Raw genomic sequence first — 288,358 nt, forward strand, 5'->3', positions numbered from 1 at the left:
TTAACCCACTTCCTCTTGTAATACAACAATTGGTTTTACAAGCCTGGCGCTGCTGATGAGACCCAGAAAGTCAAAACTAGTCCAGAATGTGTCTGCTTAGACAAATGCTGTTATGAAACGTTTAGTTCATTGGCTGATGGACTAAAATTATTATTTTTAGAAGGAGACAAATCTCATTTTATTTTTTTAATTTAATTTGATTCTAGGTGCTGCGTATTTTTTTAAACGAGCATATGATGTTTTACTCCAAAAATCAATAATACCGTATTGGTATTTTTTGGTGACAATTCGCTGCTGAAATCAGTGAAATAGCTAACGCGCAAAAAAGTATAAATGTTTTTGGAACAAGATGCTTAAATAATTTGCGTCGCTGTTATGGTCGGTGCAGCAATATAATATTATTGTAAACTAAGTGCAATTATCATCATTATGAGTCGTGACCTATTTACTGCTGGCCTCTGCAAGTCATTTCCATCTTCCATTAATTGTTTAATCTTGTGATGTCTATATTTTGCCAATTAAACCGAACAAATCGACAAATAACACAATGTACATATACCGAACATTGCATCCTATATCGTTGCTCTGCGTGTATTGCCAAAAACGAGCACACATATTGACTTAAAGCTTTCGTGACTGCAGGAATTCATATTCTTGAGTCTTTCGGTAAAGTCACGTAGATAGGTTCAAATAAAATAATAAAAAAATAACAGAAAACTACGACGTTTCGATCGCAACGCAGTAGCTTTCTGTAATTTTTTTGATTATTTTCTTTGAATCTATCTACGTGACTTTACCAAAACAACCAAGAATAGGAGCGCACATATGGCGCAAGCTCTCCAATGTTTTTTCCGGGTTGTCCCACGTGTCGTTCGGCATGACGCCTGACGTTTCGCTCCACGTGCCGGAAGCCGGGAGCTTCCTTGTGAGCTCAATTCACTCCTTGAAGGAGCAACCCATAAACACAACGCACGGTCTGTACCGCGCCTACCCTTCACCCGTTAATGCCCTCTGCGCCTCTCCGCCACGCTCCGTGATTCAGGGGCAAGGGGCACCCGTGCAAGGCGGCTCGGAGCTGGTCCATCGGCAGAAGCGCCTGACCCCGCTGTGGCGCTCAGTGTTCCAATGGAAGCCCAAAGGATTCGCCTGCCGCGCCAACTCGGAGTGCATCACCCGCCTATGCAAGTACGTACTCTCGCTGCTTCCAGCATGACATGCGGCCGTCACGCCGGACGTTGGCTGTGGCTGGAAACACCACCTGGAGGTGTAAATGTAGTACGGCGACGTTTGTGTTAGGCGCGCTCTGATGTTAACGCCAGAGCCGCGGACGGACATGCACACGTGCATGTGCCGTCGTTTGTCTGTGTTTCAAATAGGGTTCGTGGTCGGAATGTATTTTTGGGAGCTACACGTAATGTGCAATGCCTGAAGATGTTATTTTGACGTTTTTATTTGACTACTTTTTCTTCGGGTTAATGAATTGAGATTTTTTTTTTTATTGAAAGAAAGTCTGAAAAAATGTCACGGATATGTGACGTGCGAATTTCTTTCTGGTTTCATTATCACCAACCATGACCTGTTTAGCCATCACCATCTCTCACAGTTTAACGATCCCTTGTCTGATAGTCGGTTATTATTTTTGACCACGGGCCATCAAGCCTTCCAGCAACGCGTCCTGCCCAAGCCCGATGTCTTATTCTTCACAGTCAAATGTGATGGCTCTGACTTCCGTGTGTTCTCTAATCCACGATTTCCATTGTTTTGTACCATCCGTACAATTCCAAGTAGGAAAGACACATACCCTTTTATGTAAATATAACAAATACAATCAATGACGTTTGGTCGACAAATTTGTGTTAGGCATGACACGCACAATTTTTCTATTGAAATTATTATATTTTGTCCATTAATAATTGAAAACAGCATCATAATTTTACCTCCAGTGTAAGCAAAAACACAGAATAAGGTCAGCATGCAGAGCATGATACATTTAGGTTTAACAATCTAATCTGGATTCAACAAGTTACATTTGCAGAGTACATATCCACAAAAATACGTCTAAGAGACGCAAAACAAGAGAGGATGTATGCTCTAGTGAAACATAAAAAGATTATTATTTACATTGGAATGCCAATGGATAGAAGTATTTATTTAAGGTAGTTAAACTCAGAGACGGAAAGGGGATCGCATGCATCAGCGAGCCAACACAGGTTCATGACGTCATTCAAACTGTTAAGAAACGTGAAGTGGCTTGGTCCAGTCACGTTGCTAAAAACGGCCGTGGTTGAGACGAACTACAAAGTGGCAGCCAAAAGAAAGGAACGCCTTGCCGACGAGGAGACGCACCGTGGTGGAGGGAGCAATGAGATCGGCTCACGTACCGGAGTGTGGACGGATTGGCCATTTCGCGAGACCGTGAGAGATGGTGATAGCTTTGGGAGGCCTCAAACCAGCGGCGGATAGATCATTCCTGACAGTAATGAAGACACCACCAATGTGACGTTGGTTGCAGCCAACAAATATTTTGGCAGCTTCACATTGGGTGTTGGGAAAGGGCTCATCCATTTACCTCATAGTATGCACTGCATTTGCAAAGCACATGGGTTTTTAATCAGAGGAGACAAACAATTTGGGTGTTTTTGCTAATTTCTTCCTGACTGCTCAGGGTCATGACGAAGGCAGCTGGACAGAACGTTCACTTCTTTGCGTAATCTCGGCACATTTGAAATGCGTGTGTTTGATAAGCCACAGGCTTGGACAATGCGATGCAATGTTGAGATTTTCACATTGCGAAGTTTTCATAAGGTCGAACCAGAACTGCGTTATATTTTGTCTGTGCTGTCCGTGTTATCCACGTAACAAAATACGAACAATATTGCTGGCTTTTCAGACAAATATTACCAAGCAGCTTTTGTTTATTCAACCGGTTTTGACCTCTGAGGAAATTGCTTTTTGAAGCTGACCCTCATGCACTGCATGTATGTATATGTCCACTGGACGCATGTGAAAAACCACTGGACATCTATGAAAAAGAGCTGCACAGCTAATCGGATTTCTCCACGATAAATAAAGATATTCTGATAACAAAAAAATATATGAATCTGTATTTAATACGTGTCATGTTTTCATTTTACAGAGAAAAGAAATGCTCGGTTGCCAACTCGACTGGAGGCGATAACACGTTCGCCTGAAGCCGCGTGCAAGAGCGATTCGTGGACTCAGGCGGTCTCGGCACATTCGCAAATGGACATTAAGCGCCACACGGGCGGCGGGAGAAGGAAACAAAACCCCAACAGATTTTTCTCTTTCGCGTCCGAAGTCTTACGAGGTCCTGTCACAAAAAGGGCTAGTGTCACGTGTGTAGCTTGCAGCACAGAAAGTGTCGCGTTTCGTTTGACACGCACACGCACACACACACACACTACTGCATCGCTCAGGTTATCAAATCTGTACACAGTTAACACCATGGTCTGTTACATGGCTACATTCTGTCTTCTGACCGACACGGGCCAAGCACAAACCTCACACTAATTGCTAATTGCACCACTGACGTCATCGAGTAAGATGGTTACCAAGGATAAACCATTGCGATGAATTTAGGTGGGTTGCACAGCCATCTGGCGCACATTTTGCATTTCACGGGTTTGAACAAAAAATGATGAAATAGAAATATTTTTTTACAATATTTTCTTAATATATAATACATTTCACAATTAAACCAATTGTAGTGGCCTGATGAGAACGCGTGAAGAACAAAACTGGCGCTTCGTGTGTGCCTCACCTGTGCCACTTAACGGACGCAGACGAACACAATCGCTGGAAGTTTTGTTGTTGTTGCGGGTTTTGTGCCGTAAAACTCTCCCACGTGTGTTCGGGCTGGGCACGTGGTACTACGAGCCAACACACACATTGGGGAAGGGACGACTGCATTTGTTTTGTGTCGATGGCTTTCATGGTGATGTGATCATAATGCTAATTACGTTTCTCTTGGGTGTCAAGTCATACTCATGGCGGGGTCGTCAGCTGGATGTTAGCACGGTTGGCTACGTACGGTGCGAAATAATTTCAATATACATACGTATGTGGGATCGTCGTGTCTATAGGGTGGAGCTGTCACGCATATACCCCTTTTCCACTAGCACGTCCAAGCCAAGCCAGCATGGAGCCTCGCTGTGTAGGTGATTTTCCACTGGCTATTTGCCATACTTAGCCACAGCCATTCTTGCTAGACTGGCCTCACACAGATATCTCTATCTGGCCTGCAGCAAAGGGGGCCAGGGCTAAGAATGCTCACGTCACTAAATACGACTCATCACAGAGTGTCATCGTGGCACGGGTCGAATTTTGCAGTGGAAAAAAACCAACCTGGTCTCTCCGGAGCCATGTCGGGTTAGCTCGGCATGGCCCCCCCAGTGTAGTTCGGTTGTGTAGTGGAAAAGAGGTAACTGGGCCCTGTGTAGCTCAAGGGGATTTCTGGAAATTGTGATTGTCACATAAAATGGTGCTCTGTGCAGAATAAGATATTATCAAAGATAATTCTTTTTTTTTACTTATTTATAAACATTTATCAAAATATATCCGAGAAAGCAGAAGTAAAAAAAAACAATCTAAACGTGTAAGTTTAACGTAAGTATATTTGCTATTTTATTTATAATAAACTCATCATTAACTGGAATTGATTGCAAATGAAACTATGCTAAAATAATGTGATGAGCCACATGGGGGTTGAGCTATATAACTTAGTTTTCTGCACATATAGTGGGAATCATTAGATTCAACATTTATCCAAGGTTAATCCATCCGGCTTGCAAGTATGCGTCTCCTCATTTTGCTCTTCTTTTTATCAGATAATGGCATTTCACACGCTTCTGTTAAGCTTCATGCTGATGGCTACTTATATTTTAGGCACGATATTTTGAATGGTCATCTGCAATATATGGGCACTGCTATATCCAGAATTAAAAAAATGGAATCATGGCAAGATAACCAAAATCCACACGCATTTCTCGCTTGCGTTCTGCATACTGTGGCGAGCTTGATGCACGTGGCGATCGGAGCTTTTGAGACTAAAGTGTGGATTACAATGATCTTGTGCATTACGATGATCCTGTGCCTATGATACAAAAATAAAAACTCATCATGCCCATTCCATAGGGGCATGCATGGGTTTGTTCACGTTGAAATTATGAGCATGAGTGGTCTGCACCCTCGTGATCTTAGCTGACACATTTCTAAATCAGAACATGAGCTACATTTCCAAGAAACAGCCCGCGACAGGAATGTGGCTGCTGAGGTTGCAGGGACGCAATGCTGTCTCACGGGTATGAAGCTCGCTGCAAGGCTATGCTCTCAATTATTGTGAATAGTTTTTGCTGTAGACAGACATGCCCTATTCCATGCCCTGTCCATTAAAAAGCAAACGCGTTACACGAAAAAAAGAAATGTAAACTAATTATTTTGTCTAAAAAACTAAACCCATTTAAATGTATTGGCACCCTCCATTTAACTTTAAGGAGAAGTCGTTGTAGTTTTTAGATTAATTATTATTGTATTTCGCTATGATGCCCATGATCTAATCACCCCATATGCACCTGATCTCATCATATTTCAGAGGCTAAGCGGGCTATGAGCCTGATTCGTACTTGAATGTGTCAGATGTTGTAGGTGAGATGAGCAGGAATTGGAAGTGGTGTGTGTAAACATGGTGGGGTTTCCCTGGGTACTCCGGTATCCTCAGATATACCAAACACTCGTTATTATGGAACTGGGCAACATTGCAATTTGAACCCTATTGGATAAAAGTCTAGAAAGTAAGTGTGGCTATATATATATAACTGGCTTAAGTATTACATCATGATTCAAGGCTTTTGACGGTCTGTAATGTCACCACAAATATTTATTTGAACTGACTGCAAAAGGTTAAATAGGCATAGGTGTAAACCGCAGAGCAATACGAAGTGTCCCACTTGCATTTGGTAAGATTTAACAAGTATAAGTAAAAAAAAAGACGTCAAAATTTCTGGCGACAATAATGCAGACCTAATTATGATGCAAAAGGGAAGAAGCCGCCCATGCACATGTGTGCAGAGTGAATCATTCTTACTGCCCAAAACTGTGTTTGGGATAATACAGCTTGCTGATGTCAACAGCAGCCAGCAAATTAAAATGAAGGTGAACGCATGCTGAAATGTCCGTAATAATAAACCGCAAGATTTACAGAGCATTTCGGGATTATTTTCTTTCTTTCTTGTCGAATGTTAAAGCTGGGCATGCATTAATGACTTGTGTTTTATGAGATGCAGATCTGGCAGTTGCTACTCAATATTGTGATGACAATGTGGTAATTTATGGATTAAAATACATACTTATGTTCCAATCATGCATGTGAGAACCATAAATGATGTGCAAAATAGAATGTTCATGTTACATTTAGGATAATGGCACAAAACTGTACAAACGGACTGAAAAAAGTGAGAAATAGTATGATTAAGTTGGTGAAAATGAGGGAAAAGTAATCGGTTCTAGACTCAAATCACAGCCACAATTGATCGATTCGAAGTCAATGTCCGAAACGTGACGGTCATAGAATCACCGTGAGGGCATGAAACCACTAAACATTCAAAGCGTACGACCCAAACGTTCCTCACGATGTGGACGATGCACCTTGCGCAGCATGCTGCGATGAAGTGGCACTATTAGCAGAGGCATGAGAGTGAACGCACGACGAGAAATGTCCAGCTCTTTTGTTGAGATGGTTGCAGGTTAACACAGTGGCCCAAACAGATGCTCTATTATGATTTTGTTCCGCTTGCTATGTTTGCACATTTGTTTAAGGCTCATTAATGTCCACAATAAATGAAAACAATATGGAACGCTGGAGTCTTGCCTGTCTTTATAAAACTGTTCACAGGACCTCTCATAATTTGTAACAAAAACTTCGTCATTATTTTCATCATCATCATCATGAGCCATGGTCTATCCGGTGTCAGATGAAGCTATTCCTAAGCCATTGCCATCCTTCATGGTCCCGCGGTGCCACAATCCATCTCACTCTGACACTTGAACCAATCTGTCTTGTGTGTCAATGCAGAGACATACGTGAACACCAACATGAAGTTGACATTGACACAACAAAAATACCTTATGTATTACACTGCTTTAAATAAAAATATATATTTAACGGAGTGTAACATTTTCAATAACTCATTTATTTTTTAATATATATATATATATTTAAATAAATAAACCATCGTCATTTATATGCATTCATTAATCCCCCCCCCCTTCGCGCAAGAAGTGCTCACAAGTGACGTCATCACATCTACCCATCTATTTAAGGAACGACACAGAAGGATTTATCCAAAAATCTGGCTATCGCCTGATGAAGCTAGTTGCAATTACTATCGAAACGTCGTGCTCAGATTGTGAATTCTGTGGTTTTGCTCTCCAACACACCGGTTTGCTGAACTAGTAGTAGTTAACGTGACAAACCTTACTAATTGGCTGTGTCGGGTGGTGGCGGGTTTAATTACACATTTATGTATAAGAATAGGTTTTAACCTTTCTGGCAATAAAACAGGTGTTAAGATGTTATAACACCAAACAGAATAATTTTGATTTGAAGCTTTCGTGACTGCAGGAATCCATACTCTTTGGTTCTTTCGGTAAAGTCACGTAGGTAGAAAATAAAATAAATCACGACGTTTCGGGCGCAACACAAGCGTCCATCATCAGGTGGGAAAGCATGGTCTGCTGCTGAGGCAGACTGTTTTAAAAGGTTTGAAATTGATGTAGCCCAAGGGTCATAAAGAAGTGGCCGTGGGCTAGTGATGTTAATGTGAGAAATTAGCATGTAACTGTAAAATAGAGAGTGGCCTCCTCAACGAGGGCACGGAAGTGGCTATGTTAATGTGAGAGATTAGCATGATGTTGATGTGAGAAATTAGCATGTAAAAGTAAGCTAGGAGAGAGGCCTCCTAGACGAGGGCACGGAAGTGGCTATGTTAATGTGTGTCAAATTAACATCATGCTAATTTCTCACATTAACATCACTAGCCCCGGCCACTTATTTTTAACCCTTGAGCTACTCCCAATTCAAACCTTTCGAAACAGTCTGCCTCAGCAGCAGACCACGCTTTCCCACCTGATGATGGACGCTTGTGTTGCGCCCGAAATGTCGTGATTTATTTTATTTTATACCTACGTGACATTATCGAAAGAACCAAAGAGTATAGAATAATTTTGCAAGGACTCATGTCTGCATTAACCACACATACTTGTGGTGAACATGCAATCAAAAACATGCTCTGGTAATCAATGAATTGGCAAGAAAGGTCCCAGGAATCAATTTACTTGCAAGTGACACTTGCATTTGAACCCAGGATCTCAACGGCGCCTCGTCAGCAGTCTGACCTCTGAGCTACCTGGACAGCTTTCATCGCCCGCATTTTAAACGTATGTCTTTTAGTCCTTCTCCTTAGCAGTGTGTACAATGACTACCGGTGCGTAATTTTATCTTGCTTTTCTGCAATAATTCTCGGTGACATACCAATGACGCTCATTACATTTCAGTGTCGTTCATTTTGTAAAGGAGAATAGTGGTGTAGAAGTCAGCCCATCAAGTTTGCAACCAACGCGAACAATACGTGGGAGAAACCCAAAACAAACTCTGAAGAAAAACCATATGTGAATTACAGTATTGGCCAATAATCCGCAGATAAGAATGTTATCAACACAGAGTGTTATATAAAGCTGTTAAATGAACTATAGGGGGAAAAGATAACTTTTATGGCATTCTTACCACATGTATGAGAATTCGCAGATGCCGCGACCCAAAAATTGCCACATTCCGGTAATTCAAAGCAGCTAAAATAAAATGCAAGTTGTATGTTCCAAATGTACGTTAAAACAATGTCTTTTAAGGCTTTGAAATATGACTACTATCACACATGTTAACTATAAAGAAGCGTCATTGCTTTTCACCTATTAGATATTTATCGTATTGTTTTCAGACCACAGTGTTTTTGACAAAATATGTTGAGTTTAACACGTAGGCTTTCGCGACCAATATCATCCATAATAGACTTGTTTTGGTTAGATCGTGTAAATATATAAATGTAAATGTTGTGGCTTGGCTCTCCAAAACACCGGTGTGCTGTACTAGTGACGAATTGGCACGTTCTGTTTGCGTGACAACCCTTACTAGTTGGCTGTGCCGGGTGGTGGCGGGTTTTAACGACACATTTATATATTTACGCGATCTAACCAAAAAAAAAAACCTCTATTATAAAATATGTTTGTTGTCGCTTGTACACCACTGCCCATGCAGTATCACTGAACAATTTGATGAACTATATAGTAATCACGTTCTGGCTACAATTATAAACAGCACCGTTTAATGTGGAGACCTTTGTCAATAAACTGATGTGGATGAAGACCTTCATACTCCTTGTTGGTCCTGAACGTTGTTTGACCTCACTGGTAAATGTGGGGTTAGTGGTGACGAGAACAATAGATCCGACATCCCTCACCACTCGATTGAAGCGACGGTCAGGAATTTAACTCAGGCCGCCGGGCTCATAGCGCAATACGCTACACCATTGCACCATAGTTCCACTCCAATTATTAACATATCAAACTGAGATTTAATCCAATGAGGAATGAGCCAACACTTAAATCAAGCAGAAATAAAATAGCTGATTGACGGATCGACTTACGTACAACATGCCAGCGAACAGGAATTTCTAGAAATGTGACTGCAGGCAAAGGTCAACCGCGCACTCATGTCCCAGATCCATCCAAATGCATATTAGAGTGTCATTGCCATGTAACCTCTCTGACACCTCTGAAAGACAAGCCCACCAAGCACCACACCGCCCCCCCCCCCATTTAAGACAGCCGCCACTCCTTATAGCCACGCTTGCATTTCTCTCTGCCCACTATGGCAAGTGACTCACAACTCTCACCTTCCGCCCATGCCTGCTGTAAGTGTGCCGTTATTCAGCACCGGCATGACCGTGGCCCGACGCCATCCACTGTGGTTGGAAACACAACGACGGTTAACACCATTGGTACCTCATTTGCCAGTAAAAAAAAAAATGGTAATTGGTTTTTTACCCTTTTATCTGGCAACAAAACTGACACCTTTTTTACGAGGAGTCATATTTGCATAGACCACAATACCTGCAGTCATAATGCAAACAAAAAACATAACTCTGATAATGTATGCACTGTCCTTGAAGTTGATTGGTCCACACCCGAGACAGCTTTCCTTAGAGCCTAGTCTCACATGGGTTGGACCAGATGACGCCAAAAGGCGCACAACTCAAAGACAATGAGCTCTCATACTCTGATGGTGCATTGTCTTTGAGTTGTGCGCCTTTTGGCGTCATCTGGTCCAACCCATGTGAGATTAGGCTCTAAGGAAAGCTGTCTCGGGTGTGAACCAATCAACTTCAAGGACAGTGCATATATTATCAAAGTTATGTTTTTTGTTTGCATTATGACTGCAGGTATTGTGGTCTATGCAAACATGACTCCTCGTAAAAAAGGTGTCAGTTTTGTTGCCAGATAGAAGGGTAAAAAACCAATTACCACGACGGTTGTTTTTCTTTCGAGGAGCGACATCGTTTCTCGTGCCAGACACGTGCACGTGTATTTGTCTGCGTGGCTTTCAAACCGCATTCAAGGTCGGAATCTATTTTGGTGAGATGATAGGAATGTGCCAGGCTTGCAGATATATTTTTGACATCTTCATTTTACTACTCTCTACAGGATGAATTGCCTTTTTATATGTATACATATTGATATGCCCAGGATTTATGAAGCCTTTATGAACTTATTTTTGTGTGTCGTTTGTTTTCCTTTCCCAGTACATCTGATTAGCACGGTTGGTCACATACGGTGTGAAAGAAGTTCAACATACATACATACATGAACGCGTTAATTCTGGTTTCATCATTGTCATTATCTGCTTTAACCTGTCCACTGCTGGGTGAAGACCTCCACATGTCACTACCATCCCTCACGGTATCATGATGCAACAATCCATCTAGTGCCTGCACATGAGCATTTTGGTATTCGTTATATACAAACGGAAGAACGGTGGGATGGTGGTTAGTGCAGTGCTTTATGAATCTGATACCTGAGTTTGACACCCCACCACAGCTAACATCAGAGGTGAGTTTACGTCTGAACCACGTTTGGCTGTCCTCACTTTACCAACATGCACTGACCAGCATAGCGAAGTATGGTAAAAAAAAAATACCCCGATGACCAATACGATGTACAAAGTCTTTCATCAAGGAGTGCATTAGAACGTTCTAAATCATCATCATTATTATTACCATATACACAAATGGAATTGTAAGGGAATGGAGATAGGGAAAATACAAATGTGCATGCCACGGTTTACTCAAAAGAGCTTTAGTTGGTCAGTGTGTCCAATCCACAAGTAGACAAGATATGGCTCAACATCACCTCGGAGGGACTGCATGTTCGTAAATGCCACGCATGGAATTCCATGGGCCACCCAGTGTGAACTTCACTGGGCTCTTTTGCAGCTCTGTCGCCCAATAAGGAATCCACGATGCTTTTGGGGGGGGGGAATGTCCATTTTGGCACTAAAACCCAAATTACGTTCACCTCGCGCTGAAGTGCAACTCATAGGCGCAACTTATCTTCAAAACTTCAAATACACTGTAAGTCAATGTCTCCAAACACAAACGAGCATCTTCATTGGCCCCCCGGCACTCATCTTCGTTGGCACTGTGCCAGCAATGGAATATGCACATTTTCATCATCATCATTACCAACCACGGTGGCATGAAGCCCTCCACAAGTCGTCACCATTACCCACATTCCCCGGCGCAACAATTCGTGTAATAGCTGCACACGAGCTGATTGAGTTGTTTCTATCTCCACTAAAGGTGTGCTCTCGGTTCTAGATTTGAAGCTTTCGTGACTGCAAGGAATCATCTTCTTAGGTTTTTTCGGTAAAGTCACGTAGAAAGTAAAATAAAATAAAAACAAAAATCACGACGTTGTGTTGCCTCCGAAACGTCGTGATTTTTGTTTTTATTTTATTTTACTTTCTACGTGACTTTACCGAAAAAACCTAAGAAGATGTGCTCTCGGTCGCAATTTCCCTCCATTGGCTGCCACTGTGCTGCGAGTCTCGACCACTCGCCACGTTGCGAGAAAGAGCACAGAGACAGCAGGCTATCATGGGACGTGTAGAGCATTTCGACTGCTTGTGGTATGTTGATTGGTTCAGTGCAGGTCATCTGTTCAGAACAACCCCACTTCAAACACCAATGCGCCACGTTCCTGCACTTATCTCACTCAAGACGGCACTGCAAGTCACACACACTAAGATAACGGCAAATTATTATCCTCCCGACATTAGTTCTGCGGAAACTTTTCATAATTGGGCCAAGCTGCATCGTGTCATTTGACAACAAAGGATAGGAATATGCGTTTCCAAACTAATGGTCGGCTTATTTAATTAAAAGGTCAATGCTAATTTTATAAATACGTGAGTAAATGCACCAATCTGTTGGACTTTAGGCTTTGGACTCATTGACATCAAGTCCAAGTGTAAGTTAACTATAAATGCACCTCTTACATAACGCATGAGTGGAATGGTGGCGCAGTGGTTGGCATGCTAAGCTACAAATGATGCGACCCGAGTTAGATTCCTGGCCACGGCTGATGAACATGAATGGAAAGTGATATCAGAACCAGTCCTGGCCTCTCCCCCTTCACCACACTGACCAGTGGTGAAGTATGGTCAAAAATACTTGCATGACTTGACATGACGTGTGGAGGCATTCACCCATTCGTGGATTGAGAACGACTAGAATTAATATTTTTGCATTTACACAGCATAGCGGTATTAATAAAATCAGCAATGGAATAAGTTTGCCCTGACCACTACAAAACGGATTGCATGGATATGAATATAAAAAGAGTTAGTTTTCAACAGCAGTACCAGAACTTCGAGGCTCTCCCACGATAGACCATGATGAGGTCAAAACCCAACCGACTCTGTTCATGTTCAAAGTATATAGACCAATACCAAAGCTGACAATTGACGCTGTGCAAAGTATCAAACGAGCATTGAGTACACGTGTCTTCTTGGCCAGAGGTCCAGTTAATTCCAACTGAAGTAAAAAGCGGAGTGCAAAAGTTCAGCATTCACGCTGCACTATCTCATTCGGATTCGCGTCAACGAATATAACGAGATTGCAAGGTTATACTCAGCCATGGCGTCGTGGATAGCGCACTGTACTCGCAATCCAGATGTTGCTAGTTCAACTTCTCAGCGTGGCAGTTGAAGCCATGGGACATTTTCCTAAATAGCTGGCCACCTCTGCAAGGCTGGATTATGGACCGGGCCAGTGGGGTCAGTGCCCCGGGGCCTCGGACTGCCAGGGGGCCTCCAAGCCTCAGGCCGTGCGTGGCCCAAGACTTTTGAAGGTGGTACCTCGTACCGAATGGAAGATATCAAAATCAAATTGATCACATTCTCATAAGTAGCAAGTGGAAGAGGTCACTTTTGGATACAAGAGCACATAGGTGGGGGGGGGGGGGGTAGACATGTATAGCGACCACCATCTATCTCACCATCGCAAGGATCAGACTAAAGCTGAAGAAAACACAAGACGAAAAACCTGGACGAAAGAGACTGGACATTGAGACACAAAAAACCCGGGACTAAAACACAAGTTTAAGCTAGAACTGAGGAACTGGTTCAAAGCACTTCAGGACCTCAACACCACAGAGGAAAACTTAGTGGAGGATAAATGGGACATCAAGAAAGCCTACAACGAGGTGAGAAAATTATAGGTTACAAAAATAGCTCAAAGTTAACGGACTCCACTTGGAATTAAATCAAAGAAAGATCTAAAGCAAAAGGAAACCTGGCCAACACTCAATCTGCTCGGTTAAAGGAAAAGAGGGAAATTGCATACAAATCATTGGACAAAGTAGTCAAAAAGAAAGCAAGAGCTGAGAACAGAGCTTACCTTGAAAGCAAAGCTAAACTTGCTGAAGAGGCAGTGGCTGTAGGGTAAATAAGCACAATCCACAAAAGCACAAAATAACTTTGCGGAACAAGAAGTAAAACTCCACCAGTCAAAGACAACGAATGCAAGACCATCGCCACTCAGAAAGCCCAGGCAGAAAGATCGGCTCAGCATTTTAAAACCGTCTAAAAACAGACCTCAACCAACTTCTTAATTACAAGATGTCATATATGGCACACCACTACGGATTGATTCAGACCCCCCAACTAAAGAAGAGATCAGCAAAGCCATATCCACAATGAAATCAGGAAAGGCTCCAGGCATTGACACCATCCATGCTGAGATGCTCAAAGCAGATTCAGAGACTGCAGCAAATGCACTCACAGACGTGTTCCAAAGCATCTGGGATGGGAACAGCATTCACAAGGACTGGACGAAAGGCCTAATCGTGAGACTCCCAAACAAGGGAGAGCTTGGAAACTGCGACAACTGGCGAGGAATTGCATTCCTTTCGCTTCCTAGCAATGTCTTTTACAAAACGCTGTTCAACAGGATTAACAGTGCCCTTGACCAGACCCTGCAGAAAGAGCAAGTTGGCTTTAGAAAAAGGAGAGGCTTCATGGACCACATTCACTCTACACAATATCAATTTAATTGATTTGAAGAAAACTTTCTATAGAGGTATTTCAAAGATCCTACCGACATATGGCATCGCATTAAAACTCATTTGAGTTGATCAAGAGCTACTGTGAAGAATGTGAATGTGCCAACCTGGTCAACAACACTACCTCAGACCGGTTCCCCGTCACGTCAGGGGTACCCCCAAGGATGCATCCTTTCACCGATGATCTTCCTGGTTGTGATTGACTGGGTTACGAGATGCACCACGAGAGACGTCCTAAGGGGAATCCAGTGGACCCTCTTCTAAGTGCTCGAAGATCTTGTTGGTTTCGCAGATGACTAAGCTCTGTTCTCCTCTCAATAAACCCATATGCAGGAGAAAACAACTCGGTGGAGGCAGTTTGCTGACCAACTAGGCCTGCAAATAAATGTAGAAGAGTTTAAATTTAACACAACAACAAATACAGCAATTAAGGGAAATCCACCGAAACAGGTTGAACGTTTTACATACATTGGCACTGTGATAAGCAAAGAAAACTCCACCTTAAAAAAACATCCAAGTCCAGACTAAACAAGGCAAGACGCACCTTCTTCCAACTGAGAAACATCTGGAAGTCTGGCCAATACAGTTTAAAGACAAAGGTATGAATCCATAACAGCAATGTAAAATCAGTACTGCTATACGATAGTGAAAGTTGGAGAACCACCAAGAGAGACATGAACTCCATATTAACCTTCCACAACAAGGCTGGGGGAAATCTGTCGCATCTTCTGGCTTAACAAGATGTCAAACCGGGTCCTGTATATTAAAACCAATTCAAGAGGTGTAACGCTGGGACATGTACTTAGAATGGAACCCGAATCGATAGTGAAAACTGCCCTAAGGTGGACACCATGGGGCAGGCAGAATGGCGACGCAGCATTCAAGACCAACTAAAGACCATGGGCCTGTCTTGGGGTGAAGCAGAGAAAGTGTGTAAAGACCGTCCGGCATGGTGTGGGCTTGTTGCAGCCTTATGCTCAATCCGGAGCGAAGACGAGTAAGTTACGTTAAAAATAGTATGATCGCCAAGGAATGGAACGTGTCAGAGAGCCCCTCTACTGAGGAGATGGAGCAATGAAATCAGTTCGTGTAGGCGTTCATATCGCAGGAAAGGTGGAAGGTCGCAGTGGCTTGGGCATATCTTCATCCAGCAGTGGATTAATCATGGCTGACGATTTCACCATTACACATACAAAACAATACAGATATTGCCCAAAGTAATTTTCAAGTTTGGCAATAGTTTATTAAAATCGAGGACACAACACAAATCATTACCGTTTCAGCATTGGAAATAACCGAGTACCTTTTTCTTAATACTAAACCCATAAGAAAAAGTAAGTTAAAATCGGCTCGACTTGACAGCATGTTCAACTTCAGCTTGAGTTCAGACTGGGTAAAAGTAGTACCCCCTTTAAAATCACAGCAACAAGCTGAAAAACGAAATTCGTTCAATTAAGCATGTTCTTTAGCAATTAAGAGTACATTTAAAACTGGCAAGAGTTATGACACCAATGTTTAGAGGGAAAAGGTTATTATAATTCTGTGACGCATGCCAACTGTATTACAGAGTTTATTGCAGTTAGCAGCTTGGCATAGGTCTGATGGAGTGGCATAAAATGGCATTAAGATTATTTCAGAGAGCAGTATGACATAGCCCATATGTCATTATTAAAACATCTCCAAAATATTACATTCAGCATACTGTGGTTGAATTTACATCAATCTAAAAAATGTATAAACATGATTTGAAGCGTTCGTGACTGCAGGAATCCATACTCTTTGGTTCTTTCGGTAAAGTCACGTAGGTAGAAACAAATAATATATGACGACGTTTCGATCGCAACACAAGCAATCGCCAACTGCTAAAGTAGGCTTCAGCAGTTTTTTCAGCAGTTTTTTCTTGTTGTGGTTGTCCCACCTGATGACGATTGCTTGTGTTGCGATCGAAACGTCGTGATCTATTGTTCTTTCTACCTACGTGACTTTACCAAAAGAACCAAAGAGTATGCATAAACATACCAAAAGCTATTTTTTTTAAACTGCACTTTAACGATTTCCGGTTCAATAACCATCCCGTCATACTGCACACCATTGCATTCATATGTGAAGTTACATTAAACGTTCACAAAAAGTGTAAAAGCACCAATCACATTTATCATTTCTCCAAGTGGAAATACCTTGGAAGGCGGAATTTGCCTTCCATACGCCCATAATGGAGAGTTGGAGTGTTGGCGCAGTGGTGAGCGCAATGTGCTAATAACCCGGTGACCTAACTTTGATTCAGTCACGGCTCAATTCAGTGGCGAGTTACACCTGGAATGGTTAAGGCCACCCACCCCGTACCCTCATCCAGCACTGCTCAGGGTAGTGAAGTGTGGTCGAATAACCCCCCCATGATCGACACGGCACGAGGTCTTCATCCAGCAGCGGATTGACAAACGTCTGTCAATTGTTACGTAAGGAAAACTCACATTTTGTGCGAGTTAATTTTCTGCACAAAGGGCAACACTTTTTTTATTTTCTATTAAATTTCACAACACCGTGCATTCAGGAGGAAAAATATAAACATGAAAACATAAACTTATTAAAACTATACACGCAGAAGTTGGTCAAGTGAGGAGGTGAGCGACGCCTACTATGTGCAAGATGTGTAAACCGCCACCACATTTCAAAAATCAAAATACCCTTATGATTACACAATGTGGTGATACTGCATTGGCAGTATTAGAAAAGGACAATTAACATAACATTTAGACATTCGTCAATAACACTGTAGCATTAAAAAGCAAAGATCCAACGCGCAACGATTTGGCCATAAGAGTCGGAAGACTGCATTTGACAACATGGGGCGTCATAATTAGGGTGTTCTTTAACAGTTTCATTTATAAAAAAATGTTTAACGGTGTGAATTCCTTGATATGGAACACTTACTTTGCAAGGTTGTCCAGTGACACAGTGCAAACGAATCCAACAAAGTTCAAACAAAACTTAAAACTACTAAAGTTTGGTCGAAACTGAATAAGGTGTCTAATTTGTTATTTAAAAACGAAAATATAGATTTTTTAACACTGATACCAAACGAGATCAACAGAAAGTTTATGGTTACAAAATAAAGATTGAGTACAATAGAGACCCGCAAAACATCAGTATGAAATGTTTTTATACGCCTGAAAATTCAACCTGCTTACACAGTGAATTATAACTGTTAAAGACCCCTTGTCTACATTTTCTTGCTGGAAATGGTCAAGGAAAGCATTCCCCCATTTTGCAGAGGAAGCAGATACATCTCTTGCCACACGAAACACAGATGCATTCTACACCGAGGCTATGCCCGATAACCAAATCCACTTGAACTTTATACTGGGCCTTCCGATTCTACGAATCCTCGCTTTTCGGGGGTAGAAATTAAATATTTTTGCATGCAGTGCATTATGGCAACTCTGGCAGCTGCATGTGGCCGCGTATACAACGTTGTCGTAACTGAAATTTTTATGACATACAAAAACGATCCCGCATGTGTATCGCGATTCGATGGATCCGTTTTTTTTTACGGATATGCCATCACACCCGACTTTACACACGCTGAGGCTGAAGCCGAGCAGTGGCTATTGAATTCAAGGTGGGTCAACGCCAGAGCGATGGGTTACGCAATCAAATCGCGCAACTTACAACACCCGCTTCTGCAGTCGTCCACGTGTAAAGTAAATGCGCTTGCAAGCTGCCGAGTTGCGCAAATGACCGCTCGGGTGTTCACCCGCCGTTACACTCGCATCGCCGGATGAACGGGCACTCTCAGAAGGGAACGAACACATTAGTGCGGGACATTCGTGGGGAATTGCCCCGGGGATTGCGCCCTCGAGTTTCACACGGGACAGGGTCCAAAGCCCCGTGGACAAGCGCACATCTCTCTAAGCGAGCGGGCATCTTCAACCACGCACTGAAATCGTCTTCATTTGGGCAACGCAAACCGTGCCGTACAACGCTCATCGGCGGTGATGTTGAGGGGACTCGGCATTGTCGATCCGAATATCCGTGATGTCATCAGTGATTTTTCTCTCAAGCCCCCCGTCCCCAATCCGCAGATAATGGAACGAACTTGCTGCGGCTCTACACTTACCATACGAAATTGTGTTCTTTAAAGTTTTGCTGGCTGGTTGGCTGGCTGGCACGCAGGCGGGCAAGTGCGCGGAGATGATGTAACCTGCATCATCCACAGCGTTGCGGCGGGTACGTGAGTCGAGCTGACATTACGCCTCCCCCACCCCTCCACCCTGGCCGTGTATTCCAAACAAAATACGTGGGCAATGCTAAGTCTGCGAAGAGAACTACAAATAGACAGCCACTCCTCAATGCAGATGTAAAAAAAATGGGAACAATCGAAGCACGGATAGATCAGAGACCCTGCCCAAGTCCAATTGGTCATAGGGCAATCCTCCTTTTAGGGGTGTATCGGGGACAGTTGTATGCCGGTCAGATGGGTTTCAAGAAGCAGAAGAGAATCATAATTTGTTCAATATAAGTCAAAGGTCATACGACTGTGGACCAGAGGAGTTCTACTAGAATGCTACTCTTACGGAGCATACAATTTATATTTGTTTGATACAGTGAACAGCCGATGAAGTCACCGAGTTGCAGAGAGGTCACCAGATTAGAGAGTCTGAGCAGAAGTCACCTTACACGTGTAAGTGAAAGGGCTGCGTACGATAAAAAATGCGCAAGCATCAGATCGGCTATTTACACAAGCACGGCCACTCCCGTACGGTCCATCTTAATAACCATCGGCCACGCACTTCTCCACGTTTGCAGTAAATGACGTGGCGCTAAACTAATGAAGTCCATTCATCGTGGAATCTGCTTTACTGATGCAACCCAGTACCCCGATGAACGGGTTCTGAAGGCTGTTAAATCTTCGGACGAGTTTTGTTCTTCTTACAATACACCCCCAGCAGTGAAATTGGTGCCATGTAGCAAGATAACGACTTAAAGCGATTCAACTTTTTTTTTTATAATTCTCCGATTCTTGATACCCATCGGGCCATCATTGCCGAAACGCTCTAAAAGGAGAACTGACCAATGATTGCAGTGATGTGAATTATGGGTATATGACACTCAAATTAAACATCGTTTTTGTTAGCTCTTATTTTATCTGTCATTTAACGAGGTGCTCGACAAACATAGGTGGACCCGAAACTGATACAATGTGTATTGCACTTTGATAATATGAGCGAATAGAAAAAAAAGTGTTCAATTGCACAGACAAGAAATATTAAACCGCTTACAAAATGAATGTGCACGTAGATCATTAGAGCCTTGGAGCCACTGGTACAATAGGCAAGCAAGTAGTAGAACACGAGGTCGGCAAAGAAACCAATTCTACAAGTTCAGAGCTAAACCCAACCCTATCAGCAGAGGTAGCCACAGTCTTCCTGCAGTGCGTGTGTCCATTGGGTTTAATAATTATCCATCACAGGCAGCAGCCTTAATAGGAGGCAGTCAAGGCAAACTAATAAGGGATTATACCTGGAAATATTACATTTTAGACACAGGGATTCTCCCGTGATGTTAAGGTTGCCAGGTTGAACTCCTGGCATGGCAGTTGAACCGATGAAGCGTCTTAAATCCTCATTTCCTGCCCACCCATCAGTATAAAAGAGCACACCCCATTCAGCTGATAGGCAGGTTACGTGTGTTGCAGAGTAACATGTGTGTAGCTACTCACACCCCTTCCAAGACGTCTGTCCAGCATGGAAGTGTAGGCCAAACACCCTCTTAGAGGGTATCTCTAGAGCTCCTTGTCGTGAAGGCAATTCTGCCAGCAGTGGAGTGTGCAAGATATTTCTCGGCTGCACTTTAAAATGTTTACCTGTGAGCTTTCTTTGTAAAGAAAAATCTACTGCCAGTGTCAAGTAAAAGAATGCAACGTTCTTTAAGTCTATCAAGGTGTGCGATGAGGGTTGTGGTTGTGACGTTTTGGTCAACGCCTTTATCCATCACTCCAATTTGCAGTAAATAACAACCCATGCAGAAGAATGCAGGGGAAGAACCCACTCAAAACTCCACACAAATCGGGAAAATGTTTTTGCATGCACACTATGAAAAAAAATGCATAATTATCACTGACATTTCTTTGTTTAAATTCAGTAGTTAGGCAAAGTGGTTTAATCTTCCAGACCGATGGACGGTGACTTAACACCTTAATTTGGGATCGGCTCATATTCGGATTGATTCTGCAAAAGACAAGTGACACAGAGGAGGGGTGTAAGTTAATTAATTCACAGCTGATTTTCGTCAGGCACAAGGTGAACAACTCAGCATTGGCCAGCAAGTGGGTATTCCTCTGCCAGTAGATGTGGAGGGGGGAGGCACTATTACTATGTGGCTTCCAAATGAAGTACTTTCTAGAAATGTCTTACATTCGGCAATTTTCGACGATGACTTCAGCATTCATGGCCTACTCTTTTTCGATCTTTAGCATCCGAGGTGTAAAGAATCAAGTTCAACTTAAATTTTTAATCAGGCGAAAACGCAAGAGACCAGGTTAAGTCTCATTTGCAAGCATGAGTTGGGGATGCGTAACGAAAGATTAAGGAAGACATCTCTAAATATTATACTCAGCGGATAGCACAATACGACAATTAAGAATGTTATCATACTCCGTCCTTTACCCTCCAACTGGACCAGCGAATTTCATTACGTCATCACGCCACTTTTATTACTGCCCGCTAACCCCCCCCCCAAACCCTGCCCCCGTTTTAACGCTTCGTGTCAAGGTAAGGGGTTGAGGTTAGACAGTGTGCAATATGTGATGATAAAGATCACGTCTGGGCCAAGTGAGAATTTGCACTCTTGAGCCGTGAGCTACCTGGCCCTTCCTGCTCCAAGTGCGGTACAGCAGACCGGTGGCGACGAGCGCGAGCACGATGGCAAGGGCCAGGAGGACATAATGCAGGTTGCTCAGCAGGTGCACCTCCAGAATCTGGCTTCTCAGCTGCGCTGCAGAGTCGTCCTTAATCAGAGCGCTCTGCGTCGAGGTGTGGAGGGGTGCGGGGAAAAGGCACGCGGGGTCATTAAAGAGTAAAACGCAAAAGGTGGGAGTGCCGACACTTTACCCCACCACGCACAGCAACTTGCCGATCGACCAACCAGTAACGCAGGGGGGGGTAACCTTTTTTCTGCCAAGGGCCATTTGGATATTTATAACATCATTCGGGGGCCATACAAAATTATCAACTTAAAAATGAGCCTGTTATATTTGGTCAAACATTTAATTAACTCACCCCTATAATGTGATGGCTGGAACAGACCAAACGATTTCGCGGGCCTTATACTGCCCGCAGGCCGGACGTTCTCCACCCCTGCAGTAACGTAACCATTTAGAACTGCTTGGTGGTCAAACGAACACTTGTTTGTAGAACCAATGATTTCCATTAATCCAACTTTACAAATTCAAAGTGGATTGAGTGTGCAGCGGTGCTCATCTCCCGTTTACAGGCGGTGGTGGAAATTCCGCATTCCTATGGCAGGAGACAGTCTTTCCATTGCCCAATCACTGTTGACTTTCACGGAGTGGTACTAATGTTATTAACAACTGGAGCATGAAGCAACAAGTCGATCCCCAAACAAAAAATGTAACTCGCAACCTTTTGATTGCAATCCACGCGCTCTATCAATGCGGTACCCAGACACACGTTTCTTTAACACAGATTGCATATTGCAACATTCGACCAGGGATAACTCACCTCATTTATGAAGACAACAGGGAACAGAAGGGTCCTCACATTACCAGTTTGCCTGCAGGAAAAAATGAAATGCAAATAAGTCACAATACCAACAGCAGGACTGCAGAAATAATTTCCCTACATGCTTTTACTGTTGCATTCTCAATCGTCACGTTCACTCAGACATTCCAATTTGTCGCTCATTCCAGTGTCCACCCAAGCTCCCATACGAAAGCTGGTGGATGCCCCCCCAATTACACAAGTGATGAGAACCACAGCTGCTACCAATTGGTGAAGCGTACGTGCGTATGTGGGCAATTTAAACATTGTTCTACTGATCGGGCATTTCAACACAATGACACCAGATACATCAGCGGGCACAATTAGGGACCGAACTGAAAATGACGGGACGTGCCATTGCAAAATGTAAAGGCCAATTAACATGAGACTGCAATGAGGACGGGTCAACCTTGAAGCAGCAGCACTGCCAAACTGTCTGCAAGAGTCACAGCGTTGATTTTAAGTCGTTTGCGAATTTAATTTCGGGAGGTTCTGGGTAAGACTCTAAACGTTACGTGGAAAATGTTCAGTCTTCCGTGGTGTGAATCAGCAGTCATATGTTTCCCTCCCCCACAAAGGGGCCCCATTAATCGTACTTGGCCGAGAGAGAATCTGGTTTAAACTATTGAACTCGGAAAGCGGGGAATCGCCTGTGAACAGAGACACATGGAAATCGATTACTTATACGAGTCATCGTGGGTGAAAGTCAGTCGTGTACGTACAGAATGTTGGGAGCCTTTTGCACATGAACATTTATTTGGACTTTCTTCTCTGCCCTCAGAGGGAATCCTGTAACCTACAGAACAGAAAAGCGTGAAAATGTCAGTAGGCGGGGGGGGGGCGGAAACGAAATCACCAGTGAGACTGTAACCAATACCTCTTGTGCCCGCGTTAAACACAGGTCCAAAACAAACAAACTAACCCTTGTGGTCGATGCCAACACCAAGCAAACAACACCAAACTTTGAACACGTTGCTCAGAATTGTTAACCTCTTTTATGATGAGGCCGGGAGGGTTAAGCTGTATTCGTTGAGCCAATTTACCTGCCAACTCTGCACAACCTGCAATTGCCATTTAAAACTGCCGACTTTGCACAAGTGCATCTTCTTGATATCGTTTACACACGGGCAGTGCAAATACCAGTTAGTGCAAACAGAGATAAATTCCCCAAAAAGGACATCATTGTTAACTAAACTTCTTGTGGTCCCCTTGGTCATTTGGTCAAGGTATCTCCTTCCAGTGCCGTCTCGGCTTCTCTCTGGCCAGCGCTGCTCCATTGAACCGAGGTGGTTTCTATCCCGTCCAGCGTTTGATGTTTGACGTCCAAGCAGATCACGGTGTACCTTCGAGCGTCACCTCCATCACTCCCCTTCAGCAACTGGTCGCCATTCATCCCGGTGGTCGTGTGTCTGACATTATAATTTGAGCTCGTGGCACGCACAGTATTTGTTCACTCAAAGAGAGAATGACTCCGGAGGCGTGAGAGACCACCGGCAAGTGGGAAGGCAGCCAAGCAGGAAGGCAGCCAGCAACGCAAACACTGTATTGTGCAGTTTTAAATGCCAAGTGTATTTAGGATTAATCTACGAGTCAGAGGCTATGTTAAGATGTTCTATATATAAAAAAAACTCCTGAATTTCTAAACATTGATGGAATAAGTTTCTGCTGTTTGTCGCATTTTGTTATGTTATTGTCAAGATGCAGATATAAAAAACCATAACAGCTTTTTAAAAGGGGTGATAATAATGTGCAGCCATTTGTAAATCTATGTCCATACTTCACCACTCTGGACAATGTGGGTTTTTGAATAGTTTGTAAGAAGCAGAAATAATTGCACTTGGGTAGGCCCGGTTGCAGCCATCATTCGTCACTGATGTCAGCCGTGACGAGGAATCGGAACGCAGGTCGCTGGGTTCATAAGCCGGCGCCAACAATCGCTCAAGCTCTGCAGTCCGCCATATGTTAAAATGTTTTCAGTCAAATTTCGATTTAAAGCTTTCGTGACTGCAGGGATTCATCTCCTTGGTTCTTTCGGTAAAGTCACGTAGAAGGGAAGTAATAAAATAATAAAAATAAAAATAATAAAATAATTCTCACGACGTTTCGGCCACAACGCAAGCAGCCGTCCTCAGGTGAAGACAGGTCTGTCGAGGCGACAGCGTCTAAAAGAAAACACCACCACGCTGTCGCCTCGACAGACCTGTTCTTCACCTGAGGACGGCTACTTGTGTTGTGGCCGAAACGTCGTGAGAATTATTTTATTATGTTTAATTTTTATTATTTTATTATTTCCCTTCTACGTGACTTTACCGAAAGAACCAAGAAGATGTTTTCAGTCAGTTGATGAGTTTACATGTGGGAGGAAACCGGAGTGCCCGAAGAAAACCCACGCATGTGTGGGGGAAAATACCCCATCCTATATGGATGAAACCACACTTCAATAGGGATTGCCCGTTGGTACGGCTCTTTTAGTACACACAATCGACAGGCAGTACAAGAATGGGATCGCATAATGCGCATGCACGATGCACATTAATTACAATATAAATAGCTCAAACGGCAATGGATGCCCATTGTCATTTATTAATTAATCCCCCCCCCCACTTAGCTCAAGAAGGGCACACAAGTGTTGTCATCACATCTACCCCTCTATTTAAGGAATGAAACAGGAGGACTTCTCCACAAATCTGGCTGTTGCCTGATGAAGCTAGTTGTAATTACTGGCGAAACGTTGTACTCAGATTGCAAATGTTGTGGCTTGACTCTCCAACACACCGGTGTGCTTTACGTGACAAACCTTATTCATTGGCTGTGTCGGTGGTCGGGTGTTTAACGACACATTTATATATTTATGCGATCTAACCCAAAAAACCTGTATTATGGATGAATGAAACAGATTGGAGTCCATATTTTTTGCTGTACTGCATTCTCCTGGCAAACCAGGGCATGGCATCTGCTCGATGCCCACAGGATCAGCATGGTTGGTAATGTACAATGTGAAAGAAGATCAACAAACGTGCATACAAGAGTGCTTCACAACATTTGTTCGATCCACCAAATATCAATTCACCAGTCCTGGATTTCAGGCATAAACCATCACCACCCGAAACATTGCAGGTTCCTGTACTTTACCTGACTCGGAGCCCTGTATTTATTGTGTATTCCAGATATTTATCGAGCATACAGTACTGCCTTTTAAGCTGGAGTCGTGGTGCAGTGGATGTGCACTGCACTATGAACCCAGTGGCCTGCGTTCCAATTCCTCGTCACAGATATCATCGGTGGCGAATGATGGCTGCAACAAACCTAAGTGCAGTTACTATCGCTTTGTACAAACTATTGAAAAACCCACATTGTCCAGCGTGGTGAAGTATGGACATAGGTTTACAAACGGCTGCAAATTATTATCACCCCCTTTTAAAAATCTGTGATGGCTTTTTTAAAAATGTCTGCATCTTGATGATAACATTAAAAATGCGACGAACATCAGAAAATGATTCCATCAATGTTTAGATATTCAGGAGTTTTTTTTCTTACCCCCATAACATCTTAGCACAGCCTCGGACTCGAAGATTAATCATAAATACACTTGGGACTCAAAATTGCACACCACAGTATTTGCATTGCTGAAGTCATAAGCAGTAAACAACACTTGTCGATAAACTTCCTTATTGTGTGTTGTCAGAGGATTATGAGGGATCGATCAGCAGTTACTTAGGAACAATAAATGACTGTGACCCAAGTACACTGGGGACTGTGATTCACCGCCTGTAACAACACTCACGGACTGCACCTGTTGCCAATAATCACCCCACAGTTACGGAGAACAACTATCTTCTCCTGAATTCACGTTTGCCTCCAAACACAAACGCATATGACTTGAGTTAATAATTCACGAAAAGTGTGCAGTGCAACGTCACATATCCACCCTTATGAGGAAGCCAACGGAGCTATGCACTGTTGAATCCAAATCGAAAACTCATTTCTTTAGAACTGCTTTTTGTGTTCTCTTTGGTGTCCTTACCCTGCGCACCTCCGATTAGCACGGTTGGCTACGTACGGCGAGAAAGAAGTTCAACATACACACACACATACTAATTGACAGCCCCGAACCCAATGCAGTCATTTCCTATATATGTTCACATTTCCGACCGGGTCACACATCTGCCCACAACTCAGTCCCCCAGCGAGTCGGATGTCGTCGCTTGGACTCTAAACATCGAGCACCGTGGCTAATAGATCCCACAAACTAAAGTAGATATCCAGTGCGAGAAAGTTCCCTCGGAAAATAATTGTGAACCCATCAATGTGGCACAGAATCCATTTACATGACCCCCGCAGTCACACGAGGATGCTACTACATATATCACAATGTTGAACCAAGGACAAATTTTGGATTAATTGAATCACGAGGGTGCGTGAGGTGGGGGGGGGGATTGAATAATTACAGGCATATTAATACTAATCATACACAGGATATTGTAGTGCATTAAATTCAACCAGGCTCCGTCACGGATATGGCAATGGGAGGCACGCATCCCCGCAGTGGTTAGCCAATGGTCGACGATGATGAATTTTCTACTGTATATGTACACGCAACAGTGATATTTTGCAACATTTACATAAAATGACAGTTACACCATTCACAAACACTCCCGATGGGTATTGGCGGTTAATCGGTTCTGGGTGGACATGCGAGGGTCGGGCATGCGAAGTGCCGCATCGTGATTTTAATCAAATGGTTTCAAAGGCAGCTGCATTTTGTAAACGAAAGTCCTCTTCAAACATTGTCGTTCATCCTTAAAGGTTTTACGGACGGGGATCAAGGACAATGGTCTCAAAAATAGGAGTCATCTTACGTGGAATTCTCTTTGCGTAACTATGCTAATGTCCATCAACCACTAGTGCTGCTAAAATGGTTTGTGGTGTAAGGACAATTATAGTTTCTGGGCAGGGCTGGGGGTCCAGGAGTGGGCCCTGCACCACCACCAAATGTCCCTTTGGTACCACCCAAGTTAACTCTCCTCAGCGGTACATCACTGTTACGGTGAGCCCCACCCCCCAACACTATACCTTCGCTGCCCCCCCCCCCCCCAGTTCAAGAGGAGCTGGAGCCGGGCCTGGTTTTAGGTGTCAAGGAGGAAGCAAGACAAACACTAAACAACAGGACAAAAAACACACCGAGGCAGATTTTTGACGACCTCAGCATCAGATACCCGAGCCTTCGTGACCTTACAATCGTGAGACATACAACGTATTCCGTATAAGGTTAAAACTCCACTCAAGTTCACACAGGCAGAGGGCCATGCCTCAAACGATGCGAATGATTACGTAATAGAGCACAACAAGCAAATGTATCTTAAAAATGTTGTTTTTTTACTCCCTTATCTTGTTTGTGAGGCATTATCTAGGGCAATTCGTTTGAACGAGCAAACGATCTTCAGGCAAGTGACATTAAACTCAAATATTGTTGCATTTATTTAGGCAATAGCCGCATTGTCATCTGATTCACTTTAATGACATGGAAGTAAAAAAAAACCTATGGATTGCCCCACGTTATCCCAGACATGTCGACCTTCTGCGTGACTCTGCTTATGTAATCCATGCACATTTAATTGAATTCATGGCTGCAAAAGAGGCCGATCAAAGTTGAGAGGGTGGTGTTCATTGAGAGTCTGCCAATATATTTCTATCTATACCAGACCAGATATACCGAGTCTGTCTATATTTTTTGGAAAGGCCACCAAAATATATATTATTGGATTATAATAATCAAGTTTCGTCCACAGCGGTTGCATTTTTTTTAAAGCACGGTTTCTAAGCACAGGCTCAAAGGTCCAAGATGCCAGGAGGGCCAGCAACAAACGCCACTCGTGAAGGTGTACTATATTAGGGAGTAATCCGTTTCTCGAATTAAGAAATGTTATAAAAACGTGGGAAAAGAGACAATGGGAAGGCATTCCAAAGTCCAGAGCGTAAACGGTTAATTGGCAATGTGACTCAGGTAATATTTTAAGAAAATGGTGCTGGTCGCGTTGAAATTTCCAGGCGATATGTTCCCTTTACAGAACTGGCAGCTCCCTTTTGTGAATTTAATTTTGCCCTCACGAATCCTCCCATCTCAGCGGCGACCAAAGCAACGCAAGAAATCCTCCGTCTCGGCGTCGCGCAGGCGACAAGCAGCCGCCCGCCGACCTGGGCAGAGACGGCCGGCTGCTTAGGAAGGCCACGCCGGGAAGTGTACTCTGCACCACCCCCGGTGAAAAGAGCGGTCGCCACGTGCACACCCGGGCCTCGTGTGTGAACGTGCGCCGCGTGTCAGACGCCGCCCCACTGACATGTCAGATAGGCACTGCCCACCCCCTAAATGGCAAAACACCGTGGGCCAGAGTCCCTCGGACTAATCTCACGGTTGGAATCGACACGCTGAGTGCGAGTGTGGCTGGCTACGGCTATTTATCGTTTACGCAGACAATCGACACTTTTTCAATAACAGAGGCAAACGATTCAATCTGAAAAGGGACGCTTGTGTTGCGACCGAAACGTCGTGTTTTCTTTTATTATTTTTTCTATCTGCGTGACTTTACCGAAGGAACCAGAGAGTATAGATTCCTGCAGTCACGAAAGCTTCTAATCAAGATTGATTCAATCTTACTTTTGTCCTGCACAAAAGAGGGGAGAAAAGTGATAATAAGCTACCCAAGGATCAAAGAATATTTGTAATAGTTTGGGATATTTTTTGAGTATTTGGCGGCCATCAATTTCCACGTGACAAGCAACTTCGTTGAGCTTTCATTTGTGGCCAGGTCGCTGCTGAAAAAGAGCTATGTAGCTCAGTGGGCGTCACCTGGTAAAATAAAAAATTGTTTAGTTTAATATATGTTAACAATGGTGGTCTTCAAAGCAAATATTCCTGGTGTGTCAAGGGTATGCATGTCTCAGGAACCGGTATTTTTGCTTTGTCACGATGTATCAACATTAGGTACGGCCTCCCCATACTCTTCTGACATTGTATTCATTATAGCCACGTAAATTACCAAATAACTATGAATATACCAGATCAGGGGAGGGGTGTGATGGGGGACCCACACACACTCGGACCAACGGACATAAATACTGTACAGCACAGGACCCGGAAACATGCCTACCATAAGTCCTTTGCAATTGTTGGTCTTTTCAATAACACACACGTACATTATACACGATAATACATTTACAGTCATACAAATACAAAGATCCCCCTTATAGGCTTTCAAAGACTATAGGGGCAATTGCTGTAAGCAAACACCAACACAGCGAGAGGGTGAGTGGCCAGCACCACGCCCGACGTCTCCCCAGTGGCGATGTTTACACACCTGCACCAGGTACTCATTTGAGGTAAAGTCGACCTAGAAGAGGCCCAGGACTGGTTCATATAATTGTCACGGGTGTTGGCCACGAGCGAGAATTGAACTCGGGCTCCCAGGTTCATAGCACAGCGCGCTAACCGTTGTGCCACCGCTCCTCACATGTACGTACACGTATACAGTAACAGATTGCTGCTGCTGCTGCTGTTTTTACATCCATCTCAATTAGTTCAGCAGCTAGTTGAACTTTTCAACTCACCAGACAAGGGTTCCCCTTTTTTATCACACAAGTAAATGGCCTGTCCTATAGCATCGTTACCTAACACTCAGCTGACACTCACCTGACCGTTGCAACGCATTTCACCAGTCACCTGACACCGCTCGCAGTCATCACCTCACGTGACCCTCACCACTCAAGCGTTTGGACAACATAGCGGAATGCCCATTGAGATTCAACGTCTAAATGTTAAGAGCAGGTAGGCGGCGCATTGGCAAATTATAAAAAATGATCAGGTCAAAGGTAGCATTTTTTTTATATCTGATGCACAGACACTACAAAGCACAAGCTTTCAAATGATTCCTCAGTCATTTCAAGTTCGTAGCACGGCCTAGGACAGATTCTCCAGACCAACGCGCAAGCAGGCTCCCCCCTTATTAATACAGCTAACGCAACGTAACCAATTGTCGCCCTCAAATACGATTCAAGTGTGTTCACGCAGAGATTTTGTGGGCTGCGTCATGCTTACGGGCTCAATGTCGAGGAAGGTCTCGTGCTTGGCCTTGTCCGGATGCATCCCTTCGATGGCATCCACGTACGCGGGGTCCGCCTCGTAAAAATGCGGCGACGACAGGAAGATGGGAGCCCCTGTGCCGCAAAACGACAGGGTAAGGCCCACTGAGCTAGAAAGCGATTTTACAGAAGCGAGCTGGCCACAAATGATCGCGTGGAAATTTATTTCAGCCAAACACCCCAAACGCATGTTGATTCTAAATGTGGAGGACCTGGAGAAAACTCCACCCCCCACCACGGGGAGAACATGCAAACTACAAATATATAGGCGTCAGGGTCGGGATCGAATCCACGACCTCCTATATACCAGGCGAGGTAGTTAACATCTCGCCACCGCAGCGCCCTGAAAATAGTTTTAAGAAATCCTTCATTTCAAGATTAAACCAAATCTGAACTTGCTACCTCATTTAACTTGCCAAGTTGGGCGCCTGCAAGATATCTGTACAGTGTGGACGAGAGTTGGTGAAACAGATTCAAGAGGGTCTCTCTCTCGAGCTCCCTCTTTCAGCCTGCAGTGGTGTGAGCAAGCAAATGGATGGCTGGCACCTTAACCTATTACCACAGTATTTTACATGTAAATTGTATTTTCGCGTGTAAGGGTGGAATGTTAATGCAGATTCATGAATACATTTCGAGTCACCAGTAGGGATCAATATTTTTCAATCCAAATAATATTTCAGTGGGTTCAGGTATCCCCTGCAGCCACTCGAGGCACCACCATTCACCACAATGTTTCATAAAAAAGTTTGATTCTTAAATCGATACCCGACCCTGAGTAGAACAGAGATAATGTATCAACTCTGGGAAGGATGGGGTGAGGGGGGAGTGAAAAGTCCAACGTCTATGACATATATACATCTGGAATCTGTTATTTGCATATTTATTTAAATCTACTTAAAAACTTCGATTTTGTTTCATGTCTGCATTTTCTCCTTTGAGTAACATTGACTGATGTGCAATTAAATATTTTCACTTCGGTCTACCTAAAAACCTGCCATTAATGTATATGTTGAATTTCTTTCACACTATACATAGGCAACTGTACTAATCAGTCTCAATGGCGTCTTAACTGGTTATAAATTAAGTGAACCGATATTATTTTAAACCATATGCATTACAGCATAATCAAGGTTAAGCTTCGATTTTTTTTTTGCTCAGGATTGGTTATGAAAGTCATTAGTTCGCTTTCACTTTGCAAGTGAGTTCTTGATATAATCGTTTGTCTTCGGGGAGTATTTACTGAGCGACAATAGGATTACGTTCTATGCCGCACAACGGCCAATGTGGCCGGTTTGCCATTGGGCAAGGCCTGAATAGCAACAAGATTTCGCTGTAAACTAATATTTGTATTGGAAGATCTTTAGGGGAATTACAACAGCCCCCTGCTACAGACAGACAAAACCGGAGAGAGCTAATGCATTTACACCAGCAACCTTATTTGGAAAGCATAGAAAGATCAACAAGATTACATTTCGATTTAAAGCTTTCGTGACTGCAGGGATTCATATTCTTGGATCTTTCGGTAAAGTCACGTAGAAGGTAAATAATAAAATAATAAAATTTTTACATAATTATTCTAAAATGAAACATATTTATTATTTTATTATTTCCCTTCTACGTGACTTTACCGAAAGATACAAGAATACATTTAATTGTGGATTCTCTAAAATTACAACTGAAAGATATTTTCGACTTCCAATATCATCGATCCACTGTGTGGGCACCCATTGCAGAAATGCACGTCAATTTTTTTTGTCAGAGCACCTTGTTCGTCAGCCAGCGACGTAACAAATTCCCCATTAAGTGACTAGATCTGTCTCTCGAAGCCCTCGCAAGCAGGCTGCCCCTTATTGCTAAAAACAACAGCGTGCTGTGCTCATTGCATCGATACTCTCAACTTCTCGTCCAAAGAGACTCATTAAAAGAACATTAACAACAACTATCGATGGCTGGACAATGGATTTCCTTAAAATCAGGCAAGTGAGATGAACAACCCGCCACCTTCACTTGAGCCAGGGGGGCAGTCAAGACAAACGCAGCCGGGTAGAAGTAAAGTGTCTGGCGTCCCCTACTGGACGTACTCAGTATTAGTCAAACGGGTACAGTGGAGGTTTTTTCCCCTTTTTTTCTGGCAACAAAACAGGTGTTAAGATGTTAAAACACCAAACTGAAACCTTTTACAAAGAATCATGTCTGCATTAACGACAATGCTTGTGGTCAGAATGCAAACAAAAAACATACTCTGATAATATATGCATTGTCCTTGAAACTGATTGGTCCACACCAGCTAATGCAGACATGATTCCTTGTAAAAGGTTTCAATTTGGCGTTTAAACATCTTAACACCTGTTTTGTTGCCAGAAAAAAAGGGGAAAAACCTATTATCATATTTTGGTACTGGCAAAGGAGGTCCCATGATGGGTACAGTGTAGTTGTGTTGAGCGTGTGCGAACCCAGGGCTGGTGCGATAAGGCAATATGTATCGTACGATATAATCGTTCCTCCGTTTTGCCAAGCGTCGTAATGTTTCACGATTATCGTTGCTCATTTTATTTCTATAAACATTGTATTTATACTGATCTATTATTTCTCAATTTCTCTAACAACAATGAATGTATTCCTATTGGAAACTGAGCAAAGTAGAAAAACCATCAAAAGAAAAATGCCCAATACAAATACAACTTAGCTGTGGGAAACTTACATCGCGATGATCGCCCCATCACAGAAACTGATGCGGGCATCACCAAAAATTATACGGCGGCAACGCGAGTGGCATCGCAGGTGGTCGACGGGCAACAGCTGACCTTGCTTGCAGACGCTGATGTTCAGGACACCCGAGCCGGGGCAGTGGAAGGGCGTCGTGCAGAAGCCGTGGTTGGCAGTAGAGTTGGCGAAGACGCTGGCCGGAGTGGTGAACCTGTAGGTGTTCAGCGCCTTGACGGGCAGCTCCTTCTCGAAGGAAACGTAAACGGACCTGCAGGGGAAATGCACATCGCGCACGAGTCGGATGAAATGTAAAAATATGAGTGTCAACCACGTTAATGTAGAATATTTGTGTTGTTTGTCGAGAGATTGATGAAAGAAAAAGAAAACAAGTCCGGATTAGACACTGACAGAAGGCAAATGCAGCAGAAGAGATGATCAGATGACATCACAGAGCTTGGAGGCCACTACGAGACAGGAACATGAAAGGCATGGAAGAAAATGGGGGAGGCCTTTATCCACAATGGGACGTTGCAGAATAACATCAACATCAACATGTCTGTTGACTCAAGTATGTCACAATCAGAATCTTTAATTAGACTTGCAAGAATCCGATGAGCTATTAAGCTCTTTTTCACAGATGTCCAGTATTTTCAAAGATATCAAGTATGTTAGTACTTATTCAGAAGTTTTGGAACACCCATTGCTGGAAAGCAGAAATAACTTGGCTGAGAAGGATCCTGGCAGTACCGATATTACATAAGGAAATGAGACCCAAGGAAAAAGCTGGGCCAGCAACAGACTTTAGTGCACCACGCTGGTCAATACCGGTCAAGTATAGATGTATGTTGAACTTATGTCGCACCGTACACACCCAACAGTGGTAATCGGAGGTGCGGCTAATCGTAGGTCAGTGCGATTGAAGGGCGGAAGGTGAACCGTGGGAGCAGAAACAAGTATAGTACAATAAAGGGGTTAGCTTCAGCGCCCTCTGCTGCCCACCACAAAGCCCTGAAGCCTTTAATGACCCGATAGGCATGGAGCTCACCCATTCAAGCACTGTCCAGGCTCAAACCTGCTTAGCTTCTGAGAACTGACAGGCACATTCTAGGCGATTTGGTCACAGACACAAGCAATTCAAGTTCTATATTATTCGTGTTTAGAAAACTGTATATTTTTTTTATTTATAGAACCCGATACGTGGCGATGATGATGATGGCCACAATCATTATCATTATTGTGAAGATAAACATGATAATTCTTATGATTATCTCTTTGCAATCTTTCGGAAACAAACGTGCACCCATGTGAGCACACTTACCTACAGAGGTCGGAGGAGAAGAGGTAGAGGATTTCATTTTTGTTGATCAGGGGATGGAAAGTGGATCCGTCCGTGCCGTTAATCTTGTTACACGAGTCGGTGGTCCACCAGTTCAGCGAGCTGTGAGGGAGAGAGCAGCGATAATTTTTTTTAGGTAAAAAAAAAAGTTTTTTTATGCGAATTTTTCTAATTTGCACTCAAAATTATAAAATAAAAAAAATGTATGATCCAAGAATTAATGAAATTTATTTATTGAATAAGAGTGGGTGGTTTCCTTACGATGTAAAATTTTGTATGCAAGCCACCCACTTGTATTTAGCACATCACATTTGATTAATTCTGGGGTCAAAATAACGTATTTTCTATTTTTGAGCACAAATAAAAGCATGTACATTCAAAAACTTGCTTTTTACCAATTTTTTTTAATGCAAATTTAATCTTGTAAAAATTATTTGTATACGTAAATATTCATTCAAAGATCTCAATCCAGAGAATAACAAGTTCATTATTGTTTGGATAAATGTAATATATTTTTAATAGTGCCATAATTTTTTTTTTTTAAACACCAAGGGGCCCAGGATCGTCGGGATATGGATGGATTCTTTAAGCAAAATCTTGAACGGACACGCGAGTCGACGAGACTGTACAAAATGTAAGCTCATTAGGCTTCGTAGTTTAACGCGTAGGCTTTGGTGACCAAGATGATTCATAATAAAGGTTTTTCGGTTTGATCGCGAAAGTATAAATGCGTCCTAACCCTCCACCGCCGGACACAGCCAGCAAGGTTTGTGACGTAAACAACGCGCCAATTAGTTACTACTTCAGCCCACCGGTGTGTTGCGAGAGTAAATCCACAACATTTACAACTTGAATACGACACTTCACTGGTAATTACATCCAGCATCATCGGGCGTCAAAGATTTGAAAGAATACAAACAGACAACAGGGCAAGTTAAATAAAAGTGCGTAAAAGAAATCAAGAGCAAACATACCCGTCAAGTCCTGAACACGGCGTAGTACTGCACGTCAATATTAACTATTCTCCCTCTCGCAGTACCATGAATTGTCATGATACAAGGTCGTGATTTCGACTCATTAACAAAAACATTTTTGTTCTTGAGGTATTGCGGTGAACGGAGGGATTTACTTTTCTTTTTTTCGATTTAAAGCTTTCGTGACTGCAGGGATTCATCTTCTTGGTTCTTTCGGTAAAGTCACGTAGAAGGGAAATAATAAAATAATTAAAATAAAACATAATCAAATAAAAAAATTTCACGTTTCGGCCACAACACACATAGCCGCCCTCAGGTGAAGACACAGAGCTGTCGGAAAGACAGCGTCCCAATAAACACCGCCAAGCTTGGCAGCGTATATTTAAGCTGGGTCGGGGGAGGAGAGCGCCTTGACAAAGGAGTTTACATATCAACAACGGAATTAAGCATATTGATGGAAAATGCAGATATGGGATTAGTCACTCATTGTGGAATGTGTAGGTGGTGGGGGGGGTCTCAAAGTCATATTATGCTAGTGTACTATGTAGGATTAGCAGTGATAAAGGGAAGAAGTAGGATTAGCAGTAATAAAGGGAGGGAAATTTTAATCGTAAGGAGCTGCAGCAGCCAAACCACCGCGTATCAAGCTCGTGCATTACGTGGGTAACAAAAAGGAGGGGTTTACGTGAACCAATTACATACAATGTACATGAACTGAAAAAATCGATTCTTACACGCACGATTTGATTTATCGCGAGCATAAATATAAACCTTGATGCATAAATCAATAAAATGACGAAGATTTTTTTCAGGGGCGTCCTGCATTGGCAAGTTTGGATATTTCCCTCAATGAGTGTTTTTGTTTGTGCGAGGCAACTGGAGTAGCTGAGCAAAGGCCACGCACACACGGGGGTGACATTCAAAGCTCTACACACATACAGATTTAAGAATCTATAGCCGTGCTGCTATTTTCTGACTGCCTCGCAAGCCCAAGCTTACAACACCTTGGGGTATTCGCAGTCTTCCATCCAAGTGCTCAACGGGCTCAAACCTGCTTGGTGTCTGCGACCCGATTGAGATCGGGTGCATTCAGAGTGATTTGGGAGGCTTACCTTTCCCCTTTCCACAGAGCGATCTTTGAAAAATCTGTCGACTTATTCTGTCCCGTGTGAAAGAGGTAAACACCATCAGCAGAGCCATTCATCTAAAAGGAGAGAACCACTTTAGCACAGCTACACCATGGTAGTAAATAAATAAAAGGTCACGAATCATCGAGTTTATGACGGGTCACCATCATTTTTAAAAGTTTTTTTTAATTATTTGTTTTAAGTTTTAGACTGCTTGTACAAAATAAAATAGCATTGCATATTGAAAATAATACTAATAAAAGTTCACTAAATTAAATATGTAGGTACGTTAAGAAAAATTTGCAGCGTACGTAGCCAACCATGCCAATTGGAGGTGCAGAATACCGCCACGGTATAACGGTTAGAGTACACTGGACTTACCATCCAGAGATCACCATTTCTACCTCCTGGCCTCTGTCAACTCGGCATAGTAAATGGGTACACAACAGTGAATTGACGGGTCGCGTGCGATGAGGAATCGTATTGGTACTCCCACATGTTCCAAGACATCTGGCCAGCATGGAAGAGTAGGCCAGCATATGGTAGGGGTACCCTCTAGAGCTCGTGGCAAGTATAGGCCCTTCCACTAGCAGTGGCATGAGCAAGTAATTGCAGGGCTGCACCTTTACCTTATTTTACCTATTATATTAACCCTTTCCCGTTCCGAGACGTTTGCAAGTTCCAGAGTGGGTCCCGTTCACTGCCGATTCTCCGGAACGCGCAAGCGGTTAGTGTTCATTTTATTTAAAGGCATAGCAGCGCCGCTGTCTTTAAAGACATTGTACTCGCCGCAGAGGATCTGTCGCGACACGACCGCACTCTACGATAGCTGGCGCCAAAACAGGGCCACACGCCCTCCCGCATGGTCTTTTTACCTCCGATTCCATTCCGATGACGTACGACATACAACATCGGAACGAAAACTGATGATGTACACGTACGTCATCGGAACGGAACGGGAAAGGGTTGGAATGCACCATCTCGCTCAGTGTAAGCGCACGGCTTACCCCGTAGAAAAGCCCGAAGTTTGGGTTGACAGTGTCGACAAACTTGTGGATCTGGGCAAGGATGGGGACTTCGTATCCCCAGAGCAGCTCGTGGATGGTGCGAGACTGAAACAACGTCTCCTTGTCCATCATGGCCACCATGCTGAGGATTACGTCCAGCCACTTCTGTGGTAGGGAGCTGTGCCTGACCATCTCCACCAAAGTCTGCAAGGGAACCACGCCACACGCACACAGAAACACGAGAACGCTCTCCCACGTCTCCTTCAAAGACTGCTGCTGTCACGAGTGCTTTGAGCAAGGAGCTATTAAGGCTGGAATGCAGCACAATGAGAAGGATAATGTGGCCAGTACCCCACGCCTGACTGCCTTCGTCTCCCCAGTGCTGATGTTGACTCACTGCATCACGTGCTCATTTTGATGCAGAGTTAACCTTGGGGAGGAGGCCAGAAACTCGTTGCGATAGCACTCATCAATGATGTTAGCGTGGGTGGTAATCAAACAGCTTGTAAGCATTCTTGTCCATCACGAGATTGTCACTGCTGCCCTACAGTGGTTGTATAATAGCATAATCCATTCTTAGGAAGGTCACAGTACAGGGACTCCTCTACTTACGAACGAGGTAGGTTCCAGAGTTCTGTTTAACACGTAGGCTTTCGCGACCAATAATATACATAACAACGGTTTTTGGGTTAGATCGCACAAGTATAAATGCGTCGTAACCCTCCACCATCCGACACAGCCAGTAAGGTTTGTGACATAAACAACGCGCCAATTAGTTACTCCTTCAGCCCACCGGTGTGTTGGAGAGTACTCAAATAGTAAATGTTGTGGATTTACTCTCCAACACACCGGTGGGCTAAAGTAGTGACTAATTGGTGCGTTGTTTACGTGACAAACCTTACTAGCTGTGTCGGGTGGTGGAGGGTTAGGACACATTTATACTTACACAATCTAACCCAAAAACCTTTATTCCAGAGGTCTGTTTGTAAGTCGATTTGTTCACAAGTCCAACTTAACTCCTGTCGATTCCAAACAGCGTATGGCAAGTACACTAAACAAAGGAAAGGGGCTTTAAAAGTTGTATAATCTCATAGAAATGTAGATGCCACTGGTTCTTCATGTTCTGCAGATGTAGACGCCACCACCGCCATCTACTGCGTGGCGGTTGAATGTATGACTGTCGGTCTGAGCAGGCAACTGGACATCCGTACAAGTGAGTTCGAAACTCTAAAAGTTCGTAAGTCGAATGTTCGTAAGTAGAGTAGTCTATGTAGTTCTGATCAAGTTCAAATGTCATATGGTGGTACATAACTCATCGTCAATACCATCCACTCCCAGGTTCCGTCCGGTGAGAATGAACCCAAACTCGACTCTGTATGAAGAAGAAAGTGACTCAAGTGTATGAAGAAAGTTACTCAAGTGCTGGGCCTAACAATTACACATCGTTATGAATATAGAAAACAATGACAGCAGTATTTCAATGCAGAAATAAAACATGAACACACTCAGCTTTGTTAAATATGCGGCATTATTTATATCACTGGCATCACGAGTCACATTTCAACCAGATAAATGCTATTTATTTAATAATATATTTCTTTTCTACAACATAAATAGAATCAATAGTTTATACATCCAAACACCTATCACAGATAAACAACAATAATAATACTTTACATATTTTTTTCAACAAAGAAATTAGAGAAAACAGATATGATGAGAAAGAGTAAATGGGTTAAATGTGACAAATTCCATTCATAGCTGGTTTCTAATCAGGACTTTGTACATCAAATACGTAAATGGATGAGAAAACCAATTATCTGTACATAGCGCATAAATCATAGCACACCTATGTCGGTGAGCTGTTAAGAAAAACAATTATGCTTTGGAAACAATAGGCCTCTCAGCTTATATGTAAAAGCATATACAAGCAGAACTCTGCTCTGTGTCTGCTCAAAAATGGATACATGTTGAAGTCCATCAGCCTATTGAATAAACAATTTTTTTAATAACTTTTCTCCTACTGCTCAATAGTAACTGAGTGCACACTTATTTAAATCGCATTAAAGGATTAAGATAAACTTCATAAGACAAGTCTGGGGAACCAGTTATATAAATGATGGCATCATATATGCGTGTTGAAACTTTGCCGAGGCGAAAATTCGAGAATTTGTCTTACCATGAGTGGAACGTTGACAGTGGTGATTTTGTCTGTCATTGGGTCTCCCACAGACTGTTCAGGAACCAGCACGTAAGACTTTGGCAAAGTGGCTGAAACTGTGTGATTTTCGTAGAACACAATCTCTTGCCTGATCCGCATCTCCCTAATCACACACACACCACACACAAAAACAAACTGACATTCGTGAGTGTCCTTCGCAAAAAAAAAAGTGGTCGGATATGTTTTGTTATTATTTTAAACACGTAGTATTATAATTTTATGTATCCGCAAGACGAACATTTGTAGGTACGGGTCGGTCAGAAATCAGCGATTGGCTTGCTCGTCGTATTCAATAAAGCTTCATTACAGTGGGCAGTGACAATGACATTTCACAGGCATTTAAATTTGCCCGCAATATCCCTTCAATGGGGAGGTGTTGCAGGGTGTGTAAGGTAGGATGAACAGGTCGGTTAAATTTGGTGCCAAAAAGTGGCTGTGCTTCGACCAAGCATGACATTGCTATTCCATGGCTGTCGAAGTTTCATGACACAGGAAATCACGGTCTCTCTCACTCAGCCGTCCCCGGACGGCTCGCATTAACGCACAAACACACGCTGAAGCACAATTGATCACACCTCGCTGACCCAAACAAATTCGGAGTTAACGATACAATGATTTCGATTTAAAGCTTTCGTGACTGCAGGGATTCATCTTCTTGGTTCTTTCGGTAAAGTCACGTAGAAGGGAAATAATAAAATAATAAAAATAAAACATAATAAAATACAATTCTCACGATGTTTCGGCCACAACGCAAGCAGCCGTCCTCAGGTGAAGAACAGGTCTGTCGGAAAGACAGCCTCTCAATGAGATACAATGATTATCGACGATACGTCACGTGCCACTGACCGGTAGGTGTAGGGCCCACGCTCTTGCACGAGTGGCTTCTCCCCAGCGAGCACCTCCTTGGGATTCACCAAGTGGAATAAGGTGAAGCTCAAGTAGATGTCTGCTGGGGGGTTCTTCCAGTTTTCGTAAACTGTCGAGTTCAGCTTCAGAACCACTTGCTGCAAGTTAACGGTTTGCACGCGGCACACAACGAACATGTTCACTTCTGTAAAATTTAGAATAGACACGTTGATATGGTTGTCATAAATAAATAAAGGCGGTCTACGTTTTACAACGGTCCGATAAATGACGGTCCACATTTACGACCGATTTTAAGACGCAGAAACTTGATTTATGACGCATCTTCCGACATGACTCCGAACACATTTGAATAGAGTCAATCTAGTGTCCGATGTGACTTGGCGTGGAGTTATTATTCTCAAGTGTAACAGTGGATTTTTACCTTTTAAACCCTGTTAAATATGGTCGATAAAAGGAAAAAACACACCAACAAGTGATGTTTCTACTGTTTCTACCGTTTATGGGAAAACAGGGTCCGGACCGCCTGTACTGTACGTGGCTCATGCCCCACGCAGTGCCCATTACGACGATAAAGAGTGGGGTAAAGGTAAAGGTGCCATCGTGCCACTCCCTGTCCACGCCACCGCTGGCAGAGGGGAAGCACTACAGAGTACCTCTAGAGCAGAGGTCAGCAACCAAAACAACAAGAGCCTTTGTTTGTCAAATTCGGTATAAAAAAACCCCTCAATATTCCAAGACCTCATCGGGAAGCCCCTGGAACCCGCTAGTGGGTTCGAGAAGGGAGGCGCGGCCAGAGCGGAGCCAGGCGGTGCCGACTAGAATAAAAGCAGCGGAGAGCGGAGCGAGGGCTCCAGGCTGCCGGTTCTGGGAGTGGACTCGTCTCGCCGTCGCTGTCATCTTCGCTGTCTTCGTCGCTGCCGCCTTCACGCGATAGTTGTTCGGCCGGACAGTTGTTGGTTGTCTCGGTCAACGCCGTCGGTGCAACGCGGTTAGGGTTGTGTCTAAGCCGGGCTGTACGGCAATGGGAGCGTGGAGGAGGCGATCCTGGGTGTGAACGGCCGAAAGGTGTCACAATAAAAGGTGCCTCCTGCAACTACCTTGTCTCCGACTTGTGCTACACTACATATGGATAGATACACCCCTAGCCACAGGAACGTGGAACCCCCACCACAACGCTGTAAAGAGGAGGAAATAAGCACCGTCTCAATGCTCATTTGAGCGAGCAAAAAAAACCACTGAATTAAACTTTCGACTTATATATTAGACCCTTTAACGGTGCTGTTTGTTGCTGGCCACTTTACGTTTTTGGGTCTTGTCTTAGCAAACCGTGATTTATAACAAAACAAAATAAGAAGAGACTGGCTACTGATGATGATGACCAGCCTGGTGATGGCTCTCACCTCCTTCACCATGCTGTGGGCGAGATTGGGGAAGACATTGAGCGCGAAGAGGATGACCCAGGTAATGCCGATGCAGACGGCAGCGGTGCCAGCACAGATGGATCCTTTCCCGCACCACATGGCGGGCGACCACCACACCAGCTGTGTGTGGCAGAGCAGAGGAACCAGGCACAATTTAGTTTTTTTAACTAACGTGCTGGGTTTTCTTCCCCCTGCCCAGCGGTATATACCGTTAGTCATCATGTGCATGACCTGCACAGCTGTGCCACGTGCCAAAAATACGACAGTTAGCCACCCGCCCCCCTTTTGCAATAGACAAAGGTCAACCCCCCTCTGTAAAAACAATTCGCTAACCCAAACAAGCAAAGTCATGTGAGGCAGAGCAAACGACATTTGTTCTCCTTCCTCCATACCTCCGATTAGCACGGTTGGCTACGTACGGTGCGAAAGAAGTTCACCATACATACATGGGGGGGGCGATGTGGTGCGTACTCCACGCCTAACTGCCTTTGTGTCTCCCCAGTGCTGATGTTGACTCACTACATCAGGTGCTCATTTTGATGCAGAGTTAACCTTGGGGGAAGGCCAAAAAGTTAACTATATTTGTTTTACTAGGTAAGGCCCACTAAGCTGCATAGCTATTTTTCAGACGCGACCTGGCCACAAATTACAGCTTGACGAAGTGGCTTATCATGCGAAATTGTATAGCAGCCAAATACTCTAAGCGCGTGATGTTGATTCTAAATGTAGAGGGAAAACCGGAGGACCCGGAGAAAAATCCACGCAATAACGGGGAGAGAGACGCAAACTCCAAATATACAGCAAGCATCAGGGTTGGTATCGAACTCACAACTTCCTTCATACCAGGCAAAGTAGTTAACATCTCATCACTGATGTAAGCCAGGGATGGGAATAAACCCGAGGCCCTCGGATTGGTAGCGTGGCACAACAACCCCTATGCCACCACAAAGATAGAGATCCCCTTTTATAGCGTTTCACAAACAAGTAGCTGCAAGCGCCTATGGAGGCCGACACGGCACACGAGGGGGTGGGTGGCCGTCACACAATGCCCGGTCGCCAAGGAGAGGCCGTCCACCTGGGGAGAAGGAGCGATGTGAATCACGTGTTGGTGTGCTCGTCGTTCTGCCTGGGTGGACGACTCGACGACATCGTGAGATCGAGCTGGCGGTGGCGGCGATTTGAGGCCCCCTCCGTCCGGCAGTGGATTTTGCATACCAGTCAACCCCTTATCAGTGCCCTACCTTATTACAGACCAATTGAGACCGTATCGGTTACGCCGTGACCTTATAAATCTCAACGTTCATCCTAAAAAGTCCCATCACAAGGGAGAAACAGAAACAAATGGAAAAATATTTGTTTATGTCCGTATTGAAACGTCTGTATGCCATATGGACCTGAACACTAAATTTCCCTGTACATAAATACGGGGTAAACCGTATGAATTGACAGGTAAGGGATTATGAAAAAATAATAGGTTTTACCCTTACTGGCAATAAAACAGGTGTTAAGATATTCTTGGTTCTTTCGGTAAAGTCACGTAGAAGGGAAATAATAAATTAAGATTAATATAAAACAATAATTATTATTATTTTATTACTTCACTTCTACGTGACTTTACCGAAAGAACCAAGAATATGAATCCCTGCCGTCACGAAAGCTTTAAATCAAGGTGTTAAGATGTTCAAACACCAAATAGTAAGCCTTTTGTAAAGGAATCAAGTTCACATATTAACCACACAAACTTGTGGTGAACATGCACAACCACAAGTTCTGTTTGTGGTTAATGCGAACTTGACACCTTGTAAAAAGTTTATAATTACTGCTTGAACATCTTAACACCCGTTTTATTGACAGAAAGGGTAAAACCTATTCTTATTTTTTCAGATATGGGATTGACCACCATACACACGGCAGCGAAGCGTCACAACGCTATTGGTTGTGTGGTTAGGGGGAGCGGTTCCGGACCTCCCCTAGGTCGACTCAGCCTCAAACGATTACCTGGTGCAGGTGTGTAGCGTGGTGCTGGTGGCCACAACCACCGTGCCGGCCTTCAAAGGCTGCTGCTGCTCGCTAACAGCACTTGCCCCCAACAGTATGTGAAGGCTTATACGGTGGCGAGGGAGATTCTTTATCTTTGTAATACATTTAAGAGCCTCGCAGATTATAACAACACAGCGTTCGAAGCGTGGGGGGTGGGCTCTTGATTTTAAGTTTTCGTGACTGCAGGAATCCATACACTTTTGTTCTTTCGGTAAAGTCACGTAGGTAGAAAATAAAATGAAAATAATTCACGACGTGTCGGCTTTTAAAAAAACTTTAAAGCTTTTAAAACAGTCTGCCTCATCAGCAGACCACGCTTTCCCACCGGATGACTTGATGAAAGCTTTTTTAAAAGCTTTAAAACAGTCTGCCTCATCAGCAGTCCACGCTTTCCCACATGATGACGGCCGCTTGTGTTGCGCCCGAAACGTCGTGATTTATTTGTATTTTATTTGATCCCTACGTGACTTTACCAAGAGAACCAAAGAGCTTAGGGGGGGGGGGCTCACTGAAGTGTTTGGCACCAATCTGAACACAACCGTGGCTTTCTGCAGGGGGCGAGGCAGTAATCTCTCTGCTCGTGTGCACACAAATAATCATCCCCCATCACCAATTGCCAGCCATCACCACGCCCGGCCGCCTTTGTCTCCCCGCCAGTGTCGATGTTTACGACACACCGCACCAGGTGAACTCGTTTGAGGCCGAGTCGACCTAGGGGATGAGTTCCCTGGGACCGGTTCGAATCGATCGTTGGCCACTGCCACACACAACGAGTCGAGGTCGTGGTCGTACAGACAACGACGACATCAATTTACGGAAGTTGCGGTCAGATGTTGCAAACCCCCTCAACATCGTATTTCTAACCAACGACCTCCATTTACATCACCACCAAACACACCACCACAGCTTCTAGAGGAGGACTGACTTGGCCTAAGCGCCACAACACAAGACGAGCAGCCCTAAAAACTCGCCTCAGAATGTCTTATTCACGACAACAACAATAACAACATACTTGCAATGATTTCTTTCCTTCTTTCTTGTTTGCTCGGATGAAAGTCGTTGATGCTCATTCGGCGTCAGCCAACACCGTGTTTTCGTTGTTGTTGTTGTTTTTGTTCTGTGTGTGCGCTAAACGTAGCCCAACGCAGTCGCGTGCGTGTTGGCCCCGATGTCAAAATTGTGTGGCCGCTTCTCTTTCCGGGATTTAAAACGAAATCCTCCCCCCGCACTGCGCATGCGCGTGCCCCCTCCCACTCGCCCCCCCCCCCCCACGGGGGGGCTCTGCCACCAGGGGGAGCAAATCGACTTCTGTTATTCTTGGTTCTTTCGGTAAAGTCACGTAGAAGGGGCATAATAAAATATTTCGTTTTATCTTTTTAATATTTTGTTATTTCCCTTCTACGTCGAGTCGACCTAGGGGATGAGGGAAATAATAAAAAAATTGTTTAATATTTTTTATTATTTTATTATTTCCCTTCTACGTAAACTAATAAAATAATGTTTTATTTTTTTTATTTTTTTATTTCCCTTCTACGTGACTTTACCGAAAGAACCAAGAATATGAATCCCTGCAGTCACGAAAGCTTTAAATCAAAATTTAAATCGACTTCTGTTCGTGCACCGCAGTTTCCGTGTGTGGTGGTGGTGGACAAGGGCATTTCACTGGTAGGAAGGAACCTCCTGGGTACACCAGCCCACAGGGGATTATTGTGTCCGTCCGTCCGTCGTGCATCCAAAAATGGGAGGGGAGGGGAGGGTGGGGAGGGGCGGGGTTAGGAGGGGAGGGAGGGTGGGGCTGGGTGGGGGGTGGGGCTGGGTGGGGAGGGGCTGGGTGGTGGAGGGTGGAGAGGGGCTGGGTGGGGAGGGCCTCAGTGCTAATTTTACATGTGTATTTGCAGACCAATGTTTGCAGACTGGCATCTGAATGTGCTGGAAGTTGGGCTGTTTATTGAGTGGCGTCAGTATACATATGTAGGGGTGTTACGGAGGAGCTGTATGTGTAGGGGTGTTAGAGAGAGAGCCGTTATGCATGGCAGCTTATGGGAAACAAACACAGTGGGCGGGGCTACGTGAGTGCACGGGGGGGGGGGGTGCTCTCAACGACGTCCGCACCAGGCAGCCCAGGGCCCCATCCCTCAGCGGGGGTGGAGTATAAAGGGGGATGTGTCAGAGGGCTCGGGGCAGAATGTTTAAGTAAACTCTTGAAGACCGAAGACTGCCTAGCTAGAGCCCTGGACTCCCCTGGGACGCCGCCCTTGTCAGGGCCGCGCAGGACCGAGCCAGCGGCGTGGTCCCGTGAACCAGAGCCAGGACTCTGGGACTCCGGGTACCGTAGCCCAACTGACCAGTGTCGGGCCAGACAGCCTCCCCTAGCCCAGTAATTGGAGGATTAGGAGGCAGGCTAGGGGTAGCTAGCCGTGTGTTTCCAGCTATCCGGGTGAGGGGGCCGATACACCCTCCAGTACTGTATGTCCCCAGTGACTGTTGTGAAATAAATACGTGTGCTGCTACTCGGGTGTCCACGCGTCCTCAACGGTACTACATCTGGTGACAGAAGTGAACAACAACGAACATGGACACGCGCCGAACAGCTCGGGCCGGGGTGCAGGAGGCGGAGGACACCGCGGGAAGTGCGGTGCCAGAGACGGCTGATGGAGGCAACGAGCAGCCGGGGCCGAATGCATCCTTACCGGGGCATCGGGAGGAAGGGGAGTCGCCATCCGACGGACTTCGGCTGGCGCACGCGAGGCTGGCGGAGCTGCTGTATGCTGCTGCCGCCACACTCGAGAACATCACTCGGCTGGGGGCTGCTGGACCGCCGCGGGGCGAGGACGGCCGACGACCGTTGCGCCTTCCCGCCATTTCTACTGACTACAACTTTGAATCTCCCGCCATCGCCGCAGCAGCTGCCGAGGGCGTGGCCAGCCTCAACCTGGGGTCCGACATCGGCCTCGCAGGGGCTGCCGCGTCACCACCAACGGACGGAGCGTCACCATCAGCGCGACAGGCGATTCCATCTGTCGTTCGTGCCGACGCTCAGCCGAGTTGCGGGGACAGCAAAGCGCGGGCCTCCACGGCGATCGCTGCGCTACACCAAAGGCTGCCCCCGCTGAAAGAGTTTGTAGCTGAGGAGGGCGACTGGGGGGGGTTCCAGCGGCGCTTCCTCGCGCACCAAGAAATGGCGGGGTGGTCGGACGCCGAAGCCCTCTGCGCGCTGCCGGCGCTCCTCGACGGCGACGCCCTCGCCGCTCTTACGTCGGCACCGAGGGACAAGCGCTCCACTCTTCAGATGGCGCTGCAGTTGCTGGCTGGGGTCTACGGACCTTCGGCGGAATGCAGACAGCGATTTTACGATCGCCAGCGGGGTGCAAAGGAGTCGCCCCTCGCCTACCGTACGAGCCTTCTGGCGTTGGCAAAGACGGCCTTCCCTCGTATGGATGACCAAGGCGTGGACGCGATGGTCACTGAGAAAATTCTTCTGCTGGCGGACGACCTGGACATCGCCATCGTCGCACAGGAGGACACGGAGATGGGTTCCCTCCAGGCGGCGCGGCTCCTCCACGCTAACCTCCTGTCACAGCGACGGAAGGCCAGCAGGGCAGCGGCCGGGCGTACGGTGGCTGCCGTCACCCCCCCGACGGAGGAGGTCTACGCCGCCGACTTCCGACAGCAGCAGAGGGTGGGAGTACGGGCGGGCCGGGATGGGTCGGGCCGCTCCGACCGTCCGTCATCACCACCTGCGCTCCCGCGCTGCTATAACTGCGGCATCCGGGGCCACGTCGCCTCGGGGTGCCGCTCTCCTCGACAGCGGGGGACGACGCCTCGCCGGGACGCCGGCCCTCCTCCTCCTTCCAAGCTCCATCAACATGACCCGGCGAGTCGCGGCACTCCACATGTTTGGCCAAAGCACACACCCGTTACACACAAGCACACCGCAACGAACGGGGGGCCAACATTGCGCACCGTCGGGCCAACACGCACCACTATGGGGACCCAAATCAAACCCAGGCAGTGGTCCGTGTTGGCCCACCGCGTTGTGGCGGCGTCGTCGGGGTCGTCGGCCGTAGTAGGGCACATTGACGGGGTCGAAGTGCGTATCCTCGTCGATACAGGAGCGTCGGCGACGATCATTTCAGAACTCATATACAACATTCTCCCCGTCCAGAGTCGTCCTTTGCTACCGGTTAATGTCCCATTCTAGGCTGCTAACGGGGGCTCACTGGGTATCATGGGTCAGATTCGCGCACAAATTTCGATCGGTGATATTAAATTGTCCGGCCCCATTTTTGTTTCCTCCTCGCTGGCGGTTCCGTGCCTGCTGGGGACGGACTTCTTGGGCAAAATGCCAATTCGGATTTTGATTGATCAAGGTTGCATTGAGCTCCCGTCGGGACGACAGATGGCGTTTTTGCCTTCCCCTACTGCGGCTTGGTCGGCGTTCGCGACGGTACCGGCGTTTGTCGTTCAAACGGTTCGCGTGCCGCCGGGGGCACAAATGTTGGTGCCCCTAAAACTTCGTAGGCCCTTCGCTAAGGGTGTTGGGGACCAGGGTGTCCTGCTGGGGCCATCTAGGGCCGGGGTTAGCGGGCCGCATTTAATTCCCGCCCAGACCATCGTAAGGGGGGACGGGGACCCTTTCATCGCGGTCCTCAATGTGGGGTCGCAGGCCGTGGTAATTCCTCAAGGGACCGTGTTTGCTCACGCAACGCCGGTGCCCTGCGAGGAACCTGTCGCCAATCACGTTGGCACTGCCACTCTGCCGCTTCCACATTCGGACACCGATGAAGGGTGGCTTGAGGCGCTTTGTGCGGGATCGACGGACCTGTCGGATGTAGAGCTTCAAAAACTTAGGACACTCCTGCGCGAATTTGCCGACGTGTTCAGTCAGAACAAATTCGATTTAGGCTGTACCCATTTGCTGCGTCACCATATTGATACGGGTGACAGCGCGCCCATACGCCAAAATCCCTTCCGGCTGAGTCCCGCCGAGAAGGACCATGTCAAATCGGCTGTTGATGACATGTTAGCCGCCGACATCATTTCTCCCTCTACCAGCCCGTGGGGAGCGCCGATCGTTCTGGTTAAGAAACAGGATGGATCGTTGCGGTTTTGCGTCGATTTTCGCCGCCTCAACAAAATTTCTGTTGCTGACGCATACCCGCTTCCCCGTATTGACGAATCGCTGGACGCCTTGGCGGGGGCGCGATTCTTCTCCACATTGGATTTGCTTTCGGGATTCTGGCAGCTTCCTCTGGACGATGAATCTAAGCCTAAAACTGCATTCCGTACACCACATGGTCTCTTCCAATTTAACCGGTTGCTGATGGGATTACACTCGGCGCCGGCGACTTTCCAGCGATTGATGGAATTGGTTTTGGCTGTATTGCAGTGGGATTCGTGTTTAATCTATTTGGATGACGTTATCGTCTTTAGCAGAACATTTGACGAGCATCTCCAGAGGTTGCGGGCCGTTTTCCTCAAAATGCGGGCTGCTAATTTGAAATTTAAACCCCAAAAGTGTCATTTATTGCGCGAATCGGTACGTTATTTGGGGCACATCGTGGGACGCTCGGGTATTGCTACCGATCCCGCCAAAACGCAGTGCGTCAGCTCCTGGCCGACTCCCACCTCGGTGGGAGAGGTCAGGAGCTTCGTTGGTTTCGCGTCATATTACCGACGCTTTGTCGCGGACTTTGCCACCATTGCTAAGCCCCTGCACGCTTTGACGTCAAAGGGGGTCCGCTTCCATTGGGGACAGGAGGAGGAGGCTGCGTTCCGCTCCCTTCGGGACGCTCTGGTTAATGCCCCTCCCCTGGTTTATCCCGATTTTTCAAAACCCTTTGTGCTCGATACCGACGCGAGCAACACAGGTATTGGGGGCGTGCTTTCCCAGGTGGTTGAGGGCGTGGAACGGGTGGTCGCGTACGGTAGTCGAGTGTTGTCTCCAGCGGAGCAACGATATTGTGTCACCCGTCGGGAACTGCTGGCAATTGTCTATTTCATCCAGCAGTACCGGCCATATCTGTACGGGCAGCGTTTCACCGTCCGTACAGACCATGCGGCGCTACAGTACGCCCTGCGAGTCCAACAACCATCGGGACAATTGTCTCGATGGCTGGAGGTTCTCCAGGATTTTGATTTTGAGACCACGTACCGTAAGGGCGTTCGCCACACCAACGCGGACGCTCTGTCGCGCATGCCAACCACCCCCGAATGCGCATGCCTCCTGGGGTCGGGTCGGTGCAGGCATCCTGGTGAAATGCCTGTTCCGGTCTTGGCGGCTGCTGACGACGCAGCGTCAATGACGAATTCCATCGCACAACAGGGATCTGATTCCCTGTTGGGGTTGCCTGCCACGGAATGGGGGCGGTTGCAGATGGAAGATACCTCCCTCCTTGCGTTGCGCCGCCGCGTCGGGGACCGGGGGCGGGGGAGGGGTGATGCCGACGCATGGGAAATGCTCGGTGGGTTGTTAATGCATTGGGACGGGAAATCCCATCGACACCGGCTGGTGGTCCCTTCAGGGTTACGGGGTAGGGTGGTGTGGGCCGCTCACGAGCGCCTCCTCCACCTGGGAACCCAAAAGACCCTGGCCTTGCTCCAACTTGATTTTTTTTGGCCGGGCATGACAAGGGATGTCGGGGATCTGTTAGGGTCGTGCCCTAGGTGTGCGCAGCGGAAACCACCAGCTAGGGAGTCGAACCCGCCCCTGCAGTCTATCAAGGTCTCCCGAGTGAACGAACTTGTCGCGCTGGATATTCTGGGACCGTTCCCCGCCACCCCCAGGGGAAATAGATATTTGTTAACCGGGGTGGAGTACTTCACGCGCTGGCCTATGGCCTGGCCCCTGGCCAACCAGTCGGCAGCAGCCATCGTGGAGGCCTTTGTCCAGGGATATGTCCTTGACAAAGGTGCTCCCGAGCGGCTGCTGACCGACCAGGGTAAAAAATTTTCTGGCAAATTGCTTCAACAGGTCTGTGAAATCCTGGGCACGAAAAAGATTCGGACCTCTCCATATCACCCACAAACCGACGGGATGGTCGAGCGGTTGCATCGTACCATCACGTCGATGTTGTCACAGCAGGTTTCGGACTCACAGACAGATTGGGACTTGAAAATTCAGGGGGTCATGGCAGCATACAGATTGGCCCCCCATGCTGCCACGGGATTTTCCCCCTTCTTCCTTATGTATGGCCGCGAACCTGACCCACCTGTTCGGGCCCAGCTGCAGATCCCAGCGCCACAGGGAAAAACTCAATTGGCCGAACATGTTAAATTTAACCTGGAAAAATTGACAGAGGCGCGGGATGCTGCCATGCAAAATTCTGACATGCGGCAGAGGGCTAATGAGCGCCTCAGACTGGGTCGCGCGCATGTGCTACAGTGGAAGCCGGGGGACAGGGCATGGCTGCACTGTCCCCAGGTACCGCTCGCGACCTCAAAACTGGTGCGGCCGTGGCGGGGCCCCGTCGAGGTGGTTGAGGTCCTGAGACCTCAGTGCGTACGCATTAAATGGGGGAAGCGCCGGTGGTTTGTACACCCCTCCAGGCTCAAACCCTTCGTTGCGGTGCGAGGTCCCACTACACACGCGCTTGGCCAAACATGTGGGGGGGCGACCGACTCAAAGAGTTCATCTCCGCTGCTCTCGCCTGACGCGTTGCCGGCTGTCCCGCCCCCAGGTGCACCGGGAGTGACGGGCTCACGCCCGACGACCCCCACGGGGGATGCCGAGGGTCTTGCGACGTCAACAACAGACTCACTCGGAGATGGACACTTGCCACCCGACGGCCTGCCGGCCGGGGTTATCCCGTGTGACGGGCCTGCGGCGAGGACGCGCGCAAAAATGCGCAGACTCTTGTGACGCACGGAGTGAAAATGGGGGAAAAAAAGGAAAAAAAAGAATTTTTTTTTGAAATATTTTTTTTCTGTGTACGTTCACATGTTATGCTCACTGTGTGCGGCGTCGGTGGTGTGCTCCTGGCACATTGCATTGTACGAATGTTGTGTTCGCTGTGTGTTGTGTGTGTGCTGGGGGGAGTTTCCTGAAAAAAAATGTATATACGTTGGTTGTACGGATTTCGTATTTATTCGGGGGTGGGGTGCGTCGGGTTATTTTCCCTTCCTATTGTTCTTCTCGTTGCGTTATTGTTGTAAAAATGAGGCACACGCTGGGGGATCGAGGGGTGAATAAACTTTTATTGTCAAGGTTGCAGCCGGGACGGCTGCGAGCTGTACAGGGGGGGGTGATGTAGGGGTGTTACAGAGGAGCTGTATGTGTAGGGGTGTTAGAGAGAGAGCCGTTATGCATGGCAGCTTATGGGAAACAAACACAGTGGGCGGGGCTACGTGAGTGCACGGGGGGGGTGCTCTCAACGACGTCCGCACCAGGCAGCCCGGGGCCCCACCCCTCAGCGGGGGTGGAGTATAAAGGGGGATGTGTCAGAGGGCTCGGGGCAGAATGTTTAAGTAAACTCTTGAAGACCGAAGACTGCCTAGCTAGAGCCCTGGACTCCCCTGGGACGTCGCCCTTGTCAGGGCCGCGCAGGACCGAGCCAGCGGCGTGGTCCCGTGAACCAGAGCCAGGACTCTGGGACTCCGGGTACCGTAGCCCGACTGACCAGTGTCGGGCCAGACAGCCTCCCCTAGCTCAGTAATTGGAGGATTAGGAGGCAGGCTAGGGGTAGCTAGCCGTGTGTTCCCAGCTATCCGGGTGAGGGGGCCGATACCCCCTCCAGTACTGTATGTCCCCAGTGACTGTTGTGAAATAAATACGTGTGCCGCTACTCGGGTGTCCACGCGTCCTCAACGGTACTACACATAGCCCAGATGCAGGGGTTCATCCGCTATGAGCCTGGAGTCCAGAGTTATTTTTTTAAGACCAAGGTACTCTGCAAACCTTCGGGCTATCATCAAAGATTTGTCCATGAAGCCATCCAGATATATAAACACAGAGACAATTTCAACCGAGAAGATGGGTATACACTGAGCAATCATTGGAAGGACGTTATTAACCAAGCAAAGTCGTAACTTGCTGTGGTGTATTGTTGTATATGTTGGTTATCAAAATTTGTTATGTTGTATGCGTGCGTGGGTGAAATTATTATGTTGTATATGTGGGTTATGAATATTCAGTGAAAATAATAATAATCAAATGAAATTTGGCCAAATGTGTAATTATCCGGAAATATGTTAATTTATGTAATTATGCACATTTAATTATGCCAATTCGAGAGGTAATCGTAGTAATTATGCGAGTGGGTGTAATTATGATAATGCAAGTCGTTATGATAACCAGACCCCGCCTCGGTGACGAGGGTGGGTTATCGATCGGAATAAGGCAATTAATCGTATGCAGTTATGCAGGTGTGGTGTAAGTATGCAAGATTAACTTAGATTAACTCGGCATCGTTGTCTAGGTTCGTCTCATTCTCGCTTATTTTAGGTCCCCGGTTCACCCCGTTATCGCTTTAACATTTACTGAGTATGTATTAGTGTGTTTATTAAGGTCACCAAGTTCAGATCTCAACGCAGAAGCAGATCTTATGCATAGATTTCAGGAAAGAATCACACAACCACTTCTGTATTAATCAATTTATTACTAATTCAACCTCAACTATGATATAGTATGCGAACTCTCATTCCCGGAACGTCAACACGGCATCAATACAGTATCATCAACGATTGTCTGATTTCACTTTGACAATGGCACATGGATCCCGCATAACGCGATGGTTGTTAGTGAGAGAGAGTCGTTAAAACATGCAAATACTATGCTAAGAAAAACCTTAACGTTAATGAATGATTACTCAATATTGTTCACGCAGTACCGTACTCCTTATTGATCATACGCAACCCTTATCACGTTGTTAGCACCTTGGGTCATGGGACAGTTGAATATTCTGTAGAGGATGCGAGTACGTGCGGCGATTATGACTGAAAGATACTTGAAAGATTATACGGCGATAAAAAAACACAATCAAAAACAGTTATTATTCTTAAAGGCACCAATCTCAACAGATACATCGGCAGGTTATCTGACAACAGAATGGCTCGGAGTAAGGGCCTGCGACGGTGCTCCTTTTCCGAAGATCGTTATCTTATCAAGTTTACTAATTGGGGACCAGATCACCTGATAAGGATCTGGTGGGCCACCACTCCCCACGTGAGCGTGGCTCGGCGGAATGAGGTGCCAAGAATCAATTCGTATTGATGGATCTGTTGGGAATTTATGCGATTAAGAATACAGCCCACTAAGTATTAAAGATAAAATTACGAACACTCTTATAAACGACGGATGGCCATCACTCGGTCTCGCTGTGATACCTTCACAGCCACGGATGGCTTATGGGTTCGAGTGTTTTTGAGTGGTAAGAGTTGTCTTGAATAGTCAGTGTTCGGAGTCGGTTCTTTATGTCAAACAGACGCCTGGTGGTCGTGTGGTGAGGGGCGGTGCGCGTCATACGTATCAGTCGCTCCCCTGTCACCGTGGTGAACTGGTGGATGCCTGTTGATACGCTGTCGTAGTTCGGAACCCGGTCGGTAGGTGGCGCCCACAGCTCGCTCGCAGCGTGCAGTGTTGGGTCGTCGACCAAGGGTGAGCACGAAGCCTCGTCGCCAAACCGCGATCGTCACCACTCTGGCGGCAGCAGAGACTTCCGACTCAGCAGAGGTTGACCCACGCAGGCCGAGTTGAGCTGTCAAGCGGGTCTTGCCCGCCTGCAGAGGAGATGGGGAGCCGCTTGAGTTGAGCCCCGAGAGCCGGCTGAACTCGGCTGAGTCCCAGACGAGCTGAAGAGTCGAGCCGACCCGCTGGTCGCAGCTCGCTCCTGAGTCGACCCTCCCGGTCGAGCTCCTGAGTCGACCCTCCCGGTCGAGCTGAAGATGAGTCGAGCCGACCCGCTGGTCGCAGCTCGCTCCTGAGTCGACCCTCCCGGTCGAGCTGAAGATGAGTCGAGCCGACCCGCTGGTCGCAGCTCGCTCCTGAGTCGACCCTCCCGGTCGAGCTGAAGATGAGTCGAGCCGACCCGCTGGTCGCAGCTCGCTCCTGAGTCGACCCTCCCGGTCGAGCTGAAGATGAGTCGAGCCGACCCGCTGGTCGCAGCTCGCTCCTGAGTCGACCCTCCCGGTCGAGCTGAAGATGAGTCGAGCCGACCCGCTGGTCGCAGCTCGCTCCTGAGTCGACCCTCCCGGTCGAACTCCTGAGCCGACCCTCCCGGTCGAACTGAAGATGAGTCGAGCCGACCCGCTGGTCGCAGCTCGCTCCTGAGTCGACCCTCCCGGTCGAGCTGCTTTCCAATGCTCAGGGTCCTTTCTTTTATGCCGAAAAATCCCTTTTGGGTCCTGCCCACAAGGCGGGGTTTCTTTCTATTTTTGCTGTGTCAGGATCTGTCCGTAGGTAGGTGTGTCCATGTGTGTGTCCGTATGTCCTTGTCCTTGTGTGCATCACCCACGGTATATTCCGTTGTCATACTCCCTCCATAAAATACACGAGCAAACAATCAGATGTTACAAATTGCCTCGAAGTCGTCTCTCTGTCTGGGTGCAATATTATCTCTTGTCTGGCCTTCTTCATGAACCAAAACACAGACGTTACAAATCGTCTCACAGGCGTCTCTGTCCGTGTTGCACGACCTGGAGGGAGGGCAACACTCCCTCCGACCCTCACCGATGCACAAAGAAATGGTTAAAAGTTTTAACATTTGTCCCTTACCATTTCACAGTTATGATTCTGTATGTAACCTAAGGTCTGCCGTTTCCCATCGTGGTGCTTGACCCAAGTGGAGGTGCCTCCCCGAGCGTATACACACTCTTATCCCGCGCTGCGGGGATACAAAGACGGCCGGGATCTCCCTTTCTCTCCGACCCTGGGTTTAACATCGCTCTTTTATTATGTATTTTATATTCGACCTGGTGGTGATTCATCCCGTTATCCTGGCTTTTCATAAGTTTTACTTTTGTCTTTTCATGCATAGGCTTATTATTATTAATTTATTTCCGATATCTTAGGTTAAGGGTTAAGTTTCTTGATCCTAGGAATTCGTATTCCTTGGTGTCTGCATGGTTATATAAGCGGAATATAGTTTACGGTGAATAGCGTTAACATTGATGTTATGTACGATATTATGTATTGTGATGTCTTTAACTTAACTTGTTGGTCAGGGCTTTACTGACATGAAGTTGCATTTCATAGCCTCGCAGTCTTTGCCTCACCCTGTCTCTGCTCGCCGTTGTTGTTGCTGTCCAGCTGACGCCGTTAACTCAAGGCCTCATTAATTTCCGTCACTCCTTGTAGGTGAGGGCGGTTGAACCTTGGAGTCAGTTCTGGTTTTCGTCTGCCTGCTTCTTCTGATGTCCCCTGACCCCGGGAGTTATTATTTCTACTTTTATGGCCTGTCGAAGCCCGACTCGCTGTTGCTGGGCTGGTGGGTCGCTGGGTTGGTGTCGTTCCCGGCTTTTGCTTACGTTTGCAGTTCGCCGTGCTCTTAATTTCCTTCCCTCTTCAACCTTATATCGACTATTCGCTCCTGTCTGGGTGCGATTCAATTTTGACTTAGGAAGGTTCTGATTGTCATATGCTTCGGGTCGAGTTGTATAAAAAGTATTAAAGTATGGAAATAACATTTCATATTGACTTAATGATGGTGATGGTTCAGTAGGCGTAACTTGTGGCCTGTTTTAATTGGAGTGGGTGTGAATATCAATGACTTTAGCCTACCCTGTTGTTAAATTCCGACTTTAACGTTACTTTAATAGCAATACAGAATAATTGAGCTTTTTGTCTTAACTAGGCGAACGCGAACTTCTGGTGACCCCCGCAGCCTTGTTGTTGCTGAGTCTGCATCCTTGAGAGATATACAACCCTCTTATTCGTCTCACTGTGGCCACCCAACCTTCTGCTCTGGGAGTGTTATTCTTAATTTCAGGTCAAAGGCCCCCTCACGTTCAGACGTGCAGGGTTGTTTAAATCAGCTCCCTCCCCTGTGCACACAGCCTTGAGCTGACCCACTTATTTAATAATTTAATTCCTTGGCCTTTTTGGGTTTGCTCCCTCAGCTGCAGGAGAACAAGGCGTATTTCTCCTCCCTGTGTGCACGTGTTCCAATTAGCTCGGAATCCCTAAACACACAATCAGTGATGATTCCTGGCTTCCTGTGGTTGTGATTTAGACAAAGGCGCCTCTGCTTCCTTTCATTGCCTTCGAGTTGACACTGCCCCATTATTCGCCCATGTGCTGAGGTCATAGATGGTTGGGCTTTTTGCCTTAACTATGTCTGGCTGACTCTCCCACTGTCTCTGCCGCCTGCACGGGTGACATGTGCCCGTTTATCAGGCCTTATCTTTCCTTGAAGCAAGGTTGCAATTCTGCCATCCTAGCCCTCCTCCAGTTCATTACTTAACAACACCTGGTGTTTTGCAGTTTGCTGCTTTTTGGTGTGTTTTCATTCATTATATCTCAATGATGGAAGAAGGCTAGGATACAACAGTATTCCAATCTTCCCTGCCGTTTGGCTGTTATCTCCTACTCTCTGAGTTGCATTGCACCTGTTAGGTGCCTCTGCTCCATTCGCCTCGATGTATCGATGGTTCTGGCTGTGTGATGGGCTTTGTGCTGCGATCGAAACGTCGTGATAAATTTTTTTTTTCTACCGATGTGACTTTACCGAAAGAACCAAAGAGTAAAGTGCACCTATATTTCGCACTAGTGCTTTGATTTTAACTGGGACACCCCTCCCAAGCACTAGGCCATGTATTATCGTGTAGATTGTAGAATAACAATTCTGGTACTATCGCTTCTGGGTCATCTGTAGTGATGTTTTTCAACACAATTTCTTTAAGCAGCCAAAACACATATGAGTGTGCCAATGAGTAATGCTCCTGCATTGATCTGTAATGTTGACACAACTTGCTGGGCTACTCGTGAAATACTTTAACAACCCGAAAATCCAACCTACAGACACGCTGCAAAACCACAAAAGTATACGCAGTTATTGCATTTAATTTTAGGCATGTTAACATTGAGGTACGAGTTAGGGCGCATTGTTCAGGTTAATTGGAGCCACACATGGCGTGCCAATGAGTCATGTTCCTTTGTTGATTCGGTAATGCTGACAAATAGCTGGGTGACTTGTTAAACACTTTTATAAGAGTATCTCTACTTTGAATGAACTGTACAGCAACATATTTTCACGTCTCTTAACTTTTGATATTTAAATGCTTTGGTTTTTACAATTGATATTTATGCCATGGCTAATAATACTACGGCAGCTAACAGAACGCACAAAAATTATCACAAAAAAGTACTAAACCTTACTTAATCAACATTCGTGTTTGGTTATTACTTTGTAGTGTATAGCATGGCATAAATAAATTGTAAATGTGTCTAATGTGAGACAAATGAGACAAGATTATCCTCAGGACATTTCAAAATATAAAATTCTATCTGCTGAATAGTGTTATTACTCGACAGTATATTGTGGGACCCTGACATATGTCATAAGCATGTTACCAGATACATCACAAAGCATTTTCACTACACTACTCTTGAAAACTAAATCCTGTCAAGGTGGTTGCGTAGCTCAGAGGTTAAGAGGATAGAGTGTGGGACCGTCCATAAATGACGTCACGCACCTAGAGGGGGGGGGTCAGACATTTATGACGATGTGTGACGAGGGGTGGGTTGAAAAATGTGACGTCACATCAAAATGCGCAACTTTAAATAAATATAGACAACACATAATTAAATATACTTTTTAATAAATGTTTTCTCCCACATTAAATGCGCACTGCAATGACACTAGTTTAAATCGGTTTGAAGCATGTTTTATTTTGGGGGGGGGCAGAGCTTTGTGACGTCATATTTGAGGGGGGTCTGACTTTTTATGACGCCGTGTGACGAAGGGGGGGGTTACATACTCTTAGTTCTTTCGGTAAAGTCACGTAGGTAAAAAATTAAATAAAAATTAATAAAAATAAAATAAAATAAAAATCACGACGTTTCGGAGGCAACACAAGTCTCCGTCATCAGGTGGGACCGTCACAGCCAGATTTGCTGCATCAAGTGAGGCAGGGATTCAAGATGCAAGCCCTTAAATACAAGTTGAGGGGGGATCAGAGGGGGGGGGAGCTTATCAGAATGTGGTAGCCAATGAATGGAACGTATCGGGAGGGGGGGCGGGGCTAGAAGAAGGCACGAAGTGCTCGTAGGCGTCGGCGACGTGGACGTGTTTGTGCGCAAGTAACTATTGTTGCACATGATGACGTATTGGAAGAGGAGGGGGGGGGCTAAAAGAGAGTACGGGGTGCAAGTGTACGTGGACATATCTATGCACAAGCACCTGATGATACACATGATAGAAAAGAACGAAAATGCCCATGTTTATACCAGTGTTGGCTGACAATAAAGAGAGTACTGTTAAACACTGGGGATGTTAACACTCGGTAAAGTAAAATAGTGCCTGTCAGATAAGAATAGTCCAAAAATGTGTAGTTAAATCTTTTTTACATGGTTAATAACATCTTTCCAATGATTACTAAGTTTGTACCCATCATCACGGTTGAAATTAGGTCGGTGTTTGTATATCTGAATGGCTTCATGTACAAACCTTTGATGGTAGCCAGAGGGTTTGCAGAGCACCTTAGTCTCGGAAAAAACAATATCATGAGAGCCCACCGCGTTGTAGCAATGATCGGCAACGGCGGAAGACTCAATTTTGCCGTGTTTCAAATCCGACTTGTGCTCGCGGACACGATCAGAGACATGACGTTTCGTTTCCCCAATGTAACAGTCACCACAGCTGCAACTCAGTTTATAGACTCCATGGTATTGCAAGTCAGGGATGACATCCTTCACAGATGGAATTAGATCACGGATTTTATGTACTGTACTGAATCGAACTTGGAGGGGGGGGGTCAAAAATCGTCCAAAATCGCGTGACGTCATTTATAGACGGCCCCTGTAGTGGTCTCAGCCCTATAGACCAAATGAATGTACAAAAACAACCATCATATTCCATTTGGTTACACGCTAAATCTCGCTATTATCCAGCCCTGACAATGAAATATTGGCGTGACTGTCATACGCTGAACATTACTCTTACAGTGCTGCGGCATATTGGAGCGTTTTTCTCTAAGCTTTTTCACACGCACGACGGACCAGTTGCGGGAAAAATGCTGCCCCCTGCTGTTTAGGTCAGAGGTCACTTGAAGGGACCACAGAGTGATGTCCACCTCCGTGGGCCGTTTTATAACTCATATGGGTATTCTGCTCTGAAAGGGTTGACTGGGTATCATTCTTGTGCCATGATGTCGATAGCACAAGCAGGGTAAATCTGGGTCGGACATCAAATAAAAAATAAATAAACGCCCTGACAATTCTGTTGACTGCACAGTGTTTGTTTCTGTTTCAAAAGAATACATTGTATGAAAATTTAAAATGTTTAAAAACAATCCCGTTATTTTCCAAATTGCAAACTTTCACACATCATGCATTGACACGTTTAACTGAACAACATTTCCCTTGGCATATAAGTTAAAAGAACTAGCAGTATTTTGTGTGTACAATCTGCCATTTCAAATGTGTAAGCCATAAACATGCCATGATTAACTTTTATAACTCGGTGTAATATTTATGGCAATCTTAATGTTGCCACAATCCTGCTAAAATTTTTGCATCCTTGAAAAATCTGTTGGTAACATACAATTAAGGCATTGCATTTCCAGCCACTCAGATAATGGATACAATTGTAATAAACGACTTCCACGACGACTCTGGACTGGTGTCTCTTATGTAACAGAATGTCTGCACAGCTCCGCACTCTCTCTCTGGGTATTCTGGATTTGAAGCTTTCGTGACTGCAAGGATTCATATTCTTAGGTTCCATTCATTGGCTACCACATTCTGATGAGCTCCCCCCCCACTCTCCTCCCCCCTCAACTTGCTTTTAAGGGATTACATCTTGAATCATTGCCTCACTTGATGCAGCTAATCTGGCTGTGACGGTCCCACCTGATGACGGAGACTTGTGTTGCCTCCGAAACGTCGTGATTTTTATTTTTATTTTATTTTTTATTAATTTTGATGTTTTACCTACGTGACTTTACCGAAAAAACCTAAGAATATCTCTCTGGGTAGTTCTCTCGCTTCCCCGTCCGCTGCTGCGACACGTCTCCCCCTCTCTTTCTCTCTCCGTTTACGCCGCTGGCTGGCAGCGTGCCTGGAGGAGAGGCGGCTTCGCTGGAGGTTCGCCACATGGTTGTTGGTGCGGAGAGGTCGAGCGGCGATGCAGTCCGGACCCGAGGCTTCCCACACCGACCCCGAGTCCTCTCCTGCCTCTGCTTATATACCCCCCGGCGGAGCTAAGCTCCGCCTACGGCCACGCCCCCTCGTGGAACCCTCCAGATGGTTCCCAAATATTCCCCGTAGCTCCGCCCGTTACCTTTGGTCTAGATTGAATCCCTACTCCAGATTGGATACCGGTTACCCAGCGGTGGCTGTGCAGATGTCCCCTGTAACCCCCCAGGTGGCGCTCTGTCATTACACAATAATTCCCAAATCTGTGGAAGGATTAGTGGCGCAGTGGTTATCACACTGCACTGTGAAGCGAATGATCGAAGTTTGAATCCCAGCTACGTATGACTAATTTCAACATACATACAGCAGGTGTGCTATGATGCGCAGTTTACTGCATGTGCAATTGAATCCCGAGCCACTGCAGCTGCCCAAGGGTTCATCATGTACAGAATGTGTGGGGGAGGTGGAGTTGGGCTCTCAAACAACACTGGCAATGGTTGAAAAGTGATGTGTCACATGTCATTACTGACTGAAAATTTACATTCACCATGGTTCAATATGTAACTTTTTGTAATACAGTACTTTATTAAGTACTAGTTTACTAATTTTGTGAGCTTTTACCCCCTTGTTTTATAAAAAAGAAAAAAGTGAAATTCTGTGAACATTTTATAAGGCTCAAAGTGAAGGGGAATTCAGTCAAACATACATGTCGGACGTACGAATTTCCTTCATGCATGCAGTTTATTCACTAAAATACTCTTGTTATTCTGCTTTTACAAGTGTGTAGATCATATACAGTTGCTTTCTCCGGTGGCTCACAGGTATGTCACTTTCTCAGTATACACTACATTTGAGTTATTATTAATTGCATGTTTGAGCCATACGGGTAGAGGAGAGAAGTGTGAAAGGTTAATTATATCTTGACTTAAAACTTTCGTGACTGCAGTAATTCATATTCGTTGAGTCTTTCGGTAAAGTCACGTAAATAGGTTCAAAGAAAATAACAAAAAACTACGTTTCGATCACAACACAAGCGGTTGTCATCATTTTCCTGATGACGATCGCTTGTGTTGCCATCGAAACGTCGTAGTTTTTTGTTATTTTCTTTGAACCTATCTACGTGACTTTACCGAAAGACCCAAAGAATAGGTTACTTATATGCAATATTTTCACGACAAAATGTATTATCAAATGGAATATGGGGTAACTTTGTTTTTCTACCACCAAAATAATGTTTGTTCTCTTGTAATATGTCTTGTTTTTCGTAGACTAAAGCATCAATTTCTCAACTCGGGAATTGTTTCTGCCATGGAACAATTGCCATACATGTTGGTATCGGAATATCTCTCTACAACATATAATCAAGATGAAGTAAAGTGCATCACTAAATACTTCAATGTGGTAACATTAACGAATATTAAAGAAAACAAAGGCTTGGCAGAAAAAGTCGAGGCCATCGGTATTTTATGCTGGAAACTTGTAGTCACCAAAGACCTCTTGGATAGTCTTCCTAACCTGAGGACGGTAGCGAGTGCTGGAGCGGGGGTTGACCATCTCGACTTGCCTCTGCTCTGGAGCCATGGCGTCTCTGTGTCCCACACTCCGGATGTTGTCTCTGCCACCACGGCTGACATGGGCATGGCTCTGCTACTTGCATCTGCCAGGGAGGTGGTGAATGGTAATTCACTGCAAGGAAGCCATGATCACCAGCAATCTGACATAGCCATGATCCGACAGTGACATGGCCCAGCGGTAGCGTGTTTGACAATTGTTGAAAAAGATGGCAGTTCAAGCCCAACGGTCACCCTAGTTAATACACCTGCAATATATCAGGGTCCATTGTGAAACAGATGGCTCATGTTTAATAAAGCAAGTGTACTAACCATGGGCCATCTGTTTCACAGTGGACGTTAACGTTCTCATGATGTTATCTGATAATGCAGGCTATGTGTGCCAGCATCATGGTCCAGATTTGCGAAGACGTATCATTGGAAAGCCATGTCGCAACATCACCAGGCTCAAGCGTATGTTTTGATGTTCTAGATGCGCCAATCATCTGGACATTTGTATAATTTGTTGAACAGGCTTGAAAATGCTGATGGGATTCAAACAGTTGAACTGGTCCAGTTTGCCTGCTTAAAAATACAGCCGGGAGGCATTCGTTCCATAGGGTCCATGGGCTGATGAATTAATATTTGTATTTTCAATGGAAAGACAATCTATTGTCCGTGACTTTGTGTTATTTTTAGACCTAAGGTGACGTTTCATTCGGTTCCCCATCAGGTGCCTACCTTACAAAATCACCGAATTTTATGGATGGAGGTCACATCTTGGTTGGCGAGAACGTCTATGGTGCCACTCTTGGGATCTTAGGAATGGGTCGTATTGGCCGTTTGGTGGCGGAGAGAGCCCGTGGTTTTCACATGTCCATTCTATACCACAATCGCACAAGGAGGTACGTGTGTTCACCTTAGAAAGGATGCATTCACTATGCGCCATCTTCCAAGACCAGTCTCATGCCAAAGTGATTCGGCACCATGTTAGTAGCTCTCGTGATAAAATCCCCCAACCTTGTCCAGTCCTCAATCTCATGGCTCAGCTGGTTGTGTTATTAGCCTGTCCAATCTGTTATATTCTGAATCCAAGTTTATTTTTGTAGCCCCCTCAATGGTGCCGTGTAAGATGGATTTGGATAGTTCTCCAGATCATTTGATGTCCCCAAAAAAACTGCAGTTTTCTTAACTGAATAGTGGCTTGAGGTCATTTATCCTTATTGGGTGATAATTGTGCTCCTTAGAAATTCCTAGTTATTTGTGCTGATCAGAAGATTTGTAGTAACTTCAAAAAGTATACACTATGGTGACAAATTCTATAATTTAAGCCATTGGTTGAATGTTCCTATCTTTGGTGAATGACTTAATAAGAACATTAATTCCTGATCTAAAATGGTAAAGGTGCAGCTCTGTGATAACTTGGTAATGTTGTTACTGGCGGAAGGGTCTCCAATAGAGAAAGTCTGTCTTGAGAGTATTTTATCCTATTATTTGGGTCTTTCGGTAAAGCCACGTAGGTAGAAAAAGAATAAAAATTATAATTTATAATTATCTAATTTATAATTATAATTTTTATATCTAGGTGGCTTTACCAAAAGACCCAAAGAATATGAATTTCTGCAGTCACGAAAGCTTTAAGTCAAGATTGATTTGATCCGACTCTTCCGAGTTGGCCAGACGTCGTGGAAGAGGTGGAAGTGTTCATACTTTACCTCACCACCATTCGACTTGCTGATCGACTGTGGTGTCACCATTTGTACTGCTGGGTGGACACAGGAGGGGGGGAGAATTTAATAAACTTGGTCATTGTTTCAACTGCTGCACTGGGAGATGAAGAGGCAACATTTGGAATGCAAGTTCAGTGTACTAACCGTTATATATGAGTTTTCTTTCAGACCAATACATGAGGAGACAGCCTTGGGTGCTCAATACTGCCAAAATATTGACGAAGCCCTGGAAAAATCTGACTTCCTCATGATCGCAGTCGATGCAAACCCAGGAACAGTAAAAATCATTGGAGGGCGGGAACTCAAGCTGATGAAGACCAATGCCACGATCATCAACATCTCCAGAGGTATGACAATGGATTAAGTAAGTATTTACATTGTAGACACAGGATCTTAATTTTAATGAAAATATTCATTAAAGAGCGTTTTCTTTGAAGATGCAGAACAGTACTAACACTCACACGATTGTCATATACTAGCAACGTTTTACTCATAGCATACCAAAGGAAGTAGACTCAAGGATGTATTGCATGGAAAAGAAAAGGTTAAAGGAATGGGGAAGGGAAGAGAGAAGATACAAAATGGGAAATTAGAGGAAAAGGATGGAACATGAATAAATAAACCGAGCTAAAGGGTTCAGTAAGACGAGGATAGGGAGTAGTCTATATAAGGGCCTTGACGCTGCATTGTGCAGCGTCTGTTTTCACAGGGGGCAGATAGAGAGGAGGGATTCAAAGTGGTGGTGGCCAAACAAGTCACGTGACATACGGGAGGCTTCAGCCGATTTAGATGCTGTAAAAAGATGTTGCACTGCTTGGTCTCAAAATACGGCCGCAGACTTTGAGAGCACTGTTAATGGATGTACGTGTATGGTGGCAATTTAAGCCCCGTGTTTTGCCAAGTCAGAACTAAGTGTTAATGTGTCAACGTAATGCGAATGTCCAGGCGTTGTGATAGACCAAGCTGCTCTCGTGGAAGCCCTCCAGAACAAGTGGATCAGAGCAGCTGCTCTTGACGTCACCGACCCAGAGCCACTGCCCAGGTACAATGAATGCATTTTGATTCATATAGTGTCATAATATTAATGTACGGAGGTGGGGAAGGGTTTCCAACTGTCCTGGTTTTTCCCAGAAGGGTTCTCTTTTTGAGGTAGTTATGCTGGGAAATCGGCATGTTTTCCCAGGACATTAAGTCCCGGTCGTTGTCAGGTGCACAATAATAGTGGTTATACACCACTCAGGACAATTCATTGACATGTAGTTCACCCCTCTTCCCGTATTGAGAGATTCGTCTTCTTGTGACATGTGCTGGCTTTTATTTGCACCTCAGACATGGCAAACCTGAGGGCAGGTTCTTGGAAAGGCACTCCATGACCGGTATGGTGTAACTGTAGGGAAACCTTAGGACAGCCGTGCATTGACAGAGGCTGGAAATTGGCAAAGGATGGGAATAGCACATATTAAATAAAAAGTTATTTTAACTTTTAGTATTTAACCACATTTCCTTCGTATTTGTTTGACTGAAAAATAATGTACTGCACAGTGCAGTGATAAGTGATTGGATTTTATCATAATTGGTTTGGTTTTTCTCAACTTTGTGGAACGAGTTGGAGAATATACAGCAAAGCATATTGCGTGCCCGACTTTCTGGGGACTAGGCTGCAGGTGTAAATGTGAACGTCTGTAGAAAATTAGTTATACCATAGGCAAATAATGCAATGGTTGGGGGCAGTTAATTGGTCAGGGTGGATGCGAGTCGGATACGCGACGTTGTACTGGATTGTTTATTTCAAAAGGTATTAACAAGCAATTTTGTGGAACTGTCCTTCCAAGGGATCACCCTCTGCTGCAACTTCCAAACGTGATCGTCACTCCTCACATCGGGGCCTCCACGGTTCACACGAGACGAGAGATGCTTCAAAGTGTTGCAGCAAATGCCCTGGCAGCTGTGCAGGGCCGGCCCATCCCGCACGAAGTGAAACCTCATCAGGGCTGAAACCCACTACTCGAGCACAACCCAGCAGCGTTGCTATATTCAGAAAATGCCGCAATGTGGGTTGCTGCGATAACTAAACCTTGCTTCGCACCCAACTGTATTAACGACACGTTGACTAGCATCTAACTGTATTAACTACACACGGACTCGCACTGAGCTGCATGAAGTTAAATCTAAAATATTTCACTTGCGTAATTTACAAGCGCAATGGGTGCTTGAAAAATGCATTGTAACAAACAGCTGAGTTAAAAGAAAAACATTTGATTGATATATAATGTAAATATTTACATAATTCCCTCTGAAGGGTGTCCTGGGAGAGTTGGTGGATTAAGTTGTTGACAAAGTGATTAATTAGGTGAATTGTGCAGTCATCTGTGAGAATATACCATAGTAAAAGAAACCCGATAAAAGTTAATGGTAAAGTTGTTCATTGAAGCTAGCATGAGTTATTTTACATATATAACTTCATCCAGGACACCCCTACAGTCATGGATTTAACGTGCCATCTTGAAATATACAAATGGCATTAAAAAAACTTACTCTTATGTTTTTTCGGTAAAGTCACGTAGGTAAAAAAATAAAAAATAATAAATGAAAATAAATCAATTGAATCACGACGTTTCGGAGGCAACACACGCTCCACCCACACCTCAAACCCCCCCCCATCCTGCACCCGTCCTCCTTGGCTCCTCACCCCTCCTCTTACCCTATATAATAATGTCCCATCACAAGTAACTCTCACTACAGTTATTTTGCTGTGCCTTTTTACACCATATGAAGGAAGCTTGTATTACCTCCGAAACGTCGTGATTTAATTGATTTATTTTCATTTATTATTTTTTTTACCTACGTGACTTTACCGAAAAAACCTAAGAGTATAAATTCTTGCAGTCACGAAAGCTTCAAATCTAGAATTATTTAAAAACTTGTACTCAAAAACCCTCAAGTGATCAGAGCTACATGCAAAATACAATATCATAGATCGATTTACAAATATCTAATTCACACAGAAAATGAAAGTGATGTACTTAACTGCATGATATCCTTTGTGAAATGCAATAAATGCTGTTGCAGCATATTAATAAAAAATAAATGTTAACGGTGACTGTAACTTTTTTTTATAACCTGTAGTATTACTGTAGGTATCAATTACATTTTTTACATAGGCAATGCACTCCGTGATACTGTTTTCCTAGTAATTTTACATTATAATCTATAAAATAACTTATTTATCCAGGAAAGTCATACTGAGTCGTATGACGTTTTTCTGGATGCTCCTGCATTGCTTTTTATTTAACGATGTGTTCTGCCAATTAATGAGTGTTTATGCAAGTTGGAGGCAAATGGAGCACCTGGAGAAAATCCACTCGCGTGAGGGGGGCAACACACTATCACCGTACTGATGGAAACAGATGGAGAATAGTTCGCTTGCTGCACTGCCTTCCCATGGCAAGCCAGGGTGTCTATGCCTCTATGCCCACGGGAAGGGAATTTCACATTTGTGCGATCCACCAACACTCACCTCCAGTGCTGGATTATATAGGCGTGTGCTGCCACCACCATCACCACCACGTTAATATCTGGCACGTAATGCAACATAAATACTGCTGGGTCGTGACATGCGCATGTTGTGTTAGTTTACTGCTAATTTGATAACGTTTAGGGTCATCATTAAGCATTACGCCATTATTAATAAACCAAAAAATTCCTTCATGCAAATGCATAGCATAATTATTTATTTATAATGCTTGTTTACCCAGGAAAGCCTCGTTAAGTCTGAAGACCTTTCACAAGGGTCCTGCGAAGTTTTTTCCGTGTAAGTCAGAGGTCACGTTAAGGGACCACGGCCAGTGACGGACTGGGACTAAATATCGGCCCCGGCATTTGTAAACACACCGGCCCAAATTTCCGTGCGACCTCATTGGCCCATTTGGGCTGGTCCAAAAAAACAAATGGGTTGGGGTGGAACAATACTTGTGGCTGTCGAATATGGGAATTAATGCCACCTGAGAGCGTAAATAAGCAATGAAGCGTATACATTACAGATAACTAGCGGGAAGTACCCGGCGTTGCCCGGGTAAACATTTTTATTTCAAATCTACTCTTAAAAATCTAACAGCAGTGCATACCGACTGTGGTGGTACCTGCTATCACTACAGTAGTACATGCTGACTCTATAGCAGTATTTATCGACTCTATAGCACAAAGTACTCACCTGACAGAGTGGTGTGGTGAGTCGTAGTCCCGTACAGAGCCTCCGGCCTCGCCTAGATTGCCCAGCCTGCCGAAGTGGCACCTTGGCAGGCTGGGGCTGGGCTGCTACCCCCCCCCCCCCCGAGCCACGATCTTACCGGCCGCTCTGCTGTAATATCTACGGCCTATACGACTGTATAGTAGTGGTGTTATAATAACAGATGAATAAACACACACTGGTTTATTGTCTTTCATTCGACACAGTCCCTATACACACACACAGAGGGATATACGGTTCCCTCACCCGTAGCCGAAGGAGGTACAGCCTCCGTACCTGGCGGGACCTTTACACGGCTCTGACTGCTAGCCTAGGGAGGTACAGCCTCCGCACTGGCCGGAGCTATTCCCAGTCTACCCGCTACCCTAGCGTCCTCCGGCTGGGACCTAGGGGAGGCTAGCTTGACCCACCGCTGGCTCGGTGGGTCCCTTGACCACTGGTCGCGCAGAGCCTCAGCTCTTACAAGAGCTGGAAGGCTGGGAGCAAGGGTCCTGCCTGCCAGGACCTATTCTCCCCTTGACCACTGGAACACTGAGCCTCAGCTCTTACAAGAGCTGGAAGGCTTGGTCCAGGGTCCGAGATTCTTCAGCCGGGCTTCTGTTTTCGTGTGAGGAGAACTGGCGGCGCTCCCCGCACTCGCCCTTTTATACCCGTTTGTAACGGTCTCTATCCAATCATACGCTCCCTCGTGGGACCCTCTGATTGGTTCTTTACAAACCGTGTTTTCGATCCTCTTTTACCTCATCTGACCCCTGGCCGTTGGTCTGGCGGGAATCTGTGTTTACGATCCTCTCTCACCTGTCCCTGACCCCGGCCGTTGGTCCCAGAGCAGTAACACTGCCTTGCCCCCCTGATACATAGTGGCCCCGCAGGTTGCCAAATAGAGTGTCTAGCACCTCTACAGTAGTAATAACTGTATGCATCCGGGTGGGGGGCCCATCACACAGTGAAGAATTAACGTGAGCGTTTAGTGTATTTTTATAGCATTTTTAACGGGAATGAAAATGTCCCCCTCACTCCCACCGAAGGCGTGCGACTTGGCATGGGACATCCCCCCACCAAAGGCACATGAGTTGGTATGGTCTTGCATGTGTCATAAATAAATACATGGAAGTGCACACAAATCGCACTAAATCGCTAATTAAACTAATTTAAAGTTGACGGATGTGAAAAACGAATAGCGCTTGCTCACCGCGGGGCTTATGGCGTGGTACCTGGCTATTTATTTTAACCGTAAACCCCACCGTTGGAGAGGCAAATCGTTCGCAAGCGCGAACACACACAAACCCTCAAACAAATCCACAAACAGACAATTTTTGACTTTTATATAGATAAAATATTTTAATACTAGTGTAATTGCCCGTCATATGATGGGTTCTTCCATTTTTTATTCAATTAACGAGACAAAAATTGTAAGATTGTATTGAATGTATTTAATCAAAAAATCTTATATATATATCACATTTAGTGTAAATTGACAATCATCTCCAAAAAGTTGAGACGAATTTTGTTGAGTCAGCACTTTGATGTCTGCATCTTAACAAAGCAACATAAAGTTAATTCTTGACTTAAAGTTGTTGTGACTGCAGGAATTCATATTCTTTGGGTCTTTCGGTAAAATCACATAGATGGTTCAAAGAAAATAACAAAAAACTACGTTTCGATCCCAACACAAGTGATGGTCATCAGGAGGAAAGAGGAGGAACGCTGCTGAATGCAGACTGTTTCATAGGGTAACAAACGAAGTGGGCGGGCCTAGTGATGTTAATGTGAGAAATTAGCATTTAATTTAAGATCACAGAGCCATCGCGAGGTAGGTCCTGAATTTTGTTATTGTATGTGGTTTTGTCCATGGTGACAGTGGCATTGCCCTTGTCAGCTGAGAGGATGACGATGTCATCTCTCTTTTTTAATTTAGAAAGCTCAAAGCGCTCATCCTTACTGATGTTGCTGATAGGTGTCTTAGCGTTTTTGAGGATTGCAGTAATTTCTGATCTTGCCACGTCTGCAGAAATGTGTCCCAAGCCCTTAAAGGCTACATGTGATGTTCCCTTCCTGCCACCTTTCGATGTTAATTTTGTATTTCTTCCCCATGGCTTCGGCTCTCCGATTTCACATTAACAGGTTGAATTTCTCGCTCCAACGTGGCCACCTATGGACGCCGACCTCTGCGATCTTCCAACACGTTCCTTCGGAGTGGGCAGGTAGGAACTTGGTTGGACAGCGCATTCGTGTGATCCGTGTCACGCGGCGCAAGCTGCGTGGGGCGGCGCGTCACGTGGTGCTGAGCCCGCCCGAAGCGCTCTATGAAATACAAATCGAGGGCGTGGCTATGCACGACAGACAGACAAATAATCCCTGGTGGGCAGTGTGGAACTGTTGTTCCTACCTGTATTAACACACTAATCTCTCACATTAACATCACTAGTCCTGCCCACTTCATTTATGACCCTAGGACTACACCCTATAAAACAGTCTGCATTCAGTAGCTTTAATCCTCTTTGCTCCTGATGACGATCGTTTGTGTTGTTTGAAACGTCGTAGTTTTAAGTAATTTTCTTTGATACAACATAAAGTTGTCCACGGGAAAAAAGCAGGTTCAATGAGATGAAGTCCAACATACTCAAATGTTTGTCCTTGTGACATATTGACAATGATAGCAAATGCAGGAATTATTGGAAATTGTCTTTGCTTAAACATAAATGGTAAATTCACTTCAGACAGTGCCAGATCAATTCTGGGAATGAAGACAATATCTCCACGATTGGATTCTGCAATGATTTCAGCCACAACAAAATTACGGTGCATTTCACGAATCACCAGATGTGTGCCATCGCATAATCCTTTTTTGGGGTTGAGATTTCGAAACAGCATTACAATGGTTCCTTTTTTCAAAGCCAATTCCTTAGGTGGCATTCCAGATGGTGTTAGCGTGTGCATACATTCTACCAGATCATTTGTTACGTCACTTGGATCCACAAAGTCTACCCAGCGTTACACACAACGTACAGAGTGTCAGGCATTAGGTACAGATCCACAACACTATATGCAATTTCACCACACAAACCGCCCGACCGGCCCTCTGAATGGACCGGCCCTATGGCCAGTCAGGGCCTGACCACAGAGGTAGCTGTGTGGCCTCCACCACTGTGGGCCGTTTTATAATTCATATGGTTATTCTGCTCTAAAAGGGTTGACTGGGTATCAGTCTTGTGCCATGATGTCGATAGCACAAGCAGGGTAAATCTGGGTCGGACAGCAAATAAAAATAAATAAACGCCCTGACAATTCTGTTGACTGCACAGTGTTTGTTTCTGTTTCAACAGGATACATTGTATGAAAATGTAAAATGTTTAAAAACAATCCCGTTATTTTCCAAATTGCAAACTTCCACACATCATGCATTGACACGTTTAACTGAACAACATTTCCCTTGGCATATAAGTTAAAAGAACTAGCAGTATTTTGTGTGTACAATCTGCCATTTAAAATGTGTAAGCCATAAACATGCCATGATTAACTTTATAACTCGGTGTAATATTTATGGCAATCTTAATGTTGCCACAATCCTGATAACATTTTTGCATCCTTGAAAAATCTGTTGGTAACATACAATTAAGGCGTTGCATTTCCAGCCACTCAGTTAATGGATACAATTGTAATAAACGACTTCCACGACGACTCTGGACTGGTGTCTTTTATTTAACAGAATGTCTGCACAGCTCCGCACTCTCTCTCTGGGTACTCTAGATTTGAAGCTTTCGTGACTGCAAGGATTCATATTCTTAGGTTCCATTCATTGGCTACCACATTCTGATGAGCCCCCCCCTCTCCTCCCCCCTCAACTTGCTTTTAAGGGATTACATCTTGAATCATTGCCTCACTTGATGCAGCTAATCTGGCTGTGACGGTCCCACCTGATGACGGAGACTTGTGTTGCCTCCGAAACGTCGTGATTTTTATTTTATTTTTTATTAATTTTGATGTTTTACCTACGTGACTTTACCGAAAAAACCTAAGAATATCTCTCTGGGTAGTTCTCTCGCTTCCCCGTCCGCTGCTGCGACACGTCTCCCCCTCTCTTTCTCTCTCCGTTTACGCCGCTGGCTGGCAGCGTGCCTGGAGGAGAGGCGGCTTCGCTGGAGGTTCGCCACATGGTTGTTGGCGAGGAGAGGTAGAGCTGCGATGCAGTCCGGACCCGAGGCTTCCCACACCGACCCCGAGTCTTCTCCTGCCTCTGCTTATATACCCCCCGGCAGAGCTAAGCTCCGCCTACGGCCACGCCCCCTCGTGGAACCCTCTAGATGGTTCCCGAATATTCCCCGTAGCTCCGCCCGTTACCTTTGGTCTAGATTGAATCCCTACTCCAGATTGGATACCGGTTACCCAGCGGTGGCTGTGCAGATGTCCCCTGTAACCCCCCAGGTGGCGCTCTGTCATTACACAATAATTCCCAAATCTGTGGAAGGATTAGTGGCGCAGTGGTTATCACACTGCACTGTGAAGCGAATGATCGAAGTTTGAATCCCAGCTATAACTAATTTCAACATACATACAGCAGGTGTGCTATGATGCGCAGTTTACTGCATGTGCAATTGAATCCCGAGCCACTGCAGCTGCCCAAGGGTTCATCATGTACAGAATGTGTGGGGGAGGTGGAGTTGGGCTCTCAAACAACACTGGCAATGGTTGAAAAGTGATGTGTCACATGTCATTACTGACTGAAAATTTACATTCACCATGGTTGAATATGTAACTTTTTGTAATACAGTACTTTATTAAGTACTAGTTTACTAATTTTGTGAGCTTTTACCCCCTTGTTTTATAAAAAAGAAAAAAGGGAAATTCTGTGAACATTTTATAAGGCTCAAAGTGAAGGGGAATTCAGTCAAACATACATGTCGGACGTACGAATTTCCTTCATGCATGCAGTTTATTCACTAAAATACTCTTGTTATTCTGTTTTTACAAGTGTGTAGATCATATACAGTTGCTTTCTCCGGTGGCTCACAGGTATGTCACTTTCTCAGTATACACTACATTTGAGTTATTATTAATTGCATGTTTGAGCCATACGGGTAGAGGAGAGAAGTGTGAAAGGTTAATTATATCTTGACTTAAAACTTTCGTGACTGCAGTAATTCATATTCGTTGAGTCTTTCGGTAAAGTCACGTAAATAGGTTCAAAGAAAATAACAAAAAACTACGTTTCGATCACAACACAAGCGGTTGTCATCATTTTCCTGATGACGACCGCTTGTGTTGCCATCGAAACGTCGTAGTTTTTTGTTATTTTCTTTGAACCTATCTACGTGACTTTACCGAAAGACCCAAAGAATAGGTTACTTATATGCAATATTTTCACGACAAAATGTATTATCAAATGGAATATGGGGTAACTTTGTTTTTCTACCACCAAAATAATGTTTGTTCTCTTGTAATATGTCTTGTTTTTCGTAGACTAAAGCATCAATTTCTCAACTCGGGAATTGTTTCTGCCATGGAACAATTGCCATACATGTTGGTATCGGAATATCTCTCTACAACATATAATCAAGATGAAGTAAAGTGCATCACTAAATACTTCAATGTGGTAACATTAACGAATATTAAAGAAAACAAAGGCTTGGCAGAAAAAGTCGAGGCCATCGGTATTTTATGCTGGAAACTTGTAGTCACCAAAGACCTCTTGGATAGTCTTCCTAACCTGAGGACGGTAGCGAGTGCTGGAGCGGGGGTTGACCATCTCGACTTGCCTCTGCTCTGGAGCCATGGCGTCTCTGTGTCCCACACTCCGGATGTTGTCTCTGCCACCACGGCTGACATGGGCATGGCTCTGCTACTTGCATCTGCCAGGGAGGTGGTGAATGGTAATTCACTGCAAGGAAGCCATGATCACCAGCAATCTGACATAGCCATGATCCGACAGTGACATGGCGCAGCGGTAGCGTGTTTGACAATTGTTGAAAAAGATGGCAGTTCAAGCCCAACGGTCACCCTAGTTAATACACCTGCAATATATCAGGGTCCATTGTGAAACAGATGGCTCATGTTTAATAAAGCAAGTGTACTAACCATGGGCCATCTGTTTCACAGTGGACGTTAACGTTCTCATGATGTTATCTGATAATGTAGGCTATGTGTGCCAGCATCATGGTCCAGATTTGCGGAGACGTATCATTGGAAAGCCATGTCGCAACATCACCAGGCTCAAGCGTATGTTTTGATGTTCTAGATGCGCCAATCGTCTGGACATTTGTATAATTTGTTGAACAGGCTTGAAAATGCTGATGGGATTCAAACAGTTGAACTGGTCCAGTTTGCCTGCTTAAAAATACAGCCGGGAGGCATTCGTTCCATAGGGTCCATGGGCTGATGAATTAATATTTGTATTTTCAATGGAAAGACAATCTATTGTCCGTGACTTTGTGTTATTTTTAGACCTAAGGTGACGTTTCATTCGGTTCCTCATCAGGTGCCTACCTTACAAAATCACCGAATTTTATGGATGGAGGTCACATCTTGGTTGGCGTGGACGTCTATGGTGCCACTCTTGGGATCTTAGGAATGGGTCGTATTGGCCGTTTGGTGGCGGAGAGAGCCCGTGGTTTTCACATGTCCATTCTATACCACAATCGCACAAGGAGGTACGTGTGTTCACCTTAGAAAGGATGCATTCACTATGCGCCATCTTCCAAGACCAGTCTCATGCCAAAGTGATTCGGCACCATGTTAGTAGCTCTCGTGATAAAATCCCCCAACCTTGTCCAGTCCTCAATCTCATGGCTCAGCTGGTTGTGTTATTAGCCTGTCCAATCTGTTATATTCTGAATCCAAGTTTATTTTTGTAGTCCCCTCAATGGTGCCGTGTAAGATGGATTTGGATAGTTCTCCAGATCATTCGATGTCCCCAAAAAAACTGCAGTTTTCTTAACTGAATAGTGGCTTGAGGTCATTTATCCTTATTGGGTGATAATTGTGCTCCTTAGAAATTCCTAGTTATTTGTGCTGATCAGAAGATTTGTAGTAACTTCAAAAAGTATACACTATGGTGACAAATTCTATAATTTAAGCCATTGGTTGAATGTTCCTATCTTTGGTGAATGACTTAATAAGAACATTAATTCCTGATCTAAAATGGTAAAGGTGCAGCTCTGTGATAACTTGGCAATGTTGTTACTGGCGGAAGGGTCTCCAATAGAGAACGTCTGTCTTGAGAGTATTTCATCCTGTTATTTGGGTCTTTCGGTAAAGTCACGTAGGTAGAAAAATAATACAAATTATAATTTATAATTTTATATCTAAGTGGCTTTACCGAAAGACCCAAAGAATATGAATTCCTGCAGTCACGAAAGTTTTAAGAGTTGGCCAGACGTCGTGGAAGAGGTGGGATTGCTCACACTTTACCTCACCACATTCGATCTGCTGATCGACTGTAGTGTCACCATTTGTACTGCTGGGTGGACACAGGAGGGGGGGGGGGAGAATTTAATCAACTTGGTCATTGTTTCAACTGCTGCACTGGGAGATGAAGAGGCAACATTTGGATTACAAGTTCAGTGTACTAACCGTTATATATGAGTTTGCTTTCAGACCAATACATGAGGAGACAGCCTTGGGTGCTCAATACTGCCAAAAGATTGACGAAGTCCTGGAAAAATCTGACTTCCTCATGATCGCAGTCGATGCAAACCCAGGAACAGTAAAAATCATTGGAGGGCGGGAACTCAAGCTGATGAAGACCAATGCCACGATCATCAACATCTCCAGAGGTATGACAATGGATTAAGTAAAACTGTCCATTGTAGATACAGGATCTTTATTTTAATGAAAATATTCATTAAAGTCAGAACGAAGTGTTAATGTGTCAACGTAATGCGGATGTCCAGGCATCGTGATAGACCAAGCTGCTCTCGTGGAAGCCCTCCAGAACAAGTGGATCAGAGCAGCTGCTCTTGACGTCACCGACCCAGAGCCACTGCCCAGGTACAATGAATGCATTTGGATTCATATAGTGTCATAATAATAATGTACGGAGGTGGGGAAGGGTTTCCACCTGTCCTGTTTTTTTCCCAGAAGGGTTCTCTTGTTGAGGTAGTCATGCTGGGAAATCAGCAAGTCTTCCCAGGATATTAAGTCCCGGTTGTTGCCAATTGCACAATAATAGTGGTTATACACCACTCAGGACAATTCATTGACATGTAGTTCACCTCTCTTCCCGTATTGAGAGATTCTTCTTCTTGTGACGTGCTGGCCTCAGACATGGCAAACCTGAGGGAAGGTTCTTGCAAAGACACTCCATGACCGGTATGCTTTAACTGTAGGGAAACCTTAGGACAGCCGTGCATTGACAGAGGCTGGAAATTGGCAAAGGATGGGAATAGCACATATTAAATAAAAAGTTATTTTAACTTTTAGTATTTAACCACATTTCCTTCGTATTTGTTTGACTGAAAAATAATGTACTGCACAGTGCAGTGATAAGTGATTGGATTTTATCATAATTGGTTTGGTTTTTCTCAACTTTGTGGAACGAGTTGGAGAATATACAGTAAAGCATATTGCGTGCCCGACTTTCTGGGGACTAGGCTGCAGGTGTAAATGTGAACGTCTGTAGAAAATTAGTTATACCATAGGCAAATAATGCAATGGTTGGGGGCGGTTAATTGGTCAGGGTGGATGCGAGTCGGATACGCGACGTTGTACTGGATTGTTTATTTCAAAAGGTATTAACAAGCAATTTTGTGGAACTGTCCTTCCAAGGGATCACCCTCTGCTGCAACTTCCAAACGTGATCGTCACTCCTCACATCGGGGCCTCCACGGTTCACACGAGACGAGAGATGCTTCAAAGTGTTGCAGCAAATGCCCTGGCAGCTGTGCAGGGCCGGCCCATCCCGCACGAAGTGAAACCTCATCAGGGCTGAAACCCACTACTCGAGCACAACCCAGCGGCGTTGCTATATTCAGAAAATGCCGCAATGTGGATTGCTGCGATAACTAAACCTTGCTTCGCACCCAACTGTATTAACGACACGTTGACTAGCATCTAACTGTATTAACTACACATTGACTAGCACCTAACTGTTATAAGTACACACGGACTCGCACCGAGCTGCATGAAGTTAGAATAAAAAAAAAATTACTTCCGTAATTTACAAGCGCAATAGGTGCTGCTCATGATCGGGTACGTACACATCATAGATGTGCAGAATTTTACCCGAAAAAAATGTGGAAACGTTTTGCTCAACACTGCGGTTTTACTGCCTTTATATTGTATGGGTTATGAAGTCAGTCATTTGTTCCAATTGAAACGTTTCATGAAACACAGATGAAAAATACGTTGTAACAAACAGCTGAGATGAAAAAAACATTTTATTGATATATAACGTAAACATTTACATAATTCCCTCTGAAGGGTGTCCTGGGAGAAAAAGAGAATTCACCAAATGGAAATCGTTAAGTTGGTGGATTAAGTTGTTGACAAAGGTGATTAATTAGGTGAATTGTGCAGTCATCTGTGAGAATATGCCATGATAAAAAACAATTAAAATTAAATTGTAAAGTTGTTCAAGGAAGCTAGCATGAGTTATTTTACATATATAACGTCATCCAGGACACCCCTACAATCGTAGACTTAAAGTGCTAACATGAAATAAACAAATGGCATTAAAAACCTTGTACTCAAAAAACCTTAAGTGATCAGAGCAACATGCGTAATACAATATTACAGATCGATTTACAAATATCTAACTCACACAGAAAATGAAAGTACTAATATTGATGTACTTAACTGCATATCCTTTATGAAATGCAATAAATGCGGTTGTAGATTATTAATAAAAAATAAATGTTAACGGTGACTATTTTATAACCGGTAGTATTAATGTAGGTATCAATTACAATTTCTACATAGGCAATGCACTCAGTGATACTGTTTTCCTAGTAATTTTACATTATAATCTATAAAATAACTTATTTATCCAGGAAAGTCATACTGAGTCGTATGACTTTTTTTCTGGAGGGTCCTGCATTGCATTTTACTTTACGATGTGTTCTGCCAATTAATGAGTGTTCATGCAAGTGGGAGGCAAATGGAGCACCTGGAGAAAACCCACTCGCGTGAGGGGGACAACACACTATCTCCGTACTGATGGAAACAGATGGAGAATAGTTCGCCTGCTGCACTGCCTTCCCATGGCAAGCCAGGGTGCCTCTATGCCCACGGGAAGGGAATTTCAAATTTGCGCGATCCACCAACACGCACCTCCAGTGCTGGATTATATAGGCGTGTGCTGCCACCACCACCACGCTAATATCTGGCACGTCATGCACCATAAATACTGCTAGGTCGTGACGTGCGACTGTTGTGTAAGCTTACTGCATTATTTGATAAGGTTTTGGGTCATCATTAAGCATTACACCATTAATAATAAACCAAATATTTGCTTCGTGCAAGTGCATAGCATTATTGTTTATTTATTATGCTTGTTTACCCAGGAAAGCTTCGTTGAGTCTGAAGACTTTTTCACAAGGGTCATGCCAAGTTTTGCAGGAGGGAACTGTTGCCATGCACCATCCAAATTCAGTACTTTTCAGGGAATTATTCAGCACTGGGACATTTGACCAATACCAGTGACATTCTAGTAGCACATACAAACTCCACACAGAAAGGCACCCGAGTCGGGAATCAAAGCCAGACTTTTAGTCAGCATGAAAGAACACCCGCGAATCATCGAGAGATTAGTCAAAGAGAGACTGTAAGAGCTGATATGATGTCTTTGTATTTACTCCAGGTCCTGTGAAGACAAAGATATCATCTCTTACTTATTCAGTCATATACAGTAACTAATAGAGGTGCATTTATTCATCAATTAATATAAATTCACAAGCTGACAATACATGCACAGGGTCATGTCATAATACATTTTCTGTATAGCCACCAGTGGCTTATTCATAAACTACAATGTTAACCCAAGTAATGATTTTTGAATTTGCGCAAAAACCTAAATCATAAAAATATTGATCATTTAGGGGGTGAATATCTTTAACGGTAGTAAAAATTTGTTTTGCACATCAGTATAGTACAGCCAAGGCTAGTTATAAGCACTGTTCTGATATAAGCAACACATCATTACACTGGTGGGGGGAAGGCAAAGGCCAACACTTCTGCAACACTTTGGGTATAAGCACACCTGCAATTGATCGCTGGGGAGTGCTTACACCTAGCTTTGACCGTATTGCGGTTTTGTTTATTGCTATGAAGCATGGATAATTTATTTTACATGCTATGAACACAGCATTAGTTATTGATTCCATGTTATAGAAGGAGTCATGAGTGAACACCTCACTCACCCTGTGGTTGTGGAAATTCCTCACCAAAACGCTGCCTGAATGCGGCAGCTAAAAAGTAAAAAACACGGGAGTTAATTTGGCACAGAGTGTTAAATAACCAGACACACAACGAAAGAGGTTTGCAGACACGTTTACAAAAATATACATCTGTACCCTAAAAGATAAAGTGCAAATCATCTTTATCTTTTTGGCTGGAGGTGCTGTGTATTTTTGTAAACGTGTGTCATCTAATCAATGTTAATCCATGGACACTGGATGTGCAATCCAGGTCGCCGGTATGATCTCCAGGTGTGGCAGTTGTAATAACTGGCAAGTTTCTCTAATCCCGCTGTCTCTGTCCTTACCAGCAGAATATATGTGTACAGCCCAGTCGATCGGCTGGTCAAATTGCCTGGCAAGCGTGGAAGAATAGGCCAAAATACGCACAGGAGGGGGCTCTTTAAGGCTCCCTCTGGCAGAGGCCCTTCCGATAGCAGAAACATTCACATTTGCAGAGCTGCACCTTCACCTTTAACCGAGTGGGAAACGTGGATAATCACGAATAAACTATTTGTGTTTTTTCTAGTTAAGGCCCACGGAGCTATAAAGCTCTTTTATCAATTTGGGCGAGCCGGATCACTTTTAAAATCCTTTATATTAAGTTCGCTTGCTTGCTTGCTTGCTTACGACCGTGCAAATCTTTTGGTCGTTTTTTAACCCACTTCCCGTGATCCAATCGAGCTGACATTTTCCACACAGACTCGTTGTGCGTGACAATTAATGTTCGTGAAAATTTTTTTCCAAAATGTTACACTGTTTAGGACAAAAATATTATATTTAATTACCAATTGCTTAATGGTGCCATGCAATCATCTGACCCATAGGTGGCAGCCATCTCAAGCCAGAGGACAAGAGGACTCCAGCCGCCACGCATATAAAGGATTTATAGTGAAAAACTTTGTTTTTACGGGTTATACTTGTTATCTGTGTGAGGTTCAAATTATGTTAAGAATTAAGTACCAATTCCAGGTCGTTTCAGGTCAAGTCAAGTCAATGGAAGGGACAGTTAATGAGATGAATTTGTAACCAACTTATTTGTCACTTATCTGCAGGACATTATGGCAGTACCATTGGGGTATGGCAAATTCAGGGAGACTGTTTACCACAGGTAATAGGAATTTTGGTGTAATTGGTAATCTAATTAGAGCTTTAAATCTCAATCCCAAAACTCTAACATAGAGGCAGAAACACTAACCCCAGGACACCTTTGGACAATACTTGTGACTGTTGTCAACCCATGGCCCTACAAAGGGCAGCATACCATTGGTAGGGCTATTTTAATAAACACAATAGTCAGGAAGGACAAGTTCAAAGGGCTTGCATAATGCACATGCATAATGTACGTTGCCTCAGTAATCCTCCCCCCCAACATTGTGCAAGAATGCAGCTGCGTGGTCAACACATCTACGTCTCTATATAAGGAACGAAACAGTAAGACTTCTCCACAAATCTGTCTGTCGGCTGATGAAGCTAGTTGTAATTAATGGTGAAACGTCGTACTCAGATTGTAAATGTTGTGGCTTGGCTCTCCAACACACCGGTGATGCTGTACTAGTGACGAATTGGCCACGTTCTGTTTACGTAACAACCCTTACTAGTTGGCTGTGTCGGGTGGTGGCGGGTTTTAACGACACTTTTATATATTTACGCGATCTAACCCAAAAACCTCTATTATGGATGATATTGGTCGCGAAAGCCTCCTACGTGTTAAACTGAAGTGGAGGAAGACTGTGGAAAATATAGCGAGATGAAAAGCGACTACTGGACAAGAGCCACCGGGGAATTGAGTAAATGGAAGAAAATTTAGGTCATTTCCCAGCAGTGGGAAGTTACAGACTGACGACAACGGAACAACAAAACAAAGGGGAAGAAACTTACTCGACTCAAGTTAGGACTTTCATTAATTTGTGCTCCAAAATCTCAGTGCCTGTACACAGGGGTTTAACTCACTCAGCTGTTTGTGCCTCTTCAGCTCTTTGGCGAATGTGACCCCCTGATCTTGTGCGGAAAGCCCAGCCATGAGGCCATGACACATTAGCCCCTGTAGGAGTGACAGCCAGATGTTTTATGTTATTAGTTTTCAGTTATTCGGTTGAGAGTGGCTTTGTCGCTGCAGTGATTCTAAACATTTTTGGCATGGCAGTCCCCCACCTCCCCCTGCCCAGCCAAGTTACAATGCCACATTACACTGAGAAATCGCATGTCCAAGCCTCTAGTCAACGTGGCGTTAGTCGGGCATGTTTCATTTGTATGTGTTAGCGTGTATTAGTGTGTTATGTTGGCGTGGGGAGCGGTAGTGGAGTCGTTAGCGTACTGCGCTACGAACAAAGTGACCCAAGTTCCTGCTCACGGCCAAAACCAGTGGCGAATTTCTGAACTGGTCCTGGGCTTCCCCTAGGTAGACTCAGCCTAAAATTAGTACCTGGTGCGGTGTGTAAACATCGTGACTGGGGAGACAAAGGCGGTCGGGCGTGGTGCTGGCCACCTACCCCCTTGTGTACCGTTCCAGCCTTCATAGGTGCTCACTAACAGCACTTGCTTCAACAGTATGTTAAGGCTATACGGGGGTTCTTTGTCTTTGCTGTCGTGGCACTGAGGTTTACAGAGCACATCCAGAATTTCTCCTACACGGTATCCATGCCGCAGTACGAGTCCTCCTTAAAGGCTTTAGTTGTTCCCCCCGCCAGCGAAACACAACCCACAGGTTGAGAACCACTGCCTTTGTGGAAGAACTTAAGAAGAAGCGTTAGCAGTACACGGGAATGACACCTTCCCAATTTAGCGCAGCAGTATTACGTTACGCTCATTCAGACTGCGTACTTCGCACCGACTGGTATGTTCTAGAGGTTCCTAAAAATATGACTGCCCACACAGCCTCCCTGCCGAATTGTTTCTTCTAGGTTCAGGCTTGCTCTGCTTCGGTGTGTACCTTTTCATTTTGTTTCTGGTCATATACAATCAAGCGGCTTGAACTATGAAATGTCTACGTTGACATTCACACATTTTTTGCACCAGAAATTCAACAGCCGACAATGTAATTAAACATGTCATCGGAGGCTCCAAAATACAACTCAGTGATATAAGAGAAGCGACACTGGTTATAGTGCAACACATGACATACAGTACTTACTCACCTCACACGTCCGCAGTTTTTCATTTATTCTGTCAATTTTCTTGGCCGACCGTTCAATTGTGGGTCTCATCTCCTCTAATCTGCCAAGACGTGCACACAAAGATACATGCACACAAACACGCTTCTTGTGTTCTCATTTAGGATTAAATATGCACTCGTAAAACGAATGACGAGTGATAAAAAGTATGATTTTCAATTAAATGAAAGGTTTTGGAATGTATTACTTACTGCTTTACCACTGGGATGGCCACTTTGCTTTGTTTTTTCTCTGAAGCTTTGTTGATTTGTGGACAATTGTTAATAGTAGGGTTAGACTCAGCATTTATCTCTAGGAAAAAATGTACACACAACCAAACTCACATTACAATGCAAATAGATTGCCTATAGGCAGAGCCAAAATTAGATAAAGCTCACTGAGATTCACAGCAACATACTGTATGTTTCGATTTAAAGTTTTCGTGACTGCAGGGATTCATCTTCTTGGTTCTTTCGGTAAAGTCACATAGAAGGGAAATAATAAAATAATAAAAATAAAACATAATAAAACAATTATCACGACGTTTCGGCCACAACGCAAGCAGCCGTCCTCAGGTGACTTTACCGAAAGAACCAAGAAGATACTGTATGTTCTTATTGAGTTGTAAATTTTAAATCGATTCAATAACTTAACTGTGTTCAATCTCAAGTCAAATCTCATATGGTGCTGTTTTTTTTCAATGTATGTAATGTAACTCTGCAAGCACTGCAGACATACTAGGCTTTAGTGCTCATTTTAAGCACAGTTTCCTTAAGCAGCCAGGGATCTGAGTTCTGAAGTCATGCAAGGTTGTTTGACCATACTTCACCATGTTTGTCAGTGCGGGTTAGTGAACATCAATAGGCAGACGGCCAGGACTGGTTAAAATATCACTCGCCAATCACATTAGTCATCGGCGGGAATAAAACTCAGTTCCCTGGGTTATTTGCGCCGTATGCCAACCACTGTGCCACTGCTCCATCACCATCTACGGTTAAGCGTGAACAATTGTCAGACATAGCAGCAATATCTGCAGATTGATTGCAAGGTGTAGATCGCTTATTATTTACGTCACACTTCCCATGCAATACATATCGAGACGCCTATGGCATAAACGCAACACGTTCATCAACAACACTGCCTCTAAAGGAAAAAAAAGGCAACATTTCAGGAAATTGTCCTTATTGAAAGCACATCAAATAAATAACAGCTGACGTTTTGGACAATGACCCTTCTTCATGGCCCTAAGCAAACATTTTTTTTCTTCCATTTATGGCAGTGTTTAAGACAAATGCATTGAGTTTTTTGTTTGTTATTCCTCCGTGTGCGCCACTGCCAGCATAATCACTGCCATAATTTGTGGCACACTCAGAAGATGTGGATGAGGGTGCAACTTGCCTGCTGCTTTTCTGTCAAGAGTTAACAAGCTGTGTTGACCGTCCTCGGACGGTGTTTGCATGATGGCCGAAAACTCATCTAAAGCAGTGGTATCCAAGCATGCTTGAGGTTTCTTTAACTTGTTTGTCCACGTGTGTAGAGTTGCAAAAGACAAAGTTGAAAATCAGTTTAACACGTAGGCTTTCGCGAACAATATTATTCATAATCAACGTTTTTGGGCTTAGATCGCGTTATTTATAAATGTGTCGTAACCCTCCACCACCCGGCACGGCCAATCAGTAAAAAAGTGTCACGTTGACAAAAGACAAATAGTTCACTGCTTTAGCCCACCGGTGTGTTGAAGCTTGAAACCACAACATTTACAAAAAATTTGTAAACAACATTTACAAAAAATTGTAAAAATTGTAAATGTTGTGGTTTCACACCGGTGGGCTAAAGCAGTGAACTATTTGTCTTTTGTCAACGTGACACTTTTTTACTGATTGGCCGTGTCGGGTGGTGGAGGGTTACGACACATTTATAAATAACGCGATCTAAACCCAAAAACGTTGATTATGAAAGTTGGAAATGTTAAATGCACTGCGGAGCGGTCAAGTTTTATGAAATAAATATTAAAACTCACACAAAACCTCAAACTACAGTAGTTTTTTTAAACAATTATTCCTATTGCTTGTTTATGTCACTGTCAATTCTATAACTTCATTTTCCATTTAAAAAAACTCACTCCATGAGGTTTTTTTTGGGTTAGATCGCGTAAATATATAAATGTGTCGTTAAACCCGCCACCACCCGACACAGCCAACTAGTAAGGGTTGTCACGTAAACAGAACGTGGCCAATTCGTCACGAGTAACAGCACACCGGTGTGTTTACAATCTTAGTACGACGTTTCGCCAATAATTAACACTAGCTTCATCAGGCGAAAGTGGTGACCACACTTCTGCGCTTTTGCACAAAGTGGGGGGGGGAATTACTGAGCCAACGTACATTATGCATGCACTTTATGCAAGCCCTTTGATCTTGTCCTTCCTGTCCATTATGTGTATTAAAATAGCTATACAAACGGTAATCCCTATTGAAGTATGGTGCCCTGTATAGGCATGCATATAAACAAAGTATTATTTGATGATTTGCTTCCACGCAGCACTTAGCCAGTAGCTACCCGAACGGTTAAAATTATTTTAAAATCGATACATTCTCCAACTAGTCTTGACAGTTGTATTTGGTAGTATTTAATATTTATATGTTTTTGTAGTCTCGTGCTGATCATTCGTCCTGTTTGCCCAACATAACATGTTAAATACTCCCAAATACAACTGTCAGCAGTAGCAGAACACGCGTGCCAACAAGGATACTCAATTGATTTCGATAATGTTGAAGTTCTGTGCAAGCCACTACTGGCCAAGACTAATTAGAGAAGCTATCGAGATTGAAAGAAATGAAATTTATTTTAACAGTTCGGATAGCTACCACTTAGTGCTGCGTGGAAGCGAATCATCAAATAATACTTTGTTTATATGCATGCCTATACAGGGCACCATACTTCATTCGGGATTACCGTTTGTACAGCTATTTTAATACACACAATGGAAGGACAAGATCAAAGGGCTCGCAAAATGCGCATCCATACTGTGTTGGTTCATTAGTCACCCCCCACTTTGCACAAGAACGCAGAAGTGTGGTCAACACATCTACGCCTCGATATAAGGAACGAAACCGGTGGACTTCTCCACAAATCTGGCTGTCGCCTGATGAAGCTAGTTGTAATTACTGGCGAAACGTCGTACTCGGATTGTAAGTGTTGTGGCTTGGCTCTCCAACACACCTGTGTGCTGTACTAGTGACGAATTGACAACCCTTACTAGTTGGCTGTGTCGGGTGGTGGCGAGTTTTAACGACACATTTATATATTTACCCAAAAAAACCCCTCTATTATGGATATTGGTCGTGAAAGCCTGCGTGTTAAACTATACTCACTCCGTTCGTGACTCAAACACATTCTTATAGTAGAAGATAATGTTCCAGTGGCAGCAAAATATAAGCCACCGCCAATGAGTTAATAGAAAAATAACATTTAGACGAAAATACTCAATTATGTTCAAATGAAACATTTGGACAGATTTGTTGATGTCTCCCTCAAATATCCATCCCTCTATATACATCTTATCGTATCTAGGATTTTTATAAAGCTCAGCAACATGTTTTCAAACCTAAATTCTATATATATTTTTAATAAACACTGTTGTGACATTTCAGAGAATTTAAGGTTGAATGCCTCACCGGAGTGGAAGCGAATTCTTTTTGCAGACGCCTTGCAATACTGAAACAAAATTAAGTACAACCATCAAATATGAATTACAGAAATCCTGGCACTGCATCTGTTAAATTAAATTAGTGAGCATTTTTTTCGATTTAAAGCTTTCGTGACTGCAGGGATTCCTATTCTTGGTTCTTTCGGTAAAGTCACGTAGAAGGGAAATAATAAAAATAAAACAATAACATTCTCACGACGTTTCGATTGCAACACAAGCAATCGTCATCAGGTGTGGATTTTTTTTGTTTAATTTTTATTATTTTAGTGAGCATTGTTTCATTATTATTTTTTTTAAAATACCACCACAAACTAAGGTAAAGGGAGCTCTGCACCTGCAACTGATTGCTCATGCTACGGCTCTCGCATAATGTCCGTGATGCAGTCATTGTTAGTCTGTTGATGGTCGGCGATGCGGCAATCGACTCATCTCGACGAGCTGTACACGATTCACTATTCAAAAAAATTCGATAACGGATTTTGTTTGCGGTTTGTCGTTTCGACATCGCGGAGTGGCACTGATTTCGGATTTATTGGTACCCCAGTCGCGAAGTTAAGTACACCCCTGGGAAAAAAATAGTGCCCCAGAAATTACAATTTTAATTGCCTCGGCCATTTAGTATTATTTGGTACCCCGGGGTATCGCCGTAAGGATCAGTTATATACCCCACCTGCTGATAAAACAACCGTGTACTCATTTATAATGCAGAGTGTATGCTTAGCTTGTGGGATGAAACCAGAGTAAAATCACAAAGAGGAAGGGGTAACACAAAACTGGCATTTTCCATATTAGTTTTTTTTTACTGGGTATGATTCAATTAGCTGTTTCGCTGTTTCCGAAGTGACCTGGCCACAAATAAAATCTCAACAAAGTGGCTTATCATCACGTGGCAATGTATAGCAGCCAAAGGTTCTTAAATGCATGTTTAAAAATGTGGATGGAAAAAACGGGAGATGCAGGAGAAAAAAATCCACGCGACCACGGGGAGACCATGCAGACTCCAAATACACAGCAGCAGGCGTCAGGGTTGGGATCGAACCCACGACCTTCTGCATACCAGGCGAGGTAGTTAACATCTCCTAGCCACCGTGGCGCCCCAATGTTACTGTACATCTGGTCCAACTAGTGTTGGACCAGATGACACCAGTACCGCCTTCTGGTGTCATCTGGTCCAACACCAATGGGGACTAGGCTCTAAAGAAAGCCGTCTCGGGTGTGGACCAATCAACTTCAAGGACAGTGCATATTATTATCATTATCAGAGTTGCTTCTTTTTGTTTGCTTTTTTGACTACTTGTGTTGTGGTTATTGCAAACATGCCTTGAATAAAGGTGTCAGTTTTGTACCAGTTTAAAAGGGTAAAAACCTACTACTATACTTCTTTCTCACCGTACGTAGCCAAACGAACCGTGCTAATCGGAGGTGCGTCGGTGGGATGAGGAGCAGAACAAACTAAACACAACAATCAGCTGTAAAGAAATGAGAGTTTAAATCCAGCCGATACAAAAGTGCCGCTGTGTAATAGCTCCCAGTGGCCTCCTACCATCGGGAAGGTTTCCGAGCGTTCCAGACGGCCGCAATTCTGAAATTGGGGGACCACTTTCGTCCCATTCCATTTCACTGCCACGCCGGGGAGATGGAATGGAATCCTCTCGGTGGATTGCCAACAAATTAACCCCTCGGCAGCACTCACGAGACGGACATTCTCCTTTGACTTAGCATTGCCCATGGGCTGTGGTCGACTCGAATGGACGTCTCATCAACAACAATAAACCACAGAGACACGGCATTGGACGTCTCAACAACAACAAGAGACCACAGAGACACTGCATTGGAAGTCTTTACCGCATTTAGGTGATCATAGTAGTGATCAAATCTGTACGCTTTTACTCCACTGTACTCGAAACAAAACAGATCTAATGTACGCGATGTTAAAGTAAAACGACAACTTCCACACACGCAGCACAGCAACAAAAGTTGTGGCCCGGATACGAAACCAATCGACGCGAGAATTCCATCGTTTTTGTTTGTTTAAAAGACAGAGGAGGAGGAAAGAAGAAGAAAACAACAACACGCAAACGAACGCAGCCAGCCCACCTCGCCCTCGTCGACCTCCGCACTTCGAACTCCATCTTCGGGATGCGACTCAAGAGATGACGGCAACTTCCCAGCTCTTTATCGAGAGAGATGTAGATCTTGACGATGGTCAGTCACACCACCACCACACACCAACAACAACAACCCAAGTGTCTTCTTCACCTTGCCCGGTGGGCACGCGTGTGTGTGAGCACTACGGAAGGCAGTAGCCACCCACCTCCGTCGGGAATTCGCTGTTGAGCCGAAGCAGAGGCGATGGGCAAACTCTAGTGCGTGCCCTGGGATGAACTCGCTCTCACCACGTGATCTCGCTCGCTCTCACCACGTGATCTCGCTCGCTCTCACCACGTGATCTCGCTCGCTCTCACCACGTGATCTCGCTCGCTCTCACCACGTGATCTCGCTCGCTCTCACCACGTGATCTCGCTCGCTCTCACCACGTGATCTCGCTCGCTCTCACCACGTGATCTCGCTCGCTCTCACCACGTGATCTCGCTCGCTCTCACCACGTGATCTCGCTCGCTCTCACCACGTGATATCGCTCGCTCTCACCACGTGATATCGCTCGCTCTCACCACGTGATATCGCTCGCTCTCACCACGTGATCTCGCTCGATCTCACCACGTGATCTCGCTCGATCTCACCACGTGATCTCGCTCGATCTCACCACGTGATCTCGCTCGATCTCACCACGTGATCTCGCTCGATCTCACCACGTGATCTCGCTCGATCTCACCACGTGATCTCGCTCGATCTCACCACGTGATCTCGCTCGATCTCATGTGATCTCACTCGCGCTCTCCCACGTGATCTCGCTCGCGCGCTCTCACGTGATCTCGCTCGCCCTCTCACGTGATCTCGCTCGCCCTCTCACGTGATCTCACTCGCGCTCTCTCACGTGATCTCACTCGCGCGCTCTCACGTGATCTCACTCGCCCTCTCACGTGATCTCACTCGCGCTCTCCTCACGTGATCTCGCTCGCGCTCTCCTCACGTGATCTCGCTCGCTCGCTCTCACGTGATCTCACTCGCGCTCTCACGTGATCTCACTCGCGCTCTCACGTGATCTCACTCGCTCGCTCTCACGTGATCTCACTCGCCCTCTCACGTGATCTCACTCGCGCTCTCACGTGATCTCACTCGCTCGCTCTCACGTGATCTCACTCGCGCTCTCCTCACGTGATCTCGCTCGCGCTGACTCACGTGATCTCACTCGCGCTCTCACGTGATCTCGCTCGCGCTGACTCACGTGATCTCGCTCGCGCTCTCTCACGTGATCTCACTCGCGCTCTCTCACGTGATCTCACTCGCGCTCTCCTCACGTGATCTCACTCGCGCGCTCTCACGTGATCTCACTCGCTCGCTCTCACGTGATCTCACTCGCGCTCTCCTCACGTGATCTCGCTCGCGCTCTCCTCACGTGATCTCACTCGCGCTCTCTCACGTGATCTCGCTCGCGCTGACTCACGTGATCTCACTCGCGCTCTCTCACGTGATCTCACTCGCGCTCTCTCACGTGATCTCACTCGCGCTCTCCTCACGTGATCTCACTCGCGCGCTCTCACGTGATCTCACTCGCCCTCTCACGTGATCTCACTCGCCCTCTCACGTGATCTCACTCGCCCTCTCACGTGATCTCACTCGCGCTCTCTCACGTGATCTCACTCGCGCGCTCTCACGTGATCTCACTCGCCCTCTCACGTGATCTCACTCGCGCTCTCTCACGTGATCTCACTCGCTCGCTCTCACGTGATCTCACTCGCGCTCTCCTCACGTGATCTCGCTCGCGCTCTCCTCACGTGATCTCGCTCGCTCGCTCTCACGTGATCTCACTCGCGCTCTCACGTGATCTCACTCGCGCTCTCACGTGATCTCCTCGCTCGCTCTCACGTGATCTCACTCGCGCTCTCCTCACGTGATCTCGCTCGCGCTCTCCTCACGTGATCTCACTCGCGCTCTCTCACGTGATCTCACTCGCGCTCTCCTCACGTGATCTCACTCGCGCTCTCCTCACGTGATCTCACATACTCACTCGATCTCAATATCTCACGATCTCAATCTCACTCGATCTCAATATCTCACGATTCACTCTCACTCGATCTCGCTCACTCACTCACTCGATCTCACTCACTTGATCTAACTCACTCTCACACACTGATCTGTCTCTCACTCGATCTCACTCACTCGCTCTCACTCACTCGCTCTCACTCACTCGATCTCACTCACTCGATCTATCTCACTCGATCTATCTCACTATCTATCTTAATCTCACTCGCTCTATCTCACACTCTCTGCCGTGCGGTATTTTGAACCTCCTCTTCGACGCTGGCCGTAACGACGCACTGCTGCTGCTGCGTTCGGAAGAGGTGGAGTGCTCAGACTCGATCGCGTTCCGGTTTATACTCCCCCGGTAGCTCAGGTGGGAGTTTCAAGAAACGTGTATTTGAATCAATCGACGCGACCAGCGCATCACTCTTCTGTATATATCTAAATCAGCTCAAGCCTTCCGCAAATCGCACGGCTTGTGTGTGTGTGTGGCCACCTCAAGTCTGAATCCGTCCACTCTCTCCGACGCCCCCTTTGAAAACACGCGCTGCCACGTGCAGTAACGACGAGGCCATCATACAACCCCCTGCGTCTCTCATCATCATCCTCACCTCTCTCCTCTTTGCTCCCGTTTAACCCGTTCCCGTCTTTCCGTCCGCGTCCTCTTATTGCCATTCCTGTCAACACCTTATCAGTGCCCCTACTTTATTACAGACCAATTATCAGTGCCCCTACTTTATTACAGACCAATTCAGGCCTTGTTGGTCACCCCGTGTCCCTTATACATCTCAACGTTAATCCGACAAAGTCCCATCACAAGGGAGACACAAATAAATACAGGAAAACTCAATTTTCCTGAACAAGAACACGAGTAAACCGTATGGGTTGCAGAACCGGCCCAAGACCTTTGGGGTACCTAAGCCAAATTTGGTTGGAGGCCCCTTTGATGTATGATTTTTTTCACCCACTAGCTAGCAGTGACTCTAGGGGGCCCTCTGCTGGCCACGGGGCCCTTTGCAATTGCAAGGGTCGCTTAGTGGCTGGGCCGGCTCTGGTGGGTTGGCACGGTATTACCCAATTGCTGTGGTAGCTCGTGACATTTCCACAATGTGGGGCTGTTGTGAGTGACTTCTGAAAATGTTCTAATTAATACAAACTTCGTCATGTCATTGGCCTTCCCGTGAAAGCGATAGAACTCTTATCTATCAACGGGAGGCATTTATAAACATTACGAAACAAAACAAAGCACTGAAATGCTGTTCCCATCACCCTCAAGTCCACACTACGCAACCCCTTTGACATTGGCAAAAGTCGTGACCTATATTTGCACAGTGCAAAGTCGCGTTTTGACATCCGTCTCATCACAGCCATGGGCGACTTGTTCACGGCCATGAATGGGTCTGAAACGGCGTGGCCAAAAATGCTGGAAACAAAGAATGAAGGGGGATGGATGTCTCTCGCTCGGTACACCTTCACAAGTTCACAACCAAAAAATAAAATAAAATCACCTACGTGACTTTACCGAAAGAACCAAAGAGTATGGATCCTGCAGTCACGAAAACTTCAAATCTAGAATTAAGTTCACAACCGTTTTGAGGCACAAATCAGACTGTGGCATTGCCACGGTTTCTAATATGAACTTAAAATTGTTACCTTCATTAGGAAATTCGCGTTGAAAAATAATTACATAAACAAACGCACAAAACAATTGAGAAAAGTATTTTTTTATTAGAAAAATAATTTCTCATCTCCATCAACTTGGTGGGGCGGCACCCCAACTCCCGTAGTGGACTCATCGCGCCTGCCCAAATTATTTCTTTATTTCCTTACATTTTATGGAGTTTTGAGTTGTAACATTACCGCTGAAACCCAATAATTCAGTAACTTACGTACAAACATCCGAGACACTAATGATTGTGATATTGAGTTGGCAGTGAAACCAAACCACAACTTAAAAGCTCAAAAATTTACCAATTACACTGCCTTAAAAAGGAAAAAATACATAATAGGCAACGTTTCAGGTAATTGCCCTTCTCTGTGGCACATACCTTACCGTATTCACACCAAAAAGCGGTTATAATTGTGTTTGAAATAAATTTAATGTACTGTAGTTATCTCAGCAACAATGGACGAGAGATCGTCATGGGCCAATGGCGATATTGCCACCCCACCACCGCATTCATAATTTTATTCTCCATATTGTAGTCCTTATAGAGTCGACACCTGCTAGTCTCCAATGACATCCAACTCATAGTACCTCCCATGGGTAATGCACTGCCTGTGGCTCCCAGTGTGCACGTGTGCGGCACGTGCTACTGTTCTCGCACGTAAAACTCTCAATCCGCCGATTGAAAAAAAGAAAGTTGACATGACGACTAACAAACGACACGAGTTCATTGTTGCGTAGTTGTTAAGAGGTGATGTATGTTGAACTTCATTTGCACCATAAGTAGCCAACCGTGCTAATCGGGAGCGTGCGGGATGGCCGGTGGTCAAGACTCAGCGCCGAGTAGCAAATAAGAAATGGAACTGCGTCTGAGAAGACGTCCATCGAGATGGAGTGATGAAGCCAGCTGAACATGTTCTAAGTGTAATGCGGGCGTAAGCGACCTTCCGGAGGTGACGTCACGGGGGGTGGAGTCATGTGACGTGGGGGTAAGGTTCGGGGCTTTAAGCGGGTAAACCGGAAGGGGAAGGCAGTCGGGGTGTGAGCGGAAAAGAGTGAGGCCACGCGGGCAAGTGTGGAGAAGGGGGGGCGCCGACGGCGATCGGGAGCCAACCCCGAAGATAAGAGCAAGCTGCGGAGTGGTGTGCAGCTGGGGGAGGAGACAGCCAGGAGGGCTGCGAGTTAGAGGCAGCGGTGTGGCTGCCAGGAGGAGCTGCGGGGAGAGAGAGAGAGAGCAAGAAGCTGTGAGAGCTGCGGAGGGAGAAGAGCAACAGAGAGTACAGCCAAGGGGGGCTGTGTGAGAGAAACAGCAGCGGAGCTGCTGTTGGGGATCGGGCCGACATTGGAGTCAGCACCGTGGAGAAGCTACAGAGTAAAGACAGCCGTGTGGGTGTACAGCACGAACCGAATAATAAAGGACACTGAGCCAGACATCGTGGTCCAGTCGTTCATTACACTGGTGTCGGAAGTGCAACGGCATGTCGAAACAAGTGAGGAAGAAAGTTAATCCGGCGCCTGCATCGGCTTCTTCGTCCGACGACGACGAACTCCCTCCAACCACGGATCCTGTTGGGGTGGTGGAGGAGAGCCAGGCTGAGGAGACCACGGGAACGGGAGTGGAGGATGTTGGCGCGGTGGCGGGTCCGTCGACATCATCAGACGCGGATCAACGATGGCAAGCGATGGCGGTACAACTGGAGGCACTTAAGGACGTCCTGGCGCATCTATGCCATCTCGTCGCGCCAGGGACGATGGATGATGCAAGTGGTGCTCCGCGGGCCGCCACGTTGCCTGTCCTGCCGCCGCCATTGCCCACGCGGCAAGAGGCCGCCATTTTGCGCGCTCCGTGGCGCCAAACCGCCATCTTGGCCACGCCGCGGGCCGACGCCATTTTGAATTTGCCATCACAACCACCACCATTGGAAGACGGCGGGAAGAGGAGTCGGAGTCGCCACCTTACAACAGTTAAAGAATTTTCCGTCGGTGGGGACTGGAGCGCGTTCGCCTGCCGCTTCTTGGCGGCGGTACGCACAGCAAGATGGACCGATGCGGAGGCTTTGGAGGTGTTGCCGACTCTTCTGGACGACGAATCTGTCCGATTCTTCCGTTCCATAGCGACCGATAAGAAGGCAACTTTATGTGGTGTTTTTCAAGAAATGGCCGATGCTTATGAGCCACCAGATGATGCGCATCGGCGATTCGCTCAACGACAACGAGCACCAGAGGAGTCGCCCGTGGCGTTCAGGGGTGCGGTGCTGGAGCTGGCCATGGCAGCTTATCCTGAGACGCCACAGGACCTGCTGGAGCCTCTCATATTAGGGAAAATGTTGGAGCTGTCTCGGGATCTAGGGATCCCCATGCCTGTGTGTGGGCATGAGAAGCTAACTTCCCGGATGGCTGCTAAGTGTCTCGATGCGCAATTCAACCTCCGTCGCTGGAAACAAGTGACGGCGTGGACGGGGGAGCCCGTCAAAGAAGAGGAGGCGCTGGGGTGGAACCCTGCGCAGGCCGTCTATGTTCCGGATGACCGGGGCCCTCAACAACTGACGGCCGCCTCCGCTCCATGGACGGGACGCGGCGGGCCGAGACCGCGCGCGGTGCTACCAGAACGGGGCCGTCAGGAGGCGAGGCCTGCGCTTCGGCGCAACGAGGCCGAATGTTTCCGCTGCGGGCGTAGGGGCCACTACGCCAGAGACTGCTGGGCCCGCTTCCCGGCTCCGCCGCAGCAGGAGGCCTCGGCACCGGTCAAGTCGGCTAAAGATCCTCCGAAACAGGCATGTCGGCACGCACCAGACACTCGGCAAGGCTTTCCACCTCACCCACCACCTGTGTTGCGCGATCCTATTGTTGTTGTTAAAGAAAGGCCATCGACGGGGCCTTGTCATTCAGTTACGCAGTGGCGCAAATTGGCACGGAGAGTTGTCGCGGCCGCTACGGGTTCGTCCACTGTACCGGGGTCCATACAAGGTGTGGACGTGCGCATTTTGGTCGACTCGGGCGCGTCTGCGACTATTATATCGGATGTCATTTTCCATCTGTTGGGCATTCCGTCGCGGGCTGTGCGTCCGGTTTATGGGTCGTGCGTCGCTGCGAACGGGGGTAGCATGGGTATCGTGGGTCAGGTGGATGCTAAGATATCTATTGGGGATGTGTCGGCCTCGGGTGTTGTGTTGATATCGAGATCTTTGGCGGTTCCTTGTTTGTTAGGCACCGATTTTTTGGCTAAGATGCCCATTTTGATCAAAATCAATGAGAATTGTATTGAACTGCCGGGGGGCCGTCAAATCTCGTTTCTGCCGTCGCCCTGGGGGCGACCTGCTTCGGCCGTACAAGTGCAGGCGCTGTCCGTCGCATCTGTGGACATCCCACCTGGTACACAGATGCTTATACCCTTGCGGTATCGGAAGCCCCTGCCTGATCGGCTAGGAGCAGTAGGGGTCTTGTTGTCACCGTCCGCCACGATAACAACCGGGTTGGCGTTAGTGGGGGCACAGACCATCGTCCGGCCGGATCAATTACCGTTTTTACAGGTGCTTAATGCGGGGGGAGAAAACGTCCGTGTCCCGGCCGGTACGGTTGTGGCACATGCCACTACGGCGTTTGCGACCCATGATTGTCCACATAGCCGGGGAGTTGTTGCTGGGGTTTCCGAGCCAAGGAGTTCGGATGATCGTTGGGTTGCTCAATTATGTGACGAAAATTCTTCCCTGTCCATGGAGCAACGTGGTGCGCTGCGTAAAATGTTGTTGACATATTCCGACGTGTTCAGCTCCGATGATTTGGATTTGGGCCGCACTTCCTTGCTTTACCATCACATTGAGACGGGCGATGCTGCCCCTATTCGATTAAATTCGCATCGGATGAGTCCTGCGGAGCGAGAACACGTACGGGGGGCAGTGGAAGACATGTTGGCTGCGGACATTATATCGCCATCTAACAGCCCATGGGGCGCTCCAGTCGTCTTGGTTAAGAAGAAGGATGGCAAATTGCGATTTTGTGTTGATTTCCGCAAATTGAATAAGATATCGGTGGCAGATGCGTACCCCCTGCCGCGTATGGATGACTCCCTTGACGCATTGTCGGGGGCTAAGTTCTTTTCCACACTGGACCTCTCTTCGGGATTTTGGCAGCTTCCCCTTGACGAGTCCTCACGGGAGAAAACCGCATTCCGTACGCCGCAGGGGTTATTTAAATTCAACTGTCTCCCGATGGGATTGAATGCGGCCCCTGCTACATTTCAAAGATTGATGGAGCTCGTTTTGACGGGGTTGCAGTGGGAGACATGTCTTATATATTTGGACGATATCATTGTCTTCAGCCGCACATTCGATGAACATTTGACGCGGCTGGAGACAGTGTTCACGAGGATGCGTTCTGCCAAATTGAAATTCAAACCAAAGAAATGTCACCTACTGCAACGGTCCGTCCGCTATTTGGGGCACATCGTGAGCGCTGAGGGAGTGTCCACGGATCCGGAAAAGACGGCGTGCGTCCGGGATTGGCCGACTCCGGCCACCGTGGGGGATGTTCGGCGGTTTTTGGGATTTGCCTCGTATTACCGAAGATTCGTGCCGGGTTTTGCGACGATTGCGAGGCCTTTGCATCTCCTTACGGGTAAAGGACGGAAGTTTGTTTGGGGACAGCCGGAGGAGGCGGCCTTTCGGAGTCTGCGTGATCTATTGGCCACGGCCCCAACATTGGATTATCCCGATTTCGATCACCCATTCATTCTTGATACGGACGCGAGTGACACAGGTATTGGGGCGGTGTTATCACAGTCTAAAGGGGGTGTAGAGCGTGTCGTGGCGTATGGTAGCCGAGTCTTGTCTCCTGCGGAAACCCGCTACTGTGTCACTCGCAGAGAACTATTGGCGGTTGTTTTTTTCCTACGGCAATTTCGACCATACCTCTACGGTCGTTCTTTTATTGTGCGTACGGATCATGCGGCCTTGCAATATGCCCTTAAAATTGACCAGCCATCCGGACAGTTGGCACGTTGGTTGGACACGCTACAGGAATTTTCCTTCCAAATTCAACATCGGAAGGGAGTGCGCCATGCGAACGCTGACGCACTTTCCAGATTACCGCGGCGCGCCCCTTGTAAATGTGAGTCGGGGACGCATAGGTGTTCGCCGATTCCAAACCCCCCTCAGCCGCTCACGTTGGCCGTCGAGAAGTCGGACACTCCGATGGAACCGGGACCGGCTGACGGGGTTTTGAATCTGCCGCGGTCTGTCTGGATCCGGGAACAGATGATGGATGAGTCATTGGTGTCCTTGCGGAAGCGGTCTGCTAAGGACAATGGGAGTCCGAGTACGGCTGTGGGGCCGCAAACCGCTCTCCGAGATGGTCTGCTTATGTGGCGGGAGGGGTTCCAGGAACGTTGGCGCCTGGTGGTACCAACGTCCTTGCGGTTCGAGTTGATTAGAACCCTCCATTGTGACACTCTCTTACATTTAGGGGTGCAGAAGACCTTGTTGACGTTGCAACGTCATTATTTTTGGCACGGCATGGCGACAGATGTCGTAGGGCACGTGCGCGCGTGCCCTGCGTGTGCACAACGTAAGCCGCCGAAACATCCTTACGTGCCGCCTCTCCAGTCGATTCAGGTGTCTCGAGTCAATGAATTGGTGGCGCTGGACATATTGGGACCTTTTCCACCATCGGCGAGGGGTAATAAATATTTGCTGGTAGGGGTTGAGTACCTCTCCCGTTGGCCGATGGCCTGGCCGTTGCCCGATCAGTCGGCCGCGGCCATTACCGACGCCTTTTTGTTTGGGTATATTATGGATAAGGGGGCGCCTGAGAGACTCCTCACGGACCAGGGCAGGAATTTCTCTTCTAAATTATTGGCGGAAGTGTGCGCGGGCCTTGGGACTAAGAAAGTACGGACATCCCCATACCATCCGCAGACGGATGGTATGGTTGAACGGCTGAACAGGACGTTGTCTGCCATGCTTTGCCATACCGTGAGTGAACAACAATCAGATTGGGATCTGCACATCCCCGGGGTGCTTTCGGCGTACAGGATGACGCCTCATGCGGCTACAGGATATTCGCCGTTTTACCTTATGTATGGTCGGGAAAACGTGCCGCCGGTGGATGTGCAATTGGGAACTGGGGTGAAGGGACCTCGTAAACCACTTCCTGAATACATTCAGGACACGGTTCGCCGAGTCACGGAGGCGCGGGAGAATGCCCGCGTGGCTACGGCCAAAGCCCAGGCCCGGAACGAGCGATATGCGCGACGGTCTGAGGGGGAGTGCCCTTGGAAGGTTGGGGACCTAGCCTGGCTTCATTGTCCACAGGTACGTCCGGGGACCTCGCCGAAATTGCACAAACCCTGGCATGGTCCCGTACGCCTCATTGCGGTTCCCAACCCACAGACAGCACGCGTCCAGATTGGGTCTCGTCGCTGGGTTGTGCATACGTCGCGCTTGAAACCATATGTTGCTCCCTTACATGATGCGTCATCCCCCAATGTTGCCTTGCCGGGGTCTGTTGCTGCTGACTCTCCCCTGCCTGCGTCCATTGATCTCGCTGGAGCGCCTGTCGTACCTGTTCCAGACAGGCCGGCCGTGACATTGCGGGGGACGAGGGGCCCTGCTCGGAGGACGCCTGCCAGGTCTGCGGGACCTTCGAGCCCTGCAGCCCTTCCGACCCAGCTGCGGGCACGGTCACAGGACAAGCCCAAGACTAACTCTTTAGGGACACGGGACGTCGGTGGACTTCCAGCTGCGACAGGGGGATTACCCCCTGTCGTTCCTCGACTTTCATCGCGTTCCCGTTCTGCGAGTGGGCCGCCGACCGTCCGGGACGGGCCGGCGACCCGCACACGTTCCAAATCGCTTACGTTTCGTTGAGTGTTGTTGTCTTGTTATTTTCTTCTTACAGTTGTATTTATTGCATGCTTTTGTACGATCGTTGATGTTGATTGCGTTGTTGTTGTTCTTGCTGTTACATTATATGCTTAGTGTCCTTTAGGGGGGGAAGCTCGGTTCGCCGCATTACGATTTGCTATTGGTCAGCCGAGGTCGGCTGGGATTTTTCTACGGGGGAGGGTGGTGTAATGCGGGCGTAAGCGACCTTCCGGAGGTGACGTCACGGGGGGTGGAGTCATGTGACGTGGGGGTAAGGTTCGGGGCTTTAAGCGGGTAAACCGGAAGGGGAAGGCAGTCGGGGTGTGAGCGGAAAAGAGTGAGGCCACGCGGGCAAGTGTGGAGAAGGGGGGGCGCCGACGGCGATCGGGAGCCAACCCCGAAGATAAGAGCAAGCTGCGGAGTGGTGTGCAGCTGGGGGAGGAGACAGCCAGGAGGGCTGCGAGTTAGAGGCAGCGGTGTGGCTGCCAGGAGGAGCTGCGGGGAGAGAGAGAGAGAGCAAGAAGCTGTGAGAGCTGCGGAGGGAGAAGAGCAACAGAGAGTACAGCCAAGGGGGGCTGTGTGAGAGAAACAGCAGCGGAGCTGCTGTTGGGGATCGGGCCGACATTGGAGTCAGCACCGTGGAGAAGCTACAGAGTAAAGACAGCCGTGTGGGTGTACAGCACGAACCGAATAATAAAGGACACTGAGCCAGACATCGTGGTCCAGTCGTTCATTACATAAGTAACATCGCACGACCACCAGGGCTCGCGACGGCTTTGTGAGGCCTTCATCCAGAATTGGAACGGGGCTGGTGATGAGGGCCGGTAAATTAGGTATGTAAGGATGCCCTGGAGATTAAATTACTGACGCTCATCAGACATGGGACCAAGCGTCTTGCATTGAATGTGTTCTGATAACACCTCTAGCCACGAGGAATTACAGGACGCCACAATGTCAAAATAGTCTTGAATCGGACCCTTGTTACAATTGATTACGAGGTGTGGGTGGCTCATTACAGGTTAAGGATGGTAAATCCAACAACAAATTTATCGGTTGATGAAAAAGGCAAATTCAAATGTGTGTACATTGCAATCACGTTTATTAAAATCACTTTATAAAAGTGTTATTACAGTAGAATGAAAAATCAGTATTTTGTATATTCATTTTGACAATTTTGCCATTGAAAAGTTGTACAATTCATAAACCTAATTGAATTTACTTAAGTGTTCATATAAGCAGTAATAGTGTACACAAATTACTGATCGTGTAAATACCAATTTAGATATCACCTTGCGACTTCATTTCATGAGTTAAAACATGAAGCGTGTTTAAAGTAATCCATTTGATTTAAAACTGAACAGAGTCAAGATTGGACGCAATTCCAAGCTCTCTAGGGCTCATATTCTTAGGTTTTTTCCATAACAAAGGCTCAGCCTCTTAAGCCTCACCTTACCATATTAATAAAAAGTGTGCCGTACTTGGCCCTTCCCCCCTCTCCAACCATTATATATACGGAGTGGTAGCTCTTGTAATCTCTCATTTACTTGATACAGCTGTCGTGGCTGACGGTTCCACCTGAAGACGGAAGCTTGTGTTGCCTCCGAAACGTCGTGATTTTTTTATTTTATTTTACTTTATTAATTTTAATGTTTTACCTACGTGACTTTATCGAAAAAACCTAAGAATATGAATCCTTGCAGTCACGAAAGCTTCAAATCTAGAATTCTCTAGGGCTCCCTCCAGTGGAGGCCCTTCGCCACGCCGTGATGGTGACGTGACCCAAGTCATTGCTGGGCTGCATATTTACTGGTCATAGTTACAAATCAGATTTGTGAATACACGTTCAATCAACGCATCGATAAATGAATACATTTTGTTCTTTGGCACAACTGTATTTACTAATAATTAATTATCGTAGTTCATCTGTCCTTGATTACGAGTTGGCATGGTGGTCCGCAGAACTCATAAGCGAGCGATACTCCAGTTGATTACGGCCCATGAGCATATACACCTTGTACTTCCTCTCATAAAAGCTGCACACAACACCAAATCAATATTTTAATTACGTGAATGGCATGTCAGGCACTAGTGTATATCAAATTAAAATAAGTTGACAACTGCAAGATTTGTTATTTCACATCGGCGACTTATAACACAATGTCTACTACAATTTATCACTAATATGTATCTGCATTCACAACAGCCTGCACACCACAATATGATGGTTAATAAAAATGTAAAGCCCTGTAAATCCACTGCAGGATCAAGCTTCCTAACCATGTGTCAGTCAAGGGGGTTGTTTGACCATACTTCACCACACAGCTCGGTGCAGGTGAAGGGGTTGAGAGGACAATTTGAGATATCACTTGCGACTGATATTAGCCATGGATGAAACATTAACTCAATTTTCTGGCCTCATATTACAATGTCAACAACTGCACGATTGCTCTATCCATCTCCGTTAATACACTTAAGGGGCCAGATTTATATTTTGATGAAAAGGCTAAAGCACACGGACTCAGAAAAATGCCCCTTGTTAGTAAAGAAAATGTGAACACTTTTTCACCATTTCGATTTAAAGCTTTCGTGACTGCAGGGATTAATCTTCTTGGTTCTTTCGGTAAAGTCACGTAGAATGGAAATAATCATTATATTAATATATTAATTTATTATATAATTGTATTATGTTTTATTTTTATTATTTTATTATTTCCATTCTACGTGACTTTACCGAAAAAACCAAGAAGACTTTTTCACCATTTTTCCAAATGCATTAAACAAGTAACTCTTCACCTACTTTATATACTGTATACATGTGACTGGCAATAAGAGGAAGCGGTGTTTTAAAAGCTTACTGCACTACTCCTGGTCACGGTTCTAAATCTAAACGAGACCAAGTTTTTTAAGTGTATAATGGCTTACCTCCTTACAGCAGGGTCTGGATGAATCACCTTGCCAACCCTTACCATGTGCTGCATTGCCTCCTGCAATTATGCACATCAATTCATAGTTGTCAGTGCTGCGATAAAAGCTGACTGATCCATAAGTATTCAGGATTATATTCGTAATTTACCACCGTCAACGGAAAAACACAAATGAGCCTCACCTGCATGGATGTAAAATCTTTAGAGGCGCAAGCTCCCAAAATGGCCGCCCCAACCACCACAGCCTCGGCCTCTGCTGGAAGCACAACAGGAAGACCTGCCGGCGAGAAACAAACACAACTTACCAACATATCGAGCACAAGCTATACATTTACTATCTCAACTGGTAGTGGTGTGTGGTTGTTTTACATGAACGCAGACATACATATGGTTTCTCACACAACTGAGCATGGGGTGACGCCAATCTCCTACCTATAACCCTGCTCTTTTAGTGGGATTCCACATGTGTATGGTGGTGGTGAGTATTTTCATTGAGCAAGTCCTCACAAAGTAGTACTCATTTTTATCGAAGCCAGAGTGATGAAGGGCCAAGTTGACCACTGCCTGGAATTATAACTCACACTGATTGAACGCTGTGCATCCTACTGATTAAAAAAAACTCAACATTTATTTTTCCTTAGCCATTAATATCCCACCACTAGTCAAAGGCCTCCACTATTTTCTTAAATTTTGCACAACTTCTTGTCACCTCCATCCAGTGTTCACATCTAAAGCCTTATAGTGTTACGTAAACAAGATACGTTGAACGTTTGACCAGAGTACGACGGTACATCATGCAAACGAGACCTCAACACGTGCAAAAGCTGGGGTTGCCACTTTTAACCATACACATTTATGAGAGGGTCCACCGTGCACACGTTTAATGAGGTAATCACCCGTTTCAGACAGGTTCATGGAGACATTCCAAGCAGTGTATGGGCATGTTGGCTTACCCGTGGCATCTGCATGTGCCTGCACGTACAATGAATTTTTGCTCAGCCCTCCACACATGAATATTGCGCTCACATTGTGGCCCGATTGTGTCATCGCATTAAGGATGTGGCGTGTCCCAAGCTATGGGTGGAAGACACAAACAGTTGGCATTATTACTTTAAAAAGGGTTATGCAGCCATGATCAATTCATATTTGTAAAACAAAATCGTAAAAAAAATGCTTGTGTTAATGTAAATGTATTCCCACAGCAGTTGATATTTCATGTTATTGTTTTTATATTACGCTTTTAAACATTTACCAGAATTGCAATTCAGGTTATATTTGTACAAGTGCCATTTACTCTTATAATAACTGTTTGGAAATGTAATAAGACAGATACAAATATGCAAGCCCTTAAAATGTTACTTAGACTTAAAACTTTCGTGACTGCAGGAATTTTTATTCTTGGTTCTTTCGGTAAAGTCACGTAGATAGGACTCAAAAATCTAAATTAAAAGCAAAAAAAAATTGTCAAATAAATGCCATTAGGAGAGAGTGAACAAATTTCGATTTAAAGCTTTCGTGACTGCAGGGATTCATATTCTTGGTTCTTTCGGTAAAGTCACATAGAAGGGAAACAATAATACAAATATAAAACAATAACATTCTCACGACGTTTCGATTGCAACACATTCTCACGACATTTTGATTGCAACACAATCGAAACGTCGTGAGAATTTTATTATTTTATATTTTGATTATTTTATTGTTTCCCTTCTACGTGACTTTACCGAAAGAACTATGAATATGAGAGTGAACAATTTTCAAGTTGAAATACATACTAGAGAAGCCATGTTGAGAACAACACATCAACCATAGCACCAACAGTAGCTGCTGCATAGGTTTTTGCGGATGCGCCACTGTATCGGTATTCGATTCATTTTCCGGTTGTACCATCTAGATTCAACTTCAAATCTAGATTGTACCATGTTGTCCTGCATGTCCGACGTTTCACTCCAAGTGATGGGAGTTTCATTACGCAGAACACTTGGCAAAACCAGAACTACATCGGAGAACCAACCCGTGATCGTCAAGTAGCTTTCAACTCACAGCAAGGGCTTGCAGGGTGGCCAAGTAGAGTTGCACCAGGCTATCACATGTGCGGCTCAAGTCCAAACCAATCACCTGAAGGTACAAGACAAGATGGGATTTCCCCATATTTAGACAATTGCATTGGCGTTATTTTATGTAGAGTACACCAGTTTAATATGATGCATCAACACTGCAATGAGAACAGCATGAAATACCAAGTAAAAATACAACTGGACCATCAGTCACAACTAATTACATTTTGCCAACACAACACTAGCCCAATCTGATAAGTAATCCCTCTCGTTACATACACAGAGGATGGTTGTGCAAAGCCACAAAGAAATAGGCAAGTTACCAAGACATTGTCATAAGTTAAAATGACCGTAAGTAAAAAAAAAATTTCCACAGTTATAGTACACAATGATTTCACAATCTGAAGCCTGTGGAGTTCAAAGCTCATAGTTGAGCAAGACTTTGATGGAAATGTAGATATTAATAACGTAAAACCGTACCATTCCCTTGCGGGAAGAGTCGGCTAGCGGGGATCGGTTGCCATGGAAATCCGGGCACACGTGGAGGTCAGAAGTCAAAGTAGCAGGTGGAGCTCCCTCAGTTGCCATAGAAACCACTTGCCGATTCAGCCATTCATAGGTTGACTGACCGCTGGTATAATACAAAAGGATTAAAGTTAATATGTGGAAGGTGTATGGATTTTATTATGATGGCACAAGTGCATGGGTTTATCTTAAGATATGGCAGAATTAAATTTCTACTTCTGTTGTGATGAGGCGCAGTCATAAATCAAATTTGATGAAAACGTCACCTGGCATCAGCAATTTTCTTCAGCTCATTGTATGCAGGATGACCAGCCACTATATGTTCAATCTGTACACGACAAGACATTGACACACACAAACAATTATTCTTGCATACACATGCATGCCAGAACACATGCACACACACACACACATGCAATCGTCAATGTCATTCTGCCACAGTTGTGTAATGTATGTGATGGATGGATTAGAGACCAGGCTTCCTGTGGCACTCTGTCCTCCCTCGTTGAGCCAAAGTCCAGGAAGCACGACGGAGAGGTACGGCCCCCACACACCACCCACAAACAGCGCCTTGTCGCTCAACTGTGCGAACAGCAGCAAAGAGGGTGATGGCGAGTCAGAATAAGAAGACTAAAGATGGTACAGAATTATTCTTGATTACAGACGAAACGTCTACATGCATACGCAAACCTTTGTCGATCCATTTCTGGATGAGGGCCTCCCCACGCTGCGTTCGTCGTTTTTGTAACCCAACTTAACATGCTGGTCAGTGCAGGTTGTGGGAACTTATAAGTACGGTACAAAAAATGGGGTTTGCTGCTTGTTTTGCTAATGTTGGTCACCCACTATTAAATCACAGATAATCACACAAATGTGTAGCCAACACTAATGGCCCGTAAAACAAATCATCTCGAAAATTAAGAGTGAAAATAAACTTTTCTTGAAAATAAAATGCTTTATTCTAAATAAAAAATGTATCACGTGTTTGTAAAGCACAATATTACATTTGAAAGTATGTACCATTTTGCGTTTAAAATATTGTTTATAAGCAATACATTTGGTGGCAAACTTACAGCCATGTGACAGGTTGATGTGCCACCAATCATTGATAACCGTGCTGTGATTGGCTGGCTTTCACAGGCCAGGCCCAAACCAGTGACGTCTCCTCCAATCACACCTAGGCAAACATTGACAGCCTCACACAAATGAAAATTCCAATTAAACTTCACGGTTCTGTAGGTTCATACCCACATTTCTTCCACGAGTCTTTTTTTCTTAACTACATATAAGGTCGGCATTATTTCACAATAAAAGCAGCTAAAACAATCTTTCAATATCCTTGGGATCATAGGGTTATGTGAAAAGCTAATTACATCTAAATCATGTTTTTGTTGTTGTTGCAGAGACACCCTGCAAATGTATGACAAGGAGTTCATCCCAGGGACAGTCACTCACCGATAGTGCCGGCATGTGCATCGATGAGAGCAGCTCCCACAGCAGTGCCAGGTTGAAGGCCCAGCTCATCGGCTGCATGCATGGTCAGGCCCCCTGATAGGGGCTGGCCAGGTCCCAGGAAGTCAACACCTGCATGGGTCAATGCACGCACGTACGTACGTACGGATGGATGGACGACTGCAGCTCTGTGCTAATACATTTGCTCGCACACTCCGGGGAGTCGTTACTGTGTATGCCTCCCCCACCTATTCTTGAATATCCTTCTTGGCAAATGTCAGATAATCCAATCTCATCCCAGAAAGATTGATCCCATCCACTGTCCACGTTATAAGTCCATTTGCACACCACACAGCAGAGAGATCTGCAATTGCACAACGGAGAAATTGTATGCATCACTGTGCACTAAATTAAACAATTGACAACACAATACGAAATCCTGTTTGAATCCGAAATTTAGCCAAGTAAACACTCGTTATATGCACAAGAGCGAACGATGATGCCTTATCAACTTCAATGAAAAAATTCACGCGAGTTTACATGCCAATATTCTCCAGTTTGTTCATCAGTATGTTGCTGTTTACTGCGCACATAATAACCAGTTGTCTCGTGGCTTATCACTTGGATGGGTGCAAGAAAACGTAGTCTTTTTTTACATTTAGAGTGGCACACTGAAAGGCTATTAGCAAAAAACATCACTTGGTTGGTGCAGACGTTGATAAAGGCTTCCTCTACTCATGTACTATATGATTACACATTTACAGAAGGATATCTTGAGTTTTTTGTTCTTATTCAACTCAGACTAGCAAATTGAAGGAGCTGGCCTTTATATTTCAAATGCAGTTTCAAGCAAGGACAATATTCGGAGGAGATGCAAAAGTCAGTTGATTTTTAGCACTTGGTACAGTGATTTGTGTGTATGTTGAACTTAATGGGCACCATACAGAGCCAACCGTGCTAATTAGAGGCACGGGAAATAGTATGAGATTGCAAGTGACAATGTGATGATTATGACCTGGTCAGAGATCCTGTTGCCTTCCACGTCAAGAAATCCGGAAGATCAAAAAAATGCCGTGCCTTCTTCCACGAGTCTGGGAGGTTCTAAAGAATTAAATTAAATCATGGTACATAACTGTTATACTGTTGTGTAATATATGCAAATACTTATTGCTGAACTTTTGACTTGAAGACAATTAAAAAGACAGCGCTCCTGCATTTTGACACATGCAAAGCTTGTGTCTCCCAGAATAGTCTAACGCGAAAATTAAGTTTCGTAAATTAGAAAACGCCTTTACAATCACAGGCAGGTGCTACGCACGACAATGTTTTAGTGTTATCACTGCAATTATGTATTCGCATCAGCACATCACACGGACACTGTGGTTACAAATGGGGACTCAAAGATACCCCACAGTGCGAAAGTGGTGCACCTCAAATGATGGAACATCTCTTGAACAACTGTTCAATGTTACTCATTCCTCGGAAACATCTCAGGGACTTACTCTGCATCTTTAAAAACTCTTGACTGGATATACAAAACTTAACATGATCCAGTCAAACATTGCTATTGCACCAAACGACATCATTGATGTTTTCAAATGTATGGGTATCATTTTGCAGTGATGTAAATGGAGTTCTGTAATGCATTGTCTAGACTTTTGTTCACATTAATTAAGCTTAAAACTTTTAGGTATCCATCTACAAGATTAAGAGATATTAATTTTTTGAGTTGTATATTTAGTCCTTTAACAGCAAACATTATGCACAACTTACGCGTGGTTGTATACGAATCATCACATAGAATCAGAATCTGTATTTATACTCGAGGAATCCGATGAGGTACAATGCTCTTTTTCACAGTTGTCCAGTACGGGCAGGTCTAAACGTTACAACAACACACAATATAAAAACCCGATAAGAGTGTAAATGATAGGAAAGGTAAGCAAATGACTGATTAAAATATACAAATCAAACGAAACAATTTTTATCTTACCAGGTAAAGCCCACTGAGCTATTACTTATTTTGTCTCACCCGTTTAAGCCACAGCAGTTTTGGTGGCTGCATCTCAGGAGACATGACCCCGCCGAGTGATGCCAAGACCGCATGTCGCGTGCAATTTATCTGGTCCGCCTCACCGATGGCACGGTGGTCGCACCACATCACAATATTACGGCACCTTTCCCCTGTGTAAGAGGCATCAGGGTATTTCGCCATTAATGTTGTCAGTCAATGTTGGGAGTTAATGTAATAGATCATTATTACAGCTTCGTCCATTGTCAACGATAATGAGCGCAGGTGTTTGGCCTCCTGCATTCTGTGCACTCATTCTCCTGTTCATGCGTGTGCAATACTATTATCATGAGTTTTAGAGTCACGTTTATAACACTTTACTGGGCACATTTGCCATCAGTACAAACAAATAGGCAATAAATACACCTATACTAGGAAGACTAAAATTAATACCAAAATTCAGAAGTTTTTATTTGTATAAAAAATTGTGCCGTGTGTAAGAATATCAGGCACTAACCTAAATAAAGCAAAGTGTCAGTTAATTTTAAAGGTGCCAATTACCTTCTTCATTAACTGGAAGCGGGCCAAAGTTTTCATCCAGAACCACCAGCGAGCATGTGGCATCAAAGCCTATCCCACGTATCTGATGCACGTCCACATTTGTGGTCACTTGCTGCATACAATGAAGACGTGGCAAAGTGAGGTGGGAGAGAAAATAAGAAAAAAACAAGGAATATTAATTTGGTAGTAAGTGCAGTACTAAAACACAGGCACTGAATATACTGCTGCACTCAAATGAAATGGTAAAAAGGTTCCACAAAATGATGTAATATTAACAGTAACTGAATTTATATGTTCACATGCTGAATTCCATATTGGAAGTCTGTGCATTAACACGGGAGGCACATTCTCACATTCGGCATACTCACAATTTCATGAATTGTCACGATTAGGGGGTCATAGATGTGGAATATTGTGCCAGGGCATTTTGTGAGAAAAAAACAAAAATGCATTTACGAAAGTGCCAATTCTGAACCTTATACCATGGGAAGCAAAGAACAGCACACATATATATGCAATTCCATGTGTTTGCAGGATGCAACTTAATTTATTGATTAGGGAAAGGGAACTCCCTACCAATATGACCAAAACCACAGCTCTTTTCTATTGTTCAGATTTGTCCATAAGACACCTGTGCAAAATGGAGTACTGAATATTAAACAGCCTACACCTTTGCAGGTGTTACAGACAAATAGTAATGGGCGAGTGAACGTGCGGTATGATGTATTTTGGAAAGGGGTTTACAAAGTAACCAATCCTGGCACAGTTAAAGAACTAACCCTGGCACAGCTGGGTATACAAGACTATTCACATTTGTTTGATAGTGCAAAGGTATCTGCAACTGAAGACGTTGCACAAAGTAAGAGGACATGTCCATTACGGGGACCACCTAAAAAGGCAGGCATGTTTCTAAGTGTGCGATTGAACACACACTTCTATAAAAGTAAGTCTTCCACTTGGACTTGTGGTGGAGAGTTATCAACATTTACGGCTAACTTGTTAAATTCGTTGTACATTAAACTTCGCCTTTTCAGGCACACGCAAGACTAATGACAGAGTAGCAACCGAAGGAGGGGAACAATCCCAACTGGATACAAATGGAGTGTTGAAAACGGCACCGGTGTAGAAGCTAAACGGAGTGTTGCGTTGCAAGACCATGAGAGACGGCGATGGCTTGGAGAGACCTTGACACAATGGAAGATATTCTTGGTTCCACCATTGGAAAAAGGCGCCTTTTGGCGTCATCTGGTCCAACCCATGTGAGACTAGGCTCTAAGGAAAGCTGTCTCGGGTGTGGACCAATCAACTTCAAGGACAGTGCATACATTATCAGAGTTATGATTTTTGTTTGCATTATGACTGCAGGTATTGTGGTCTATGCAAACATGACTCCTTGTAAAAAAGGTGTCAGTTTTGTTGCCAGATAGAAGGGTAAATTTTTTTTATCATATTCTTGGTTCTTTCGGTAAAGTCACGTAGAAGGGAAATAATAAAGATATAAAACAATAAAATTCTCAAGACGTTTTGACTGCAACACAAGCAATCGTCATCAGGTGTGAAATCCACAGCAAGAAAATATGCGGATTTCACACCTGATGATGATTGTTTGTGTTGCAGTCGAAACGTCGCGAGAATTTTATTGGTTTATATTTTTATTATTTTATTATTTCCCTTCTACGTGACTTTACCGAAAGAACCAAGAATATGAATCCCTGCAGTCACGAAAGCTTTAAATCACGATGGAAGATGTTGGGGTGCAGCGATTACCCTGACGACGTGACAACACGCCCGCCACACGTCCTGCGAGTCTTGCTCATAGCGGCCAGCCTGCGGTTGATGGACACGTATCTCCTCTGAGGCCCATGCGTGCACCATGCCGTCGCGATCGACCAGGCCAGCCCGCACGCTCGCAGTGCCAACGTCCACCCCCACGTACCATGCCATCGGTAGCCTGAGGGACAGCATCCACGCCGTTATCAGTGCAGTTTGAGAACAAGTTTCAAGTTCAAGTTAATTTATTGGGTATAGCCCTGTGAGCCATTCGGCTCTTGAATCGGGTGCAACCGCAACAAACAAAAACATGAACAAAAAACATCTTAAAGTGAATATGTGACTGAGTGCAAACAGAAAATCCAAGAAAAGACAGCAAAATATTGCAGAAAAAACACCGTACACCAATGCTGTGTGCAAAAATCCGGCATGATGTCCGACGTTTTGCTCCACGTGCTGGAAGCTCCTTCAGGAACTGAATGGAGCAGTTCACATTGCGTAATTAAGAATGTGAGCCGATACATGCAGTTGCTGAAGCTCTGAGCACGTCACGCGAAATTTTGTCCGTCTCGAATAACCCGCAGTACAACCAGAAAACACATCAGAGAAGTTATGCAGCACAACAGTGAAACCCCATTTCATAAAATGCTCATAAAAATAATAGGCTAACTTTGTTCCTGTAGCTACTGAAGTTGAAAATGCACTGATTTTAGCTCTACTCTTGCAATAATGTGACATTTATAAACGCCAATTACTCATTGAGGTAGGAGAGCCTCAATCATTCTCAGGACTCATGTTCAGGAGGCCCAGTAACCCCTGACTCAAGTGGCTTTGTGGGATTCTACGGTACCGGGCGAAGCCCCACGCACATCAGCGGGTCACACGCTTCACCCAAGAATCACTCCCTCTTGGCCACTCTCCCATCTCCTTATGAAGCTGAAAAGTCCAGATCGTGAGTGCCGCGAATTTCTCCGAAAACCAATTACGGCAATAAACCCCATTGGCGTCTCCCCACATTTCACGTCGTTTCTCAAATTTACGTCGTCATCTTCTTGGTTCTTTCGGTAAAGTCACGTAGAAGGGAAATAATAAAATAATAAAAAATTAAATAATGTTTTATTTTTATTATTTTATTATTTCCCTTCTACGTGATTTTACCGAAAGAACCAAGAAGATGAATCTCTGCAGTCACGAAAGCTTTAAATCGAAATTTACGGCGTCACTTTATATGAACGCCGCTCTTCGATTTTGCGTCGCCTCGACCCCACACTTACGTCGCTGGCAGCAACGTCTCGTCCTCTCTCGATATCCAGTGGTATCTCAGATCTTCGCCTCCACCACCACCTACTTACCCCCATAAATCGCTTTGATTTCACGTCGTTTGGAAAATTCGTCAGAAACGCATCTCCCGACGTCAACCCCGGGGGGGGCTTTTTGTCGACACTGGCGCAAATTCACACGCGGCCAAAATACGACGTTTTCATGCCGAGGAGAGGGGAGGTCTAAAGTTTAAGGTGAAACTTGGAGGGGTTCTAAATTTGCAGGTGAAACTTACACGAGAAGTGATTAAACGGCGTGTGTCTACATCCCAGCGCCCTTCTTAAATCCACTGCTGGATGAGGGCCCTCCACACGCCCTATCGTCATGGGGGGGGGGGGGGGGTGTTTGTTTCGACCATACTTCGCCACGTGGGTCAGTATCAAGGTTGGTGTGCCAGGTCAGGTTGAGATATTCACTTCCAAAGCGACGAGGTCGCGTTCACCGTCGAGCGCGCTAACCGCTGCGCCACCGCTCCCCTCCCCACTCACTCAGTACCGTACATTGCAAGTGATTTGGAGAAACAAAATGTTTTTAAAAGGACAACTTTAGGCGACTCGTTTACAGAATCGCAACGGTGCCGGGTTGGCCACAGCACGCTGCGTGAGCGATACCTTTGTCAAGGAGACACACTCCACGTTCCCAGACCGAGGACCAGGACAGTTCACAAGGCAAACTACACCGGAGCCACCCCACCCCTTACAAATCTGTCAATCGTCATGTCCACCAATGTACACATACAGTATATCCTTGCATGTTAAACCGTAACAATCGCACGAGCGTGTAACGTTAAGCGAGTGTCAACGTACGTGAAGGCCGAGTCGTAACAACTTCCAACTTCGCCTCGTCAGCGAACTCGCAGGGAGCGTCTTCCCGAAGAATCTTCCAGCAGCCGGAGGGTTTCTTCTTCTTATTCCTCCTCCTCTGCTTCTTCTCCTATTATTTTTTCTATTTTTCGTGACTTTACCCAAAGAAACCAAACAGTATGGATGGATTCCTGCAGTCACGAAAGCCTCCGTGTCGTGTTTTTGTTCATCCGCTCGGTAGATGTCTTCCGGAACCGGTAGAGAAACATTCCAGAACGGGGAGAGGAGTCAATCACCCAACCGGTAGCCACTCTGATACTGGTAGCGACCTCCTGGTTACACCAGCCCACAGGGGATTGTTGTGTCCGTCCGTCTGTCGTGCAGGGAGGGAAGGGAGGGGCTGGGTGGGCTAGGTGGGGAGGGGCTAGGTGGGGAGGGGCTAGGTGGGGAGGGGCTAGGTGGGGAGGGGCTAGGTGGGGAGGGGCTAGGTGGGGAGGGGCTAGGTGGGGAGGGGCTAGGTGGGGAGGGGCTAGGTGGGGAGGGGCTAGGTGGGGAGGGGCTAGGTGGGGAGGGGCTAGGTGGGGAGGGGCTAGGTGGGGAGGGGCTAGGTGGGGAGGGGCTAGGTGGGGAGGGGCTAGGTGGGGAGGGGCTAGGTGGGGAGGGGCTAGGTGGGGAGGGGCTAGGTGGGGAGGGGCTAGGTGGGGAGGGGCTGGTCACCCCGTGATGCCCTTATAAAACTCAACGTTTCACCTACTCACGCCGGCTTGTGCCCGCCCTCACAGTCGGGCATATTTGCGGAATACACCACGCCGCCGTTGACCCTGGCCATTGACCGAGCTACCCAACGTTCCTACCAGCTCCCTCCACAAGGAATGTGTTCGGGGCAAGGTTTCGGGACGGGGCACATCGAGAGCCCGCTAGTAGGTTCCAGAAGGGGGACGTGGCCGTGGGCGGAGCCAGGCCACGCTGACAGTATAAGAGGCAACCCTGGGAGGGGACCTCGGGGCTGTCGTTTGGAGCGGGATCCCAGTCATTGCTATTGAAAATCGTCGACATCGTCGCTGTAGTCTCGTCACCTTCGTCGATGTCGTCTTCACCTGATATTGCGCTGCTAGAGGGTAGTTGGCTGTCTCGGTTCAGCGCCGTCAGTGTCAGACGGCTAGTGTTGTGTATAGGCTACGTGACTTTACCGAAAGAAGCAAGAATATGAATCCCTGCAGTCACGAAAGCTTTAAAAAAATAACTTACGTAGAGTTGTGTTTTAAGAGAGAGGGAAGGGTGTGTACCAGCGTAGGGTGTGTATTGTGCAAAGGGTGCTCGATTTAATGAAAGAACTGCCTCTAAGAACTTGCTTTTCTAAGTCAGTCACTACACACACAGTCGCAGGGATTTCGCTACGGATACATACTCTTTGTTTTCCATTTGTCCCTCCAACATATCTTCTATCTTCCAGTGAACGTATTGAATGTGACTTGCTTTGATCAAATTCATCTTGAGTCTCACTTTGCACCCATCTTTAAGTTTTAACTGTAATTTCTGAAATGTGTTTTCATCAGATGTTATTATGACTGTCCCCGGCAAATCTGAGATAGTGAATATTTTGGGATATTTTAGGATAAACATTTTCGCTAAAGTTATGCACATAAAAATCCAGTGTTTTTAAAAAAATTTGACTGAAACAATGCATATAAATGTAGAAAAACATAATTTGCATACATTGAAAAAATATTTGTAAACAAGCACTATTAGCCTTAACATTAAGCGATTAAGTGATGTACCATTACCTACTTTTCACCATATTCCTTGCAAAATTGCAAACATTTCAATGGACTTTTATCTTCACTCAATAAACAACCAACTCAGGACAAAGATGCCCAAATATGTGTTTAACATTTTAATAAAAGGCACAGTCCCGTATATCCCACACGTGGGCCACTATTTGGGGCCTCCTGGTGTAACAATCGCAGCAAGGCCACGTCAATGACAATTGCTGAGCAAAAATAAATACCAAAAAGGAGGGCCCACTCGTTATGCACCACAACATTTGTCTACATTCCCCACCCACACTCCTGCAGGGGGTAACGCAAGAATAACACAACATACACCTGCTGCAAATCTTTTATCTTAACTTATTGTTTTGCTATGGCTGTTTAATAGAATCACCCCCCCCACCTCCAGTGATTCAAAGTTTGGGGTTGCAATCAGAGAGTCGTTTTGCCTCATTTTAACATCCCGTTTGGATTTTCTTGCTAAAATGAACAAAATGTAATCTCTATTTTGCAGTTTTGTTCACTGTAAAAAAGATTGCAACCGTCCATAAGTTGTAAATTGATTCTCACACGCACGAATCGACGCCTCGTATTGTGAGGATAAAGTATTTTAATCTAACAGATCCAGCATTACATGCCGAGCGCTGACTGCAGGTCTAAACTCAGCAGCAATATCCCAGAAATTATTTTTACTGGCTGCCTGTCACAATGTGTTATTTCACAGACTGACATATTATTATCCTAAGACATGGTCAATCTGTTGCTGGATGAAGGCATCCACAATTCGTCACCATCTCTCGCGATGCTTGCGACGTCTTTGCAACGTGAACGTGGAAATGGTGAGCTTCAACTGCTGCAAATACTCCATGTTCATGGACGATAACATGACACGTTTATATGAGCTGAGGAGATTAGCACATAAATGCGAGAATTATGGTTATTAATATTCTGCAGACATTACTGGTAAACTTGTAGCACTCGTAACTTGCAAATTGCTCTCGGCGAGATAGCGAAGCATTTAAAAAAAAACTTTTGTTACACATTACAAGAACTGGGAAGTGCTATTTATAAACACTGCAATGCTAAAAATCGCTATTTCCTGTTTAATTTAGATTTAGAAAATGTTTTTTTTTAATTAAATACAACAGATTAGCAAAAAATATGAACTCCAACCATGCTTATATAACAACACCCAAATGAAAACCACGGAATGGTCAATCCTTTTAGTGTTTACAAAACGGATAAAGACAGAAATTTACTCTGAAAAAGTATTGCATTACCAGTCTGGCAAATCCTCAAACATGTAAAAAAACACTTCTCTTAAAATGTAACTTGGAATTAAATACAATTGTGGAGAAGAAATAATATACTATTTAAGAATATTTTATGTAAGAATTTTACCTTTCAAAAAAAATGTACATAGCATCTTCACTGCTTTGCAATTAAATATATCCTAGGCAAAGTGGAGTGGTATACAATATTTCAAGGGGATGCTGCAGGAAACAATTAAAATAGCATAACACAAGGTAATATCTGGAGATATTCAACCAAGATCAAAGATCACGATGTCACCATAGCCAAAGCCAACGATGGCCACCGCATGTCACTGCCAAGGTTTTCTAACCTACGCCAGATCGTGCATCTGCTGGACAATCCATATTGTAATCTCCCAAGATGTGCCTTAACAGTATCTTAGGTCTTTCCCTTAGTTACCAGATTCGTGGAAAACAACTCCAATGTATGCCTTGATAATCGGAACCTCACCCATCCTGCACGCATGTCCTACCTGGCACAATTGTATTTTCCGAATGATATCTGAGGATGTTTGTCTTAATCCAGTTCCCATTGTAAACACACACAATTCGAATTCTTTCCAATGCTTCATGCTGAAACCATTGCTTTGTTATGGTTAAGGTGATCAGTCAAACTCCAGAAATCTCACAGCCTACCTCTTGACCATTGATGAGGGGATAGAAGATGTCACCGAATACCAGATGGAAAAGCAAATTCTGAAAATATAAAAGATACTTCATAATAAAGTTTTTTGGTTCGATCGCGTTATTTATAAATGTGTCGCAACCCTCCACCACCCGACACGGCCAATCAGTAAAAAATGTGTTACGTTGACAAAAGACAAATAATTCACTACTTTAGCCCACCTCTGATTTCTGCATTGGGTATAGTGTTTGGGTTCAGTTATTAAATAATACACATTACAACTAATTACTAATCTATAACTGATTACTAATCAAAACAATTAACTGATTACTAATCTGTTATACTAATATGATCTCTGCATCTGATTGGGTTAAATGATGACGTCATCCTGATGCTCTATTTAAGACCCGGAGCAGATGGAGGGCTTCACTATTCTGGCAAATTGCCCGATGATGCTGGATGTAATAACCAGCGGAACGTCGTACTACTCAAAAATTGTAAATGTTGTGGATTCACTCTTCCAACACACTGGTGGGCTAAAGTAGTGAACTATTTGTCTTTTCTCAACGTGACACATTTTTTACTGATTGGCCGTGTCGGGTGGTGGAGGGTTGCGAACACATTTTAAAATAACGCGATCTAAACCCAAAAACCTTTATTATGAATAATATTGGTCGCGAAAGCCTACGGGATAAAATATACTCTTTGCATAGCTTATTGAAAAATAAGGAACGTTTGTAAAGCTGAGATAATTTTAAAGTGTTATCTAATGGTCATCAAAACAATCAAAACAATAACGTTAAACATCAATACCGTACATTATTACACCAATTTAACACGTAGGCTTTCGCGACCAATATTATTCATAATATAGGTTTTTGGGTGAGATCGCGTTATTTATTTAACGCGATCTGACCCAATAACCTATATTTTGAATTAAGGCGATCTGACCCAAAAACCTATATTATGAATTATTACAACAGCCATTACGATAACGATCATAACCGTGTGAACATGATTAAAATAAGAATAATTTAGAACCCTTTGTCAATCCACTCAGGATGCAGGCCTGCCTATGTTGTGTCATTCATGGGAATTGTTTTTACAATACTTCACCGCAGTAGTGAAATAACCAGGGCAACCGTTGGGTTCGAATTGCAAACTCCCTGCAATAAGCGGCAAATGCGTCACCGCTTGGCCATGTCGCTGTGTGTATGTTCAACTTCTTTCGCACCGTACGTAGCCAACCGTGCTAATTCGAGGTGAAGAGGAAAATGTCTGTTGAAGCAGGAGCACGGTCCTAGCTGGGCAAAGTGGGGAAGGGCTTGAGTCCCATCTGCTTGTTCAAGAAAAGCTTGTGTACGATGATGTTGGCGACGGGCTCTTGTGTGGGTAAGGAGGGGCTGTAGGTGTCCAGGAGGCGGCGAACCTTGGCCGTGCGAGTTGGCTGTGTCAACACGGACTCGTAGTCTTCCCGCATGATGAGGTTGCGCGCCACGAGGGAGTCCATAATCTGGTTGAGGCAAGCCTCTGTCATCTGCTGGATGATCAAGTCCCGTCTTTGCATGACCCACGCGCACACCTCCGGTAAAGGCACTGCAAAGAGGCGAGATATGTAAAAATATGTAACACATGCAGGGGGTTTCCAATTCACTTGATGAAAATTAGTGTGTTTAAGTTAAAGGGCATTTGGAAAACAGGATGGATATACATGTGTAACATTTGATAAAGATGTTTGCTACTTGCGAGCAAAGAGCGAAAACCCAGTCACAACTTTGGCCACAATCGCCATCAGCTTTTTAACATCATCATCTCAGGCATAGAGCAACCAATCGAAACAAAAAGCGATTCTTTTATTTCTGGGGTTTTGTTTCCAGGAGCACGTATTCTTAGGTTTTTTCGGTAAAGTCACGTAGGTAAAAAATTAAAATTAACCGTCACAGCTATCGTGCTGTGACGGTTCCACCTGAAGACGGAAGCTTGTGTTGCCTCCGAAACGTCTTGATTTTTATTTGATTTTTATTTTACTTTTATTAATTTTAATTTTTTACCTACGTGACTTTACCGAAAAAACCTAAGAATTTGAATCCTTGCAGTCACGAAAGCTTCAAATCTAGAATCCAGGAGCACGGTTCGCTTGGAGCGCGCGCTCAGGCTGGCACTCACCCATGTCTTGAACCGACATCGAGTAGCATCCACCGATCTGCTGCTGCTGCTGTGCCTCCTCACTGATGGGCACGGGCAGGGACTCCGTCTCGCCACTTAGGCCCCGTGCCATGCGAGCCGTCTGGTACGGCATCACACCCGCGCCTGCGCCCGTGCTCGTGCCCTGCCACGCGTTGCTCCCAGGTCCCGCGGTGCTCGCGTTGTTGCTGATCTTATCCTCCGCCGCCTCCTCCTTTGCCTTGTTCATGTCGGCCATGCCTGTCGGAAGAGACGGTAAACGGCCCCTGTTCACAAGCAGCTCGCAATGTGTACGTACCATTTTCGGGGAGAAAATGTGCAGCCCTGCAATTCGTTGCTCATTCCATGCTGATGGAAGGGCTTCCACTACAGGGCTCGAGGGACCCCCGAAAGAGGTAGCAGTGGTGGGAGTACACAAACTTTGCCCTACCACTTGCTGATCGTCTAATTGTGATGTAACCCATTTATACTGGTTGGGATTCAAGAAACTTGCTCCATTGTTCACACTTCTGTGCCGGAATTAAAATGGTTCTTCATTCGTGTTCCTAGAATGTATTAACAATGTCCAATTTTTTTAAAAATTTTCCAATGTGTCATAATGCTCTTTATGAAGATACTCTGTACGCATAGGCAAAATCCATCATAACGGAATTACAGCATGGAGCTCAAAACAGGATAAAAAAAATGTACTTGCACATTATTTGGATTTTGGGTGGTTTAAGAGTATAAATGTTCTTATACAGAAGCTTTACGTAATACGTATATTCTAATTTTATTTTCACGTCTAAATGCCAACCAGAGTGCATTGGTCTTGTAATTTTTTTTCTGTGAAATCGACCACATATGAATAAAATATGTATTCGGTACACAATTACTTGAACAATACTTCTCTGTGAGACATTTTTCACGAACTTAATCTGAATAAGTATCTAGTCGCATGGAAGAGTAGTCCAAATATCCAGAAGTGCTCCCAAGTGCTCCTTCTAGCAGAGGCCCTTTGGCCAGCAAGCAATTGAAGGGTGGCATCTTTACGCTTTATTATCTTTTGACATTATAATGAACGATCATATTTTCATTTGCGAAGGCAGGCTGGTATGCGTGCGTGCGTGCGTGACAAACTTATGTTGGCCGTGAGTGGACGTGGCATCGGGCAACTTTGTATACGTAGATCCGTACTGCATCCATGTCCACTGGCCGCCTCCTTGCAGTCTTCCAGTATCCCAGGGGCAGACTTTGGGTCTTGCAGGGCACACGTCCTGGGAGTTGGAGACCTCAACTCGGACACTGGGCTGCACCCTGGAGTGGACTGAGGCACGGTTCCGATACCGACCCTTGGTACTGACATCACCCCTGCCACTGATCTGCACCCAATGTTCTCGTGCCCGTCCAGAGAAGGAGGGATGCTGGGACAGCAATGAGACGAGCTGAGAAGGTTGAATTTGACTTCATCTGGAGATAGACATCAAATATATAAAGGGAAAAACACAAATTACTTACTGCAAATTTTATATATATTTTTTTTGTTACACCGAATGTAAAATGTCCATGTAATGTTGAAACCAGCAGGAGTAGGAATGGTAGGATGTACCACACGGCAGTGCACGGTCCTGCTGCACATATGAGGATTGGGGCTGGCTTCCATGGGTATTGTTGGGCTGTGTAGCTTGTGTCATCTGAATAACAGGAAAGAAAACAGAACATTTTTTTTTATAAATGAGGTGCTTCATTAGAAATTAGATGAGAGACTGTCTGAGAGGTTGGAGAGCCAAGTGAGGAGAAGATTGGTAGTACAGCAATGGATTATTATTTTTTGAATGCAGCTAAAAGTGTTATCGCCTTGCTTGCATGGATTTGGGTATTCTGGATTGCTCCGACATGCAAAACACTAACAAATAGCACTGGCCAAACATCTCAGTGCAGGATCCCTGAGGACTCAGTTAGGTTTTACTGGATAAATAAAAGGCATTATTACTATGATGATTTCTTCACTTTTGTCATTGCACCACCAGATGCTGAAGTGGTGTCGTTAGTAGCACATTGGCCTTGCAATGTAGAGATCACTGGCTTGATCTCCTTGCACGGCAGTTGAAACAATGTGATACATTTCTTAAATGTCCAAGCAGCAATGTAAATAGGTACACCGCTGTTAGCTAATTGGTTGGTCACTTGCGGTGGGGTCACAAGTGTGGGTACATCTACCTCTACCAAGACATCTCGCCAGCATGGAAGAGTTGGCCAATTACCCATTTTCGAGCTCGTTCTAACGGACGCCCTTCCAGCACCAGTACCATGAGCAAGTAATTGCAGGGTTGCGCCTTAAGCTTTACATTCCCCTCTTCTTACACTTCCCAACAGGGGCCACAAATACAAACTACGGCGGTCGCAGGGCAGGCAGGTGGTGATGTAGCACTGTACCGTGAACGGGTTGGATGACAGGTCCAGGTTATCAACCGCTGAAACCAGACTTTTTCCATCACGAGGGGATAACAGAAAACTCCGCTCTGCGTTCTCCTGACAACGGCAACGCGAATAAGAACATAAAACCAACTGTTGCGTCTCCAGTGTAGCGACACAAGCACGCATTAGCTCTTGTAAGTCCACCGAGGCTTTAACAAAATAACAAAATAAGGCACGTATACTCGTGCAGCATAGTGGCCATATTCTCCATAAGGTCACGTGCTATGAAGAGGGGCCATTACCTGAAGGTTCACTGATTATATACTGTTCCTTTTTAGGCAGTGTTATCAACGGACGTGTTGAGTTTTTTTTATGTTAATTGTGTTTGTACACCACTGCCAATGCATTATAATATATATTTTTAATTAGGTATTTATTGTTTGGGGCTACCTCTAGCAGGAGCCCTTAAATAAGCATTCCTGGTCATGTGACCATCATACATATAAATGTCAAGAACTTCATTATGTATTCCAAACATTGCTGCCCTAATACGCCACACCAGTCAAATGCACATTACATCACTGAATTTGCGCACAGAATCTTTGGTAACCTGTAACATCTGAATTACTTTTCTATTTTGGGGAAAAAATAAACCAACCTTTTGTTCCACGAGCTGCACAATGGCCATGGCGAAGTCACGTGGTTGATAGCCTCTTAGGATCTTCTCTATCTCTGTGCTGCATTCTAGGCAACAAAAAAATCAATCACACAATTAAACCATGAGCATACGGATGGACGACAAATAATATTCTTGTGCTGCAATGTTATCTGTGTGGTGCAAAATGGTACAAGTGAGGGCTGATAATTATTAATGTGTGAATACAATTCCTGAGAAAATCAGACCCTTCCAATTCAATAAATTTGTCATGATTCGGCATCGTGAATCACTTCAAGAATGGATTACTTTCTTAATGTTGCATGCAAATGTAGCGCCTCTATTGGCAGATATAACTTGTAAATGTACAGCTTTTTGTCATCCACCTCTGGATGAAGACCTCCTCAAGCCATGTCGGTCATGCGAGTTATTTGACCACACTTCCTCACGCTGGTCAGTGTTGGTTGGTGAAGGTGAAGTTGGGGTAGGGGGTCAGGGTTTAGCCCTGGCCAGGAAGCAAACTCATTTGGCCGGAATCTTAGTAGTGCATGCCACTGCGACATTTACAAGAAAATGTACAGTATAGTTAAGTGCATTTGCGTTTTTTTTGCATATAAAGCCAATCGATGCATGAAAAAACACAGTAATCGATTCTGGCACACGTTATTTAACACGTGGATTGTGAGATAGAAATAGTGTATTGTAATGGGATTAATCGGAGTGTCGTTACGATATAAGGAAGCCACGGGTGCTATAGCACTTTTAAATCTTGATTTAAAACTCATTTCTTGAGAACTGCTTTTTGTGTTTAGTTGTACTTCCCCCATGCCTCGAATTAGCACGGTTGGCGATATAAGTTCAACATACATACCGACATGCCCAGTGAACACCCGGTTCCCTTCCATTGATCGTTAAATATATTTGCGCTCTAAGACATTCGGTACGCTATGGGATATGTTACGAACCATTAAGTCGCTCTTCTCCTTGGTTCTTTCGGTAAAGTCACGTAGAATGGAAATAATAAAATAATAAAAATAAAACATAATAAAATAATTCTCACGACGTTTCGGCCACAACGCAAGCAGCCGTCCTCAGGTGAAGAACAGGTCTGTCGGAAAGACAGCGCCTGCTTGCGTTGTGGCCGAAACGTCGTGAGAATTATTTTATTATGTTTTATTTTTATTATTTTATTATTTCCATTCTACGTGACTTTACCGAAAGAACCAAGAAGATTAATCCCTGCAGTCACGAAAGCTTGAAATCATTAAGTTGCTGTTATAAGTGAGCGTGCGGCTAGCAGGTGGAAAAAGTGCAGGCGGTAAGTAGGTGCCAGACCGCGACGGGACAGGCCGCCGCGCGGGCACTGTCGTGGGCGCCCGCACCGTGGAAGGAGGGCCTCTGCTCGGGGTCCTGCGCCCAGCACCTCTGCACGAGCGCGAGCAGCGGGGCGCGGTGCGGCGTGGACAGGGGCAGCGTGCTCTCGGCCGTGGAAGGGCGGTCGCCCCGGAAGACGCTGAATATCACCTGCGTCGAGTCCACGGCGTCTGGTGGAACAGAATGGCGGGGTTGAGCACGAAGACGACGGTGCAGCCTTTAGTGCGTCTCATAATTCTCCCGATTATGAGACGTAGTTTTTTTTCCCTCCACCCCTCGTATTTTAAAGGAAAATTTGGGTGTGCGTCTTGCAGTCTGGAGAACAAATGTCCCCCAATTTTAAAGCGGCACATTCATAATCATCTTCTGGAATACGGCTCTGCATATTACCAGATTCGCCCCATTATAAAACACACTATCCCCTACAGCAAACTTAGATTCAAAATGACCCCACAGTTTGAATTTGCATATTAGTTTCTAGAGCTCCCTATAATCCAGAGAATATGATAACAGGCTGTTGGGGCAAGTGCTGCTAATGAGCAACTACTAAGACGGGTGTATGACTCACGAGTGGGCTGTGTGGCCAGCACCATGCCTTGCGGCCTTTGTCTCCAACGCTGATGTTTACACACTGCACCAGGTCCCCACTGAAAGTTAAGGCAGCCTTGGGCATGTCCAAAAACGAGTTCACTTATCATTCGCCACTGTGACTGAAATTTAAACTCAAGTCACTGTGTTCCCAGCCCACTAAATTAATCACTGCGTCACCACTCCACCCCACAATAAAGTGTATACTTCAGTAAACTGCATTACAGTAGTGCCTTTCTGATTACATTTTTACAATTTGTTTTGAATAATGATTTCGTATGGCCAATGAAGAGCAACTAATGGAAATTCAGTTCTAAGTGATTTAGCCATCCAATTGCTTCGTCTGAGGGTTGGTAAATTGTCGTTGCACCGCTTTCTAATTTATATTCGGGACAATGTGGAAGTAGTTTTGTGGTCCATAGTTTGGTGATCGTAGCTGCAGCCGCACAAAGTAGGGTCTATTATTCTCCGTCTGTGCATTAGGTACCTATTTAAAAACGGTAACACAAACAATTAGGAAGGTGCCAGTGTGCTTCTCGATGCAGTGAGTTGTGAAGCCACGTTGCAATAGTAAACGTTTTCCTGTATGTGGTAGCATTGCTCTGCTGTGCAGACAGCAGCAGAGCTGAGCTCAGTCCGTGTGTATTTGATGGAGTCCACCGAGCGCTGTTCACCTTGAACGCAGGTGTCGTCACTTTCCATGTGCCACTGCAGTGAAAACGGTCGCTGTGCGCGGTGATGCATGCGCCCTTGTTGCACGGGTTGTAAACCTTCGCTGCAACATTTTGTTCCCCTTTGCGCTCAATCACTCTTATAAGCCAGGTGTGCTTATAACCACGGGGTAGAAATTGTTCTTATACAGGAGATTGTGTTCTTATAGCTCGAGGGGGTGTTCGTGCGGGTACAGTTGGAGGGGGGTAGGGGGTGATGTGCTGAAAATAGCAAAGCTAGCTTGGCGATAGTATAGTGGTTAACGTATGGTGCTGCGAACCCGGTGACCTTAGCTTAATTCACGCTCGCAGCCAACATCAGTGACAGATGCATCAACCGTTTCTGGGACTCGCCTAGGTCGACTTAAATTAGTACTTGGTGTGGTGTGTAGCCAATCGACATTGGGGCGACACAGGCCGCACCACTCCGTCTCGGGCCATGCAGGCCTTTATAGGGCTCGTTATCAGCACTTGGCCCTAACAACCTGAAATGGTTATATGGGGATATTTGTCTTTGTATATAGTTAGCAGGGGTGTAACATGGTACGTGCATTAAATGTGTTGTATTTATTGTAATTATTGCATTCACGTGACCCATGCAGCCAATTGAAGTCCCACTGTGCATCACAATGGCGCTAATGGTTTTCTCGTAACTCAAGAATTGGGAGGGGGCGAATCGTTTTGGGCCTAAGAGCCATTTTTCTATCCAATCCTGCATGACAATGTCCATAATGGCCTTGCAAAGCCACAGTCAATTTCACTCCGTCACGTCATCCCTACAGTAGTCACCCTCTTGAGCATGCTTCCCTCCTTTGCCTGCCATTCCATCTCCGTCCAACAGCGTGCCCTGCCTATGTTAGCCTCGTTTCCTGAACAGTCAGAGTGATCGCTCAAATTTGAATTTTTTTCCCTGTTCTGGATTAATGCAGTTATGTACGTATCTAAGTATGTATGTATGAGCATTCTAGTCATGTGAGTATTTAGCAAGAGATTTACAGCAATTTATAAGTTGAAGCTGACCTGCACTGAGGGTGAAACCAAACTGGGCAATATTCATTTTTTTCTTCTATTCATAAGCAGACTCGACTATAATTATGCCAAATTTCACCTTTTTATCCCTTCTATAACTCATGAGAATTTACATCAGTCACTCAGTCACTGTGATCTGTGGGTTATTTGTAATGTAGCTGTTGTGTATATGATATAATGCACATGCGTACGGAAATAACAAATCTCTCCATTAACTCTGAAATCATGTGACTCGTTTTATTGTATTATCGTTGATGTGTCCGAAAAACAATTTGCAAATTATGTGATAACAGCAGGAAAAAAATTGGATAATCATCACTAGATAAAATTAATCCCATAAACTACCATCTGGAAATAAAGTAAATGCTGCACATTGGGATATGTGAAGTGATGTGTACAGTTGATTGTAGATACAGTCTGACTCAATGCATAAATATGTAATACCCACAAGGACTGAAATGTATTTGTCATTCCGGGGTTTGGGTCATGTCAAGGGATTCTTAATGACGAGCCTTACCTAACACAATGTTTGCTTAACCACGCCGCCTACAAAGTAACCCTAAGAACCTCATTACAATAAGACACGCATCTATTTGCCCCCACTGCCATTCGTATGTATGTGTGTTGAACGTAATCGGAGGTGCGGCAATGCATTTCCACAACTTTAGGACCACAATCTTGACTGAAGAAGTATCTCTTTTAAATACTGTGGTGAACGTAGCAGCGTCTAATGGCTGTAGGGTCATGTGAGCTAATTACGTGCAGCATGTTGACAAAATGCGATGCTGTTTATGACCGTACATCGCAACGCTGGTGTGGGAGTTGGGGAAGATAGATTAAAAAAAGTGTGTCAAGAAGCATGGAGAGAAGCATGCTGGGAGCAGGGACACAAGGATCGCACAACGAAAGAAAATACGAGACATCACAGGTCTGGTTCTTCATAAAAGTAAGTGGGCTTGGAAAGGACACATCGCTAGAAGGGATGACAGCAGACAGACGATACTGGTAATGGGATGGCAGCCAAGGGAGACAATATGCCCGAGAGGTTGACCACTGTACAGCTGCAACAATGAGATGGGCTCATGTGCAGGAGCGAGGTGGATGTGTGGCATTGCAGCACTGCGAAAGATGTCAATGATGTGAGGACTTTATCCAACGATGGATAGAAAATGGCTGTTAGGAGTGAAAAAATAAATATCGATTCTGACATTTGCAATTCAATTAATGCATCATCATCTGAGGAATGAACATTAATCAATTGTTACAACCCCAGACAGTACAACATATATTTTGAATATGTTTATCTAGTCGTAACAAACATCTAGGCCAATGATGTATGTTAGTCAGAGGTCGCAAACGGGTTTTGATTCCTTACCCGTACCCGGCCGGGTATCGGGTTGGGTACGGGTACCCGATTGCGACCTCTGGGATGAAGCCATGTTGCAGGCGTGGGTGGGTTGATTCTAGGAACTTGAATTGTGAGAAGAGACAAGACGTTGGGAAATGAGTGACAAACAGTGACTCACCAGTGACTCACGGCCTACCCGTACCCATACCCGGCAGGGTATGGGTAGCCGGGTATCGGGTAGGGTACGGGTATCGGGTACCCGGTTGCGACCTCTGATGTTAGTGTCATTGATTGCTCCGGGGTGCATCGGTTCACAGTGCAGTCATCAGCTCACCACGCTATGAAACCGGCGACGTGAGATCAAATTCCCAGACAGGATAAACATCAGTGAGAGTGAACTCTGCATTGGCCCTGGGGCTCTGACTTCATCAAACCCGAACCGATCAGTGTGTGGAAAAAAAACACAACCTCCATGACCGACATGATGTGTGTGTGTGGGGAGGAGCCTTCATCCAACTGGATTAATACCGGGAATTAGACTCTTTATTATTCCAATTGTTACATACTATACATGCAACGTTTGCCATTGCATCAGCTCTGTTAGCCCTTGAGCAAACCTCTCGTTGTCACAGTAACTTGCGTTGTCTTAAAAAACGAGTCCATGTATGACCGGAATTATCCAAAAGCCAACGATGCTTGTGCAAACGCAGAGGTTTTTTGCGGTTGTATCTATCTATGTTGTACTATCTATGTTGTATGTAGCTATGTTGTATGTATCTATGTTGAACTTCTAATCGGAGGTTGTGATGTAGAGTTTGCTCTCTGATGCGATTTCGGGGTTGTACCTCGTGTTTTTAATTTTTTTCACCATCAAGTCTGATGCTTTTGTCGACGTTTGTATGCCTGTTGAACTTCTTCTCTCGCATCGAACGTAGCCAACAGTGCTCATCGGAGGTGCGCGGACGTTTCATCGGACATCATGTCGAACAACACGGAGGAACAACCTGAAAACGTACCCAAGAGCTAAGTGACGCTTGAGGTGTGAATGCACCTTCTCTTGAGAAGCCGAGTAAAAAGACTAAATAAACATTGGCTGTGGTTTCCCTGCCTCTGAGGTCCTTGTCTGTCGTCGATGGTGAGCGAATACTGAGCGGGCGCTTTAACAAGTTGAACATTCATTGTCACGCATCCAGTTTTGAACACGGTTCCAACCATCCGACACACACGAACCAGTGTGACTACTGAAATGTAAACTTTCACTGCCCGGTTCGGAAAAACCGTTGACATCGACCATCTGCGTAACACTGCCCAACCCACATCTGCAAAACCGACAGATCCCACTTGGCGTTGCGCAGCGGAATATTAGTTTGCTGTAGGGGATATGAAATACGAAAGCGTCGGCCTGTTATGGTTGGAAAAATTCCGCCTTTTCTCTGATGCGGCCCCTTCTTGCTTGTTTGCTGCAATAACAAGGGGAGCATTTTTTAAAAGCCTGCGTCTGGAAAAGTCATCGTCGACAGCCCCCCCCACCCCCCCGGGAAAGCGGGGCCATGTGAACAATCATGGACTCCACACGCGCAGGGTAAAGCTGCACTATGCAACCCGGCGAACGCAAGCTGCGAAAGCAGGTTCCTTCTGGATTACATTTCAAGCGATCGTGACCTCTTCACGGTTGTTACGAAATCAGTTATGAAATATAGATCTGACATGTGCAATGGGGGGGTTTGCATATGCCACTCGCCGAATACGGACATTCGACTTGTTCAGGGTCTCGCGAAATGTGGGTTTACGTACAATTACATTAAGAAGTGGACATGGGGATGGTCCTGAACAGGCATGAGTGGTGAACGAGGACCAGGAAGGCAGACCACACACACATGGGTGGAAATAATAACAGGAAGAAGATAAAGATGCACTATTACACTGAGAAGCAAGACAAAGTTGCTGAGGAGTAAAGAAAACAGGAGGCATTGCTTTTCTTAATGGTACTCTTTGTAGGTTCACTGTACTATGCCCAAATCTGGCTATTCCTACACACAAGTGGACTTCTCTTTTGTGTTACAAGCGTTGTCAATTTGCCAGCCGAGATGTGGGTCAGGTGTTTTAAAGAGGAACATAGCTGTAGGGTAATTTGTGTAAAAAAAAAAACCCACTCTTACTCACCCTCAAAAGAGCGCTGGCGTGTCAGCACCTCCCAAGACAAGATGGCGTAACTGGAACAGAAACCACGATCAAAGGAGAGGGTCAAACAAAAGTCCAGGCAGCAGCACGCGAGCATTCGATAAACACGGCGATAAACACGCCGGTTCCGACTGCTGTGGACATATCGGTCAAACAGCCACTGCCAATGCAAATTATGCGCGTACATTATTACTGAAGAAAAATAAATATACATTATTAGACGCGAAACAATTTGTCTTCCCTTTCTTGCGGCGCAATGAACCGCGTGGCAAACTTAGTTTGGCTGTGGGGTTACCACGCGACCAGAGCGAAACCGTTATGTACAACATGTACAAATCGAAAGACATCAATCCTTACGCACGCGATTCAATGCAAGCATGGCGAGCGTAGGAATTGATATAAATGAATCGATGCGTTGTCCCCCCCCCCCCCTCCCTAACGCGAGGTGCGAGCGTTACCACTGTGCACTAAACACCCCCATCACCCAGGCCGGTACATGTCAGCGCGAGTTGTTGTCCCGGGCAAGGCGCACCGACCTGTAGACGTCGTACTTGATGGAGGGGCGGTAGTGCATCTCGAAGGCCTCGGGCGGCATGTAGAACACAGTGCCCGTGCCCGCCTGGGAGTGCACGGAGGAGCACGCGAGGGACAGCTGCCGCCACTTGGCCAGCCCGAAATCTCCCAACTGCAGCCCGAGACAAAGATCCCCCGTGTAGCCTTAACAGACTGTTGGGGCAAGTGCTGTTAGCGAGTCGCACCTATGAAGGCTGGCACGGTAGACGAGTGGGTGGGTGGCCCGCACCACGCCCGACCACCTTTGTCTCCCCCCGTGGCGATGTTTACACACCACACCAGATACTCATGAGTCGACCTAGGGGAGGGTACCAGGACTGGATCAAAAATTCGTCACCGGTGTCGGTCGTGAGTGAGACACGAACCCAGGCCGCCGGGTTCGTAGCGCAGCGCGCCAACAGCTCCCCTACCACTCCCCACGCAGCCACGCACGCGACATACACTCCTCCGGGTGGCACTCTGTATATTGTGAACCGTCACTGGTTTCAGTGTTGAAATTACGATGTTAAAAATGCTGTAACGGTGAGTAAATAAGTGTACATTCGCATACGGTGGCAACAGAATTGGAGGATCACTTTAACTGGCTGAAAATGAAGTGATATTTATTTTCGAGTTTCGTATTTGCAAGTTACTATCTGTTAATATAACAAGGCCAAATGCCCTCCAGATTTAACACAGTGACACCAGGTGAAGGGTTGCTCCCGCGCTGCTGTAATGGTGACAATATTGGATCTGCAATCCAGAGGTTGCCGATTCCACCTTTGATCTCCCAGCACGACCGCTGAACCGTAGTCCTCCAAGAGGAACATGGACGCACGGGCAGCGCCTGTGTTTGCGCAGCTTCGGGTCCCGGGCATGTTTTGCTAACCCGCTGCCACACAAATTGGCCCCTCTAATAAATACAATGATTAACTCAATTACGACCCCAAGAGCCGTTCTTTTTTTTTCTCTTCCCTCCATCGCTCTGTGAACGTCTCGACTGTTGAATGCCACCGGGGGAGAGCGCGAATGGAATCAGACAACGGGTTGCCCCGCATGTAATTTCACCCAAAAAAAAATCCCCCAATATGACTGCGCCTTTGTGATGAAAGCCAAGCCTGGCGAGTGCTGTTCTACCGAGCGGACACACCCATAGCAGTGCGCACCACCCTCACCCCTCCCCCTCCGGTGCCCGACTGCCTCTCCAACGCCCACACGCATGTGCAGTGGTTTCCTGCGCAAATGCCTTACACTTGTGCAAACTTTGAAGGTTCCACCGAATTCCACCGTCGTGGCACCTTGCCCTCAACCGAGGGGATTCCTGAAAGTAAGCTTGTCTGAGTCTGTCGGAGCCAGATTTTTCCAGCCAGCCAGGACACTGGTGGACAGAGCTGCATCAAATGATGTGGGTATGAATACAGAGGTTTTTTTTCTGTTTGTATAAAAGGTAAAAAATGTAAAAGGTGCAACAGAAAAAAAATACTTGGCCATGCCAATGCTGGAAAAAGGGCCTCCGGGAGAGACAGCTCTCGATTTCCTCTTGGGAGGGCATTGGGCCAACTAAGATTTTGCCTTGAACATTAAAAACGTCATTTTCATGGAAATCAATTACGTGCCCATTGTGCAGCATTAAATAAATAACCTGCCCCCCAATCGTCAAATCCAGATTTAAAAATTTTATTTTATTTTTAGTCCATGAGCTCCTGAGCTTTCTGGACCAATATTATCCGGCAACTTTTGTTTAAGCAAATAAACCCTGGACTGGTTTCAACATTTTGGGTCTCATCATATAAAACCATTCTGAGACACTGATACATTTTTAGGTCTCTACTGAGGAGACTCAGATGGTCAAAATAGGTCCAGAGTTTATACTCTTTGGTTGTTTCGGTAAAGTCACGTAGGTTAAAAAAGAAAACAAATAAATTAAATCACGACGTTTCGGAGGCAACACAAGCTTCCGTCTTCAGGTGGAACCGTCACAGAAAAATTACTGTATCAAGTGAAGAGATTTCTAAGAGACACGACCTTAAATAGGTCAGGAGTTTTCTTGCTGAAGCACCTACTGCTGGATAATGCTGGGATATGGCAAGCCCCGAGGCTGAAAGATGAAAATAATACTTAATTTGTACGTGGAGAAATGAATGTGTCGTGAATAATCCATAATACTCCACAGCAGTACATAATGGTTATTTACAATATTGTTTCGCTGATCAGGGCCCAGTTGGTGAGATGGAGCACTCTTGCCAATAATATCTGGCAACCCAGCAGGATTTGTTCAGTTCCATCTCTGATGATCAGAAAAAAAGATCAAAATAATTAAACAGTTTGCTGGATTAAACAAATGGTGCTTGATCATATTGGACTGTAAAGCCCACAGGCTCGTAAACTAAAACACATTTGACTTTTACGTGGACTGACAAATGAAAGGGTTTCTACATTTGAAAACTTAATTTTGAATTTTCCAACGAGAAAATTCTACTGATTGTGATCAGTGACCTGAATGATGTGCTGCCAAGAATTTTTTTTCACAATTAACTGATGAGTCTAGAATGAAGTAAAATATGAATTAAAATACATTTGAGATGTAAATCCAAGTCTCCCTAGACTACATATAACCTGCATTGCTCCGTTGTGTGCTCTACTAACAATGGGCCTCGACACCGATACTCGGCAAATAACCCTTTGCTCCACATGGAGCTACCTCTGTGGTGATCCCTTCAAGTGAGCTATGCTCCATAAGGTGGAGGGAAGGACTTTCTCACCTGCTCTGCGTTTGGTAGTTATGTGTGTTGCATTACAATTACTGACATTTCATTCTCAGAGAGCTGGAATTTAGCCAAATTAAGTGCAGAACCAAGTTATTATTATTTTTGTGTGCAGTCAATGACGACCAAGCTGAAACCATAAACACACGACACTGGAGAACCCAGATTAATCACAGGCAGCTGCCTGGAATTGAAACCAGGATATCTCAGCGGCGCCGGTTCATCGCTTGGACCTCTCAGCCACCCAGCCACCTCCCGACTTTTTCATAGTTTTAATTAAATTCACAATTACTAATCTACAACTCGCATCGTAACAACTGCCTGATTACTAATCTAGTATATAATTACAATAACCCCCACCCTCAAATCGTTGCACCTGATGAGTTAATGAGTTAATGATGACGTCACCCTGCTACTGCTCTATATAAGAACGGGAGACAGAGCAGAGCCTCACCATTCTGGCGAATTGCCCGATGACGGTGGATGCAATTACCAGCGAAACGTCGTACTACTCAAATTGTAAATGTTGTGGTTTCACGCTTCAACACACCGGTGGGCTAAAGCAGTGAACTATTTGTCTTTTGTCAACGTGACACTTTTTTTTACTGATTGGCCGTGTCGGGTGGTGGAGGGTTACGACACATTTATAAATAACGCGACCTAACCCAAAAACGTTGATTATGAATTTGAATTAAGAGTCCACGAGCACTGAGAGTTTGCTCACCATCACAGTGGGGCAGGTACGGGGGCGGGCGGGCGGGAGTGCGGGCCCACTCACCTTGACGTGGAACTCTTCGTCGAGCAGCACGTTGCTCGCCTTGAGGTCGCGGTGCAGCAGCGGTGGCTCGAGGCTGTGCAGGAAGTTGACGCCGAGCGCCACCTCGTGCAGCACGCGCAAGCGCAGTGGCCACGGCAGCTCTGGGTACACGGCTTTCTGTGCGTGCAGCAGCGGGGAAAGGTAAAATTGACAATTTTGTCTCGAACCCCTTTTCTACTTTGCACAGCCGAGCCACGTCGGGGGGGGGGGGGGGGGGGGCAGGTGCTTCTCGTTGAGGACAGCCTGGCGTCGCTCGGGAAGAGCCGTGGTCGTTTCTCCAACGTGAAAGTTCGAGCCGTGCGTCACGCGCAACGAACGAGCAAAGACGCTGTATTTGAGTTGTGTGCCAGCTGACGTCACATACAATGAAGCGTTACTAGGCCCACTTCTGTCCCTGCTTTGGCCCGAGCTAGATTCGTACGTCTAGTGAGGCCAGATCATCACGGTTTGGTTCCGGTTCGGGGTGACAAATAGCCAAAAGGAAAACACGCGTTCGGTGAGGGGCACGCGCTGGCGCGTGGCTCGGATGTGCCAGTAAGAAAGGGGCACTACAGATTTCACGGGAAATTATTGTCTGCAAACACCTATTAAGGCAAGAACCACTTCTGAGGAGATGGAATAGGTAGCACCAAGCTCAGCACCTTTGCCTCTATGATACAAATATTCACACGCCACACTAGAGATGCAGCGTTAGGAATGTGATACATATTTTTTTATTCCTTAAATGTAACTTTATCCAATTAGCTGCACTAGAAAGTGCTGATCGTTGTACGTGGTTAATTTTGTACTTCTGTCAACAGAACATATACTCAATCTGACAAGTCAGGGTACACACTGATGAAAGAATAACGATTGGTCACATAAAAAAAAACCGTTCAATATTTTCACTATTGGATTGCATACATAGTTCAACTGCATTATGTTCTTAATGATTAAATGGCACTGGGCACTACACGTGAACAAATGGCATGCACTAGAAATCTGGATCGCAGTCTATTTGTTCTGAAATCCTAAAAGTGCTGGTCATAACCTTCCAAATGAAGAATGAAAAGTTGCAGGGATTAACCCCTTGAAGGCAAGCACTGTGAACAGATATTTGTTTAAAATTCAGGGGCTCACAGCACAAAAGGCAAAATCTGCACAAGCCAAATAAAATAATTCCTACTTTTTTGGGACGCATGTGGCCAGCCTGCCCCCAATAAATAAACTCAACCCGGCAGAAGGAAAACCCACGGGCGCTGCGTGATCAATCACTACCGCTGGTAAAGCCGTTGTTGGGGACATTGGTCTTCCAGGTGGGAGGTTTCAGCCACAATCGGATGTCCAAGTGACAGTGGGATCTGTAACGTCGATGTACGGTGGGAAATTACATTTTGGCCGTCACCTGCACGTCTGGTTTGCAGGCTTGTGAATGGGCTTAAGATTTGAGCGCTAACCATTAAGCCCCCAATGCAGATCGCTTTGTTTGTCGAGAAGAACGCCCCGCAATTGATGCTAGTTCGTTGAATGCCACCTCATGTCCCCCCTCACCCAGCAATTCGATGAAATGTCACAATTCAGGATCCCGATTCAATATAAGAATATATATTTTTAACGTTATGGTGAATATTGTGACCGCAAGCTTTCAAATGCGTCACATACAACACAAATAAAGAACATTCTTGCACACACTAGATTCTATGCACCTATTGTGATATACACATTAATTATATGAAACGATTCATTGTTACACCCTTAGGATTCACGAACGAGAGCAGGGAGAATGAGAATAAATCTCGATGAACGGGTCACAAGTGGCAAACATGAGGTTTTCGCAACGCACCAGGCATACGTGTGGAGTATAATAGAGAACGGTGACGAATGGAACCCAGGTGACACAAGTCCCCATGCTTTCACGAATGTTTGGGTCCAAATTGGCATGTAAGTATCAGCCATGGGATTTGTGGCTTGGTCCCATTTGGCAGGAAGCGATTGAGGGAAACTATCGTCAAGAAATGATGAGCTGCAGCGCAGGCTTGGCAAGCGCATCTTGCCCGGCCACAGCAATACTCCCCGCGGGACAGCGAGACACAGAAACACGATCTGCATGCCAGCTGTCTGAGGCTGGCTGCCGGCGTCTCTGGGCCAAGCAAAAAAGAGACGGAAGTGGTAATAACAGCAGCAGTTAGAAAGCTCCTTTTCCAGGGACAAAACAAAAAAACTTTAGCAGCTGGGAGCCCGGCCTGCTGTCACGCTTGTGATCCTGGTCAGGTCATGTGGACTCCAGCACTCTCTAAGCACGACCAGGCCAGGAAAAATCTATTTTTCTTGCTTTTGACACATGGCGATGGTAGTGGCATGGGGCCAGGTCATCAGGACAATTTCCCTATTTCTGGATTAACTTGAAACTCATGTTTTGATGATCCAAATGTACGTGTTTGGGATTGATCTGAATATGTTACGTTGGGGCAAGTAATGCCATTTGTAATATGACACGGCCATGTATTTCCTGCAAAAACGTCCATTATGTGATGCTACTTTGACTTAAACTATTTTAATAAAGCATAGTTAAAAATTTTCAATTTCTATTTAGTTTTGCTTACTTCAATTAAGATATTAACATTAAAAAGTATTCAACTAATTAAACATAGCTCTTAAAAATAAAAGTATTAAATATAAAAAAATATACTTTTTAAAAATCTAATATTCAAAATAGTGAAATATAAAACCATTAAATACCTGGTGAAGTAGGGTGTCAAGTGAGCCGTTGGGCATGTACTCCATCACTATGCCCAGGAACGTGGGCTCATTGCAGATGCCCAACACGGGCAGGGTGAACTGAAATCGCGCGCGGACCATCTTCTCGGCCTCCGCTAGAAGGCTCTCTCGGTCCCTGGGAAAGGCAGACAACAAACACACGAATGTGTGTGCACACGCACACAAAAGATGAATGAAAAAAAACGAAAATCCCTCGTGTAGCCCTACACAGATAGACGGAGAGTGTGCGTTAGTGGGCACATATTAAGGCCTGTGTGGCACACGAGGGAGGTGGTGTGTCCTTCACCGTACCCAGCTGCCTTTGTCTTCCTAAGTGCCGGTTTTTACACACTACACCAGGTACTCATTTAAGGCCAAGTCGACCTAGGGAAGGCCCTGGAGAGGTTCCGATATATGCCATTGATGCTGACCATGAGTAGAAATGAAATTCTGGTGACCAGATTTTTTTGATAAAATGTGCCAACCGCTATGGCACCGCTCCCCCATGCAGATGCTCGCGTACACACACACACGCACGTGTGTGCATACCAACACACACACCGGACCTCAATTAAAATTCCACAACGTACAGCAACAAGAGCCTTGATTTCTCAAACTAAACCCCATCAGGTACAGAGGGCAGTTATTGATGTGATCAATGAAAACGATCAAGCATTCATTTCACTGTGGTGGTCCTTCTAGAAACAGTGACTAATAAATACAGAATGGTACCACCATGTTGAACGTTGATTATTCGCTGTCCCGGAAGCCTGTGTCAAATGTAAATAGGTCCCTAAGTGGCCAATCTTTTAAAATATGTGAGTGAATTATAATTTGTGGAGATGGCTTTGAAAGTATTTTATTTTTATTTATCCACGTTATTTCTATAAATGGATCACCACGTATTTTGACAGTACAGTATCAAAATAATCTTAGAAGAGCCACCAAAAAACGTAAAATTCCATAATATAATCACATCAACCCGACGTGATACATATTTTGAATCTAGAGTCTATTATCTTGCTTGTATAACATTACAAAGCACTGATGTGAGCATATATGTTCTGAAAACCCGAGTGTGGAGTCGATACCTCTGAACATATTTTATTTGCACGCAAGCACGCACACTTGCGTCCTGTGAACACACACACTTGAACACCGCGTATATTTAATCTAGCTCGTAGATTAAAGCTTGCACAACGATTCTAATTGATGGCAAGCTACCGGTAAATTACAAATTCCATCCATTTTAATAAAATAACGGCAGCCCTCAATGGGTCCAAATGTGGTTTCAATCATTTTGTTTTAATGTTTGGGATAGCCTTTCATTGTTGACTTGCGGACAAATTCTAGGGTGAACCGTACCAGTGTAGAAGTCTGAGTAATGATTCATATTGCTGCGCGGAATTCAGAATTGTACATTTTAGTGTTCCTAAAAAAATTGAACAATTCTGTGGCAAAAACATAGCCTGTACTTTAATGGCATAATTTTATGGTACGGAGAGGGGAATTCAAAATAGCATTGTTTGCAAACGCCCACGGAAATGAATAATGACAATTACGAATTATGATTAATTACACGCGAAAAAATGCACATGTGGTGCACTATTTGCACGGGCACAGCTGTTGCTACAGAAAGCCATATGGCCACTTTTTGCCGTTTGACCTTACCATGGTTTTAAATATTGTGCATCTCATTACCCAAAAGGGTTGTCCGCACACTCACCAAAATTGTGTTACTCGTCGAACAATACCCCTGATCAGCTTTTTAACCGGCACCACTCCATGAGCAGGTTCTTACGGAGAGGCGAGTGTTCACCGAGCAGCTCACGGTCAATGCTTCTCCCATAATGCCCTATCAGCTGCCTCCTCCCACGTTCGGCACACGCAATTCATTTGCATGTGAAGCTACGCACGATTACTCATCTGAATTGAGGCAGGACAAGCCAAACATCAGTGCTCAGCGCGTCGCTTGCACTACTGTATTACAGAGTAGAGTAAAACGATTGTATTTAACGCATGGCTACGAGGATTTGAGGCCTGTCTTGTCGTGTGCATCGCTTCGATCTGGGTGTTCAGCAGTGCCGGATTATCCTAGTAGCAAAAGTAGCTACACATGCTACGGGCCCTGCACTTTCAAGGGCCCCGCGCTAAATGCTTTCAAGCTATCAATCCCGGTTCAGTGATTCTGCACTTGTTCTATTACTATAGTACTATACTGCCTTCAACTTTTATGAACTGGGTGTTTAAGGCTGGCGATTTGTCATTATCGTGGATGTATAGCAAATTAAAAAATACAATTGCTTTATTATGCAAGTTAAACATTTGTTAATAATTGTTTTTTTACCCTTTTATCTGGCAACAAAACTGACACCTTTTTTACAAGGAGTCATGTTTGCATTGACCACAATACCTGCAGTCGGAATGCAAACAAAAAACATAACTCTGATAATGTATGATAATGTATGCACTGTCCTTGAAATTTGATTGGTCCACACCCGAGACAGCTTTCTTTAGAGCCTAGTCTCACATGGTGTTGGACCAGATGACGCCAAAAGGCGCACAACTCAAGGACAATCAACCATCAGAGTATGAGAACATTTGTGTTTTAATATTAATATTTTTAAATTTAGGGCCCCTTCATAACATATACTACAGGCACTGCACTAGCTTAATCCGGCACTGGTGTTCAGGGGTACAGCACAATTGGGGAGGACAACACTCAATTATCGTGCTTATTGACCAACTCGGCTACATTTCAAATGGCTCAAATGAGGTTCTTCCACTATCTCGGTTGTATGATTACTGCACTGTGGCAGTGCTTGAGCTTATGTGTAAGTTGCCACTAAAATTGTCATATTAAGCGCTGTTATTTAGCAGCAATTCAGATTAAATCAAGCAGAAAATGCATCCACTGCACAAAGCAACAGCTTAACACTCTCGATTGATTAAAATAGCTCTAAACTTGTCCATGCAATCAGCATTCCACTTACCCAACACGTGTGAAGTCCTTAATCATGCCTGTGCATCAGTGCAAGTGACTCAAGATTTACTCCATAGCCTTATAAATGAATACAAATAATATTTCACAGCCCTTTTGTCAGTCCACTTCTAGATGAAGGCCTCCCCCAGTTTTATCGTGGGTCACAGCAGTTGTTTGACCATATTTCACCACGCCGGTCAGTATGGGTTGGTGAACAGGAAGCAGAAGGCCGTTTAAGGTATCATTCACTACTGCTGTTAGCCGTGGTTAGGAAACACACTCAGGTTCTCAGCGCAGCGCATCAACCTGCACCATTCACCCCCACTTTTAACAATTACTCTATTATTATAATACGTAGGTTAAACTGTGTGAAATTCAGGACATTTTTTTAGATATTCATCAGAAAGGGCGCTATATAAATCCGAAATAGAATAGAAATAATCGTTTCCAAGTACGCACCGTTTATTTAAAGCAGGAGATAAAATTAATTGAGACGCATTGAAAAAACATTGCCTCCCTTGCAAAGGGAAAACCTGATCCATTGCAAGGGACACTTTGTGAAAGACAATACATTTTACATCGCAGGAGTCCGAAAGAAGACAGTTGCTCAAGGAGGCCGTTATCCAGTAGTGCATTTACCATAGCTGATGATCCTTATGCAGATGGCGTGACTGACAAAGGAAAAAAATTATGTGTGCGGTGTGCGCAAATGACAACTGTGCGAGGCTTACTGTTGAGACACGGACCCGCTGAAGCGCAGACACTTGATGGCCACGGAGATGTTCCAATCAGCGTGACGTGCCCGATACACAATGCCAAATCCGCCGTGATTTATCATGTGCAAGCACAGCAACTTCTGGTAGGGCACCAAGGCCAGGCTCGAATCCGAAGTCCCAGAAGCCATGGCAATTTATATCCTCCAGTAACGGAGGTGTTTGGGATGTACAATACCAATGGCCAGGCCTCGGCATACAACCTTAGAAGTGAATATCTTTCAATCTTGTCGTTCAGAATGAATCTAAAGGTCGGCAATTGCTGCCACGTGCAGTGTTTACGAATGCTAAGACTTTCCGATCAGGATGTGGTGGGATTTCAGGTGCAGTTTTGATGATGAACTCTGTGACCAGCTCCACTCACATTTCATAACCACTGCGGTAAATTTGCAATGCGCCTAGTTTTTTTTAAATGTTTCAGATTTTTTAAAAAAATTTCCTGGAATATTTGTATTTAACTTACAATACAAATATACTGCAAACACTGTCGTCTGTTAAAATGTGTGAAATGTAGATTTTTTTGCTGCCAAATATTTTGGGTGCAGTGGTTAATATTTCAAATAGCCAAATTGTTTACCAAATATATTAAGATGTACACCTGCTCTTGATACAGTGCAACTTCCATTTTAGATCCATCACAAAAATATCCAATGCGGCATCCCTGTTGAAACAAACAAAACATTGAGACATCCATTTCTGAAAATACGTTCTGCAAGTTATAACGAAGCAATACATTTTCAAACTATACAAACTATTTGGTGATGCTGCATTGGCAGTGGTGCACAAGCGCAAATATAAGAACAACTCAACACATCCGTCAAAAACACTGTGGCTTTAAAAGGAAGAGCATGAATTCTAGATTTGAAATGATTCATATTCTCAGGTTTTTTCGGTAAAGTCACGTAGGTAAAAACATTAAAATTAATGAATGTAAAATAAAACAAAACAAAATAAAATTCACGACGTTTCGGAGGCAACACAAGTCTCCGTCATCAGGTGGGACCGTCACTTGATGCAGCTAATTCGGCTGTGACGGTCCCACCTGATGACGGAGACTTGTGTTGCCTCCGAAACGTCGTGAATTTTATTTTGTTTTGTTTTATTTTACTTTCATTAATTTTAATGTTTTTACCTACGTGACTTTACCGAAAAAACCTGAGAATAGGAAGAGCATGTATAAGGGGCGATGTTTGCGGGCAATGGCTCTTCTTCATAGCAGTGGTGATAAAAATGTTTTGTTATATTTGTTAAGAGGCTGCTGTGTATTTGAATTATGCAAATTTGGGAATATGGAGCATAGACCTTTTTTTATTGTGACCACCAACCAAATCAGAGGATAGGATACCCAAGTAAAGTTTGCGGTTCTCTGAAATTGTACTCAACATTAACTTTTTTCATAACTATCAATAAAGTTATAATACAGTAATTTCCAGCCTTTTCTGAAACCACTGCTGGATGAGCGCTTCCCCATGCTGTGTCGCTTGGCCATACTTCACCATGCTGGTCAGTGCGGGATGATGAAGGCGGAACCCAATACTGTTTATCACCCATCACTGATACATAACCTCGACCTAGCATTTAACTCAGGTCGTCAGTTTCACATTAATGACACAAAAACACATCAGTGGCTTGCATGAATGTCACACCCGGACGAAACAATGTCAGAAACATAATGAGGACATCAAATTACTATTACATGTGGCTTGCTTATACAAACACTGCGTTAGGTCGCATTCATCAATAAGAATCCCCTGGCACGGTCCTATCAATGGAATAGCCAATACATTTTAGTCCTTGTGGGGACAGGTGGAGATAAGAGACGCGAATTACGCTGGTAATAGAGTGCAGGATGCGGAGTTCCATGGGAGGAGGGCAAGAGGCAGAAAGTAAAAGTGAGATGGGTGTGATAAAGGAGGAGGAGATGGGGAGGTTTGACATCAGCATGGAGCTGGTGTAGAACAAAGGGGAAAGTAGAGCAAGGAGTAAAAGCGCAGGTCCAAATAATGGTAAATTAGGCTGAAAAAAAATTATTGAAACAAACTCTGTGAGCGAAAGTTGTGGAAAGGCCTTTATCCAGCTGTGGATTTAAAAATGGCTGTTAATTATTTTGGTTAAACATAGGTTCTACAGATGATTGTGGTTGCCTGATGTTAATTATCGTGATGTTATACAAGGGCCAGTGTGTTTACATTTGGCACATAGACCAGTCTATTTCTTGTGCTCAGTGGTCAAATTAGAGATTTAGTAGAAGTCTCAGTGTGAAACCTATTTGTCCTGAAGCCCATGTTTACTGCAGTTCCCCATCTGCAGAAACATTTAGTATAGGAATAGCAACCATTCTGAAAAGTGCCGGTACACGTGCTTGGTGTTCTGAGAAGTGCACGTATCGTATACCAGCCGTTTTGACCACTGCTTGTACTTGAACGAGAAAAACAAATTAAACCACAAAAAAACCTCTGAAATGTTATTCTTAGGTTTTTTCGGTAAAGTCACGTAGGTAAAACATCAAAATTAATGAAAATAAAATAAAATAAAAACAAAAATCACGACGTTTCGGAGGCAACACAAGTCTCCGTCATCAGGTGGGACCGTCACAGGTGGGACCATCTTGATGCAGCTAATTCGGCTGTGACGGTCCCACCTGATGACGGAGACTTGTGTTGCCTCCGAAACGTCGTGATTTTTGTTTTTATTTTATTTTCATTAATTTTGATGTTTTACCTACGTGACTTTACCGAAAAAACCTAAGAATATGATTCCTTGCAGTCACGAAAGCTTCAAATCTAGAATCTCTGAAATGTTATTTTGATGACAAGACCTGCCGTAAATCTCAACACTGCTTTCATTGTTGTGCTTAACACTCAAATTACAAGATACCCAGTACCAGTAAACCAATTACTTTGCATTCTGAAGATTGTGACAGTATGGAAGCAAAAACAGTTATTAAAACAGTATAGCACAAACAAACAGGCTAATTAAAACAAAAATACGAATTACTTGTCTCTATTCTGAGAAAAATGTTTAGAGGTTTTGGCTGACTGACGTTCTTGAGGAAGGATATGGTTAAAAGTACATTGCTACATAACAAAAATGTCAGTTTTCCCAGGAAAGCCTGAGCCCCAAGACCTATTCAAGAGGCTCCAGCATTTTAACGTTTGGCCAATTCCGTTAACAAGTGCTTAGGGGCCGTCCATAAATGACGTCACGCGATTTTGGACGATTTTTGACCCCCCCCCCCCTTCGTCATACGGCGTCACAAAAAGTCAGACCCCCCTCAAATATGACGTCACAAAGCTCTGCCCCCCCCCCCCTCAAAAATAAAACATGCTTCAAATCGCTTTAAACTATTGTCATTGTAGTGCGTATTTAATGTGTAATGTAGGAGAAAATATTTATTAAAAAGTCTATTTAATTAAGTAGAACGTGTTGTCTATATTTATTTTAAGTTGCGCATTTTTATGTGACGTCACATTTCTCACCCCCCCCCCTCGTCACAAATCTCTGACCCCCCCCCTAGGTGCGTGACGTCATTTATGGACGGCCCCTTAGCTAGTGGGAAGAACCCAGGGCACCGAGAGTAAAATCACACAGAGGAAGGGGTAACACGCAACTGACATTTTCTATCTATATATTTTACCAGGTATGGCCCACTAAGCTATATAGCTCTTTTTCAGAAGTGACCCTGGCCACTTCCACATAATCCAAACGAGGTGGCTTATGTGGAAATGTATAGCAGCCAAATCCTCTAAACGTACGTTTCTAAATATGGAGGGAAAGACCTGAGGACCCGGAGAAAAATCCACGTTACCACCGGGAGAACACGCAGACTTAAAATATACAGCAACAGGCGTCAGGGTCGGGATCGAACTCCACGACCTCCTGTATACCAGGTGAGGTAGTTAACATCTCACCACCGCAGCCCCCTGGCCACCTCGCTACCCCACACCTACAAACCCTGGCAGTTACCCATACACCAAGTACTGAACAGGCTCAAATTTGCTTGGCTTTTGAGGTCCAGTGAAATCAGGTGCAGTGGTTTGATCGGAATGATGTAAGGTGTCCAATCGCTGAGTGCGGTACTTTTGGTTACATTTGAATTACGGTGTTCTGCGGATTATAAGACACATTCCCACTCCCCCCCCCCCTGTATTTTAAAGCAAAAGTTGGCCTCCGTCTTATAAACTGATCAGTTTATGTATGTTTGTACGTGTTCACATTTGTATAACTTTATTGACACTGGGCACAAGCTTTGGGGAGCATCTTGGGGGGAGGGATTGTGTTTGTGTTGGGAATCATATCGTGACGCAAGCTATGATCTTTACGGCAGTGAACAAAAAAACACGTCAGGGGCATGGCCACGTGTTTTTTCTTCTTCTCCATGTGGGTTTAAAACAGAGAACTGGGGATTTCCAACTCTAACAAGAATCACAGTCCATTGATACACGTACTATGCGTCCTGTGCAGAGCTTAGAGATAACAAGGGCTGTTCAGATACACACAACTCTGATATTGCAGCATCATTTGGCTGTCCTCGATGTAAAGATATTATCACTCACTATACCCTTGTAGGACAAGAGGGGGGCGTTTTCCAAGCTAGATTATTATTACTTAACGAATTCACACGTTCATAAATCCGCATTGCCTGCTCTTTCTGTGTCTTAATACGCTAGTCGAGCACAATCATGATTATAATTAACATCCTTGCTATCTTCATCCGTTGCCTACGGCGTGAAGGCTTTTCCACCACGCCTTGGCCAAAGCCAAAATCAGTCTCGGTCCAGGGCAACGGGTTCACTATCTCCAATGCGGCCATCCTATACAGCAGCAGTGGTTCTTATTCACCTTCACTGCAGCCTTGCAACACACCCTATGGGTTCTCAAACAAATGATGTTGATAAGCGCATAGGGGTTTGATTACTTTCGCGCCCTTGCTTAATTTGTGCTTTCGATTATTTACCTTCTTACAAAAATTTCGCCATTCCTGGCACCCCCAGAAAGGGCATCTCGCACGCCCAGGTTAAGAAGAAGCACCACCCGATCTGGATACCAGTCTCGCCCACACATTAGACCAACATCACCACCCCTCCTCCCCAACCATAGTTCTCAAATCCACCTCCACGTGTGTCCTCCGCTCTTGCCGTGGGTTTAATTCAAATCACGCACCAATGTTGCTCTTAAAAAAACGTTTCCACGTATGATACTCTTGGGATACGTACTGCACGTACTGTATGCTGTGTTGTAGCGTTGTTTCATGTATATGTACGTGTATTTAAAAAAAAACGCTACTTATATAAGCCGATTCTTAATCTTATTCTGCTGAAGACAACGCTTCGTGCGTAACTTGTCGAGTTTGTAACAACAACATCATCATCAGCGGCAACAACAACAAGAAGCATCACCACCACCACCACCAAGCAGAATGAACTCCGCGCGTGTAATACTCCGTCAACAGAGGAGAATCGCGCAGCTCCACTCGTACCTACTTGTAGCCACGTCCGCCAGCTTCTCTCTGCGACACGCGTGAACTGTGTTCAACGGCTGCAAATAAACAAAACGACGGGCGACAATAAATACCGAGACAAGAGAGCGACCGATGAACTTGCGTGAAAATGAAACCGAAGATTTTAACTTCCGAGATGATGACCGCTTCTGTGACGTCCGCATTTTTCCCCCCTTCCCCGTGACACGCGAGGCGTAGCCACGAGACTCACACGCGCATTTAAAGCACATTCCTGCGGAGGGAGCTGGTAGGAACGTTGGGTTGCTCGGTCAATGGCCAGGGTCAACGGCGGCGTGGTGGATTCCGCAAATATGCCCGACTGTGAGGGCGGGCACAAGCCGGCGTGAGTAGGTTAAACGTCGAGTTTTATAAGGGCACCACGGGGTGACCAGCCCCTCCCCACCCAGCCCCACCCAGCCCCTCCCCAAGCTCCCCACCCAGCCTCTCCCAACCCTCCCCAACCAGCCCCTCCCCACCCCTCCAACCCCCCACCCAGCCCCTCCCCACCCAGCCCCTCCCCACCCCCCTACCCAGCCTCTCCCCACCCAGCCACACCCCACCCTCCCCTCCCCACCCAGCCCCTCCCTCCCCACCCAGCCCCTCCCTGCACGACGGACGGACACAATAATCCCGTGGGCTGGTGTAACCAGGAGGTTCCTACCAGTATCAAGGCCGTAGCCATGCAGTCAACATTGGGGGAATCAAATCTTCGAGGTGGTCTGGGCCCCCCCCCGAAAAATATCTAAATACGAAAACGAATTTCATGCTATAAATATAAGAAAAATTCACTAACACATAGGATTGACTTCTTTTTTACAATAATGTCTAATAGTGTATTGTATTACATCGCTCTGTTTTTTTCTTTTTTACATTTTCTTGTTTCATTGTATGTAATGGCATAGATTAGGGATTTATAAAGTACAACCATAACCACAATCATATAAACAAAATCTATTTTATAGCAATATATTGGGGGGGACATTTTGAGCATTTTTGCATATTGGCGGGGGGTGGGATGTGTATTTTATATTTACGGCCTTGATTTAAATGCACACACAACACCACACACACAACAACAACCGCCATTAAGTGGCAGTGACGTGACACCACGACACTTGTGCCAGGCTAGATGCACCTTGAGGCCACGTGAGGTGTCGAACGCCCGCTGGCAGGAGGTCACGGGGCAGACCCAGGTGCCACGGGTCGACTGACTGAGATGACTGAGATGACTGGCTGATGCACCACCTGTGCCCCCTACTGTGCCAACTTGCTGCGCTTTAGTCACCCGGCGCTCCACTCGTTGTTGTGAGCGTCGCTCCTCCGCTCTCCGTTGTTGTTGGAGGGCGACTGCCTCCAACTGCCCAGTAGCGTCCTTCACGAGCCTCCTCCACTGAGGCCGATCTTGACACCGCTGGTACCGGTCATCGGCAAGTCCACTCAGCTCCACGTCCTCCTGTACCACATCACTCCATCTCTTCTCTAGCCCGTGCCGCGCCCGTTTAGCCCCCTCGATCCGGCCGAACTAAATCTGTTTAGGCATGCGGTGGCTGGGCACGCGGGCTACATGACCCAGCCAACGCAGCCTTGCCTGCCAGAGGAGCTCACCGATGGGACTTTGTTCAGATCTTTCAAGGATTTGTGAGCTCCTCACACAATCCAGCCTGGTTAAACCCAGGATGGGTCGTAGGCAGGCCAGCCTAAATGTTTCCAACCGGCGAAGATTCCCCATTAGGGGGGGTCCACGTTTTGCAAGCATAGAGAAGGGAGGAAATGACCGTGGCCTAGAATACCTAGGCATCCTTCCAATCCTGTGGAACCCGTCCAGTGGTCCAGACTGTTGTTACGTCATGTAGGGCAGTCTGTGCACAAACACCACTCTCCTTCAGCATTTCGCTTGGGAGATCATCTCTGCCAGGTGCCTTTCCTGGTCTCAGACTCTGGATCGCCTTCAGTACTTCCTCAACAGATAGCATCTCAGCTAGCCACTCCTTTGAATATTTGAGACACCGCAGGCTCAGCATAGTCATCCCCACTTTATCCCACGATGTTTTACATGGGTTAGGGGGCCATTTATTTAGTACGTACGCATGGAGATGGGAGGGGGGTAACCCAAATGCGTACGCTTGCGAATGGGGGGTCTACTGACAATGTGCGTACACATAGGAAACGGGGGGGGGGGGGGGGTGAAGCCTCGATAATAATTTGTCTACATTGGCCTCCAAATGAGTTAGATGGTCGGGCGGTGGACTATCTGTTTGCTTTTACACGTTAATATTATTTATCCTTGATCGTTTCTGCGTGGATTAAATATCGGCCGTTCTATAGGATTCGGGGGGGGGGCGGTCAAGTTTTGACAGATTTTTGCGTACCTACTATATGGATGAACCTATGAAAGCGGGCACGAGCGTGCACTCGGCGTGTTGGTGTAGACAGAAACCACCACGCCTCGCCGCCTTTGTCTCCCCAGTGCTGATGCTCACCGCATCAGGTAACCCACTTGAGACTGAGTCGACCTAGGGGAACGTTCAGATGATCGTCACCGATGTTGGTGTGGAGCTGGGATCGGATCTCGCGTCGTCGAGTTTGTAGTGCAGAGTGTTAAGCACTACACTACCGCTCCCATTTCAAGTGCAAGTGTTACACTTTCTCACCTGTCGAATTATAACAAGCACCCCACCCCCCAAACGTGTCTCTACCTGCCTTATAATAATGCAAGTGCGGTAAATGTTTTTGAATTTACTCCACAGTACTTGAGCAACCCTTTAAAGGAACCATGGCAGACCGGTGACGCACCTTACTGCTGATGTTTGTACGCATTAACATCAGCGCTGTGTTACATATTGTCAAAGTATCAGACTTCTTAGCCTGACAAAACACCGCCGAATGAAGTACAATATTTTATTTGGTTCTGGTAGAAATACAAACATCAATATGTGCAATGCACCTAGCAAAGAAAATAATTTACACCTCGCAAGATAATAGTTCAAAAAGTCAACACGTTTGTCGTTAATGTACGACCCTAAAAGGACACATACAGGTGAATGACATAGACGACGTTTTGGGTAATGGACCTTCTTCATCGCAGAGGGATAGAGCCTTAACGCAGCAATATTAACTTTTATACGATTCGAAATCAATAGAAAACATCACTTCTTTAGTGCGTGCCATCACGAACCCCAAAGAATGTATTTTAATTAATGCATATTGCTCATTTCAACGATTTTTTTCGAGGATTGTATTCATACATTATTTAGTTTTATTCATATGGTACCACTTAATTGTTAAGTTCATACAATGCTTCACGGGGTATTGGGTCTTCAGGTTCGTGCAAGAGGATTTAAAGAAGTGTGTACATATTTCAGTTTTCACTTCGGAATTTCATTTTTGGCAGCATTTGTAGCAGGGATAAGGTAGATAAAACACATACTGCATGTGGTTATGCTCTATTATCAGAACGGATGGCTTTCGGTTCATTTAAAGAGCATTATCGGAACAAAGGGAACACATTCCGGGGGTTTATGTTGTGCCAGAGAATGAGAACAAACCTTGATAACCTCGCAGTCACTATGGTATCCACGTAAATTGACCGACCCTAGTGATCAGTTCATTGAATGAACAGTTGGGGGCAGTGCAGGTCCATGTCTTCAAGCTCACTGCAAAACATCTGGGACTCATAAAGGTATCGTTATTTGTCCTGACTATTCGTGTTGGTATTCACACAACTTAGAAGGCGGTTTCACAAAGCAACGGTGAGTTCTGATTTTATTTTTTTATGCCAGAGGACTTTTACATTCAAAATTATGCAGTTATTCATGTACAGTATTCATTAATTTGATCTGCTCATTGATTTGAATGACAAGTCAGGTCGGCTGTGCCGTTGCAAACACATTTGTGAAATATAAGAGCACAGTTGCATCCAATGATGGTACCTTGCTTTTTCTTATACAGTTTACGTTTTTCTTATGATACATTCTGGTACAGTAGCATCACACATACTATAGGACGGGTGGCCACATGTGCTTTACAGGCAGTTCAAGTGAAGCTCAACACAGAGAGACTCAACTAACGTTTAATTTTTCAATATAACTTCATTTAAAACAAAGCAAACAATCTGCAGAAGCAGGATCGAACCTGGGCACTCAGTGCAGACATAAGGACTCCCGGGGTAATCCCACAGATTACTATATGGGCATTCAAAACTCCACATCTATCCAGCACGATTGAACCGGCTACGGTGGCTACCGCATGCGACGTGTGTGTATCTTGTGGCTATTGGTCACTGTGGAGATTTTTGATATGTCACTCATAGAGGTCAGGACACCTCTTGCATATACTGTACACGTAAAGCCCAGAATAAATTATGAGCTCACCTTAATTGCACTTCTCCCTTGTTGTTTAGCTTGCTCTGAAGTTCTTGGAAATTGGAGAGGTGTAAAAGTAGCCACCCAGGCGTGATATTGGCCACCACACTTGGCTATTTAATTGAGTCAAAATGTACTTTAAACCGGAGCAGTGTTATGCTTTTTTATGAATTCTAGAATTTTGCTAGCTATATTGAATACTAAAATTAACATTTCAAGAAATATATTTTCAAGTGTGTCGTGCATAGGGATGGGTACGACCAAGGCTTAATTTCAGCTAGAGCTGTCTAGGGCTGAGCTCCAGAAAACATGTTGCTGCCTTACCCCTCCACCACCACCCCTGTCAGGGAGGGGTGTAGGGTGGGTTTGTGGCGTTTGGGGTTGGGGAGGCTTTGGAAAATATGCCGTGACAAATTAAGCCCTGGGCACCACTGTAATTCTTTGCCAGCCTTCATAAAACAGTCTTGAGATTCAATGTGGTTTATCCGGGTGACTTAAATAATAAATAAACAGGGCCCTGTCTGACCGCAGAAAAACTAAAATAACATTTTAGTCCATCAGCCCGGGGCCGTTTATAACAATGTTTTCCAGCAGCATTTGTTTAAAAGGCAAACTTTGCACTGATTTCGACTTTCTGAATCCCATCAAGAGTCTGGTATTATAATATTAGTAGACAAGCAGATCGAGAAGGGCTATGTCCATCATGATCATTGGTTGTCCAGATGTTTTCCAGACCCAACGGACTTTAATACGTACTAAATGCATAAAGAACGAGTCTTTGGGGAAACGTTGGATTGAACCGTATTGTTTTCCTGTACAAGCTTGAAGACTATACCCACGTTTAGTGCATTGAATGTAATGAGCGCGACTGTGCACTGTTAGGCGCTGCAATCCGTGTTCGGGCCGTGACAGTTAACAGGGCATCACCACGAGGCAGCATTAGCGGGTCGACTACATTACTCCAGAGGCATTTCTCCCACTCGACCACACGACCACACCACATCCACTTCTTGCAAGATGTTCAAGTGAGTAAGCGGAATCACGGCCATACGTGTGACTACACGGGCATTATTGGCATCTGCACAGGGTGTGCGCTTGTGTGCTGTCACAACATTCGATCCTGCCCTGCGGATGTGAGAAGCCACACGGGTGGAGTAATATCCTACCGTTAGAATCATTTCCCGGCAATGTGGTTGCTGCTGCTGCTGCTGGTAATGATGATGCATCTATGATGCATGTACTTTAATATATTTTGAAAACAGTGCCGCATTTCCCTGCAGTCTGGTGTATCAAATGTCTTTGATACGTTGATGACAAAGATGACGATTGAATGCTGATGATGCTAATTGCTGATGGTAACAAAAAGCTGGCATTAGCAGGAGCTTTACGTTGCACGTCAAATTTATTTGAAACGTTGATGACAAAGATGATGATTTAATGCTGATGATGCTGACTGCTGATGGAAACAAAAAACTGGTATTAGCCGGAGCTTTACCTAGCACGTCATCAAAGGGCAATGCAAAAACGCCACTACAGTTAAACCTTAAGGGTAATTGTGTACACAATTAACATTTTATCAAGCCAACTTGGGATAACCAAGTTATAAATGATGAGATCAACACCTCTTTCACGAAGACACGTCTCGTGTCTGTAGGATTTTATTGGTGTTACTCTTAGCCATATACAGTATATAGTTCCAGTCAATAGAGAGGGCTTAGCCCTAAGGCTACTTAGTGGCGCAGTCAAAACTGATAAGTCGATATCCGACTTTCGTGTGACAATGCGATGCTAACGCATGCATCAGGCCACGTAACGTAAAGGTCACGGCTCTGACAACTGACTCACGCTCTTCAACCCTTCCAAGTCTGAAAGTCGCACAACTTTGTTTTTAATTTTGTGATAAATGCAAGGCTACTTGGTCTTTGTCAATAATGACAAATAATAGGAGCAAAGTTGGTATTGTCCTCATTAATGACTCGTGCTATATGAGTGAGGCTGGCTAAAGTTGTGGTATTCTTTGTTCACAAAACAAATTAAGCGTTAGCCCACTGAAAGAGGCCACATCACACCTCAATGGGCCAGAATTTTCAGGGGATTTTTTTCCGATTATTTTTGCTGTGTCCCAGTAGTCTCGTCCTCAAATAAATGTAACTGTACTTTATATATAAGACTTATAGCAAGTATTATTCTGCAGAAGTTTTGGACCAGAGGGAGACCCAGTTCAGATCAAGAACGTCTCGCCTCAGAAACGCATTTAGGAAAATCATATTGTGGTAATACGGTACCATAATCATGGATGTTATTTCAATTCACCATCGTTTAATGTAACCAAGTCAGAGACTGTTACGTCTCAAGTTAACATTTTCAAGCTATTACCTGGAAAGCATTATTACATTTATTTGAACAATTCAGTTGCAAGTACAGTACTGTATATTTGTTTTAAATATTATATTTGATTTGAGTTATGCCATAGTACACAATTGTCTGTTTTTTTTAAACTGTTTCACATGGTTCTAATGTTAATTTTACAGTGGATAGTAGAGTGCATTTGTGGCTCTACAAAGATGGGAATATTAATGTTTAAATCACGTGCGAAAATCAGTTATTTTTAAATCAATTGAATGCGCAGCACTAAATTGAGCTCTGCATTTTAACCAAGGTTCTTAGCTTATGCAGTACCCGGACATGGACAAATGCTCATACGAATACTTTTTTTAATCATCATTGTTTTTAGAGTGGACATTTTTATGCAAGGTACACATTGTGAAATGTATTACATTTTTGTGGCATCTTCTGCCATCCTTATCGGCTCTGAGGGCAGTTTTGTCTCACAACATCATATACCACAAAATGTGCCCCGTAATCACTATGTATCATTCCTATATGATTATGTTTCTGCACGATTTCCATGATTTTCAATACAAAGGTGTATGCATTGGCCAATTTATTCAGACACTTTGGAGAGTGCTCCAGGCATAAGTGTCACGTGTTGATGATGGGTTGTAATGTTAACACATATACAGTATATTGATGCATACACGCATACTTAATGAATGGGTGAAATGTTATGGAACACTGTAATATCTCAATCATAACTCAGTTTGCTTTTATGTCCTATATAATCAGGTGACAACTCGTTCAGTCTAAATGTCTATCTTTGGAAGGGAGACCCGAGTTCCAAGAAGAGCTGGGATGATCAAGTCGATCGATCGACAAACAAATTGTAATCGGCCTTTGTTTTGTGGTCGAATACTTGGGCACATTTAAAAATTGTGGCTGCTTTGACATTCTGCATCTCGAAGGCGAAGTGGCTGGTCCAACAGGCACACGTGGGAATAAAAATGTAATTTCCCACCCTCCCTCCCCAATTACATTCGTCTTATCGATTACGATTAGTCGAGTAATCGAACCGACAATCTGCAGAGCACAGTAATCGATTATTTAAGAGTCACACGTCCCAGCTCTGGTCCAAAGTAAATAAAAAATCAGGAAGAAAAATAACAATTTTCACTTTGCTGTCATCCCCGCTTAATGAACGACGAAGGTGGTGGCCAAGCATTCCAAACCCACGTCTCCGCTGAATTTAATGAAGTGTGCCTTAATAGGGGGTTCTTTGAGCCGGCGGACTAATAATAAATAATGGGGCCCCGCATCTGCCAGCTGACGGGAGTGGCCTCTCATCGCCTCGCCTCCCCCTCCCAGAGCCCACTGGCCTCCTTGTTCCTCCCTTCTCAGAGCAAATCAGGCGTCTCGATCCCACACGAGCCCTCGCTCTTAATTGCCCCGTGCCTGTGTGCGCGTGTGTGAGTCTGTGCGGCGGTGAGCGGTGGCGCAGTGGTTAGCGCGCTTCGCTCCGAACCCCCCGCCACCCAAGCTCGATTCCCGACCACGGCCAACGCCAGTGACGATTATCTGAAACGGTCCTGGGCCTCTCCTAGGTCGACGCAGCCTCAAATGAGTAACTGGCATGGTGTGTAAACATCGTTACCAGGGAGACAAAGGCGGTCGGGCGTGGTGCTGGCCACCCAATCCCCTCCTGCGTCGCTTCAGGTCTTCATAAGTGCTACTCGCTAACAGCACTTGTCCCAACAGTCAGTGAAGGCTATACGGGGATCTTTGTCTTTGTGTGCAACGCCTCCATCCTCTCCTCCATCACCCCCCTAGTGCCTCTTTTCTATTTTGGTCTTGAATTTGGAAGCGAGCCAATCAAACCCTGCGTGCATTTTACAGCATTCGCCTGCCAGTCTATCCTGCCTCCTTCTTTGCCTGTTTAGCGTTGTGTATTGTTCCTGCAACATAGTATATCCCTGTGATGATGCATGTACGGTATTCACCGCCCGGTGTATGATTACGTATCGTTTATACACATCGTGCGCCTATGTGGCAGTGCTGTGGCGGTGAGTGTTGTGTAGTCACCGGACGTGCAGATGTTCTATAGACATTTAGTCATCATCAGCATCATCAGCCATGGTCATCAGTCAATTGCTGGATGAAGGCTTCCTCCGCAAGTGGTCATCTCTCACCGAGCATGCGACGTGAACCGGGCAGCACCTGGCTACACACATTGCAGAAAAGGTGCGCATTGCATGGCTGTGTTATAGGTGATTGAGTAAACGTTACTGCAGTGCAATAACACACACACACGGTCTTATGTTTATAATGTACTTAATTACACAGAAGACATATAGGAGACGCTTATCATTGGCTTAAATACAGGGTGGCACGCGGAGAAATCTATATTCACTTGGTGAATATATGGTTGGTATAGATTTCTTGTCTTTTTTTTCTAAATTGTTCACTTGTTTTGTGGAATACCTCGAGAGTATGAGCGCATTTACATAGCCAGTATCATTTAACGAAGACTAACAGGCGGAAACGTATAATTTTAGGTTAGCCTTCGCCACAGGGGGAGTAAAAGATTCGGTTTACTTTCACTTATTCCAGTATCTATGATTTGACCGTGAGTCCCCTTCACTCACACGTACTGACCACAGTTGTGAAGCATGCTTCATCCAGCAGTGGATTAACAGAGCACAAATTCTTTTGTCGTTTAATATGCCAATATATGCAAGCGTGCATTATTGGCACAGTTAACACAGTAGAGTATATTCAACTGAATGATGCCTTTTTGGAACTACTGTATTGAGTGCGCTCTGTTTATAACACAGTACACAATTACCCAGCGTGAGCTAGGCATGGCGAAAACAAGCCGTGAAACAAAACAAAAAAAAATGCGGCGGCTTTCATCCAGCAGTGGATCGAACACGGGCGTTGTCCGTGCGTCTTGCCACCCCGAGGCCCTCCGAACGAGTGTCACTGCCGCCCACGTGCGCGTCCGGCCCACGCCGCGGGTGCCTCCACGCGGCACAAAGGAGCCCGCGTCAAGCGAGACCCTGGTGCTGGGTGGGTGGGTGGATGGGTGGGGTGGGGGGGGTTGGGACGTAGTGGGGGGGGGGTGTGGGTGGGTGTGTGTTTGGGGGGGTGGGTGGATGAGTGGGTGGGTGGGGTGGGGGGTAGGGACGTAGTGGGTGGGTGTGTGTGGTTGGGGGGGGTGGGTGGATGAGTGGGTGGGTGGGGTGGGGGGTAGGGACGTAGTGGGGGGGTGTGTGGGGGTGTGGATGGGGGGGGTAGGAACGTAGTGGGGGGTGTGGGGGGGTGGATGTGTGGGTGGGGTGGGGGGTAGGGACGTAGTGGGGGGGGGTGTGGGGGGTGGATGTGTGGGTGGGTGGGGTGGGGGGTAGGGACGTAGTGGGGGGGGGGTGTGTGGGTGGGGTGGGGGGACGTAGTGTGGGTGGGTGTGTGGGTGGGTGGATGAGTGTGTGTGTGTGGATGAGTGGGTGGGTTGGGTGGGTGGGGGGTAGGAACGTAGTGGATGGGTGGGTGGGGGGTGTGGCGAGACAGCGGTGGTCAGCAGTAGGAGGCAGCGTGGGAGAGGAGGGGGCTATTGGGACTCGGTGTGGGTGGGTGGGTCGGGGTGGATGTGTGGCGTTGCGGGCTACGCGATTGTGGATGTGCCTCTCGTTTGGTGGGTGGAGGGCAGTGGGGGGGGGTAGTCGCCGAGCTGGGTATCGGGGTTGTTGCGAGTGTGGGGGGTGCTGGTTGAGACATTGGTGGAAGGGGTAGGGGGGGTGGTGGTAATAAGGGGGTGGAGGAGGAGGGAGGGAGGAGGAGGCAATGCTCCTCGCCACAGTTCATATAGCCGTGCGCCATGCCCCCTTCGTCTCCCAGCGCACAGCCGAGATGACATCCCCATACAGCAGCGCTCCCATCATCGGCGTGCACAGCCTGCTGCTGCTGCTGCTGCCTTGCCCACACCGTGGACTGTCGCCGTAGGAGATCATCGCTGCCCGGTCGTCTCGTAGCAAGCAAAGCGGGGAGAAGGAGGACGAGGAGGAGGAGGGGGTCCTCTGTACGAGCCGAGCGTTCATGATTCGCAGCAGCATCAGCGTCGGCATCCGTCGGAGATCCGTGGACCCCAGTTGACGGGGAAAAGCGGCAGCGATTGGGAAGGCTGCCTTCTCTTCATCCCTCCAACCTGTGCCGTAGACCGGAGGAGGAGGAGGGTGTTGCGGCAGCAGCAGCAGCAGCAGCGGCGGCAGCAGCAGCGGCGGCTGCTGTTGTTGTTGTTGTGGCTGGGAGCGGTGGGTCGGGTGGTTGGGGTGGTGCGGGAGCCGTGTCTCGGCTCGGGGAGGACGAGGACGAGAGGAGGAAGAAGACGACGACGAGGAGAAGGAGAAGGAGGGAGGGTTGCCCCGGGGGTGGCCGTCTCTTGCCACAGCCATGGCGGGATCTGCCGGCGGCGGTGGCGGCGGCGGCACGGAGCGACGTCCCTCGCTCCGTCTGCTGTGCCTCGTGTACGCGTGGATTACAGGCTGGGGCACGGGCTGCCTGGCGGAGGACGCGTTCAGCACGGAGGTACCACCACGCAGACAGACACACACACCACACACAGACACACACACACCACACGGGTGCTGGGGGCGAACGTGCCATTTTGCCGGCACCGATGTACGTGTCTGTCCCATCGTGGGAAGTGCATGTGCCGAATTGTCGACGTCGTCATAGAGGGAGGGAGGACACGTGCTTAGCCAGGCACTTACCACTCTACGTGGACACAGGACAGCATGCAACAATAAGACACGTGCTTAGCCAGGCACTTACACTCTACGTGGACACAGGACAGCATGCAACAATAAGACACGTGCTTAGCCAGGCACTTACACTCTACGTGGACACAGGACAGCATGCAACAATAAGACACGTGCTTAGCCAGGCACTTACCACTCTACGTGGACACAGGACAGCATGCAACAATAAGACACATGCTTAGCCAGGCACTTACACTCTACGTGGACACAGGACAGCATGCAACAATAAGACACATGCTTAGCCAGGCACTTACCACTCTACGTGGACACAGGACAACATGCCACAATAGACATGTGCATGGCCAGCACAGATGAACATGCCAACCCAAAAGAGGCGAATGCATTTCTATCCACCGTGTACCATGGTCGAGGTAGGTGGTTTCAATCACATCGGTGCATCTGCATGTCACAGAAGTATACATGCCATGAGAGAGGGAATACGTGAATTGCCACCACAGAGATACAGTCCATATGTCCGGCACAGAGGTTGCATGTTCATACCCGACATGTGCCTGCCACAGTTGGAGAGGCATCTCCATACCATATCCATAATGCCATTAGAGAGGTACGTGTGGCTGAGATAATCACCGATACGATATCAATCACAGACTTACACGTGAGGTGCAATATGCATATCCATCACCGAGGTACATATGCCTGTCAGTTTTCGGAATCTTTGTCGGAATATTTATTTATACCGAAGAGATACCCGTGTATATCCATCAGATGTTCTTATGAGATATCGATCGAATATGCACATGAGGTATCCATCAAAGATATTGCGTAAGAGATGTTATAAATCGATTTTACATCACAGCGTGACATCTGCACGACCATAGCATCTCCCTTTTGCGTATTGGAGCATCACCAACGCGTATACGGCAGTCAGACAATACACGATAGAATCTCGGTGCATTTTCATATCATACAATATATATGGCACGTGTGTATAGGACGCGATGTGTATATACACACACACACATTGTGTACAAAGACAAAGATCCCCCGTATAACCTTAACAGACTGTAGGGGCAAGTGCTGTTAGCGAGCACCTATAAAAGCCGGTACGGCACAAAAGATGGGGTGGGTGGCCAACACCACGCCCGGCCGCCTTTGTCTCCCTTAGTGGCGATGTTTACACACAGCACCGGGTACTCATTTGAGGCTGAGTCGACCTGGGGGGGAGACCCAGGACCGGTTCAGATTAATCGTCACTGTTGGTGTTGTCCGTGAGCTGCAATCGAACCGGACTCACAATTTGTCAAAACCCCACGTGGGGACTTTCTCCCGTGCACGACAGACAATGAGAATGTCACCGTAAACAAAGGGGGGAACCTCTCGCAAGGTGTCGGGTCACAATTCTGCCGGCCTCTTGCAAACTTAAGCGCCCTCTTTTTTTTGTTCATCCGTCCGCCCTCGTGTGTTTCATCATTCAACACGCTAGGAGCAGCAGCAGCAGCAGCATCATCAGCAGCAGCAGCGCTCACAGCATAGCCTAGCGTGGGATGATGACCGAATGATTGGGGGAGAAAGTGGATAGATGGAGGGGGAATTTGGATGATGGTTCCAGAATCGTGTCTGTTACAAACCTGGCCGATAATGTTATTGGGGGAGATGGGGCGGATATTGGGGGGGGGTGGCTTCGTGAATTGCGTAGGCAAGCAAGCAAACACCGGACTGGAATTCACTCTAATCTCATTGTCTGAGCTCTAAATGCCTCTGTAAATGCTGCTCTGCAGTAACCAGATGTCAATGATTAATTTACATGTTACGCAGTCATTGTGTGTGTGTTTTCTACTTGCTTGCTTTGCTATTTCCAGCTTGTTTTGAACGTGTTTCGTAATATGCTTTTATGTGTTTTTTGCGACGTAAGCTGTGCACGATCAGGATGTGTTACGTTCTCTCCAAGGTCTTTGTTTACTCCACGCTGACCCAGATTTTCAAGTTGCATTGTCCTGTTGTTGTTGTTGTTTACGTTTGCAATTGCATTGTGTGTATGTCACACGAAACGTACGTCTTATTTACCGACGTGTCACAGCACTGTCCATGCAAAAATATAAACTATCATAATTACATGGACCCTCTTCTGTGTTTTAAACCGATGTGTATCCACTGCTGGGTGACAGCAGTGTGACGACAGTGCCCACACTTTTCCCACGCTGATCAGTGCGGGTTGGTGAATGGGGTCGTTTGACGTTACCCGTGGTAGGGAATCAACATTTGGTGTGACCGGGTACAGAGAGAGAGACGCTCAGTGCGCTAATCACTTGCGCCACCGCTCCAAAGCAATGATGATAAGAGAGTAGTGACTGGCTGTATGTAAAATTTTATTTTAAGCTTTCGTGACTGCAGGGATTCATATTCTTGGTTCTTTCGGTAATGTCACGTAGAAGGGAAATAATAAAATTATATAAATATAAAACAATAAAAATGTATTGGCTGTATGTACTCAATGCTCTCGGTTTAGAGCTAACAGATTCGCAGGATCTCCTGCTAGCAGCCCAGCTTGGCGTGTTGCCATGTGATCACGGCGACCCGAGTTGCATTCCCATTCACGGTCAATATCAGTGGCGAATATCTATCTTAACCCAGTTTGCTGGGGACTCCCCTGGGTCTACTCGGCCTTAATGTTTGCAGTGATGTAAACAGCAACGCTGGGAAGACAAAGACGACTGTGCGTGGGAGTGTCTCTGCAGCACCATCTCACTGTTCGCTTTCACGTGGCCCTCTCTAACAGCCCCTTGGCTCCAAGCAGCCCTGCACAATAATCGGTGGTTGTGGATCTCTCTTTGTCGGCTCCGTCCAATCTTGTGAACACTTGATACGGGTCCCAGCTGTAAGCGGCAGAGCTCGTGTATGGAGAGCACAGACAAGGCGCTGGCTGTAAGGGAAACATAATCGCATTTTGTTGCTCGTATTAAAGAGCCATTGCTAACATGCATTGGTGGGGAGGGAGGGGGGGCCTCTATTGTTGTTTCGGTGGCCTGTTGCCGTGCTTAAACACGGTGCGCTCCCGAATATATTTACAGAAAGGCAAGGCGTTGCATATGGACACGTCAGCCAGTGTTTTCTTTTGTGTACGGAGTTGTTTACATGCGGCGTTTAAGGCGCGTTATTAAGCCAGCCCTGTGTGCTGGCTGATTGCAAGTCAAGGGGATGCTTAATAAGTTATTTTGGTACAAAGTCACGGAATTATCGAATGTTTTTTTAAATTTCGTTTGTTGTCCGTGTGCAGTGGGCTATTGTTTTGCCTGTGATCATAAAGGATTATATGCAAATATCCCACGGAGGGACACAGACTATTGTGTGTCTTGTGTGTTGTCTATATATAATGGGGAGTGGCGACTCGGGTTCGATTCGCGCTCACGGCCAACACCAAGTGACGATTATCTTAACCGGTCATGGGCCTCCCCTAGGTCGACTCAGCCTGAAATTAGTACCGGGTGTGGTGTGTAAGCATCACCACTGGGGAGACAAAGGCGGCCGGGCGTGGTGTTGGCCGGCCTTCATAGGTGCTCGCAAACAGCACTTGCCCCAACAGTCTGCGCAGGCTATACGGGGGATCTTTGTCTTTTTTTTGCGTGTCTATATATGGCCTGCATTACAAGCAGGACCTTGGAAGAAAGCAGGCTTCAAAGAGCATTTCATACACCACGTGTACCAAAACAATCGCACACCGATGATGATCATGCAATAGCACAGGGCACTTTAACATTTATACATTCGGCATTTGCTGATACATGGACACCGGTGTGTTGTTTGTTTTTTCTCTGTGATCGTAGCAGCCGGAATATATGCTTAAAGTTGCTTTGTACACACGCACACACAGCGCAAAATTTCTGTGCCACTCTCAATCAATTGCCGGATAAATGAGTACTGCGAGAATTGGCCACCAGTTAGAGACATCAGAGTTGTTTTCTGCTCTCTCAAGCTTGGACTCACAAGGGACGTTGCTGGCTCAGCATTCACATTTGCTCGAGTCCGGGACTCCAGTATTTGCGGCTGGCATTTTCGCGCGTGATCTCAACATTGCTTGTCGTGTATAATCAATCTAAATGTGCCGTTTTGCAGTATATGCACATTCGTCTGCTGTGTTTCCAAAGTCAGCCCCTTTGTATGATGTATTGACCTTCTTGTTTTAACCCCTACACAACAAATAAACAGCATGCATTATTTACATTCCCTTTGGAGGGGCTGTCATTACCATATTGGGATGGGTAATATATAGGGCGAATTCTGCTCGTGGTTGGGATCATTAGCACACCGGACATGACATCTAGAGGTCACCAGCTCGATTTCTATCTCCTGGCACGGCAGTTGAAACAATGTGGTAATTTCTTAAATGACCCCTCCTCCTTTGTAGATCCAGCAGTATACATGGGTTCATCTCATACTCCTACCTCTACCAAGATATCTGGTCAACGTGGAAGAGTAGGCCAAATACCCTCGAGATGGGCTCTATAACTCCGTCAATAGTGGCTTGAGCAAGAAGGTGCAAACCTGCAACTTTATATTTTCTCTATTATTGTCAATACATGTACAGTATATACATGTAAGCTAAATAAATGCAGTACGCACACGGATGTGATGTGTGTACAGTTTATTTGACAGCTAGGAGGATTATTATTGATAATTACATGCATTGAACTGTGTAAGAATACATTTGTATATGGTTGTATGGGGTGGAGTGCCATATTTACACCTGGTGACCTGAATTTGATTCCCAGCCATGGCAAACGTCAGTGGCAAGTGATATCTGAACTGGTCCTGGAAACAACACCTTCACCAACCCACGCTGATTGAGCGTGGTGAAGTATGGTTAAGCAACCCCTATGAACAACAACATGCCTTGGGGGGAGGCCTTCACCAGTGGCTTGACAAAGGGCCATAAATGAAACATCTCAATAACTTTTTCGATTTAAAGCTTTCGTGACTGCAGGGATTCATCTTCTTGGTTCTTTTGGTAAAGTCACGTAGAAGGAAAATAATAAAATAATAATAAAACATAATAATATAATATAATAATTTAATAATTTATAAAAAATATTTATTTTATTATGTTTTATTTTTATTATCTCAATAACTCCCGATGTAAATTGTTTCATATCACCACAGCAACCACTAGGGGCGCTATCATTATTATAAAAAAAACAATTCTTAAATTAAATCGCGTCAAATATGTTGCTTCTGCCAGGGCGCTGAATAATTCCATCCATAGCTGATAGCGCGGTGAAATTGTACACACAACTTTGCACGTTGTACACTTTAATACGGCACAGTACAAGGGTTTCCCTCTCACCGTGGCCTGAAACATTTAACAGGATTGAATTTTCACTGCCTGATGTAATGATCTCACTCTTCAGGGAGTGTGTGGTCATCCTAGCGCAGTGCCACTTAGCAGTGCGTGCATAGCGCCCTACTCAACGCTCCGTGTTATCACATTACCCCTTACCCACGTGTATCTTACCGTTTGGTCAATACCAAATTGTGATATAGCTTATGGATGTTGAGTCAGACTTGCAAAGCACATCAAGGAATCATAACGTAAGGGACAGGAATCTCCAGGAGAGCGGGGAAAATATATTATTGGTGGGAAAAAAATATTTTTTTTGTTGAAAAAACAATTCCTGATTTTCAAAACTGACTTGAAGAGGAGACCAATAATGATCATATCAATCAGCCATCCAAGCAAACAGGGCACTGCTGGGCCAATTCATTCCAGCTGAGTAAATACAACGTAAAGGTGCCGACTTGAATAAATTGCTCACTCTACTAGAACGGGCCTAGACTAGAGGAAGCTTTAGAGAGCCCTATAGATGGTACTTTGGCCTACTCTTTCAACGATGACATATTGGAAAAGTTGGGAAAAAACAACACTTTATCCGATCACACGCAACCTGCTCATAGATCAAGAGTGGTGAACCCATTTATACTGCTGGGTGGACAGGTGGTGGGGAGTTAAGAAACCTCCAGAATGCTCATTGTTTCAACTGCCGTGCCTGGAGATTTAACCGCTGACCTGGATTGCAAGCCGAGCGCGTTATCCACTACACGATGGCAGCATCACGAGACAAACCCAAAAGAGGAAGAAAAAACCTTAATCTCATCAGTCTTTTATATGCGTCAATATATCAATGTTAAATATCCTGCAGGTATAGAGAGGTAAAGACCGCTAATTTGCAATGTTGGTGAAAAGTTATGGGCTCTTTAGTGTGGCATTTACAATAAAGTCGTATGTCGTTGCATTCAAGTCTTGCAGAGAGTCTTGCTGGCTGAAGTACTTTGGACCTTTATGTTAAATACCTAAGTTATACTTTAAAAGCTGGGTTTGATCACCTTATGTCAACAAAGCATGCCACCGCTGAAAAGTAGAGTAAATTACTGAGCACAAGAAACTAAAACAAACCCATTCCGGATTTTTTTGTACTCTTCTAATTCCATGAAATCACTTTTCTCCATTTCTGGTGAAAGTAAATGTTAGCCATCGGTTTAATTATTAAAGGACTAATGTTGATATCGACAGAATCACAAACGACGTTTGCAATTAATCAATATGAGCTGTGGAGGCACAGTGCAGGTTAGCACACTCACCTTTCATCGCTGCTAAGTCAATTCCAGTGACCCGAGTTCATTTGAAAATCTCACGATTTCCTTACTTGGATAGGGCCCATTAGGAGTGAGTGCCTCTGTAGGTAGGGATCCTGCTCTAGCAAAAGGCCCCAGTTTTATTTTTTCCTCCCCATTTGGGGCCCAGCTGCTGCTGCTGTTACAGCTTCCTGTGTGGTTGCTTTGAAAGTCCCTGTGTATAGCCTCTGCATGGTCATTTTTTTCAGCCTTCGACTGCTCATTGTTTGGTTCCCACGCTGACGTTTGACCAACTTTCATACCTGTTTTTACGAGAAAAGACCTGAATTTGTATTTATTGTACATAGGACTTTAATAGAGTATTTTTTATATTTTATTGTAACTAATGCAGGACAGTATTGCCATGTTGTGAGATGCAGTACCAGAAATATACACATTAATGCCTTGGAGAACGTATCCACTCTTGGCACAGCTACTAGTTCCCATGCTCTAAAGTGATTGAATCCCCGTTTTATTTTGTGGATAATTCCCATACAGCAATCGCTCTTATTATAATGAGTTACAATCTTACAAGATTTGCCGGAAGGTCACCCATCGGTTTCCACTGCTGGATACGACTGCATATATGCCATTGCTTAATGGGTACCCTTCATAGTTATCGTTCTGGTAATCCCAGAGGCTTAATTTTATTTACAAGGGTAAGTGAACTGGTTATTGAGTGCACTAAGAGGACAATAGTAGGCAATTGACACATGCAGCCTTGGAGTTTCATGTCCTTGACATAGCAGATGATAAAGTAAAATCAGGCCAAATAGTTGGGGTTGTTTTGGTATATCATGCTTCACTTTTCATGGGCGTGTGTGTGTGTGCTCTGTGTATATTTCCAAGACAAACCTTTTTTTTTCATTCTAGGTCACTCTTATTCAGATTTCTGGGCCACACTGTGCTGTCCAGGATTTAATAAGTCCTTACCAGCAGCCTACCTCTGTTCTTACTGCAGAGCATGTCTGCTTACTTTTCCAGTTATAACTTTATTTTATGTGTGCACATGTGTTATGTATTATACATCTTATTAAACGTGTTAAGACGAAAACGCTAAAACAAGTGACAGATGACAATTTTCAGCGTGTAGTTTGTGATATAGCAAAAAATATGTTTATTTAATGTAAAAAAAATCTCTTCTGTTTACTTTTAATAAGCTAGTGTGATGGCTCCCTTGGATAGGCCAGGATTTGTACTGCAGGTAATTGGGAAGATAGGATAGGAAGTATAACAAATGACACTGTTAAATTTAAAATCGCATCTAAAATTGTTGAGTTATTGTCATGCATTGTATTTTGTGATTTTTATTATTATTATTATTCTACATTCAGTTTTTTTTTTTACCTGGTGGAGTGATGGCACAGTTATTGACACACTATGCTATAACTTCGGTGACCTGAGTTCAATTCCCGGCCATGTTAGCACCAATTGTGAGTGATATCTGAACCGTTCCATGGCCTTCACCGCTTCCCCTTCAACAACACTGACCAGCATAGCACATTTGGCTATGTACGGAACACATACAAAACAAACCCCATGTGTGACCCAGCTTGAGGAGGCCTTCATCCAGCAGTGGATTGACAAAGGGCTGAATATGTATTTCATGACATTGCCTCTCAATGGTCCATTGTTGCCAAGGGAGTTGTGAGCTTTTAAAATTCTCCAAGGAGATTGGCCAGCATGATTAACATTCTCTCCCAAGGACAGGACAGTATGGGAAGATTTTTGCATTTCATACAAAATCTGATTAGCCTTGGAGTTAGGGAAGCACACATTTAACATGAGCCTAATGTTACCAATAAAGGGAAGGAGATATTCAATGTAGCAGTATAATGTCGACTGCTTTCATTATACCGTAATTATGAAACACCCTGCTAAGTTACACTTCAGCATCAAAAACAAAATCCCACTAGATATAGATGGCAGTCATTCATTAGCCTGTGCCAATGGCAATTCTGGGGAACATGCAGAGGTAGTTTGAGGTGCTGTGCAGTTCCTTGAACAATTTTTCCTGAGCTCTTTCACATTTCAAGTATTCCTTAAATTGGACAATAAAGACACATGTAGTGTTTTCGGTCCTTTCTCCTGAGGAAGCAAAGTGCTGTGCTATGATAGTTTGCCTTTTAAAAAAAATATAAATGCTGTCATTTATGTAACATGTAAACTTAAATACTTCACAAAGTCCAACTACAAATACAAAGCTTTCCCATATAGCCTTATGTCCTTTGGGTAATTGTTGTTAGCAAGCACCTATTGAGGCCAGAATGGCGCGTGAGGGGGTGATGTAGCCACCACTTAACCACCCGGCCATGTTTGTCTCTCCACTGCTGAATCAAATACGGCATCATGAGTTGAGAGTCTCATCCCTGTAGTTCCCTGTTGTGGTGCCACAGCCTTTACCATATATCCCCTCAATTCCCTTATACATGGGGCAATATATTCATAAGGATTGTGTTCCAATACACTTATACACCACAATAGGTGCTGATGCAAGGCCAAGTCAATCATGGAAAGGCAGAACAGAGGTGCAGATATCACTTTCGAATGATGTAATCATGGCCAGGAATTGAACTTGTTTTGCTGTAGTCCAGTGTGCTAACCACTGCTTAACCATTCCCCAAGTACACAAAGACAAAGATCCCCCGTACAGCCTTAACAGACTGTTGGGGCAAGTGCTGTCAGCGAGCACCTATGAAGGCCGGCACGGCACACCAGGGGGTGGGTGGCCAGCACCACGCCTGACCGCCTTTGTCTCCCTAGTGCCGATGTTTACACATCGCACCAGGTACTCATTTAAGGCTGAGTCGACCTAGCGGAGGCCCAGAACCGGTTCAGATAATCGTCACCGGCGTTGGCCGTGAGTGGGAATCGAACTCGGGTCGCCGGGTTTATAGCGCAGCGCCCTAACCGCTGCACCACCGCTCCCCACGCCAGCACACGTACACACACACACTCTCGACACATGTGCAGTACGCTGAGCTGCTGCTGAACAGGAGTTAGATTCAGCCTGCATGTCGGTATTCAAACCCTCCGGAAGTTGCAGCCTTTGAGTCAAGGCATGCTCAGCTGCTCAGAATGTGACTTTAGCTTTTGGTGGCTGTTCTGTGCACCGCTCGATGTGTACCAAGTACAGGGACGCCGCCACGGTGCAATGGTTAGCACACTCGACTTGCAATCCAGAAGTTCGATTCAATCTCTAGGCGAGGCAGACAATGGGTGCAACCTTAAATCCCCCATCTCTTGTCAACTCGGCAGTATGAATTGATACACCACGGTTAGTGGACGGGCAGGGGTCACGTGTTGTGGGTGTATGGTGGGGGGTACTTCGACCTCTCCCAAGACATCTGGCCACTGCGGAAGAAGGGGGCAACTATTCTCTTGAGGGGCTCCCTTGAGCTTCCTGTAGAGGAGGTCTTTTTCTAGCAGCATTGGTGAGAGAGAAAAAAAACAATTGCAGGGCTGCACATTTACCAACACAAAGTATACTTGTGTTGTTTTTCTTTACCGAGAGTGTGAGATATTCCACACTCTTGTTACATTATTGTGTGCCCTTTTGTAAACTCGACTTTAAATTGCCTGCCCTTTGTGGGTCAGACCAATTTATGGTGGTAGTGGCCTGCTGACCCAAAAATAATCTTTAGTTTAATTAGCAAACTAAAACACACTTGACAAGTACATTTGCATAGAGAGCAACCAAGGTGTGTTTGTTGTTATTATTGTTTTAGATATATGCTGCTGAATTTGTTAAATATCCCAATACCAATCCATACCCGTCAACCCCTTATCAGTGCCCTACCTTATTACAGACCAATTCAGACTTTTTTGGTCACCCCGTGCCTTTATAAATCTCAACGTTCATCCTACAAAGTGCCATCACAAGGGAGAAACACAAACAAATATACACATTTTTTTGTACAGGGAAAACTTAATGTCCCTGTACAAGAATACGGGTAAATCGTATGGGTTGACAGGTATGTCAATCGTGCATTTAGATTATTTAAATTATTTGCTGCGATAAATTTCCACGTTGTAAGCCACTTCGTTAAGCGATCATTTGTGGCCAGGTCACTTCTGAAAAAGAAGCAAATATAGCTCGGTGGGCTTTACCTGATGAGATAAACAATAGTTGAGTTGTATTTGTCATGCGTTTTTTGTTTCCCTTTCCCATGCTTTTAACTCCTATCGTGTTCTTGTAATGCTTGTTGTTATAACGTTCTGACCCGTCCCTACTGGACACGTGTGAAAAAGAGCTTTATAGGTCATCGGATTCCTTCAGTATAAATAGAGATTATCATTCTGAATTCACTCGTAGTTCTGGAACAATGAGAATGAGGTGTTACTTTTCGCCCCTGGCAGTTCCACTTTGGTCCCACAAATGGGATTTAGCTCCCCATAGCCTCTAGAATACAGTTAATAATTCATTGATGAATTAAAACAATGCACAATATTTATCTTTATGCTGTGTGTTGCAGAAGGTACTTTTGCCATGTCTTGTCAATACTGTAATAATGTTTTTCTTCCCATAGCTACATTCAGCTATCTGAGCGTGCCTCAGGCATGTTCCGATAAATCTGAAAAAATCTCATAAAACCCCATCAAATGATGTCTGATGGCGTTATTCCTTTTCCCTTGAAGTACATAACTTCATTTATAGATTTCAATGTTTTAATTGCATGCGCTCCCATGTTTAAACTGTAATAATGTGTATAATTCCAATTATCCATAAATCTTTAAACAACACACTCGGATTCAGAATCTTTACTTATCCTGGAGAAATCCGATGAGCTATGAAGCTCTTTTTCACAGATATCCAGTACAATATGTAAGGGGTAGGTCAGAAAGTTACAACAACAACAACAAACAATACAAAACAACATCGGAGTGCAAAGTATCGGAAAGGAAAACAAATTACTACAAATAACTGCTTGAAATACTCGTGCTGTATATGACCATGTGATTTGCACTGTATTTACAAAACCTTATGTAAGTACAAATCATTATCTTAACGAGTTATTCACTATTCTTTGGGTCTTTCGGTAAAGTCGCGTAGATAGGTTAAAAGAAAATAACAAAAAAAATAACTGCCTGTTCCTGATGACGAACGCTTGTGTTGCGATCGAAACGTCGTAGTTTATTGTAATTGCCTGTAGCATATGGTATGAAGGGGCCCTAAATATAAAAAGAAACACATAAATATTACAACGCTAATTTTTCACTTGCATAGTAAAGTAATTGTATTTTTTCATTTTCTATACAACCAGATAATACGACAAATCGCTAACCTTAAACACACAGTCGTTCGTAAAAGTTGAAGGCAGTATAGTACTTTAGTAATAGAGCAAGTGCAGAATCACTGAACCGGAATTGATAGCTTGAAAGCATTTAGCGCGGAGCCCTTGAAAGTGCGGGGCCCGTAGAATATGTAGCTACTTTTGCTACTGGGATAATCCGGCACTAGATTTGCTCGTCCAAGTTCTCTGCAATGTTCTTTCAGTTCATTACGCAAAACTCCACATGTGCAGATTTGTATAAATCAAGGCTGTAGCCATGGAGTCAACATTGGGGGGGACCAAATCTTCCAGGGGGTCTGGATCTCCTCCCAGAACAAAATATATCTAAATTTGAAAACTAATTTCCTGCCTAAAATATTAAAAAATTTATTAACACATAGCATGGACTTTTTATTTTTTACAATAATGTCTACTAGTGTATTGTATTACATTGCTCTGTTTTTTCTTTTGTACCTTTTCTTGTTTCATTGTATGTAATGGCAGAGATTAGGGATTAATAAAGTGCAACCATAAACCACAATACTATAAACAGAAATCTATGCATTGTTATATGAAGAAAAGTCCAGATAATGTGGCCAAGGTTTAGCAAATTGTTGTTTTTATTTACATAGCATAGCAATTATTATAATTAAAAAATATTTTTTATAGCAATATATTGGGGGGGGGCATTTTGAGCATATTTGAATATTGGGGGGGGATGTGTCCCCTCCAATATATATTATAATTATATTATAATTATATTATAATTACGGACTTGGTATAAATAAGAAAAACTTGTACTCTCTTACACGCGCACGATTCAACGCATGGCACTAGGCTTAAGAATCGATGTTAATCGATGCACCGTTACAAGAGCGAATTCAATTATGCAACCTTCGCATGCACTAATGACCTTCAATCTCAGAGCGTCCGCAGTCTCTAAACTTGAGTGTGCGCACAGTCGACATGCTGGGATGTGGCGTCTACCCCTTAGGAGTACTGTAGTTGCATTTGCTGTGGTGCCAATTGATTTATATAGCCCATGCTCATAGGCTGACTATGTAGGGAGCTTTGTTTAGATGCTTTGACGGTTCTGCATTCCTTGTAACTAAGCTGCACATGTATAGCAATCTAAGGCGTTGTTTGTACGCCTCTTGACATCCCTTTCTCATGGTGCTTTGCAAAGTTCTTTCTGTTCGATTGTGGTCTAAAAGGATAGATCGTTTTTTATTTTTTATTTGTTCAATGAAGTTGACTCTTATATTTGGCTGACTCCAAACCCCACCCCCACACTCATCTTTTGCACCCCCAAGTGAGTGAAGGGCAGTGTGAATGTTAACAAATTAGTGCCCTAGCCTTTGAAAGTCACTTCCCGTAAACTCGGGCACTTGAGTAAGAACAGTAATGGTTGCTGGGTAGACAATTATGCACTTTTTTGCAACAGGTGAGAGGCTCCAAGCTTGTCCAAAATATTTTAATTGGTTTAAAAAAATAACAACCAAAAAACCGGCCCAAAGTGTTTGAAAATGTAGCTTTTATAAATTATATTTGAATATTTCATTAGAAATCACCAGTGTCTCATTTGTATACTTTGATTCCGAAGAGACGGATACAGTACTGATCTTTACTTGGTTTATTTCTGCCGTTTTTCTGTTGGAGAGGTTTTTTTCCACACATGTGAAGAGCTTACCTACAATTTGGATTGAATTGAACTAACTATGCACTTCATCGCAGATTTGTTTCTTTTAGTTTTTTGTTCATCTCTATTTTGCCCTTACTCTCTTTGCGTTCCAAATTAGACATGGTTCTGACATTGGGCAGCTAAGATATATATAGTCTTTTTTTTTAACCCTCCCTGGAGGGATTTTCCAATAGAATGTGAATTTCCCGCAAACCCACAAGCGCTGGCATGGGACAACTCTGTGTAACGTCTGAGCGGCCGAAAATGTGGAGGGTATTTACGCGCACAGTATGTTAGCAATTAGGAGGCTATCCGATGTGTTTTTGGGGTTGTACCGCGGTGCTTGTTTCGGCACGACCATCCCGACGTATAGCCCCAATGTTCTGGGAGATTTTTGCCAGAAAACTCAATTCTCCAGGAGGTCTCGCAGAAAACCGAGTTCGGTTCCTAAAGAAACTTTCGGGCAAGTGGGGAGAAAAGTCAGACATCTTGACGAACAACACCGCGCTACAGCCCAAAAACACAGCTGCCGTGCACAACCGCGAAAAGGCCATGCAGCACAATCATAAAAATTGAAAACGAATTTCTTTCGAGCTGCTTTCTGTATTTCGTTTGTTGTCCTTCCCCCGCACCTCTGATTAGCACGGTTGGTTATGTACGGCGTGAAAGAAGTTCAAACATAGAGTGCATACGTAAGGCTGTTTTCCTTTGTGGCTGTTGACGCCAGACAAATGTGTGTCTCCGTGGTGTGTGTGTGTGCGATGGTGGTTGTGCTGCGGGTACTGCAGGCGTGGCTGCAACGGTACGGCTACCTGCCTGGGGGAGATGCCCGCATGTCCACCATCCGCTCGCCAGGAGTCATGTCGGCCGCCGTCTCTGCAATGCAGCGGTTCTACGGCATCAACGTCACCGGCACTGTTGATGCCGACACCCTCCGGTGAGTGGGCAGTCGCCTCTCTGCTCTGGCCGATTGGTTGAACTTTACAGAACAATGACTAAATAAAACATTTCTCGAACTGGTGTCGTCCATGGATGGGTGGTTTCCATCTATCGCGATCTTCAGCGTCGTGGAGAGTGCCATCCAACTGCAGACATCGGCCTGCCAACTGATTCGTTTCCTTCCTCATCCCCACTTACCTTCCATTTTCCCTTGTAGAATCGGTTTAATCGAATTTGCAAACATGGGGTGTTTGCCATAGTCCCATGTAGCACGCGCTACATGTGTGGCCATTATTGCACGTGCAGTAATTTGTTTTAGAGATTTATCCAATATCAGTTCTTCCAGGCCCCTTGGGTTCAGGCCACTCTTTCTCATTAAGGGTTTGGAAATCCAATCTCTTACTTGGACACACCATATCTCGGCCGACAATCAGAGTAATCAGGCCCTATCTATGAAATCCATAAATAAGGGATTTTTTTCAATACTAGTAAGTACCAGCAAGGCACACATTCGTGCAATACAACGTTGTGCCTTTTTAAAGGTCACCTAAATATTGTTGAATAAGATGTGCATTTGGTATTCATATTTACATTTTCTCGCCAAATATTGTGCTTGTGTGTATTTCTTTTTTGCCAGCTGAAGGTCGACGTGACGGAAGCATTTGTTGTTTTCTTGAGTTTCCATGAGTTTTTGGTGAGAAAAAAAACAACCCTAGTACTGCACCGCATATTTGTTGATTTCCTGCTCACATGAGCACTGAGGAGGTAGGTGCTCTTTCCCTTGTCCCCAGCCCTGAGACAGTGGTGAAGATACTCATTGTAATGATGGGAGCCAAGTTTAAATCCATAGGCAACCACCATTGACATCCCCACAAGATGGTAGCTCCCCTAGAGGGATGATGCACCGAATCAAATCCCAGCCAGGGCTTGAGCCCTCAACTGCCTGGTAGTGAGCCGCTCACTCTACCACTGAGCCACCTGGCTGGCTGTGCCGTGTGTGGCTATAATTATACATTATTATAGATAAAAGGTGTTCTTAGCAAGGACAGGCTCGTATGATCGTTGCACATTTGAAGCCGGGGTTATTTATATATTTATTGTGCATTATAATTTGGAAGCACCATTTCACCGGCTTTGGTGAAATGGTGGATTGAATGGAATAGGTGACGGAGTTCATTCACAGTGGTAGAGCGTACATGCTCTCCGGGCTGTCGCCTGTGCCCGCACATAAGATCTGACCACTGTTAATGCCCCGAATTACAATTATAATAGCCGCGGCATGGAAGTGCACTGAAGCGTGCCTCGGAACAGCTGATTACAAAACCACACAATGGCGATAGCACCTTCTGGCAAGGAGTCATTTACCCTTTACTCTTAGCAAACCCACCCCGTAAAAAAAAAAATCACACGCGAACAGTACTTACGTAAGCCACTTATGGGCGCATGTTAAACTTTGCTGAGACATTTTCGGTTAAAATGCTGGTGGTTTTGTGTTATGCGTGTTCCAATAAGCGTGAATATTTACATGTGACCCGCATATGCTTCTCATGTGACGTGCGATCAAGTGACCTCAAGCATGGTTTGGATAGTTCTAAGCCGGGGAAATCGCACGTGAACACCGTGCACATGTGTGATAATTGGTGAAGCTCTTCCTTATTAGCCCAATTAAATTTCAACACTTGCCATGAAGGGCCCACTGACATTTCATTGAAGCAAAAAACAAGTAAATGGTTAAGAGCCGACTGTTCCAGTTTTAACGTGGCTTGGCTTGTGGACTTTACGCACTCTTGGGATATGGCGCAGTCTCTCCCGTATGATCCCTAAAGTACAATCGAGCTCGTCCAATCAATTTAATGAAAATTAGATGTTTACCGATTAAAAATGCATTTACTTAATTCTGCGGCCACTCGGAAAAAGGGCTTTTGGTAACAGCTTTGCACACAGGCCGCTAAGCCATACCAGTAGCATGAAGCGGATGAGTTTTACACAGTGGCGGCTCCTGCAAAATCTCTCAGGGGGGGCAAATGTCTGGATGATTGATAAGGATAAGGTCCACCCATGCAATGGATAAATTAACAGCTTAAGCATGTAAAGGCAACTTCACTTCTTTAATATTAATGAAAAATAAAGTGACTCTTACAATACATCTTGTTTGTTTCTATACTCACTATTAAAACAAACCACTCAAGTTTATTTTATTAAAGATTCCACTAGGTGGCAACAAATTATATTGTTGGATGAAACGTGCTTACGTATGATGACGTAAGCACGTATGATGACGTAAGCACGTTAGGGCGAGCCCTCCCGGAAGCCATAGAGAATGCATTGCAGCGCCCCCGTTCGAAAAAAAACATCTTTGAATGTAAGTCTATGGGACCAATCGGGGCGATTCTCAGCTGGAGGGAAATCGCCCAAAAAGAGGCGGTACTCCACAGAACGTAGCATGACGCTGATTGGACTGTATCCAGAGGCACAGTGACGGCTCGCGTGACTCTGTGGTTGAATGACATTGGTGGTGCGTCGCCCAATCGCCCTAATGAAGAAACCGCCCCTGGTTTTACACTTTCCAGCGCTAAATTAATCACCAGTAATGTCATCGTCGCAACAATTGCCTGGGGGCATATGCCTTAACGTAGAGTGGACAATGCGCATAATCTTTGGGTAATTAATGTTCATCATAAATACTTGAAACGATTGAGATTTTTTTAGTTTGTGACGTCACCATCGGTAGAGACACTTGTTCATATTCGCCTGTGTGACGTTATTACTGTTAACCACGCGGTTATCTGTTTAAACACGCATAATTTGATGAATTCGTCTCCTCTACCCGAGTCGCTTCAACACGGAAAGCCACGGGGAAAAAGAATGAATGCGGTGGTGCTTCGGCAAACCACTGCATGGATACGAGCAAATAATAGATGAATGTTCTGCCACTTCCGTGTTAACCCCTCTTCATCTTCATCATTATCTATCACAGCGGTCTGCCTACGCCTGGGTTGATTTAGCAACAACGTGTTCCTCTATATCCCTCTGTTTTCCCAGGCTCACTCTATCTCTTGTGTAATATGCATCATGCAGTATCTGCCCTCTCTCTTCTTCTCCAAGCCTCTTCTGTCATCTTCCATCTCTTCCATGGCTATCTTCTAGGACTCTTCCCTAGGGTCCTCATTTGACAACCCCCCCCCCCTGTCATGTGGCCATTGCCATCAACATCTCGTCTGTTATGCCTCATTAGTGCCTCCACTCAGAGCCTTTGACCATGATCTTTCTTATTTTGGCTCGTCTATTTTTTCCCAACGTCGCTTCTCACAATCCTCATTTCTGCTGCCAGGGATTTTACTTTTCCTTCTTGCTTCCGTTGTCCACGTTTACATCGCACATGTTAGGATTGGTACGAAAACTCTCTTAATGTAAGATCATCCAGATAAGCCCGGATCATAGGATGAATAAATATTATATTAATAGGATATTAGGATTTTTTTTCTTTCAGATTGATTCACGGGTATGGATGACAGGAAGATCGGGACACGCATAAGCAGAGATTCCCTGTCTGCACAAATTCTTATGTAACGTAAAGAAAGAGTGTCTAAATTTCGACTTAAAACTTTCGTGACTGCGGGAATTCATATTCTTGGTTTTTTCGGTAAAGTCACGTAGATAGAAAATAAAATGAAAATAAAAAAATAATTATCATTTTAAATAAAAGCAAAACCCACGACGTTTCGATCGCAACACAAGCGGTCTTCATCAGGCGGAGAGAAAAGAGGGGGCAAGCCTCCAAATGTAACTGCTTCTAATAAGGGCTTCCAAAGTGAGCAAAGCTGTGCGGCATGAACAGCATGGGCGGGGCAGCCAGCGCCAATGTAGGAACCAAGCACCAGAGGTACACAAGTAAAGCGAGTGCGTTAGACAATGGGGGAGGGAGCAGAGGTCGCAAACGGGTTTTGATTCCTTACCCGTTCCCTACCCGTACCCTACCCGATATGAGTGACAAACGGTTACTCACCAGTGACTCACGGCCTACCCGTACCCGGCCGAACCAGGGTCGCAAACGGGTACCCGTACCCGGCCGTGTACGGGTAGCCGGGTATCGTGTAGGGTACGGGTATCGGGTACCCGGTTGCGACCTCTGGGAGGGAGGGGGCAGAGATAGGGGGGGAGAGAGAGAGAGAGATGGTAGAGATAGGGGTGGAGCTGAAGGCGAGGGCGCAGTCCAAGTGTGTCTACCAAGGTGGTGGACCAATGAAATAAGCTTGTGCGCAAGTGTGCACTGTTAGATCGTGGGGAGCCATAGTGGTTGCGATTAGCGCTGCACTGCGATACGATCCCGGCGGCCTGAGTTCGATTCCCGCTCACGGCTAACACCAGTGACGATTATCTGAACCTCCCCTAGGTCGACTCGGCCTCAAACAAGTACCTGGTGCGATGTGTAAATATTGGCACTAGGGAGACAAAGGCGACCGGGCGTGGTGCTGGCCACCCACCCCCTCGTGCGCCATGCCAGCCTTCATAGGTGCTCGCTAACAGCCCTTGTCCCAACAGTCTGTTAAGGCTATACGGGGGGGTTTTGTCTTTGTTAGATCGCAGGACCATGAGAGATGACATTGGAATCCATATGGAGGCCTTCATCTAGTAATGGATTGACCATGGTTGATGATAATCGAATACATTATTTAGTTTAAAATATATATTTCATGTTTTACTTCTCATTGCACTCATGAAAATTGTATTTAGTTTTGCTTATAGGCACTTTCCGTGATAGCAGGGGAGTTTGGAGTGGACCCTGGGCCTTAGTAAGCAGAAGCATTTTTTGAGGTAGCATCAGAGGGGGCTACGGTTAGCAGTGTGTTATTCTACAAATCAAATTACTTTAAATATTTAAAACCCAATTCTAACTCAAGCTGCATTGAGACCCCTCTTGTCACGGAGCACACGATCCTTCGGAAAGAGACGTGAAGCCAAATTTCCCATACATTGGCAATCTCTGAAATAGTGGTCCTTTGTGTCCCAAGTGTCGTGGCCAAATTCGCCCCTTTGCTATAAAAGGATTGTGTTTCGCAAAGCAAACAAGCCACTCTTTGTGACCAAGGCATATGCAACTCATATGGGTGGCTCCATACATAATGATGTTAAAATAATAATACAGTGAAGTTTTTGTCGGCTGTCCGGCCTGACTGCCAATTGATGTCGCTTTGTCTGTCTCTGTGAGCCGAGTGAAGAGCCAACACGCCATGGCTGCTAATGTTTGCCATTTAGGACTGTTATAAATGAAATGACACTTTCATCCTCGTGCATTGCTGCTATTAGGAGTAGAATGAAGCTTTGATTCCTCGACTAGTTTTGAAAGCTTCGATTCCTAAGCCCTTGATCGAGGCATCGAATTGCGTTTGAAAGAATCAGTATTTTGAGATGTGTAATAGGTAAGGGAGAACATTAATCCTGCAGCCACTGATAGCATGACAAATAACCACAAATGTAAAAAAAATAATAACTGATTCTGGAATCAAACTGATCTTGCACTGTGAATATTAATTTAACTGCCAGTGGAGGGTGAATTGTTCCACCTCTGCTGTCTACCCTTGCAGAGTGCTGAGCTTCTGTCCCAATCAAACTTTTCTCCACAAAATAAATTAGATGGCCCAAGCTTTGCTCTTAAACTCACCTCCCACATTGTGAACATCTTTAGAAACAGAGGTGTAGAGGCAGCTATTGCTGAAGCTGACAGCATGGCAGAGGTCGCTAACCGGATTTGATTCCTTACCCGTACCCGGCCGCACCAGGGTCGCAAATGGGTACCCGTACCCGGCCGGGTACGGGTACCCGTTCCCTACCCGTACCCTACCCGAAATGAGTGACAAACGGTGACTCACCAGTGACTCACGGCCTACCTGTACCCGTACCCGGCCGCACCAGGGTCGCAAACAGCTACCCGTACCCGGCCGGGTACGGGTAGCCGGGTATCGGGTAGGGTACGGGTATCGGGTACCTGGTTGCGACCTCTGCGGCATGGCCGAGACCACTTTTTTTGCAAACTCCTGCAACCTTCCTCCTTTGCGTCGTTGCACAACAACAACAAAAAATGCACTGCTAATTTCTGCCCTCTGTTATTGCAACGAATGCCATGGGAAACCCTCAGAACTGAGCAACTGGTTCCCATCACATTCTCCGCTGTTGGCAGGTCTCTCCGTGTGAGAGATATACTTCGGCTTCACTTGCGGAAAACGACGCTACATCTTAATGAGCTCAGTCCTGGTTGAATAGAGTGCATTGATCATTGAATGGCGAGTGAATTGACCCCAGGTATGCCGAAATGGCCCTCTCCGCCCATTATGGCACTAAATGGATCAAGGCCTAGTTGAGTGCTCGTTGTATTGGTTGGTGTTTGCTCCATTCCTGTCGACTGGTCCAGGGTGCTTGCTGACCCCAGGCCACCCACTGGTTCCCAGAAAGCCCTGGGTGTTTCACATAAACCACTTTTATGGCCCACGCAGTGTGCAGTGTGCAGAATCCTGGATTAATATGGATTTATCATAAATTTCTCAAGTTGCGGTGTTGTGTATTCATGCGGCCAAATTTCCTCAGCAATCGATTGGTGCTGATTTTCAGATTAATGAAAATGCAAGATCCTAACAAGTTATTCCATGTTGATTGATGTAAATGCAAATGTGAGGCCATGCAAGTTATGTTATTTGAGCTTTATGCAAAGATATCTTCTAACCTTAAGCAAATAGTACCTCATCGTAATATACCCACGACCAGCTGTGCATGCATGTAAATCTTACGGGAAGTTATTTACAATATTTTACAACGGTTTAACTAAGCTCCACCACCTCATTTGGGGCCTGGTCGTAATGACAGCAGTAAGTCACATGCAAAGTTACACATAGACAAGGCAGTATCATTTAATGTTAACAAATATTGATTCACTAAATTGGATCTCCGCTTTAAAAACTAAAATCCCACGACGCCTGACTAAAAGTATTCTACGGACATTCCGAAAATGACGATAGAACGGGTTGCGCTAAAAAAACAAGTGAAAAGGTAAAGGTTCAGCCTTGCAATTTGCTTGCCCATGTCACTGCAGCCTTCATGAGAGGGAGCTTAGAAGAGCCAATCCATAGGGTACTTGGCCTACATTTAACTACTACGATTCCACGCTGTCCAAACATTCCTGGAAGAGGTGGGAATACTCACACTTTACCCCACCACACGTGACGTGACTATTGACTAACTGGTGTGTCCATTTTTACTTCTGGGTGGGGGGATGGGGGGAAGGCTTCGCTCTAGAAACTTGCTTGTTATTTCAACTGCCCCACTGGGAGATCAAATCATACCGACGACCTCCGGATTACCGGTCCAGTGTGCTGACCGTTTCACCACGGCGGCATATCACGTAAAAAAGTGAATAAATGTCAAATGGAAAATGCCTAATGGAGTTTAACTGCAAGTGTGGAAGGTGCAAGTGATGAATCGCTTGCCAGTCTGCCTAACCCCAGCTTTCACCTCTCTGTGGTTAGCGTTTGGTGGAAGGACAGCTGGTTAATAATACCCAGATTAAATAAGCTGTTACAGGATTTGCATGCTAATTATAGTGCAGAGCAGGGATCCCAACAGAATGCGTACAGATTCCTTAATTGGTATTAGATTAAAACAACTGTATTAGGATGTGGTGTTAATTGCAACATCTGCAGCCCAAGGGAGTAAAATATGATGCTGTGTTTCCTTTTGATGTTCAGGTCAATCAAATAATTTTAATCACGCGAGGTCTTTTTTTTTTAGCTAAAAGTGCATGACAGAGTGCTGTTTATTCATCTAATTACCTACTGTTGGTTGTTTCAGAACGTACTAAATTCGGATCCATACTGCTATTCAATGTGGCAACCTCCCATTTTAGATATTGCCGTATTGGTTAGCACAGTGGACTTGCAATCCTGAGAACGCTAGTTCGATTCGATCTCCCCCCAGCGTGGCAGTTGAAACAACGAAGAAGCTTCTTAGTTACCCTTCCTCTGTCCACCCAGCAACATTAATGGGTGCAACACGCTTAATCGATCGACAAAGTCACATGTGGTGGGATCAAGTGTGGGTGCACCCACCTCTTCCAAAATGTCTGGCCAAGTGTGGAAGAGTAGGCCAAACACTCGATACAACGGCCCTCTTGAGCTCCCTCTGGTGGAGAGGGCCCTTCTGCCAGCAGTGACGTGAGCAAGGAGTTTCAGGGCGGCAGACTTTGCCGTTTACCATTACCCTTCCGCAGTTGGTGATCCGTTCAAAATTAACGCTCCTGACTGCATTCGGCCGTCGCGTGAAGTATTTCATGGATGGATCCACCGCGCGCACTGCACCACCCACAGATGCTCTCTGCTCGTTGAGCCCCTGACTCAACGCCTCTCTTTCTCAACGCGGGCCAACCCAGGGATCATTAAACAAGGAGCGAGCGAGCAGCAACTACTGCATTTCAGGGGGGGGGGGGGGGGTCACCGCTGTCGTGCGTAGGGGATCATTAAACGGGGAAGCGGGCAAGGTGGAACTGCTTCATTTGAGGGATCACTGCTGCCGTTTCGGGAGATAATTAAAAGGTTAGGGTCGGAGGGGAGAGGGCTGGGGTGTGCACGCGTGGACTTCGCATCATTCGGAGTGAATCGTCAATTGAGGACTTAATTGCGCGACAGATTTTTATGGGCTGCGCGTGGTGGTGGTGGGGGGGGGGCGGCACAGTGAAATACGGTGCTGACGCGGCTTCACCTGGGAATACCGCAGCCACCACACCCCCACCCCACCTCCGGATATAAACTGGAAGAGCAAAGGAAGCCCCGCTGTTGGTGTAGACATTTCAGACGTACACCCACTGTGATCGAAGACTTATGGCTTTCGTTTTAATTAGTGATAATATGCTCTGAGACTGCAAATGATCGCAGCCAATGTCAATCTGAGAACTTGTTGGTGGCCAAAAATTGTTGGTTGCTGCGTTACAGACAAGACAGAGCGCAGACATTGTCGGCAAGATAACAGACCAACCTGCATAGACACTCACATCTCCAAATGCTTACGTTGACTGCTAAGGAAATAATATGCCAACGTTAGCAGTAAGTGTTGTAGCCTTGCTCTCTTTAAACTGCGCTTGGAGATAAAGTTCCGTGCCATCCATAACTACGTTTCATGTCAACTTTGGTGTTGACAATCGATCAGTTGATCAAGCGGTCAGACTTCACAGTCGATCGCATCGGAACATTTTTCAACGTGATCGGTTAACGCACCTGCTCTTCAAGAGCCTTCATACAAGCGTCGCAGCAATTTGCATTTATTTAAACTTTTTATTTTATCGAGGTGAGGCATTGCCCTTTGCGGCCAACGTTAGCGTGTGCCAGGTTCAAGTGGCATCGGCGAGTTTTGAATTAAAATGTTAAGCCCCTCGTGAAGCCGTCTCGATCTAGTAAACATTGGTCAAGAGACGTCGGGATACTTTAAATGGCCCTCACGATTTTCTCGAGGGGGTTGGCCTTATAAGCTCGATCCTACTACGGTCACCGCCACTGACACGTCGTAACGCAAACGCCCGAGATGGCGCAGCGAACCGCACGTGCGCCCGTGTTTTGTAATGCACTGCTTATTGAAAGTTTAAGCGCCACAGGAATTCATTATGGCCATCTCTCCACGTCAATTTCTGCTCTGCTGCAGGAGCCGCGGCAGCAATTAGTGTTTGCGTGTCGATAAAGTGCTGCGCGCGTGCATTCGACGAGATTGCGAGATGCACTCATTGGAATTTTGTCTGATTGCCATGTCTGGGCGCTCGCTTCGGCGAGCAGTGCAGCCTGTTGACCGTTAATTGCGAGTGCGCTCATTCCCTCCTCGTAAGGCTGATAAATAATAAACGGCCTCAATTTGCGCCCGGATGGTCAACGTCGTCGCTGGACACGCGCGCGCGTGCAAACAACTCGTTGCGCGCGTTTGCACCACGAGACGCGCATTACCTACGAGCTGCTTCGCGCCCGGTGTGGTCGGCAAGGACTGCCATGGCATCGGGGATGGCTGAGTAATGAATCGGCAGTAAGTAGAGGATACTGAACAGCTATTGATGCTGTTATTGAGCTCTGATACACGCATGCTCTCCAGATTTACGCCGTCGATTGGCCGCACTGCGCGCATGTTAGGCAGGCGTATTTCCGCGCTGTGTTTAATCACGGGTGGGGGGGGTTGTTCAGTGCACTTGTCAGGGACCACGTGCTGGGATCATCGCATACGTCGTGGGTACATTGTTGCAATGCGACTTTGAGCGGCACGTGTGCCTTTTGGGTGCTGTGTCGACTTATGGCGCTGCTCAAGTAAGTTTCTGTACCAGTTGACTGCCCACCTCTGTGTCATCAGTTAAGAGCCAATAGAGCGATATCCTCCCCTTATGTGCACTGCGTGGGGACGCTACAATGCGGTACAATGCGACGGTGAGATATTGAGTGTGCCTAAAGGTGCTACGTAGGCTTACATGTTGCGACGCTGCTCAGGTAAGCCTTTATACCAATTGACTGTCCACCTTTGTGTCATCAGTTAAGGGTCAATAGAGTGATATCCTCCCCTTAAATTTTAACTGCCTTCCCTCTCTGCTCCTAATTATGCAGTCAGGCACCTCATGAATATCAGCATTGCAAGCCACACACCACGTTTTTTTAAAAATCTGTTGAAGTGGTTGGTCACGTGAACATAGCCTCTATGAGTATCATAAAATCGATCTAACCCCAAAAAACCTCTATTATGGATAAAATGTATTGTGTTTGTCTAAAAGCTTAACAAAAATATCCAGACCCAGCGGGGTGCAGCGGATGACAACGCCGCTGTATGAACCCGGGAACCTGAGGTTTGATTGACGGCTATCACGAGTGGCAAGTGGTGATCTGAATTGGTTCCCGTGGCCTCGTCTCTCTTCACCAACCTTCCACTGATTAGTGTGGCGAATCATGACCATTGCCAACACGGTGTGGGGAGGCCTTCAAACAGCGGTGGGGTTTGCAATCGGCGAATGAGTAAGTAATAGTATGACCTGTTTACCTCGTACCCAATTCCACGACATTTTTTCGGGGCAAAAACTGTGGGGCAGGCATAGGCCCTGAACATTTCGGCAAGCAAACAAGTCTGCCGTTTTTGGAGAACGCAGACCAACGTTCCAGACAGGACCAGCTTCAAGGAATGGATGGGAATGTGGGATGAGCGCATGACATCCACACAGCGCTGCAGACGCGCTATTAAATGCAAGCCTCTTCAATCCCTCGGTTAATAGACAGGCCCATTACATATGTGTAACATATGAGCTTCATTGTTTTTTTCTATTTTTGACTATCCTCATTTTAAGGTGAATTTTTATTGTCTTGACTTTGCCTTCTCTGCCACCAAATGGCACACGTTTATTTGTTTCATTGTTGGTGCACGGTAAACGCGAGAGTGTAAATTAGTTTTGTGCAAATAAGCGGGTTGTGGAATGCAGGACATACATATTTATACGTGTATATGCCGGTTGTTGAAAGTCGAAGTGCTGTCTGTATCTCACAGTTCATCCAGGCGATACAATATGCATACGTTTAATGTCAGAATTTGTATAGATAGAGTACAGGTAAATACTGACTGTAATTTATAATACATTTGGATTATTATAATAGTTGCATTTTTTATTCTAATATAGCTGTCTATCCGATTGTACCATATCTATAGAAAACACAGTTTTCACCAATTTGGATTCTTTTGATGTATTGTGCCATCGTTAAATGATGCAAACATATTTATCTTCGGCGCATCACCCATTTCCGAAATATTCCGCTGATATCAAGGTTTAAAATGGCATTATTCTGAACTTTTTCAAAGATAATGTTGAAATTTTTTTTATTTAAAAGGGCTTTAGATATCCCAGATGGCAGTATATGTGCTTCAAAGGGCTTTTTTGGTTCCTTTGGTGATAAAAGTAGCATAGGCTGTAAATTATATGCAATGTTGGACTCTGATGTCATAAGTAAACCTTTCCTTTTATTTTTGCACATGCTGCAGAGATTCACAGTCAAAAAGGTAAGAATTACTGAAATAAATTCCTTTTTTTGGCTTGATGTTGCTTTCATTGGTGTCTGTGGTCATTATTTTCACCGTACAACGATACATTTATTCTCGTGCTTTGTGGTTGAATGTTGACCTATTTAAGCATTTGCCTTAAAATGTTCATTGTTACCAAAGCTTCACAACATTACTTTTGTTGAGGTGGCAAAAAGGTGTCTCAAAGTTCAGAGCCCTGAGCTAGCACCGCTGAGATTCTGGGTTCGAATCCATGTTTCAGCCACTGCCTGCGAATACATCTGTGGATATGATGGTCTCATCCAAGTTACTGAAAAAACCCATCGTACTAAATTTCGTTTTGTCACCTAATTTGACTAACTTCCAGCTCTGAAAATATATTTTTTTTATATTATTGTCATGTGACAAACGATAACAGAGTAAATGTATATGGGAAAGGGTAATCCCAACTTTGTAAAGGCCACTGGCAGAGCTTTACAGTACTGTGAATACTCTTTCTCAGCTGTTGTTTGATGCAAGAAATGCTTGCTCAGTGAGATTTTCTGAATGGATTCGTCATATAATCCAGACTTTTTTGTAAAATGACCGCAGGTTAACCACAAAACACTGGTTAGTTAACCTGTGATATTTTAATACAGCAAGTCAAAAGTAATTGGCAGCACTGAACTCGAGCATTTAGCCAACAAGATTGGCAAGCAAAATATGATGCATATTAGGGGAGTCAGGATGCACCATTTGATCAATTAATATTGATTGTTATGCTAATAGATGCATCCAATTGTGTGTAAGAATTGTTGTTCAATTACTTGAGTGGTTTTCATTTGTCATGGGTTCATGTGACCCATCTAGTCCACTAAAGGCACACCACATTCACCGCATTGTAAAAAAGATATAATTCATTATTAAAAATAATAATTGATTAAATTATTAAATCAATGTTCCACCCTGAATGGCAACGGTTCATTTAATCGTGAAGGGAGCAACTCGTTACTACACACCACAGAGTTAACACATTCGTGTGTAATATCTCTCCCATTTTTCGACCCAAGACAGTGAAATGCAAAACGATTTTTAATTACCGTACTGTTTATCCCACACGAGGTGTAATGAATGGAACGCTAGTTGTCAGCTACACATCCCCGCTATTAGCACAATCCAGTTTTGAGCATCATCATTTTTCATTTGCATGGAAATATGCATAATTTACATATTGATTTACATTTAAGCAGTGATCTAATTTTTATTGACTTTGTCAAATAGTAAAAAAAACAACAAGCCTTCATCATTATTAAGCATATCCGAACTATTTTTTGTAAACAAATCATTTGTAGTCGGAGCACATAGGATTAGTTCGGCTGATTCTTAAAACTGTATGCAAGGCCATACACTGTTAAAAACTGGTGGTTTTATGGATCGCCTGAAGAACCCCCTTACTTTACTGAAGTACCCACTGTAAACCAGACCATTTATGTTTTTTTTAACAATGTATTTAATTTTCTTTAATTGTATTTTTGATACCATCAGCTCGTGGTGGGTTACAGTGGCCAATAAGTCTCTTCAATCAGCATTGATCAACAAATGCACAGAGATTTTTTTTTTCAAACTCCCACAGTGCACACTCGTCGACACTTTAACAAAATATTGTTTGCAACAATAAACATACAATTGTGACTTTTACAATTAATATTTCATCCCGCTTGTTAATGATACCAATGACCAATATTGTGGTTTCCTTTTTACTTTAGTTAAAAATAAGACAGCTTTACTGACTTTTTCAGAATCGATGCTAAGAGTTGTCTCAAGACCCGATACCGTTGGTCTTCACTATAGGCATAGGCCAGGGGTCGGCAACCAAAATAACAAGAAGAGCCATTTCTTTCCAATTCGGTACAAAATTCAGTATTTCAAGAGCCGCAATGCATCTGAGTACATACTGTACATACGTACATATCGTCAAGAAGCAGCCCGTAAAGAGCCGCATGCGGCTCCGGAGCCGTAGGTTGCCGACCCCTGGCATAGGCAATGGTGTCAAAAGTGCGTACATTTACTTACGCCTCTACTTGCTTTGAGGAAATGCTGTGAGTCTGTGTTGCTTCCAGTTTGGGGTGGGTTTTACATTCTTGACGCAATTCATTGCTCATCATAGCTGCCAACATGGCTTCAGATTCACAATGGAGGTGCTCACCGAGTCACGGAAAGAGAGGCCCTAACTTTTCCGTGAGAACAATCTGGTATGCATACGTACATTCTAAGCTACAAATCACATTCGTGCATTTCCAATTTGAGCTGTTTGTTCGGCCGTGGGATATAATAGCCACTGTTTTAATGCACCTGTGCATACCAGAATGGGCTCATTCACTGTAACATCCAGACCGGGTCACACCTCCTGCTGAAAAAGAGCCATGTTGACAGGTATGACGCACACACTTGCGTGCACCTCGAGTTTAATTTGCGACAGTGCATTCTCGCCGCACACGATGGCACGTGGACATTTGCCGTATGGCTGCGTACGACCTATGCTCCCGAAGTGAAATGACATCCTCTTAATATGAAACCGTTGGGCATCCCGATCGCTCCCCCTTCCACCAACCTTTGGGGTTGGTGATAATGTAAAGTGCTGGCTGTAGTTTGCGCATCGAGCAGTCTGTATTTTTGGGTCGCCAGGATAAGAATCATAGTTAAATCAATGAGGATTTATTCACGATTACAGCAATACCGATAGTAACGATAGCAGCTGTGCTCTGCAGGAGCGTACATTGGATGAATATTTAGCTGTGGGCTGCTTCTACTGATGTGGCAATATTTTCCCATGTGTATCATAATCCAGTATCCAATAAAGGTGTTGTGATTTGATAAATTCAAATAAATATCAAATCAAGATCAAGATCGTTTATCTTGATTTGTTAAATTCAATAAAACAAAAAAAATTACATTCCAGGAACAATAATGAACAGTAGAATACGTGTCTCAGTCGGATATCAGAGCTAAACTTTCTAAATTCTTGCGAGGCTGACATTTTACTTGAATTTAGATTGAGGTTTTTTCAGTGGAACTTTTTTTCCATTATAAAGAATTCACGTTAATTTTGATAGTGGCTCGGGCATGGTACACATTCCAATATGGCCACTGCGCACAGTCTGGGCTGTGTGGGCATTAGGTTTGCCACCTCTGAGGTACAAAAAGAAGATTGGTACGTACCAGCAAAAGAAGAGTATCTCAAAATACCAGAAGAGGGGGGAACTTCATGTAAACGCAATGAGTGATGTATCACTATTATTATCCTTATGCATATACCGAAAACCGAGACTTTTAATGTCCGGGTAAGGCTTGCAGATCAGCCAGGACAGCTACCTCAAAAAATGGGACGACTCTGGGAAAACCAGGAAAAGGTGGCAACCCAAGTGGGAAGGTCCCAGTGGCTGAGCAACGCACTTGCTTGTGGTTTTTAGTTTTTGTTCGTCCTTTTTCTCGTGGCGGACTGACCGCAGGTGGATGAAGAGGCCTCGCTGCGGCGTTCCCGATCGGATCGACCAGGGCCTGCAGGCCGGCCTGCGGCGCAAGCGCTACGCCCTCACTGGGCAACGGTGGCAGCAGAAGCACATCACCTACAGGTACTGCGCCGCCACCATCCTGTGTTCGGTCAGAGCGGGGATAGCATTGGATTTTAGCTGTGGGCTGCTTCTAAATTTGTGGCTGTAGCCTATCATCGTGTCGCATGACGGTGTTGTGATTTGATGAATTAAAATATATTTTGTCCCATTCCCAGGTCATAATGAACAATATAGTGAGTGTGTCTCAGTCCTAAGATGACCTTTCTAGAGGCGTGCAAGGCTGATTAAGGTTCTCTCTGACAATCCCCATGGTTGGCATGATAGTGGGTGATGAGAGTCATCAGGTCATCAACTTCAGCCATCCTCAGTCCACTGCTGGACAAAGGCCTTCCCAAGTTTTTGCCGTCTCTCACAGCCCTGCGGTGATCTCTTCACGGCCCGTGTGATAATTCAACTCGCACCGGATCTAATCAACTGGGATTCCCGTGGTGGATGTCCTCTCAGACGCGTTTCATCTCTTGTCTGCCACTGTCATTATCCCTGATCATCGGCCACGGTCCATTATCGTGAATCGTCCTCTCCAAGTCACTATAATGGTGTCATTAGCCTGCGTGTGTGCTCTCATATGCATTCCCCTTTATGTCCCTCAATGTAAATACCAGCGTGCATCGCTCCATGATTATTTACGCACTTTTTAGTTTTTGTGAAGTGCTATATCAAAAATTGGACATGTAACAATGTGATGCGTGTTAGTGTGGTTTTATCTAGTGCATCTGAGAATATCCACTCTGAAGAACAGGTTTTGTCTGACTGTTAATAATGATCAAGGATACTCTGCATCTGCACATAATCATGTGCCTGCAATACCAGTGAAGCACACTGATAGCATAGATCACACCTGCTCTACAAACTCATCTTTCACACGTAGTGTTTTGAGAAATCACTTTATTTTCTTGTGCGAAAGAGCAAGGACATCCCGGTAGATTTCTACATTGTTGAAGAGCTTCCAAATGACGTTCTGCTTGTCAGTAGAATGCTGGTGGTTTTATAAAGAGTAGGATGTTGTGAAAAATATGAACCGAGTGCAAGTTAGTTGATCGACAGGTCTTGTGCGTTGAGGGTTAAGTGCGGGAACTCCAATCTCTCCAATCTCCTTCAAATCCGTATGGTCAGGATGGAATAAGCAACATACCCTCAAAAATGGCTCTCTAGGGATCCATCTTCTGCCAGCAGTGGCATGAGCAAGCGATTTGCAGGGCAGCAGTTATGAACTATTTTGTTCAGTGTTGTTTGTTACTCCCTATTTTCTCCCATTTTCTTCCCTTTTCACTGAAAACGTTGCCACTTTTCTTGCACTTCTGCACACATGCCTAGGGCACGAATTCCGGTATAATAATGCCAGGCAAAGTACAAGGTTTAAATGAAAATAAATATCTGGAAAATATTTTTCAGTTGTTTTAGCCATGTGAGCGGTAGGCGCTTTGGTGGCAAAACTGTACAGGACAGGAGGCTTTGCCAGGGCATGATGCCAAACCACGGCTTCTAATAATGGATTGATTTGTGTCGTTATTGCACCATCCCTTTCTACCTTTTTCTTCCAGCGGCGATGTTTAGAGCGTGGCTTGTTGTCTATAATTCACCCCTGTAAATGCACGGTAGCTGCAATAGGTGACCTTGCTGTGATACTGCCCTATTCTGCGATTGCCTAGCATCGGGGTTCGGCAACCTGCGTCTCCCGAGCCGCATGCCGCTCTTTCAGGAACTGATTTGTAACGTTGTTCACGCGCATTGCGGCTCTTGAAATATTTGAGTTTATTTTTATTATTATTTTATTATTGTTCTTTTTTGTTCTTTTCTTTGAACCTATCTACGTGACTTTTACCGAAAGACCCAAGGAATATTTTTTTGCCCAATTCGAACAAAAAAAATGGCTCATCTTGTTATTTTGTTTTCTGACCACTGACCTAGATGTTGAGCAGTGACATGGAAATAATTTAAACAGCAAACGAATATTCTTATAAAAAAAATATTTCAAGATATTATAGATTGTGACTAAAGTATGCAATAATTTACAGCCTGCCACTCGATTAGGCCCTGAGAGTTCAATTAATTTTCTCGATGGATGGTTGCGATTTGATTCAGGAATCAATTCTTTTATTTCACATTTTTGGTGAACGTGTAACAACCTCTCGTGGTACGAACTGAAAAGCATCGATTCTTAAAACAGTCAATTCGATGCATGTATCGGTCGTTTAAGAATTAATGATACTCGACGATGGAGTGTTCACCCATATAGATATTCCTGTGCTGGTTGCTGGTGCAGTCGGAGAGACATTCATGCAACACATTGAAATACCTCATCTGACACTACTGAGAAACCCGTGTTTGGCATTTTGTTTGCTCATGTTTAATTGGTAATGATAATGCGACTTCATTATACCTCCACGCATGCACGTGAGTGGCAGTCAAACACTTCGAGAGAGGATATAAAAAGCTGACCCAGACAAAGTGTTTATTGTTTATTTTTTTATAGAAAGTACAGTCAGAATCAGAATATTTATTTATACTGCAGGAATCCGTTGAGCTATAAACTCTTTTCCACAGATGACCAGTAGGGGCGGGTCAGAACGTTACAACAACAAACAGTACAAACACGATAGGAGTGCAAAGTATAGGAAAGGTAAAGAAATCGCTTAAAAACATAAATATATATGCAAATACAACCTTTTTATATTACCAGGTAAAGCCCACTGAGCTATTCATTTATTTTTCAGAAGTGACCAGGCCGCAAATGATAGCCCAACAAAGTGGCTTATCATGTGGACATTTATAGCAGCCAAATAATCGAAATAACCACGTCGAAAGTGCTCCCCACGTAGTCTGAGTTAGTCGTCGCAAAGCCACCCGTGCGCTGTATCGAATGTTCCTCCAGGTGTCGTGACGCGTTGCCCGTAGCCGGGCCTCCTGGGTAGACTTCATGTCCGCATCATCGAGGGCGGTGATCCGCGAAGCGCCCAGCTTGAGCGTGGGGAGTTGAGGGGGAGGGGTCCTTTTTTTGGGAGCCACACGCGCTCGCTCAGTTTTCATTCCAGATCTTGCCCTCCCCCCGTGTAGGGCAGGTTTAAAAATGTTTACTTTTGGTGTAATTCCTCTCATTATTCATGCACCACATCAACGTATCGCTGATTAAATGTTAACTTTAATCTCACAATTCAAGCACTCGTTTATCATCAGTCTTAAAGGTTATCTCATATCTAATGTCTGTTCATGGAAAATTATCCAAATGCCAAGTGGGCTGTTTTCCCCGTCACATTTCACAGCATATTTAGGATGCGATTTTATACACTTCTTTCCTCAAGTTAAAATCGCAATGTTATTTCCTCCCATGCTGTGCTGGCTGCTGTTCAATCCGTTTGCTGATAAAAACATTTTTTTTTATTATCTCAGCAGTGGTAAAGTATTTAATGTCCTGTATGTGATTTTGAAAATGATGTAACTTTGCACAAATTATTTTGTGGGGTAGAGTTCATGGCTCTCCAGCAGAGGATTGAGGATTCAATTTGTTGGTTAGGGTGTCGATTGAGACTTTGACTCCTCCGGGATCAATACAATAGAGTGCCAATGTGGATATTCATATTCTTAGGTTTTTTCGGTAAAGTCACGTAGGTAAAACATCAAAATGTATAAAAATAAAATAAAATAAAGATCACGACGTTTCGGAGGCAACACAAGTCTCCGTCATCAGGTGGGACCGTCACAGCCAGATTAGCTGCATCAAGTGAGGCAATGATTCAAGATGTAATCCCTTAAAAGCAAGTTGAGGGGGGAGGAGAGGTGGGGGGGGGAGCTCATCAGAATGTGGTAGCCAATGAATGGAACGTATTGGGAGGGAGGGGGGCGGGGCTCAAAGACGTGACTTTACCGAAAAAACCTAAGAATATGAATCCTTGCAGCCACGAAAGCTTCAAATCTAGTGCCAATGTGGAGTCAGCCAACAATGGTTGTTTTGTGAGTTAACTCATGCACGCCATGGTTTCCTCAGAACTGCTTTTTATGTTGAGATTATTGTCCTTCCCCCGCACCTCCGATCATCACACGGTTGGCTACGTACGGTGTGAAAGAAGTTCAACATACATACAGCACAGAGTAATGTGGAATTTCCACCACTGAGTCGGGGCTGTTAACAGCACACAGGTGCCGCTCCTTTATGCCCTCCCAACCAAGCCCATAATCATTTGAAGGAAAACCACTTCTGACTTTTTTATATATATAGTATTTAATAAGGCTGTTACGAATCACTAACATCATCCACCCCCCCCCCCATTTCCTCCTCTCACCTGCCATGTTTGAATGACCTGGTGAGATGCAGGACCACAATTACGTTCAGGATTTGACAGTTTTTTTTTTATCATGTGTTCTGTCTCGTTTTTACAGTCATCTTCACTTCGCTGGCCCCCCTAGACGTTGCATTCGCCTATCACTCACAGATAATTTTCACGAGTCAAACATCGATCCTTGCGCGCGTGACTCGACGCATGTTTCGCAGCACGTATCGGCAGCCGTAAGAATCGCCGTTCGTCAAATATCGAACCGCTATCTTCACTCGAACGGGTGCAGCGTGCAGAACTACACGCCCAAGGTGGGCGAGGCGGACACGCGGCGGGCGCTGCGGCGCGCCTTCGACGTGTGGCAGCAAGTGACGCCGCTCATCTTCGAGGAGGTCTCCAACCACGAGATCCGCAGCAGCCGGCGCGAGGCCGACATCATGATCTTCTTCGCCTCGGGCAACCACGGCGACAGCTCGCCCTTCGACGGCGAGGGCGGCTTCCTGGCGCACGCCTACTTCCCCGGCCCGGGCATCGGCGGGGACACGCACTTCGACGCCGACGAGCCCTGGACGCTGGGCAACGGGAACGCTGGAGGTGTGTGGCCAGGCAGGGAGCATTCACTTGGTGCATCGGTCCAGCAAACGTTACGATAGCTTTCGCCGAGCCCATTGACGATGCTCGTTTCGCTCATGGTCGTTGGCACCACCATCATCATCATCGCCTCTGATTCGCGCGGTTTGCTACATATGGTGCGAAAGAAGTTCAACATCCATAACAGAGGTTTTTTTGGGTTAGATCGTGTGAATATATAAATGTGTTTTTCTTCTTGGTTCTTTCGGTAAAGTCACGTAGAAGGGAAATAATAAAATAATAAAAATAAAACATAATAAAATAATTCTCACGACGTTTCGGCCACAACGCAAGTTGAAGACCAGGTCTGTCGAAAGAACCAAGAAGATGAATCCCTGCAGTCACGAAAGCTTTATATCAAAATTTATAAATGTGTTGTTAAACCCACCACCGCCTGACACAGCCAACTAATAAGGTTTGTCACATAAACAGAACGTGCCAATTCGTCACTAGTACAGCACACCGGTGTGTTGGAGAGCCAAGCCACAACATTTACAAACTGAGTACGACGTTTCAACATGCATACATCATCAATCATCTTGAATCCACTGCTGGGCTCTCCAAGTCTCCGTCATCTCTCGCGGTTCTCCAATGCAATAATCAACATCGTAGCTGCGCACGAGCAGATATCATCTCTCCAGCTCTTCGGCTCGTCTAATGCCCAAGGCTTATTTATTTGCAGTGAAGCTTTCGTGATATCTGGAGGGGTGTGGTGGTCGTTGGGGATTTGTAATTAGTGGAAGGCCGGAAACTTAAGCCTAGACTCAAAGAGAGGCTCGCTTTCCTACCCCCACAGTCTGCAGATGTGGTGACTGCAGAGCTGCTTTTATTTTCTTAGCTAAAACTTGCCCACATATTGTGCTGAGCAGTGCTGAACGGAGTGCTGCCGAGACCCACCTGTGAAAATAATTATTTTGTTAAAAATAGCATTATGGATTTTGAATATTTTTGTTCACACCGACTTACAGGTACGTGATTGCATAGCAATACACAATGGTAGCAGTTGTTGAAAAGGAGGCTAATACCCTAAGAGGGGACTCTAAGAACTCTTTCTAGCTGAGGCCCTTCTGCCAAAAGTGGTGTAAGAAAATCATTATAGGGCTGTACCTCTACCTTTTAGACAAACTAAATTTGAAGTTTGGCTGATTTAGCTATGGAAGTGGTCTCTAGCACAGCGTTTAATTCCATAAAACCCTGGTAAAGCCTTATTTGGTCGCGGAACATCTGCCTCAAGCTGATTAGTAAAAATAATAACTGACACACATGCATCCACAGTTAACCTTCCAGGCAAAACGTATATTGTCTTTAGCCCGTCTGTGTCATCTTATTGGATTAGATTGTTTTTCCCAAGAGGAAAAGGCCCCAGTCATCCTTCAAAGTAATGATAAGAAGCATCTCAACTGAGAAGCAAATTACATAGCTTTCTTTGTAGTATCAACAATGTGCCTTCGCTGTACCAATAGTCCAATGGGCATTCTCTTTTGATGATATTCAGTATTAATTTACAAAAGATAACATTTAAGTGGCAATTCATGATCTTCTTCTGTACACATAATGTGTGCTAATTGAATACATATGTTTTTTTTTTATACACTTGCAATTCAGCGATGGTACGTACATTACCACGTGTATAATAGGCATCTAATGGGCATGTTGATCCAGAGATCTACTCCTCGGCAGCTACACCAATTGATTGCACTTGCCATGAGTAGTTCACATTTTCACTTAATTTTTTCCAATATTCATATTAATGGTATCATTCCTGAGACTACATTCCCCGAAGGAGATGGAGCGATGAAGCGAGGCTCATGGAGAGGTTCTAAGTGTATTTATACATTGCAGGTCCATGACGAATGGCTACGTGTGGCCTGAGTACAACGTCACACACATGTGAAAAGTCGTATGTTCGCCCTGAACAAATCATCGTCCCCACTCATAGTCGCTATGGAAGGAATTATGAGCCACGTGGTCTAAACTGACGTCGGAGTGACAGCCAAAGGAGGAGGGGATGCGACCGAGAGGGCGTTCCACTGTGGGAGATGGAGCGACGGGATCGGCAAGTGCGGCAGGAGCTGGGGTGGATTGCGACATTGCAGGGACCGTGAGAGATGACGGCAGCTTGGGGAGGCCTTCATCCAGCAGTGAATAATAGATCATGGACGATGATGATGATTGTTATTATTATTTTTTGTAATGCATTACATATTTGGGGCATGATTTATGTTGCCATTGACCGTAACGCTAAAACACCGACAAAAAAACTCGACATGATCATTTTTGGCCCATGCTCAACAGCTGTGATGACGAGAAACAAAAAAATGCCTGTTGCTCTCTCCCAGGTAACGACCTGTTCCTCGTCGCCATCCACGAACTGGGCCACGCGCTGGGCCTGGAGCACTCCAACGACCCCGCAGCCATCATGGCGCCATTTTACCAGTACATGGACACAGAAAACTTTGTCCTGCCCCGCGATGACCTGCAGGGAATCCAGCAGATATACGGTGAGTTGCCGTCAACCGCCGCGAGGCAGCCTGCCATCATCGAATCGTTGTTCATGATTTGATATTCATGCCATTCCTATAGCGGTGAGCCTATCGGAGAAGGATCTGTGTTTCACACGTATAGTTTGCGGTAGTTTCACAAGACGCATGGGGGAGGGGGATGATTGCTCTGTGTTCTCCAAATAGAGCAATGTGCGGGTAATTCTACAGATTTGGCAAATTTTGACCATGATGCTGCCGTGGCTGATACATGGATGTATACAGCTTAGGGCTGAGGGTTGCTCCTTCTGAGTTAAAACCAAAAAATAAACTGTACATATCACGTCAAGAATATTTTTTCGCAATGCCAGAAGAGCAGAGAGCTACATGCATGTCCGTTGTCAACTGATGACATTTTTTACTTTTAATATCTATCGATTTCATGTCCTGAGAAGACACATTTGCTTAGGACAGCTACTTCAAAGATAACGGTTCTGGGAAAACCAGGACAGGTGGTAACCTTAGTTGGACTGTGCAAAATACAAGGGGATCCACTTAAATGCAGCCCACTGATTTCTGTTTGCATTCATGTTGAACTTCGTACGTAGCCGAGCGCGCTAATCAGAGGTGCGGGGCAACAAACTAAAAACTACTTGAACCTCTGACATTCTTCTCGACAGATGATTGAATCGTGAGAGCAGTGGCTCAATATGTTACAAAGGAGGCTCTTAAAATGTTGAATAAGTGTATTTGAGATTGGTGGAAGTAGGCCTCAGCAAGGTCAGGTAATTTACCCTTTTTACCGGGTAAAAGGATAAAGGTAAAAGGGTAAAGGTGTCGACATGCCAAGGGGTAAGGTAAAGGGTAGGGTAAAGGTAGCGCGAAGTATTACCCGGTAAATGCCTTGTTTACCGCTCGCTAAAAGCTCCGTGGCACAGTCCGTGGCCTCCATTTAAAATTGGAATCATCAAGAGTATTCTATATGAATAAAGCGCTCTTCCTAGCATTTACCTGTTATAAACCTTTTTCATGTGTAGTACCCCAGTAATTACCCTGTAATCGGGTAATTTGTACGGGGTAAGGGTAAAAGGTAGGGTAAAGGTAGGCTCGTTGCTTTTTACCTTTTACCTTACCTTGCTAAAGGGTAAAAGGTAAGGGTAGAGTGATTGTATTGTGGTAAGGTAAAAGGTAGGGTAAAGGTAGGCTCGTTGTTTTTACCTTTACCTTGCCGAGGCCGAGGTGGAAGACATGTAGAGGCTTTCAAATACAATGTTGTGTTCTCTATTTCTCTCTCTTATTTCAGTGGGGACTGTAATTAAACCTGAGTTCTCAAAGTGTAAGTGAGTTCATGGCATCAGGCCCAGTCACAGATTACTCTGCACAATAAAAACATCAATAAAGTTGGTTCGGGGACTGAATTTGGCAAATTTTAACTCGGATAGCTAAAAATATATCTAAATTTTCACTCTCATCAGATACGCTCAAGTCCTGTGAACAATGTTACGGCCTCCAGTGGCCACAGGTCGGTTGAACCCTTTCACGTGCAAAATATACAAATACAAATGTTCTTGACTTTTACAATGTACGTATCATGATCTCAAGACTCGATATTCATTGATGAATCGATGCATTGGGTCCACCGTTATCTGTCTCCCTGTTTAACTACCAAACTATTTCGCCGAACACAACGACTAAAAAGATTTCAAGCCAATTTGGTCCATTGGCTGGAAGTTGATTTATTTGATTTATTACCAATAATGCTTCACTGAAGCAGCCATACATTTTTTTTGTTTCTGTTGATCTGTTTTGCTTTTATGGGTTGTTTAGACGTGATTGGCTCTTCTTTTGTTGTTGTGTTTTGTTAGTTGTGTATTTATTGTTTTTGCTGTGTTGTAAAAGTTAAAGTGTGTCTGGTTGTTTTTTCTATTTTTCTATTTCCCAACTGAATGTGCACGTGTCCCACTGGGTGCAGTGTTTGTTGGCTCTCGAGTATTAATTGTGCTTGGGTTTGTTTATCACCTCATTTGTAAAGGGCCCTCCGGCGTGCTTTATTTCAGTCGTCATTTTTATAAATGCTCCCAAAGTGTTTATTTTTTGACAGAGGTTTTCATATGACAGTTCCATGCCAAAAAACCCCACCAACGGTAGATTTATTCCCCTTTGGCTTAATGGTGTCTAAAATAAAATTTAGCGACACCTACAGTGTTTATTCACGTAAAAAGTAATACACTTCACACACACGCGCACATAAAAATTGATAAACAATGTTATTATAGCGGTATCGATGATGCGTAAAATGATAGAACAGTTAGGTGTTTTAATTACGAAAAAAGTAATACTCTATGTTAGCATCTAATAATTGGTAAACTAAAATATAAAGCTGTACTATGCATATATAGTAGATTGACAGTCGATTGGTCACATGCAGTGCGATATCTTGTGCGGACTCTTACCTCTTCCGAGACGAACTGACCAGCGTTGAAGAGTAGGCCCCTGAAGAGAGGCCCTCTCGATCTTGATTTGAACAGTCTGTCTCAGCAGCAGACCATGCTTTCCCACCCGATGATGTGCGCTTGTGTTGCGCCCGAAACGTCGTGATTTATTTTATTTTATACCTACGTGACTTTACCGAAAGAACCAAAGAGTAAGAATATGAGTAAGGCCCTCTCGAGTTGGCGCGAGTGGAGGCTCTTGCACGAGCAGTGGGGCGAGCAGGCATTTGCAGGGCTGCGCCTTTAACGTTGACAATACGTGCACTAATGTGACTTTCAGATGTTTTTTTTAAATTCTCTCACAAAAAAATTGAATGACACTTTATGCATACCTTACAATTGGGTACAAAAAATATAAAGAACGACTATGTGTAGCTTGAGGGCCCTGGTTATTGAGAGCTAACGCTGGCTTGCACGGTCATTATTTGCACAGTATGGCCTCTTTTGTGTTGCCTTGTGTTTTACGTAACATGCCAGCTGAACGTATACACTCAGCCAGCAAATAAGCCACAGCGCACACCAGTGGCGCTAACATCTAGGAACATTGTGCATTTCTTGTGTAGCTTCCCGTCAGAATGAACGGCTTATTCTGAGTCGACCAGTCTTCGCGGTGCCTGCACAGTGGAACTCCTTGCTTAGCTCCAAATGAACCGGACAGGAGTTTCCAGAGCACCGCTGCAATGGGCGTGGTCATTTCGGGATAATTGAATGATTGCTTGCGTTTCCACGAAATGTACATTCAATCCTTTGGCCACATCTGACATGGAAAAGCTGCACTGACTCATTTGGCTGTCTCATTAAATTTCTGTTACGTGACCATGTGCATAGCCCCTCCGTTACCTTACCTTCCCTTCCCACCCGAAAAAAAAATATTCCTAACTTCTACTACCCGTTGCCTTCCATATTAAAATAGTTGATACAATGATACCTTTCATGTACTTAAAAATATGTTCATTCCAACTTTCATATACAAATTTGGAAGTTGAATATACTTTGCTGCCAAAGTTTTAAGATCCAATTCCCATGTTGCCTTCAAGTATTTTTTTTCTTCTGCAAAATTTAGCTTGGAAATACAGAACAGTTTTTTTTTACATAAGTGACATGAATGTGGACATATACAGAGCTTGACCATAGTGGTCAAACCCAGGATATTAAGCGACACATGTGTTTTTAAAAAACGTGGATTTATTACAAAGAAGAAGGGACAATGTTATAACGAGCTTCTCATGAAGTAATAAATGAGCATACATCAAGCAATGTTCTACCAGAACTGTCAAATATTTGTAATAATATATATAATTTGCATAATAGGATAGTTTACATTTTAGATACCAGTTTTTTATACTTCATAGTAATTTCGTAGCATCTGCAGATATTTGGAAACTTGAATTAGCTTCTTCAAAATATATTGTACTCATTACTGGAATTAGTTATTATACCTGGAGTGGGCTTCCCTTCAGGTTGACTCAACCCGAAATAAGTACAGACAGCGCTGGCCTCACCAACAGCACATGTGATATTCAGGCCTTAATAAGAGCCGATGAGCAATCCTGCAAGGACCTCTGCTAGAATGGAGCTATTACACTGGTCAACACACTTTTTCTGGCATAAGGTATTCCAACGGTTTTAAGGTAATTTTGGGGTGCTGATTCCAAATCTGGCATCAGTTTTTGTCTATCACATCAGGTTTTTGAGATATCAAATATTGCATTTTCAATAAAAACTGCAGAAGAACAATATTAAATAAATGTGGATATCTACATAAAATGATATTATAAACACATTATCCTAAAAATACAGCACCATATTTTAACACTAAAGCAGTCACTGACTCGCAACAACTTGCAATCATAAGTGACAGAGTTAATTTCGGGTAAAATCAATGAAAATGGGGTATGCCGATAGCATAAAAATGAGATGTGATAGAGCAAATCTGAGATCAGATTTGGAATCATCACCCTGAAATAAGTCTAAAACAGCTGCAAAAGTCCAGGCCAGAAAAAAATGGGTTTTTTTTGTTGACCAGTGTTAGAGAACACCTCTAAGGAGTATTTTGGCCTACTCTTTCACACTGGCCAGACATCGTGGAGGAGGTGGTGGGTACCCACACGTTACAATACAACACAAAACCCTGCCGGTCGACAGGCTGGTAGCTGGGTGGATAAAGGTGGGGAAAGGGGGTGGTGTGGATTTCAGAAACTTACCCATTGTTTAAACCACCACGCCGAGAGGTGGCATGGATCCGGTGACCTCTGGATAAGTCCAGTGGGCTAAACATTACACCACGGCAGCACTAGATACGAAAACTTCTATTTTAATTTTACCAGGTAAGGCCCACTGAGCTACATCGCTCTTTTCAGAAGCAACCTGGCCACAAATGATAGCTCAACGAAATGGCTCATCATGTGGCAAAATACTCTAAATGCATGTTTCTAAATGTGAAAGGAAAAACTGGACGACCCTGAGAAAAATCCACGCGAGCACGGGGAGAGAGAGAGAAGAGAGAGACACGCAAACTCCAAATATACAACAGGCGTCAGGGTCGGGCTCAAATTCACGATCTCCTGTCTGTGTCCCCTGGCAGGCCCCGCTGAGCAGGACAAGGTCCCCTCGCGACCCCTTCCGACTCCACCTCCTCCCCGGCGGCCCGAGACCCCGCGCCGCGTCGACAAGGTGCCCAAGCCTCCACGCAGCCCCGACCTCGGCGTGGATCGACCACCACCGCCGCCCGGCACCACCCCCGACATCTGCGAGGGGAGGTTCGATACCGTGGCGATTCTCCGTGGCGAGATGTTTGTCTTCAAGGTGAGTTAAGGACTGAGGTATCGTGGTGTATTAACGTGTGCGTGTTGTTTAAGGTCCGGGGATGATTGGATTTAGTTTTGTAATGAATTGAGGTTTTTGTAATGCTGGCTGTTAATTCTAGATTTGAAGTTTTCGTGACTGCAAGGGTCCATACTCTTTGGTTTTTTCGGTCAAGTCACGTAGGTTCCACCTGAAGACGGATGCTTGTGTTGCCTCCGAAACGTCGTGATTTTATTTATTTTCCTTTTTTTACCTACGTGACTTTACCGAAAAAAACAAAGTATGAATGCTGGCTGTGTTGAACAGGAATCAGCACATACATGTGCTCCAGTTTTCTTCTGGAGCATAGAGGTAAGACTTGTACTACTGCCTAGGCTTTCGCGGTTGTGCTTGTGATAAAGGGGCCACAATTTTAACGTGTTTTTGCAGTAGAGATAAAAGCTAATTTATGGAACTGGCTCGCCAGTTTAGTTTTCAGTCAATAGACCTTAGTGTCCATCATGATTGGCATGTGTTTCAATCACTCTATTCAGCATTACTTAATTTGTTTAAACTCGCTCACGGAATCCAAAATCAATTCTCGTAAAATGCTTACATCAAATGTGGGTTGATATTTCAACTGATTACGAAAAAAAAATTAACTCTTGATTTTTCTCTTATTTTGATAGTTTCCCTTAAACATTCAGAGCTTAATTGCTGCTTCTCAACTTAGAATGTAAACGGAGGTGAAGTTGTGGATTTCGTTGAAATCAACTGCAGTGACTATTGCTGAATAATACATTGCTGAGTCAGACTACTGTTTATCTAATTTGTTTTTCACTCGCATGTTTATGTTTAATTAATATAATAATAAATATATTATAACATGTAATCAGACATTGATGTAAAATGTAAGTAATTTCAGTGAAAGCCACACCTAGTTTATAAGACCTTAAAATGCTCGCAGGGATTATAATCCCTTGTGAAGTAAGTAGGTTAAATGAGCATGTCTTATTAATTTTATAGAGAACAATTTAAAATGTTGATTTAAAGCTTTCGTGACTGCAGGGATTCATATTCTTGGTTCTTTCGGTAAAGTCACGTAGAAGGGAAACAATAAAATAATAAAGTGGCGTTTTTTTCAAATTTTCGTGTGTTTTTCACACCTGATGATGATTGTTTGTGTTGCAGTTGAAACGTCGTGAGAATTGTATTGTTTTATATTTTTATTATTTTATTGTTTCCCTTCTACGTGACTTTACCGAAAGAACCAAGAATAACAATGTAAAACTCGACTGGTGCACAGAAGCGAGGTCACAGGGCTCTTAAGAATAATTTTGGTGGGGAACCCTGAGTTCAGAATTACTTGCATCATTCGCCAAGATTTACAGTTGGAGCACAGACACGAGTGTGACGGTAATGCACTTACGTGAGTTTTGTTTACAAGTACATTACCAACCTGCACTGATCGAAATATATCAATAACACTGTGGCCCTACTCTTTGGTTCTTTCGGTAAAGTCACGTATAAAGATAAAGTAATAAATTAAATAATAGCATACGACGTTTCAATTGCAACACAAGCAATCATCATCAGGTATAAATGAAATAGCAACAAAAATCTAACCAGAAAACTATAGACAGACATATAAGCAGACATATATCACCAAGATACATAGAGAGAGAGTAACACATAGGCACAGAGAGGGAGATCGTCTCTGTGGCGAGGCCTTAAATAGACAGGGGGGCGGAGGCCTCGCCACAGAGACAATCTCCCTCTCTGTGCCTATGTGTTACTCTCTCTCTCTATGTATCTTGGTGATATCTGTCTGCTTATATGTCTGTCTATAGTTTTCTGGTTAGATTTTTGTTGCTATCTCATTTATACCTGATGATGATTGCTTGTGTTGCAATCGAAACGTCGTATGCTATTATTTAATTTATTATTTTATCTTTATACGTGACTTTACCGAAAGAACCAAAGAGTAATTCCTGCAGTCACGAAAGCTCCAAATGTAAAAACACCGTGGCCTAAAAATAAATAACATATTCTCGGTGACATGTTGGTGGGCAATGGACCTTTTGCCATAGCACATGACTAGCGTCGGTAAGCATGGGTCAAAGCCCCGTGTTTGGAAGATGTTGGGAGGCCTTCATCAAGTGATGAATTGACAAAGGGATGTAAATAATACTAATAATTGCGTCGTTATTGCCGGCCAGATACAAAAATTGGTTAAGCTTCACGAGTTGAACAGCTTCTTTGTGTGTCGGTAAAATTCTCGGCGTCCTTACATGATGATGTGATGGCACATGACATTCCGTCACCGCAGGACCGCTGGTTTTGGCGCGTACGCAACAACCGCGTGCTGGACGGCTACCCCATGAACATCGGACATTTCTGGCGAGGACTGCCGACCAACATTGACGCCGCCTACGAGCGGCCTGATGGGAAATTCGTCTTCTTCAAAGGTGCGTTGCTGTGAAGGGGAAATGGCACAGCAGGCAAGGGAGTTAACATCTCGCCACCCTCTAGGGTTTTTTACCTAGAAATAATTTGTGGAAGGAATAAATAAATTAATTCGTTACTGCAATAACAAACAAATTTGATCGTGCATATCAGAGCCCACTTTCCTGTTTATGGAGTCATGTGCATGGTTTTGGTTTCTAGAGACTTTGGTGAAAATATAAACTGGGGCAATTGTCACCGTCTGGAGGCTACCATTTACTTTAATCACTACTGGAAGCAGACCACCCACTGTGTCAGTGAACTCCCATCAATTAAATCCGTTAATTATGAAATGGATGCTACATCAATGTTTCTTAATTAGCAAAAAATGTGCGAATCTATATTTTGCACAAATTCCTGCAGACGTATTGATTGGAGTAATGGCCAAGTGTGTTTTACTAGCTTGTTGTTTAAATGTCTTTCTTATTTTTTTGTAAAAACAAATGTTCAATTTCACATCTAGAATCTGGAGCTTATGCTTTTATAGTGGAAAGGAATTCTGCTTTTGAAGAAAAAATATTTGTGAACCATTTGGCTAATGGGGTTAACAAACTTGAGTGCTTATGAGCACGCTTTGAATCATGACCTGGCAGTTGCTGGGCACTCATGGAACTACTGGGCAGATGCATCCATGCAACTAATTTTAACGCTAAATTCATGTAGCTCTTCAATACAATAAGCCACACACATTTGACAGCCAAAGAGAAACCGGTGTTGGCAGGACAACAAAACAACTGTTTCGGGAATCCTAAATGGTAGTTTGGTCATTATACACAGTCTTGAATGCCAAACGGTCTCCCAACACATTATTACATTCCACGTGTGTTTTGCTGTTGCGAATCTCTGTGGCTGCACAATCATTTGGTGTTTACACAATCACTGCTGTTTGCACACACACACACACATATAAGGAGTTATACTTTTTTTTTAAATATGCCATGCATGGCAGGTGGTGAAATGGTAAACAAAAGCTTCCATGGATATGGGCACTCTTATACCTTCCAGCACAGTGTACGCATTTTCATTTCACACTCGGATCTGGCTTGTCTATGTCAGGTGACCAGTACTGGGTGTTCAAGGAGGCAATGGCCGAACCCGGATATCCCCGCAGCCTGGCTCAGTTTGGGAATGGCCTGCCCCACGACCGCATTGATGCAGCACTCTGGTGGGAGCCCATGAGGAAGACCTTCTTCTTCCAAGGAGATAGGTAAGCAATGGCCAGGAGGAATCCACTTCTTCCTCCAGCGAATTCATGCCAGTTGGTCGCTCGCTCGCGGTCAGTTGCCTTCTTATCTCTCTTCAATTACCGTGGTTGTTGTTCCCGTGAACCTCACTCGCTGATTCCTGCTCCTCTACACGCTACGTGACATGCTGCTCCTTGATCCAGGTACTGGCGGTTCAATGAGGATAACCACGCCACAGACCCTGGGTATCCGCGGTCAGTCACAGTGTGGAAGGGCATTCCGGATGGACCAAAGGGAGCTTTCATGGGTCGAGAGGGCGGTAAGAATCCACATATTCGCTTCTAAACATTTGCCGCCTACTCTACAATCATTGTCTATTTTGTCCGTTTTTGGCGAATGGCCTAATATCGATATTGTTTTGTTTCGGTTTTCTCTGTGCTATAGCAAAAAAGAACATAAAAATGCATATCGTTTTTACTATTACTCGATATGCAAACACGAAGTTTACTTCAGGGGAGGCAAAGTACAAATAATGATAGATGATGATAAAATTGTATGTACATTAACATAATAATTTTAGAATATTGTAAGAGCCTAGGCCAGAGCAAATCTGTGAAATCCATTAAATTGTTTTTGCCAAAATGTATTCTTGGAAGGAGCAAGAACGCTCTTGCAAATATCAGTCCAGGTACACACATACGGATTTATACCACTTAAGTTGCATTCCATGAAATCTTACATTATTTTTGCACTTATCATCAGTGGCCACATTTCACTCATACCCAGGCTCCAACAATAGGTGTAGGATTTGCGAAAGTGGTAATGTCAAAAAAATTGGGTGCGCTGCAAAAAGTTGTTCGTTTTTTTTTTACTTATGACATGAGATGGTGAAAAATATAGCTGTATTGATTTCAGCCAGAAACGATGACCTGTGGCATTGAGAACAATCTTTTCCCAGAGCCTATTTTAAAGAAGATTTGAGACTTTTGAGTGGAAAAGTGGAATGAGGATTTTATGAATTGAGTTATCGATGACACTGGGGCAGTAGTGCAAAGGCCTTGTAGAGGCAATACTCATTTATTCAACTTTTATATTTTCCCCCCAGAGTTTTGAAGAATATAAATGCATGTCTTGTGTATTGTTCATCTAATGTATATCTCTAAGCATACACACTGAAAACATCCTGGCACATTTAAAAAATAAAGTAGGTGCATATACTTTCCTAGTTAGAAACGATCGTCCAAATGTAAACATTAATTATTTAAGAATTATGTACATACAACCTTCCCATGACCAATGAGATATGAGCGTTTTCACATATGTTCAGTAGGGGCGGTTAGAAAATTACAAAGACAAATTATAGAATGCGCCCGATCTTGTCAGATCTCGGAAGCTGAGCAGGTTTGAGCCTCGGATGGGTGACAAAACCTGCACTGCAGGTGCTCTAGGCTGCTGCACAGGCAGCAGTGGACCGTTGTTGTATTGTACTTCTATGCTCACACACATCTATGCTCCCCTCCTTCACCAACCAACCCACTCTGACCAGCATTGCGGAGCACGCACCGAATAACCCTCACGACCCTCACGGCGTAGCGAGTGACTTGGCAAAACAAACTCTCCACGTACGTACGGGCTACTCGTCAGCAGAACGCTCATTGTTTCTACCCAACACCCTCTCTCTGTGGCTCCCGCTCGCACATGCAGCCTACACCTACTTCTACAAGGGCAAGGACTACTGGAAGTTTGACAACGAGCGGCTCTCGGTGGAGTCCGGTTACCCTCGCTCCATCCTCAATGACTGGATGGGTTGCGGTGGCGGCGGCGGTGGCGGCGGTGGTCCCGGAGGTCCAGGAGGCCCAGGAGGCCCCGGTGGTCCCGGTGGTCCCGGTGGCCCTGGCGGCGGCGTTTCCGACGACAGCGACGGGCGGCGGAGACACCGCCCTCACGGCGACGACGTGGACATCGTGGCTCGCACGGCGGCCGCCAGCGGCGTCAACGCCATCGCCGTGGTCATCCCCTGCATCCTGGCGCTGTGCATGCTGGTGCTGGCCTACACTGTGCTGCAGTTCAAGCGCAAGGGCACACCGCGGCACATACTGTACTGCAAGCGCTCCATGCAAGAGTGGGTCTGACTGGCGGGGGGACCCCGCTCACCTGCCAACCCCCCCCCCCCCCCACTGCCTCCCACCACACCCCGTCGCAGCAGACGCACGGCCGAAACATCCCTTCAAAGAGCCCTGGCGAGGAATGAGCAATTTCCTAGAAGTAACAATGAAATGAAATTTTTAACATTGATTTGAAAAGGAGTAAATAAATAAGCGCAGCAGGAGGAGGAGGAGAACAAGAAAAAAGGCCCACTTGAGGGTTTCCTGAACAATGACAAGGCCTTGAGACGAGTGCCTGCGGTCTTTATGCAGACCCGGTCGCCGGATTCTCTTGTTTGTGTCTAGACAGGGTTTTATGAGAGGTACTTGAGAGATGAACAATCCAAGGCCATTTGAGCGACCCTGCCGCGCGCACGACAAGGTTTTGGCCACGCTTCGGTTTTAGACGAAGAGGATAGCGAAATATTCAAAAATGGTTGCTGGCGAGTGGACGAGCCGGCCGTACCAAATCGTTTCGCCAACCGGTTTGCACGACGCTCCGGCGGAGACGTGCCACTCTGTGAACTTCAGCTGAAATAATGACTCTGGGCCAAAAAAAGCCTTAAGATGATTTTATCTCCGCTGTAGCAGCTTGCAATTTGGTACACGACGGAGGGAGTAATAAATGCGGCTGCACTGTAATGTATAAACTACCTAGAGAGATTCCGCCGTTACTTGGGGCAAGAGTTCTTTGTGCATGCATTGCAGGCAAAAAAAAAGTCCGTATACACTAATATAACCTCTCAAGCGAAACAACCTGAAGGAATTTCATTCAAATTAACAACTCTGAGATTTGCAGTGTGTCGGCTATGGTCGAATCAAGAGTTTAACTCAGCTAGAAATGGCATAACGAAAGGGAATTTGGGCTACAGCGGTTTCTGCGGATGAACCAACACAGTCTTAGGATATCTGACATTCAGTTCCACTTAATTTAAACATTAATAATCAGAATTTAACACTGGGTCAATTATGTTATTTGCTTGTGTGTTTTTTTCCCAGGTGTTCACATATCAAGTAACATTTCAATTAATGTCGCCAAAATTTTGCAGGGCTTTGCAGAAGGTTATAAGCATGGGCGCGTTTAGTGCAACATTTTTGTTATTGAACTTTAATTACTCTTTACTCACTGTTTTCATGACTTGGGTTATACTCTGTCTAATAATAACCTTTAGATTTTTTTTCTCCTGTTAATGCATCCGTTATATGAACAGAATCTTTCATTGACTGATAGTCTCATGATGCATCTAGACACACAACAACAACAACAACGAAAACTTGTGTTCTGTTAAAGGGGATCATTTTGGCGTAACCTCATGTGTTGGTGGATAAAAGTGCATGCCGGTAAAGAGGAGCACATGCTTGGGAGTGTAGTAGGGAAGGCCTGGACATATTTAAAGATCACAGGCAATGTCGGTTGATAATGCAGTCAGTTTTCAGCTTTGCATAATTCTAGGTTACATTTATAAATAACCATAATTTTGGCTACATATAATGAAGTGTTACTTTAAAAAAAACATCAGCAAGGTTTGACCTAATTAACCTGATATATTTTGATTTATACATGTTAAAAAAACATCACAATTCAAAGATTGGATTCCATATTTTGAAACCTAAATTAATGACTTCAAACAAATATGTTATAACCAACAGACATGGTCAAAAGTTTAATGTCCACAAAAATTGATTATTCACGCATTTATTTACAATGACCCTATTCTACAGTAACCTGTACTAGTATCAGTTTATTTTAACAAAACTTGTACAGTTACTGCTTGAAGAATTTTTTTTGGATTAACACGAACCATCAAAACATAAGTGTTATGTACAAATATCACTGTACTTAATTTAAGAGCTTGTTAAAGGTGCTTAATATGCTATAGGTTCTAACTGCATTGGCCCATAGTAGGCCTATCAAGTTATTTAAGATTACACTAAGCTTATCTGCTTTTGTTAAAATGACAGTTTGCTGAATTAGCAAAATCACATAAAAAGGAAAAATGTAACAGAGGTGGAAACTGTGAATTGTCAAAGCTACTGTGGGTAGCTGAATTGTTTACATCTAAAATGTCAGTGCAAATTTCTTTTTTTATTATTTTATTGTTGTTGTTATTTTTCAAAAACCTTCGTGGCATTTGACCAACTGAAAAAAAGGCTTCAGATTTAAAGGCTGTTACAGTTTTAATTGTTTTGCACTTTTTTGTATTCTTTTGGTGCTGTTCAATGTAGGAGTTATGTGGTTTTAGTTGTTACTGCATCTCACTGATGCAGTTTTTTTGATAGCATTTACACGGAACAATGTGGTGTGTGACTGGAAGCCATTTTACTGAAGGCCTGAAAATGTTAGATTCATTTTTGAATCGTACCAATTTGGTTTCTCATAAAATGCTAAAAATAACCCACACAAGGAAATCAATATAGACCAATTCAAATTATGGAGTTGTACTAAAATTGTATGTTAGGTTCTATAATTAAGCATCTTTAACTTTTGAAAACTTTATTCATTTATGATACTGAAATCAGGTTTATGTGTAATCCCACACTAGCATTGCTGTGTTCACCCATTCACTCCTGCTGGTCAGGTGTGCCAATACAGTATATCAAGTGTTGTCAAATTGTTTGGCAGACTTAAAGTAGCCTTATGTTATAAATGTACATTATTTTGGAGAAAAAAAAAGATCTTTGAAAAAAATGATGATTTGTTATAATGTTTTTTTTTAACAATGAACACATTCTTCTGTGGATGAGTTCTCATGTAAAATGTTTGTTTAAAAAAAAAGTGAGATTGGTAGGCAAAGCATATTTGGTTATGCCAGTTGAAGACAACTTCACAGACAAAGTATATTAAAAGGATCAATGTACATTATCCTTCATTTTATCGACTCACAAAATCACCCACAGAAGCCGCAAAATGCGCAATATTGTGTTAATGTAAAAATGTCACTGAATGAAGTCAGTACCTTCTAATTTAATTGGTTTTTATTTTATATGTTGTTATTTATTTTTTTATTTTTTAAAAGTTCTCCAGAGCCTTGAAATAGCATTCTGAAATACGTGTCTTGAACATGTCAATTCTTGTCAAGCTTATTATTTTTGAATAAAATAACAAACATCCAAACTTGACATAATAATCCGTGTACGTTTGAATTTCTAATACAAACACCTCGTGCCAAGCCTCCACATTGTACCACACGGGATGCAGCCCCGCACTTCCAAATTCACCCCGCTCTCTTGAATGTGTTCGTATAACCTTGATTGCAGTGTTAGTGCTCGGTATAAGCAATTCAGGCAAAAGCGTAGGGCCCCAAGTTGCTCAAGGGGTCCCAGATTCATTCAAAAATGGGAGAATCAAATATTAGCTAAGTGAAATTTCCGAATGAACATATACATATAATTGACAATAAAAGTAAATTGATCTCTTCTGATACCTATCGTGACTGCATCACTTTTCTCACATCTCACAACATCTCTATTTGTCAGTTTAAGACGAAGGCTTTCGCGACCAATATTATTCATAATGAACGTTTTTGGGTTTAGATCGCGTTATTTATAAATGTGTCAACGTGACACTTTTTTACTGATTGGCCGTGTCGGGTGGTGGAGGGTTACGACACATTTATAAATAACGCGATCTAAACCCAAAAATGTTGATTATGAATCTCTTTGTGTGTACAGTTATCTTACCCGACTACAATTATATCTTTCGTCTTTATCTCTTCTGTCATCTAGCAAGGATTTAATCAACTGAAAGCCCCCTCCCCATAACGTGTCTGTGAATAGGTCCCTCGTGGGCTACCACCACCACTGCTTGTTCAGGCAGTCTCTTGGTCAGAACATGACTCCTACTGTGGGAAATAATTGAATCGGCCACAAGTTGAGGTGTATTCCAATACAAGTTTAGAATAGATTAGCATATAATCACAGAAATGGATGAAACAAATGTATCTTGGCTGAACATGAGTCATTGGTCCACAATGGGGGTTCTCTGCTGAGCCTGAAGAGAGGCGTGTGGCAGAGAGGTGATTTTACTCTGCAACTGTTGACTATAATTAGGTACATTTAGCAATGTTCTCCTTTCACAATGAAAGCATTTTTCAATGAGAAACATGGGTACCGAGGAAAACAAATGTGAGTGCGTGTGATTATTCTTAAGCTTGCTGCTCTCCGGAGCTAATTAATGACACGCACACCTGATAGTCAATTAACACACCTCCAAAGCTGGCATCTCTGTAAAATAACAACATTGCCAAAGCAGCATTTAAATGTGCCCAACACCATAATTGGTAACTTCAAGCCCAAACATAACACTTTCAATCCTCCCCTTGGCATGAAATCCTGCACGATTTTTTTTTTGTAAACGGAAAAGGTGTCAACTCTCCGGTTACGTTTTCAGGTTCTACCATGTGTTGTTTGGATTGACGTCCAAAGTTTTACTCTGCGTGCTGCAAGCTTATTCTGCAACTGATACTTCCTGAAGACTGGGTACTAATGAACATGTGGGAGGTACTTGCTTTCTGAATTACAAATGTCCGAAGAAGCTGCCAACACGTAGAGCAAAACGTTGGACATCACGCCGTGGAAGGTTGCGGTACAACCACGAAAACCTACCCTGTTTTAAAAATATGTCAATTCGACTTTAGAATTCTGTTTTAACAAACCCAGGGAGAGTGGATGCCTGCATCTGGTTTTTCCCTGGAGTAATGAAGAGCGGCGGACCCGGTAATATGATAGAGAGGTTGGGTTGAACATTATCCCAGCGGTATTTGTCCTAGTTTTTCCAATTTTCAATGTATTAACTGGGACAATATTACACACTATTTGAACGTAATGAACTTTTAATTAACAGTAGTATGTGTTCATGGGCTGAAGGCTAGGTATCAATTAACTAGTGGGGTGCCCGTTTTCTGTAATCATTGTCCCAATTGGAGCATTGCCTAAAAATAGTCACGGATTTAATTTGCCCGTATTGGTCATAGGGGTTGACTGTATTTATTCAATGTTTATTTTACACTTCGTGCAATTGTTGAACATTTTCTCAATTCCGTCGAATGTGATAATATGTTGTCATTGGCTATTACAGTTCCATCCTTTTGGGAGGTAATCATGAGTAACCACAATGCACTGGAGATTGTGGCAGTTTAGGAGTATGCAGTATATATATTAAAAAATACATACGCATACATAAAACAGTAAAGATAAATAAATGTGGATGTCCACGCCATTGCACTTCCCATAAGTAATGAAGCACAGTACAAATTATGCGAAGGATGGTATCGTTTTCCAAGTGTCTTTTTGCATTATTAATTCTGCATATGCACCGATTCTACCTTGTTATTATTCGTGGAAAATAGAACCGCTCTGTTCAAAAGCCACTGACAATCAGGGGCCCAAGTGTAATGAGCAGATTAGATTTCTGCTCATTCTCTAGGTGGAGAATAAACTTTACTTCACGAGGCACATGCAAAGACGGGACTGACGGTTGTGTTTCCACAAGACTAGTTTGGTGGTGAGTTTTTTGTTATAAATTTCCTTATATATTTTTTAAAGCGGTTTTACGTCCACTGTTAGACCAGCGTCATAATGAATGTTGTTGTAGCCTTCTCCAGTTGCGTCTGTGAACTGCTTGTAAAATTCATTGCTCAGCCATCATTAATTGTATCTTCCTGTTTTTTTAGAGTCGGTGAAAAACAGCGTTTACCCTGAACGGGGTATATCTGTTGAAAATACACAGCAAAGTGTTGTCGTTTCAGAAACGGTGTAAAGCATTGAGCTAGTTGGATGAACCTGATATCTTTCCACACCAATGTTATTATTTTTTAGTGTGTCATGCTATTGATGTTCTAAGGGGTGTCAATTTATAAATATAAATAAAAGATATGTAAAAATACGGTTAGGAGAATCACGTGATTATCCACCCCACTGCGTTTCCCATAATGCAGCGAGTCAGATTTATCTGGGGCTGGGGTTGGTTGGATAGACAGTGGTGAAACCGTTTTTCAATCTATGTGGTCTTCTTTTTTTCAATTTAAGTCACGATTTGCTTTTCTAACATTGCTTCAGTTAAATTATAATCGAGGTGGCTTAAAAATGTGAAGGCTACATCCCGAGCATGAAAACAACGAGAGTTCGTTTTTTTGTACTGTGGTCATATACGTAGATTGGTCTTAAAATATGGAATATGACCAACACGTTTGGCATGGAAAGATATATACAGTGAGACGAGAAATTTGAGTCTTCATAAACTAAAATATGAACATAGTGTTATAGGTTTACTTGTGGAGGAGAAATCTCAGGAATCTAGTATCATGAAAAGTTATTAGGGTCACCTTTTTAATGACAATGAGACTGGAATTGAGTAAGAGGAGTCAGGTTTTTTTGGGGTTTGGACAACTACACCCGTTTTACCTAAAGACAATTTTTCCTCAAATAAACGAATAGACAGCAGAATACTCCTACTTTGGTGACGTGCACAAGGATGACCTTCATCACAATAAAGTTCAACCATTCGAGATCTGCAACCGTACCTTACTTAAATGGTTGCCATTTGACCTGGAGCAAAAACATTAATGCAACCAAATTACTGTTGGGAGACGGTCGTTAAAATAAAAGCAAGCAAGCAAGCAAGCGACGGGGTTTTTTTTTGGAGGCGATGAAAAACAAGCCACACAAAACAATGGTCAATGACTGCTGACGTTTTAAAAAAAAAAGCCACTATAAACCACCATGGGATATAAAGGGCGCTGGTGTAAGTATCCCCGCAGTTCGCTCGCGACGAGGCCTGAAGTGTTCTTTTTTTATTATTGCCCCCCCCCCCCCCCGTTTACTACCGCTTTTTTATCACTTTGCAGCCTGGGAATTTGTTGGGCTTAGCGGCGCAGGAAGGGTATCCGGTGCCCACCCAACTCCTGAAACAACCCTGTGAACGGAGGAGTCCAGTGAGGGCATGTGCTGGGAGTAGACGCTTGCTGCCGCTGAGTGCCACTCCCCAAAGTCATGAGTTTCTGCCTCGATCCCATTTGCAACCTCTCAAAAAATTGGAGTTCTCCTCTCAGGGGTTAGGGTTGAACCTACCAATAGCGGCGGTTTCTCGCCGTTATCAATGTCATATCGCTTAGCCCTTGTCCTGCCCACATCCCCACCGGAGGAGAGAGCCTTTGAGGAGTTCCCATGGAACTATTAAAAGCCGTCATGAGCGGGAATGTCTATTGTGCTTACGGTCAGCTTGCCTCTCAACACTTGCGCTTTGGCAAGGGTGTGATGGTGGGTGCAGTCAGCAGTCATTGGTGGAAAAAAAATTGCTGTAAAGAGCGTAACTCTGTATTTCTAGAAATAAAGTTGGATATACCCTTTAGAGGGTCAAGTTGCGTGTGGGACGAGTGTTTGCTTAAGTGTAACAGATCTGCAGCTATTGACTCTGTGGTGGGCAGACTTTCATACCTTTGGCACGTGTCATAGTTGGTAGATTTTTTTCCCCTTGAATATGTGTTAATCGACAGCATTTGTTTAAACATGAATAACCTGGACTGGTTTCGGCCCTCTGGTCATCATCAGCAGTCAGACGTGCTGAACAAATACTTTACAAATACTTTACACCATGGGAAGTCAGCACAAGAAAACAAAATTGCATAAAAACTCACAGCGCACAGTTGTCCAACATTCGTCTGCAAGGCGAACATTCTAAAAGTACGTATCGCCTCATCTGGCAATAAAGAACACAAGCTGAATCATGTGCAGTCTATTCTCTTCTGACACATGTTGTCTGAACGCGAATTGGATATAACGCGATGAATGTATTAGGGAACACATTTTGTATAACGTGGATACCAATTGAATATAACGCGATTGAGTGAACTGAACTCAGTCTTTGTTCAGCCTGCACACGCACCGCACGTGCTATCGGGGACTGTGCTTTACCCTGTATCATATACAGTATTATTTATTATAACGCGATTTCTCGATAACGTGGTGTTCTTCAGGAATGCAACTACCGCGTTATTGGAGAACACGACTGTATTTTATTTAGTACCCAGAATGATACGCAACAGTGCTCAGTGATATTTCGATTTAAAGCTTTCGTGACTGCAGGGATTCATCTTCTTGGTTCTTTCAGTAAAGTTACGTAGACAGCGTCTGAATGACGTTGTCTTTCCGACAGCCCTGTTCTTCACCTGAGGACGGCTGCTTGCGTTGTGGCCGAAACGTCGTGAGAATTGTATTTTATAATGTTTTATTTGTATTATTTTATTATTTCCCTTCTACGTGACTTTACCGAAAGAACCAAGAATAGTGCTCAGTGAGTTTTTGTTGTTGTATGAAAATGAGTTGATGAAATAAAGCAGTGAAATGTATTTCATTTAACATTTTACATTGGCACTGCCAAGTGGCTCATTTGTAATGTGTGCAAGGCTACACCTCTGCCAGGATGGAAGAGGAGACCAAAACATCCTCTCGAACCATCTCTCTGGAGGGGAGCCCATCCTCCAGCAGTGGCTTGAGCAATCAGCTGCAGGGCAAATACCTTTAACCTCCCACCACCGAATTAACAAATGTGAAAACATAACCTCGCAAGGATATTCATCCTTCTCATTTGCTCGCGTTACTTCACGGTGTGGCCCGGCTTTTCTTCACGACAACGCGGTGACTCCGCCAAGAACTCAGAACAAGAAAAGAGTCCCTTGAGTTCAGCTTTTGTGTCTCGTCTAAATTCGCGGCGCTTTTCTTCACTCTAAGAAAGAAAATATTGTCTTTTTTTAATACTTTTTATAATGTGAGATTAAACATATATATATTGTTTGCGCTAACTAAATACATTTTAAGCTCTTTGCGGGCTGTGTAGCTGTGTAGGGTAATTCCATTTAAAAACCATTTCATGCTCAATTAATGGTTGCCTCATTGTTTTACAATGCGAAAAATTTGCATATTTAACATTTTTGTTTTTCCTCCACAAGATGTAAAATCCATCAAGGTTCTTTTATTTGCCTTAATTCAAGCTTGAATATCTGGCAGCTTGAAATATATGCGACAAAAACATCCTTAGATTTGCTCGGATAAAATCAACAAAGGCCAACCACTGCACAATTTAACATCAGCCTAATTGTGCGGAAAAATACAAAATTTGAAATTGTACAAATATAGCATAATTAAGTACTGTTTATTCTTAATACCCATGTAGTTGTATTCCACAGTTCTGCGTATTAATTACAAAAAAAGTGAATCAGTGCACATAACCTACTGTGACATTTAGATGAGCAATATGGACACTGACAAATCAAATGAAACAAAAGGTGAAAAGCTTGAAAATGAGTGTGATGGTAGAAGCACAATTTAAATTGCGCTTCGAAACAGAGAGAGAAACACACGGATCAGGAAACAAATGCAAGTCAGAGACACATCGCTGGAAGGAATAGACAAGACTGCTGAAGGAATGGCAGCCAGAAGGAGTGAACGCTCCCAAAAGTCTAACCACAAAGCATTGTAGGGCCACGAGGGCTGTCAATGACATGGGGGAGGCCTTCGTCTGGCATTGGATATACTGTGGCGGACGGTAATGATGCGAGGGAGGGTGTGGTCTCAACATTTTCTGCCTTGTGGACTACTGCCCTGTCACAACAGCTCTGGGTGTGTTATTCTTGCACCGTTCCAACAAAAAACTAACAAACATCAACTATCGCCCTGCTGCTTTTAGACATCTGCAGTTTTGTTGTTGTTGCTAAGAATGCCCGCGTGTGCATAAAACACCCTTTTGTCAATTACATGTGGTGGGAGTTGGGGAATTAAAACAGACCTGTTTCTGTATTTGTTTGTGGGCATCTGTCACTCCCTGTGATGGTGTCTTGATGCCTAACAGAAGGGAAATCTCTGGTTATGCAACCAAGTGCTGTAATGAGTTTTCCCTTAATTTAGGGTACACATTTTCCCTAATTCTATCCCGATTTTGGTAATCAGCATCATACCATGATACAAATGTGACAAAGCAGTGCAATCCTTCCTAGTAGAGAACAACCCACAGAAGCAAATGTTACAGAGCTACCTTTAAAATGTATGCAAGTGACCCCTCTGCATGTGAGAGAAATGTTTGTCGCAAGGCATCTTCTTGGTTCTTTCGGTAAAGTCACGTAGAATGGAAATAATAAAATAATAAAAATAAAACATAATAAAATAATTCTCACGACGTTTCGGCCACAACGCAAGCAGCCGTCCTCAGGTGGAGAACAGGTCTGTCGAGAAGACAGAGTCTGAATGACACACCCCAGGCTTGGAGCGACTATTTAAGCTGGGATGAAGGGGGGGGGGAAATGTCGCAAGGCAGTCAAGCCAATGCACATTGACATGCTAATCTCTCACAATACAATGGCCACCTCCGCAGCTTCGTTGTCGTGGAGGTAGCTCTCCGATCTTACATTGATATGCAAATTTATCATATTAACATAACTAGCCCCGCCCACGTCGCTTACGACCCTTGGGCTACACCCATTTCAAACCTTTAAAACATCCTGCCTCAGCAGCTTTGATGCTTTTTTTCTCTCCTGATGACGATTGCTTGTGTTGGGATCGAAACATCGTAGTTTTTTTGTTATTTTTGTTATTTTCTTTGAACCTATCTGCGTGAAATTTCGATTTTAGAATGTTTTATTTTTATTATTTTATTATTTCCATTCTACGTCACTTTACCGAAAGAACCAAGAAGACTATCTGCGTGACTTTACCGTAAGACCCAAGAAAACCAATGTACAGTATTCATTCTCAGAGATGGAGTTTAGACAAATTTAGTTGCAGAACCAAATTTCATGTGATGGAGTTTTTTTTTCGCGCAAGCATTGGTAACTGTGCTGAACGCATCAACACACCACATTTGAGGACCCAGTTGACCCTGGTGGGGTGATGGGCCGAGTCAATTATCAACCAGGATTTGAACTCACAACCTTCTGATTGCGAACTGCTTGCTCTACCTGGCTGGATAGGCACAGATATGACAAAAAAATTATCACAGCCACTGCCAACAAGCCCTGGACACGACAGCCTCCATATGCTGGAAAAGAGAGATGATTTAAATCCTCCAACAATGCGAAAAGGTGGCTCTAATGAATTTTCTTTTTAAATTGCTTAGATTTTTGTAACCGATTGTCTACTTTTTAATCTCTCTGAATGATAAAGGTGGTAATGTTACATTCAAGCGGAGGGTTTTAGTTTCCCCTTATGAACACCCCACAAAAAGGCACACGATGACATCTTCAATTACACGGCTTATGTTGATCATGTTACAGTTATGCCTTGACATTTATTTTAAATAGATTGCTATTTATGCGCGGTTTAAATCAATTGAACTACACGATGTATTCATGTGGAAAGAAATTACCGAGGTACCACCTGCCAAGGTATGACTGCCACACTCCCACACAAGGCTTTTATGTAAAAATGTAGTCTTAATTTTGTTCGAGCCAATAAGTACAAAGGTTCGCATTTGCGGGTGCAATGCGCATGGCAGTTTTAACACTTGCGCTGTTGTATTCCAGTGTGCGTATGTTGGAATTGGCCGATGCTAGAACCAAATACCAATGTGTTACCGTATAATTCTCTCATATAAGCGCACAACTTTATCTGTGATGGACGCTGCACTTTCCGTCGTTTTCATGCAGGGGGCGCTGCAAACGTACGCGCCCCCTGCATGAACGACGGAGGCGCAGGGACAGACGTTCGATTACGTTGGAATCGATCTGCAGACGGCGGTCTTCTCGCACGGCCAGCAGCTCTGTGTCGCCTTATCTCGATCCCGCAATCCCAAACAGGTGAATGTCCGCATCGAACCGAACCCCCAGCAAGGACATCTACTTAACGACGAGAGAAAATTCACACGAAATGTCGTTTTCAATGAAGTCTTCCAGATGTAAAATTATATAAGCTTTTAATGAAGAAATCTAATTATCTAATTCAAAACACATTACAATTCAAAGATGCTTCATTTTAAAACTTCAAAACGGAGCATCGGGTGCTTGCGTGAATGCGTCGTTCGTGTGCAATTTTTTTCGTGACTTTCCTGGTCGAATGCCGTAAATGGTTGTGAGGGGCTGCGCAGGTGCCCCTGAATAACCCCTAGTAGGGAAATACCTCTTTATCACAGTTTATGCAATTATTTTGACCAAAAATGCTACTTTACTTTTGAAATAAAGCACACGAAAAAATATGCACTCGTTGCCATATTTTTAAACGAACGCAGAATTCTAATGCACTCACAATGTTTGTTAAATAAATGTTATATGTGGGATATGCCGTCGTGATGGGATGGTGAACGCACTGGACTTGGCAAGTCGCTGGGGCTGGTTTGATCTGTTGGCGGTGGCAGTTGCAACAGCGGTGCAACGTTCTTAAACGCTTCTCCTCCCACGCCTTAGCCCACTCAGCAGTATAAATTACCACGATGATTAGTCGATTGACAGATCGTCTGTGGTGGGGGTAACGTGTAGCTAACTCACACCCCTTCAAAGACGCCTGGCTAGCGTGGAAGAAAAGACCAACGTAGACTCTAGAGGGGCTCTCTCTAGCTCCTTTTCACGGAGGCCCTTCTGTCAGCAGTGATTCGAGCAGGTAATTGCAAGGGCTGAAGCTTTGACACTCATCGTTTCTTCATATTTGGGCTGCATTCCTCGATTTTCACGTAAAAAAAACCTGCCAAAGTGGTTTTGGATTGCTCTAATTGCGTCGTTTCATCGTAACGCCCACAACGGAGGATGTTTTCTTTGGCCGTGCCACTGCCCAGCCAGGAAAGGTTTTTACATCTCAAAATCTGGCAGCGTGCAGGCAGCTGGGATGGTGAAGGGCCGTCTGAAATTGTAAAACGCTAAGAGGAAAAAAAGGGCCGAGCTTGCTCATTTTTTTGCACCACTGCTTCCTTAGACGTGAAAAAATATATAACATAAGCAAGTGTGACGCTTCAGAGAAGTTTGCTTTGGGTCATAGGTCAGGTGGGATTTGATTAACATTATTGAGCACAGTCTCAGTGTCTGTATGCCAACAATTCAAAACCTACATGACTCACTGGTAATTTGGCATATATACAAAATGTTTTCAAATCTTGACGTCTTGACATGATGACAAATATTATTTTTATTTTAATAATAAAACATGGTTTGTTCGTTTTGTTCATGCATTGCAAAATTAGCTAAATAAGTTAAGTGCTTAAGTACTGAGCACCATTTTTCCCCTTTTTACTCTGAAGTAGAAAACAACCAATATTTAAATTACTCTTTGGTTCTTTCGGTAAAGTCACGTAGAAAGAAAAATAAATTAAATAAATTATCAGGTCCAGCCAGTTAGGAACAGTATATCGAGATAAAGGTACAACTCCTCAACTGCTTACTCACAACACTGCTGGCAGAAGGGATTCCACTCTTAGGAGCTCTATAAACCCCCCTCTCAATGGTGTTTTGGCCTACTCTTCCACACTGGCCAGGTATCCTGGAAAAGGTAGGAATACTCGCACTTAATTTCACCACACATGACCTGCTAAACGAATGTCCTGTGTATTCATCTCGAGTATGCTGTGTCGGGACATTGAACCGGCGATCTTTGGATTGCAAATCCAGTGCAGTAACCATTACATGGCTGCATCCACATGCTATATCCATTTATTTATTTATTCTGAGTGGTATATACGACGAGCCGCATCCTAACCCGATGGGCTATTCTCACGAGTGTCGGGGGGGGGGGGGGATCTTTAGCCTCCCCAAATGGCTCAAGGTCCGCTTCGGTGGAGTGCACTCTCCCCTGCCACGTGGCTTCAAGTTGCCAAATTGAGCTAAAAACACGGTGACCCACAGATCTTGAGGTGGGCAACCACTGCCTGTGAGCCTGCCAAGCTGAAAACAAATACACTGCGCGAGCACGAACCTACATGGAACTCACTTCACTTCTTGGTGCCATGACCCCCCGATGGTTTGAATGCGGCGCACGAGTCGAACGCTTCTGCTCTGTTCAGACGACTACATGGGCGAGTGGGGGGGGGGGGGGCAGGGAAGATAAGGGGCCGTCCATAAATGACGTCACGTGATTTTGGACGATTTTTGACCCCCCCCCCCCTCGTCACACGGCGTCACAAAAAGTCAGACCCCCCCTCAAATATGACGTCACAAAGCTCTGCCCCCCCCCCCCCCCCAAAACCATATTTCCCTTTTGAAGATAAAACATGCTTCAAATAGCTTTAAACTATTGTCATTGTAGTGCGTATTTAATGTGGCGCTGCACTCTGATGTTGTATGAGTGTTGTTTTAACAATTAGCGTTGTTATAACAATTCTATATTTATTAAAAGTTGCGCATATTGATGTGACGTCACATTTCTCAAACACCCCCCCCCTCGTCACACATCGTCACAAAAATCTGCCCCCCCCCCCAGGTGCGTGACGTCATTTATGGACGACCCCTAATGTGAGAGTGAGAGCTGAGAGAAGGCATGAGTACCGAACTTTAGGAATGTTCGATGAACCATCCTCTTAACCTTTCACAGAGCAGGTACTGTGTGTGTTCTGCCCCGTGGCGTCTATTTTTGTTTTGACAAAGCAGGGCGAGGGGGGGCACACTGCGCTACGCTCGAATGCTTTGAGTCTCGGGTCCACGGAGCCACTGAAGTTCGTGATTTTGTAATGAGTTGCAAACCTTCCGCCCAAATAGAATCATCGCTACACCAAGTTGTATGCTGACATCAGTTGTGGAGATCGGTCATAGCTCAATTAATGTTCATCCTTTCGTTTTTCAAAATTTGCAGGGCTTATAAAAGGGATGTATTTGCAATAGTTATTAGCATTAAAATATTGGGATTTCTGCCATGATTTAATAGTTTACACGATAGACTTGCAATCCAGAGGTCGAGGGGTTCAATCTCCTGGCACGTCAGCTGAAAAGGCGGACAATTGTATTGATCTGTCTACCCGGCAGTATGAATGTATATATCACAGTTCGCCAATCGGCAGGTTGCGTGTGTGGTTGGGTCAAGCGTGGGTGCTCTCACCGAGTAGGATGGGAAGAGTAGGCCAAGATCCCCTCTCGATGGGCTCTCTGGAGCTCCTTGGTAGTGGGGATACTTCCGTCAGCAGTGGAGTGATCCAAACATGGCATAGCTGCACCTTCTACCTTGTCCCTCAATCGTTTACCATGAACGTGATCTTCAATTTCCAAACTTAATGTGCCAAGAGAATGACTGTCATTACACATTGCATATGAAACTGCAGCATTGGGCCATTGATTAGCACGCTGGGCTCTGAACCCAGTAACCTGATTTTGGTTCCCGGCCGAAGGTTAACATCCACGGCGGGTGCTATGTGAACCGCTCCGAGGTGCAACCTTGCTCTTCAGCAACCTGCGTATGTACGTTGAACTTCTTTCACACCGTACGTAGCCCACCGTGCTCATCGGAGGTGAAGTATGACTGCACAACTATCGTGACATCAGGAGGGCTTTCACTTAGCAGTGGATTGACCAAAGCATTATAGAGTCATATTTATTATAAATATTATTAATCACCCAGAACCAGCATAATTAGCCGTCCAGAAAGTTTAAACGAGAAAGGGAGACCCGTTTACGCACGATAGATTTTGTTATCTCCGATCAAGTTAAGCAATAAAGCAATCAAAATGCAGTCTGGGCAGGTGATTTTGATCACCGTTGTACTGCTTTGAGAAATGGCGAGCTGTGTTCTTCCCCGTGTTTATAAACAAGCGTGCAATATAAAACAAATATTTCCATTAAATGTCCATGTGCAAGCTTATCAAACAAGGTGGCAGTCTTAATTTGGGAGCATTTCTTCAATGGGTGCACACGCACAGCGCCTGACATCAAACGAGTCTGCATCATTGCCCAGCGGCACCAAGTTGAGCCTTCTTACTCTTCGGTTTTTTCGGTAAAGTCACGTAGGTAAAAATAAAAAAGGGAAATAAATAATTAAAATAATAGAAATAATAATATAAATAAAATACCTATAATAATTGAGCCTTCTTTTGCAACATTCAAGTTCTGGCTGCCTTTTTTTGGCATAGAACAACCCTTATGCAAAAAAAAAAACATTGTTCCCTGAAGCTTACTTAAACATCAAGAAGATCCGCTGTGAACTGCACAAGAGGTTGCACAGAGAGGGCTGCTTTGTGCGTGAATAAGAATAAAACCAACATTTGCACATTTATTTCAGGACTAAATCTGTATTATTCCATGTGCTTACGTAGCATTACTTTTGCGCTTCCATTAAGGCGGCTCGCGTCTTTAAGTTTGATTTGGGTCAATTACCCTAAAAGACTTCCTTGCCTCAGACAAAAAAAATAAGATAATAGTGCAAAGCACATCCACGATTCACGCTATAACAGCAACAACATCAGGTCTAAATCTTGTGACATTATTATTATGAAGTTAAGCATCAGTGTCGGCAATGCAGTCTTGTGGCCCAAAGGGTTAAGCATCCTGCCCCGGTGCTTAGTTATCTCCTAACCCTGGATTAACCCACTCACGTGCCTCCGTTTCCAGCCAATTACTAATGCGGCGATCACACAGGCTCTGCCCCTGATCCCACGATCGCCTGTGCAGGTCTCTTTACCTGGAGCAAGACATTCTGCACAGCCTCTCCGCTGGCTTGGGTCTAACCATACCTTGATGGCTCTGACGAATCTTAGGAGAAGGGGGTGGGGATAGCAAGCTGAGGAGGCGAGCGTGCAGCTTCCCAGAGGTCAGATGTCACCTCTCTCCACAGCTTTTCGGGCAGGGAGAGCGAAAGGCCCATTTACACTTGTGTGAAAACGTTCCGCCCAACGCAGCGGAACAACAAGTGCCCACCCTTGTCAGCTTCGTCTGCTGGGATTTGAGAGGCGGAAACAAGGAGCAAGAGTCAAGGGGGGGAAGGGGGGGGGCATTTGATGGTGTTTTGGTGTAATGGCAACTTTGGCGAGGCGTGAGAAGCTTGTTGGAGCCGAAATGGAGTTGGGTCACACTGCGTCTCTGCCCCGATGATTGCCATGGCGATGTTGATATACTTAGCCAAGATGAAAATAAACATGTGAGCTTGTCAGGTGGCTCAGGGATCGGATGTATGTATGTATGTCAGCGTGTTGAACATCTTTCGCACCGTAAGTACATAGCCAACCGTGCTAATCGGAGTTGCGAGGAAATATGTTGCCATTGTTGAGGTGGATGGGTGGCTCAGAGGTCAGAGCACTGAAAACCTTGGGTATGAATTCTGAGAGGGCATCGGTGAACATGGGCTTCAAGTGTAACGAGCTTGATGGTATGAGCCGAGTCACCGATGACTGTTCAAAACGAATAATAATCGTCGTGTAGAATTAGCATGTTGTCGTTTTTGTAGTAAATTTGGCTACAATTCCAGCTTTGAGAATGAAAAAAGCACCATTAGTTCGATTGTTATGTGATCAAGAAAAAAACTTTTGCCGGGGAATATCAAACGTGCATCGCTTGTGTGGATGGAGAGGTTCATTGAAGTGACTTTAGTATCATGTATGTGGTGACGTCATCTTTTGAGGCTGCAAACAGGAGGATTTCTCCACAACTCTGGATGTCACCTGGTAATACCGGTCGTAATTACTGCCGAAACGTCGTACTCGAATTGTAAATGTTGTGGGTTTACTCTCCAACACACAGCCGGTGTGCTGTACTCGTAACGTATTGGCACGTTCTGTTAACGTGACAACCCTCGCCAATTGGCTGTGTCGGGTGGCGGCGGGTTTCGCGAAAGATTTATGTTTACGCGATCTTACACAAAAAACTGTTATGGACGTCATCTTCCAGATCTGTTCTCTGGCACGGGGGATGATGCACGGCTTATCTGCCAGGTTTCCAATTGTTATTTCTGCATCTTATCGCACGATAAAAATAGCGCATTTGTAATAATAAAAAAATATAATCCTGTGAAGTAGTCTATATCTAGCCTATCACTTTTTTTACATTATCATGTTATTCTAATGCTCCCCCTGACCATATACGTCCATCAGTTTTGTTGTTGTTGTTGTTGTTGTGTGTGCAAAGACTTGACAGTTTCCAATGGTCTCTTCATTAACTCGCACAGCAGGGACTTGCTTCCTGGATGAGCACGTGACAGGGTGTGGGAAGGCAGGGGGTCCCCCGTGAGAAAGACTCCCTTGCCACATTGCCACCTTGGTTGTCAAGTCTGAACGAATTGAAAGAGTCTGGGACAGCGGCTTGTAAACAAGGCTACATCTTTAGACACGCCTGCTGCGGTGCCTCGGTGGTAGGGTTGCCAACTCCGAGATAACACAAGCACACGACAACCAAGGAAATGTCATGGGAGTATGCGTTGTGAGATATGTGAATATCTCACAGTGCAGCAGCGGAAGAGGGTGATAAAACGTACGCGTTGTCTCAAGCGGCGTATTATCACGCAACAACTGACAAAGGCCGGGAATTGTTTACGTCCTGGGCAGACACAGGTTTAACAGGACAAATACCTCAAAGAGAGAGAGAGGCGTGCCCTGCGCAAGAAAAAAAAAACTAGAACAGGTGGTAACCCTTCTGAGAAGACAAAAACTCACGCGATACAATAATCGTCTCGTGTAAACTTCGCGTGACCTCTCGTTGGCTCTACGGAGAGATTTGCCCTTTGGCAAAGCGCTAGGAAAATGCGACGTGACTCGTGCGATTTGAGCTTGTGTTGTGTAAATCTGCTTTGACGGTGCGACTTAGTTGCTGCTGCAGCTGTGATGGTTAAGGGTGCAGCCCCGCAGTTACTTGATTACAACACTGCTGGCAGAAGGGCCTCGGGGTTAGGGTATTTTGATATTTTCTTCGATGCTTGCCGGACTTCTTGGAAGAGGTGGCAGTTCTCACGCTTTACTACGCCGCACGTGATCTGCCGATCTGCGAACTATGGTGCACCCATTTAAACGGATGGACCGAAATAGGACGGGTTTTAAAAATAAAATGAGATTGAACGAGCGATCATTGCATTTGGACTACAATGTGATTACCATTTACATCACGGCAGCATCCCTGCAGCTAAAAGTTTTGCTAAATATGAGCTGCAACACCTAACAGACACTAAGCGAATTAAACATTGCGTTTAAAGCAGTATTTCCAACCACTGCTTTCAAAATTATGAGGTCACTGAACCTCATTCACTTGTAGTGTGCTCAACCATATTTCCTGTAATCTCAACAGAAGTAAAAATCTCTGACAAAAGCAATCTATTATTTTTACATCAAAGCTCATCACGAGATTATATTTTGTCTTACTATTTAATCCGAGAAGATTTATGCTCTAATAACGCAGCAATTTCATAGTCTGAGGCTCACGAGATATTGGATGCAGACAAATAATTGGGTAAGTTTCCAACAGGGTAGTTTCTGAATCAAGATTACGGCACAGTCGCTGTAGGGACATGACAAGGTTGTTACGGCAAGGTTGGGGCCTTAATAATGACAAGTAAATTCACCAAGTTTGGAATATTTCACAAAGCTGTTCATAATGAAAACTAAAAATTTTACGATAGTATTAACACAGGTTGGTTACATTCCAGTAAGGGACATCCAAACATGAAATGAAAAAATGATTGGATGGTGGAATTCGTGTAACCTTTAACAACTTTTAAAAAATACTACGCTGTGATCAAGAAGACAATAGAGTAAAGGCAGTAATCGTTGGACAGGTAAATGATGATGAACTCAGACAGAAACGCCCGGTGCTTAATTTAAGCCAGACTCCAGGTTCTGAGAATTAGTGTGGCACACCACGTCAATGTCGCCTTATTTATGTCCATCTAATTAAACAAACCTGTTCATGTGAGTATAGGAATATAGGGTACAATAATACTATCGGATGGTTATGGATAGGTCTGCCTTGTACTCGATGTGGTAGTGCCGTACACAAATAAGCCCTGCATCAAGCCAGCCTGGCAGCGTTCCGGAAAATATCGAGCGAGAAATGAAGCCCCTGACAACACCGTAGTTGGTAACACACGTGCACAGAGAGGGTAACACAGCAAGTAGGACGGCAGAAAAGCAGACGGATGAACGTTAAAGAAAGACCTGAAACATATTGGAATTGAGCAAAGTAGCGAGGTGGATTCAAAACAGGAGGAGATGGTGGACAGCGTTCGGGTCGGCCCAAATCGTCAGTGTCGAGAATGGTGCAACTGAACTGAATAATAATAATAATAGTTAAATTTGTAACGCGCGCAAATTTGCAGACGTAGTGGCCGCAACTCAGAGGCGCGGAGCCAAGCTCAGAGTCGCTCGAAAGCATGATTGTGGAGGTGAGTTTTTAAGTCTCTCTTGAAGGAGGCGATTGAGGTGATGCTGCGAATGTGCAGAGGGATATCGTTCCAGACTGTTGGGGCTGCCACCGAGAAGCGGCGTATAGACACGACCATCCTGGATCTTGGTATCAAGAGGAGGTCGTGAGTTGCGCTGCGCAGGCATCTGCCGTGTGCTGCGCTGCAAGTTGTCAATAATGAAGAGAGGTACGGCGGGCAGGCGGATATGAAGGCATGGTGGCAGAGGCAGGCGATCTTGTATGTGACCCTACTGGCGATGGGTAGCCAGTTGAGAGCACGGAGAATGAGATGAGCAACTTGTACACAGTGCAGCCGAGGTTTCTTCAACAACGAGCAATGCATTTAGCAGCCTCTTGAGCGCATCTCCTGGGCATTGCTGCCTACCGCAATAAGCAGGGTTAAATATGGTTGGTGCAGCTGAGGCAGCTGTGTTGATGCTGAATATATATTTGGGGCCCCACAGCCCCCGCTCAGTATGTGAGCTCGTTGCGCGGTCAAAGGCCATGCACGCATTATTTGCACATTTTAAATGACCCCAAATGAGGGTGGAACGAGGTGGTGCAGTGGTTAGCACACTACACAATGAGGTCGGTTGACCCGAGTTCGAGTCCTGGCCACGGCTAGTACCGGTTAGTGACGAGTGATATCTGAACTAGCGCTGTCCACCCCAGCCACTCATCACCAACCCACGCTGACCAGCATGATGAAGCATAGCCAATAACCCCCCACCCCACCTTGAGTGAAAGTCCTTTAAATACAACAGCGCATTGACCAAGAGCCGTAGATGATTAACACTATTGCTATAAAAAAAACAACACTAGATTTCAAAATAAAACTGCATTTTTACACAGAATGGTTTGCAAGCTTACATTTTAGAATGTGTTTTTTTCCTCTGCCTGGCTTTAAGTCGAGTGCAGTTGCTTGTGTGTGGCGTTGCAGTTCGTCACGGTTTTCCCAGGACAGCCCAGGTTTTGAGGCAGCTGTCCAAGGAATCGTTAAGTATTCCTGGGACCTTAGACGTTCAAAAATTAAACTTTTTTTTGCCAGTTACATGGTGTTTTTTTTTTTTTGCCACGTCCGGTGCCGCGTGATATTCTACATTCCCATGATACGTCCTGGGGGTTTTTGTTCTTCAGAGGTGACAGCTCCCCACTCGTGTCAGACATTGCTGCAATAACCAGCTCTCGCCAGTGCTGCATGGATGCATTCCTAATTGTGTAGCCAGCCCTCATTGTTCATTGCAGAGCGCAAGTGTCACTCTGATGGAGGCGCCTCCTGGGAGGCACTGCTTTAATACGGAGCGCTTTGTCAAAAATAATTGTCCATTAAGTGTTTTGCCAGCAGAGTAACTTGAGAGATGTAACAAGATTCCCTGCCTCGTGTGTTTTCGAGTCATACGTTGTTGTTGTTGTTGTTTGGCACGTCTGACACTTCGTGCTGGGAGATGCTTCATTAACATCGGACGTCGTGCTCGAAAGCGCACGACACAACCCCAATAACACATCGGAGAGCTACACGGCACTACTTTGAAAACCTACGCGGTGGTTTGCCTCCTCGGCCAAAGTCTGTAGGCTCACAGCCCACGTGTGCCCCGTAATGTCGTCCGAATGACCTTCGTACGGTGTTTTTAAGCCCATTGGCGTTTGAGTTTGCACATCGAGACAGCTTCCCTTTCCACTCTCAAGCATTAAAAGAATCCGCTTTTCTTCAGTGGAAATATACCATTGTGTGCCTGTGTCAAAGCCAATTTAATTCCACACATTCCCATGGGGTTGAACAGTGTCTTTAAAGACATTGCATACTGTGCCATTTTGCTTTCTGTATAATAATGTACCAATGCAGCCCATTAATTAAACAGCACATAGCGAGACTTCAATACAATAATAAATGTTGAAAACCATTTCCAATCCACTGCTTGATGAAAACCTCCCCATGCCATTGTAATGAGAGTTGTTAGATCGTACTGCACCACCTACATCAGAGCAGTTGAATAAAGAGGGGTTTGCCAAAGACTAGTTTGAATGTATGCATGTTGAACTTCTTTCGCACCGTACATAACCAGTCGTGCTAATCGGAGGTGCGGAGGGGGTCCACACGTTCACAGATTCACGCGATATCACTCATCGCTGATTTTATCCGTGGGCAGGAATTTTACTTAGGAAGCGAGGTTCTCCCTTCCGTCGATGGGGGCCCGATGATCAGGCATCGACAGATCCTGTAGTCGCAGCTCCGGGCTCCGCGTGTTTACGAATGTGCCGGGTGGCGCCCTGGGTCGTCGATTCTGTCTGCGACCAGGCTGCTGTTGCAAGCAACCTTTTTCTCTAGCGAATGCGATCATGGGCAATAGTCTCCGACGAATTGTTGCCAATGTTGCAACTTCATCAAGTTGGCCTTGAGGATTTCTCGGAAGTGGATTCTCTTGCCCTCTTCTTGAGCGTACGCCTTGACTGAGCTCTGGGCTGGGAGGAGAAAACTTGCCTCGGGAGTCTGGAGAGAGACATCGGGAAGACGTGACCAGCCCAGTGAAGTTGATGCTGGATGATCATCGCCGTGATGCTGATCGTCGTGTTTTGCTCGAGCTGGCTTTGTGGTGGAGTGCGCTAAACACGGCACCACTGCTCTCCACCGCACCACTGCTCTCCACCGCATTGATATACATTAACAATAAATACTAAACGCACATTAGATTAATAGATAAATAAAAAACATGTTAAAACACAATGTAATAATTTGACAGAATTCACTATTTTTTTTGTTCTGCTGAAAAATACTATTTGGAACAATATACGGCTTTCAATTAATTAAAAAATTAAAGCGCAATAAGCAAGCATCGCACATTAATAGTTACAAGTGTGCTGAGGCGAGTAAAAATTCCCTATGGGTGAAATCGTCAAAAACCAAAACCATGTCACGTGGAAAACAATGGCAATGAATGCAGAGAAATTATTAAAACATCGTTAATAAACCAAACAAAGTCGCTGGGGAGAGGTGGGAAGTGGGATTATGGGAAGGAGGGTGGGGAACTTATTTCTGGCCTTGCACTCCCAACGCATTGCACATTTGTCAGAGAGGTGCTAATTAAAGTGTCTGTCCCGATCTTGTTCAAAGGACAGCTGTTCGCAGCAAGGCTCTTAACCCCACAAGTTTTTGCTTGGAAATGCACGAGGACGGATTGGAGGGGGGAAGAGCTGAACTACCCTCACGTGTAGTTTTACACGGGGCACGGGGAATCGCGGCAGTTGCTAGAGTGCGCATACACACATGTGTCTGGACTAAACTTGTGTGTCTATCATCCTTTGTCGGTATACAGCTTCCACGTTTTTTTTTTCTTCAAAAGCGAAGTTTGCAGTTATTTAAGCACGTATTTGTTTGCGGAATCAAATATTACGTTATTTTTCTAGAGGATTTTTTTAGACGTAATATGAACCTTGGCTGGGAATCAAACTCAGGTTGTGGAGGTTCATAGTACAGTGCGCTAACTATTGTGCTAACACTGCACCCCCTGGCGAGACTATTTCAGCTAAAATCCATTTTTATTTTAGAAACATTTATTGGAACATAATACCCAATGTATCTCCACACACCGAGGTATTTGCTGCTGTGTTGCAAATGATCCACCTCTGATAAACAATGATTTTAGAGCAAACCACTTATTTTACCCATTTCATTCACAGCGAATGAAAAGCCGAGAGAGGTCGCCAGGTAGCAACAGAGGGCAGAACTCTAAACTGGCAGCGCTGAGATCTTGGGCTTTAAACCAGGCAGTCGTCTGGAATCCAATAAGCCTCTCAAGTGTAGTGCACAAACAAATCATCACTTAAATTTAGTTACGAACTTCATTTGTCTAAATTCCAGCTCTGATAATTGATTTTTCGTTTGTCGTGTGATGAATATTTATCATCAAGTGCAGAGCAGGTGGGTTAGTAATTCCCTCCAATGTGCGGACGAGAAACTAGTGGAAGGGATATCAGAGTGAGCTCTGTGATCTCCACTTCCTTGGGCCACGAAGGGTTCCACTGCTCTGCAAGAGATGGCAATGGATATTTAATTCGATGACATGAAACAGACAGTGCAGGATAAGAGTAAATGCAAAGCCTGTACATTTCACCACAATGCAGCCAACATTTTGTAACAACTGTGTTGTTGAATGCGCTCTGTGTATACCTTTCTCCGTCAAAGCCCAGTACTTACTACCTAGAGGCGACATCAGAGGCAAGCTCACACAAAACTATTTCGCGCATGAAGCTTAACTTTAGTTGTCACATATATATTTACACGTATGTGGGATATATACAGTATATATATGTGGGGAGCGGTCATAATTTTAGACAGCTGGATATTGTCTGCAGATGGGGAGTTATTTTTTTTTTATATTTTCATCGAAGTTGACTTCAAGTCAAGTAAAAATGTATTTCTGCTTAATCACGTGGGCACTTTTCTCGCACAAATTTACCACCCAAAGCGCCCTCAGTGCATTTGTTAAAGCCGTTACACAGAGACGCGGACACAAATTAGAGTTATCATAACACGCTGCAATATTTTTCTCTCTTTTCTTGGATTTTCTGTTTGCACATAGCCACTTTAAGATGTTTTCTTGTTCATGTTTTTGTTTGTTGCGGTTGCACCCGATTCAAGAGCCGAATGGCTCACAGGGATATACCTAATAAATGAACTTTGAACTTTGTGCTCCTACCATCTACACCAGCGGTCCCCAACCTTTTTGGCACCAGGGAACGGTTTCGTGGAAGACAATTTCTTCACGGACCGGGGCGGGGGGGGGGTCATCATTGGGTCTTTCCCCCTTTTCAAAGAAGCTCTCCAGCGACGTTTGTTTTTTACCCATTTTGGCTACTAGGGGTTCGAGCTTGTGGCCTTACCAAAACTGTGACAAGTGCGTAGTGCGGGCAAGAGGTGCGGACGGAAGTGGTAAATAATAAAACAATAGGGGCGGGCCATGCGCGGATTCACCGCTCTCACCTCCTGCTGCTGTGTGGCCCGGTTCCTAACAGGTCACGTGACCGGTACCGGTCCGGGGCCCGTGGTTTGGGGACCCCTGATTCTAGACCACAGTCACGTATAGGTCATAAAGATACAGCTTTGCATTTGCTTTCTGACTCTGCTGTTTGTAGGACCTCCACGAGAGGGACCATTAGAGAGGCACCTATAGAGAGGCTATTTGGCCGATTTTCCCAGGCTGGACATCTGTGAAAAATAGTTATTTATAGCTCATCGGATTCCTCTAGTATAAATACATATTCGGATTAATTCTGTATTGGAATAGATGGGAGAAACCACACTTTATCTCGCCGTAGTGACGTGTCAATTTGTTTGTAATTGTGGTGTACCCATTTCTACTGCTGGGTTGACAGAGGCAAGGATTCTAAGAAACATGTCCATTGTTTCAAACTGCCACACCAGGAGATCGAACCAAAACGGCGACCTCTTCATCGCAACCATTACCCCAATGCAGCATGTCTCATATACACATATACTCTTCTTGGTTCTTTCGGTAAAGTCACGTAGAAGGGAAATAATAAAATAATAAAAATAAAACAATAAAATACAATTCTCACGACGTTTCGGCCACAACGCAACCAGCTGTCCTCAGGTGAAGAACAGGGCTGTCGGAAAGACAGCGTCCGAATGACAGCGTCCGAATGACGCTGTCTTTCCGACAGCCCTGTTCTTCACCTGAGGACGGCTGCTTGTGTTGTGGCCGAAACGTCGTGAGAATTGTATTTTATTATGTTTTATTATTTTATTATTTCCCTTCTATGTGACTTTATCGAAAGAACCAAGAAGATGAATCCCTGCAATCACGAAAGCTTTAAATACACATATACTGTATACACTATCTATAAAACGTGAATTACTTTTTTGCAGACACAATCTAAAATTGACCACAACCCTGCCGTGCAATGATAATTTTGTTTCCGCATTTAGCTTCATTTATCGTGTGACTTTGTCTTCATTACTAATCCTGGTTTTTCCACTCTACCCTCTCAACAGCCCCAGGAATAGGCTTGCAGATGGCACGCGCCGCGCACATTTGTGAAATGCCATACAGCGCTGCCGTTCGTCAGAAGCTCTCTCTCTCTCGCGCAACTGACCATTGACTAAACTAAACTATTTTTTTTCTTTTAGCAGGGAAGGCCTACTGATCTGTGTAGTTCTACATTTGAAGCTTTCGTGACTGCAAGGATTCATATTCTTAGGTTTTTTCGGTAAAGTCACGTAGGTAAAACATTAAAATTAATAAAAGTAAAATCAAATAAAAATCACGACGTTTCGGAGGCAACACAAGCTTACTTGATACAGCTGTCGTGGCTGTGACGGTTCCACCTGAAGACGGAAGCTTGTGTTGCATCCGAAACGTCGTGATTTTTATTTTATTTTACTTTTATTAATTTTAATGTTTTACCTACGTGACTTTACCGAAAAAACCTAATAATATGATCTGTGTAGCTATTTTTCTCACGGAAGCGTCCTGATCATCACAAATGATAGCTCAACGAAGTGGCTTAATCATCACCGTCGATTACTTATTGTCTCTCGCGATTGAGCAAGGTTTGCCGACAGAAGGGATGAACTTTACACGACACGATGGGACTTTTGGCTGAGGGTTCACAGCGAATATGGGTGGACGCAGTCACCCAGTAGACACTCGCTCCTTGGCATCGTTAACAGCGCGGGGGTGGGGGGAGCACTTCAGGGACCATGAAACATGCGTCTCGTGACAGCCTCACGAGAACAGAAACACTTCCTAGAATTTGCGATGGAAACTGAAAATGGGCACTTTTATATATTTATAAAATAAACTTCAAAGGACTGCGCCATTATTTGCTTGAAAAGTTCTGCATCCAGGGAATCAAATCCCAAGCTCACCAGCTTACTGGAATACGGAAAATTGGACGAGTGCTAATTTTGAAACTAAGTGCTATCTATGGTATGTAAATCGCATACTGTATTGTGTTCGGAAATTACATTGGCAAACTTGCTTTTTATCTGTTTAGAGCCACTCAATTACCGGAATGGAAATGGTACTTTTTACTAACAGTTAACAATATATGCGTTGCATGGAATCACGTCTTGTGCACATTTAAAAATGTCGAACTTTAAAAAAAATAATGAATTGTTTAATAACTAATAATAAGTGAAATGCAATTTGTAAACCCACACATTTGCATTTATTTAAAATTCTCATCGCTGTGCTGAACTCGAGGAACTGTATGAGATGATAATAATATAATCATGTGTGAGCTTTTAAAATGTATAACCTTGAGCCGTGTGCACAGGGGACGCCACTTCCAAATTCGTTGTGCATCATGACCCAGCAACGGTGGCCAGTGGCCCAGCCACCCTGGGAGTCATTGAATGTCTGGACACCCCCCAAATATTTGATGTTGCTAGGAGACACCCAACACAAATGATGGACAAAATAATCGCGGTATTAGTGAATCCATGTTTTTCTCTCCCTCCAACAAGGTAATATGAATGCTTATTATGCTCATGATGGAACCTTATATATATTCACAGTAGCGAACAAACAATAGTCTCAGTATTGAGTTGATAACCAGTATATATGTGTAGATTGAATGTATTTACGGTGCGGTAGAACGAGTCTTATGCATGATGGACTTCATGGATACGTGGGGAGTGAACTTTATGGGTACCATTTGTAATCGACCCACAAACGACTGAGAACCATTAGCTAGTTGGACACCTCGAGCTACTAAAGTTATGACCGTGTCCCTGATATGGACCCCTCAGGCACCATAATAGGTTCCAGTCTCGTGTGGGTTTGTCCAAGTCCTCCCCATAACACCTGATGAATGTGCTTCACTCTCACACTAATGGGCTACTTTATTTGGACTCGGCATACAAGTGATTTGCATCAATAATGGTGCATGATTTTTAAAAATTGAGAAACGTGTCTAGTTTCCATTATTTAATATGCTTCTTCTTGCACACATTGTTTTGGCTGAGCCAGACCACAATGTGATTGTCTGCAATGTTCATCACTCTCAGCGAGTTTCTCGGTCCAGTCTGGTCAGAGGTCAATCCTCCACAATGTTTATCACAGTCTACATGTATCTGAATGTACACTATGGACTATCCCGTAATCGCCATCTGATCTCGTTCGCCATGCAACAACCTTGTCTACGTTTTCATGACCGCTGTCAATTGACTGCCAGGCTAGGAAATGGCCAAGGGACATTTTCAGGACCTGGGCCCGAGTTTCCATGAAGCTCCATATGCTCAGCTCACTCCTGCTCCATCTCCATTTATTCTATTGCCCCCCAGCCTCTTCATACTTTTTGGTAGCCTGGGTTTTTTTGAGTTTCGGAAATGTTGTGTAACAATAAGAATTATAAAATGAGAGTCCATTGTCAATTGACTGCTGGATGAAGTCCTCCCCAACGATGTCACCATGAGGATTGTCAGTGTAATGGCCACCACTGTGGTCAGTTCAAGTTGGTGAAACAGGAAGGTGGGGGGGGGGGCAGGACCAGGTTATGGTTATCACTTGCCACTCAAGTTTCCCTCAGTTGCTCATACCAATTCCCATCACTGAGTTCATAACGTGGTGCGCTAAAAACGATGCGGTCACTTTGCCCCAGGCTAAATAGCATAATTAAGTTAAATCCATTTCTGTGGTACTTTTTCGCCGTATATATTTTAAGCACTCGCACAGCTGGAAACTGAGCGAGTGACATCACAGTGCAAGAATATCGCTTCCGAGCTGACCTTGTGATGCCCTGACCAGGGCTGAAGAGAGGGAGAGGCAGGCGGAGCAGTTTGCCCTGGGCCTCCGATTTGATGCAGTTTGTGAACAGAGGCCATGAGTGGCCAGTTCGAGGAATCAAACCGATTGGGATCGATTGAGTCGCGATGGCCAGCTGTCTGCTGCGGGGACATGGACTGTCCCCTGCTGCCTGCTCTGTGGCAGCACCAGGTCCCACCAGTTGTTGAAATAAGGCGACAGAGACCTCAGTCCCTTTTCCACGTGCCATAAGACGATGAGTATCTTGTCTTACTTGCTCTTCATTTATGGTTATTGTTTTAGTGGATTCTGCCTGTTAATTTAGCAACAGAATGTGAACCCACGGGCAACACAGAACCTGACGCTCAACAAGACAAGGGTACGGTGCGAAAGACGTTCAACCTACACACGTACAATATCATTTCGCAAATTAGGCATCCACAAATTCTCACAATACAGCTGGATGTTGAATGACAATATGAACCGTTCGTCGATGCACTGTCACATGAATGCCTCTCCCCACATTGTGTCAGTCGTTGGGGCTGTTTGACCATTCCTCACCGTACAGGTGAGTATGGATTGGTGTAGGTTGTGGGTAGGGGGCCCACGACTCTCCAGGATTATTGTGCAGAGCGATAACGGCTCCACCACCGCTCCACCCCAACTTTGAGCTATCCAGAACGTACGGCTCCATTCTGGGATTGTTCAAATGTTGACGACACCTCAGTGGAAATGTTCCATCACCAGTACGCTCATCCTTCAGCCAAGAAACACCGCGCTGTGATGGGCACAGATGTTTGCACAAGTGGCGGAACTCATAAACAACAAGTCTGTTTTACAAACGGTCAGAATTTTGGCTCCAAAATGTCCTGCAAGGGGAAGTGGGTAAAATATCACGTGTATGCGCGAGTCACTTTCCTGTGTCAATACTTGACTTGTGGTTGAATATAACTGTGATCACTTTTGCCATCACCATCATCGTATCATTAAAATAACCATGATAGCCATTATCATTAACATTGTTATGATTGCACTCATTCCAATCAACATTACAATCACCGTCATTAAAATAATCATCATCATCATCTTCATCGTGAAAATCATCATCAATCATTATCATCACCGTTATAAATCGTTGTCATTGTCACCAAAATCGTCGTAAAAAATGTTGTCATCAGCTATACGATTGTCATCACAATCATTGCAAACATTTTATCGTCGACATTTACTGCAATTTGTCTAACATGTTGAATGTCTTCGTTGTTGTCTGTATTATCGTGGTCATCTTCAGGATGAGATTTGATTGTTTTGTTTATGTAGTTAATTTAGGTGCATTACAACATCCAAGCAAATTCACACATTTATCAAATATGAGACAACAAAACAAGCCGACTGGATATAATAACGTTATTTAAAATTACGTGGCTAAAATATGTTTTCCAGTTTGATAGCTAAATATAAAGCTATTCTCACATAATGAGAAAAATTGAGCTCCATCTCGCTGATAAAAGCAAACGGTGAACACATCTGGTGTGGCTTGCTTCAGTTAGAATATGACGTAATTGACAAGCCAAACACACATTTAATTATCAAAAAACCCAATTGGGACAAGTAGTTGCAATTTGAATAATTGGGTGGTCCGAAAATAATTAAACCCCCGTTCCGTTCTACCAATATGCTCATGAATTTAGACCAATTTGACTGCACAGCCTTAATTTTATTACATGCATGAGTCGTTATTTGTTTTTTATACTAACGTAAGCATTGTGTTTTAACAAAGCGGCGTTAACAATATTACATTGACATTTGTAAAGCATAGGTATGAACGCTGTATTAAACAGATCACAAGAGTGATTTCTGGGGTATTTTACTATGCTGTGTCTTTTTAAAGCAACTAAATATGAAACGATAGAACTGGGCATGGTCAACCACAATAACAAATTCAAATCCATTAGGCGTACAACATAAATTATATATTTTCGATGTGTTTATTCAAACTGTAATAATTTTATAAAACCGGGGAATGTTTAAATTTTCTGGAAAATAAATCTACAGTAAGGCTAAAAAGTGTATTTTATTTCTTGATGTTTGAAATATATAATTTTTTATACAGCTATGTAAATAACATTGAAGGAAGTTGTGGGCAGGATTGACCACATTTAAGGGAAGACATTGAAGCCCTTGGTCTGTATTAAAATAATGATACTCAGACCGTCTGTGGAGTGATTCAAGGTTATGAATAGCATATTTTTTTGGTTAAACCTGTTCCTTTCATTGTGTATGTGTATATTCTTTTACTCTGTTCACTTGCCAAAACCTCCCCTTCGTTAATACAATGAGCCTCTGTTTCGTGGGGGAACTTCGTAAAGTGTAGCTCTATTGAGCTGCATACAAATTGTTTACAAGCTGATCCCTGTTCATTTTCCTTGAACATCTTTACCCAGTGTCGCTCTGTTAAGCCGGGTACAGCTCGTTTGTGAAGAAATCTGGGTTCGCATCATTGACGGTCTGTCCACAGTGCTGGTGCAGCATCATTAGGCGGTGTACAACTTAATTAAAATGAAGATCTCATTGGGTTTGGTATAATTTCATATTTATTGTGAGCGATTACACTGGCTGTGGCAATCAGTGCTCATTCTCTTTTTTCTATGAATTGTGTGTTTGGATATTTATTGTCCATATAGTGGAGTGAGTAGTGGGGCAGGGAAGTGGATACAGTTCAATTAATGGCCATGCTAATTCCTAGCATATCTTATTTTAGAAGGCCAGGAGCTTTTTTTCAAGCTACTTTGATCATGTCCAGCTCCCTTACCTGTTCATTAACGTGACCATAACGCCGCTTCAATCCCTCACCTCTTAACGCTGAAGTTATCATTTCCACTTTTCCGAAATCCTACCTCACTGGTGACATATTTCTTCTCTTACTTCATTACGAAAATCATTCCACAAATACACAACGTCCTTTCATTTCCACATTCTCAAAACCTACTCACACCGCTGATGAATATGTCCACCCTAAGCATTGGCATTCTAACCACTGCCAAATTGAATCACGTTACCTTTGTCCAGCCACTAACATTTTTCAAAAAGCTACGATGCCCTAAGCAAGGTCCCAGCTCATGAACCTGCATCCTCTCGGTTTCAACATGGCCAGCTTTTATAGCTTTATTTTGGTGATTTCGAAAACGTTTTGGTTTAGCCATATTTGTTTGTTGTAGTACAGAGTTAGACTGATAACTTTAATCTACATTGTCTTATGGTTGTTATTGTTTGACCTGCACCCCACTGGGATTTTTGCACTCAGCGTTGATGTACGGTGCTTTTTCTGGAAGACTTTGCTGTTTTTTTCTGAATTTTTCTGTTTGCGCATAGTCACTTTAAGATGTTTCTCGTTCATGTTTTTGTTTGTTGCAGTTGCACCCGATTCAAGAGCCGAATGGCTCACAGGGCTACGCCAAATGAATGAAACTGAAAACTGAAACAGTTCTCTTCTATGGTCTATTCTGCCATCGATTATCACCACCTGACACTTTCTTAGCCCAATGAATGAGCGTCTTGATGAGAGCGGATTTATGTGCAGGGTGATTGTGTGACTCTGCATTCAGATCGGCATCAGAAGTGAAATTAAACATTTTAAAGAAGCGCTGCAATTGAACGGTTACAATTATGCACAAATCAACAGGGCATTGAATGCCAAAACCAAATCAAATGACACAACCCTTGAAACTGCCCAAGTAATTAAAACTTTTAAAATACCGTACATTGCGGGAATAACTGATAAACTAGCCAGATGTTTGGAAAAACAAAACATCCGAGTCAGATTTGGCACTGTACATAAAATACAGAAATTTATATCTGGTACGAAATATGTATTACCGAAGTGATCAACAGAAGGTGTGTACCGGATTAATTGAACTTGTGAAAAATGCTATGTTGGGCAACCAGGATGAATGATCAGCACGAGACTAAAATAAATAAATATTAAAAACTCGCAAATACAACTGTCAGCAGGAGCAGAACACAAGCGTGCCAACAAGGACACTCAATTTATTTTGATAATGTTGAAGTTCTGTGGAAAACTAGCTACTACTGGCCAAGACTAATTAGAGCATCTATCGAAATTGAGAGAAATACTAATATTTGTAACCGTTCGGATAGCTACAGACTTTGTGCTGCTTGGAAGCGAATCATCAAATAATAAATTGTTTAAATTCATGCCTATTCAGGCCACCATACTTCATTAGGAATTACCGTTGGTACAGCTATTTTAGTACACACAGTGGACAGGAAGTACAAGATCAATGGGCTCGCATAATGCGCACGCATAATGTACGTTGATTCATTAACCCCCCCCCCCACTTCCGCAAGAAGAGTGCACAAGTGTGGTCACCACATTCTTAGGTTTTTTCGGTAAAGTCACGTAGGAAAAACATTAAAATTAATGAAAGTAAAATAAAACAAAAATCACGACGTTTCGGAGGCAACACAAGTCTCCGTCATCAGGTGGGACCGTCACAGCCAGATTTACTGCATCAAGTGAGGCAATGATTCAAGATGTAATCCCTTAAAAGTAAGTTGAGGGGGGAGGAGAGGGGGGGGCTCATCAGAATGTGGTAGCCAATGAATGGAACGTATCGGGAGGGAGGGGGGCGGGGCTCAAAGACGGCACGACGTGGTACACGAGAGTCGACGGCGTGGACGTGGTTGTGCGCAAGCAACTACTGCTGCACACGCCAACGCATTGGACAGAGAGGGGGAGGGGAGGCCAAAAGAGAGTGTGGTGCAAGTGTACGTGGACATGTGTGTGTACAAGCACCTGTTGATACACATGATGGAAAAGAAAGAAAATGCCCATGTTTATACCAGTGCTGGCTGAACAATGAAGAGAGTACTGGTCACCACATCTACGCTTCTATTTAGGGAACGAAACAGGTGGACTTCTACACAAATCTGGCTGTCGCCTGATGAAGCTAGTTGTGATTACTGGAGAAACGTCGTACCCAGTTTGTAAATCTTGTGGCTTAGCTCTCCAACACACCGGTGTGCTGTACTAGTGACGAATTGGAATGTTGTGTTTACATGACAACCCTTACTAGTTGGCTGTGTCGGGTGGTGGCAGGTTTAACGACACATTAAAATATGTACAGGATCTAAACCAAAAAAACCTGGTTCATTGGTTGTGTAATTGAGTTAATTTATAGATCATAACTTCATGTCAGTGATGTGGTAGGGAGCTGAATGTGATTTCAGTATATTTGGAGCCGCTGGTGTTATGTTGTATACAATTATTATCATTATTTTTCAGTGTACTGTATTATATTAGTGAAATGACGCGGTGCATGACTTGTATTTTCGGAATTATTTAATTCCCCTGGCGAATAGGTGGATTTTGCTAGTTAATTTCCACCACGTGATGTACATTGTACAATGGATGTACCTTCAAACGTGGCTAGGGAAATTTCAGCGATTCTAACACCAGGAGCAGACGGATAATATTCCACCCACGTGTTACAATCCCTACACATTTTTTTTGTCTAGACCGTCATTTCTGTGGTTATTTTAAATGCAAATTAACAAATCATTTTTGATACGGCCGTTAGAAATTCAGCAAGAACATTTCGGCAACTGACATGGCATTCCAGTCGTTTATAGGAAAATCCACTTTAAAATAATAATAATAATAATAAATTAATAGTATAGAAGCCTTTTTCTAGCTCACTTTTGACAGCATAGCTTGGAGGCTGACGAATCCTTCATACTCTTGATGCCAGTGTTTTCCTTCTGAACCTCAGTGCATGCTTATTAGGGACGGAAGTCTGGGACACTTACTCAAATCAAGAAATCAACTTATCAGCATTGTATGCAAGCTTTGGGCTTTAGATGCTGGCACATCTGCTCGGTTGTGCCATAGAGCAATTTCAGAAGCGGATATAATTCCATACCGTTTAAAATCTCTTCGGGGCGATTAAAAGTTATGGCGAATTATTTTTACTTTGTTGAAAAATTCACAGTCAAACGGTAAGATTCCAAAGAACCGACCACATATTCGTGTCAAATCTGCTAAGATCATCCTTCCTAATGCCTCTCATTTTACAGGAATGCCTTGAGGGAGACGTCTGCAGTGCCTGACAATACTGCCCCTCTTGGATAAGATCACTCCCCTCTCTTCCTCTGCTTCTCTTTTTGCCTCATTGACTGCATTTTTTATGTCCACCTCATTCGTTCTTTTTGTCGTTTTCTTTTTCTACCACTTCCCATTTTCATTCATACGTCCATGTCATGTTTCCTTTTGCTTTACCACGTCCAAAAAAAAATATCCTACTTGCCTTGTTAATTGTAATTCTGATGCTCCCTCCACTGTTTCTTTCCCACAACTCCACTACTATGCTCTTATTCCAGCTCTCCAACCCTCCACCCACCCCCATCCTCCTCTTCTAACCCCCCTTAGGGCTATGAAAAAAAAAGTTGCGCCCAATTTGAGACGATGCCGAACTAAAAGGGCCAAAGTGCCACTGGGACGAAGAAAAATGCTGCTATTGTGAAGGTTTCTATGTGGCCCTCTGCTTAATGGACAAGGGCCCTTCGTTGTGTGAGTTTCTCTAATGAGCGGAGCGCTGCAGTCAAATTTAGACTGTACTACCATTGAGTCTCTTTTTTTTTTGCAACACATGATGCCGTTCACACAGAGAGAAGGATTATCCATCGAAACAGTGAGAGTGGTTTGCGCCTGGGTATTATGGAGATTACTGCTCTCTGGATTTAGCCTCTCAGCTACATTTAAAACAGAAGCACCTCTCTAACCCAGTCTCCTGCAATGAATCCATTACCTGTTCCAAATCATCTGAAAATGGCAGGAATTGATTTTTATTTGTCCTGCCCCATGATTGAACATTTTATGTAAATTAAACATTGAAATGCATTTAATCCAAAAACAACCTCTTTTTTCCACCCTTGATTTAATCTGACAAAAATGTTTTATCAACAAATGGCAATTAGAGATATGGGATTTTACGGTTTATGATGTTCCTTTTAAAATATGAATTATTATGAACAACTTTGTTCAGACTTTGATTCAAAATCGGCAAAGCTGTTTTTGTTTGAAAATGCATAAATATAAATGTGCATCGTCGACAGACTTGCTCATGGAAATTCGATTGCTAATCCATCTGCTAGTTTATATCGCTAATTCATATTTAGCATATCTTACAAAACACTGAAGGACATTAACACATACTGTTATACAATTAGTTTGATTACAAACAAAGTGCATTTGAAAACACCGTCAGCAATGAATTGAATTAGTTTATAATTAACTAAACTGTTATTATTATTATTATTTTGAATTCAAGAATCATACGATGCACCAACAATCTAGCCAATACTTTGCGATCTGCAAGAAAAGTAGGACCGTAATTTTGTCATAGACAAAATACTGTAATACATTCTAGATTTGAAGTTTTCGTGACTGCAGGGATCCATACTCTGGTTCTTTCGGTAAAGTCACGTAGGTATAAAATAAATTAAATTAAATCACGACGTTTCGATTGCAACACAAGCAATCATCATCAGGTTGGAAAACCACAGCAAGACATTTTTTTGGGGTTTTCCCACCTGATGATGATTGCTTGTGTTGCAATCGAAACGTCGTGATTTAATTTAATTTATTTTATACCTACGCGACTTTATCGAAAGAACCAAAGAGTACTTGAATACATTTCAGGTTTAAATCAGCATCTGAAAATGTTTAAATGGTACACGTAATCTGCCCCTTAGTAGAAGCCCGTTGGGCAAATTAACATAAGCAAAATTGTCAATCGCAAAAATGAAATAAAATACACGAACTTTGTAACAAACATTAATTCGACTGCTGTGTATAGGGATGATTTGTGGAACATTAATACCAAAGATAAGACTTTGATTTGTAATTTTTAGTTTTTATCAGTGGCTATTCCACTGCTCTATGAACCCGTGCTACTTGAACTCGATTCCTGGCTAAACATTTGGTGAGTGATCTGAACCAGCCCTGTGCAAGGCCTTCACCATCAATGACCAGAGTGATGAAGTATGGTCAAATAACCCCCATGACTGACATCGATTGCCATCATCGAGAAATGGATTGACAAAGTCCCGTACATTGTTATTTGTACAATGGTATATATGTTATTAATATAATTATTCCACAATATATTTAAACAATTAGTTGATTCATGATTTTAATCACTGGCGGAGCCAGTGGGGGGGGGAGGGGAGGGGGTGGCACGTGCCCCCCCAACCAATGATCCGATCGAAATCCCTCATTTCGATCAGATCATTAGGGATTATTAGTAATAAATCGGCATTTTGCGACCCCCACTGCCACTGTGTAGCATATTATTACGTGCCAGGGACTCTATGAGATGATAGGACAATAGTCTGAGTCCATAATTGGCAATAAGTAACGGCAAAGCAGTTATAAGTGACTCAGAATTGTGCGCAGTTGCGTATACAGGACACGACTTCCCTGAAGGCATCAACACCTTCAGTGAGCGCAATGCCGATCACACAACGCGGTTCGAATTCGATCCTCGATCGATGGCTGCGCCATCGCCGAATAAAAAGCAAGGGACAAGTCCTTGCTTACTAACAACTCCTCTATCATTTTTCATTGCTGGAGGGGTTGCCCCCCCTACCTAAAAATCCTGGCTCCGCCATTGCTTTTAATTACATTGTAAGAATTCAAATGCTTGACTTTTTATGAAAATTGTGAATATAAAATGAATGATGAAAACTTAATAATTGATAAAGCACTAAGGGTGACTTTGGATTTAAAAGCTACACTGCAGAACGTACCATAAATGTGCAATATTAAGGTATTGGAAGATAACAGAAAACACCATTTATGGTGAATTCAATGTAATTTTAACCAAACGTATGTAATAATAAATGTTTTTTGGATTAGATCACGCAAACACAAATGGGTCGTTAACCCACGACCACACAACACAGCCAATTAGTAAGGTTTTTCACGGTTTATAAAGAAAACATGCCAATCAGTTACTGCTTCAGCACACCAGTATGTTGGAGAGTAAACCCACAACATTTACAATTTGAGTATTTAACGTTGCATTATTGCTATGAATATGCCACTAATCTGATTCGTATATTTTCCTTGACACATTCACAATGTCCTATTAAATAAACGCTACCCAGAAAGCACAAAATCAAAGTCTTGCTGTTTTCACTAAAGTCATGAAGGTAATAGAGCTACGTTTCCCCCTTTAAACGTATTCGCCCGTTATTCCGATTGCACCGCGAGAGCAGTGGAGGACAGAAATAGACCATATTATTCTGGGAGCTGCAAATCTACCATCAGTGGTGGTTACTTAAAGATGCCAAACCCACACGACAAACTGGTCCTTCTGCTGTAACAATGGGCAGTTCTGTAGGCCTTCCTTTACGCCGTTTCAACTCCTGCAGTTGAATTGTAAATAGCGCCACTGTGGAGAGACGCCCCGCAACGCTCTACAGGAGGTCTGCAAATCTGGAAATTTGTCCGAGAAATTCGCCATTTATTGTGGACAATCTGTGAGGTTGTTGTGTGTGAGTGGGGTAGCTGAGCATTGTAGAGAGCCTGCGATCAGGCAATACGTTTAGCAAATTGTGTTCCTTCTCCGCTGTCCATTTCCTTTATGGGACATATAGAGCGTCGCATTTAAAAGTCCTACACAGATAAAGTATTGAAGATTCCGGGCAGACTCTCAGTTTATTCAATTTAATCACAAATGATCTAGCATGTTAATTGAAGTTAAATTGAGCAGCAACTTTTAATTAATCCAGCAATTGACCTTTTTGCCCAATTAAATCAAATAACCAATTACCAGAATGCATTGCCGTGGTCTTATGCTTTAATATGGCTCACAACAAATTTTACAATTACAGAATGCAACGCAAAGAATGATGCGTAACGTTCACCAAAACACATACAGAATGCGATGTGTGCCAGTGGTTAGCAGGAGGAACGATTGCGAGGCCACTTAATTTGAAAGTTAATAAAGCATTTCAAATCGACAATAACAGTAATTGTAAATTGTATATGAAATTAATATGAGAATTTTTAACAATGCCATCAAATTTAAAGAGTACATAGCATTGCTTTAATTGTGTATTGAGATTTTATTATATAACACAAACGAATCCTTAAGCATCATTGTGGAGAATGTTAATTCGAAAATAAATAAGACGTTTTCCTCATTATTGTCCATTGCCACAATGCTTTCTGGCTGTGAATCTCATCAGGAGCATTGGTTCAAACAAAGCAACCTCTGGGAAAGTTTCTCATCGGCCTGTCAGGCTTGCTTGACATATTTGCATCGAGTGACATCTGAACTGGTCTTATATGTATGTATGTTGAACTTATTTCGCATCATTCGGAGCCAACTGTGCCAGTCGGAGGTGCGGGGAAAGGATAATAAACTAAACACAAGGCAGTTCTAAAGAAAGCCATTTTCAATCTAGATTTGAAAGTGCATAGCTCCAGTGGCTTCCTAATATCGGAAGGAAGAGCGTTCCAGACGGCCCCAGAAGCGCATCTAAAAGCGAGCGATGCGGTGACTGTCCTTGTTTGATGGTTAGCCAAAATCGTCTGCTGCGAGGATGACCGGAGATCCCCCCCCCTTCCCACCCTCCCCTCCCCCCTAACCCACCCCTGCCACCTCTTCATGAACCCAAATCAACCAGCGTGATGAAGTATGGTCCAACAACCACCATGGTCAATATCACCAACATTCAGCAGTGGATTGACCAAGCGCTGTCATATTTATAGAGATTTTATGAGAATGTTTAATCTCCTTGCACCTCCGATGAGCACGGTTGACTACGTACGATGCTAAAGAAGTTCAACATGCATACAATCGAAATATGTGGAGGATTGCTGTACGAATCTAGATTTTTTAAAATATTTCTAAAAAAGATCTGGATCTAACCTAAAATGTAGTCGACAAGGAAAATGCGACAAATTATTGTGCATGTCCTGTACAGGCTTAAACACGTGAGGTGAATGATAGAGGCTTGTCTGGCGTTCAGGCCACTTAGTGCCTCAATGACACGTCTTCAATTAGAGAAATGGATGCAATCCATTTATGGCTCAGGCTCCAGCAAACAAATCACTTACATTGATGCTGTAGATGTACAGAATTAATCTTGCAGACAGTCACTGCTTCATGGAAATATAATAGAAATATGTGGATATGCCGCAGCTTAGTTTAATTGTGTTTTTTTACATTTCTTATTATAAACGTAGCAAATTGAGCACCACATATACAAGATCGTACATGAACACACGAACAAATAGGCTACTTTAGCCACTAAGCGCACACAATGGATTGACAGATTTAATCACGCAAATGGCTCTGTCTGCTAAAATTGTTTATCATGTATATTCTGCATCCCAAGCGTGGGAAGATCAGACTAGTTTAACATCTACTGGCAGTAACACATAATTCTGGGATGTTATTTCCATATTGCCATATTAAGATGTATGCAAACTGCAAATAGATGGTACAGAAACGTGCATGTTTAAATGTTCACATTGTCCCGATGTGTTTTATGTTCTTTTTAAACAGCTGTTCTATTCAGTCACATGACAGTAACATTTTATTCCACGGAATAAATGGACCAGTTGTGGCTTTCTGATGTGTTTTTGGGTAGTACCCCATTAGAACGTCTTCACTTGCTGAATTCAGTTTTTGAACAAGAGAAACGACACCGTGCTGAAACAACACGTGTTACAACTTGAAAAAGCGTTGTATGTATGTTGAACTTCTTTTGCACCGTACGTAGGCAGCGGTGGTAATTGTATGCGTGGGAAAGGACAACAAACTGAACACAAAACATTATCTCTAAAGATCTGAATGTTCTATCTCGATTTAAAAGTGCGTAGCTCCACTGGCTCCCTAATATCGGAAGGAAGAGCGCTCCAGATTTGCCGCAGAAGTGCAACTGAAAGCGAGAGATACCGGTGACCGTCTTTGTTCGATGGGGCTAAGCCAAGAGCCGCCGCTGTGAAAATGACCGGAGTTCACTTGGCTTGATGGTACATGATCCTTGACGAGATCAGCAAAGATATTGTGGTTCATTTGTGACATGCACTTTGCGGCACGACCGTGAAAAACCGACGCAGCAGTCACGGCCTTGTTAAGTCTCGCGGTGTTTTTTGTCCACGTCCCCGGATGTGTGAAGCAGACAACAGTGTCTAATCGTTTAACCCGAGGAGAGGAGGGAGTCGGTGCTCGTCACATTCAGCGGCGAACAGCTCAAGCATCTAGCAGATGTTATGCACCACAGAAGGCCACTTTTTCTCAAATTAGTTTATCATCAACAAAAGGATTAAATTAAATGTGCATTCTTCCCCTACCTTGAACGGCATGCTGACACTTGTCTTGGACACCTGTAGCTATCATTGTGCATTTCCAATTAAATATTCATTACCTGAATAATTTACTGTAGTGAATAATTTAGTTTAAATTTAATGAAATGCTATTGGACCCATGGGCTGGAGCCATTTAATTATGCTTATCCACATTTGCCAAGATACAGCACAAAAAGGAATGCGTTATGAGAATCATTTGGTTAGAACAGTGCCAACAGGCACGTGTATCTTCTTGGTTCTTTCGGTAAAGTCACGTAGAATGGAAATAATAAAATAATAAAATAATAAAACATAATACAATAATTATCACGACGTTTCGGCCACAATGCAAGCAGCCGTCCTCAGGTGGAGAATTCTCACGACGTTGTGGCCGAAACGTCGTGAGAATTATTTTATTATGTTTTATTTGTATTATTTTATTATTTCCATTCTACGTGACTTTACCGAAAGAACCAAGAAGATGAATCCCTGCAGTCACGAAAGCTTTAAATCGAAATTAAGGCACGTGTACTTTTTTTTTTCCAAAAGGCCTAATTTTTATATTGACAATAATACAAGTACAGTTGAGTATTTATTCATGTGGGTGATATATTTTTCAATGTAAATTTACAGGCAGCATAAAACAACTAAATATGTATTGTTATTAGAATTTGCTGAAAGGGGTTTGAGTTAAGAGTGAGAAGTAAAAAAGAGAAAAAACATTGTTCAGAACTATTTGAAAAGTTTTAGGGATAAAATAACACAATAAAAGTAACACATTGTTTTGTTTTGCACTCAAGAAGTTTAATAAAACGTATATCATGCATGCTACAAATGTCTCATTAAGTAGAAAAATATGTGTTCCTTCAAATACTACTTTCATGCAACAGCTGCCTTCATTCAGATACACTTCGAATTATGGCACCATTTCAAAATGTTCTCGTTTTAAACCTCAATTTAAAGTTTATTTGGCAAATCTGGATTTGCTCGGAAAAATTCTTCAAAGTAAGATATCCGCCTAAAGCGCGTGAATAAGTTAGCAAGTAATGTACCTGGGCATGACATCATAGTCCTCTTTGAAACAAAAGTGTACGATTTGCAAAGGTGTTTGTTTACCCTCATTGTATTGCATTGCTAAGAGAACTGGAGAAGCTACGCTTTTTATGATAACATCCTCCGGTGCCTTTTGAAGTGCCTGTGCAATGTTCCCGCAGACATGAGAATAACGCACTCTGTTTATAATCATCACATTACCTGTACATTGCTTACTGCCGCTTTATCCCCGTGTTTAGTCTGACAAATAGTTTTACGGGACAATTTCGATTTACACGACATCTAAATGCAATCGCATCTCAAGATGCTGTGCAGACCAGTAGGAATACGGATATCCTGGGGAAAGGAGGCAAATGTATTTATTTAATAAGTGAGAATGAGAGGAAAAAGGTCTTGAGCCTAGACTTTTTGGCAAACATGAATTTGAATGGAGACATCTGTGAAAAAGAGCTTCATAGCTCACACGATCCCTCCAGTATACATATGTATTCTGATCCAGACTCGAACGGTGGTAAGGAGTCGAAAGAATGGATGGCTGGTGGTGGAGGTGTAGGGAAGGAGTTCAAAGCTATGGTGGAAGCAGAGGCAAAAGAGCGATCTGCTACTGAACGAAGGTTGACTGTTGACTGCAACAGAAAGTCTTTGTTGCTGGAGTGGAGAGAGTGGAGGGGAGTAGAGATGCGAGAAGGGAAAGGTAGGCATGCAAGTCCATCACTCTCACCACCATTTAAAATATTCTTGTAAATGGCGAGGTGGAGAGTGCGGCTGTGGGAGTGAGTGGAAGTTGAGCGTGGTTGAAAGATCCATGGATATTAAAAGGGAGCGTAAAATTGTTCAGATGGAATTAGATGCAGAATCAACGTGAATGTTTAAATTACCAGAAATCAGTGTTTTAGATAAGGGTTCGGGTCTTTGAAATGTATTTTCAGAGGGTAAACATTACTTTGAAGTCATGGGTGATTAACATAAAAAAACTATACAATCTTCAAATGCAAACTTAAAAAGTATGAATAAACCAGAGCATTACATTTTACATATTTTATAACAACTGTTAAAAACCACGGTCTTACAAATGAAAGACATTTTCAAAATGAGAACATTTAAAAAACTTAATTTTTTTATCCGAAAAAAATTCCTAACGATCACGTGACCGCTGCATCACCACACACGCATCAGTTATTTGTTTCGTCGCGCGAACAAAAGCTGCGAAGTAAAAGAGTTGTGTGTCTTGTTTCGCATTCATTTTAAATGTCGTAAGTAATTCGTGTATTTAATGAATAAAATGGCCAGTATGATGCTTTTCCGCAGCGCTGCCAGTGATGACGAGTTGCGAGGAATGACTGATGATCAAGAGTAGATCAGAACATTTGGACAAAAGTTTTGGGTTGGCCTTGGATGGTGGATAACAGAGTTTTAGGTTGGAAGATGGGCAATAGATGTTAAGGAGATAGATGCTCAAAAGTGCTAAACATTTTGGGTTTGTGGTAGAGGATTAAAATCCACATTTATTCAAAGATACATTGATTGAACACTTATTACTGTGCTAGTTAGAATTCCATCAAGTTGATAAGTTATGGGACGGATGGCCCACTGAAATAAATATATATTTTTTAAATGTAGGGGAATTACTCTCATGCCCCATATATTTATTCCTATTGGAGGTCTTGCTTCTTTGCCGTGAGATGGGAAATTCTCCAAAAGGTGTGCTGATATCTATTGGGGAACTGTAACCAGCTTTGATTGAAAACTAATTTCTTCGGAAAATATTTTTGTGTTTAGTTTGTTGTCCTTTCCCCGCACCTCCGATTAGGACGGTTGGCTATGTCCGGCGCGAAAGAAGTTCAACACACATACAGCTTGTCTTATTCACTTGTGAACTTCAAAGTTCCCCAGATAATGTTCTGACAATATGCACCGAGTGTCAGGACAAATGAATCAACGTTATTAAGTAAAACATCTTCCGTTCCATCAAAGGATGCCGGTCTTCAAATTAATTAGGCACCGCAGCAAGCTACAGAGCCATCCTGTGGTGCAGCGCCAAATTAATATGCGAGTTACAATTGTTCATTTAGCAGAGACACATTTATAAAAAATATATAATGAGATGCATGTTGCAACCAGGCATGTTTGGTAAAATATTTTGAAAATGTTCACCAAAATGTAATAGTTACATTCTTACCGTTATAGTTTCTTACGTAGCAATAGTACAGTACAACGAATTAGTGACAATGAAAAATGACAAAAGGTAACACAATTGTGGCTTACAAAACAAATACAAGTTGTAAAGGTTTCTCATTTGAGGACATATGTTTGACGATGTTAATTAAAATGTAATGTAGCATGTTAAGTGCATACTGGTTTTGATCCTTAAATATCTGAATTGTTTATGAAAAGAACACCTCAAAATAGTGCACATCTTGTAGTTCACACAAAAGCTGATTAGAATATGAGTGCAATTAATATTTTACCATGGCAAATGTCATGTAATTCCAGTCTCATGAATGATTAAAGGTGTGAAGCTGAGTAGTCAACATTACCACACCAACAATTAATTTGTTATGAAAAATAAGAATAGGTTTTACCATTTTTGACAATAAAACAGTTGTTAAGATCAGTTTAACACGTAGGCTTTCGCGACCAATATCATCCATAATACAGGTTTTTTTGGGTTAGGTCGCTACAATATATAAATGTGTCGTTAAACCCGCCACCACCCAACACAGCCAACTAGTAAGGGTTGTCACGTAAACAGAACATGCCAATTCGTCACTAGTATAGCATCACCGGTGTGTTGGAGAGCCAAGCCACAACATTTACAATCTGAGTACGACGTTTCGACAGTAATTACAACTAGCTTCATCAGGCGACAGCCACAATCTCTGCCTGTCGCCTGATGAAGGTGTTAAGATGTTCAAACACCCAAAAGATATATTTTTCAAGAAATCAAGTCAACATTAACCACACGCACTTGTGGTGAACATGCAATCAAATATTCTCTGAAAAAATACTTGCATTGTCTTTGAAACTGATTGACCTACACCTATTCATAGTTTCCATACTTTGACACTGGTGAAAAGGTCCCATGATGGTTAATTTGGTGTTAATTTTCCTACCTTGGATGGCATTTAACAGGGTGTGTGTGTGTGATGGCCAAGGACTTAAAATTACACGTGGCCCTAACTTTCCTCATATCTTGTATGGAAGTCAATTTGCTGATGTATTATTTCATGTATGCTGCTGTGGTGTAATAGGTAGCCCATTGCACTTGCAATCCAGGGTATTAAATAACTACAGAGAAATTCAGAAGCAGGTGAACCGGAGCAAACATCGCACCAGTGTAGAAGAGTCTTGTCCCTGCTACCGGATCACCGGTTCAATATCATGGCACAGCCATTGAGGAAAATTCACGAAATCTCCCGTGTCTGCCAATTCAGCAGGAACACATGGGCACGCCACAGTTCAGTCGATCGGCAGCTCGTCTTTGGCAGGGTAAACTCTGGGTTGCCCCCCACCTACCAAGGTGTCTGGGCTACGTGAAATAGTTGGACAAAATATCCTCCAGGGTGGGCTCTCTATGGTTTATCAAGAGCTCCTTCTTGCGGAGGCCATTTCCCCAGCAGTGGCATGAATAGGCACATTTCAGGGCAACGTGATGCAGTTTTGCTCACAACAATGAGCACAAAAAGCCAAGGGTTATCATGAAATACCTCTAATGTATAATAATTAGAACTCTAATGAACAATGCAATTCAATCGGACGACCTAATGTGTCGATCCCTCATGGACTAATTGTTCATTAGAAGTTACCAAAAATAACACCAATATGCCGAGTTCTCTCACGTGCAAGGACACATGATGCAGTCATAATGAAATAAAGGAATCTAATCTACGGGGCTACTTTTATGCCTTTATACTTGAAATCAAGAGAAAATTACATTATTTTTGGGAAGAATGTGATGTCTCCGTAAAATTAACTCTGAATGCCTTTCCAACGACTGTATATGGAATCGAATTTAAACATCTTCAAATTTGTTCTGATTGTGTTCTCAGCATCACGACGCGAGATCGGTAATCTCACAGAGCAGAGAGCCCCCGTGCTTCAGAGATTGGCTGCTGCCGAGATCATTCACACGACTTCTGACGAATCGATCAAGTGCCCTTTTTACACCTTTGCACAGCAAGGGTCGCACTTTCCCATGCACCCCGCTATGGCAGTGCCATACGACATCGCGCCAGTGCAGAGGGGCCCTGTCCCTGCTACCGCATCACCGGTTCAATCTCACAGCACGGCGGTGATTTGCACGGTTTGCTACGTACAGTGCGGAAGAAAGTCAACGTACGTGACAGTCAAGTTGATACAGAATATCCCCGTGCTCAATGCCAAAGTTTTTAGTCAAATGAAAGTGACAAACTAAAATTCGATGTGATGAGTTTTTTTTTCCTTTGTGAGCAGTCATTGGCGAATGCGCTGAGATCAGCATCTTGCTACGTTTGAGATCCGAGTTGAGTCTTGTGTGACTGAAACCTGAATTTAAAACCCAGCACCTCTAATTAGCGCGTTTGGCTACGTACTGTGATAATGAAGTTCTACATACATACATCTCGGCAGCTTTGACTCAGTGTTCTGACCTCCCAGATACCAGAGGTGTGGACTCGAGTCATGTGACTTGGACTCGAGTCAGACTCGAGTCATGAATTTGATGACTTGCGACTCGACTTGGACTTGCATAACAATGACTTTGTCCCACCTATGAGATGTGGACTCGAGTCATGTGACTTGGACTCGAGTCAGACTCGAGTCATGAATTTGATGACTTGCGACTCGACTTGGACTTGCATAACAATGACTTTGTCCCACCTCTGAGATGTGGACTCGAGTCATGTGACTTGGACTCGAGTCAGACTCGAGTCATGAATTTGATGACTTGCGACTCGACTTGGACTTGCATAACAATGACTTTGTCCCACCTATGAGATGTGGACTCGAGTCATGTGACTTGGACTCGAGTCAGACTCGAGTCATGAATTTGATGACTTGCGACTCGACTTGGACTTGCATAACAATGACTTTGTCCCACCTATGAGATGTGGACTCGAGTCATGTGACTTGGACTCGAGTCAGACTCGAGTCATGAATTTGATGACTTGCGACTCGACTTGGACTTGCATAACAATGACTTTGTCCCACCTCTGCCAGATACCGAGCCACCTGGGCAATTCTCTTGTTTGAGACGGGACTTGGCCCACATTCAATGGCCAAAGCCCCCATTGTGCCTGGCATCTGTTTGCTTTACAATGCACAGGTCCATGTATTTAATTTGCTCTGGCACTATCAAACGCAATGTGAAAATTGCAGACAGCCCTTTTCGAATGATTTTTTTTTTATATGGATGATCTTTTTTTGTCTTCTGTAGATGTCTCATCAAAATGGTGTGCAATTTCTGCCATGATAAGATTATCCTCGTAGATTTCCGCTGTTTCGCTGCAGAGATATGCGATTTCCTTTTTTACTTTGCCGTGTATTGTGCAATGCAAAAGTTGAATCAATTCAGTTTTTAAATAAGCTCCCAGCATGTGTAGCGAAAGGTTGAACATCATGCTGAACAACATGCCGTACAATCCAATATCCCGCGATATCGGGGAGTATCATTGCATCAACGTGAAAGTTAACCAATTACACGTTAACAAAGTCTTTACTGCTATTTTCAAGTACGATTTAGATTCATTATTCAACAAAGTAATTTCTTTGTAAAAATTAGTGGGTTATTTTGGGTCGCCACGTAACTTCTTTGTTGGATTAGGATCGTGTCCTTTTTTGAGGTGTGTGTGTGTAGCATCAATGGCATAGCGATGTGCACACCTTGTGACTCTCATTGGCCGCATCGTCAGGCTATTTAAATGTTGGCCTTTGTTTTCTCCGAGAACAGAATAAAAGCCGTGAGGCTGTGAAGACACCTCGACATTGAGTCAGTCCGAATGTCAGTCTAAAATGTAGATGTGAACCACTTCTCTCGATAACATGGGGTCATTCTTACATAGATGAGGTCATATTATGGAGAATGCTTCTAAATAGACCCTTCATGATATCGAATTACACACAAACAAGAGATGGGGTCATGAAAGTTCGAAGGATGAGGCATTCGAAAGTCACACAGACCCAATTCTAAGCTTAATTTGAAACACCACATTCATGTGACAATGATTAAACAGAATAAGTGTATTACACAGACAGTATGTTATGTTTTGGAAACGTGGACAAAGGCTTATATATTTAATACCCTTTTATTGCGAAATTATGTGTACATTTTTTTTGCATGTGCCATAAACTGCTTCCAACAAATGTTTTCGCCAAAGGAAGGAGACACACACAAAAACATATTATAAGTGGAGTTACGTACGTGGAAATGTATTTTGTCGTAAATTAACAGTTTGTATAGAAAAGATAACCAAAAGGCAACAACAGATCTGTTCTAAAAACTAAACTAAACTTTTTTTTTATTTTACCACGTAAGGCCCACCAAGCTATATAGTTATTTTTCAGACGGACCTGGCAAAAAAAATTATTACTCAACGAAGTGGCTTATCATGTGGAAATGTATAGCAGCCAAATACTCTAAATGCATGTTGATTCTAAATGTGGAGGGAACAGAGAAAAATCCAGTTAACCACGGGGAGAGAAAACACGCAAACTACAAATATACAGGCATCATCAAGGTTGGGACCGAACCCACAACCTCCTCCATGCCAGGCGAGGTAGTTACCATCTCGCCACCCCTTTCATTTAAGGAAACACCTCGCAAGATAATGAAACTTTTACAATCGAGTCTCAAGCATACTTGAATATCCCCTTGCCCATAACCATCACTGCCTTGGTCAGATTCTCCTGCCGATGCTGACCCTTCCACCTCACCAACCACTGCGGTTCTGCTTTCCCTCCTCTTTATGTGAACCATGCTCCTGTTTGGAGACAAAACAATACAAAGCAAGGATGACAACAAGACGATCGACATAGTGACGGCTTCGTTCGCGTTTAAACGATGACCAGAGTGGATTAGGAAACGGCTTCTTGTTGGAATATGAACTTTGGCATTTGACGGACGTCCAAAAGCAATGACCCCTGTCTCTCTCCATCTCATTCTCAGTCTACAAACCTTCCACAAGATTTACACTCCCCCCTCAGCAGATGTCCTTTGTGGAAGGAGCCGAAGCAGTCTGATGGGAATGGCTCAAAGTGTCTGCTTTGATGGCAAAGTGTGAGGAAATGGGGGTGGGGGTGGAAGGGTGCAGCAGTTAGTAGCCGAGGAGGAGGATGAGTTGGTGGCGGGGTGGACGCTTTGTGTGTGGAGAGAGCGGTGAGCGATGCACAAGGGTGATCGTGGGCTTGTTGTGACAGAGCTGTTGGGTTCAATTTGGTTTTCACCTGAGGACGGCTGCTTGCGTTGTGGCCGAAACGTCGTGAGAATTATTTTATTATGTTTTATTTTTATTATTTTATTACTTCCCTTCTACGTGACTTTACCGAAAGAACCAAGAAGACTGTTGGGTTCACTTGAGCAGGTTTGTGAAATAAAAAAAAATACCAATTGCCATGGCTTGGTTAACACAAGATAATGTCAATACTGAATTATTTTCAGCTGCCACCGTGTTTCGGTATCTTGTTTTTGCAACTGGCCAAATTACTGCACAGTGTGAGTATAGTTTTAATGTTTGAGTGCAGGAGAGATGAAGGTAATGGGGAATTATGGCATCGTAGAACAAAGGGTACTTTATACACACAAACACTCCACATTTAGCTACACACTTCTTTACAAAGGAACATATTTGACAGGACATGTGAATGTTGCTAAAGAAGCAGTGGAATAAAATAGTGGCCTTTAGAAAAATAAATGTTTTATCCTATGTATTACGCTCTTTGTGTTCCATTGCAAGATAAAACTATAACATATTCTTTAACTTGCATGATGTGGTAAACAGTTTATCTCTGCGGGGATAGCATACATTTGCTATACATCCTATATTTTCTGTACGCTTAAAGTTTTGAAGATATAGCGCGGGACGAAAAATGACACCGGCTTCCTGAAAAGGTCGAGTGTGAAGATGAGAGATTGTCAGATGATATGGGAGTTCCATGTTGTGGGGCATAAGGGAGTGAAAGAGGTTGATGTTCTTCACGGAAGATGTTTGCACTGTTTGGCAGCAGAGTTATTGTGCAGTGCACACGGTCCAGCCTTTCACGTCATTTTGACAAAACGAGGTTGAATTTTGACCTCACACATACCCCGTCTTGAAGTAGTGGCACCGTCTGAAGATGTTCTCACGTGCTTGTTCAGCAAAATACCCACACTACAGTTGTATTGGAAATAAACCCATGGTACATGTATGCAGTGAAATTGAGCTATATTAACAAAAAACTACACCAACCGTATGAAGAGTACTAAACTTGCGGAACGTGAAAGTCACGTAGGTGAAAACTAAATAAAATAAAAATAAAACAACTAAATGTTTTATTTTTAAAACTAAATAAAATAAAAATTAAACAACTAAATGTTTTATTTTTATTATATTTTGTTTTCACCTACGTGACTTTACCGATAAAACCAAAAAGTATGGATCCTTGCAGTCACGAAAACTTCAAATCTAGAATTACGGAACGTTTCCACATTGTCGAGGGGGTGGTATATGTACGCGCAGAACTATTATCGTAGTGTCAACCGAGGCCGCTTTGATCACCGCGGTCATTTTTAAAGGTGGCTGTAAAGTTTGCTGTCCGTGACTTGCTAATTATCAGTCCGGAAAGACTAAGCCCCTAGAAATGTTGCGGGGGTCACCTCCCCCACCAGCGGGAGCTTTGAAAGGCAGCCAAGGTGTGACTCCAGGGGGGGGGGTGGGGGGGGGGCAGAGTGATGGGACAAAGATCATTCCTTCTGGGACACGTCGACAGCCACTCATCCTCGCAACAAAGAAAACCTCCCCTTCCCCTGTCAGATGGCAAACCTCAACAGAAAACTCTACCTTCAAGCCTTCCTTCTGCGTCCTGTTTCAACACTCGCCGCGGCTCATGACCTGCATCTCCGTGCCGTGTTGCACGGTCGTGATTTTTTACATTCTGCTGCAGTTTTTTGCTATTCATTGCAATTTTCTGCAATGCTCTGAAACCGTTCTGCCTGATGGCTCCCTGCCTCCGATTGAGTACGATTTTCTTCAAACAAGATTCAAAACTGTTTTCTTCTTATTATTATTCCTCTTCCAAAGATACGTACTACTGTGTGTGATCAGTGCACACTCGTGATGGACCAGGCTCATAGGAAGAATGCGTGATAACAAGTTTTCAGACTTACTCAAGTTGAATCTTACTTAAAAATTAAAATAATAATGATCGTTATTTACTTAGTAAAGCTTCAATGAGCGGCTAGACATTTTTTTTTCAAGTGTGTACAGCACTGGGACGTTTGGCTTAAAGCATTAGAGAGTGTTTGGCTTCATCTGGAATAAAAAAACAGAAAACACGGAGAATTCCCCCACATCTTTGTGGAGTGACACTTATCACTGCCATCCCATGGCCACCTCACATTGCAATGTCTACAATGCCTGTGGCAAGCCCTGATGGTCACCAATCCAATTCATTATCAGGATCGAACCCCTTATTCGCTTCCGAGATCCAATTACATCAGTGTCCGATGACACTGTAGGCACACTATTAGTGCAGTGTTACGACAACACATGTATGTTATGTTTTTTATTTTAATCACCTACTTCTGCGCAATTATATTCAGCTGCAGTCGGTGCTAAATGCTCGGCTGATAGTTCGGAAGCGAACGTTTGACCCGATCACGACTTCGCTACGAGCCGAGCTACACTGGCTACCTATTTAAACACAGGATCGCCTACATTGATCTGCTCCGTCCTATCCTGCCGATCGTCGCGAACCGGTTTTCAACAGGCCCACGGTGACCCTGCTGTACCCGCCACCATACGTGAACCTCGGTGTGGCGGTACGGCCAGTGCAGTTGTCGGGGTCTCCGGCCCGAAGACTTGGAATGAGTTAAACGAGGTTTTTGTTGGGTTAGATCGTGTAAATATATAAATGTGTCGTTAAAACCCGTCACCACCCGACACAGCCAACTAGTAAGTGTTGTCACGTTAACAGAACGTGGACAATTCGTCACTAGTACAACACACCGGTGTTTTGGCGGGTTTTAACGACACATTTATATATTTAAGCGATCTAACCCAAAAAAAACCCTCTATTATGGATGATATTGGTCGCGAAAACCTCCTACGTGTTAAACTGGAATAAGTTAACCGGCTCACGTTCGGGATCCATCCCTGAGCCTGAGCCAGTTTTGCAATAAACTTAAAACAGTGTCGTTCCAAAGAGCTTACTTACTACGTGTGTTTAGTGCGCATTCGTTATGAGCTGGACTCATAAGAAATGCTCTGACTTGCTTACAGACGTACTAGAGATACTCGGATTCACCCTTCTCCCTGCCATTGTGTGTCGAACTACTTTAAAAGTTAAGCATCTCAGTTCATCATCAACCAGGATCAACCCATTGATGGATGAGGCCTTCCTTAGCCGTGGTGACTAGCAGTCTCTAATGGCTGCATGAGTCACGTGAAGTCATACCATAATACATATACAAAATAGATTTTTACACAAGCGATTCAATGCATGTATTGTGAGCTTACGAAGCAATATTAATCAACAAATCTATGCATAATTTCACCACCTATAATGCAGTCTTTCAAATGTTTGTTTTACCTTCCACAAGATTCGAAGTGATATTTTCGCAATCTTGTCTGCTTGTATTCAGCACAAATCTTGTTCTTTATTTATCCAATCACCTGCAGAAAAAAACACTATCCAGTGGAATGTGTTTCTGCATATCCACAACTCTTCGTGTCAGGAATTGGGTCTTAACCTTCCACTGCCATCATATAAAAGCATGTCCCCATGTACAACTACCTATGCTGCCTTAAAAAAAGCTGCTTATATATATTATGTTTAAACAGAGGTGACTGAAACCGAGTATTGAATTTAGATCAGGTAATTAAAGAGCATGTTTTTGTTTAAATAGAATGTTTAAATATTATCAACAAGGTAACTTGTAAAATGGATGACGTTTGGTTGTGCAGTGGCTAGCACGTTGTGCTATGAACCCAGAAACTTTAGTTTGTATCCTGGCCACGGCTAGCATCAGCGATGAATGATATATCTTAACTGGCCATGGGCCTCTCTCTCACCAACCAGTGTGGTGAAGTATGGTTAAATAAACCCCCATGACTAACACAGCATTGAGGGGCCTTCATCCAATAGTGGATTGACAACAGGGCTGTACGTTCCGGAGCGTGTTGAAAAAAAAGATCTTCTGCAAGAAAAAAAATCTAAGTATTCCCATAGAGCTTTCATTTCCTTGCCACCAGATCTTAGAGGTCTACCCAAATCCAACACCCTCTCATCAGTGATTATCTTGACAGCTTATCTATATGCTTATCTCAAGTCTGCTGCTGGGCTATACAGATGGAGAGTGTGTGTGTGCAAATGTTAGAAGCATAAATATGTCTCCTTAAGCAAGGGGAAACCCTAAATATCACTTGAATATGAAATATGGCCATTGTTTGGATCACGAGCTATGTCCGTGGTGTGTGGGAATATATGAACTTATCTGTAGACAGAAATGAGCTTAGTCAGATGCACCAAGACAGGATGAAACTGGCTGTGTGGAGCAGGAGAGTTTGTTTGTGTGTGTGTGAGTGAGTGCGTTATGGGAGCCTGTGGAACAACAAACTGGAGCCTATGGTTACATCTTGTTTGGCTTTGCCGAGTGAGGTCTTGTGTAAGCGTATCTGTGTTTATTTTGAAGGGCTCATTATTGACAAGCATGCCCCCCTCCCCTACACCAATGGCTTATCTGTGGTTGTGGAGAATGCAGACCTTTAAGCCTGGACTGAATTAAGAGGCAGCAATAGTCAATGGGAAAGGCTGTCAATGGCTGTTAAAACAAGGCATGCTTTAAATGCCACTTTAATCACAGGTATCCATCCAGTGCCATTTTTTTCTGAAAAAAGGCCTGAAAAAATATTCGGAATAATTTTGTATCATTTAAAAAAAAATGTCTTATCTGCTCACAGAATAGAAGATGCGGCCACAGTGCAACGGTTAGCACAATGCAGAGGCACGGTGCGAAAGAAGTTCAACATACATGCACACGTAGAACACAGGTTTTATTTAAATAAATATAGTGGCATGTTGAATGTGCGCATGTTGTGGTTTACATTGCACATTTAGAACTGTGGCTTCTTTAAACTGTTACTTTGTTGTGATAATTTCAATGCTCTTTCTGTCAATTTGCGCAGCCTCAATGGGTTGTGGTATTTGTTTTGTCCTGGTGCTCATTGGAGCTTGCTTAACCTGCTAATCACAAAGGTCGCTGTAAATGATGATACAATTGGCTATTTGAACATGCTGTTAATCAAAACAAGACACTCTGCGTGTGCGTCACAGAATAAATAAAAAAATAAACGCACTAAAATAGTCAACACTGCAACGAACAGCGAGTGATTGTGAAAAAAGGGGGGTATACTATGCAATGGAATTAATATTTGTTTACAAAACAACAGATGGTTACTGTGGATTTACATTAATCCCAATAAAATACTGATTAAGAGTATCAAGCACTGGCTATTTGTTACATTGTTATAGTATTGCATACAATTTAAGCTTATGGCATTTGATAGAAGATGATTAAAAGTGAACTCTCATCTGTTATTGGACTGTTTTACACCCCCCCTCCCAATCTGTCCCTTTTTAAACCAATGCCAGATTTCCAATAAATATTAAACGGCATCTAAATGTTAAAAACAGCATAAACGTGCTAAACATTCTTGTTTTACAGTTCCCTGACTTATTTTAATGTAGATTGCAGTGGGCATCTGTTATTTAATTATAAAGCCTGTGTTGTTTTCATATATAAACGATCGTTTTCAAACGTGTTTATATTAAATACGTATAAACATCTCTACAAATAAAAATATAGCAATGCTTATACATTTTGCTTTGAAATGTCTCATGAATTACAATATATTGGTAACGTGTTGTATCCCCAAAATGCATTTTGTGCTTTATTGTTGTGCTCCTTAAGTAATGTACAGACACTAATCCGTAGCTTCACACTCTGTCTGTGTGCCATGTCCATTCGCGAAGACATTGGCAATCATGGCCTTTCATTTAGCTCTGCCCATGATGTTGCTCAAGAACATTGCATCCAATTGTCTTTGAGCTTCATTTGCTCTCTTCTTGTATCTATTCTTTTCCGAGTCGAAACATTATACTCAGGCAATGTAAAAACAAGTGGCTGGTCTCTCTTCCTGCCCAGCTCCTTTACGGACGCTGCTAGGCAGAGGTCGCAAACGGGTTTTGATTCCTTACCCGTACCCGTACCCGGCCGCACCAGGGTCGCAAACGGGTACCTGTACCCGGCCGGGTACGGGTAGCCGGGTATCGGGTAGGGTACGGGTATCGGGTACCTGATTGCGACCTCTGGGATGAAGCCATGTTGCAGGCGCGGGTGGGTTGATTCTAGGAACTTGAATTGTGAGAAGAGACAAGACGTTGGGAAATGAGTGACAAACAGTTACTCACCAGTGACTCACGGCCTACCCGTACCCGTACCCGGCCACACCAGGGTCACAAACGGGTACCCGTACCCGTACCCGGCCGGGTACGGGTAGCCGGGTATCGGGTAGGGTACGGGTATCGGTTACCCGGTTGCGACCTCTGCTGCTGGGTCAGCAACAGCAGCTAGCAGCAGCACAATGATCTCCATAAACTGTCTGCTGATGATCATCATCTGTTGTGAATGGTTCCATGCCATTTATTTCCCTCCTAGAGGCCCCTCTTCCACTCATCAGTTTGAACATGTATGTATGCCTCTCAAGATATATATATATATTTTTTATTCAAAGGGAATAGAGGAGAAATGTTGAGATTTTCTTTGCAGCCATCAGTGGCACTTTAATTTAGTAGCAACAACTCCATGCTGATTTACCCTTAATTAGGTGTATTACATTTTGACTTAAAACTTTCGTGACTGCAGGAATTCATATTCTTGGTTCGTTTGGTAAAGTCTATCTACGTGACTTTACCGAAAGAACCAAGAATATAGGTGTATTAATTCATGAGTAACTATCCCATTACCTCTACACATTTTTCATTCGTGCTTTTTTCAAATGATGGCGATTTATGTATCATTTAAAACGTTCATGGGACCAATCCACTTCCATTAAAATTATATTTGCAAAGGGATTCAAGTGAACAATACAAATCAGGTAACTGATAATTTGATATATATTCTCATGAGCATTAATAACGTAAGAAAACACCAAACAAGCGTCCATTCTCACAAAATGCAACCTTTTCAAGAAAGACGCTAGAATATAGAGCACAAAAATTGTTCTACCAGAATACGCAATTTTGAAAAACAATGCTCTTTGATCTCTCACTGCAGTCCAACCAAAAAAGTGCTTTTACTTGCAAATACGTTTAACGTTTAATTTGTGGGCATTAAAATGAAATTGAATGCAGGACTTGTCCCTCTATGCAATGGCAAACATCAAATGTATTTAGTTTCATCCCCTCATGTATAATTCCCTGCAATTCCCTCAACAGGCAAAGCAAACACACATTGTGTGTGAGATGTGTCAGTTTTGGGTCTTTGAGGCAGTCATCAGCTTTAAAGGCCGACTTGAGGACATTGTCCTTTGCTTTGATCTCAGGAGTGTGGCCTCAGTCCCAAAACTTCGCTTAGAGGCAAATAGACTGGACACTGGCCTCAGCCTAGAGAATCTGACCTTGATTCTAGATTTGAAGTTTGTCCACTCCAGCAAATTATTTCTTGCAGTGGCTGTCCTACCTGATGACGGAGGCTTGTGTTGCTTTCTGAAACGTCGTGATTTAATTTAGTTATTTTCATTTCATTTTAGAAAATATTTTTTATTATTTCATTATTTTATTTTATAATTTATTATTATTATTTTCACCTACGTGACTTTACCGAAAGAACCAAAGAGTATAGATGTGACCTTGACTGGCCTTGACACGGTCCTCAGCTTAGAAGATCTGACCTTGACTGGCATTGACACGGTCCTCAGCTTCGAAGATCTGACCTTGACTGGCATTGACACTGGCCTCATCTTAGAGCATCTGACCTTGACTGGCATTAACACTGGCCTCATCTTAGAGGATCTGACCTTGACTGACCTTGACACGGTCCTCAGGTTCGAAGATCTGACCTTGACTGCCATTGACACGGTCCTCAGCTTCGAAGATCTGACCTTGACTGGCATTGACACTGGCCTCATCTTAGAAGATCTGACCTTGACTGGCATTAACACTGGCCTCATCTTAGAAGATCTGACCTTGACTGGCATTAACACAGGCCTCATCTTAGAAGATCTGACCTTGACTGGCATTGACACTGGCCTCATCTTAGAGGATCTGACCTTGACTGGCATTAACACTGGCCTCATCTTAGAAGATCTGACCTTGACTGGCATTAACACAGGCCTCATCTTAGAAGATCTGACCTTGACTGGCATTGACACTGGCCTCATCTTAGAAGATCTGACCTTGTCTGCCATTGACACTGGCCTCAGCTTAGAGGATCTGACCTTGACTGACCTTGACACTGGCCTCAGCTTAGATGATCTGACCTTGACTGGCATTAACACAGGCCTCATCTTAGAATATCTGACCTTGACTGACATTGACACGGGCCTCATCTTAGAAGATCTGACCTTGACTGGCATTGACATTGGCCTCAGCTTAGAGGATCTGACCTTGACTGACCTTGACACTGGCCTCAGCTTAGAGGATCTGACCTTGACTGACCTTGACACTGGCCTCAGCTTAGAGGATCTGACCTTGACTGGCATTAACACAGGCCTCATCTCAGAAGATCTGACCTTGACTGACATTGACACGGGCCTCATCTTAGAAGATCTGACCTTGACTGGCATTGACATTGGCCTCAGCTTAGAGGATCTGACCTTGACTGACCTTGACACTGGCCTCAGCTTAGAGGATCTGACCTTGACTGGCATTGACACAGGCCTCAACCTAAACACTCTTGGCCTCGACCTGAGCTTGGCCTTGCGGCCCCTTGCCTCGACCTCAACCTTAAGCTCGTGTGTCTTGAACGTCAGCCTGAGATGTGTGAATGCTTCTCCCTGTAGCCCCACATTGCAGTCACAAGCAACCCAGTCACAGCTTCAGTGCATCTTCTTGGTTCTTTCGGTAAAGTCACGTAGAATGGAAATAATAAAATAATAAAAATAAAACATAATAAAATCATTCTCACGACGTTTCGGCCACAACGCAAGCAGCCGTCCTCAGGTGAAGACCAGGTCTGTCGGGGATCTGTCGGGGAGACATTCAGACGCTGTCTCCCCGACAGACCTGGTCTTCACCTGAGGACGGCTGCTTGCGTTGTGGCCGAAACGTCGTGAGAATTATTTTATTATGTTTTATTTTTATTATTTTATTATTTCCATTCTACGTGACTTTACCGAAAGAACCAAGAAGATGAATCCATGCAGTCACGAAAGCTTCAAATCGAAAAGCTTAAGTGCAGTCTGTGAATTTGCTGGAGATATTGACACGACTAAACCGCGGTGGCTCAAAAATTGCAAGCTGGTGACAGTGCTGCGATTCGGCGCCACAAATCGTCGACGGAATGTTACACCTCGGTAATGGGACAGTGCGACAAAAGGTGCCTTGCTGTTTTGGATTTTCTGTAAATGATTTGAATGAAGTAAGAGTGGTGGACTGTGCATTCAGAAAGGATACAAAGAAACATATTCTTAGGTTTTTTCGGTAAAGTCACAGCACGATAGCTGTATCAAGTGAGATACAGCAATCGTGCTGTGACGGTTCCACCTGAAGACGGAAGCTTGTGTTGCCTCCGAAACGTCGTGATTTTTATTTTATTTTTATTTTACTTTTATTAATTTTAAATTTTTACCTACGTGACTTTACCGAAAAAACCTAAGAATATGAATCATTGCAGTCACGAAAGCTTAACATTTAGAAATATGCAAAGGAACGTTTAGTGAAGCTTCGAGGTTGCAGGGTAGAAGACCGATCAGCAATATCTGATTTATTTTCAACCTCATTGACTCATAATAGGAAACGGATTTAAAAAGGTTTCTCTAAGCCTTTGCATGTTGAGGATGTAATTATCTGATATGTACAATTTTTCATTACTATTTGGTCAGAATTAGTTTGTATAATTTGCCTTGTTTGTGAGGAAATTTATTTGTAAAAAATTAATTGAAATACTTATCTCAATTTACTGGTGCAGAATGGCCTCCCCACACAGGTTTGTCTTGGGGATTCTTTGACCATACTTCACCACGCTTGGTCAGGGCAGGTTAGTGAAGGGCGGACCAATGACCAATTCGGATATCACTTACCACTGTTAGCCACGGCTAGAAATCGAACGCTGTACAATATATTATTATGTAACGTATGATATATGAACACGTGCTTATGTATTAATGCTTCTGCCTGCACGGTGCAGATTATATGTGCTCCACTTTTTTATTTTCATTAAACGTTTTGTAATGTGTGCAGCAAATTGTTCACGCAAGTTTTCAGGTTCGTGAAGTGTTTATATTTAAGCAGGCACGTAAGACTAAATATGTCTATGTTTTGTATATGTTTTGTATAATTATTTCTGTAATGGTTTGTTGTATCCTCACTAGTGTCTGGTTGTTTGGAAGCACTTGTGTGATTAATTATGACTATCCTGTTTAGGTGTTCGTATATATTGAAACCATTGTCACAAGCACGTCTGATCTATTTGTATATTTTGTATTACCTTCATCAACTGTAATTGTAAATTAATGTTTGCTATATAAATGTTGTGCCATCACGGATTATTGATATGATGTCCATTTATGACATATCATGAACATCACTGTCATGCTGAGGTATATGTTGTACGTGTTGACTGAGTGATGATGCGTGCTCATGTTCTCATCATTAACATGAAGACCTATTACTTTTGTGTTTAGTTTCTTGCAATTGCGCCGCTCCTCCGATCAGCATGGTTAAATACGTATGGCGCGAAAGAAGTCCAACACACATACACACAAGAGGCAAATGGGTGCAAGTGAAATAATCCGATAAGAGGGTACGGACAGGATTCACAGCACTGTGGCTTTTGGCGTGTCCTGGGTCACGCACAGATTACCCGCCTCTGGGCAATATCGCACAAGGCATAAATAGAAAAAGTCATTAAAAAAGATTTACATCTTTAATTTAATTGTACGCATTGTGCCAACACATGTGTGTGTATGTGTGTGTGGTTTTTAATAGAGGCAGCCGGTTTCAACAAGGCTTAATATTTCAGTGAATGAGAACCACAAGTCAGAACCTGATGCTCTGGGATAGGAAACTTGGGGTACACGTGACGCATTCGAGCACGGAGGGGCATTTAAAGGGGGCCTGTGCCCTGCGTCCTGTCGTGCGATTTTAGAAAACAAATTCGCCATTGACATTTGAGTGCGCATTTTGGGGGGTTGTTGAGAAGTGGATCGATAGACCGACGGAAGGGACATCAAGAAAGATGAAGCGACCTTCTTAAAGACGAAGACCAAGACGCAGCAGACAGGAGCGAGGGCGGATAAGTAAGAAAATAAATAAAGAGAAACAATCTCTGAAGGATGGAAGGGTCCCTGTTTTATGACTCTTGCGGTGTTGCGAACCGATAGCCCTGCATTTCTCCTCGACGCCCCCCCACACACCCTTTCACCCCCACCTCCCCAGCACACAACTTCAGCTCGGTGACACGAGCTGTCTGTTAAAGCCAGCCCATCCGTCATTGATAGCCATCAATTTAGGCCACCAGCACCGCTGCAGATGATGTGCAGACAGCTTGCTCTGCCAGTCGCATCAATCTCACGGGAGGTGCTACAAACCACTGCTCCCATGCTCACGGTTAATGGACACCATGGCCTCCATCCCTGAACTGTTTCTTTCCTTGAGGAGAGAGAGAGAGAGAAAAAAGAAGCGGACATGAGGCCATTTCTCTGAAAGTCACACGTTCACATAAAAACAAGACAAAGACATTCTTTTGGATTAAGTGTTTTTTGGATGCCCTCATATGCTGCTGTGGGGTATTGGTTAGCACGTGGGTCACCGCACATGTTTCTTTCTCCGGGCGCGGCAGTTGAAACAATGCTGAAAGTTGCTTTAATCTCCCCCCCCCCCCGCTCCCACCTCCTCTATCCACCCAGCAGTTCAAATGGGTGCACCACAGTGAATTGATGGGTATGTCTCTTTGCGGTAGGGTAACGTGTGTGTGTGTGCTCCCACCTCTTACAAGTTGTCAGACCAGCGTGGAAGAGCAGGCCAATTACCATAGGAGCGGTGGTGTAGCGGTTAGCGCGCTGCGCTATGAACCTGGCGTAACAGGGTTCGATTCCCGCTCACGGTAAACAACAGTGACGATTATCTGAACCGGTCCTGGGCCTCCCCTAGGTCGGCTCAGCCTCAAATGAGTACCTGGTGTGGTGTGTGAACATCGCCACTGGGGAGACAAAGGTGGTCGGGCGTGGTGCTGGCCACCCACCCCCTCGTGTACCGTTAGCGAGCACCTATGAAGGCGGCCTTCATAGGTGCACGCTAACAGCACTTGCCCCTACAGTCTGTTAAGGCTATTCGGGGGGTCTTTATATTTGCCTTTGTTCCCACCTCTTCCAAGTTGCCAGGCCAACGTGGAAGAGCAGGCCAATTACCCACGAGAGGGGCTCTCTTGAACTCTCCTCTTGTAGAGGCCATTCTGCCAACAGTGGCATGCGAAAGCAATTGCAGGGCTGGGAGGACAGAGGTGGGGAGGATTTAAGATACTTGCCCAAAGTTTAAATTGCAAGTGGAGCGTACTAACCATTACCCCCCAGCAGCATCCCTTCCAAATTGATACGCAATCTGTCTTGGCCAATCTTTGGGCTTGACATTCGCATGACCCATCAGTGTCCTGTCTCCTATTTTTTTGCGTCGGCTGCCTGGCTGAAAGAGCGACTGTGTGGTGCATTTATACTTTGGAGCTTTTCGTACACCGCGATGATCCGGATGCTCATTTTGTGCACACGTGGCATCACAAAGTAAAGATTAGCCGTCGCTGCAACAGATCACGTTGGTTGGCTTAGATTTCCACTCTATGCAAGCTTATGACATTTATAGAATATTGACGGCAAAAATTTAAAAATATATTTATTCTTGATTTGAAGCTTCCGTGACTGCAGGAATCCATACTCTTTGGTTCTTTCGGTAAAGTCACGTGTCAATCCATCGCTTGTTGAAGGCCTCCCCGCGCATGTCAGCAATGAGAGCTGTTTGACCATATTTCACCAGGCTGGTTACGTTCCTGCGGGCTGGCGAAGTGGGACCAACAGCGGTTCAAACATCGCTCATCACTATTGGCCCCGGACATCGAACTCAGGTAGCCAGGTTCATCGTGCAGTGCTCTCACCAACTACGCCGTTGCTCCAACCCGGATGACATTCTAACCGGGTTTCTATTGTGCTCAGCAGAATTTGACTCCGATTGAGCAGACGTAGCACGAGTTAGACCTAGTGTTATTGAGATGCGGTGGTATAGATCCACCCTGTTCATCTGCTCTGGTTGTACCTCATCTAACCATGAGTTTGCTGCACCCAATCGTGTAATCCGCAGCAAGGCAGTGGTTTTCTGGCCGTGATGATGTAAGCAATAGCATTGCCAACGCAATGCTATTACAACCAGGCTCGGTGTCTCGAAGAACAGGCATGCTGCTGGGTGAGACAAGATGTCTGCATGGAGCGGTAACTTGTCACTGGCATGAACCTATTACCAACAGCTTGGCTGTTCATAATTGAGTTTTTTTTTGGGTTAGATCGCATAAATATAACAATGTGTCGTTAAATATTCTTAGGTTTTTTCGGTAAAGTCACGTAGGTAAAACATTAAAATTAATAAAAGTAAAATATAATAAAAATCACGACGTTTCGGAGGCAACACAAGCTTCCGTCTTCAGCTGTATCAAGTACATGAGAGATTGCAAGAGCTACCACTCCGCAATTTCTCATTTACTTGATACAGCTGTCGTGGCTGTGACGGTTCCACCTGAAGACGGAAGCTTGTGTTGCCTCCGAAACGTCGTGATTTTTATTTTATTTTACTTTTATTAATGTTAATGTTTTACCTACGTGACTTTACCGAAAAAACCTAAGAATATGAATCCTTGCAGTCACGAAAGCTTCAAATCTAGAATGTGTCGTTAAAACCCGCCACCACCCGACACACAGCCAACTAGTAAGGGTTGTCACGCAAACAGAACGTGGCCAATTCGTCACTAGTACAGCACACCGGTGTGTTGGAGAGCCAAGCCACAACATTTACAATCTTAGTTCGACGTTTCGCCAGTAATTACAACTAGCTTCATCAGGCGACAGCCAGCTTGGCCGTTGCTTCCTGTCGACGGAGGTGTGGCAGTGAGATGTCGCTGAGTGCTGGCAGCCATGGTAGTGGAGTCGGGCTTGCAAGGAATCAAGTCTGCGTTAACCTCACGTAATTGTGGTGAGCGTGCAAACTAAACATGCTCTGATAACACCATATGAACACCTCCTGTTTTATTGCCAGAAAGGGTAATAACTATTCTTATTTTTCGTACTTTGATACGGGCAAAAAAGGTCCCATGATAGAGTCAAGAAGTATTGATGCTTTCGTCTTTTATTTTTGTTGTTGCTGTGTTCACGCACCACAACAGCCGGGCAACTAGATAAACCGTGTAACAAAGCAAGTAAACTCAAACGTAAATGAATTAAATGTGTAGTTTCAGCCCCTATTACTAATGACCAGAGGTGGGACAAAGTCATTGTTATGCAAGTCCAAGTCGAGTCGCAAGTCATCAAATTCATGACTCGAGTCTGACTCGAGTCCAAGTCACATGACTCGAGTCCACATCTCATAGGTGGGACAAAGTCATTGTTATGCAAGTCCAAGTCGAGTCGCAAGTCATCAAATTCATGACTCGAGTCTGACTCGAGTCCAAGTCACATGACTCGAGTCCACACCTCTGCTAATGACTGCATAATCATAACATAAATGTGTGTTTTTTTGCACAATTTGTCTATTTCAGCTCCCAAAGTAAAGTAAAAAACCCAATAAATTTGATTGCCATATGACAAACATCATTTGCAGTTGCAAAGGTGTGAAACGACATCATAAGCAGTTCAGTGGCGTTACCTCCTTATGTGACACAAGGCTCTGGTACTCTGCTCGCTGTCAGAAGTTCCGCATGTAAATATCTTTCAACTGACGATGCCAAATTGGTAGCACGTTTTTTTTATTTCATTTGGGAAAACAAACAAAATTAATGAGAATAAATGAAGACACAATAAAAGAGAGATGCAAAAGGATCACCATAAGCTTCTGACAAACAAGCAGCAAAATTAAATAGGGAATTGAAAATACCCCGACATGCGTACATGTGCAAGTGCACATGCCTCGTGCGTGTGTATGTGTGCACCCCTGTGTGTATGTGTGTGTGAATTGCGTGTGTGTGTGACCACCCCTACACATGCATGATAAATGAGAGGCTACAAAGGCTGGGAGGCCGGATCACAGGCTAAGTCTCCCGTGACATTCCCCGTGTCAGGAGCTGGACTTCAAAAGCGGCACATGGGCACCGGCTCTGATGGCTTGAGCAGGTGCAGGAGAGCATATTGGTACATTCTGCACTCTAACCATTGCTTGTTGTGTGGCTTTGAGCTTGATGTGATTATTTATTACTTATTTACTCACCTGTGTGTGTGTGTGTTTTTTTTAAAGCAATGCAATGCTCTTTAAACGCGGCGTATCAGCCGGGCGACCGAGAGACACCGCCGTTCTGCAGCGATGACAAATCTGGACACGAGTACAAATGTAGCCATGATGTAGGACACTTCTGAAAGATTAACAAGTCTGGGACAATTTTGTTTCTGTCCACGAAGAATTTCGAACGCTGGGTGATGCAATTATCTATTAAATATGTGCAACTCACGGGCTGCCTTTTTATTAAATTATTTTGGATCCCTCGCCACCTCCAATAACTGCTCTAGAAATGTATATTATTGTTCCTCTCCGAGAGATATATGCAATTGTTAATAGGGGTTTCCACTTATTATCATATTTTTTGTACTGGCAAAGGAGGTCCCAAGATATATGCAATTGTTGAGTCAACTCGCATTATATAAACATTTGTTTTGCTCGTGTTTATCCTGATCTCAGAGTTGTAGCGTGCGCCTTAACATTGAAGCGCCTTTTGAAAACTCAACGCAATAATGAAAAAGCAACACACTAAAATGACTAAAGAAGGTTAAAAAAATGTTATGCTATTACAGTACATTATCTGTTGTGGCATGAGGAATTGTAATATAACATGGAACGAGAGCTCAACCGATCGGAGAGTACATGCCGTTTAGAGACACCATATTGACGACAGTGGGCAGACTTGATAGGCCGGTGGGCGAAATCAAAGGGGTAGCCAGAGAACGGAGATCAACGCCCGAGAAGCCGCCCAACGGCGGAGATGGAACAGCAAGATCAGCCCTTGTGCAGGAGCCCTCTGGATTGGTGCATCGTGTGACTGATGGATGACAATGGCACGGGGAGGCCTTCAGCAGTGGGTAGATCTTGGCCGATGAGGTCATGATAATTATTATTATTATGCACAAATGTGAGTCTTGTGAAGGGAGAATGCCACAGAATATTTTTTAAAATTTAAAGTAATCGTTGGCACGAGCCACGCATCCAGCAGTGGACTGACAAAGGCATGTACTGTACATGTGCATGATGAAACAGTCGTTACATGGGTCGCGATGAAGGTTAATGTCCAACAAACGGTGGGTTGAGTATTTTCCACACAATGAACAACGTCTACACCACTCGGATGTCAAACTTAACATTCTTGCAATGAAATAGTTTATTGGCGTATATGTGCAGAGCATTCACTTTGGTACAACTGGCCCAAAGCACATGTTCAATCATTTTGCAGTTTTAATTAGAAAATGATTTACTTTATAATTATTGCATTACTTAAATAACTTATGTGCTACATAACTTAGCTTTGTATTTTCAGGTGAACGTTAAACATGCTGATGGATCACTAATATACAATATATAGACTATTACATTCTTCGCATCAAGAAATACAAGAAAATATTTTTTTCTGTGTGGATTGCACATTGATTCACTGCTGTTTAAGTGGGGAAACAATGCATATAAACATGCGTAGTGGGTTCCACGGAGGGACACACTTGAACTTGGAGGCAACACTTTATTCTAAGACCACAACGGGGTAACTACATTACCGGGTCCATCAGCTTACACACTGCCTGACCCACAATGCCGAGCGTGACGACCGAAGTCCGGGGATCGAAGAGACGTAGCACCGACGGGTTCCATTCCAACAGACAGCCCGGATCGGACCTCTGGTCCTCCCTTTTATGCCCCTCAGCGTGGCCTGGCTCTGCCTCGGCCACGCCCCCTTCTAGAACTCACTAGAAGACTCTGAGCCTTACATCACGTGTCCCTTCGGTCACCTTTGGCCCACATTCGTACGCTGTCCTGGTCACGTGCCCTCTCGGGTTCACCTAGACCAGGGGTCGGCAACCTGCGGCTCCGGAGCCGCATGCGGCTCTTTTGAACCTTGACCGCGGCTCCGGGGCGGATGCTAGCGAGGGGAGGAGGCGCACTGTGACACCTGCTCTGGCGTTGCCGCTGCTGACAGGTCGCCGCTCCGCTCCACACTGCCCGCCCGGTGACAGGCAATAACGTTGCCGTTGCTTTGTCACATGTTTGGAAGAAGTAAAAACCTTCCTGGGCAGCAAAGAGCTCACCTTTGCTGAGCTGGAACAGCCAGAGTGGCTGGAAAAATTACATTTTATGGTAGACATGACAGCACATCTAAACACGCTAAATACAACCCTTCAGGGGAAAGGAGGCACAGCCCTGCACATGCTGGAGGAGGTTTTGGCATTCGAGCGCAAGTTGACAGTGTTTGTCAAAGATTTACAGAGAGGTACACTGTCTCACTTTCCCTCTTTGAGAGAGTTCAAACAAAGTCATGATACGATAAATTTGGAATATTTCAAGTCTGCAATCACCACAATGCAAAGTTCGTTTGGGAAACGATTCTGTGAGTTCAGAGAGGAAAAAACGACATTATCCTTCCCTGTCACTCCCCTGGCGATCGATCCATCCCTATTGAATATGACTGCATTTGCAGGTGTAAGTCAACCTGATCTTGAGATGGAACTGGCCGATATAGCCGACAAAGATATATGGGTGTCCAAGTTCAAATGCTTGACCGCTACTCTTGAGGATGTTGCCCGTCAGAAGGCCATTCTGGCTCAGAATCATAAATGGAGTGATATTGAAAACCTTCCCAAACAGGACAAACTTGTATTCGAAACATGGAATGCCATCCCCAACACTTATATAAACATGAAAAAGTATGCATTTGGAGTCCTGTCGATCTTCGGCTCCACATATGTATGTGAGCAGGTCTTCTCCAACATGAACTATATTAAAAACAAACATCGATCACGCCTCACAGATGACAGCTTGCAAGCCTGTGTGAAAATGAAGGTGACGTCTTACAGCCCTGATGTGCAGACACTGTGCACTGAGGTTCAGGAGCAAAAATCCCATTAACCAGGTAATTTAGCTATTAATTTGCAAAAATATATTTTACATTGTTAAGTGAAAAAGTCCTTTTTTTATTCAGATTGACAGCTGACTGCACGATCCTGTATATAGCAATAAGGTAAGAAACAATATATGCAGTGTTATATTTGTTTTAAATGTTGCAATGGTTTTGCGGCTCCCAGTTTATTTTTTCCTTCGGAAACGGGTCCAAGTGGCTCTTTATGTCTTAAAGGTTGCAGACCCCTGACCTAGACTGTCACATCCTCAACTGCCCTCTCTCTGATTGTCACCAGAACCATGCCTCCTAGGGCCCCCTTCCATGCCATACAGAGAGAGTACATTTGTATTCACTGCTGTGTAGACCACTAATGTAAAAATGCAGATACAACGTACGGTGCCAGAGCACTGAGTATGCACAACTGAGTTTTAAGCTCACGATAGATACATCTAATTCCTTGTTTAGGAATTAAAAGTTGTTAGAATCACAATATGTTGTATGCAATGGATCCTTGTAAATCCTTACAGCAAATGTTAAAATACAATTCCTTGAATCAAATCTTAACAATTAATTGTATCACCAGCGGAGTACTCGAATTGTTTCAACATCGCGTATATATATGCACGTGTGAATATTCATATGAAATACACATAGTCTAAACATCACTTAATTAAAGTGGACAATTACTACTATTATGAGTCAAGAATGTCTGTTTGTGTGTAACGTGCGTGACGTCACTCCACATGCCGCACCCACCATCATTAATATTCATGAGCTGGTGGATTTTTACACTCAGGCAGAAGGTCGAGCGGAAATACAATTTTTTCCGCAAATTCGCTTTAAGTTTGCCATTTCTTTATTGAAAGTTAATTTAATAAATAATTATACACAGCAAACAAAGTGGATTTGGTGTCTTTATTTATTTCTTCAGCACTTGAGATAAAAGGTAAGTCTCATTTATGCGTCTACATTATGGTAAAAGACATTTCTCGGTAATTTTCCAGATATTTGATCGAATTCCAATTTATTTCAACCCCAGCGACCGAAAGCAGCAGAGAATAAAGTATCAGAGGAGTTAATTTGAACAAATTAAAGGTCAGTTATATATAGTGCTACAGTGACATGAAGTTAGGTGTTTTATGATGTAGATTTGTGCCAGATTCACTGCCATTAATACAGTGCTACAGTGAACTGCAGTGAAGTGTTTGATGACGTACTTTCGTGCAAGATTCACTGTCATTAAATTTACACAAGATACAATTATACTCTGCTCAATTTTTTCGTAAATACTACAGCTTCCGTCCTAGGATGGGCAAACAAGCTAGTCTAGCATAATTGTAATACCACAGTGTTTCACATTCTTAATTGAGAACTGCGTTGAGGGACCGTTCGCATAGGAAGCTGCTACGCCTTAACAGTCCACTGTGAATTGTGGCCATGCCTGGAGATTGCTGGCTTCATTGATGAAATCAATCTAGTTCTATATACAAATCTATCGCTACATTGACTTAAGCGGAATTAAGCGAGGCCCGTAAATTGACGTGAGCTTGCCCCGTCCTACTTATTCCCAAAATGGTTTAAGAGGTGGCTTATTACGATGTATATTGCATAACAGAAATACTCGCAACAGAGAAATGTACATCACACGTGTAGGATTTCGCATGCCAATGAAGTACCAACAATAATGCACACCCCGTGTGTCAATCCACTGCTGTATGAAGGCGTCCCTATGCTGTGTTGCTATTGGGCATTGTTTGGCCATCCTTCACCGGGTTGGTCAGTGTGGGCGAGTAATGCCAGAAGCGTAGTGGTCTGGATCAACTAAGTATAGTACAACAATGGATTTGTGGAAGTGGCTCAGTAAACATGCAGCGTTGGAACAACGTTGGCACGTGCTTGAAACCGTTGGAACAACGTTGCATCAACGTCATCGCAACGTTCCATGTTTACTGGGTGCATTATTCTGCTCACAACATAGCCAAGCAGCCCATAACACCTGTTATGCATGGTGGTCATCGGGGCTTAACAGGGGGTTGTGTCTGGGCCAGTGATTACACCCAGGACACATCTATAATAACTCTTTCCTTCGGCCGTGGCTTCTTGTCTCGTGCCCACTCCCAGAAGATTAGTGCTGGATACAGCCACGTCTGCAAATGTTATTTGTAACGTTGATCCTTACCTGTGTAGCAATAGTTCAATGTTAATGTGGAATTGTATTGAGGGACTACTGGTTGGTGTGGTCTGGGACTGTTTTGTTTTTGCTACAGTGCCCATGCTTGTTAAATCTGACTTATATAATCATTATTTATTGATACTTAGTAACTTTCTTACTATTTTCTCTATGTTGCACTCCCAGCGTTTGTTTTCTATTGTTTGCTGTTGTAACTTGCTGACCCGCCCATACTGGAGACCTGTGAAAAAGAGCTTCATACCTCATCGGATTTTTCCTGCAGTCTGAATAAAGATTCTGATTCTGATTCCTTTCACGAAAGAATGCCACGCAATTTTTTCTTATACAAATAATTATTGGCGAGATCCTCATCCACCAATGCACCGAAAAAGGACCGTACGTGTACTCATATTAGGTTTCATCCCAGATACATTTTAAACGCATTCTAATCTTACTCGTGGCACATACACAAGACAGCTTGAATGTGGCTTCATTTTTTCCCCTACAGTCTTTGTGATAATGATATTCATCATTGATGTGTTCACAGTTGTGAACAAAACCTTCCCGCAGCTGCAAAAAATGTGGTTGTGCGGCCCATGTTTCCAGTGCTCTTTGATTATTAATGTCCTCTCTGGGATTGTTTTAAACCACTGCTGAGCGTGCCGTATGTTAATCACGTAACTTATTAAACGCTTTAATAATTTCTTCCATCCATCGGGCAGTGGCTCTCACCTCTTGGACTTCCCCTCTACAAGCGCTAACTTGCAGTCCCAGATCTTCCTCCATTCTTCAAACGTGTTCACGCGCTGCAGAAGGTTAATCTAGTGCCGGCCTCAGCACCCTTTTGGAAATGGCTTCTCTCACCTAATTGCAGACTAGTGTTTTCATTAGTTATTCTTTCCTGTCACAAGCTCTTGCTTTGTGTTGCGCTGATTGTTCCAAGCGTCTCTCGCGGCACCGCTTACCAGTTCCAGGTTCACGCGTTTTGTTGTTTTCATGGATTTAATTGTACAGTAATCGTGGGGCTAGTTTGTCTCTCCAGCGGGTGACGTCTGCAAAGAAACGGCCAGAGTAATACAGTGCTCTCATTAAGTAAAAACTATTACCAGGCACACGCTCAATCAACTTTTAATTACTGCACCTGGTGTTCACTGCAATTTAAAGAGGTTTAAAAAAATATGTATATATTTTAATGACGTCTGATTGACACCTTCCACAACATTATCACTCTAAGCTTAGTCACAAAAATACAATTAGGTAATGATTTACCCAAAGTGATTACCTTCTATTAAAGTGAATTGAACTTAATTACGGTTCCTCTAGAGCATACTAAATGCATTACAATGCATCTCCCTTATACGTCTCAATTGTATGTTTTTTTTTCTTAATGAATAGAATAGAATTCCGCTTAGGTGCTGTGCTTTAATGTATTGTGAACCCACAAACTCAGCTATAATTCAACATTTCCAAGTACTTTTCTATATTTGTCAGTAAAAACCCACTCCACTTGTGTAAACAAAACGTAACACGCTATATGATTAGCAAAAACACTGACAAGTTCTAACCTTATCTCTAAAAGGGCCCTCTAGAGCGCCTCCTAGTGGAGGCTCCTCCGCTAGCAGTGGCGTATGCGAGTAACTGCACGGCTGCACCTTTAACCACCCTGTGACCTATTAACATACAATGATGATTTATGGTAAGGCACGGCTTTATGCATTATTAATCCACGATAAATTGCATTTTTAGCATTACTGTACATGTAACTGAACTGTGAAATCGAGGTATCATGTGCACTTCGATTTTATCAACATTTATATGGAGTGCAGTATTCTATTGTACGTAGCAATACTGTATTGTATTACGCTGCTGAATTTTATAAATGTTTGTGTTATCCTCATCGGCTATGATCTGTTCCTTGCTGATGATTATGCCTCCCTGTTTGCTCCTGACAGGTCCTGCGGATACGTATGCTATGTATGCACATGGAATAGTGGAACAATTTAAGAGCATGATGTTATTAAGTGGAATTGGTATTATATTAGGCTGCAGTGTAATTGGTATTCCTGTAAAGTAATATTGTAAAACGTAATTATGGAATTGCTTTTAATATAATGCATTTTATATTCTCAAATAATCGTAATCATCCTTGTATGTACTTTGGCAGTGTGTGTGTTATTTCCAGATGCACTATTATACAGTTTATGCCTTGACTTAAAATTTTCGTGACTGCAGGAATCATATTTTTGGTTCTTTCGGTAAAGTCACGTAGAGAGAAAATAAAATAAAAAATAAGGTCGCTTGTGTTGCGATCGAAACGTCGTGGGTTTTTTGCTTTTATTATTTTCTATTTATTTTTAATTTGTTATTTTATTTTTTATTATTTTCAATTTATAATTTTGTTTCTATCTACGTGACTTTACCGAAAGAACCAATAGTATTATCTCGGCCTCGCTGTGCGCTGCGTTGCACCGCTAGTCGAGTAGATAACCATGTGTTCAATAAACCCTCGGAGCCAGGATGACCGTCCAACTCCGATCGTCATTTATTGATTGTAACAGGTAAAACTGGTGAGAAAACACAGATACAGCATCTGTTATAATTCGGAAACACCCACACAATGAACACCACAGCATCAGAACATTGTCTCAGATAACAATAGATCCTGGAAGGACCAGGCCCCCACATTACCCCTGAACAACTAGACAAAGGCACAAGCTGGTGCGTTGCATACAGGCACATAGTGTATTCATCCCACTGCACCCCAAATGTACAGCATTACACTTAACATTAAACTGTGGATGAGATACTTCGTCATCACTCTCAGGATCGCAACATAGGCACAAGTCTGACTCGACCTACTAAATCACAAGTAACATCCACAATAAGGAAAGTCACAGGCTTCTTTACTAACTAGGCCTCGTATTTACTACAACAACTTAACGGCACCATAAAGGCATTTACATTGCTATAACGGTCATTCCAACATTACAACAGCATTTCCAATATTATAGGAATATAAACAACTTACAGATAACGCTTCTTAAGCTCCCACAATGGACAAGTGCGGCTGTGGTCTCACTGAGATGCGATGCGTGCCGCCATCTTGACTTATCTGTGTAATGGCTGACGCCCGCGTGGTACAGTGGAAATCTAACATCGTCACTTCCTGGTCACGTGACCAACATTAGCATAAAAAAACAGGAACTTCCTGTGAACGTACGCTCCCCATCTGCCGTGAGGCAAGACAAGTATACAGTTCATGCGTTTGGAAAACAATTGGCTGCTGTAGATAGTTTTACAAAATTCAGGCATCACTAATATAATGAGCCGGGAACGTCTGTGTATAACGCGCGTGACGTCACTCAACGTCCACCAGCCCCTCCTCATTAATAATCATGACCGGGTGACGTCACTCCGCATGAAGGTGGAGCGGAAAAGAAAATTTGTTTACGCAAATTAGCTTTCATTTTGACTGTTCTTTATGGAAAGTAAAGCTAATAAATAAATAATATAACGAGCCAAATAAGGCTGTGTGTCACGCGCGTGACGTCACGCCACATGGAGCTTCCCCCCTCATTAATACTCATGAGCGGATGACGTGAGGCACCCCCCCCTCCTCATTAATAATGATGAGCGGATGACATCGCTCCACATGGAGCCTCCCTCCTCATCAATAATCATGAACGGTAATAAAAATAAAGTTAATAAAAAATAAAAATAATTAAATTAAATAAACTAACAGTACGCTCTCTGCCTGTGTCCTCTCTTTGGAATTTTCACACTTAAATTCTAACTTAGCAATCGTTGAAATACGTAATCAACCAGGCTATGCGTTAATTGTGTGTTGACCGACTCTCTGTGTTGCATTACATCACATTTCGATATTTTGCGAGGTTATTTAATTTCAGTGTGCCTTTCTCCTAATTTTCAAGCTTGTGTGCCGTGCCACGTCGCCATTTTACTTGCGCAGCAGCAACACGTTGCCGTACACTCATTGATATGGTAATTTTCTCTGCCCCCTCCCTCTCTCCGTCCCCGCCCCCCCCTCTCTATATTTAAGGGACCGTCACAGAAACGACCCCTCTCTCTGTGCCGATATGTGTCCTCTCTCTGTGTCCTTGTGATGTCTGTCTGCTTGTATGTCTGTCTATAGTTTTCTAGTTAGATTTTTGTTGCTATTTCTTTTATGCCTGATGATGATTGCTTGTGTTGTAATCGAAACGTCGCTATTATTTTAATTTATTATTTTATCTTTAGACGTGACTTAACCGAAAGAACCAAAGAATAATTCCTGCAGTCACGAAAGCTCCAAAATAAAGATTGACGCTCACCGAGGTTAAGAACCAGGCTACAGTCTACATTATAGACTGCCAGTACACTCACCCAGCTTAATAACCATTGCTACAGTCTACATTATAGACTGCCAGTACACTAATATTAAGAACCAGGCTACAGTCAACATTTGTTTTTTTTTGTTGGTATTATTTTTTATTCTGTTTCATTATTTTTATTTTTAATTTACCTTATTTTTATTTTTCCATCTACATGACCAAATAATATGAATTCCTGTAGTAACGCAAATTTTAAGTCAACATTTAATCACAAGCGGGTTATTATTTTCGATTGAAAATTTCAGATTAACTGCAATACACCCGTCCTTGGACGGGCTTTCGGCTAGTATATTATAATAATGACGGTCAACATCTGTGTACGTATACATTTCTCATGTTTTGAATATCGTAAATGTAATCCCATGGCTAAAATAAAAATTTAAAATCGCTTTGGGACATTTTGACTTGCCAGTAAACACTCCCAGTGGCATTTTTAAAGTCTTCATGCAAACGCTGCACCGTGTGCATTGCCTGCTCAGAAAATTAAATACTACGGTGTGCCTACGTCGGAGCTGTTGTGGCACAGTAGTAGGTCCAATTGCAACAGGGAGGCGACGATGCTTTGTATGTGAAGGCAATTTTAGTTTACAATTTCAGGTTTATAAACCATTGGGTCGTGACACACCAAGACCACCCCGGGGCCGCGCGAATGGGATAATGTTAAGAGTTTGCTGGCCTGAGCCATGACGTAGTCTGTCCTCCACTGGTCCCCTGACATTGTGCTGCCCTTGCAGAAGGAAGGCCTGGTTCTCAAAGTAAGACGGATTCTACAGCCTGAACCAAGAAGAAGAAAAACACCTTCATTCTTTTCAATTTCTTCTTGCACATCGACAGCAGGCTTCTCATCTTCACTTTCATTGCTCCCATTACTTTTACATGCTACGGATTTTAGATATATATGCATTAGACTGTTACGGTTTGTATATCTACTGTGCATGAGTTATTTTTTTCATTTAAAAATTTGTATAGCACTCTCTCTTAAATGTTATGTACTCTCACATTAAATATTTAATGCGCAACTGTATGCCGTTGTCTCAATTATGTCGGTTCAGAGTTACTTTACGAGGCCTAATTTTAGACAATTTAAAGTGGCCTCTAAAGTCACGTAAAATGCGTGTTTCTGATTAATACATTTAAATTTAGCGTGAGCTTGCAGGCAGATGTTAAACTCTAGTCGACCCACTGTTTGATGACGTTCTCCGCACACCATGTCGATCATGGCAGTTGTTCAACCATACTTCACCCTGCTGGTCAGTGCAGGTTGGTGAAGTGAGAGGGAGGAGTGACCATCAAACTCAGGTCGCAGGGTTCGTGAACGACTTCACCACCGCTCACCGTAGACGGTATATATGACGTCACAACGATGCGATTGACCACATGAGTCATGCCATGGCCAAATTGACTTGCCTTAATCGATACATAACCCTCCCTCGTGTTACTTAAAGCCTGCTTGTAAAACAGAGTTTTTAGCTCAAATGTTCTAGAAAATTACGTTAATACACGTGTATGAAGACGTGTTTTATTTTGTTATTACATAATATTATTCATGTATGTGGTTAGATTATAAAAAAACAAATATTTCTAGGCCCATTAATATGGCACCCGTAGGTTATGCGACCCACCAGGAACTCCAAGGTTGAATGGAGTTCTTCTGCTATTTAGGAAAATATATTCGAACGATAACTATTCCTGTCAGCAATAAATGCATAAAGCAGTTTTAAAGGTCAGCAACAATCTCATGTTACCTTGTTTTTTAGTGCACATGGGGTTTTATAGGGCCCTTGAAAATGTGAGTTAGCATTTAACAAGTTTGATAAAATGATGATTACAAAAAACACCGATTAAATTTCAGCCTTTGGAATTAAACGAATGTTGCACAAATGAAAAACAACATACACAAATCATGAAAACAAACTCGAGTGTGTGCAATGGGAGTGGATCGTGATATTCTTTTCATGCAAAGTGATGAAATGAGGCAATGCTGTGAAATTACGGGAAGTTACAGAAGCAGGCGTGAGAGTAAGAAACCAGGAATTTTCCATATCAGTTTCATGATCCGTGTCACGTTGGGTCTTAACACACTCACATTCGCGTGCGTATGCGGTGAGCGTGAACCTGAACGAAATAAGATCATGTCACCAGAGATCTGCTCTTGAAATGCGAGAAGCAATGGCACAAGGCACAACTTCAAAGCCTCGATTAAAAGAAGAGAGACACGACCATCACTAATGATTTCTGGTGTCACCCACGGTAACAAGATCCCAGGCCACATCAGCCATGGCCAACCAAAGCCATTTCCTCTTTGTTTGGTTTTTAGACGCAGCCTCATGCAGCCTTGTTCCGGGTGTCCAGTTAAAATAATCAATTTTCCAATGATAAGTGATCCGGCGATGGCCTTTTCATGTTAGCCCACAGCCGGTTTAGCTATTAGGCAGAGATGATACGCATGTAAAACAAGCCGGCCCCTCCCGTAGAGGGCTGACCACATGGATGGAGAGGAACAATGCATATGCTCCTTAAGAAAATATCAACTGCAATGCTTCACTGTTTGGATTTCAGTAAAGTATTTTCTGGTTACGTGTATTATATTCATTGTCCCTGCATGGTTGCTCTTAATTATTTTTGGTGATTCATTGCGCCCTCTCTACCCAATGGCTTCAATCAAACTTGAATAAGAGACCTTTCACATTCCGCAGATTATTCTTTTTGTTCTTTCCATAAAAAAAACGGACATTATAAATGAACGCTATTCCAGCAAAGTTCACGAAACTCTGAAAACTTTGGCGACTCTTTTTTTAAAAAGCCTCATTGAGCAGAAATGTGACAAACGGCATTGCAATGGGAAGCCAGGGCTTTTGGGCAACACAACAGCTCAAAACATTATTTTCGGGGGAGAGGGGGGGGGTAGGAGGGGGAGTTTCATCACTGCTATAAAAATACTGACTTTTAAATATTTAATATATAAATAAAACATGCCAATGCCAGGGAGTATACATGATTTTCAATGTATACTTTATGAGCTGCCTGTTAAAGGAGCGGTTCGTCTAACTTCCTCGGAGAGAATCGCTCAAGTTCATGAATAAGGCACAACTCATGAAGCTCCAGGCTTCCGTGTCTATAACATTAACATGCGCCTTTCAGTGGCAGACTGCTTTAACATAGTTTCTTTTCGGTTTTTGTTCGTCACGTTTTAAGACTTGTATTCAACTCTCCTGTTTGTTTCCTGTTTGTACCTCCGGAAAATTGGGCCCAATGTCGCGACGCTAACGCGTGCTGGAAGATTGTTGAGGAACCGATTCAGTCTTTGCCGAACATCCCTAGTTCCTGAAGAATCCGATAGCACGTGGAGCGCAGTGTGAGACATCGCACCCACGTGTGATGTCTCACACAACATCGCAAAATTACAAAGTGTTGTAAGTCTTCTTGGTTCTTTCGGTAAAGTCACGTAGAATTGAAACAATCAAAATAATAAAATAAAACACAATAAAATAATTATCACGACGTCTGCCGGGGAAACAGCTGTCTCCCCGACAGACCTGATCTTCACCTGATGACGGCTGCTTGCGTTGTGGCCGAAACGTCGTGAGAATTATTTTATTATGTTTTATTTTTATTATTTTATTATTTCCCTTCTACGTGACTTTACCGAAAGAACCAAGAAGATGAATCCCTGCAGTCACGAAAGCTTTAAATCGAAAAAAAAAGTGTTGTAAGTGTTTGTTCATATTCATGAGTATTTTTTGTCATCGGTATATTTGGAACGTATTGTGTTAATTGTACACAATGAACAAAAAATGTGTGCTAGAAGCTGGTGTTCTGTAACTCATGTGGAATTAGAAGGTCAAGATGTACCACGTAAAAACACACATCTGAGTTTCAAACTGTGTCAGACTAGGTCCGTGAAATACTTGGCATAAATACAGAAACTCCCCCAGAGAACTTTTAAAAGAATAAACATTGTACATTCACCATTTAACAACTAATACGCATTTATTTTAAGTGTGTGTTTCAGTCAGTATCACGATAAATAATCCAACCTGGCCCTAAAAAGCTATATAACTCTGGGATCTGTAAACAATTATGATGTTCTTCTTGGTTCTTTCGGTAAAGTCACGTAGAATGGAAATAATAAAATAATAAAAATAAAACATAATAAAATAATTCTCACAACGTTTCGGCCACAACGCAAGCAGCCGTCCTCAGGTGGAGAGCAGGTCTGTCGAGTAGACAGAGTCTGAATTATTTCCATTCTACGTGACTTTACCGAAAGAACCAAGAAGATGAATCCCTGCAGTCACGAAAGCTTTAAATCGAAAATTATGATCTTGTGGAAGAGACACTCCCAAACAAATAACAAATACATAATCCCATTGTGCTCTTGATGAAGATGACTAATTTACTGTGTGACCTCATACACAAAGACTGCATTGAGGTGGATGCTGCCGTGACGTAATAGGGAGCACACTGGGCTTGGGACCCAGAGCTCGCCAGTTCGATCCGATCTCTTGGCACGGAAGTTGAAGTAACGGTGCAAATTTCCAAAATCTCCCCCACCGCCTCTGGTTCACCCAGTAGTATAAATGGCTTCGCCACAGTTCATCGGCAGATCGTGAGTGGTGGGGTTAAGTGTGGGTAATGTGTCTATTTTACAAGACGCCAATTACTTCCAGAAGCCTATATGTGTGGGCTGTCTTGAGCACTTTTTAGTGGAGACCATTCTGCCACCAGTGGCATAAGCAAGTCATTGCAGGGGGACACCTTAACCAATTGTATTGGGGTGATAGAGGAAGGGAATCTTAGGTTATAAATTTTGAGTAAATATAAATAATCTATTGGAAAAAAACACGGGTGGCCAGGAGCTGATGCTGCTGAGATCTTGAGTTCAATACAAGTTTATTCACCCGTGATTAAATATATGTTTTTATTGAGTGGATGTTCTCAGCCTGGTAAATCAGTAGAAAGCTTAGTTTTTGTCCCTTAATTGGCTACATTTCAGCCTTACAATTTTTTTGTTGCTTTTGGTTTGTCTGTTGTGTAACACTCTCACAGCGGTGCATACAGAAAAGTGTGCTGCCCACTGCGTTCAGGATGTGAATAACCCTTAAAACATATTTTTTAGAAGTCCTGTGAAAGAGATTTCCCAATTTAATATTTAGCTCATTGCATGATGATGACAGCACAATAGGAGTAAATTTTAAAAGAACACTAATAAAAGTTGATTTGATAAATGAGAATAGGCATTTTCATTTTTTTTATTGATTTGTGTTTTTCGTTTGTCATATATTTTGCCAGTCAGTTGTTTTTACATCTGCATGATTAGTTTATTGCTTTTGTTGTTGTTGTTATTTTTTTCACGAGTAACTTTCAAATATATATCTCCTTTTTTAAAGAAAACATAGTTACCTCGTGTACGCACATACACTGATCAGTTATTATGGACACACAAGCGGTTGCAAAAAAGTTGTTTACCAAACTTCCAGTTTAGACTGTGAAATAAATTCACAATCACGTAAAAAAAAACACAAATGCAAACCAATGACTGTGCACTAACCACTAGATCAAGATATCAGCATGGACCAAAGCCATTGATGTGACCCTGGCGTGGTTTTTCATGGCTACAATAAGACACTGGGTGATACGCCACTTTTTTTTCCAGTATTTGTGGGAGCCATTGGCCACCTTGAAACTCCTCTGCCTTTCAGAGTCAATATATTACACAGCACTTTCTAGTGGAGACCATTCTGCCACCAGTGGCATAAACAAGTCGTTGCAGGGGGACACCTTAACCAATTACATTGGGGTGGTACAGGAAGGGACTCTTGCCCGATGATGCTGGATGCAATTACCAGCGAAACGTCGTACTACTCAAATTGTAAATGTTGTGGTTTCACGCTTCAACACACCGGTGGGCTAAAGCAGTGAACTATTTGTCTTTTGTCAACGTGACACTTTTTTACTGATTGGCCGTGTCGGGTGGTGGAGGGTTACGACACATTTATAAATAACGCGATCTAAACCCAAAAACGTTGATTATGAATAATATTGGTCGCGAAAGCCTACGTGTTAAACTGATAAATAATCTATTGAAAAAAAACCACGTGTGGCCAGGTGCGCTCCTTGGCTCCTCCCACCCCTCTCTTATTTATATGGCGTCTTGTTTCACTGCAGATGTATTTCCCAGTTCAGCAGTTGTTTCTAATTGTTGTGTCCAACCTGATGACGGGCGCTTGTGTTGCACCCGAAACGTCGTAAATTATATTTTTTCTTTTATTTTTTATTTTTATTTTTCACCTACGTGACTTTACCGAAAGAACCAAAGAGAATGGATTCTTGCAGTCACGAAAACTTCAAATCTAGAATATTTCACAGGGCCCCACTACCCTCTTGTGGCTGCCACTGGACTCTGAGAGACTCATCTGCCTTTGGCATAATTGTACTACCTCAGGAGTCCCACACCCCGAAACCTGTCCTTCCCCCGCACCTCCTATTAGCACTGTTTGGCTACGTACGGTGCGAAAGAAGTTCAACATACGTACGTACAAACCAGAGCCCCATTAACTGCCAAATCCTCGTCTGCCACGACGAGGATTTGGATTTTTTAGAGACTGTGGTGATACATTAATTGCAAATACATACACAGAGGCATGAATGGCATCCTTGATCTCGGTGCTAAAGCTGAGGAGAGATGCTCTAAATAAATGGAAATAAAATTAATCCAGAGAAATGTATCGGGTATGCTCCAGTGTATTGCTGTGGAGAGATAAAAATAGCTTTGTTGTCTACCACATTAGCAGTTCACTGTTGGTTCTGACCCCAAGTGTGAACAATTTTCACAATTTATTTCAGTGTGCAGAGTATAAAAAAACCACAGCATATAATATTCATAACCTCATTGCACATTAAAATCTATTAATGATTAAGTTTGTATTGTATATCTCAATATCCAACAAACATTCTCTCCTCAACCAAATATATTTAAGATATAAAAACACACATTCATTTGACATGTTCGCTCAGGTGCGTAAATACAGAATAGGAAACACATACTCCAGATTTAGGAACAATATTTTGATCGATAAAATTAATACTTTTTTTTCAAATAAAACAACAAAGATAATGGCAATAATATATTCGAAAATACAGCACCGCAATCTAACACGCCGGGGTGATGGTGGAAGGTACGGTAGCAGCTATTAGTGTGAATAGGGTACAGTTGTTTCTGCTGAGAGAAATAGCAAGAGAGCCAGGAGACCTTCACGGCTAGACGGCCGTATTTATCAACATTTCCCAACTAATGATATCCTAAGGGAACACCATATGCAAGCGATTCAGCTTTCTGAGCCACTCTCTGAGGCGAGGCTGTCCGCATTAACATTGCTCTTGCACAATTAATACACACATCAAGTTCAGTCACTGTACATTCTTTTTCTCCATACGCAAATTACACTACTGTATGTGCTAATAATGGTGCGATTGTTCAATTGGCTAAAGATGTATTGTTTTGTTCAAGCAATCTATTATTTGTAGAGGTACAAATAAGATATTTTACCCCCCCCCCCCCCCACAAATGAATCGTGACAATTAATGCACCTGCCAGCTGACTGATTGTGAGATTCACAGAGTTCGCCCCTGAACCCTGCATGGCTTCTCAGTGATTACTTTTG

At 44.0% G+C, this 288,358-nt stretch overlaps 8 protein-coding genes across 14 annotated transcripts in view; 5 read left to right on the top strand and 3 right to left on the bottom strand.

Moving 5' to 3' along the window:
• The window catches only part of LEAP2 (liver enriched antimicrobial peptide 2), a 6,919-nt gene extending 1,984 nt beyond the window's left edge, over window positions 1-4,935 (top strand). The window contains exons 2-3 of the mRNA XM_078863856.1: window positions 1,043-1,185; window positions 3,137-4,935. Coding sequence (XP_078719982.1) covers window positions 1,043-1,185; window positions 3,137-3,191 — 198 coding nt within the window. The 3' untranslated portion in view covers window positions 3,192-4,935. The remainder of the gene's footprint in view (window positions 1-1,042; window positions 1,186-3,136) is intronic.
• A 10,985-nt stretch (window positions 4,936-15,920) lies between these two features.
• On the bottom strand, window positions 15,921-69,105 carry SCARB2 (scavenger receptor class B member 2). 3 transcript variants are annotated; one of them, XM_078864036.1, is made up of 13 exons: window positions 69,085-69,105; window positions 42,244-42,384; window positions 40,823-40,980; window positions 39,935-40,079; window positions 37,756-37,959; window positions 36,734-36,825; window positions 34,630-34,749; window positions 33,410-33,579; window positions 30,562-30,680; window positions 23,192-23,265; window positions 22,431-22,482; window positions 21,554-21,712; window positions 15,921-20,918 (listed from the first exon to the last, which is right to left on the bottom strand). In XM_078864036.1, the coding sequence occupies exons 2-13, from the start codon at window positions 42,361-42,363 to the stop codon at window positions 20,886-20,888; spliced, it is 1,446 nt and encodes a 481-aa protein (XP_078720162.1). In that variant the 5' UTR covers window positions 42,364-42,384; window positions 69,085-69,105; the 3' UTR covers window positions 15,921-20,885. The 3 variants fall into 3 exon arrangements, 2 of the variants coding, with proteins under 2 accessions (XP_078720162.1, XP_078720161.1); XM_078864035.1 differs by lacking the exon at window positions 69,085-69,105 and adding an exon at window positions 45,317-45,499; XR_013637496.1 differs by lacking the exons at window positions 15,921-20,918; window positions 69,085-69,105 and adding an exon at window positions 45,317-45,499 and having other exon boundaries at window positions 21,636-21,712; window positions 22,431-23,265.
• Window positions 62,903-66,869, top strand: LOC144936728 (putative 2-ketogluconate reductase). The gene is made up of 5 exons (XM_078863857.1): window positions 62,903-63,272; window positions 63,878-64,049; window positions 65,043-65,221; window positions 65,820-65,916; window positions 66,707-66,869. Exons 1-5 carry the CDS (start codon window positions 62,903-62,905, stop codon window positions 66,867-66,869), a joined length of 981 nt encoding a protein of 326 aa, XP_078719983.1.
• A 5,515-nt stretch (window positions 69,106-74,620) lies between the features above and the next one.
• On the top strand, window positions 74,621-78,046 carry LOC144936729 (putative 2-ketogluconate reductase). Its single transcript, XM_078863858.1, has 5 exons — window positions 74,621-74,990; window positions 75,596-75,767; window positions 76,714-76,892; window positions 77,010-77,106; window positions 77,884-78,046. The coding sequence occupies exons 1-5, from the start codon at window positions 74,621-74,623 to the stop codon at window positions 78,044-78,046; spliced, it is 981 nt and encodes a 326-aa protein (XP_078719984.1).
• Window positions 78,047-101,128: 23,082 nt separating this feature from the next.
• On the bottom strand, window positions 101,129-113,684 carry FGGY (FGGY carbohydrate kinase domain containing). Of its 2 annotated transcripts, XM_078864024.1 has the most exons (16): window positions 113,467-113,684; window positions 111,338-111,521; window positions 109,571-109,682; window positions 109,031-109,182; window positions 108,014-108,099; window positions 107,247-107,362; window positions 107,002-107,130; window positions 106,620-106,723; window positions 106,021-106,128; window positions 105,813-105,874; window positions 105,502-105,652; window positions 105,008-105,082; window positions 103,918-104,038; window positions 103,147-103,241; window positions 102,963-103,024; window positions 101,129-102,073 (listed from the first exon to the last, which is right to left on the bottom strand). In XM_078864024.1, exons 2-16 carry the CDS (start codon window positions 111,512-111,514, stop codon window positions 101,974-101,976), a joined length of 1,650 nt encoding a protein of 549 aa, XP_078720150.1. In that variant the 5' UTR covers window positions 111,515-111,521; window positions 113,467-113,684; the 3' UTR covers window positions 101,129-101,973. The 2 variants fall into 2 exon arrangements, with proteins under 2 accessions (XP_078720150.1, XP_078720149.1); XM_078864023.1 differs by lacking the exon at window positions 113,467-113,684 and having other exon boundaries at window positions 111,338-111,535.
• Window positions 113,685-115,344: 1,660 nt separating this feature from the next.
• RIPK2 (receptor interacting serine/threonine kinase 2) lies at window positions 115,345-145,877 on the bottom strand. Of its 3 annotated transcripts, none has more exons than XM_078864026.1 (13): window positions 145,746-145,877; window positions 140,221-140,923; window positions 136,489-136,642; window positions 133,732-133,887; window positions 130,173-130,321; window positions 129,619-129,668; window positions 123,789-123,950; window positions 122,410-122,495; window positions 121,770-121,865; window positions 120,943-121,027; window positions 120,474-120,803; window positions 119,337-119,594; window positions 115,345-118,766 (listed from the first exon to the last, which is right to left on the bottom strand). In XM_078864026.1, the coding sequence occupies exons 2-13, from the start codon at window positions 140,391-140,393 to the stop codon at window positions 118,471-118,473; spliced, it is 1,995 nt and encodes a 664-aa protein (XP_078720152.1). In that variant the 5' UTR covers window positions 140,394-140,923; window positions 145,746-145,877; the 3' UTR covers window positions 115,345-118,470. The 3 variants fall into 3 exon arrangements, with proteins under 3 accessions (XP_078720152.1, XP_078720153.1, XP_078720151.1); XM_078864027.1 differs by having other exon boundaries at window positions 140,840-140,923; window positions 145,742-145,877; XM_078864025.1 differs by having other exon boundaries at window positions 145,742-145,877.
• Window positions 145,878-154,631: 8,754 nt separating this feature from the next.
• Window positions 154,632-156,498, top strand: LOC144936854 (uncharacterized). Its single transcript, XM_078864030.1, has 3 exons — window positions 154,632-154,698; window positions 155,375-155,526; window positions 156,352-156,498. Exons 1-3 carry the CDS (start codon window positions 154,652-154,654, stop codon window positions 156,483-156,485), a joined length of 333 nt encoding a protein of 110 aa, XP_078720156.1. The 5' UTR covers window positions 154,632-154,651; the 3' UTR covers window positions 156,486-156,498.
• Window positions 156,499-156,777: 279 nt separating this feature from the next.
• Window positions 156,778-209,059, top strand: LOC144936852 (matrix metalloproteinase-16-like). 2 transcript variants are annotated; one of them, XM_078864028.1, is made up of 11 exons: window positions 156,778-157,038; window positions 171,638-171,786; window positions 183,816-183,833; window positions 187,322-187,444; window positions 192,002-192,306; window positions 194,682-194,843; window positions 199,899-200,119; window positions 202,428-202,566; window positions 203,660-203,810; window positions 203,991-204,106; window positions 205,492-209,059. In XM_078864028.1, exons 1-11 carry the CDS (start codon window positions 156,904-156,906, stop codon window positions 205,917-205,919), a joined length of 1,947 nt encoding a protein of 648 aa, XP_078720154.1. In that variant the 5' UTR covers window positions 156,778-156,903; the 3' UTR covers window positions 205,920-209,059. The 2 variants fall into 2 exon arrangements, with proteins under 2 accessions (XP_078720154.1, XP_078720155.1); XM_078864029.1 differs by lacking the exon at window positions 183,816-183,833.
• The last annotated feature ends 79,299 nt before the right edge of the window (window positions 209,060-288,358 follow it).

The sequence above is a fragment of the Lampetra fluviatilis genome, chromosome 17 (genome assembly GCF_964198595.1).
Source record: "Lampetra fluviatilis chromosome 17, kcLamFluv1.1, whole genome shotgun sequence".
Taxonomy (NCBI): domain Eukaryota; kingdom Metazoa; phylum Chordata; class Hyperoartia; order Petromyzontiformes; family Petromyzontidae; genus Lampetra; species Lampetra fluviatilis.

Bases quoted from the DNA above. Each gene is read 5' to 3' on its own strand.
- SCARB2 (XM_078864036.1), bottom strand. From the start codon at position 42,363: ATGTGGTGCGGGAAAGGATCCATCTGTGCTGGCACCGCTGCCGTCTGC. The intron at 22,483-23,191 runs GTACGTACACGA...TTTTTCCTGCAG, and splicing joins CAAAAGGCTCCCAACATTCT to GCAAACTGGTAATGTGAGGA. The intron at 20,919-21,553 runs GTAGCTCACGGC...TGTCTTTTGCAG, and splicing joins CTTGGAGCAGGAAGGGCCAG to AATCAATCCGAATATGAGCC.
- LOC144936728 (XM_078863857.1), top strand. From the start codon at position 62,903: ATGGAACAATTGCCATACATGTTGGTATCGGAATATCTCTCTACAACA. The intron at 63,273-63,877 runs GTAATTCACTGC...GTTCCCCATCAG, and splicing joins TGCCAGGGAGGTGGTGAATG to GTGCCTACCTTACAAAATCA. The intron at 65,222-65,819 runs GTATGACAATGG...GCGAATGTCCAG, and splicing joins GATCATCAACATCTCCAGAG to GCGTTGTGATAGACCAAGCT.
- LOC144936729 (XM_078863858.1), top strand. From the start codon at position 74,621: ATGGAACAATTGCCATACATGTTGGTATCGGAATATCTCTCTACAACA. The intron at 74,991-75,595 runs GTAATTCACTGC...GTTCCTCATCAG, and splicing joins TGCCAGGGAGGTGGTGAATG to GTGCCTACCTTACAAAATCA. The intron at 76,893-77,009 runs GTATGACAATGG...GCGGATGTCCAG, and splicing joins GATCATCAACATCTCCAGAG to GCATCGTGATAGACCAAGCT.
- FGGY (XM_078864023.1), bottom strand. From the start codon at position 111,535: ATGCTGTCCCTCAGGCTACCGATGGCATGGTACGTGGGGGTGGACGTT. The intron at 108,100-109,030 runs GTGAGACAAAAT...TTAATTCTTTAG, and splicing joins AACTGCTGTGGCTTAAACGG to AACCTCCCAGACTCGTGGAA. The intron at 104,039-105,007 runs GTGAGTTGAAAG...TTCCACCCATAG, and splicing joins CCACCCTGCAAGCCCTTGCT to CTTGGGACACGCCACATCCT.
- RIPK2 (XM_078864026.1), bottom strand. From the start codon at position 140,393: ATGGCTTCTGGGACTTCGGATTCGAGCCTGGCCTTGGTGCCCTACCAG. The intron at 133,888-136,488 runs GTATTTAATGGT...CTGCACGCACAG, and splicing joins TTGACACCCTACTTCACCAG to AAAGCCGTGTACCCAGAGCT. The intron at 118,767-119,336 runs GTGAGTGCCAGC...GCCTCTTTGCAG, and splicing joins GATGTCGGTTCAAGACATGG to TGCCTTTACCGGAGGTGTGC.
- LOC144936854 (XM_078864030.1), top strand. From the start codon at position 154,652: ATGCGACGTGAACCGGGCAGCACCTGGCTACACACATTGCAGAAAAG. The intron at 154,699-155,374 runs GTGCGCATTGCA...GCTTTCATCCAG, and splicing joins CTACACACATTGCAGAAAAG to CAGTGGATCGAACACGGGCG. The intron at 155,527-156,351 runs GTGGGTGGGTGG...TTCGTCTCCCAG, and splicing joins AAGCGAGACCCTGGTGCTGG to CGCACAGCCGAGATGACATC.
- LOC144936852 (XM_078864028.1), top strand. From the start codon at position 156,904: ATGGCGGGATCTGCCGGCGGCGGTGGCGGCGGCGGCACGGAGCGACGT. The intron at 192,307-194,681 runs GTGTGTGGCCAG...GCTCTCTCCCAG, and splicing joins GGGCAACGGGAACGCTGGAG to GTAACGACCTGTTCCTCGTC. The intron at 194,844-199,898 runs GTGAGTTGCCGT...GTCCCCTGGCAG, and splicing joins GGGAATCCAGCAGATATACG to GCCCCGCTGAGCAGGACAAG.